Raw genomic sequence first — 288,358 nt, 5'->3', positions numbered from 1 at the left:
ACATGTTCCCAGAGTCCATGCTTAATGGCTCTGCCTTCTGGCATAGACAGGAAGAAGCTTTCTGAGTTAATCTCTAGATAGTCAAAGCCTTTCCAAAGAAGGGATGGGTTTCTTCTTTTCTGCTAGGTGGATTTCAGTATTGTCTCACTTCTTATCAAAATGATATTTTACCAAAACTGAAGTGTAGTGATATGTCCCTGCTTCATAGAAAGAAAGGGGAGACCCTGGGCATTGAGTACTAAGCCCTTAGATAAAGACTGGGTAGTTACATTTAAAGCCATATTAGAAAATCACTCCAAGTCTCCTGGCTGCAGCTCTTTTCTATACAGGTCTCCAAATGTCTACAGATGTCCCTGCTCAGTGGACAACTTAGTAAACATGGGTTATCTCAGAGGGTAAATGCATTCCTTAATTCAAAATAAATTAGGAGGTCATAAGCTGGGATTTTATTAACACCTAGTCTATAAAGTAAGATGAGCTCGTGGTTTCTATCTCTAAGATAGAGTTCTCTCACCTGTGTGAAGATGGCTATTCTGTATTTTATGGCTTTTCTTCACCACATTAAATGATTGCACTGATTTATTTGGGACAGAGTTTGAAAACTTTCTTTTTACTGTTTTTGTCTGAAGACTTTACAAGATCTCTTCATTCTGCTAAAACCTCAGGCCCATAAACAAAATTATAAGAATAATCTAATGTCAATTCTAGAATAATAAATGCCCTTTTCTTCTTTCACTACTGACAGAATTTGGTAACTTGTCTTGCTGTACAAAATAAGTGGTTGGTCACTATTTAGAATGTCACCAGCTACAAGTTTTTTCTTTCCATTTTTCAAGCTCTGTCAATACACTCTAATCAATGCATGTGGATATTAAGCTTTCTTTTTTATGGTCCCATGCCTCTCCTTTCATCTGAATATTTGTTTATTTCTGCTTTGTAACAATACTGCCCAACAAAGGCTGTCAGTGAATTTAATACATGTGTGCTGAATATCTTTAGCTATCATTCAAATGACTGATGAAAGCATTAAGAGTATCTGCCCATCAATCACACTAACATAACTACCCACTCAAGTCTAACACATTGTCCGTGTCTACAGAAGCATGGCATCCTAGTAAATGCACACATGGTGTCGTGACTATATAAAATAATACAAGTAGTGCAATCAAATTCTTGTCATTAAGACCAAGTAGAAAATAGGACAATGTTTTAAAATGTTGTAAGACTGCTCATTAAGTATAATTAAATTTCATACAAAAATGGTAAAGTAATAAGAATTCAGTAAGAACCAAGGGAAGGGAAGAAGAGTCTATAGGAAAAGTCAGAAAGAGGTGGATAAATACTAAACGTCTTTAATAAACTCCTGAAATAGAACTAAAAGGAAAACATGCCCTTTACCCCCAACACTTAGGAATATATGGCATGCCAATAAGCCTGGTAACCAAGTAGAGTCAGAGATACACATTTTACTTCAACTAGTCAGATCCCATTTGCAACTCCATTCTACCTAAGACTAGAGGTTTTTTAACTCTGGAAAGTTTTATCAGTTGAAGACATACCATATGGAGGGCATGTTACATATTAAAAAAGGATTATCTTTCCAGACAATATATCTGAGAGTCTGAAGACTCTGCCTCCCCAAGGGAAAAAGCCTAAAATACTTACAGTCTCTAGAAACAGCCAGACTAGATCACCTGACCATGGAACTCAGAGAGAGCCCCAACAAGGTCAACTATCACTGTCATACTCAACAAAGCAGCCAGCAGACTTGGCCAGCAGTCAAAATCACAAGACACTTTAAAGAGGGTCTCTAATGTGAAAGACAGAAGGCCAAATTAAAAAAAAAAAAAAAAAAGATGCATGCTATGAAGTAGCCAAGTTCTATCATTAACATCCTCTGAAAATGAAGGAGAGTGAAATAAAGACAAGGTCATCACAGTGAACCCTATTAGTTATCTATAATAAACATATAATAACAGCAATAGTTATCAAAAAGCAGTGGGGCTCATTTAATTCAGAAAATAAAAAGCAATCCTTGGAAATCAAAAATCTGAATGAAGAACTGAAAATTTTGAGAGCAATTGGAAGACGAGTTACAGAACATAGTCTCAAAGGTAAATTAAAAAGACAGAGAGTAAAAGACAAAGAGGAAAGCAGGAAGACAAAAATTAAACTGTCCGGTCCTTCCCACTAGTCCAGTCTGTGTTTGAAAGGAGGAGTGTGAATTGAGGAAAGAAATAGACAAGAGTCATGAGATAGAGTCAGGAGGGCATGCAGTGAATACTAGGTTCAGCCCCAAGTTTATAACTCAAAGTTCTTATATACCCCAATCAAAATATATATAAGGTATATAAGGCAAAAGACTTCCTTACCATGATACAAAGAACAAATGTAATTACCTCTTTAACACCCAAAACACCAAGTAACCACACCTAAACTAAATATCCTGTTAAGGTAAGACACACAATAGCCACACATTAGGCCAATCAGTCTGCTGTTTAACCTGGGAAGAGCAAGAGAGGGTTTGAACTCTCTGACCTTATGTCAAGATGGGATGGAGCCATATCTATGGGCCCCAACATTAAACAAATAAATTTAAAAATCGGTATTCAAATATTAAGAGTCCAAGAAAGCAAAACCTGAAAATAACAGAAGAAAATTAATAATGAATTAATTTAAGAAACTTTCAAGATTAGCATGGCCTAGTAAGTTTTCAAAGCTAGACAGTTGGTACTGAATAACCAACTGGAGATCTTTTCCCTGGAGAGGCCTCCCTCTCTCATCATCCCCTATGTGCCTGTAGTTCTCAGTGAAGGGCTGAGGCCTCCTATGCGTGCCCCTGTCCTCCTCGGCATGCCCACTGGTGTTATCCTGTTCACCTCGGGTTTGGCTAGTCGCCTTCACATATCATAGGTGTAGCTTCTTACATTACTAGGAGACACAATCTCACAGACAGCCCCCTTATCCTCTGGCTCTTACATCTTCCCACCCCCTCTTGCAGAAAGACCCCAAGTCATAGGTGTAAGAATGTTTTATAGCTATTGAGAAGGACAGGGAAGGGAGAAATTATATAATTATATTATAGTCTCAAAATGAACGAAAAATTGGGACTGAAAATTTCCTATTAAGTTCTCAGTGTAACAAAACATGGTACCAATAGTTTATATTCCATAAAAAAAAAAAAACTTGAAAGCAAAGAAAATGATTCCCTCCTATATGTCCTATTTAAGGATAGAGGACATGGAAAGAGTCATTACATTATGACCAAGGTAATAGATACATTATAAAATAATGAGAATTATTTTAAAACACATGAAAGAATGCATATATTTCAATTATGCTCATATTTTCCCAAGTGCCTTATCATTTTTCATACATGTTGGTTCCTCTGTTTTAAGATCTGTGATTTGCTCCTGTCTATATATCCTTGATGCTGATAATCTTTAAGCCTCAAGGAGGACTTGGTGTGTTTGTTTTTTTTTTTTTTTCATTTGAGTTCTGCCAGTAATAAGTCATCTGAATAATTGGAGACAGGCTTATCCACTGATGTACTCTACAGCTATAATAAAAATGAATCAAAATTATACAGTAATATGAAATAATTGCCAAATTTTTCTCAATAAAACAAAGTAATCTGAGGAATTGTGCATATGCATATAACTGTTGGGAAATGCAACAGTGTGTTGAAAATGTAATCCAAAAATGGCAACAGTTGATCTGGTCAGAGAATCACAAGAATGGATTACTGCTGGGGAAAAAAATGAATGGATGAAATTAAAATTGTTTGTAAGTCAACTGACATTTGAATAAAACAGTGGAAAACCACACCAGACAGTACTTATGGAGGAGACAGAGAAATAAAAACATGAGGATGATTTTATTATGAAATTGAAGCAATTCATGGAGCAATGAAAAGATATTTTTCTAAAAAGATTTGTCTTCTTTGATTGGCAGCGCATATTTTATCTTAAAGAACATGTTTCAGGATTCATTTTTTCCTGACAGTACTGGGAATGGGAACTCAATGCAGAGCTACATCAGCTGAAGTAGAGGACATCTCCAGATCTGCCAGTTGCATCTCTCAGCAAGGCTGCTTGGGCCTGCTACTGGTTGACAATCAGGATTCCAAACCAGTCCAGGGCATCCAGTGGGCCTAGGAACACTGTTATTATTCATTTAGTGTATTCTTTTTTTTTCCAACAACCTTATTTTACATACCAATCCCAGTTCCCTCAACTTCCCATCCTCCCACTTCCTCTCCAGTACTCCCTACCCCATCCATTCCTCAGAGAGGGTAAGGCCTCCTATGCAGAATTGTTAAAGTCTGGTGCATCTTTGGGGCAGGAGGAAGCCACCCCCCCATATAGGCTGAGAAAGGTATCCCTCCATAGGGAATGGGCTCCAAAAAGCCAGTCCATTCACCCAGACACAGAAAGACAAACATGGTATATGCTCACTCATAAGTGGATAATAGACATAAAGCAAAGGACAACCAGCCTACAATCTGCAACCCCAGAGAAGCCAGGAAACAAGAAGACCCTAAAAAAGACTTGGACTCCACTGTTATGAATAGCTTTCCTGCCAGTCTGGTCCCAGAGCTGTGCCAGCCCCAAATAACAAACAGAGATGCTGTATTAGATATAAAGCTGTTGGCCTGTAACTAGTTTCTTATTGACTAGCTCTGTCTTAACCCATTTCTATTGATCTAAGTATTTTCAAATAGTCTCATCTTACCAGAGAGAGGGCCCAGTGTTCTACTCTCTCCATCTTCCATGTTGAATCTCCTCCCTACTTCTTCCTCTCTCTACCCAAACTCCTAGTCCTACCTATCTTGCTTTCCTATTGGCTTTATTCATTGACTAATAAGAGAAACATATTTACAGAATGACATATTCCATCACTCCACCCCACCTCAGAATAGGGAGTAGTTTATTCTTTCAGCAGTTAAACATCAATGCAGGGCCACATCCAAGACTGACCATGACCAGTGTCTATCTGTGTACACACCGGGCAGCCGGTGCCTACCTGCATAGAGAAACATGGCAAAAACAGTGGCAGAGAAAGACAGAAGGCAGAGCCTTGAAGTCACCGGATCTCAGACTCTAATGTGGCTTCAGGGAAAGACCATGCACAGCTGACAGATGGGACAGTCTGGGACATGTGCTGAATCATCTCACTATCCCAACATCTTCTATTTCTTTTCACTGTGGCTGTTTATCTATTTGACGCATGTGTATGACATTTATAGAAATGCCTGTTGTGTGTATTGTGGACATTCCTAAACACAAACATACACAGCACAGTTAAAGCACTGAAGTTTGATATTAGCAGCAAGAAAGTAAAATATGTCCTTTGACATGACTGATGCCAGAATCTATAATTGTCTTTGAGACAAAATACATAAAGCATTAGTGAGGCCAAAAGCAAAAAATGGCAAGTCACTTCTGATTTCACAGTCTGAATGCCCTTTCAAACAGTGAACTATAAAATGCATAAATCAGGCAATACATAAAAATAAAATAAAAATAGTAAAACATGATAGAAGTTTAACTATTAAAAGAATAAAAGTGCCAAATGAATAATAGAAACAGCCAAGCTGAGTAGGATTTCATGCTTTTCCATTGTAAAATGTAAGAATCCATTCACATATAATAATTCCAGAGGGGAAATTCCAGAGTTTTAAGATATTTGTGGAGTAACAAGGCAACTTCACCACAGTCTTCCCTATGTTCAAGACAAACAAGGCCTATTGATGTGGTCAAATAGTGAGAAAAGGAGAGATCAAACTCCCCGAGACTTAGAAAAGTATAGGAGTTACCTGCTCTCTGTCTCAAGTCATATGTTCCATGCAGAAGCAAACAATGGCAATGCAAGGAGACGGCACAATGCTGGGGAGATGGCCTGGTAGATAAACTGCTAGCTATGCAAGCATGAGGACCTGAGTTCAGATCCCCAGTTCCGGTGCAAAAGCCCAATGTGGTGGTCCATACCTGTCATCTCAGCACCAATGGGCTCCCTCCGCAGAAAGTATAGCCAAAATGGTGATCTCTAGGTTCAGTGAGAGACTTTGTCTTCAAAAATAAGGTGGAGAGTGACAGAAAGACACTTGACAATTGATCTCTGTACAGATATGCATAGGCAAGCACATCGTCACATATGCAGACACATATATAAACAAGTTTTTAAAGAGGAGGTACACAATAAACATTTCAAATCCTAAAGCAATCAACATGCATACTCACAAACTGTGAACCACCACTTCTTGTTTCCTGTGGTACAAACATTTTGTCAACAAGGCAAAACTAATACAATCTGCAGAACAACATTTATCCTATTACCACTCTAACGAGAATAGAACTCAACTTATATTTGGCATTTGGCAGTAATTACTAACTGGGAGCCTCTACTTAACTTCCTCACTAATTCTCTGGGGCAGACTGCACTATGGACCCATCAACTCTCCTACCATAATTTTGAAGTTTCCTTTATTCTGTAAAAGTTTATTTCTGTGACCAATGGGACTTATGGCCAGAGTGAGGCAGACTGAGGCCAGAGATATTTTCTCAACCTAGATATCAAGAAGTTATTTCCTAAATACAAGTTACTTCCATTTTATCCCTCAGAATCTCTTCCAGCATTCAAGAACCTGCAATAGCCCCTGACTGTTCTAGCAGGAGGACAGCAAGAGCCATATAGAGTGATCTCTAGCCAGTGTGGACAGGGAGGAGATTGCCACAACCAGTAAATCTAACTATCCAGGTGAGTTTAACCCAGATAAGTTGACTAGCAGACTCATGAAACTAATACATGATTACCATTTTAAGCCCTCTATTTTGGCATAGTTTGTTACATGGCAATACTTACTTGATGCAGTCTATTAGCACTGTCTTTCCTCCTTTTCATTTGAATATTCTTCCTGACCATATTCTAAGTTCATAAGTCGCAAGAGTCTACTACCACTTTTGTCTAACAATTTAAAACTTCTACTCCCTATCATACAACTCCTATATCCAAGGCTCAGGAATCAATCCAGAAAGGAGAACAGAGGTGTTATAAAAGCCAGAGGCTTGGGGAATTTGCTGTAAAATTGTGCCTCCTAGTAAAGTCAGAAAACTGCATCCATGAAATCTCACCAGCATGACTGCCTAAACATGAGCTGAACATGGGTGACACCAATGAGCATTCTGTATTAGTCAGTGTTCTATTGCTGAAAAGAGACGCCATGACCATGACAACTCTTATAAAATAAAGCATTTAATTGAAGGCCTGATTACAGTTTCAGAGGCTTAGTCTATTATTGTTATGGCAGGAAGTATGCTGGCATGCAATCAGACACTGTGCTGGAGAAGTAGCTTGAGAGTTCTACCATCTGGATCCACAGGCAGCAGGAAGAGAGAAACACTGGAACCAGCTTGGGCTTTTGAAACCCCAAAGCCTATCCCCAGTGACTTACTTCCTCTGACAAGGCCACACCTCCTAATCCTTTCAAATAGTGCTACTTCCTGTGACCAAGTATTCAAATCCTATGAGAGCCATTCTCATTCAAACCACCACAGGTGCGAAGTGGACAGGGTAAATACCATAAGGCTTCAAACCCATACAAAGAACTACGCAGACAAGGAGAAATAGTCTACCCCAGGGAGGAACATAGCAACTGGTTATCCAATAGCAAATGGTCAGACATAAAAGTAACATGAACAGGTTGTACTCATGTATTTAGGAACACATATGTGTACACATATATATATGTAACAACAATTAATTAAAGAAGAGGCTGTGAATTTAGAAGTTATAAAAGGGGCACATGGGAGGGTTTGAAGGAATGGAAGAGGAGGATTTTGTGTAATTACATTATAATCTAAAAAAACCCAAAAGAAATAAAATTTTCAAACCTCTACAAACACAAACATAAAACCTCTATAAATAGTACATTACAAGGAATAATCCAGTTTGTTCTTGTTTGGCTATTTCTTTAATCAGGCACTTCTATTTTCATATAGCCAGGTCATACAAGGACACATGGCCACAAAACACAAAAATTATCAAGTGTTTTATATATTCTTCATGATGCTACACTATACACCTTTGTACACATCTTCTACAGGTTGGTTTTCTCAAGTAGATAGCGTATCTTGGAAAATACAGCTACACTTTCCATGGTCTTCCAATGGCAACTGACCATTCAATAAAAACAGGGCTATCAAAACTGAAAACATGGAAAGGAAAAATGAGTAAAAAATAAAAATTTATACTGACCAGTAAAAAAAAGAAAGACTCAAATCAATAATATCAGGAATGAAAGTAGGGATACAACTACCAATCTTATTACAATAAGAAATTATATATATATACACATATGTATGTATGTATATATATATATCATGTGTATATGTATATATTATATATATATTTATATATAGTATGATATCTATTAAATATATACTTATATAGTATAACATTCTAAAATAAGAAACTAACAAATTGGTTTAAGTGAAATGAACAAATTTCTAGAAAAATATAAGTTTGCAAATTTCCTCAAAAAGAATTAGAAAATATAACAAAGAAATACAACTAGTAACAGCAGTGTTGACACACCTTTGGGAGACAGAGGCAGGCAGATCTCTGTGGGTTCATGGCCAGCTTCATTTACAGAGAGAGTTCCAGGACATCCAGGGCCACACAGAGAAACCCTGCCTCAAAACAACAACAAAAAAAAAAAAGTAAAAGAAAAAAAAAAAAGAAACTAAATTCAACTAGTAACAACTAAAGAACCCCCCCCCCCAACTAATCTCTTCTCAGTGAATAAGGAGGCAAGTATGAGTTTTCAGGGTCTTTGCTTAGTTTTTTTCTGTTTTTCTCTCAGTTTCTCACAGGAGGACCCTCTTTAACAATCTGTTTTCATCCCCTGCATATCCCTGGTATTCCAAGGATCAAGGAATATCACAGAAGAGACCAGGAGACTAAATGCCAAGGTAGGGAAGAGAACACTCTCTTCTAGATATGATGTGAATGTTTCAATCTCAAACATAGTGCAGCTGCAGCTAAGGGCTTAAGACCTGTACACATAAAGCAAGTTAAGTGGGGGAGGGGAAGAGAGGGAGGAAAGAAGAGGGGTCAGACAAGACTTGGGAATGGGAGAAGCTAGCTGGGGAAATGGGAGCCGGCAGCAGTAGGAGTGGGAGGAAAGGATAAGAAGGGATCACAACAGATACTTTGCATGTATAACTGTCAAAAATAAAATGCATGCACACACATTATTTGGGGGCATTGAAATGGTTCCATATGTAAAGGCTCTTGTTGCCAAATATGATGACCTGAGAGTTCAATTTCCAGAACCCACATAGTGGAAACAGAAAATTGACTGCCACAAGTTGTCCTCAGACCTCCCATGTTCACTATGGCATGAATGAGTGTTTGCACACACACGCGCGCACACACGCACTCACACACACACACACACACTGAAAACCAAATAAATGTGAAATATAAGTTCCAGAATAAATTTTTCAAAAAATTGTGTGCATATGCTTATAAGGCTATTGTCAGTAATTGCACATGCATGTGATGTTTTGTTTGCAATATAACAAATAAAGCTTGCCTGGAGATCAGAGTGCAAAGCTAGCCACACTAGTTCGCCATAGAGGCCAGGTAGTGTGGTACACACCTTTAATCCCAGCACTTGGAAGACAGAGGTAGATGGGTCTCTGTTAGCTCAAGGGCTACATGAAATTGATCCAGTCTAAAAGAGAAACAGAACTCACACAAAGGTGATCCCAGCACTTGGGATCCCATGCCTTTAATCCCAGCACTAGAGAGGAATATAAGGCAGGAGACAGGAGCTCAGTACAGTCTGAGGTTTGGTGGAGAGCAGTGCCGTCTGGAGGTACAGTCTGAGGACAGGGTCACCCCTTTGGTCTGAGCATTGTTAGAGGTGAGAACTCTCAAGGGGCTGGGTGCTTTGTTTTTCTGATCTCCAGGCAAGCTTTATTTGTTATATCATAAACAAAATATCACTACACCATACCATAACTAGGAAACTTTTTTCCCTTTACCCAAGAGTCCTAAACAAGGTTCTAGGATAATATTGTTTATGGAACACATGATGTGAATGGTTTATTCTCTACAATTACACATGCACCCCACATCCACATGACGTCAGCTAAAGGTGAATAAACCCAGTAGTGCATCCCAGAAGACTGCGAGGGAGCCTCAGCAGCTGTGTTCCAGGTCTGCAATGTCTACCTGTGGCCAGTCCACCCTCATTCCCAATATACATCTGTCATAAAACCAGTTAACCCTTTATTTTCCAGCACTAAAGCCTGAGCCCATGTCATGGCCTTAGGCCTACTACACAAATGCCACTGAGCTACACTCCCAATACACTCAACTCCTTTACTTCGGAGGCTTCTCTATAATCTCTACCAGCTGTAAATCCACCATTTAATTCTGGGATATTCAGCGAAATAGGAACTTTGTCCCCTCCTTGAGCATTGAGGCAGAAGACTAGAGTCAATGAGCCCAGAGATTACTTGTGATAAGCATTCCAGTACAAAAAAAAAAAAAATCATAGGCTAAAAACATAAGAAAGCAGGAATTCTGTAAAAGTTTATTAGTTTTAATACTTCCTATTAGGAATCTGAATTTTCAAGTGACTGGAAAGTTTCTTCAGGATACATTTGCTGTATTTAAAACTTTGCCATTCATTATTCATTTAGTAATCATTTGTAAATAGTATTATCATCAAGTCACATAGGCATTCTTTAAAATTCAGGTTGTATTTACCCTGGGATAATTACCTGTGCATAAAACATACAACACTGTAATATTTGTAAATGCAGTGATCTCTAATCCACTGTTAATTTTTTAATTTATCATTGCATGTGTGTATGATGGGAACACATGTGTGTGGCATGCATGGGGAGGTCAGGGAACCACTTTTAGAGTTGCTCCTCACTGTTCACTTTTATGTGGGTTCTGAGGTTTGAACACAGGTTGTAAGGCCTGTGTTTGTGCAATAAGAGACTGTACTTGCTCAGCCATCTCAACAATCTCTCTAATCCTCTTTTGTTTAAGGGATATAATGGATAAACTAGCCTGTTATAGTGCTCAAAGACTGCTCACATATCAGTAGCACTACTGGAAATCTATTTTTCTAGGATGGTTCAGAGGCCTAGGAAGACTATATGTTCTTATTGCTACCCAACCCAAAATTTTAGTGCTCAAATTGCTTATATATAAGCCTCACAACAACTATGATATTAGCGCCACTACTAGCCTTATTTCACATGAGGAAAGCAAGACACAGAAGCTAAGTGATTTCTAAATCCCACAACTATAACTGTCACGTGGCCTATGATCTTATCACCCAGTCAAAATTCTTTCCTTACTTCCTTCCATCCATTACTCCTTTTCTATGGGACTCATAAAAAACACTCTTCTTGTATTATTCTCCCAAACTTCTAACTTGTGGGAGAAATCTCCTAATGTACAAAAATCAAATGCTTGAATTCCTGAGTCTAAAAGCAGAGGCTGATTATTGTGTTCCAGTATCAGATACAAGATCCAGCCAAGCAATTTGACACTTAGAACAGTTGAGTTCACCACTTAGTACAGCCATAAGATTCCATCTCTTAATTACCAAAGCAGTAAGCAATAGTACTCACTCCTTTCTTTGTAGAATATTTTTCATCAGAAATTTTAAAACAAAAAAGGGGTTTTATAAAGAATTTAGAGTGTGGGGCCAATTAAACTCACTCAAGAAGAGTAATATTTTCCCCACAAAGTCAAAAGTTACATGTAACGTGAGGTGGGAGAGCCTGTTTCACTGAAACTTGGGCATGGAGAGCTCCTCTGGGTCTTGAGAAATGTGCTTAAAATCTCTGGAATCCAGTTTCCTCCTCTGACAATCAGTGGCTGCAGCTGTGGAAGAATGAGGAACAAATATAGAGGACTTCGTCTGCTCTGCTCCCTAAAAAGCATGTGGTCCTTGCACAGGTCTTATAAAGCACCTGGCTCTCTGACTCATTCTTCCAGTTGTGTTAGAGCAGATGAGAAATAACAACAGATTGGAAGGTGATGGATATGGAGACTGATCAAGATGCAGAGAGAAGGGGCTCCTCGTGGTACAGGATTGTAAGAGCAAGAGGTCTATGAGGATTGAGGCAGGGCAGGTTCTTCTGGACATGACTGTTCACTCAGGAACTCAGCATCTGTGGCTGCCCGCACAAGACCAGTGCAGGATGGCACCAGTCAATGTTCCAGCATGGAAAGGGGAGGGATTCATGAGGCCTAACCCCTAGCTGAGCAGCAATGGACAGTTGATGGAGGCTAGTAGGAAAGTCAGTTTTCTTTAAGAATGTAGTTCTTGGTAGGTTGACCATCCACCAGTGGATGGCTCCACAGCCACGCATAAATTGGCAACACTCATTGGATTCCGTAGAGATTCTGGGAGAACTTGGGAGGGGTGACAATGGTAGATGTGACCAAACTGCATTATACACATATTAAGTTCTCAAAGGATAAATTTTAAAGATAAAAAATAATGGTTGCTAAAATAGAGAAACAAAAATAGAACTATGTGTTTTGTTTGAAGATAGTATAAATTACTAAGTGGTTTTTCACTGCAAGGGATGGAAAATATCCCATATAGACCTTTCTCCTGATGACATTACAGATGCAGTATACCTCTTCAGTAAAATCAACTCATGACTACTCTCACTACTGTATTCCCATACCAATCAACACTTTAGACAAAGGAGATGGTCCAGCCACTCCAATCACAATTCAAAATAACTATGATATATTATATGATAATCATCACTGAACAGTAAGCACTCATGGTTTGTCACCAAAAAACATCCAAGGATTTGTACATCCATGGAAAATTACAACTTCAAAACTGGTGAGAAATCTCAGGAACAAGAGAGATATTTAAATGATAGCAGAAGAAAGACAACACAACATTAAGTCCCAGCTCCCTCTGTTCCCTAAGTTTCTCTATCTGTCCAAGATGGACAAAGGCAAATGGCCACGAGAATCCCTAGCCTTGTCTCTGAGTAAACAGAACCCATCTGCTGCCAAATCTCCTGCTTGTAAGAACTTAGCAATCATGTGGATTGATTAGGCTAAGCATGTTGCTGGCTTGACCAGACTCCCCTAACATTTCTTGCCCCTTCACTTTTGGCTCACCCGGCCTTTATTCTTGGCCACACCAGAGCCTTTGGTCTGGTTGCTCACACTCAGAGCATAATTCTGGAAGGAGGAAAGAAGAATCCAATAAAGATATTGTCAAAGCAAGATTATTCTAGTCATGCCGTCCCAGTTCAACCTTCCATGGACAACTGAAGAGCTCCTTCAGTTTTAATATAATTTCAAATAAGAACTTGATTTTTAAATCTTATTGTGAAAATATGCACGTATCTGGATGGATAAATATGAAGTTGTCATTAGCTCACATAGTTCCCCAGATACAAACCATTTTCCCAGTGTTTGCTCTAGGGACCTCATTTGGCTGGAGAGAACACTGCCATTCCATGTTGATGAGTTTCTAAGTTAAACACTTGTTACCTACCATTCCCAAACAAACAATGACCTCACAAGCTAGCAATTACATGACTCAGCACACACTCCTTTACCTAGGTTTCCTTCCTTCTAGGAGACTTCTTAAAGAACATGTTCTTTAAGACACGTTCAAGTGTCTACTTTCCCCTTGGGCTCTCAAAGCAGCTGACTCCTTTGCCTTTGTGACTTCCAGTTAGCTCCTACACTATACCTTCCTACAACTCTTAGTTTCTGTGTCTGTGTCCCTTATTGGTGTCTCTAAGTCAGTGACCATGTCTTATTTGTTTTTGTAATTCTGGTACTTTGGACATAGTCAGTATCCCATAAATTCTGTTGAATATGTAAAGAAATAAACAAATTGTTCCTCATCTATGTTAACATTCTAGTTAACATAGATTTCTTGAGAAATAATTTGGAAAGATTTGTACAGCCAACACAGTGTTGCAAGCAGGAAATGTAGACCCCAGATTTAGGTCAGGGACTGGAAACTCAAACTCAGTTCTACCAATTGCAAGTCTCTTTCCAACCACCAAGAGAATACTCAGCTGGATTGTGTGTTCTTACAGCTCACCAATAAAGCATCCATGAAACCTGAAGGGAAATCCCAGAGACCACAAGAAGACAAACGGTGCTATAGACTGAATAGATGATGTGCATGCCCCAGCAGTTAAAGCATTAGCCTACATCTAAGTATATATTCTTGACACAATAGTGCAGTGACTGCTAACTGTTCAATCAGAAGACAAGCAGATGACAAGAAGGGGAAAATATGAAGTCTGCATTCTGCATCCCTCCCCCACAGGGCTTGAGTCATTCTCTGTACACAGGAGGGGCTCGTTAAATGTTGGTTTATTCCCTAGCTATTGTTCTGCCTGCCAGACCTGAGCTGACAAGAAGTCCTCATTGTCCACCACTACCGACCCAGTGTGGAGAAATTTACCTTGCTGCACACTGATTGTTGCATCTCAGTTGGTGACAGGCATTTCCAGTGCAGGGGAAGAAGCGTGGATAGACTCAGATTTGCAAAGCCCTACAAGCTCAGTTGCTACCACTTAGCCCTGGCTTGGAGATGGAGGCCATTAAGCATTCTCTTTACACTCAGTTCAGACTTTCCTGAAATACTAAATGCCAGAGAAGGATTATATCAGTCATCCTACTCAGAACCAGAAGTATTCCCACATTTCAGAAGCTTTAAATGAGGGCCTCTGAGGAAATATGGCATAATTTTAAGAGAAATGAAAAGGCATCATCTTTATTATACTTCATATACATGTGCAACTTTAAAGATTGTACACTTTCCTAGGGCTGGAGAGATGGCTCAGTGGTTAAGAACACTAGCTGATCTTCCAGAGGTACTGAGTTCAATTCCCAGAAAACACATGGTGGCTCACAACCATGTGTAGTGGGATCTTGTGCCCTCTTCTGGCCTGCAGACATACATGCAGGCAGACTACTGTGTATGTAATAAATAAATCTTTTCTTAAAAAATAAATGTAAGTTCTAATACTGAAAACTTATATTTCCAGGAGTTAGTTCAGGAGACCTATTGTGCAACATGGTGATTACAGCGAATGACAATGAATTGCATTTTTGACAATTTCTAAAACTAGATGTTTTTAAGTATTCTTACCACAGAAAAAGATAAGTGTGGGCTATCATAAATGTTAATAAAAACCATTGAGCCATTCCACATTTAAAACAGTGTTTTAATGATCATAAGTATATATTACCTTATTTGTGTTATTTTATACTTGTATTTATTATTGAAATAATAAATTTTGTAGAATCGGTTTTTCTGATCATATCTTTTTCCAAAATTTTATGTCCTGTGGATGAAAATCCTAGTTGAGAATTTTCTGTTTGGGAAAGCTTTAATGGACCAAACATTAGAATGTAGACATAAACACGCAGCACTGGCTGGGGTGACTCTCACTGGGAGTGTGGAAGGAGCTGATGCTTTACTCTGTGTAACAAGGAGGGACATTACTTATATGTCTGCACATCAGACAGTCCACAAACCTGGAGCCCTTGTTACACAGGCTCAGAAACTTCTTCAAGGAAGGGTTAGTGATTTCACAAATCTATAAAATGGAGGAATAAGTTTGCACAAGGGTGGCCCAGGTTCCAGTCATTGTTAATCTTCAGACAAACTGGCTTAGAGCATAACACAGGTGCATAGTCTATAATACAAGAGAAAACAAAACTCCAAATCATACAGAGGCAGGGGGAACCCTGAAAGCAAAAGCCAGGGGTGTTCTGCTTCACTGGATATGACTGGAAGAGCCAATCCAGTCCCCTTATATCAGAAATGCAGTGGATTCTCAAGCTGCATCTTTGTAGGAACTTCATTGTCATGGAAGTGCCATGTTGCTCTCCAACCCCCCACCTTTCTCTATTTCTCTACCAGTTCAGAACACACATTGGGAAAGGATAAAATTAGCACTCCCAAACTCCAGAAACCACAAGTGTTTAAAGAAGGAGACATGGAAAGGATGACCCCACCACTGAGAAGTGTGTAAAGTGTTATTATAGCAACCAAGAGAATGAAGTTTCAAGGAGTTGTTGGGCAACTATCAAGCTCCAAGGGACTTTCATTTCATAAGAATGACAAATGCCCAGTTCTGTAAGAGTGAATATGTAGAAAGTCAACCCAAAATTCACCTTCACTAACATGGTCAGCTAGCAGCATCCATCCACTAGATCCCTGGCAAGAAAGACAAATGCAGACAGGTGCTCTGAAGCATGGTAGCATAAAGAGTACAAGATTGGTCCCTAATATAACCCTGTTGGCAAATGAGGATGGTTAGTTAATAGGATTTATCTACCACTTTTTAATTAAGCCCCAAGGAAGTGGCCTTGCAATTGACACTGAGACATATAATGGCAGAGAGTCAGGCCTTTGGTTGTCCTTACAACAGCAGAGAAAGGGCTGTTGCTATCTCCATATTGCACATTGAACTGACTTGTGTCATAGAAAAGACAAGAGTCAGGCAAAAACATTAGCATCAATCAGAAGTACATACAGAATCATATTGCCTGCCTAACTTTTTTTTTTTTTTTTTTTTTTGATTATTCCTTTAATACTTCCATGCTGGGAATCAGGCCTCATCTTCAGATTATAAAAACCCACCATTGACAGGTATTTTTCTTGCTACTGCCATGCCTGATACTCTGTCCACAGTGCCCTGCATAAATGTATTTACTTTCTTTAAAAAGAGCTCATCCTGCATCACAGAAACAGTATGGGTCTACAGTGGGCCTTCCTGGTGGTTTAAAAATGACCAGCATGAAGCTTCTGGTATGCACAGAAGTCAGATAGGATACATTTGGAGAAGTCTTGGTCATCACTTTTTCAAAAAGTGAAGCAAGAAAATAGCTCTTTCCTTTTTCAAGAATGCAGGGGAGAGAATGAACAGGGAGGTGACGCTGTGTGACAACAGTGAATACAGTACGTGAAGAAGTATGATGCAACACAGCAACAGAGAGCTGACAGAGGGGATCCTATTTGGGGAGTGCAGCAAAGGCATTTCCTTAACAGCTCTTACACCAAATTCCCCACAAAATATCTACAAAGCTATAGAAGAAAGCATTGCCCCATTGACACACAAGGAAAGTTACTAAGCCAGAGGCTGAGAATAGACCTCTAGCTATGAGCTGGTACACCAAGACTGAGAAAAACCTGGGTCTTGTGGTTCGTGCCTGTCATCTCAGAATGTACATGGTAGTGGCAAGAGGAGTAAGACTTTGAAGTTGTTTTCAGCTCTACAGTAAGTTGGAGAGAAGCCTGGGTTACACGAGAGTGATAATCAGTCTACCCACTCCCTCCCTCTCATCACTCCCAGAAGCTCTGCAACTCAACCCAGTCTTGAAACAGCATCACATCTATGTTTTCATGAGGACAGAGTTTGAATTAATCCTTGTTCACACATAGACTTCAAAAGTGAATATCCAAAAATGACTTGCTGTGGATTTTTAAAAAGATAAGATGCTAAGGCTGAATAATATTTGGTTGTAAGTACACACTTATGTTCCTTATCTATTTGTGTGCCAGTTAACATTGGGGTATTTTCATATCTTGGTTATAATAAATAATATAAGAAGGAACATGAAAGTACAGCATCTCTTCCAAGTACTGATTTCATTTCTTTTTTATTATTATTATTTCATTATGTGTGTTGCACATGCATTGTGTACACATGCATACTTTGGGATAAAATTCAGATCCCTAGGTGTGGCAACATGTGCCTTTATCCACTGAGCCATCTGTTCAACCTCTAATTTCAATTTTTCAGACATATATACAGGGATAAGATTTCTAAGTCTTTGGTATTTCTATTTTGAAGGTATCCCATAATCTTTTCCATACTAGTAATAGCATGTTACTTCCCTACCAACAGTATGGATATATAGGCTTTAATTTCTCTACATCCATGTCAATACATATGATCTTTTAAATTTTCATAATAGCAATTTCTTAGGGTTTCTATTGCTGTGAAGAGACACTATGGCCACTGCAACTCTTATAAAGGAAACACACTTCATTGGGGTGTCTTACATTTTCAGAGGTTTAGTACATTATCATCATGGTGTGACATGGTGGTGTGCAGACATAGTGCTGAGAGTCCTATCATGATAAGCAGGGAACAGGAAATAGTCTGAGACACTGGATGCGGCTTGAACACATATGAGACCTCAAAGCCCACTCCCCACAGTGACATACTTCCTCCAACAAAGCCACACCTCCTAATATCGCCATTCCCTTTGGGAGCCATTTTCTTTCAAACCACCACAGCAATCTATAGCATGAGGAATCACATTATTTTATGTCAAGACTTCCTATAAGTCTACATTAATTGCAATAATTAGCTAAACCTGTGATGTGTTGCTGTATTAGTCAGCATATGCCAAGCAAAGACTAGGCTATAAGGTGCTTCTCACATCTCAGTTTGTATCTAATATTTCTACTATCTGCCACAAAAAAGACTATGCATTAGGAAAACAGGTAAAACATCGGCAAACCCATGTCCCAGCCCAAAACTAAGCAGCGTCCACATATCTGCACACACTTCCACAAATCAATACATACCTCCATACTCTCCAATACCTCCACAAACCTCCAACACCTACACACACATATAACACTTAAACACCTCCACCCATCTACAACACCTACACACACTCCAACACCTACACACATCTACAATACCTCCATACATGTCATTACACATCCGCACATTTCCAATACCTCCAACACCTCCTATACCTCCAACATCTTCACAAACCTCCAACATCTCCACCACCTCCATATACCTCTACACACTTCCACACACTAGCACATATCTACAATACTTAAAGACATCCATACACCTCCAACATGTCCCCACACTTCCAACACCTCCCAACACCTCCAACATGTTTACATACCTTCACATGCTTCCACACACCTCCAATACCTTCCTATACCTTCAACAACCTCCAGAACCTCCACATACCTCCACATACCTCCAACACCTCCAAACACCTCCCATGCCTCCTATATTTCCAACACCTCTTCATAAGTCCACACACTTTCGACAAACACTTTCACACTTGTCAATAAAAAGAACACATGAAAGTTACTGAGCCAGAAAACTGGAGAATGAGGAAGGAGTGCTTGTATGCCTCAGCACTCCAGTGTTAGGGAAACTAATCTAGAGAGGAGCTGGGGCAAAAGTAACATCTGTGTGGCCAAGAATATTGGATTTTATTTTAAATTAGAGATGAAGATTTTTGGAGAGTCTCAAACCAAAAAGACGAAACTACTTACATCCTTTAATAGTATAATTCTGCAGCACGAGATGCTTTGCTGAAAGGATGACCATTTCAAATCACCCCTCTCTTCATTTAAATTGGAAATGTTGTGGGGTGACTTAGTCCAAGTGTCAGACTTAGAGTTGGGAAGAAACTCAGAAATAGTGGCGCTCTAGGAAGGGAAAGCGTGGGACAATAGGATTTGCTAGTAGAGTGGACAGATGCACATTTCCTGGAAAAGTCCAGTGGAAGCAGAAGAGTGAAAAAACTGACATTTAGTTTGGATGTTTTACTGATTTTGTCTAATGTCCCTAACTATAAAAACTCAATTTCTAAAGAAGCAACCCTTCAGCCTTTATACCAGGCATGACAGGCTGTTTTTAAAAGGGGAGTTCTGCTAAGCTGAAACTCGTGGGAGCCCATTATCAGCTTTGACACTTGCTCATTTTGCAAGTTCAAGAGGTAGGAAGTGTTTGTGTCTCCCCAAAAAGCCATTTATTTATGAACACTAAGTCAATTTAATAAAGTGATTCTAAACTGAAGCACGCTGTCACTGCCCCGAGACAGATGTGTTTCCAGAGAATGTCGCTTGTTTACAGGCTTCTCCTCCAGACTGTGCCGGCTCAGCTGTGGAAAGTATGATAAAAATTCAAGAGTTGTGAAGATATATTTGGGTTTCCTCCTAGACAGTTGCAGACATCTGTGCTTATAAAACAGGTCTCGCAGTCCCTCCCTCTAGAGGCAGACACCCCTGAGTTCTCTCTAGAAATGCTACAGCTGTCTTTCTTTAAGTGAAGCATTTACAAAGGAATCTAGAAAGGCAGAAATACAATAGTATAAAAATACCCATGGCAAACAGTGGGAATGTATTTGTAATCAATCATGGTTTTTGGAAGTCAAAACCTATTACTCCCAGTGTCTGTTTCCAGTGCCTCTGCAGCTACCAATAAACAAGGAAGACCATTCAGGGGGAGGGAAGAAAATATTATGGCACAAAATTTTAATCTGTAGTCCCTGGGAGACCCTTACCAACAGAAAAAATGGTTTTCTCTTGCTATTATTTAAAATTGTTTTGAGGAAAAAAGATTTTAATATAAAAACATACTAAGACTTTGCTACTTAGATAATGCATGGCAACCTATTTTTAGAGTAATTAGTAGCCTGAGAATTTGGATTGGACTATGGCCTCACTGCCCACTTCTGGGATGATTTGGTAAGTTATTAAATCATAGTGCAATGTTTTTCTTCTGTGTAAAATAAGAACAACAATAGTACCTAACCCAAAGGGTTGACAGAGAATTGACATTTAGCTACTAGTGTGGTCAGATGCTGCTGCTGCTGCTGCTGATGATGATGATGATGATGATGATGATGATGATGATGATGATGTGGAACTAAAATGGAAACCAGGATATGTGTTACATTGGGGTAGGGGTTTCGCCTTTGTATCTACAGAAGAAGAAAAACTATGGATACCATCTAAGTTGATCAAGATCAGAGTTGAACAAGAGAAATATCTTAATGAAGAGAAATGACAAGTCATCCAACAAATTAGTTCCCATAAGATGTGCAGAGACCTCTCAAAGGTAGGGGAAATGTTCTGTTCTTGTCCTCACAGGAAAACAGAGAACACCCATCTTCAAACAGCCAAAAAACACTGAACATGTAGGTACCTACAGAAGAGAAGATAGCTCTGCAGAAACAATCACTTAATGAAGGAGAATCTGATTTATGGTAAAAATATTTAATTCTAGTAAACTATTTATATACAGAAATCTATTTCTCTTTACTATCTAGAATTCCTCTAGTCCCAATTCATGTAACCAATGCTGGCTTTGGAGTTGGATTTGGGTTTCCGTCTCTAAATTCAAGCATGTTGTTAAGATTAAACTCACAGTTTCTGCCTTATGTCAAGAAGCCAATTGGTGTAAGGCAGAAGAAAACAAAATCTGGGGACTCATTTGCTTATATGCAATTTTCTCTCTGAAATCCTAATTTTCTCATATACATTTTAATGCTTATTGTTGCCTTTCCCTATATGCATACCTTAAAACTTGAAAATTTTACATTGATATTGATGTTTCAGTTTTGCACAAGGAATAATAACAGTTCCTAACAGACTTGACTCAACCTGATGCAGCTGTACTACAAACATCACCCTAAAACTGGTTTGAAACTGTTTTGCTTGAGGCAACTCCTGACTAGCTAGCTGTAATGGTGCACCTTTTTATTACACCCTGGCCAGAATTTCAGATAGAACTCCAGTCAAGCATTTTCTGCCACACTGAGACTAGCTACATATGTGACAGCTAGTCCTGTAGAGAAATTGTGTTGCTAAAAATTTTATTCCTACAGGATCCTATGGAGAAATCATCATCCCATTTCAGCAGGAAGTAATCTTAAGATAACGATGCTTCCTTTCCCTACTCCTGGCATCTAAGGGATAATATTTATCATTTTAGGGTTGGTTTTAGTTATTTATGGCTGGGTATGGAAGGTGATGCTTACACTCGGGATAGGTAGATTAGCCTCTCTTCTTTTAGTAATAGTGAGATATTGGTATTATACAGCTTAAATTGTTACAGATTCTTATATTGTAACCTATGTAAATTTAAGTTTATATTCCCTTCCAAGAAAAATTGTATATTATATTTTGCCATATTGTATAAAATCTTTCCATTTATGTTTTATACACATTATCCTTACATTTCATGTAAGTATACTTTTACTTATGTTCAAGACATTTTGTATTTTAATACAATTTATGGTATTTTTATCATGATGCACTTTATAGTTCTACCTTTGGTCTAGACATTTCTACTCTACCTCTGTTTTAGGGATTTACATGTATATATATATGTACATAGTTATAGTACTTAGATATTTGTCCCTGCTTTACTCAGGGAAGTTTCAATCAGTTTTATAGCAAGGTTCCTGAGTATTACAGATTGTCTTCACCCATGTTTCCTATACCTATGAGATTAGTCATAGATGCTTAATCTTCAAACATGTCATAGATTTGCAGAACATGGCATTTAAATGTTTTAATATTAGTACTCTGTTGACTAACATGAGCCACTATTGCTCCTGACAGCACCATACACTTTCCAGAAAATATGTTAGACACTGTTGTTGCTCCTGCTGGAGTTCATTCTCACCTCAGCTAATGACCTCTTGGGCAAAGAACTGTGCCCACCTCGACCACTGATTTGGACATGTGGTCCTGTGTGCTTGCAGGAGACAAACTTAGAAGACTGATAAACCTTGCCAAGTCAGGGTAAGACAGCCTTTCTACCTCCCTGCTTTTGTTGTGGTCTGTCAGGTACACTAAGCTTTAGCCAAAACTGTCTATACCAACACTACAGTGTGACCTTGGGTGACTGTCCATGTAGCCTGCTGTTTCTGTCCTCACTGCACCATTTAGAAGTTTCCCATCTGCACTTCCTGCCTACCCTAGTATTGTTATTTGCCTATTTCCCTTCTCAGGTCTTTAATGAGGTTGAAGAGTAAACTATCACAACTATTAATTCTCTTTTCCTAGGTAGACATATTAGGTACTAGACTTAAGCTTTCCAGCTTATGACAACTCTATTGTAAACCCTGTTTTGCCTTCACCCTAGGACTAGATATGTAGGTCTTATATTTGTATGTTCTTGATTTTCCTGTTCTTAGAGCATACTTGTTATTCACTGTTTTGTATATACTTTTGTATCAAGCCTAAATCCTTTCTTTAGACCAAAAGTGGAATTGTAGTGAGATATTCACTTTGTCCACACCTGTGGCACAGATGCCCATTGGGGATTAGGACAGGGGCAGATGTTACATGGGGGAACTAAGTCTGAGGAAGGGGCTCCAGGAGCTCTCTTGCTCACAGCACGGGGACAGGAGAACATCCGGAGGCATCCTTGGGACCAGGAACCTGCTGGTGTTCATCTGTTTATGTTATAAGTTATTTTTCTCTGAATAAACATCTATTCAGCCTATCTGTTTCTCCTGACCCTTATTACACCTCAATAGAGATATAAAAGGAGAAAGGAAGGGTACGAGGTTAGTGCTCTCATCAGTTCATTTTCAGTGAGTAAATGGGGGAACCTACCCACAGAATCTAACAACTGTCTATGATCTCCTTCTAAAAGCATTAAGGGCAGGGTGGATTTTCACTACTAATGAGTAGAGAATTAATTTGAAAAGGCTACTGGTTCCCTGCAACATCACTTTGCCCCAATATCCAAAGCCCACCTTAAAGCAAACTTAATAGTTTCCCAGTAACATCAGATAGGTCAAAGGCCCATGAGAGTATTAGAGACGGTTGACATCTATGCTGTGAACCAAAGAATTGAAATCAAGTATGTGTCACTATAAACACTTACTTTCCAATACAAAAATCAGTCAAAAATTATCAATAACTATCTGCTCTGTTTTTAGCACCATTTCTTCTGCCTCGAATCGAATCATGGTTTTAAAATCATTTTCCTTCAAAACTCAACCAAATAAAACAATTTATAGCCCTAAAACCAAGTGACTCTTATAAGAATTCCTATTCTGTGAACCCCTTTTAGAAACTCCAAGGGCTGTCAACATGGTTTTCTTGCCAAGAAAAACTTGACCTGAAAAAAAAAAAAAAAAAAAAAAAAAAACTCTGGTATTCTCTAGGAAGATAGAGCACCTGTGATGTTTGGCAATCCAACTTCTGTAGACTTGGTGAAGAAAGAAGTATCTAGAGATGCTGGACTGCTCTACCATGCAGATTGTCTTATGCTGCATCAAAGACTTGGCCAACCATCATGAAAGAAATCTTTCCTGATGCTGCAACTGTTCAACTTCATCTCAGCCAAGGACTAGAACTGCCACCTTTTTGAGAGATTTATAAAATAAAACTGAAGGAAACAGAATAAGTGCTTATGTTTTATTTCTAGTATATGGATACACACTAGCATTCCAGGAAACAGACACGCCAATGTACTTGATTCAACTCCAGAGGAAAAGAGAAGAACAAAGGTTCGCTCAGAATAATTTGAAAGGGTAATATTCATTCATTGCTGGCTTAGTTGGCCAATTATTTTGGCCATGCACATGAGAGGCAAACTTGGTCCAAACCCAACTACAGAAGTATCAGGAGTGGCTTTTAGCCAACATGCCAACAGAGGTTTTTCCAGGGGAGCTGCTAAGATTGACAAATTATACTTGATGGTTCTACAGGAAACCCTAACAAGAGTCTGAAGCCACACTGACCCTGGTGATGGTCTTCTCAGCTTCTTTGACCTTAATAGTAAAATGGGTGTTTGAATCACTGCTTGCTGTCATGTCATCAGTGGTGCAGATATTATCAAAGATCTCCTCATTGACTTGAAGGAAATGAAGCCATGCAAAGGAAGTAAGCCATAAGAAGCCTCACTTGGCCCTCAGGCACCAATATCAGCAAATTCTAACTGGGAAAGTGGCATTTGGTAGTTTGGTTTTATATGCATAAGTAACTCCAGCCATTCAAAACTCTTGCCTTCAAACAAAACCAAATATTCACAATCAGTTTGAAGTCAGAGTTTCCCATGTTGCTAAGTTAAAGTTCATTTCACTGAACAAATAGTACCACTCTTATTTTGAAAGTATGCTACTAGGACCAGGTATGGTGGTGCAATTTAAGCCCAGTACTCCTGAGGCAGAGACAGACAGATCTCTATGAGATCAAAGACAGCCTGGTCAGCATAGAGATAGCCAGACTAGCTAAAGCTATATAATAAGACTCTCCAAAAGGGGTGGGGAAGAGATGAAAATATACAACTAGAGAAGATGCTTTTGTTTTCTCTTAATTTTTATGATTTAGCATCATTTTCACCTAGTTACTAATGTTTACATGCTGTTTCCTGCCCCAAGAAAAGTATGATTCAATATAAACTTATACAAAATTATTGAATTGCTGTGGAACTTGACTTTCTACTCAAATAATCTTTATAAAATCTTGTATCTTCTTAGATTCTTTATCTAGAATATTTACCTAACATCAAAATTGATAAATCTCTGAAATTCCCTAGAACACCATACTTGCTAAGGTGCCCTGATAGTTGGGACATCCACATCTTTGTCATTGTGTAGCATGTGTTGCCTAAATGTATGCTCATGCTTGTTTGGTATCTACCGATGCCAGAAGAGGGTATAACTAGAAATACTGACAGTTGTGAGACACTATGTAGGTACTGAGAATCAAACCCAGGTCTTCTGGAAGAGTAACCAGTACTCTTAACTGCAGACCCATCCCAACTCTTTTTTGTTGGTAGTGGTGATTATTTTGGTTTTGGCTTTGGTTTCTATTTTGTTTTTATTTTCTGAGAAAGGGTTTCTCTGTGTAGCCCTAGCTTTCCTGGAACTCTCTAGATAGACCATGCTGGCCTCAAACTCAGAGATCCTCCTGCCTCTGCCTCCCAAGTTCTGTAACTGAAGGTGCATGCCACCATGCCCAGCTACCATGCCAACTCTTAAGGCATGCTGAATCTTCTCACTTTATTAGCAGCTGTCCTGAAGTTTGTGATCCCCATGATCAGTACCGAAGGTGTCATATAAAGAATATGTTTATGCTAGTATTCGTGACTAATACAAATAACTTTAACCAAAATGGGTAATCCCTTATCAGGACCTCAGAATATTTAAGGTCCTATCAGAACTCAGATTGTGTAACAATATTTTTAAGCCACTCTTGGAGATTCAGAAAGGGCTTTGTAAATGCTGTTTTAGGGAACAAAGAACATGAAGTCACTGCATTTGTGATCTAATTAGTGTACCCCTGAATACCTGTGTGTGGCTCCTGATGGTGTCTATATATCCCTGGATACCAGTAACTTCTCCTGACAATGTCACTACACACAGGGATATCCATAACTCCTCTTAACAAAGTCTATATACTGAGCATTTATTTAATCTTTATCCTGGCTTTTCTATATTTGAAAATAAACAAATAACTGTAAAAGATACAAGAATTCCAACCCACAAATATACCAAGGGATAATAACCTTAGAAAAAATATCATTTTGTACACCTGATGAAATATTTTAGCAAAGAAAAGATCACCAGTGGATGCAACCATTATACAAAAGTGACCATCAGAAATTTTTAACAGAAGCACTAGACTGTTACTACATGACACATTGGTCAATCTCCATACATAAAAGTGAGACAAGCAGATGTTGTGCTAAAATTTTGTATGTTTGAAAGTTACATGATTAAAAATATCCCATGCACCATTCCTTGGGCTGAAGTGTAAGAGCAGCTACCTCAGGCTGCTGCAAGCATGCCTTCCCCATGAGGAAGGCCCATACCCTCACATTGTGAGCCAAGAAAATCTCTCCTTTTCAGGTATTGGTCACAGCACCTGGAAAAGTAACTGAAACAATATGCACCTCATATTCCTGTAAACTAAAAATATCCCCTTTGTCATGAGAAAGCTCTACATATCTTTTGAAAATATTTGATTTCATTTTATGTGCATTGGTGTTTTGCCTGCATATGTATCTACATGAAGGTGTCAGAACTCCTGGGCTGGAGTTACAGACAGTGGTGAGCTGCCCTGTGGGTGCTGGGAATTGAAACTGTGTCCTCTGGAGGAGCAGCCAGTGCTCTTAACCACTGAGCCATTTCTTCTGTCCCCAGCTCTTAAATTATTGTGAAAGATGTGGATTTTTGATTCTAATATCAACTGGAATGGCGTTTGCTCCAGTTTCTGATAACGAGGACTGCATCTTTCACTGACCTATCAGAGTCCAATATAAGTGATAGGAGACAACTGTAGCTAAATGAACTGGGCCCTATTATAACTGTGACCAATTCGAATAACATTTACCAAGTACTTACTCTGGGGGTAACTGTTCCATTCACTTCACTCTCATTTTAATAGTAATTTTTGCAACAAAATGGATACTGATAGTTCTAATTTACAGATACATACTGACTAGAAATGTGTTTATTTGTTTAAGGTCACAGAGTTAAAAGAAGGCACAGAATTAATTCAAAGTTATCACTCATACTACAAAAATTGTATTTTAAAATTTATAACAAGGTAGTATTGTTGTTTCAGTGCTCCATGACAATCCATCATTTCAACAAAGAAAATGATATGTCTGACCTCAGAATCCTATTCCCAGGTTTGAAGAATTCACTATACATTTTGCAGGGAAAATCCCTCCTACTGTTGTGATTAATGATGCAGAAATTATGTTTTTCAAATTCTGTTGAGTTGCACTGTAAACTAGAGTATATGATATACTTGACCCAGCTTTTGGATCAAAGACCAGGTAGTAAAGGAGAAGCCAATGCGTAAAATTCTCTCTGACATAGTTGTAGGTCCATCAAGATAATTGCCTTGAGCTCCAAATGGCTAGATTATCAATCTAGGCCAGACCTGTCAACTGTGGGAATATGCACCCAGCACTCCAGGGAGCTTCCTGGAGAGGGGACAAGTTACAGCAAAGCAGGGGACTACACTTCTTGCCCAGACCCCATGCTCTTCTCCAAATCTGTTGGCAATGCTATTGCTTACTAATAGCTATTTAACAAAGTGCTTTTCTTATCAAAATGCCAGAATGAATTTCTTGTAAATAAATATACTGGCTGATTTAGCTGGGGAAAAAAAATGAAAAATCACTAAATTTGATGCTTCAAATAATTTTGTTTTAAATAAGAAAATACAAGTAATCTGTAAATCTCTAATGGGGTTCTTTATGGTTTTAAATAGATTTTTTCATAAATTAGTTCTATAACTTGAACATACTGGTAAATCATAAGTTTTTAAATATTTTAACCTTTGTTGAACTATATGTAAATATGTTTTGTATGTGGGCACAAATGTTTTGTCATATTTTGGGGTTATTTTGGTTTTTTGTTTTCTTTTGTTTTGTTATGGGTTTTTTTTTTCTTTTTTGTTTTTTGTTCTGTTTTGTTTGTTTTTCAAGACAGGGTTGCTCTGTGTTGCCCTGGCTGTCCTGGAACTCACTCTGTAGACCTGGCTGGCTTTAAACTCACAGAGATCCACCTGCCTTTGTCTCCCAAATGCTGGGATTAAAGGTGTGCACTACCACTGCCTAGCTAATGTTTTATAATTTTATAATACCAAATGAGTAAAATGGCAAAGACTCTGAACAGAAAATTCCAAAAGGAGAGCATATGAACCGATAGATAGCCAGGGAATCACTTAAGTTCAACAACAATAAGAATTCACATGTTCCATCCATTTGCATAGCAAATACCACATGCTGTCCCAGGAGATACTATACACTGGTGTCTGATTGCCATCAGCTCAGTGCTGTTCTACAACTCTCAATAGTCCTCTCAGTAGCTGGTCGTTTCTTCACCTCATTCATTTTTCTCTGGCTTAAAGATGTAATTGGAAAAAAAAAAAGCATCTGTGATCAGGAAAGAACTCAAAATACAGAACCTGAAAAAAATGACTGGTGATGGGAAATAATTCACAGTGAGGGTAAAGCATATAGCAACAGTCAGTAGAAATGTATCAAACTAACGAGTAAGTGAACAATGGGCAGGAAACAAAAAAATCAGTTACTTCTAAATGTAAGTCAAAAGATAAGTCATTTTCAAAAAAAAAATGGATGCAACCATTAAAAAAAAAGATAAGTCATTTCCTATGGGAGAGCTAGACATGCTTGCTTCTTTGATAAATGTTTATGGCTTGCTTGCTCACACTCTAAAATTATTCAGAGGAAACTGCTGTGTGACTAAAATTCAAATTCCCTCCACGATTTCACAACCCCACATGTGATCCCAGTATCTCCTCTGTTGTAGTAATTTAAATCACCAACAAATGTGCTTCTTAGTCACTAGTTTTTATTTCCAAAATAACAAATTTATGTTTATAGGATAGTTCAGACAAAGGAAGGGACCATTCTGTCCGTAAGACTGGGAGACATCAAAGAGATCCTGAGGCAGCTATGAGTGTAAGTGAGATACCATTAATGGCATGTTTTTGCTTTTTCAAGTTTTATATTACATTTACTCATTTGTGTGGTGTGTGTGTGTCTGCGTGTGTGTGTGTGTGTGTGTGTGTGTGTATGACAGCACGTATATGGAGGTCCATGAACAGCATACATGAATCAGTTCTCTCCTTCACCACATGGGTCCTAAGGATATCAACCTGGAGACATCAGGCTTGGCAGATGTCTGATGAGCCAATTCCTGGACCCCCATTGTCTTTAATGTAACTCAGATCAGTTGTTCTAACCTACCCAAGGGTTTGTAACATTCTGGACTCATCTTTAAAGGTAATAATTAGAGGATAGGAGTAGTTGAAACACATTGACTCTCTAGGACAATAACTTTAAAATAGTTTTGAAGACACTTAGAGACTACAAAGTCAATATCATTACTGCTTATTAATTTGCTATGGTTGCTTCAAAAGTACAGTAGTTCCCTTATGCTGATTAAGTCTGTATGTAGCTAGGTAACCTTTGATCTGAAATTCATCACTCCTGCCACCTCTAGTTTGGGCTAAGTGTGTTGGGTGAATGGATAAATCATGCTCTCACATGCCTCTTCTCTTCCACTAGCATTTGCTAAGGTCTGGATGTCTTGTCCCCTTCAAAACTCATGTGTTGCATATTCTGAACTTTGTCCTCAGGAATGGATCAATGTCATGATACAAAGGGTTTCTGTCTCTCTTCCCTAGTCTGCCACAGGCTGAGCAGTGTTTCCCTCCTGCAGAGGGGGCAGCCTTTCAGGAATCTTTGTGAAAGTGGAAATCAGAAGAATCCAGGTGTCAATAACTTGATCCTGGCTCTAAAACAGTGGGAAGACAAATTTGTGCTCTTTATAAATTGCCCTGTCTAAGGTTCTAATAAGAACACAGACAGATAAGACACTAGTTGAAAATCTCCAATCCGTCCTTTGTTGCTCCATTTATATTCCTACTTGTGGTTCCCAGTGCTGCTCAGGTGGGAGCTTCTCCTGATTCCCACCTTTGTCCATGGGCTTCAGGACATCTATTTATCCACACCAACACCACACCTTGTGCAACCTTGTGAACTCTTAATCAGAAAAAGTCACATTTTAGTGGGATGTTTAATCATATATGTTCAAAATCCCTAGGCCTGGTGCTTCAATCTTACATAGGAAGCCTTCACATAAGTATATTTTTATTTTTAATCTGCAACTCAGATCTGCTGAGTTAGTGTCCTGAGATGATAAAGGCTAAAGTGCAAGAAACCACTATCTTAAGAAGTTGCTTTGTTCATCTTATATTTCAAAAATGCTTAGCACCACATAAATAATAAGCAAATGCTTCTTGAAATGAGATAAACTTCTAAAGTTTTAATCCAGTAAGACCATTAGTGGCCTTCTGGATAGCTTCCCCAGACAAGCTCCTGTCTTAGTCACTTTTCTATTGCTGTGATAAACACCATGACCAAGGCAATCTACAGAAGGAATGGTTTATGTAGGGTCACAGTTCCAGAGTGATATAAGAGTCTGTCACCATCACAATGGAGAGTGGGACAGCAGGCAGGTGTGGGGACTGGAGCAGCAAGCTGAGAGCTCACATATTAAACTGTGACTCGGAAGCTGAGCCTAGATTTAAAAGCTCTGCAATCCAGCTGTATTCCTCCAACAACGTCACATCACCTAAGCCTTTCCAGACAGCACCACCAACTAGGGACCGATCACTCAAAAGTACTGTTTCTCATTCAAACCATTACAGTTTCTCAAACGAAAAAAGAAAAAGACCAACTAAAACTAAAAGGTAGACAATAATACTAGGCTCATTTATTTGGCAACAAAAATGGCAATTTTTAAATGTGTTTTTTAAAAAATAATCTTCATAAGAATGTTTACAGAATGTGTCCAAGAAACACAAAGTCTCTGCCAGAGTTAGTAGAACTTTGTTTTCAAGTCGTTCATGTCAAAACCATAAATTTATGTGTGGGTCACAAAGATTCTGGCTGAAAGCATCCATCACTGAGACTTGGGAGAGTACCGTTGTAATTGTGACTTTCTCTTGAGCACAAGGGGGTGTGCCCCAGCTATAGATAGACTTTGAACATCTTGAGAATACATGTAATCCTCGGGCTTTTTATCTCCCACAGCATTGCTTCTATCAAACATAGCAGTATTAAATGAAGGGAATTAATTAATCCTCCTCAAGCTGAGTCATCACTGCCAAGTTCTCTGACTGTGCCTCTCAAAAGAGCTTAAAGGGATGGGAAACAACTGAAGTGTTGTCTGGAGCAGGGAGTGTAGGCAATCCATCCCTGGTACTATATAAAGCAAGGAACAGTAAACAGGGACCTGGTGTTCTTGGCCATTACTTTTGGAATTTTGATTATGACTTACATACACAAACACACACATGGAGGGGGGAGTGGATAGGGGGACAGAGAGAAAGAGAGAACATCCTGAACAATTGTTAATTGATAACATTTAATGGTATAAATCAATACTTTTAATAGGTCTCTTTGTAAAAGAGAAAATCGGGGAAGAAGGAAAAGACATTTCATACCCATGATGTAAAATTAGCAAAACTCCCATCTCCTTTTGGTAAGAGCTCCCCTTTCTGCCATTAGAGTTAAAGAAATCTCTGAAGTGTCTGCAGTTACAGAACAGTGTCTGAACTAAGAGGGTGGCTCAGAGTCTCTGTAAACTCTTTCCTCTGTCTTTTTTATCCAACAACTAAAGAAGAGTGTAGTTATGCAAATTTTCAGTAACAGAGTGAACAGGAGTCTTGAAAAGGATGGAGATGCAGCCTCATAAATTTTGTCTAAAGCACCTAAAGACCAAGAAATAGAGCACTAAGCAACATTTCTAGAGAAAGAAGGCTTTAGAAGTTTCTGCATGGCCTACTGCATACTTGCCACAAATAAATAAAAATGCAAAAGTTTCTGCCTACCTATGTAAATTCCTCAATAGCCTAATGTGAACAACAGTATCCATGACAGGTAACCTACCCGAACACCTCAAATACTTCACAGATGTTTATAACCAAACAAGCAAAGTCGAGTCTGTGTGAAGTTGCCTGCAGCTCCTGTAAAGCCAGGGAGACAGACGGAAAGGGTATGATGTCAAGAACAAGAGTCAACTGGTGCAGTAGCAAGAAGTGGTCCCATGCCTTAGCTGCCCAAAGGAAGCTGGGGCAATGAGGGGAGGGACAACCATGATAGGGCAGAACCACAGTGCCCAATGCCAAGCTTTCTCTCTAATCCAAGCAAACAAGAAGGTTATACACAGGATCTCATCCTCCATCTCCCCAACATGCCTGCTCCAAATCTAACCACACCCATTCCCCAGTGAAATCCATAGTCAGAATGAGTGGAGTCCAGATCAGGAAATAGATCAAGAGCAAGTAGACAAATGAGCAGCTCACTTAGTAATTTGTAATGCTCTTTAGGACATTAAAGTGAAATGGACCTGTAATTGTTTAACTTATCAACCTTAATGAATAGTAACCATTTCCATTTCTACAAGTAAACTACCCCTAACTTGAAAGCAAAAAAATCATTCTAAAACCTCCTTTCAGTGTAGTCATGGAAAAACACATGGAGCAGGCTTTTCATGGCCTTTATGCATAGTATAGTCATTATGTCTCTCTGGAAAGGACCTGAGTCACCTGACAGCCCAGGAGAATGCATTCCCTACAAAAGCATAAGGAACTAACTTTAGAGAGGTCACACGGAAACACATGATATTATGGGAGTTATGCATCTCTTCCTGAAGGCAGAGAGGACTGGGTGTAGGTAGGAGCATCATCTTTTTTAATAAAATATAATAACTACAATATTTGTGATTAAAATGGAAGAGAGAGGTAGGAAGTCCTACTCATAGCTGAGAAGCTATTGACAGTTGATGACTACTGGGAGAGGGAGACTCAGGCTTTCTTCAGGGATGGAGCCCAGGAGAGACTAATCATGGTCCAATAGATGGCCCTACACCCACGATGATACAGTCAATATTACCTGGACTCCAGGGGTTCAAATGAGATGGCCAGCATGTGAAAATGAAAGGGGATAGCCATGGTAGAAATGTGGGAAGGACTGCAGGGAAGGGGCTAGGGATAGACTTGCTCAAAATGTATTACATGTATGAGATTCTCAGGGTTAAAACGCTACATTGAATTGAAACACCCTAAATACTAGGCTGTGGTGGTTTGAATAAGAATGGCCCCCACTGGCTCATATAGTTAAATGCTTAGTCTCGAGGGAATGGTACTGTTTGAGAAGGATTAGAGGTATGGCCGTGTTGGAGTAAGTGTGGCCTTGTTGTAGAAAATGTATCACTGGGGTGGGACTTTGAGGTTTCAAAAGCCAATGCCAGGACCAATCTCCCTCATGGCCTGTGGATCAGGATGTATTTCTCAGAAACTGCTCCAGCTCTATGGGCACCACCATGCTCTCCCCATGATGATAACAGGCAATAACCCTCTGAAACTATAAGCAAGTCCCCAATTAAGTGCTTTCAATTTATAAGGGTTGCCTTGGCCATGGTGTCTCTTCACAGTAATGTAACAGTGACTAAGATATAACTCAAAAACTAATTAATCATCTAACAAAAGCCATCCATGATAGCCGTACCTATTTTTCTTACAGAAATCCTAAAATTTCCATTCAACCTATAGTGTATGCCTCCTGTTCACTAAAAACATGACTTTGGGGATATGAGCCTGCAAGGGTAAGTCAACAGTAGATATTATTCTCATCGTATTTCTGTGTGAAACTCATTAGAAACCCCACTACATTGTGTTTTATCTTCAAAAACCTCTTACGATGAAGTAGACAAGTTAATGAAAACACTGAGCCATAAAGAGCCTGGGTATCCTGCTCAAGATCCTACAGCTAACAGACTGTGTAAGCATATTTTCTGTCTGGGAAAGTGCATGCTTGACTTGGGTTCTCTTAGGCATAAGAACAAAGCCAATAGTGAAGATTGAGGAATTCGTCATGGCAATGACTCAAAGCTGAGTAAGGACATTTTGTAAGGACAGGTAGAGAGTATTACAGCCACAGACTCAGGATGAGCACTCCCCGACCACCCTGACCCATGGAGAGCTCAATAGCTAATTCCAGGAGTTAGCCTCACCTTTGCTCCAGGACTACATTGGCTTTTAGGAATACAAAGAGAAAGGTTATGTACCTGCCTAGCAGAGGCCAGCAAAGCACTCTGAGTCGATGACCCTGACAAACTATGCTACATGCATAACAAAAGTTATATATAAAAGTACACCAGTCATAAAAACAGAAATCATTTTACAAAAAAAAAAAAAAGACTACAACTAGGGGAAATAATGCATTACTGATATTTCATTCATCAATTATAATAAAAAATTTTCAAGAATTACAATTCTTATTTGTAAAACGTCTCCTTGATAAGAAATGTTTTTGTTTCTCTGTTACCCAACAGTGAGAATTCCAATCTGAAAGTGAGACAGTTTTAGGATTGGATGGAGTTTCAGAGGTCATCTTCATTCTCCTGTCCCCTTCTCCCATCTTTATCCTAACATACCAGACAGATGAGATAGCCAGAGAACAGGATTTCACAATTTCACTTGGTAGCTCATTCCAATAGCCCATTGGGTCAGCCAGTTTTCACTTCCATGTTATCTTGAGGGGCAATATTTTGTTCTTCCTAGAGAACAAAAACAAATCTAGGCACTTGAACATCAAAAAAAAAAAAAAAAAAACCTTTTTGAATATTTTTAACTTTGGAGATTAAAATCTCCCTAGCATCTGCAACATTTCGCTTTAAAACCTTCATCCTTGATTCTGTCAGCATGACTGTCACCTGCAGATCTTAGCCTGTAAACCTTTGATGAACAGAAAAAACAAATAACTGGCACCTTTGACATTGGGGCTTACACTATGCATGTCCACATTAAGGATCATACCTAATGCTTTTACGAGAGTGTACGTTGTTTGGGCAATCTCTTCTTATTCCAACAGCATCAATCATTTATTTTTATGAAAAATATTAATGTCATGTCTTTAAGTAATAGTTTTTACCTCTAAAAGAAAAAAAAATCAAAGAAATTTGAGGTTCACTTTCTTTTCTTTTCATTTCTGTTTTTCTTTCTTTCTTTTTTCTGATACAGGGTTTCAAGTGTAGCCCTGGTTGTCCTGGAACATACTCTGTAGACCAGGCTAGCCTTGAATTCACATAGATCCACCTGCCTCACCAGTGCTAGGATTAAAGCAGGTTCTACCACTACCCAGCTGAGGTTCACTTTCAAAACCATAAACAGCAACACAGGTGGAAAGGTAGAACACTGAATCTTATTTATTTCCAAATTTAAAAAAAAAAAAAAAAAAACCCTTCATTATGCTTATGTTCCCAGGTGAGTCTAGCTAATCTCCCTTCTTCCTCATCAGAGGGCAATCTGCCTTTGTGCTATTGGGAGCCTAAACAAATCCTACACCCATTCATTGGGGCTTCACTAGGATTCTACACAGCATGTACCATAATTTTTTTTCAGTGATTCATACAATACTTTAAATGCATATTAGTATACAAGGAGTAACTTCAATTTAATTAACTTGAACATAACAATGGCTTTGTAAATTAGGTTTTTGGCTCATATGTTCTATAAAATGATAAACTAACTGGTCTCTTACCAGATTTTTCCTTCTACTTATTCTCTCTGCCCTCTAGCCCCACCTATCCTTTTTCCTGTCCTGCTATTGGACATTCAGCTCTTTATTAGACCAATCAAGTGTGTTAGACAGGCAAAGTAACACAGCTTCACATACGAGTTAAACAAATGCAGCATAAAAGAATGAAACATATCTTTACATCATTAAACAAATGTAACACATCTTAAACTAATATTGCACAACAGGCCTGGCCCTGTAAGTAGCTCCCAACATGATGGTCATGTCAGACAACATTAAATAAGAACTTGGTAGGGCCACAGAAAATTCACAGTAGTCTCATCTCAAGAATGGCTCCCATTACTGTTGTCATATCTTACTCAGCAGCAAGTCATCAAGTTTTCTTATATACAAGAGGAGTTGAGGGAACAACAGAGAAAGAGAGCAAGAAAAGAGATACCTTACTAGAGGGAGCCATTATAGGTTTTAAGAGAAATCTTGCACTAGGGAAATGTCCAGAAATCCACAAGGATGACCCCAACTAAGAATCTAAGCAATAGTAGAGAGGCTACCTTAAATGCCCTTCCCCTACAATGAGATTGATGGCTACTTTAAATGCCATCCTAGAGCCTTCACCCAGTAGCTGATGGAAGCAGAAGCAGAGATTCACAGCCAAGCACTGAGCCAAACTCCTGGAATCCAGTTTTAGAGGTGGTGGGGTGGGAAGTAATGAGCAAAGAGGTCAAGACCATACTGGGAAAACCACAGAAACAGCTGATCTGAGCAAGTGGAAGTTTGTGGACCCCAGTCTGACATCTGGGGAACCAGCATAGGACCCAACTAGGGCCCCTGAACATGGATGTTCATTGGGAGACCTGGGCAACCTACAGGGCCTCTGTCAGTGGAACCGTTATTTATCCCTAGTGCATGAATGGGCTTTGGGAGCCCATTCCCCATAGAGGAATACTCTCTCAGCCCAGATACATTGGGGAGAACCTAGGTCCTGCCCCAAATGATGTGACAGACTTTGATGATCCCTCATGGGAAGCCTCATCCTCCTTGGAGAGTGGATGGGGGATGGGAGGGGTGATTGTTGGGGAGCATGGGAGGATGGGAGGGAGAGGGAACTGGGATTAGTATGTAAAATAAGATTGTTTTTAATTTAAATAAAAATTTATTTTAAAAGGGGGAAAGGAATACACTAGAATGAAGGTCAGAAGGCAGGAAGCTACCTGGTGATCTCAAAAGTTCCCTATCAATCTGGCAATGGTACACACTGCAGTCAGCTCTCCAAAGACTGAGTGAGGCAGGAAGGTTGTGAGTTCAAGGCAAACCTGGGCTCTATAGTTCTAGGACAGCATATGCTATGTATCACGACTGTCTCAAATACACTTTCTTTTTTAATTATTGACTTTAAAGCCTGCCCCACAAGCTACAAATCATACCTGGTACCATTATTGAGGTTAAGAACTTGTGCCTAAGTAGATTATAAGCTTAAAGAAAAACCTTCTACTATTATCCTGTTAACTGGACATAGCATTAAAATGATTCCTAAAGGCTTATTGCTGTCTTATTGTGTTACAGATTGACACACCTCTAAGTCTTCACCATTGAAGCATCATCTTGCAGTAGATGGCAACTAACACAGAGACCCACAACTGGTTAAGGTACAGAGAATAAGAGACTGTGGAGTGTTCAGCTCTAAAGGGAACATCTGTATCACATACCCTCCATACAAAGTCCAGGGGTCATCACGGAAGAGGGGACAGGGAGGCTGTAGGAGCCAGAGGTGGAGGGTGATGAGGAAACAGTTACTTCCAGACACAGCAAGGCAGTTGCTGTTATGAATTCACAGCAGATATGATAGCATACACAAGATCTAAGCAAGCACAGCAAGACAAAATCCCAGTGTAGAGAGGGGTATGTGGGCAAGAAGTCCACCCTTAGCAGAGGAGCTGCCACCATCTGACAACTGTTGGGAAAGGATGAGTCACTTTTCTTTAAGGTGTGACCTCTGGAAGGCCAACAGTCTTCCTGCCACCTCTTCCATGGTGACTATTTTGCTCTAAGGACCGAGAAGCTTAGAAAATCAGATGCTGAAAGCAAATTAACTGTATACTGTTCTAATACCCACTTGGCAGCATGACTCAGTGCTAACAGCATTGGCTTCTCTTCCAGGGGGGCTAGGCTGTATTTCCAACGCCCACATTGCAGCTTAAATACATCTGTATTTCAAGTTCTGGGGAATCTAACACCCTCTCCTAGCCTCTCAGGTACCAGGTCCAAATGTGGTATATAGACATACATGAAGATAAAACACCCATGTACATAAATAAAAACTCTAAAAAGACCAAGATAAGAGACTAACGCTCCACAACTCGCACAGAAATGGTGCAGGGTGACCTCACTCACCCATGCTGACCTCTCCTTCATTCACCCTGGCATAGAACTGATGCAGTCATTTAACAGGTATTTATTAAGAGGCTTCCTTGTACTAGTCCTAGGTGCTGGAGATCCAGAAGAGAACAAAATTAATTTCTGCCCTGAAGCATGTATTCTGCTAAGGAGAAACATAAGGTAAACAAATAAATCAAGGACGTATCAGGAAGTGGTAAGTATGGGGATTTTCAATAAATAACACCTCTTGGCAGTTGTTCCAAGAAAACTGAAAAATAAGGCAAAGGGGTAAGATTGATGTACATCAAAATATCACCTGTATGACCAAAAAAGATTAAGTAGGAGAATATTGCTGATGAATAACTAAGCCCATAACCCCACATTCCCAAATTGGGTAGACTTTCTCGCCAGTCATGTACAGGCCTAGACAAGAGAGGAATCCCCTGTTGGAGAAGTGCCCAGCTTATGGTGTACCAAACCAAGAGAAAATGACTACTCAGAGAGTAGCTGCTTTCTAAGGGGAAACGGGAGGATAGATGTCCAAACATGCACTGCTTATTCTACCCAACGCTTTAAACCTCCCCTGGATATGTTATGGATAAAGGATTACAGAGATGCCATTAATAGTACATTACCTTAAGTCCCTTGACATGGAAGAGGGCATTAGCATTTAAAACTGCATTTCTACCACGTTCTCTATATCTTGTCATTCATTGGTGCTAACTATAAGTTTATGTTGCACTCTCAGAGTGAAAATGAGCAGTACACAATGACATCCCTGTTGGCACCCACCTCTAGTAGTTACCCACTTGGAGATACATTCTTGGGCTAATGATAAGAGGTACAGCATTTGTTCTCAGGGAAACCCTAGAAAATGGGTTGGAACAGTGCAATAACTGTGATAGTTAATATTGATTGTCACCTTGATTGGACTAATAAACTGGGAAATTGATAATGTACAGCTCTAGGTATGTCTGTGAGCCTTTGTGACTAGTGAGTGGATAATGAATGGTGTAGTTCACTGATGAATTTAAAATTAGGATACACTGTTGAGAGGTAGTAGAGCTACAGAAGGTGGTGTCTGGCTGAAGGAAAGTAAGGTCTACCAGGGCTTATCCCCCTCCCTACTGCTCCAGGATACCCCTGGTACCATGTTGACAATGGCTTTTCCCTGCTATGCCCTTCTGCATGGTAGACTGAAACTGGGGGCTAAATGAAGATCCTTTCCTTCCTTTCTTTCGTTTTTGTTTTTACAGACAGGATTTCTCTGTGTCCTTTAAAGCCTGTCTTAGAACTCACTCTGTAGTCCAGGCTGGCCTGGAACTCAGAGAGATCCACCTGCCTCTGCCTCCTGAGTACTGGGATTAAAAGTGTGTGCCATCACCACCCAACTTCTTTCTTTTATTTTTTTAAGATTGTTATTTATTTATCTAGTTGTGTGTATGTGTGTAAGTGCATGCTCACACACATCTACACAATACAGTACATGAATAGAGATCAGAGGACAATTTAGTAGAAGTCAGTTTTCTTCTATCATGTGGTTCTTGAGGGTTGAACTCTGGCATTCAGACTTGAGGACAGGTTCCCTTATTAGCAGTTCAAATATCTTCCTTTTCAGGGATTTATGCTAGACAGTCTGGCTTATAAAAAATGAAAAATCTTAATAATACAAGAAATAAACCAACTTCAAAACTGCTCTGTACCTAGGCTGGCCACTAACTCCCCATTCTGCTCTCATGCCTCATGTAATAATCTATATTGTCCAGCATAGGACATTAGGAATCTTTTAGTAAGCACACAATTTAGGACAGTAATTATATGCCAACAAAGGCATGTCTTACAATTAAGATATAAACTATATTCTGTTATATAATTTCAGAGGAAGATTAAACATTTAAATCTTAAATCTGATTTAGTGCCTAGAAGGATTTGAATTCAGTAGAATCAAGCACTCTTACCTAGAAATATCTAATGATAATGCAATAACCATCCATCAAGAGCAAATATGGCATGACCTAAGCTGTGAAGCCTCCTTCCTACGCTGCCAAAATTACAACTTTCCCAAGGAAGTCCTCTGAATCAGCTATATGCTGCCACATAAAACAGTCCCGAGCCAGGCAACCTGCACTTGAGAAGTACATGTCAACTCTAGGAGTTCTTTCCTTGACTAATCAGTATCATTCATCTATCTTTGTATTTATCTATCTACATATCTACCCATCCACCACCCACCATCTATATCTATATATTTATTACCTATGTATCTATCACCTGTCATCCATCCCCCCCACTGCACTTTGCCCTCCCCTTTCTGTACCCTCATCACGGTGTGAGCAGCCACGTGCTCTCTGCCTTGCTGCCCAGCCACTTAGTCCCTTTCGAATTTTATCAAAAACAACTCCTTTCATTTCTTTTACTCTGCTTTGTTTACTTCTCCCCTGAAACTTGTGTTTCTTTCATTCTACTAACTGTGGGTTTGGTTTTCTCTTCTTTTCCGACCGATACTTGTTCACTTGTAATCTTTGTCTGTAATCTTTGTCAGGGCCATGTTCTCTTCTTAAGTCCCAATAAGTTAGATAAAATGACTAACACATTTCAACAAAAATGGCCATTAAATTATAGTTTCCATGTATTTTATCAGTTATACTCATTATTTTGAACATTCATATATAAATACTAGAGTCAGTCTCCAAAAAAAAAAAAAAACCAAAAAAAATAAACAATAATATTCAGTTTCCAATTCCATTGCTATTGAGAGGGTTTATGGGGTGGGGAGGCATGGTATATATCATCTGTATTTTTAATATTTGATATCTCTGAAAATCAGAATGTCTTTTGTTATTGAACAAAGTGAGTAATCACTTTCTGACTGTGATTTTAAAGTACATAAGAACATCAGGGTATTGTATAATCAGATGCATCTTAAATTCGTAATTTGGGTTAATAATTTCTTAAGAAAGTATGTTAGTTGGTTTTTAAATGTAACTTAGCTTTTGTTTCACATATTGCTAGCTTCAGTTTCAGAATCGAGTCTTTCAAACCTACTCTCCTTTCATTAGACATGCCACCATCACCCCCTGCTGGATAGACTTCTCACCACTGTGGCTAGATTGTGAATGAATAGTGCAAGACGCATTACTATCAGCCCTTTGGTTCCATCTCCATCCCTTCATTGCTTTGTGTCCCAGAGAGCACACAGTGTGTGAACTGAGGCACATTAATAGTCTCTCTATTAAACAGGTGAGGAAACTACTTGCTGCCATGACCCAACCCCAATTAACAGCAGTACAATAACAAATTGTTAATAAAGCTAGTAGGCCATCAATCTCTACAGTGCAGCCCAGCACCTCACTCATATGCACCAGTTAAGTACTGGCTATCTCATTCCCAGATTCTGAACCACCCTAACCCCACATGCCATCCATCAGCAAATCCTGTATTAGTTTCCCAAATGTCTCTGATCATCTAGCTTTTGTGCCATCATTTTCTTTTACTGTATCTCCTCCTTTTCCTCTCCTTTGCCCTAGATTCTCTACAGTTAATGCTCAACCAGAGTGTTTCTGTATGGTGAGTGAATGATTCGCCATTTTGCACTTAACACAGCATCTTAAAGCTCCATTAGAAAAGCTAAAAGGTCATTGTAGTACTTATAATGGCTTACAACCTTTGTATGGGGTCACAACTGGGAGGATATGGAGCCAGGGTTTGAATCCCTAAAGTAGATGTGAGATGAGACTTGTTCCCTGAATAAAGGTTTCATGGTGTAGGGAAAAGACATAGGCAAAGAATACAGTGGAAAACAGAGTGATTATCCTGAGACTTAACACTCCCATTTTTAACAGGCCTGCCTCAGATCAGCAGATGCCAGCCTCCCCACTCAGGACTACCAGGACCATGGGTTGATTGCATCTACTATCCTCATAACTAAGACAGTCCCTAGAAAAAATACTGATTTTTATTAAGTACCTTGAAGGCTGCTTTGAGCTTTCTTTCCTATTTGGGTTCAGACTAACACCAGAAGGGATTCAGACACTGTTACCATGAATCTCTCCTTGAGCAGAGGTGCAGAAAAATGTTTAAAATTCAAACATTACCTATAACAAACAGAAGAATAAACCACTACTGATCCAAAAATAAGAGTTTATCAGTAGAGTCAATCTCAGAGAAAAGGACACAGGGAAAGTAACAAAAGATGATGATAATTCTGATTTATCTCAACCATTAGCTTTACTATTTCTTGGGCCACAAAATTCTCACAAGGCAATATGGTGGTGTCCACTTTTAATTCCAGTAATCCAGAGTCAGAGGCAGGCAGATCTCTGTGAGTTTGATGTGAGCCTAGTCTACATAGTGAGTTCCATGACAGCAGGCTACATAATGGGGCCCTGTCTCAAAAGATAATCAAGCAAGCAAGGATGGAAAGAAAGGATAGGGCAATGGAGGAAGAAAGGGGAGAAAGGAGGGAAGGAGGGAGAGAGGGAGGGAGCAAAAGAGAGAAAGGAATGAAAGTAAAAAGAAAGGAAGGAATGAAGAAAAGAGAAAGGAAGGAAGGAAGAAGAGGAAGAAAGAAAAGGAAAGGAAGGAAGTCCAACAATAAAACAAAAAGAAGAAACAGAGCAAAGGGGGTAGCATTTAAAAGCAAGGCACCAGTTCAACAAGGGAGCAAAGTGCAAGCCTTCTGCTTTCCTGTAAGTTTATTGTAGCTCCATTAAACTTCAATCTTCAGCATAAAATAGCTCACCTGACCCTGTTGGCACCCACTGAAAAACTGGCAATGGGTACCGTATAACTGCCAATTTGGAAAAAAGAGAAATCACCTCCCACATACTCTGCCTTCCTGGATTTACTTGCCTTGTCCTTCAAGAGAAAGGCAATGCATCACAAAGTATCAGTGGGAGTCCACCAGTCTGTACATAAAGAGGCACTGTGAACTGCACATTACACAGAACTTGCTTTGCCCAGGTATCTCATCTTATTGTTAAGAATACATGCTCTTCTAATATCCCCAAGAAGACCACAGCTCTCATGCAGTGTCTTACAAGTAAGTCTGGGGCATTGTTACCACCAGTTGGTCCAGTAAAGTTATGCTATCCAATCCTAGGACTTTCACATAAATAACACCTTATGAGAAAGCCTGTGAGGGAGAGGTACTGGGTTCTTATAAGGGATATCTGGCAAAAGCTTACATTTGTGGTGAAACTGGGAATGAAACAGGAATGAATACTCTGGCTTTTGGCTCTGCAGAGCATAGGAAATCAATCCCAGAATCCCCAGTGATTACAAGCATACCTGAGCTGGGCGGAAGAGCCCAGGCATGTCCAGACAGGCAGAGCCAGCACCGGCTTTACTGCCCACAAAGACACTGCTGCCATTGTCTTCCTGCTTATCAAAGCACCTACCAAAGTCCCTCAGAGTCAGTGAGCTCCAAGTTCACTGTGAACACGGCAGGCATGCTTCACTTTCACAGCATGCTTCACTTTAGACCCTACTCACTCCACACTGCTTCCACCACCACCACCCCCCTTAATTCTAGTATTTCTTTGCATTTAGTCCAAGATTGAATAAGAAAACCTTTCTCACTAAATCCAGACAACCCTGCACATAGGAAAAGAGGTGAAACTGTAAACTGCAGATCTCACCTCTTACTTTATTCCTGTTCACAGCTGTGTAGAGGATAATAAAGGCCATGCCACAAGTACTTATTTTCTGTACTGCCAAACCACAGGGGTATATTGTTAGAGGAATGGTGGAATCTGCATTAGTTAACCCCTAACAATATTACTGCTATGATTCAGGTCTATTTTTAAAAATCAGAAATAAAATGGAAATGTACCTCAATTAGAAAAAGACTGACCAAGCATTTAACAAATCCCCCCCATACGATATAAATAAAGGTGTGGTTGGTACATGCCTGTAATCTCACATGCAGGTAAAAGCAGGAAAACCAGAAGTTTCTCTTTGGCTACAAAGCAAACCTAAAGACAGTCTGAACTACATGAGACCTTGCTTCAACAATAAAATAATATATGACTCTGAAGATAGTCTATCAAACACATATTCACCTTTTACATGCACAGATGGTTCGTTTAAATTTCCCATTTATTATTTTCCTCTACTTATCAATATATTGTCTGCATGATTTTAGCAACCATACATTGCTTTTAAATACCAAAGAAAGTATGTTACTATTAACATAAAAGTGGGTTATTTTTAGAAGGCTTTAGTATTTGATTCATATCTCTTTTAGTTTAGTTTGGCTCAGCTCATGTGTCCTGCTCATGGCAGTATTTGGGCCAGGTTTCTTTAGCCCACTACAATTAGAATAAGTTAGACAAAGAATAGTTATTTCTAGTAGGCATGGTAATTGAGCAAAGCTCCAGTTGGCTATTTTCCCTCTCTGAGATGCAAATTCTGGCTCTTCAGCAGTATAGAGTGAGGATGAAGGGAAAGGGACCACACAGGATGAACAGTTCTGGATGCTTTCCCAGTGTTAATCTAGGGAGAACCATGCAAAAACACTTCAACATTTTTAAAGATTTATTTATTTTATATGTATGCATATTTTGCCTGCCTGCATTTATGTGCACATATGTATGAGTATTGCCTGCAGATGTCAGAAGAGGGTATTGGGTCCCCTAGAACAGTTGTGAGCCACCATGGTGGGGAGGAAGGGGGAGGTGCTGGGACTCAAACCCTGGTATTCTGTTGCAAAAGCTACCAGAGCTCTTAACCACTGAGCCCTGAAAAAAAACAAACAAACAAAAAACAAAAGCAATTTCACTGTAGTCCAGAATCTTCACTATCAGTCCTATTGAGCTTCTGCTTTTCTTAAAATCAGACCACCTTTTGGCCAACCTATACCTTACAGATACTGACATGACTTCCTGGATGTGACCTTGTGCGCCCTCTATAAAAAGCTCTCCCATGTCCTCCTCCTGTTCTCACTTGGAAGCACAATACCTGTGAGTCCAGTCTTTTTGGGTACCTGACAAGCACAGTGAATGCACAAGTATTTGGGAATCTTTTGTTTGTACAAGACAGAGATAATAATGCTTGTCCAAATCAATGACCCTGCCATGCCACTAGTGCCTCAATTGTATCTAATTCAGTGATTGATGTGAATGCCTCCTTTTCCGGGAACTTTAAAAATCATTTTTGATTAATACATTAATGGTGCAAATGAGTGGGATTCACAATGATGTTCCCACGCATGCACAGAGCACACACTGACCATCACTCACCCTTCACCTACCCTCACCCTTCCAGCACCCTTCTGCGTCTCTTGTAATCACACCGCTACTTTCAGGTCAGTGTTTTCTTGCTTGACTGTTACTGTGCTATTTAACATACTCCTATATGAAAGGAGGCATGTGACACTTGACATTTGTTTTCCTGTGTCTGCCTCATTTCACTTGCTGTGTTGCCCACTAGTTTCATCCATTATTACAGGGCTCCATTGTATTGCAGCTGAAAAAAACATTTAAATTTATGCATATATAACTTATTTCTTTATGTGTTCATCTGCTTGGAGCACCTTAGCTGATTCTCTGTGTTAACCATTCCAAGTAGCAAGGCCCACAGCTTTTCCCCTTTGGATCATGAATGCTATAGCAGCATTGGATTTCTTACTCATGTCCAGAAAACTGGGTGATACCCCGTAACTTACTCACACATCATCTCCTTTGGTCCTTTCAAGACTCGTGTGAGGTAAAATACTATTTACCCATTTTATACACAAGGAAACTGAGGATAAGGGTACAGAAGAGGTGAGATGCGGCTGTGCCCCAATGCCAGGCTGCCACATGCCCATTCTTTGAGGTGTCCCTGAAGAGAAAAAGGAACAATAGAGACAACAGAAATGGCAAATACTTACTTTTGCTAAATAGTCACAGAAAGGAAAAGTGATCCTATTTCCTTGAGACAATATCCTCAGAGCATTGATTATCCCAGAGATTGAGCAAAGAGATGGGGAGCAGCATAAAAAAGAAAATCAATGAGTTATGTGACAAATCGACTATGTAAGGGTTACATTTCTCTTATTGGAATCTAAGTTCTCAATCAGTCTCTTAGTGTCTGAATCATCTATAATCTTATCCTTGTAGGAAATAAGGAAGTCATTTCCCACAGTGGATACTAATATCGTGTGTGTGTGTGTGTGTGTGTCCTCATCTCCCACCCTTCCCACTTCCCCATCCACTCCTCAGACAGGGTAAGGCCTTCCTTGGGGAGTCAACAAAGTCTGGCATACCATCTTGAGGCAGAACCAAGCCCCTCCCCCGTATCAAATCTTAGTAAGGTACCCACCATAGGGAGGGGGCTCTAAAAAGCCAGTTCATGGTCCTGGTGCCACTGTCAGAAACCTCCCAACAGATCAAGTCACATAACCGTCACCCACATTCAGAGGGTCTACTTCGGTCCCATGAAGGTTCCCCTGTAGATGGAAGTTTCTGTCCCACCTGGTCCCACAACTGTTTAGCCCCAAATAAACACACAGAGGCTTATATTAGTTATAAACTTTGGGCTGATGGCTTAGGCTACCTTTTTCCTAGCTCTCTCGTAATTATTAACCCATTGCCAATGATCTATGTATTTCTACATGGCCTTGTCTTACTGGAGAATGCCCTTCCTAGCTTCTCTGTAGCTACATGGTGTTTCTCTGTTGGCTTCTCTGTATCCTCTCCCCAGAATTTTCCACATTTGGTAGCCCCACCTATACTTCCTGCCTGACTACTGGCCATCACTGTTTTATTCATCAACCAATAGCGAAACATATATACAGAAGGACATTTCTTATCATTCCCCAGCTGTTGGTCTATAGTCTGTGAGCTCCCTCTACCTGGGGTAGCTGTCTCTGTGGGTTTCCCCATCTCCTGACTTTTCAACCCTTTTCAACAGAACTTCAGGAGCTCAACCAGTGCTTATCTGTGAGCCATTGCATCTGCTTCCATCAGTTACTGGGCATAGTTCTATGATGACAATTAAGGTAGTCACTGATCCAATTAAAGGGGAAGGCCCATTCAGACACCCTCTCCACTATTTCTAGGAGTCTTAGCAAGGGTCAGAGGATGAATGCTTTTGTCTATTGAGTCTTTCCCACGGTTGATAAGTCTACAAATTACCCCAGAGATCCCCCCAGTACAATTAGTAAAAGTTTCAAATAAAACCAGCTGTTATATTGGCCAGATCTGGGGGGGGGGCAGATTTCTTACTTTGCAACTTCTTTAGCTATATTCGCTTGCAAAGTCAATCTTGCTGAAATTCTCATCCATAGTGTCTTTTTCAAAAAATAAAGTTCTTTAAAAAATTTTAAAAAGGGATCATGGCATCCCCCTTTCTGATCTTAATGCAGGCATTTCAGTTATGACCTTGACACAACACAGAAAGTGAATCTTGGGCAAAAACTGTGGATGAATATAAATTTGCTTTAAAAGTCTTGTTATTGCTGCTTGGAAATTTAGGAGGCTACTGTCATTATAAGTAAACATGCCACATGTGTCATTTCATAATGAAACATTTCTTTTATAAGACATTGACATCTGGACAGCTTCAGAACTCGGGAGGTACAGAAAATAGAATAATTAAGTAAGTAATAAAATGTCATCCCAAGGGAGCAAACCTATCTCAGGGAAGCTACATTACACAGACAGTTTTTGTCTGTGATTTACATTGCTAAGCTATGTGGATTATATTTCAAGCTCAGAGTAAAAGGAACTTCAATATTCATTGTATTTATCAGTTAACATGTACATCTGTTTTATTTTTCTCATGTTCTGTGAAAGGAGTTTATTCTGAGACTTGCTTTTGTATTAAAGACAATTGCCAAATGAATAAATGTGGACATATATATGTTCCTTATACTGAAATATATATTAAGAGTATGTTTACATATTTGTTATAAAATTCCATAAGATACTGAAAAGTTGCTGGAGTCAATAGCAACAAATGAGCAAAGGTTGAGATGTATTAATAATAATCAGACAGGAGCAGGGAGAGAGAAGAGCAAAAAACTGAATTAGGACACTGGTTAAGGACCTCACTGGGAACTATCACAGGGTGGGAGATCTCCCTATGCCATATGACCAACATTTGTGCAAAGGTGAGGGGCTTTTTATGCCTCTTTTAAAACTCAGAAGCCAATTTAACTTTAAAATATGCTTCCTTCTTATCCAAATGAAACATTCATTTTCTAATTCTGTTGCCTTCTGTAAAATAAGACCCACCAAATAACTCACATTCTAGCACACATTCACTGCTAACAGGTAAGATTGGAACCATATGCTATGATGCTAAAACATAGTACCAATCTATTTAATCAAACATCATTCTAGTTGCTTTGATGACACATTTTGAGGAAGAGATGAGATTAGCATTTAAACCAGAAGTTTTGGGTAAATCAGATGATCCTCCAAGCTGGGCTTCAGTGGCTCACACCTTTAATCCCAGCACTCAGGAGGCAGAGGCAGGTGGATTTCTGTGCATTCCAGGCCAGCCTGGTCTACAGAGCGAGTTCCAGGACATTCCAGGACAACTTCCAAAACAATACAGAGAAACCCTATCTCAAAAAAAAAAAAAAAAAACAAGAAAACAAAACAAAATAGATGATCCTCCAAAACTTAACTATCCTTCCCATCCTAAGGCCCCATGGAATGAAGACTGATTGCCCCAGGCAGCAGGAATTTTGCCACAAGTTGGGTCTGTTTGTACTCTGGCCATAGCTCTTCCTTCCCTCTCCAGCCTGTGGGCTTGCCCTGAAGATTGAAGATTGACAGCATATTCATTTGTTTGAGTTAATTCCTTAGCCATATCCTCTTGGTTCTATTTTCTCTAGAAGCCCCTGACTAATGTGAGTATAGTGTATGCCCCATTATCTGAAATATACTCACCTACTGAGTATGTGAAGAAGAAAAGATGGAGGAAATAATTTCTGAATTTGGAGCAAGAGAAATTTATTAGAAACCATCTAATCTCCTGTGTGGATATTTCTTGTCAGTCTTCTCCCAGCATGCATTACTCTCCTCTATTGGCCAACTAGCTTTTTATTACTCCAGTCTCTGTGACAAATTTTCACAGTGCACAAAAGGATTACTCCACACAGTCCTCATCACTGACAGGAAACTTTAAAGGACAGGAGATTTCCTTTGGCTCACAGATCCCTGGAACATCAGTCCAGCATAGAAGGGAACACATGGGAGAGGTCTCTACCTAGCAGCAAAGTGTGAGCCTTCCATTTATAACCTGGAACAACCAGGAAGCAGAGAGGTTGAGTGAGACATAGGTTGGGCTATAACCCTCAAGGGCAAACCCTCTGTGACCCACCTCTGTCAGCCATGCCCCCCACCAACACAGGTTCCACAACCTTCTAAAACAGTGTCACTGATAGCCTAGTATTCAAATACTTGAGCTTATGTGGGTCATTTCCCACTCAAACTATAATGGCCCCATTCTTGTTTTATTATTATTATTATTAATTTATTCTTTTTAAGTTTTATTCATGTTATGCATATGAATATTTTTGCATTGATGTATGTATGTATCACATGCATGCCTAGTGCCTGCAGAGGAATTACAGTGCCTACACTGGAATTACAAATGATTGTAAGTGCTAGGAATTGAACCTGGATCCTCTTCAAGAGTAAGACATGCTCTTAACTGTTGAGCCATCTTGTCAGCCCTCCTCTTGTCTTCTTATCATAGGAACAAACATAGTGTTCCTGACAAGGAAGGGGAAGACCATAGGCTGATATTAACTAATATACATTTGAAGACTGAGCTCATTCTTTAACTTTCAACACAGTACAACACCATCTCCATTATTTTGCTTGGTCTCTCAAGATTTGCCAACTTGGAAATGTATTTTTTTACTCAATAAGTCATAAAATTATGTGTTGTGGAATATTATTGTAACTATGTAAAGATGTGTTAACATTTGTTTATCTTGTGGAATATTACTTTAATTAGGCAAAGATGTGTTACATTTGTTTATGCTGCATTTCTTTAATGATGTAAAGATATGTTGCTTTGCCCACCTAAGGCACCTAATTGGCCTAATAAAAAGCTGAATGGCCAACAGCTAGGCAGTAGAGGGACAGGCAAGGATGGTAGGCAGAGAGAATAAGTAGGAGTAATCTAGGCTCAAGAGGGGAATGGAAGAAGAGAGAGTGAGGGAGAAAGAGAGAACCATCTAATCTCCTGTGTGGACTGCCAGCCAGTCAGACAAAGAGAAGGAAGGACATACAGAATGAAAGAAAGGTAAAAAGCCCAGAGGCAAAATGTAGATGAAGAGAAACAGGTTAATTTATATAAGAGCTAGTGGGATAAGCATAAGATAAAGCTGAGCATTCTTAACTAATAATAAGTCTCCATGTCATGATTTGGGAGCTGGTTGGTGCTCCAAGAGAACGCTGATATGATTATGTAATTCCAGAAACTGTGGCAAGATTTCTTAAGAGATGAATGGTTTAGGTACAATGGTCTCTTTTTGTGTATTGATCATCCATGCAACTCTTCTACCCTCCTGTTTTCCCTTTCTCCTCTGTACAATACCACATTTCCTTTATCCATTCATCAGCTGATGGACATAGACTAATGACATATCTTGGCTATTGTGAATAGTACTGCAATACACATGAATGTGCATGTATCTGCTACATGCTGACTTTGATCCCTTCATGTATGCGCGCAACAGTGGAACTTCTGAGTGTGTTCAGAGATAGCTATTCTATTGGCATGTTGTGATATGTTTTGTTCAGTGGATGCATTCTTGAAGTACTAAAGAGTTTTTCTTTATCTGCTATCATTCACAAATTTTACCAACAAATACTTGGGTGAATGATGTTCTCCTGAGTCAACAATCCTGTGAGTGTTTCAAACATGCAGGCTCAAAACTAAGCTGAGCGTAAGCACTGTTCACCTACAACTCACCCTTCGTTTCCCCTGCGCTTGCTGCTTTGCCCCTCTGAGCACCTCCATCAGATCTAGTCACTTAGAGTTTCCACCTAGCTCTGTGCTCTATATGTGATGTTATCTCTTGCCCTTTGTCTTCTGTCACTAGCTGGTGTGTCAACAGAGACTACTTCGTGCACTGAAAATGGTGGTTTTCAATCCACATCTTGAAGCTACAGAAAGTCCTTTCCCTGCAAGCCTTGGGTCCCTTGTGCACTCTCACAGTTTAATTCAAATGTTCGCTGTGTTCTCCTCAATACTTCTTTCCCATGTTCCCATGACCTACACTCTGATGGCACAACTTGTTCCTTCTCTCCCGGGCCAGTGGGTACTCTGACATGAGACAGCATAAATGGTAGTTAAAAACAGACATTGATTAGGACCTGGGGTGTATGATGAAAAGCTAGGCCCCTGCTATCCCTACTACGAATGGCAGAGCAGAGGCAAATTAGCCTTTTTGGTGTTTCTTTGTCTCTGAACACAGGGGAAAGTAAAATTGAGTTTACTCACCTAGAATTGAGGTGGTATTCCCCCAGATTTCCCCTGGATTAACTTCTTTATTGTTCACTATTTTACCCAAGGCTACCTCAAGATATTTGCACCAAAGAACTTCCTAGTACCTATGGCTAACCCACACCCCAGGGCCTCCTACCACTGAGGCCTCACCAATACTTCAGAGCCTCTAAGTACCTAAGCTTTACCTATAACCCAGGGCCCTGGAATCAGCAGAATCCTGGCTCTCAGAGTTAAGTCTCTGCAAGTTGAAATGGGGAATAGGGAGCTAACATCTAATCATCAGCTCCCTAGAATCACCGACACTTGTTTAACACACAAAGCTTCCATGATTCAATTCACGCTCTAAGACCTAGAGCTTTGGATGGAGGACTTGCAGGATTTACTTTGGGAAGTACAAATCTGCACCATTAGGAATGGCCCTTCAGGCAAGCTGGCTCAGAGTTTCAGAATGATCAAGACCGAAGTCACTGAGAAGGAAATAAAAGCAAAATAAATGTCTCTGTCTTTACATGACCCTATCTGTAGTTTTTAAACATTGAAAACATTTGGGAAGTTAAATGAAGCCATACGCAAATTGAATACTCAAAAGAGAGAGAAACTGGCATCAGGGAGTTCCACGCTTGCCAAACTGAAGGAATGTTATTGAAGATTCCTTACATAAATGTTCCTTGGCCTCAGAGTGAACTAACAGGTCTTAAAAGTTGCATTAGCCAAAGCAAATTCCCGTAGCAAATAAAGTTTTTAGGTGAATGCATCAAAATTTTCCCTTCTGCTGCCTGAAGAGGAGTTACTACCAGTTATCCTCACAATCAGAAAGCTGGGTGTTCAGGTGGCTTACATCTACAAGTGACACTATACTGCCCCAGGTCTAGTGGGCAGACAGGAGTCAATAAGCCCTGAGGCCCATTGCTTAAGTGCTGGTCCCAACATTGGAGCAGTAGCAAGCTCTGCTCAGAATACTTGCTGCCCTTTCAGTCCTAAGTTGATAGACTTAAGAAGAGCAGTATGAAAGAGTCATCACTGAATAATCTAGAACTGAGAGAGGTGCTTTGAGGAGGTGGAGTGGGAATTGGGTCTTGTTATTGTTTGAGATTGGGGGGATGTTTTTGGTATTTTTCAGACCATGTCTCATGTAGACCAAGTTAACCTTAAGCTCAGCCTCTTGAGTGCTAAGATTAAGGACATATGCTACCACTTCTGACTTTTTCTTTTCTTTCTTTCTTTCTTTCTTCTTCCTTCCTTTTTTTTTTTTTTTTTTTTGAGACAGGGTTTCTCTGTGTTATAGCCCTGCTGTTCTAGACTCCCTTTGTAGACCAGGCTGGCCTCAAACTCAGCAATCCACCTGCCTCTACATCCATGACTACAGAGGCATGAGCTACACCACCCAGCTCTGGCTTTTATTATTTATGATTTATTTTAGAAAAGGTATTGTGGTAATATATTATTTATTACTTATAAAAGCTTGCCTGAGGATTCAGAAAGCAAAGTCAGCCACAAGCTGTGAAAGCAAAATTAAAATATATTAAATAGTTCATAAGAATCCAGCCCCTGAAGCTGCCACCATGTCTTCCAGTAGACAAGAATACATCTACGAAATGCCTAGGGAAACACTGAGGAATTCATAATACAGTATCTGCTGAGGCCTGTAGAACAGAGAGCAAAGTCCTGATGCCACACAGCTGAGATGACAACTTGCAAATCCACCTCAATGGGGAAAAAAAGATGTTGTAGAATATTATTTTGAGAAGTGTTGAGTAGCACGGAAAAAAATTTAAAAAAGAAAGAAGTGTTACACATTTGTTTATGCTGTGGAACATTTGTTTAATGTGCAGAGATGAGTTGCATCCTATGTTGCATTTGCCTAATTCTGTAAAGCTGTGCTGCTTTGCCTGTCTAAAACACTTGATTGGTCTAATAAAGATCTGAACAGCCAATAGAAAGGCAGGCAAAGAGAATAAAGAAGGAGGAAAAGAGAAATGAGGAAGCAAGAGAGCTTGTAGATCAAGAAAGGGGAGAAGAGAAAGACTACATAGGGGCCAGCCATCCACCTACATAGCAAACCCCGAAGAAAGAAGTAAAATAAGGGCGGGGGGTGTACACAGAAACAGAGAAAGAGCAGCCAGAAGGAAAAGATTGACAGAAAAGATTTTTATTAAAACATGGTTTAAATGGTTTTTAAAAAGTGAAGCCAACTGTATTTTCAATTGTTAGCTTTAATAAATTAATGTCAGATCTTCTAATCAAGTAATTAAGCTCTGACAACAAGGCTTCATTGGTCTCTAACGTTTCTAAGAGCTCTGTGTGTGTGTGTGTGTGTGTGTGTGTGTGTGTGTGTGTGTGTGTGTGTGTTTGTCCATACCACAGTAGCAAAGCAGAAAAGATAGAAAAATGTGGCAATAGGGGATTTGCTTGCAGCTTATTAAAGATGACTTTTGTGAGCGACACATGTACAGTAGTGCTATAGGCTTCGAGAGGACCTGATGAACTACAAGCTCATACCACTCATTGGCTCTGTTTATAGATACCTTTCAAGCCTCAGTGCCCTGTGAAAGACCCGAGGAGACTTCTAACTCGCAGACTGGCTGCAGCATGAAGATGGACTGTGGTAAGGATGTAAAGAGCATAGCACAATGCCTGGTGGAGGACAACAACTTATGGCTCGTAACTGGAGAGATGAAACTGAAAACACAAATCTCTTTTTCTCTTCCTTTTCTTCTTCCTCTTGGAAAAGAAAAAGCAACACTGGGAGGAGGTGCTCTCTCCTCTCTTTCTCTGCTGCAATGAAACCTTTTTCTCTCCTACCTTCTGTTAAAGGGGCTGGATTTTTTTCAGTCAAGATCTTCCGCTCTGTTGTGTTGCAATGTGCAATGTCCCCCATCCACTCATGTGTTTGAGTACTTGGTCTCCAGCAGGTGGCACTGTTTGGAACGGTTATGAAACCTTTAGGAGATGAAGCTTTGCTGCAGGAAGTACGTCACAGGGGGGGGTAGGCCTTATAACCTAGCCCAACTTCCTATTTATACTCCACTTGTAGATACTGGTACAGTGTGGTGGCAAGACTCATATTTCCACGGCCATACCTTTCCCACGATGCACCATGTCATGTCCTCTCTAGAATTGGAAGCCAAAACAAACCTTTTCTCCCTTAAGTTGCTTTGGTTAGGGTATTTTGTTACAGCAACACAAATGAAACTAATAAATCCTCTCTTTCTTCCCTAACTCCTGCTTCTTCAGCCCATAACCCACTCTCCTCTTGGAAATACTCCATGCACCAGCAAACTACGGTGTAAACTGTCTTCCCCGTCTGCAATCAGCTCCTCACCTCTAGCAGCCTTCTGAGGGTGTCGCTCTCCTCTGTAGTCCCATAGCATTCTACAGGTGGCTTTCTTAAGTCACAGTGCCCTTGGAAATAAGTAGAAAACCCATCTCTTACGTCACCGGGGTACACTGGTGCCTGGTACTTTCATAAAATGCTCATAATCAAAATGAATAGACAGTCACCCACTCAATCCATTCTCACCCCTGCACACATCTTCTCTGATCACCAATTTGTAGCTTTTAACACATGAAGGAAGACACTGACACCCTGGCTTTACCTGACTCCCTCAAGAAGCTCACTGATACAAAGACTTTTTTTTTTTTTACATTTAAATACACTTTTTGTTGGTTTTTTTTTTTTGACAATTCTGTGCATATATGCATAGACATACAATGTATTTGATCATTTTCACACATAACCCCATTACCCTCTGCAGCCCCCTCCCAACAAGCTGTTTCCCAAATCTCCTTCCCCCTCCCCATTTTCCTGTGATTTTTGTTTGAATTTTTGCTTTGTTTATTAGTGTGTTGGTGAGGCTAACTAGAGTTGATTTCATGAACACAGGTGGGATTATTTATTGGAGCTATATATGCATGCTATCAGTGGTTGTACTATTGAGCAAACTGATTCCTGCCTTCCCCCCACCCCCAACAATCTGTAACAACCACCTCAGGGATGGCTGAAACTTCATGAATCCTCTTCCCCATTGGTGATGGAATGTTGATGGCTACATCTTATGCAGGCCTTCTGCAGTCACCATTGCTTTTGGGAGTTCTTGAGCACAAGGGTCACGTCTTGTTGAGAAGACAGAATAAACAACGATCTAAAAAAAAAAAAAAAAAAACCACTACAGGGTCTCACTGTATGGCCCTGGCTGGCCTGACATATTCTCTGTAGAACAGGCTGGCTGAAAACTCATAGATATTCTCCTGTCTGCCTTCTGTGTGGGGTTGAAAGCAAGTGCCAGCACGCTTAGTAGTAATTCTTAATGCAAGCAGTTGAGAAGTGATCCTCAAAATATCAGAAATCAAATAGAGGGAGTGAGACAAGGAAAGACAGACAACAATAAAGGGAGAGTTGTCCCATAGATGGGTGGAACTGATTCCTGAGGAAAAAGAGTATAAAAGGAAGTTTTCTCATTGGAAGTTTTGACATAGCCAAGAAAATTCTCTACTAACTCCAGACACTTAGTGGTGACATCTGCTCACAGGGAATATCATTCCCTGGCCCTTCTAACTTCCAGGTGCCCAGGGAGTAGACAGACAAATCTGTCCTGCCCATGAAAACACAAGATGATTTCTAAACACTAAAGGTGGCCTCAGCAACCTACATTTCAGGCATTGACTAGTAAGTTATGGTGCAGCTCTGATTTTAACCTAAAGTAGGAGAAAACAGAATCTAAAAGGCACTTCTCAGAGATGGCAAGCCAACACTAACAGAGAACGGAGTTAAAGGGGCTTTTACAAACATCTAATGCCTAGTGTGAGCCAATAAAGCACTTAATTGCATTATCTGGAAGAGATTGTTGTCACATCCTCAGTGGTCACAAGGGAAATATCTAGTGATTCATTGCAATATTCCAATCCCCTTGTCTTTGAGCAATAAAAGACATTTATTAGACATTTCCTCTGCATGAGGGTACAAAGCTAACACATTTAATCCTCCCTTTATGAAGTTATTCCTGCTATTACATACTCTTCATATGGGAAAACTGACATCCAATGGGTTAAGGAATTGAGCAAAGGTCATGTACTTTTAGTAAGTATTTGGAACTTAACTCTGGGGTGGTTAGTTTAAATTGTCAATTTGGTACAATCTAGAATTGCCTAGGAATAAAATGTCACTGAAGGATTATCTAGATTAGGCTGGCCTGTGAGCATGTGTGTAGGGGATTGTCTTTAATGTGGAAAGACCCAGCCACTGCACTTTTCTCTAGGAAGAGGATTCTGTGCAAGGGTAAAGAATGGAGCTAGGCATGGTGGTGCACGCCTTAATCCAAGCAACTTGGAGACAACGGCAGACAAATCTTTGTGGGTTCCAGGCCAACCCAGTCTACATAGTGAATTCCAGGCCAACCCAGTCTACATAGTGAATTCCAGGCCAACCCAGTCTACATAGTGAGTTCCAAGACATCCAAGGCTACATAGTGAGACCCTGTCTTGGAATAAATAAATAATTTTAAAAGAGAGTGGAAAGAGGGACCTGAGCTCAGAAGAGCATTCCTTCCTTCTGTGCTCATAATTGTAAATGCGACTGGCTGCTTTAAATTCTTGCCATCCTGGCATCCTTGCATAGGTGTGCCATGACCTGGACTGGTAAGCTAAAATTAACAGCTTCTCCATGAAGTACTTTTGTCAAGGTACTTTGTCACCACAAAGGAAACAATACTAAGACAGACTCTAACTAAGCCTTCTTGACTCCAATACTCATACCCTTACTGTACCCAATAAGGTTATCATTTTGTCCTAATTAAAAAAAAATGAAGGCCTCATTGTCTGGTGTTTTTCATATATTTTTCTTCAAATACCACCTTGTTTAAGCTAAATTATATCAATTTTTTAAAATTGTTTATCATGTACCTTTCTCATCTTCCTCTTTTTTACATATATATATATATACATATATATATATATATATATATATATATATATATATACTTTTCCTTCCAAACTCCTTCACTTTCTATATCCCTCAATAAAGCATGTCCAAGTGTGACAAGGACAGATTGTTTCTATTTCTGGCAAGTCTAGAGGCCACAAACCAGTTGCTGAAAACTGGTAAGCATAAGCATTTGCCTTTCAATCCTGAATTCAGTCACCCAAATCAAACTCTAATGAAATTTGTTCCCAGTTTTAAAAACTCACCACCTGTGAGACATTAGGTAGCTCTGGAGTAGAGTAAAGCTCTTGCAACCTTCAGGACAACCAAATAGAACTAGGGCATTGAAAATATTATGATTGGTGCTCATAAAATGAGCTAGTAAGGAAATTCTTCAATGACCACATCCAAAGAAAATGATGTCTCGAACCTGATTTATGTTTGCAAACTTGCGGTGAGTTCCTTCAACACAGAGTATTTCCCCAGACTACTGAAACTGCCAGTGTCTCTCCTGACTATACTCTGCATCTGCGTCATTAAAGCAGTGGCTATCCAAATACAGAGCAACTGAGGTGTGATTATTTTTTTCTCTTGAAGTTCAGTACTGCTGTCAGTTTATGGATCTGAATTTCCTCCCAAATGTAACTGAACCCTATTAAAATTCATTATTGTTGATAAGCTATGTTTCCAGATCCCTGAATTATAACAGAATCTAAGGCGTCTTGAAGGGAAGGGTATAAATGCAGGCACACCTCGTTCTTTTCTGGCCTGAATGAGAAGAGAGATGGCTACTTGCTTCTCTGTGGCAAGAGGGAGTCTCTGTACACATATCGGTTTTAATGCAGCCCTCTAAACACACACACACACACACACACACCTGCTCTACAGCATCACTGAGGCTCTTGTGAATCTGATTCCCTTTGTCCTCAGACTTTTAATTAGGTTTTTATAGTGGGGAAAACAATTATATCTATAATGAAACCATCTACAAAACCAAAGGAAGAGGAGGAAGAAAAGAAAGGAGACTTGAGGAGAAGGAAGAGGAAGAAAGGAGAGTTAATAAGGAAGAGGAGGAGGAAGAGGAAGAAGACAGAAGAGGAGGATGAAGAGCTGCAGCCAAGATGGCTGGACAGAGATGCCCTGAGAGTCAGTGCCCTGGCTCTGCCTTAGGGAGGAACAGGGCAATAAAGGAGAAACTATCATGAGGAGAGGGACTAGGAGAGAATTCAGAAAATCAGTAAGGGAATTGGAAGTGCAAAGACAAGAAGTGTCAGAAAGTAAACTATGTCTTCCACCCTGGCTGCTTAACAGGGTGGGACGGATTAGCACTGCTGGAAATAAAATAAAAGTATCAGCAGCTCCAACCACAGAAGGGTTCCACAGTTCCTACAGCTTTCAGTCCATTTGGGGAGCCAGCTTGTCTGAATGACAAAAGATACTCACACTGGGCCCTCCTCAACCACCGGCAACTACCTACGCTGCTAGACATCCACCACTAGACATTTCTCCTGCTTTAGAGGGTGGCGACCAATGGGCTGACACAGTGATAACTATTGAACTGTTGCTTCCCTCCCTGGGTGGAACACAGTCCCTCCTTCCCCAGCATCCTGTAGTTTCAGAATCAATGGCTGCCATAGCCACAAGTAAAAGCTCCACACAGGCTACCACTCCACTAATCAGGAACCAAGGAGGTCTTGAAAGTGTACCCACTCCCTGCTGCCATGTCTCAGCTTCATTTGCACTTGTCCATTGGAAAGTCCCAGCCATCTTCCACAGCTCCACGTGACTACCGGTGGTGATAGAGCAGGATAACTACCCAGCCCAGGAAGAATGAAGGAAATGTTTCCTACCACCCTAGTTCTCAGCCATGGAACTGTAGCTGCAAGTATAAAAACCCCAGGCATCACCCTAGTTTTTCTTTAGGGACCAAGAAAATGCCATGATTCTGTCTGCAACTCAGAACCATGGCTAGTGATGACACAAGTCTTGTTGCCATGTTCTCACATACCCATTCCTATTAAATTCCTTCACCTCCAGGATGACAGCCACCATAGCCACGTCATCGACACCTCTGTGCTTAACCAGTGAGACTTGGTGATGGGCTATTCTACATCCTGCATCAGAAAGACAACACCAATAGACATGCTAACATGAAAGGGGGAGCTCATGAAGCCTCAGCCCTACAAAAATAACTACCGAATATGAAGGGATGCTGAGACTGGGGAAAGGAGCGTTTCCTCAGGGAAGAGCACACCAGCACAATTGCTTGTCCAATACCAGATGATCAGCCCTGAAATCATGGACATACAACCAACATTATACAGACTGAGCAGATTTCACATTTTATATTTGGGGGACACACACATGAGACTACAGCAACCACACCCTAAAGGATTTGGAGGAACCCTGTCCAGCTGTCAATTCAATAAGAGACTGTTATCCAGAATATACTAATAAATTCCAAAACTTGAACACCAAACATATTCAACTTGTAAATTATGGTAGTGACTGGAAAAATGGCTCACTGATTAAGAGCACTTGCTGCTCTTACAGAGGACCTGAGTTCAGTTCCCAGCACCCATACCTGGCAGCTCACAACTGTGCAACTTTAGCACCTAGGGATCGAATAACCTTTTCTGGCCACCACAGGCACTTGCACTCAGGTACACATACTTGCATAAACACACACACACACACACACACACACACACACACACACACAGCTAGTGAAAATGAAAAGAAAGGGGAAAATCTTACACAGGTTGATGGGAATTTAAGTTAGCATACCCTTTATAGAAAACAACATAGAGATTCTCCAAAGACTAAAAAGAGAGCGACTCCATGGCCCAGCAATTCTAACACTAGAACTCACAAAAGATATGAAATTATTATGCCAAAATCCTTGCAGTCCTGTGTTTATTGCTATTCAGAGTATCCAAACTTTGTGGTCAACTAGACATCCAGCAACAGGCAAATGGATAAAAATGAAGTGTATATACAACTGAAATATTACTCATCCATAAAAAAAAGAGTAAACTTTGGCAGTGCGGATTGTAGGCTGGCGATCCTTTGCTCTATGTCTAAAATCCACATATGAGTCTTTTGTGACTGGGTTACCTCACTCAGGATGGTTTCTTCTAGTTCCATCCATTTGCCTGCAAATTTCAAGATCCCATTGTTTTTGGTTTTTTTTTTTTTTTTTTTTTTTTTTTGATTTGTTTTGTTTTTGTTTTTCCCCACTGAGTAATACTCCATTGTGTAAATGTACCACATTTGCTCCATCCATTCTTCAGTTGAGGGGCATTTAGGTTGCTTCCAAGTTCCAGCTATACAAATAATGCTCCTATGAACATAGTTGAACAGATGTCGTTGTATGAATGTGCATATTTTGGGTATATGCCTAAGAGTGGAATTACAATCCACACTGCTAGAAAAGGTAGGAAACAAGAAGGATCCTAAGAGAGACATACATGGTTTTCCGAAGAAGGGGAAAGGGATATGAGCTCCCAAGCAAATTGGGAGCATGGGGGAAGGGGAGAGGGAGTTAGGAGGAAGAGGAGGGGAGAGGTGGGCATGAGGGAGCAGGCAGATTGAGTCAGGGAATAGAGGAGAGCAAGAAAAGAGATAGCATAACAGAGGGAGCCATTATAGGTTTTAAGAGAAATCTGGCACTAGGGAAATGCCCAGAGATCTACAAGGATGACCCCAACTAACAATCTAAGCAATAGTGGAGAAAGAGGCTACCTTAAATGCCCTTCCCCGATAATGAGATTAATGACTACCTTATATGCCATCCTAGAGTCTTCACCTAGTGGCTGATGAAAACAGAAGCAGACACTCACAGCTAAACACTGAGCCAAACTCCAGTTGCAGAGAGGGAGGAGTAATGAGAAAAGGGGTCACGACCAGAATGGAGAAACCCACAGGGACAGCTGATCTGAACAAGGGGGAGCTCATGAACTCCAGTCTGATAGCTGGGAAACCAGCATAGGACAGACCCAGACACCCTGAAAGTGGGTGTTAGTTAGGAGGTCTGGGCAGCCTATAGGGCCTCTGGTAGTGGATCAGTACTTATCCCTAGTATGTGAATGGACTTTGGGAGCCCATTCCACATAGAGGGATACTCCCTCAACTTAGACACATAGGGGAAGGCCTGGGCCCTGCTCCAAATAATATGACAAACTTTGAGTAGCCTCATGGAAGGCCTCACCATCCCTGGGGAGCAAAAAGAGGGTGGAATGGGGGTTGGTGGGGGAGACAAGGGAGGAAGGGAGGATACAGGAACTGGGGTTAACATGTATAATAACCTTGTTTCAAATTTAAATTAAAAAATTATCAAAAAAATAATTACAATGATCAAAACAAAACAAACAAAAGGAACTCACTCGGTTGTTGTGCAGCTGGGAACAGTAGCAGCCATCGGGCCTGTCCACCAGGAGCTGTAGTAGGGTCTCTTCTTCAGTCAAGGGCCTCATTTTCCTGCTAGCTTGACTCCTGGTATCCTCCTGGTTTGTTGTTGTTGTTGTTTGTTTGTTTGTTTTTGTTTTTGTTTGTTTGTGGTGTTTTGTCAAGCAGACATCAGGAATATGGCATGAAGAGACATTAACTTAGTATAGGCATCCCCAGAACTGTTTGTTGTATGAGAGGACTTAGCTTTGTGCAGACATTACTATGTCAAATTTGGATAACACTGATATATGCAACTTGGATTCTTACTCAACAGAAATGGCTCAAAATAGGGTTTCAGGCCCTCTAGAGGCAAAAGCAGGTAGACCATAAGTACAGTGGACTACTTGGCAAATTGAAGGCTAGTTTGGGCTACATAGTAAGACCCCTGTCTCAAAAATCTAAAACAAACACACCAAAATCTGTCAAGTGTTTGTATAAGTAAATACTGTTTCTATTCTCTATCTGTATCAACTTTGTTTGAATCACACTTGTTCTGATAACGAGATCTAAGTTACTGCACTTAGGACAGAAACAGTTTTACTGTTATCTGTGATAACACTTTTCCAGGCTAGTAATAACATAGCAGACTAATGGTATTATTTTATTGATACCATTAAAGATAGGAACAGCCATATAAGGATAGTAGGCTATACCTATGGGTTTTTGTTTTGTTTGTTTTGGTTTGGTTGTTTTTTTGGTTTTTCGAGGCAAGGTTTCCTCTGTATTGCTTTGGAGCCTGTCCTGGAACTCGCTCTATAGACCAGGCTGGCCTCAAACTCACGGAAATCTGCCTGCCTGTGCACCAACCTCCCCACCCCCCCCACCCCCCCCACCCCCGGTGCTGGGTGCTGGGATTAAAGGTGTGCACCACCAACGCCCAGCTATGCCTATGATTTTTACAAATGGAATTTAGTAAAAATAATAGATGGAACTCAGCTATTTTTCTTGGTGGTAAGTGGTATATGGTATGGGAGAACTGTACTCAAGTCTCAATTCTGCTGACTGCCAGTTGTCTGGTCTTGGACAAAGTTACTCTAACACTGGATAAGTTTTATTTTCTTCCTTTGTTAAAAGGAAAACAAAAACAAATAACAAAAAGCATGAAACTGGTAAGTGTGGTAGTATGCTTTTAATTCCAGCAGTGGGAGGAAGAGGTAGATGTATTGAAAGCCAGCCTGGTCTACATAGAGAATTCCTGTCTAACCAAAAGAAACAAAGCCAACATGCACAAAGCTGGAAAAATACCTTCAATCATCAATGTACCGGTATTAGGAATTAAGAATAATGATTATAAAGCATCTAGCATAGATCTGTCAAATAGGTGTGGAATAAATACTGAAATATGTTTAAAAAAAACCAAACAAACAAAACTGTACATAGAAGTACATACCCAGATGCTATTTCCGAGTGAAGGAATTATTGTGGATATTTTTTTAAATTAAGTGTATTTTCTAATTTTTAAAGTTTTCTTTAAATAAAGTATTGCTTCTTAAATTAAAAAAATAAAAGGAGTAAACTCCATCACTGCAGCAACATAGAGTTTTAATTCCTGTGTTGAGTAAATAAATTCAATGCAGAAAGACAAATACCACATGTTCTCACTCATTTGTGGAAAATAATAGGTCAATTTCATAAGAGAGTTCAATGGAACTGTGGCCACTAGAGACTGAAGGGCAGAGGAGAGGAAGGATAGAAAGAAGCTGTATAAAGAGCACAACAGAGACAGGAGGAGCTGGTGTGCTCTTTAAAACATGTAGGGAACTATTAGTTAAAGAAATGTGTGACATTTCAAAATGACTAGAAGACATGAAAGTTACTAGTGTTTGAAGATATGAAAATGCCTAATGCTCTGATTTTATGTTTATTCCTAAGTCATTAAATCTCCATAAGAAATCACGAAGATGTGGAAATACTATGTCTCAGCTTTAAAAATTAATTAAGCAAATAAACTAAAATACTATCAGGGGTTTTCATATACATTCTGGGTTATGTTCCATTCCAAATTGATATGTAAACTTTTATATATATATATAATAAAATGCCAATGACAGGAAGAACTATAATCTCACATCATAATAACAGCCACTATAACAGCCAAAATGTATTGAGTCATTAATATTGCCTGGTACTTAGACAAAGGCTTAACAAGACCATTTTGTTCAGACTGCACAGTAACCTAACCTACAAATGTCTGTGGGTGTGCAAACATACACACACACACACATACACACACACACACACACACTACAATGTCAAACTGAGACTGATACAGATCACACAATTTTACTAAAGTGAAAACCCAGTGAAACACAAAGCCAGAGTCTCATCAGATGACTGTGTCTAGGAGTGTGTGTGACTAATGCCAAACTACTGAATATAAAGCTTTGGTGTGGTGCCAAAGCTTAACCCTCCAGTTGCCAGACAATTCAAGCACTAAGAAAGCAAGTTTCTAAGCCAAAAACTGAGGGCACTGGCCATGGTATATTCTGGTTTTAAAGTAGCAAGAACATGAGAGGTGAGAAAAAGAAGCAAGATGTCTTTAAATTATACTGTTATCCTTATTTGATTAGTAATACTGGACTGTCCTTCGTTCATTATGTAATACTTGATATTTAACTTTCCAGTTCCAGAAGATAGAATTCAGAGAGGGAAACTAGAACTGCTGTTCTATCCATGTCTTCAAGAATCCAGAAAAACCAGAGATCCGAACATAACTGAAAAGCCTGGCATCTTAACAAATGGCCCCCTGACTTTCTGAGGCTCAACTTTAGCTTCAGCTAAGGCTCCCCAGTTTTAACTGAAGGAAAATTAAGTCTGGCCCATGCATGTAGAATAGGATACTTTTCCCCCCAGGGTCTTCACTTTACATGTTATATTCTACCACTGTTATAAACATACTTACATGCAAAGAAAGTGGATAGAACTCCAAAATAGGCCAGGGGCAGCATTCTTAACACAAGAGGACATGCACAACACAAAAAAAAAATGTGGATAGACAGAATTCAGAACAATTGGACTATAGAATCTTTACATTTGTCTGCTCTTTGTAAGGGTAAAAAGACATGGAAAATTCCATAGAATTCAATCAAAAGTCACCTGCCATACCAGTTAGTGGAGGCACATGCCTTTAATCCCAACACTCAGAAGGCAGAAGCAGTGGATCTCATAACTTTTCAAGTTACAGGTCAACCATGGCTACAGAATAAGTTATTTGACAATAAGTAAGGAATTTAAATTTTAATGTTAGAAGAAACAGTGGTGTTTAGTTCTCATACTCCCATAGATTGGTATAAGAACTCAAAGATGGATTCTGATTGGTAGCTATCAGACCCTCATCCTGGGAGTGAAGCAGACAGAATCTGGATGGAATCAACATAAGACATCTGTGTCAGGTTCCAGAAGGCTTGAGTACCAGGGCTCTAGACATAGGGCCGGGATGTCTCCATGGTTCCAGGAGATTCCCTTTCTTTGTCTTCTCCATTCTTATGCCAAGGTCTTTCTTCCTCCAGGAAGTGTTCACTGAGCAGCTATGTGATACATGTAAGTACTCTGGCTTCTACAGATCAAATGATAACAAGACAATGTCTTGATCTAATTTGAAAATGGGAGTTTCTGTGTTGTGCAAAGTCCCCTGTTTTTGTTTTGTTTTTACTTTGGTTGTTTTTGGTGTCAAGTTTTGAGCCTTAAATAATAACAGTGGTCTTTTCTCCCTTACATTTCATGTTGCAGGATTTCCCACTCTGTGTCACATAAGAATACTTATATCAAGGGTTTTTTAAATTATTTTTCATTAACACAGTAACGATACATACTGATGAATTTTGTTATTACATCTTCATACATATACACAATGTATCCTGATAATATATATCATTATCTTCCCTTGTCCCCCTCCAACTTCCACTGGTCCCCTTCTCCTTCCTAAGATGTCTTCCCTCTACTTCCATACCATCCTTTTTGTGTATCTATGTTTTTGTGTAACCCAATCAGTTTCTTTAGGGCTGCTTATAGGAGCATAGGTGACGGTTTGTTTACAGGAGCATAATCAGGAGCTACTCCACTGGCTGAAAGGCCTCTCCCATCCCCAGAAACCATTAACTGACTATCAGTCCTCAGCAAAGAATGGGACTTTTGAGCACCTACTTTTTCAATGATAGGGTGTTGGTGGTCCCCATCTTGTGAGGAACATGAACAGATAATCTCAACTTCTGTGAGTTCTACATTGGGTGCTAATCAGTATAGATTGAGGAGATGGATTCTCTGATTACATGGGACTCAGAAATACTAAATTATACAATGGTAAACAGATGTCTCTACCATTGGCACTTTTAATGTAGTCACAGAGGACCAGAACAGGGGGCTGATTCTTCCCCTATTCTCTTTTACCAATGGTATTTGATTTTAAATGTCTGAGTTAGGGTTTTATCAATGTTTATGATCTGGCATGTTCTGCTGAAGGGAAACTGGAGGCCCTGTTTCTTTATTTCCCATCAGCCACATCAGCAACTTTTTGTTTATACACCAAAGAGCTATTGGGCATTAAATACAATGATGAGAAAAAGGAAAAGTCTTGCCAATGTTAACTCCTGAATGCAATGAATAGTTTAATGTGTACCACCTGTAGCCCACACGCCATATGCAGAGAAGGATAGCTATGCATGTGGTTCACAACAAAATTGCTTTCTAAAAGTATGTGGTGGTGGTTATTTTTTTAACTGAATTTTCAGTTCTTGAGTGTACACTGTGTAGGTGACAATGACATGTCTCAAAGCCAGAAGTTTTGGACCTGCCTAGCAGAGGATTTGAAGAAGAAAATATTAAACTTGTCATTGTGACAATGACTAGCTTATACACAAAGCAGATCATACAAAACAAGAATGTATCAAAGGCTTCATGTCATTTAACCAGAATGGCTAAAATTAGAAACACCAATGATAACTTATGCTGGTGATGATGTGGAGAAAGGGGAACACTCCTCCACTGCTGGTGGGAGGGCAAACTCGTACAGCCATTTTGGAGATCAGTATGGTGGTTCCTCAGGAAAATGGGAATCAGTTTACCACAGGACCTGGCAATCCCCTTCTTAGGTATATACCCAAATGATCCACATCCACACAACAAAGACATGTGCTCAACTATGTTCATAGCAGCATTATTTGTAACAGCAAGAATCTGGAAACAATCTAGATGCCCCTCAACTGAAGAATGGACAAAGAAGATGTGGCACATTTACACAATGGAATACTACTCCACAGACAAAAACAATGGAATCTTGAAATTCACAGGCAAGTGGATGGAACTTGAAGAAACCATCCTGAATGAGGTAACCCAGTCACAAAGAGAAACATGGTATGTACTCGCCCATATATGGATTTTAGACCTAGAGCAAAGGATCACCAGCCTATAATTCACACCCCCAGAGAAACGAGGATACAAGGAAGATTCTAAGAGATTCATATATGGTCCCTCGCGAAAGAACAAGTCCCCCAGAGCACATGGGAAGTGGGGGGGTCAGTGAATGGAGAGAGAACTAGGAGAGGGGAGGAGAGGAAAGCACATGTGACTAGGAAGATTGAGTCAGGGTAGGAATAGTAGACAGAAGAAAGAGAGAGAGAGAACATAAAAGAGGGAGCCATTATTGGTTTGAAGAGAAAACTGAACCTAGAGAAATGTCCAGAGACCTACAAGACTGACCCCAACTAACAATTTGAGGAACAGTGGAAAGGCTACCATAAATGCCCTTCCCTGATAATGAGATCGAACTTATCCACCATCATGGAGCTCTCATCTAGTAGCTGATGGAAACAGAAGCAAACACCCACAACTAAACACTGAGCCGAACTGGAATCCAATCAAGATGCAGAGAGGGAAGACAAGACCAGGCTGCAGAATCACATGGAAATAGCTGACCTAAGTAAGGAGGAGGTAATGGGCCCTCAGACTGATAGCTGGGAAACCAGCATTGAACCGACTCAGACCCTCTGAACATGGGTCTCAGCTAGAATGCCTGAGCAGTCTAAGGGAACTCAGACAGTGGAGCCAGGATGTATTCCTGGTGCACAAAAAGACTTTGGGAGCACATTCCCCATGGAGGGATAGTCCCTTATCCTAGAGACAGGAGAGAAGTCCTAGTCCCTACTTCAAATGACTTGACAGATTTAGACGACCCCTCTTGGAGGGCATCAACCTACATGTGGAGTGGGGGTAGAGTGGGAGGGGAGGGTGGTAAGGGAGCATGAGAGGGTGTGAGAGAGGGAAAGAGGGAGGGAGGGAAAGGGAACTGGGATCGATATGTAAAATAAAAATAAAATTAAATAAAATTTTAAAAACTATTCATAGGTGCATAGCTGGCATACTAGTAAACGAACATTTTCTTCTATATACTTAAGTAACAACTGCATTCTCTTATCTTGTTTATTTCTACAAAAAATAAATTTAAGATAAAAGAAAAGATGCCTGGGAACCACAGGGAACAGAAATCCAATGCAACAGCCTAACCAAAATGTTTCACAGAAAGTGATAACACCCAGCCCAGTGGGCTAATGGCCCCATTGGTACCCATCTTCCTCCCCACCATTCTTACTACTTGACCTTCTCTCCCACTGTTCAGAAGTCCCAGCTGGTTCACTCAAAATGCTTTCCTGGTAAAAACAATACAGAAGATAGAAGAAAAAACTAGAACCTAGTGATTTCTCCAATAATTTCACCATCTCGAAGGTCAGGGGCCTTAACTGCAAGCAAATTTAGAAAAGTATTTTAGGTGGGCACACTGATACATTGAATTAAGGTAATTTTTTTTTTGAGACAAGATATCATTGCATAGTCTTGGATAGCCTAGAACTAACTGTGTAGACCAGGCTGGCCCTGAACTCACAGGAATCTACTTATCTCTTCCTTGAGACTACTGGGGATAAAAACATGCACCACCATGCTGGATTTCTTAAATAAGAAAAAGATGAACACCAGGTATGTAATGCACTTTGTCTTATGCAGGCAGGGGTCAGAGAAAGCTAAAGTTAATAGTAGTTATCTTTCCCAAATATATGCTTTTTTCTCTTTCCAGCTTACCTCCTATTGATTACACTTCTAGCCTCAAAAGACCTGTACAGTTTCCTTCACAACTTACTTTTATCATGAACAACAATTTTCATGGAATCCCTATTTCTGTAAGTAGTAGTAAAATAAATGTGTAAATGATTTCCATGAAAGGTTTGAAGTTTTTATCTTTTCTGGCTTGATTCTGTTTTTGCTTGAATAGTTGGTGAACAAAAGCAATTTTTCATGCTGACAGAATCCTAACATTAGCTGGCTTGAAATGGTGCTGATAACACCTATTTTCTTAGTCTCACCGATTTGGCTTAAAACCTTGACTTTTTTTTTTTTTTTTTTTTTTTTTTTTTAACTGTGGCCTCCATACTTCATACCATTAACTTTTTTCCCAACTTCATAGCATATAAAAATATATGTCTCATCTTACAGTGCCAAGAAATGTTTTCTTACAGCCACTGCATTGTGCTTCAACTTGGCACAGACCGTTGCCGTGTTATGCTACAGGACAGACTTCATGTTAAAGGCTTCAGTTTCTCCTTGACTCGCCTCCATATCCAAAGAGCACCTTCCACTCCTTTTTATTGTCACTTTTATTTATTTTTCTTTTATATGCTTCTGTGTTTTGCCTGCATGTGTGTCTGTGTGAAGGTGTTGGATCCCCTGAAATGAGGGTTACAGACAGTTGTAATCTGCCATGTTGGCACTGGGAATTGAACCCATGTCCTCTGGAAGAAAACTAGTGCTCTTGGCCACAGAAGGAGACCAAGTAAATATCTCACTACAGTCTGGTTCTGTGAAAAAGCATGTGATTGGCCTATCTCTGCGGGTCCACTTGGAGTTCCTGCAGGCAAGATCCTTGACCCCCAAATCCGGGCCCCTGCCAAAGAACGAGGTCTCAGCTGGAGAGCGCCAGTTTCCAGTGAGATCCCACTACCCTGCAAAACCTTCTCAAGTTCCAGCCCAGCCCTCTTCCTCTTCTGCCGGCTATTGGCCAGAGGTGAGTCTGGGCCCAATTGGGGCTGCCTGTCCCCTTCAACCTCTTTTCCCCCCTCCCCCGCCTGAACTCCCTGGATTGGCCCCTGATCCTGCTGCTCCTGTCTCAGGTCCCCTTTGAGAGCACCCTTGGAGCTCTGATACACCCCCACCCATCCCAACCTCCAGCCTACCCCCCACACCCTGTGCCCTACCCCACCTACGGTCCTGCCGCTCTGGTTGAGCACTGGGACAGAGGGTGGAGCCAACAGTCCACCCTACTTCGGAGACCTCTCGGAGCAACTCCTAACAAAGGAGACCTGACTATCCACGTGGGACCACCTGTAATTTCCACCGGCTTGGTCCCTGACCCCGCCTCCAGTCCTCTGCTGGAGTCCCAGGCCCCTCCCAGAGATCCGCCTATCTCTGCGGGTCCACTTGGAGTTCCTGCAGGCAAGATCCTTGACCCACAAATCCGGGCCCCTGCCAAAGAACGAGGTCTCAGCTGGAGAGCGCCAGTTTCCAGTGAGATCCCACTACCCTGCAAAATCTTCTCAAGTTCCAGTCCAGCCCTCGTCCTCTTCTGCCGGCTATTGGCCAGAGAGAAGCCTCCTAGAGAGCTTGGACCACACAGAGATACAGACATTGAATCTTTGATCCACATAAGCCCATCTGGGAAGGACCATAGAGAGAGGGAAGAGACACCACCAACACCTACAGGAAGAAACTATGGGAAGAAGGCAATACAAGAGAACACCTAACAACAGAAAGACAAACATGACACCACCAGAATCTAGGGAATCTACACCAACTAGAATGGAACACAACAACAAAGCAGAGGAAGCAGAAGGGTACGACTTAAAAATCACCATCATAAAAATGATAGAGGCCCTCAAAGAAGATATGAGAAAATCCCTTAAAGAAATAGAGGAAAAAACAAACAAAAAAGTGGAAGAAATGAACAAATTCCTTAAGGAAAGTACAGAAAGCCAAGAAAAAACAATTAACCAGGTGAAGGAAACGGTTCAAGATTTGAAAACCAAAATTGAGAAAATAAAGGCAACACAAATGGAAGGAAAGCTGGAAATTGAAAAGCTGGGCAAAAAATCGGAAACCACGGACACAAGCATAACCAATAGAATTTAAGAGATGGAAGAGAGAATCTCAGGCGCAGAAGATAAACTAGAAGAAATAGATTCATCGACCAAAGAAAACCATAAATCCAACAAATCCTTAACACACAATATCCAGGAAATGTGGGACACCATGAAAAGGCCAAACCTAAGAATAATAGGCATAGAGGAAGGTGAGGAAGCCCAGCTCAAAGGTGCTGAAAACATATTCAACAAAATCATCGAGGAAAACTTTCCAAATCTGAAGAAGGACACGCCCATGAAAGTACAAGAAGCATACCGAACCCCAAATAGGCTGGACCAAAGAAAAAAAGACCCCTCGACATATAATAATCAAAACACCTAGCATACAGAATAAAGAAAGAATATTAAGAGCAGCGAAGGAAAAAGGACAGGTAACATATAAAGGCAGACCTATCAAAATTACACCTGACTTCTCCATGGAAACCCTCAAGGCCAGAAGGTCCTGGATAGATGTTCTAAAAGTATTAAGAGAACACGGATGCCAGCCTAGGCTACTATATCCAGCAAAACTCTCAGTCAATATAGATGGAGAGAACAAGATATTCAATGACAAAACCAGATTTTCCCAATATGTATCTACAAATCCAGCCCTACAGAAAGTATTGGAAGGAAAATTCCAACCCAAGGAAGGTAACTACGCCCACAAAAATGTAGGCAACAGATAATCCAACTACACCAGAAACCTAGGGTGAAGCAGAACAAATATATTCACAATACCACTGCCAACAACAAACCTAAATCAAACAACCATCAACAATCAATGGTCCTTACTCACCCTCAACATTAATGGTCTTAACTCACCTATAAAAAGACACAGATTAACAGAATGGATACGAAGACAGAATCCATCCTTCTGCTGCATACAAGAAACACATCTTAGCTCCAAAGATAGACATTACCTCAGGGTAAAGGGTTGGGAAAAGATTTTCCAATCAAATGGAAATAAGAAGCAAGCAGGCGTAGCTATCCTAATATCTAACAAGCTAGACTTCAAACCAAAACTAGTCAAAAGAGATGAAGACGGTCATTTCATATTCATCTCAGGAGAAATCCATCAACACAAAGTCTCAATTCTGAACATCTATGCCCCTAATACAAAGCCACCCACATTCGTAAAAGAAACACTACTAAAACTCAAAGCTCATATAAAACCTCACACACTTATAGTGGGAGACTTCAATACACCACTCTCAACACTAGACAGGACCACAAATCAGAAACTCAACAAAGAAACAAAAGAATTAACAGAAGTTATGTCTCAACTGGGGCTAACAGACATCTATAGAACATTCCATCCAAAGACAAAAGAATATACCTTCTTCTCTGCTCCACATGGAACCTTCTCTAAAATCGACCACATACTAGGAGACATAACAAACCTCAACAGATACAAGAGAATAGAAATAGTCCCCTGTATCTTATCGGACCACCATGCTTTAAAATTGGAATTCAACAACAATACAAATAGCAGAAAACCTGCAAACTCATGGAAACTTAACAATGTGCAATTGCACCACTCCTGGGTCAAAGAAGAAATAAAGAAAGAAATTAAAGACTTTCTAATATTCAACGAGAATGAGGATACAACATACCCGAACTTATGGGACACCTTGAAAGCAGTGCTACGAGGGAAGTTCATTGCACTAAGTGCCCATATGAAGAAAACAGAGGATAGTCACATAAATGAATTAACAGCGCAACTGAAAACCTTAGAACAGAGAGAAGCGAATTCACCCCGCAGGAGCAGACACCAGGAAATAATCAACTTGAGGGCTGAAATCAACAAAATAGAAACCAGGAAAACAATACAAAAAATCAATGCAACAAAGAGTTGGTTTTTTGAGAAAATCAACAAGATTGTTAAACCTTTATCCAAATTAACGAAAAAGCAGAGACAGAACATGCAAATTAACAAAATCAGAAACGAAATGGGGAACATAACAACAGACACAGAGGAAATCCAGACAATTTTCAGGTCATACTTCGAAAATCTGTATTCCACAAAAATTGAAAATTCAAAGGAAATGGACAAGTTTCTGGATAACTATCACTTACCAAAATTAAATCAAGAACAGACAAACAACTTAAATAGACCTATAACCCGAAATGAAATAGAAGCAGTCATCGAAAGCCTTCCAACGAAAAAAAGTCCAGGGCCAGATGGATTCAGTGCAGAATTCTACCAGACATTCAAGGAAGAACTAATACCACTACTCCTCAAACTGTTCCACAAGATAGAAACAGAAGGTTTATTGCCAATCTCTTTTTATGAGGCCACAATAACTTTGGTACCCAAACCTCACAAAGACACAACTAAGAAAGAAAACTACAGACCAATATCCCTGATGAACATCGATGCAAAAATACTCAATAAAATAATGGCAAACCGAATTCAAAAATACATCAGAGAAATCATCCACCATGATCAAGTAGGCTTCATACCTGGATTGCAGGGATGGTTTAACATACAAAAATCTATCAACGTGATCCACCATATAAACAAACGGAAAAAGAAAAACCATATGATTATCTCCCTAGATGCAGAAAAAGCCTTCGATAAAATTCAACACCCTTTCATGATAAAGGTATTAGAGAGGTCAGGGATAACAGGAACATACCTAAACATAATAAGAGCAATATACAGCAAACCAACTGCCAACATCAAACTGAATGGAGAGAAACTTAAGCCAATTCCTCTAAAATCAGGAACAAGACAAGGCTGTCCTCTCTCTCCATATCTCTTCAATATCGTACTAGAAGTTCTAGCTAATGCTATAAGACAACAAAAGGAGATCAAGGGCATCCAAATTGGAAAGGAAGAAGTCAAACTGTCTCTATTTGCAGATGATATGATAGTTTACATAAGCGACCCAATAAACTCTACCAGGGAACTCCTACAGCTGATAAACACCTTCAGCAAACTAGCAGGATACAAGATAAACTCAAAAAAATCAGTAGCCCTATTTTTTTCAGACGACAAAGAGGCAGAGAAAGAAATCAGAGAAACATCACCCTTTACAATAGCCACAAGCAACATAAAGTATCTTGGTGTAACGCTTACCAAACAAGTAAAAGATCTATATAATAAGAACTTTGTGACTCTAAAGAAAGAAATTAAAGAAGATACCAGAAAATGGAAAGACCTCCCATGCTCTTGGATAGGTAGGATAAACATAGTAAAAATGGCAATCTTACCAAAAGCAATCTACAGATTCAATGCAATCCCCATTAAAATCCCACCACAATTCTTCACCGACCTTGAAAGGATAATAATCAACTTTATATGGAAAAACAAAAGACCCAGGATAGCCAAAACAACCCTATACAATAAAAGAACATCAGGAGGCATCACCATTCCTGACTTTAAGCTCTACTACAGAGCTATAGTTCTGAAAACAGCCTGGTATTGGCATAAAAATAGACAGGTAGACCAATGGAATCGAATTGAAAATCCTGATATTAATCCACGCACCTATGAACACCTGATTTTCGACAAAACAGCTAAAATTATACAATGGGGCAAAGACAGCATCTTCAACAAATGGGGCTGGCACAATTGGATGAGGGTGTGTAGAAGACTGCAGATAGACCCATGTCTGTCGCCATGCACAAAACTCAAGTCCAAATGGATCAAAGACCTCAACATCAATCCAGCCACATTGAACCTCTTAGAAGAGAAAGTAGGAGGTACCCTTGAACAAATTGGTATAGGAGACCGCTTCTTGAACATAACTCCAGGGGCACAGACACTGAAAGAAACAATTAATAAATGGGACCTCTTCAAACTTAGAAGCTTCTGTAAGGCAAAGGACACAGTTGACAAGACCAAACGGCAGCCCACTGACTGGGAAAAGATTTTCACTAATCCTATATCCGACAAAGGGCTGATCTCCAAAATATACAAAGAACTCAAGAAACTAGTCAACAAAACACCAAATAACCCTATTAAAAAATGGGGTACAGAACTGAAGAAAGAATTCTCAATGGAGGAAATCAAAAAGGCTGAAAGACACTTAAGAAAATGCTCCACATCCTTAGCTATCAGGGAAATGCAAATCAAAACAACTTTGAGATACCATCTTACCCCTGCCAGAATGGCTAAAATTAGAAACACCAGTGATGACTTATGTTGGAGAGGATGTGGAGAAAGTGGAACACTCCTCCACTGCTGGTGGGAGTGCAAACTCATACAGCCACTTTGGAGATCAGTATGGCGGTTCCTCAGGAAAATGGGAATTAGTTTACCACAGGACCCGGCAATCCCCCTCTTAGGCATATACCCAAAGGATTCACATCAATGCAACAAAGACATCTGTTCAACTATGTTCATAGCAGCACTATTTGTAATAGCAAGAACCTGGAAGCAACCTAGATGCCCTTCAATTGAAGAATGGTTAATGAAGATGTGGCACATCTACACAATGGAATACTACTCTGCAGAAAAAAATAATGGTATCTTGAAATTCGCAGGCAAGTGGATGGCACTTGAAGAAACCATCCTGAATGAGGTAACCCAGTCACAAAAAGAGGAACACAGTATGTACTCACTCATATATGGATTTTAGACCTAGATCAAATGATCACCAGCCTATAATTCACATCACCAGAGGAACTAGGATACAAGTTGTATTCTAAGAGATTCATATAAAGTCCCTCACAGAACTGGGAAGGGACAAGTTCCCCAGACCTCAGGTATAGTGGGGGAGGACAGCTAATGGAGAGAGAAGTAGGAGAAAATGAGAGGGAGGAGAGGAAGGCATGTGCGACCAGGAGGATTGAGCCTGGTTAGGAATGGAAAATAGGAAAGAGAGAGAGAGACAGAGACAGAGAGAGAGAACATAAAAGAGGGAGCCAATATTGGTTTGAAGATAAAGTTGAACACAAAGAAAGGTCGAGGGAACTACAAGACTGCTCCCAACTAACAATCTCAGCTTCCGTGGAAAGGCTATCATAAATGCCCTTCCCGGAGAGTGAGATCAACAACTAACTTCTCCATGGAGTCCTCAACTAATGCCTGTAGAAAACAGGAGCAAACACCCATACATAAACACTGAGTCAAACTAGAACCCAGAAGCAGATGGAGAGGACAAGACCATGCGGTAGAAGTACATAGAGACAGCTTACCTGAACAAGGAGGAGCTAAGGGCCACTAGGCTGATAGCTGGGAAGCCAACAGGGGTCTGACTCGGACCCCCCTGAATATGGGTCTCAGCCAGAAGATCTGAGCAGCCTAAGAGACCTCAGACAGTGGAGCCAGGATGTATCCCTGGTGCACAAAAGGACTTTGCAAACATATCCCCCATGGAGGGATAACTGCCTTATTCTAGAGATAGGAGAGAAGCCCTAGTCCCTACTTCACAGGACCTGTCAGATCTACATGACCCCAACTGGATGGCATTCCCCTACATATTGTATTGTGGTGGGGGGTTGGGAGGGGAGGGTGTTTAGAGTGCATGGGAGAGGGTAGAGAGGGCAAAAGGGAGGGAAGGTGGGAGGGAGGGCTTGGGGGGAGGGAGGGAGGGAGGGAGAGGGAACTGGGATCGACATGTAAAATAAAAAAAAAAAAAAAAAAAAAAACGCTTTGACTCCAAAATTTAAGTTGAAGAACAAGTTACTGGGGAAAAGTATTTCTATTTTTGTTTCCACAGAAAATGAAAAGATGTGGATTCCTTCCAGACTAATGTGGTTTGATCACACCAGAACGCCTGAAACAGAGTACAAGCTGATCCTACATTCCAAACAGCTGGACAAAACAGCCCTACAGACTACAGCTAGGATATCTGAATCTTCTTCGAATCCCCCAAGACAGCGCCCCTTACCAGCAGGAAGTAGTTTGGAAAGAACGACGCCCAAATTCCCAAATATTGTGTATAAATGTTTGTTTTCATTTAATTGGACTTTGTTATATAAAATTAAATAAAATTACTCTATATGCATAAAAAAAAAAGAAAGAAAGAAAGAAAACTAGTGCTCTTAACCACTCAGTCATCTCAGCAGCCCCTTGTCCTATATTTTGAGAAATATATTTTTGGTTATCAAAATCCAAGTAGGATTAAAGCTATGTGCCACTACTGTTTCAATTCTTTAAATATTCTGTATTGTCTGACTATTCTTTAGTATACTCATACTATTTGGGCAATTAAAAAGAACAGCGAGCACAATTTTTAATAAGGAAAAATCTTGCCTTTAGCACCTCCCCTGCCTAAACTTTCCAATGGTTTTTGTTTTCTTTGCAAACCCAGAAACCTCCTTGTCCTCCCGCTAAACAAAAATGGCAGACCAGAAACAGGAGCACCCTCCTGTCCCTCCCCCACCCCATCCCTTCCCCCAAGTATGGCACTCAGAACACTCCTCACAACTCCACAGCTTGTCCATCCGTGCCCAGCACCCGGGTTCTGTGCACACAACTGTCTGCTTAGAAGACAGACTTCCTTTGTTCTCCCCAATGGCCACCTATGTCCTTCCAACAGCCTTACAGACTTATATTTTGCCACCCGTGACTCAAGAATAATTTCTTTTTGCCATTGGTTCTTGGCACATGTGAGTTGATAATCATTTCTAAAACGGTGAGGTGGAACCTGAAGTTCCCAGGGGACTTTTATGACTGAAAGGGGCCTCTCTCTGTTGAGCTGTGTCCCAGTTGTCCCTGGAGTGAATGGTGCCAACCACTTCTCACTTTGCCCTCCTGGCTACCTTTGTCTAAATTAAAATCACAGTCAGTTTTTTTCCAGCCTTTTGTAGCAAGGTTGAAAGGGGAATGGGTGGGTTTTATTGGACCCGGACAGGAAGGTTCCTGTAACACCACGTAAAGAGGTAATGTGGGAAGCCAAAGCAAGCAGCAGGGATTTCATGACAGCTGGAATCCAGCCAGGAGAGAGGTTGACACCCAGGCTTTCCTTGAACTTGCCTAGCAGGAGTCTTCAGCCAGAGGAACCTTCATGATCAGAAAGTACTGCACCTGGTTTCAAGCTCACTGAAAAGAGGAGACAAGAAGGGGCCTACCAGGGAAGGTTTTACTAAGATTAATCAATTAACACCGACATGTCAACAGCTCAAGCTTACTTTATGGGTGAAAATGCCCAAAAACCACAAACCTTGCAAAAAAAAAAAAAAAAAAAAAAAAAAAAAAAACAATCCTGGACAGAAAGGTTTGCTTTCTGAATTATCCTGATTTTCCTCTAAGCAGCTAGGGAAATAAAAATAAAGACACAACAGGAAAACTCATGAATCTGTGACTCTGGAAGGACAGGGTCACATTCTAGTGGGAAAGACGGCACTTTTCCCAGGTCCAGTGAGAAACTGCTTTCTGTGCTGTTCTGGGAAGTAAATCCAGGGAGAAAAGACCTTTTCGGCTTGCATATGTATTTACCCACCTCAGCTTCAGGCTTACCCAAAATCACCATTGCCACACTAGCTCCACACAAGAACTGTGGGCAGACAGACCTCCAAAACAGCTGGCCAACTACAAGAAAGACCCTGGGACCCCCAATTCACATGACTCAGAGCCTTAAAGTAAGCAGGCATACATGAAAAGTTGAAGGTTCTTAGTCAACTCTTTGGCTATGAGTTATCTATTCCTTTCCTCAAGAACTTTGACTTTTCCTTTGCTATGAGTTGATTATATTTCTCCCTCCCAAATCCATAGGTTGGTGTTCTAACCACTAACATGTTGCTTAAATATAGGGTTGTTACAGATATCGACAGTAAAGATGAAGTCATATTATAACTGTACAATAATACAAAGATGAGGACTATTACAATAAATGATTCTTTCATTTAAAAAAAAAAAAAAAAACAACAGTTTGGACATGGTGAGAACAGAGGCCTCTGATGACCAAAACAGAGACTGAGGTGAAGCATTCCCAAGCCAAGAAACAAGAGCTGTGAGCAAACACCAGAAGCCAGAAGATTCTCTCCTGAAAGAGAAAGTATGGCCTGCTGGCATCCTGATTCACATCTTTAGTCTTGTTGCGAATGTACCGGGCTTAAAATACAACTGTGTCTTTACAAACTATCAGAATTAAATAATAATAAGGTATATCAAGGGTATTTCTGGCAGCAATTTGTCACTAGTTCTGGCTCCCTTGAAAGCTGAGAAAGAGAACCATAAGTTATCTGATTCCAATTTTTAAAATCATTACATTTGTTTATTTGTGTCTCTGTGTGTGTATGTGTTGGGCACATGTGTGGCACGGAGCACACACAGAGGTTAGAGAACAACTTGTGGAAGTTGGCAACAAGCTTTGTCTTGCTGAACTGCTTCCAGCCCTCCAAATGCTACCTATTATACCAATTCTCAGATCACACATACAATTCTCAGATTCCACATCACACATGCAATCTACTTATCTATTATCTATATGTACACACATATGCATTGCATAAATATCAGAAAGACTGCAAACAGTAAAAGAAGCTAAAACAGAGTTCAAAGAGATCCTAGAAGGTGCTGATCAGACAACAGAGATGGAAATAAAGTCTCTGTTGGAATAAAATAGCAAGCTCTGCTGCATGTTTGCCGGGTACCTCTCAAAGGTCAATACACCGGTCAGAGCTGAGCTGAGCCTCAGGTTTGAGTTGAGATGCAGACATAATACACAAGACCATAGAGGCCTTTAAAGGCAGAGGACAACATTATTGGATCCAGAAAGAAGCCTGAGCGGACAAATGGATGATGACAGGTCCAGAGGGACAAATGGTGGATGGGTGACATTTAAGTTGGCTGCACCAACAGTGGGGACAGAACTTGGCTGAAGCCCCAGGACAAGTAGGGAGTTCTCTGCTCCTCAGTGCCTAACACATACATACTGGTTAGTCGGAGGAGATAATGGAGTACCGCAGTGCTAAGTGCTCTCCTCTTTATAGGATCCAGATGAGGGAGCTGCACCACTTAACTTGGATGGGTAGGTGTCATGAGTTCTTGGGCCTGCTTCTCTTGTTATGATTTTAACATACTTGTGTGCTCATGTGATCCCAGTTTTCCTTAATAAATGTATAGGTTACCATTTTTACTTTGAGGAGTAAGTTGGCTATCAATCTGGATGCCATGGGTGCAGCCAGATCAATGATATTGCTTATGTGCCCACCAAGAAACAGAGTCATCAAAATAGACTCAAAAGCTCCTTGTAAAATGGAACCTCTCAAGGCATGGCAAAGTCAAAACAAAACAAAATTAAAAAATAAAAAATAAAAATAAATAAACAAAAACTGCTTTACAAATAATGGAGTGACTTAGAGCAGGATGTGGCCTGATCTTAACATATTCCTACAAATGCAATATAATAAATTTCTTTTAGTATTTTGTCACTTCATTTGTGTTACTTTTTTACAACAGTCTGTTATAGATTTGACTAACTGTCAACCATCATGGAATAGTTAGCTACCTATAACTTTGGCCCTATAGTCATAGCAATAAAAAAGCATAGTAACACAGTGATTGCTAGGTCTAGGTGATGCTAATGGGGTTGGGAACATTCCCTTGCACCCATCTCCTTTCCCAATTGCACTTGATCTTAGATGAAAGATTGACTGAAGGCAGGATTCCATGATGCAGCATCTAGGAAGCAGTAATCTACCATGCAGATGCTTCCTATTACCAACACATCTCTGAGAATTCCTCACCTGGGCTTCTGTAAATAAACCAAATAAACCCACTGGTTCCTCAAGCTAAGCTTTGATGAAATAATTGTTTTGGTGTGCCATTAGTGCCCTATGTGGGGTCATTAGACTTCACCAGGAAAAAGTAACTAGAAACAGCCCTAAGAATATAACACAGTAACTTATTGCTAAAATTAGTTTAATGATATGTCAGTAGCCATACTTGTTGAAACAAATGGAAAAGGGTGGCAGATTGGTAATTACTTCATTTGAAAATAAACTCATTATTTTCAATAACTGAGATAAATTTCAACAAATAATTCAACAACATTTCTCAAATAACTAATTATTAAGGGAGCTGGTAATATATAAAAATAAGAACATCCAGAGAGAATTTAAATACAAATTCAAGGTAGTTATGAATACCAAGTGGAATTTCTTTGAGAATGTCTCAGAAAGAATCAAGTCTAAGCTAGTCTTGGTGGCACACATTTATAATCCTGGCACTTGGGAGTAGAGTGCCCACCCAACCACTACATAAGTTCTAGGGATCCACCCTTCATCATATTTGCATGGCAAGTGTTTTAACCCAGCAAGCATCTCCAAAGCATGTTTCAATTCTTCTTGACTTCCTCAAAATTATAGCAAACCAATTTACATGCAAGTTTTTATTCATTTTATAACTGTCTTCAATCAGTTCTTCAAAGTAGAATAACTATGACAAACACTGTTAAGTACCAGGAGCTTTGTGCACACTAAACCATCTAAATTTGACCCAACAATAAAGGAGATTTTGACCTTTTTAAACTTATTTGTCTCATATGTATGAGAGTTTTGCCTGCCTGTACATAAGTGTACCACATGCATGCAGTGCCAACAGAGGAGGGTATCACTCCCTTTATTAGATCATAAGTAATATATCATCACAATTCCCCTTTTTTTTGTCTTATAAAAAAAGAAGGCTGCAGCTAACATAAGAAAAAAACCATGTACAATAAGTACAACAACTATACACAAAATATACAAGCAAAAAATACATCAACAAAGTTAATTTGCATTTGACAAATTCAGAGAAAATATTCCATTATCTATCCTATCTTGGTGAGTCCCAAGTCTTGTACCTAACTTACTTTCTATTCTAATTTGCATTATCGAATTATCTTTTAATGTCTCTCAAACTTTATGCCTCTTTATTGAGTTCCTTTACTGAGTCTAATAAACAAGGAAAACTATAACTATCAGTATCTAGTCTCCAATCCCCCCCACAGGCCCAAGAAGGAATATTAACCGAGTAAGCAGGAAGTAAAAGCAAGCAACTTCCAAAAAATGTGAGAAATGACAAAAACAGCTGGTTGCCTGGACAGTCACCCAAGGCTCCTCTGCAATGTTGGGGCATCCCTTTGGCCTGTAGGCCTAGCATATATGACAGACTTCTTTGTGGAACAGGATTTTTGAAGCATTGTCCCACCTTCTACTTTGATTCTACTGCTATAATAAATACCACAACCCAAAGCAATTTGTGCGGGGAGAAAAAAAGAGCTTATTTGCCTTATAGATTACAAGGAATCCAGGATAGAAGCAGAAATGGCAGAGAAACACTACTTCCTGGCTTGCTTCCCCTGGTTTGCTTGGCCATTGTGGAGGTTTGAATGAAAATGGTCCCCATAGGCTCATAGGGAGTGGCACTACTAGGAGGTGTGGCCTTTTTGGAATAGGTGTGGTCTTGTTGGAGGAAGCGTGTCTCTATGGAGGTGGGCTTTGAGGCCTCATATATGCTCAAGCCATGCCCAGTGAAATAGTTCACTTTCTGTTGCCTTTAGGTCAAGATGTAAGTAAAGTTGTCTAGCATGCATTCATACTCCCAGCCGCCATGTTCCCCACCATGATGATAATGGACTGAACCTCAGAACTATAAGCTCAATTAAATGTTTTCCTTGGTCCGAGTTGCCTTGGTCATGGTGTCTCTTCACAGCAATAGAAACCCTAACTAAGACAGTTGATATAGTCACAACATCTCTTTTTATCAATAGAACACTGACCAAAACAGCTATCTTTCTAATATAGCCCAAGTCCACCTGCCCAGGCAGTAATGGTCCACTGTGTGCTGTGTCCTCATACATCAATTAGCAATTAAGAAAATGCCTTACACATGTCCACATGGTAATCTGATGGAAGCAATTCCTCTTGTGAGATTCTGCCCTCCTAGATATATGTAGGTTTGGATCAAGTTGACAAAAACTAACTCTGACAGCCTCTCATCTCTGAAAACTAACTCAGGTTCCCTTATCCAGACACTACTCTCCACCTGTGTTTCTTTTCTTTCCACATATTAGATGTGGCTCAAACCCAGAGCAGCGTTTGAGAGAGACATGAACACATGCCCAGATCTATGCAGTTTTAAGGGCTCCCTGGTGATTGAGGCCCATGAAAGAGTAGAACAGCACTAAAACTAAGTCATACTCCCCATCTCTTCAAACTGGTCTTCCATCAGCTCTACACCCATGTCCCTGGATGCTTTCACCTTACTTAATAAAATCCTCCACAGACTCCTGCAAGATTCTCTCTTGCATACTAGCTGGGTAGGCACGATGTTAACAAGACACCACTTCATATGTCCACAGGGCAATATCCACCATTACATATCCTCACTGGATCTTCCCATGAATGTTTGTAAAGTTTGCTGTAACGTTAACAGCCACACTGTCTTAAATGTTTCCATCACAGAATGCCAGTTTCTTTTTATGATTGTAGCCATTCAGACTGCCATCTTTAAATTGCCTTTTCAAATCACAAACCCATTGTTTTCATTAACTGTCTTATTTTCTATGCTTGGTATTCATGCCTTTCTTTTACTAGCCCATTTTGAGTCTTGGCTATTATGTATCTTCTTATCGTCTGTGCTGACTAATTTTATGTCAACTTGACATAAGCTATAGTTATCTGAAGGTAAAGAATCTCAATTGAGAAAATGCCTACAAAAGATCTGGCTGTAGGGCATTCTCTTAATTAGTGACTGATGAGTGACAGCCCATTGTGGGTGAGGCCATTTCTGGGCTGGAGGTCCTGGGTTCTATAAGAAAGCAGGCTGAGCCAGTCAAGATGAGCAAGCCAGTAAGCAGCACCCCTCTGTCGTGGCCTCTGTATGAACTCCTGCCTCCAGGTTCCTGCCCTGACTTCCTTTGTTGATGAACTGTGATGTGGAAATATAAGTCAAATAATCCCTTTCCTCCCCAAGTTGCTTTTTGGTCATGGTGTTTCTTCACAGCAATATTAACCCTAAAATATCTTCCCTCTGTCTGTGAGGTCCTTCACTGAGCAGAAATTCTTGCTTTTAATACAGTTAAAGCCAAAAACATCTTTCCTGATGATTTTTTCATTCTCTTGTGAAAAGTCTTATGCTATCCCTTGGTCACAGAAATATTTTTTTCTACAAACTTTATGGTTTTCAACCTTCACTGATGCCCTGATTAATATACCGGAGTTGCATGTGTTTATAGTGTAGGAATCCAAATTTATTTGACTTCATTGGGCAAGAATTTCCCCAATGTCACCAAAATAAGCAGCCTGTTACCCTTTTAAAGATACAGCTTTGTCTTCTGGTATCTATTAAGTACCACCCATACACTGGGGGGGGGGTTGTAAGTTCTTTTCATTCCTGCTGATCTATTTGCTCTTTATATTATCCCTTTTAACCATGTCATTGCCTAGTACATTAATATATGACATTAATGGTAAGGTCTTCCTCTGTGTTCTTCAACTATGAGTTAGATATTTATAGATTTCTACCTTTTTTCAGACAAATTTTAGAGATTCTGTGAAATTTAACTGGGAATGTATTGAACTTGTTTGATTTGAGGAAAATTAACGTCTTTATTTTACTTCTTCAAATCCCCTGTGCTTTTGCAGGAGATTTTTGCTCACCTTTTGCATGTGTATCTGCAAAAGGTTGTCTTCTTTTACTCCTCTCTACCTTACTTTCTTTGAGGCAGAGTCTCTCGCTGAACCTGGAACTTGTTGTTTGGCTGGGCTGATTCGGCACTGAGTCTCCAGATCCTCTTGCCTCTCTTTCCTAGTCCTGGGGACTAGGGTGTACACCATCACCATCAATCCTAGCTTATGCTGGAAATCCTAACTCAAGTCTGAGCCAGCCCTTTCAGCTTCAAATCTTTTAAATATTCCCCCAGGAAGCTAGCAGCCTTCTTCATGAGAATGTCTTCATTTGGGGTGATATACAGCATCTAAGCTACCTATACTCCTAGGATTCAGGAGTGTGAGGCAGAAGGATCTGGAGTTCAAGGCCAGCCAAGCTATGAAACTCACTGTGTAGCCAAGGCTGGCCTTGTATTTCAGATTTGCCTGTCTCCATCTGTGAAGTGCTGGGATTACTGGTGTAAATTACCAGGCCTTCTCCTGATCTTTGCCCTTGCCATTTAATCTGTTGCCAAGCTGGTCTATTCACCTGTACTCAGGGTTAATGGTCTTCTCCTCTTCTTGTTTTTAAGACTTTCTTTTTTCAGTTTTCAGTTGGTGCTTTGCAGGTTGAGGAGACTGAGTCCAGGTGTGCGTTTATTTGCTGGTTATGTTGTCCTTGGTGCTCTTCAGACATTCAGACTTTAGATGGACGATGATTAACCGGCTTTGAGGAGTCCTACTGAACCAAGGAGTCGTCATCCTAGTCTGGAAAGTTGAGTGTTTATCCTTACCTCACACACTGAAAAATCATACAACCTGACCTGCATGACTGTCGCTCTTTTGGCTCTCAGCAAGGTTCAATAAAAGTAACATATGTGCAGTTTCTGTACGGCCTTCAAACCACAGTTCAAAATGTCACGTTACAACACTAAGAGAGTGTGGCCCTCAGATTTCCTACCTCCACCCCTGGGAATTAGTCACTGTATCCTTCCACACTGGACCTGAAAGGCAGAGTGTCTTTCCTTCTCCAAAGAGCAGCACCTTCCCTTCCACTGCCCGAAGTGCTTGGCTCAGGCACACCTTTCCCCTGAGGCTTTGCAAATGTCCCCATCCCACCCGCTCCTTCCTGCTCTTTCCTACACTTTAAAAGCTGTTTTCAAGTTTCACACTTTCTAAAAACTAAAAACTTTCCCTCATGTTCATTATGGCTCTTTCTCATCCTCTTGCCCAAACTTCCTGAATGAGGGCGGCTTGTGTCTCCTCACCCACCCTGCACACCTCTTCCATCCACCAGAGGCCAGCTGCACTCTGGCTGCTTCTCCGTTACTGAAACTTCTCCAGGCAAGGCTGCTAATGACTTCCTGACCTCCAAAAACAGCAGAGTCTTTTCAGGACAAATCCTGTTTTGGTGTTCTTAGGCTCTGGACCTGGTTGCCTAATTCATCCTTAACTTAGGGATTACTACTCAGCATTCTGTTTTCTCAGATTTCTCCTCATTCCATGGCTTTGCCCTCTGGACTTCAGCACCTCTTCCCCCACTTTAAGTGTGTGTGTGTGCGTGCGGGGGGGGGGGGTCAGTGGAGCATCTCAACCCCACCACTCACCTCTGTTTCCATGTACTCAGCTAGTATTTAAAGGCCAAATACTCTCCTATGTCCCTCTCTAACTTCCGTATCCCTCCAAGCTCTAGATCCAGTTACTGGGATACCCTGCAAGCATCCCAAACTCATGCTGCCTGCTGTCTGGTGTAAGAGTACTAACTGTGCACCCAGCAGCATCATCAGGCTCTTGGAAACTGTGCTGCCTAAAATGCTGCTTCTCTGTCTTCGTGCCCCCTGAATTCTACTCACATTAAAAAGCCCAAGAGAAATGACAAATCTGCAGCATACTGCATTTTTCACAGCATGTTGATAGCTAACCCATCACAGCATCCAGCACTATGCTCTGCATTGGTCTGTCTGTCATCTCATACTCTGCCAGAGCAGCAAATGTCTGCATTCCTATGAGTTAATGAATGAGCACATAATTCCAAGCAATTCCTGACCATGTTGCTCAAGATACCACACACTTGAATCAAAGAACAGAGAGTTATCAAACTAGTATTGATAAATCTGGAAGTTTTGTCCTTCCTGGCTAGTTTTCATAGTTCTAAAACTTTGGACCTAGTCAAGCCTTTTGCTTCAATGGGCTTCCATGGTCTTATGAATACCTCTTCAGCTCAATGTGACCCTGAGGCCCAGCTCAACTCTGACTGGAAAAGAAAAGCAACCACAATCTTATCCAGCTGTGAACCCTGAGCGCTGCTATGACAACAACTGGTCTGGCAGATGTGACCACTGGTACAATAGTCACTCAAACATGGCAGTAACCAACCACTTTCAGATTTGACTTAAGTCCAACTCCACAAGAGGAAACCATTATAAGGCCGGATCATAGGCCCTGCGGGTGGGAGGGGGACCTACTACTATTAGTCTACTAAATGAACATAGAATTCGACTATCTCTCAATGAATTAAGTTATACCCATATAGTAATGCATCTCTCAACCCTCATCAGAGAAGCCTCCATTTGCAATAGATGGCAATTAATACAGAGACTCACAACTGGTCAGGGTGTGGGGCATACCCGAGACTGCAGAATATTCAGGCCTAAACAGCATATACATGTATCACCTATCCACATCCCAAAGCTCACAGATCATTGTGGAAGAGGGGAAGAGGTGGTGCATGACCAGAGGAATGTGTCTTCTGAACACAGCAGGGCAACTGCACATATGAGTTCACAGTTGTCATAGTATACATGGAATCTAGAATACTCAAGCCAAATCAATCCCAAGCACAGAGAGGGGAGGTGAGCAAAAAATCCCAACCCAATGTGGAGCTATTGACAGCTAGGGAGAGAGAAGGAGAGAGAGGGAGAGATGGAGAGAGGGACAGAGAGATAGAGAGAGGAAGAGAGATTTTTAATGTACTTCTTGATAAGTAGACTATGCTCACGTGGAAGGCCAAGTAGACTTTGTGGGTACAAAAAAAGTGGGGGCACAAAGTCAGGAAGGAAAGTGAGGTAGAACTGAAAGAGGTTGGAAGAAAGAATGTGATCAAAACACATTGTGTGAAATTCCCAAAGAATTCATTTTTAAAGAACAAAAGTTATACCCACTAAAAAACTGTCTCCCTCTTTTCTAGTTGTTGAAAATATAAATCTAATTTTTTTCTTGGTGTCTATGAGCTACTGATTGTCATCTGTAGGAAAATATGTGTATTTCCTATATCTGTATTTAAGTGACTATCATTTATTATCCCAGCAACAGAAGTCCTCCAGGCCCCTACTTATCCATATGGAAAATGGGGGATAATGACTGTGTGGGACTCTGAGTGGGAGAAAGAACAAAAGACTGAGGCAGAGAGGAAGGAAGCAGCCCACAGACAGGATGCTCTGTCTAGTTAGTACTCCCCAAGTGCTCACGACGATACACAGATACCAGCCACATTGCCAACTCAGAGCCAAGTCTCACTGATCTGAGGAGTATTGCATATCCATACACTCATATTTTGTTTTTGTTCTTGGCGGGGTAGTGGTGAAAATAGGTTAGTTCTCAGGCATGACTAGGTCTTATCAGAATTTGACAAGTCTGAGACATCCTTCAAGATGGGCTCCCAATCAAGATCAGCCTAAACTTCCACATGAGTTGTTCTGAGGCTGAGTTTGACTGGAAGACCACAGCAACCCATCAACTTGTCTGGAACAGGATCTGTGCCTGATGGACTTTCCATGAGGACCTGACAAGGTCTAAATGTGATCATCTTGTTGACACATTTCAATTGTGGCAGCGCAGTACACAATGGATTATTATTCATGGGATTTGATAATTGTGGATGCCCTGAAATTCCAGTATTTTCAGTATTGAATTATAAATGCATTCTGCTCAGCTATGAAGAAATAAGACACTTCTTGTTTGGTATGTGTATACTTGCAGGACTTGTCAATATTTGTGTATTTGATTAATCTCTGTCAGCCTCACTAGATGATAGTTCACTGAAGGCAGGTACCCTCTTTGCCTATAGTTACATCATATCCCTCTCACACCACAAAATACATGACACATGGGATGCACTCACTAAACATTTGCTGAAGTAATATGTTCCCTTCTCTGAAAAGCATTCCAGAGACCAAGTAGAAGCTAGAGAAATAAAGACGTGGGTGCTTAGCAGCTAACAGTGTGTACTGCTCTTGGAGAGAACCAGAGTTATGTTTCCAGTATCCAGGCCAGGTGACTCACAACTGCTTGACCTCCAACTCCAGAAGGACCTATTGCCTCTGTTCTTGGTGAGTACCTGTGGCATAGGAACACAACCACAATCATATATACAGACATGCAATTAAAAGTAATGAAATCAGCTGGGCTTGATAACCCATACCTTAATACTCTCATCAAGGGTACTGAGTTCCAGGCTGCACGGGAGACTCTGTCTCAAACTAATTAATAAATTGATTGATTGACTGATTGATTAATTAATAGAATCAATTTTTGTTTTAAGTATCTCAAAGAAAATCCTCTGCCATCAATTAAGTATGGTCTATTGATAAGTCCCTAACTCAAACTGATTGTTACAATAGAGAAAGGTAAGTACTGTAAGAAATGCTCAGAAGAAGAGCTCTGGGAAATGTGAGAGCATCTAACCCATCAGGGCAGAGGGGAGATCTGGGAAATGCTTTTCTGATGAGATAGACACATTAGGTCGGGCATGAGAAAATTCAGGGGAACGAAGAAACAGAAGTTATTTAACTGAGAAGGGTCTACAAGGAGACACACAAAACACAAGAGGGGTGGTAAAAAGAAGTTGACATAGTCAAGAAAGATTTTTTTATTTGATTATGAAGGTATTCTGAAAACACTGAAAGATATGAAATAGAGAGATGATAACTTACAAAAGAACAATTTTAGCATCTGAAACTTAAAGCTCAAATGCAGTGATGATGTCTAGAGTGCACCAAACTTTGGCACCACACAGACACAAAGGGTAAGGACCACAGAAGTTCACAGCACTGTTGTGAAGCAGCTCAGGGAGAAGGATGCTCACAGTCTGAGGGAGACAGACAGGCTCTGCTCCTCTCAGACACACTAGGTTAGCAAAGCTCTACCATATCCCGCAAATGCTTCAGGATCGCTCTAGCTGTGAATGGCTTGTGGCAGGGAGAAACAGCAACAACAGGAGCCAGATCTGGAAGCAGCAGACATCTTTTCAGTTCACCTGCATCCACTGGCTAGAACTCAGTCATATGGCCACATCTTACTCAAGGAGGCCAGCAAGTGTAACCCCTGTGGTTGCTTAGGCTAAATTCACCACTGTTTTAGTTTAGAATGTTGAGTGTATTCTCTTCCTATTTGCTATTCTATTTCTCTTGGATGTTGTGTACTTTATTATAGGAAATCTCAAGTTCATTTCTTTAAAATGTAGGTTAAGGGTTGATGAGACCTCAGTGGGTAAACACATTTGCTGCCAAGCTTGACAACTTGAACTTGATTCCTAGAGTCCACAGATCAAAAGTCTACAACCAGCTCTGGCAGGTTGTTCTTTAACCTCCACAGAAGTACCAGGGCGAGAACACATAGACACATATACACACACAAAAATAAATAAAGTTGATACAATAACCAACAAATGATTCAGGTGTTAAAAGTGTTTAGCCCACAATCCTGAAGACCTGAATTAGCCCCAGAGCCCAGGGTGGAAAGAAGGAACCCCTTCTCAAAAATTGCCTTCAGTCCACATGTGTGACATGGGGACATGCTCACCCACCCTTGCACACATATGCATGCACACAATCAGTAAAAACAAAATTTCCCCAAAATGTAAAATACAAATTATAAATACAACAATAATAAATCTCGTTAATGTCAACAAAAGTGGATTTTACAGTTTCACAATCTTGTGGGGGGGTGTTTGTTTTGTATTGTACTGTTTGTTTTGTTTTTCTTGAGATACACTTTCACTATATAGTTCTGGCTGAAACTTGTTGTATAGCTCAGACTGGCCACTAATGAACAGAGGTCCACCTGCACCTCCCTTCTGAGTGGCAGAATTAAAGGTGTAACCCACCATGCTGAGCAGACTCATGCATTTTTAAGAAGAAATTCTGTTGGGCATTCTGGTGCATATCTGTGATCACAGCACTTGAGAGGTGGACACAGAGTTTAAGATCATACCAAAAGTTTAACATCCAGGCATTGTGGGGCCATGGTTCCTCCAAAAGTCCCTCCAAAGGAACTCCTCCTGGCCTCTCATGTCTCTTTGACTCATGTCCGTATAAGTCTCACTTACACTGTGGTATAGGCCTGTAATCCTAGCTACTTAGTAGACTGAGGCAGGAGGATCACAAGTTCAAGGCCAGCCTTCACAACTTAGGGAGACCCTGTCTCAAAAATTAAAAGTAACAACTTGAGAAATGGTTAATAGTACTTTCTACCTTTCAGAGGACTAGAGTTTACTTTCCAGCATCCACAAGAAGCAGCCTGTAGCCATCTGTAACTCAAGCTCCAGGGGAATGCAATGTCTTCCTTTGGCCTCTAGGGGTCCCTGCACTCATGTACACTGACAAACACAGAGACACACATATACATAATTTTAAAGTAAACAAAAATCTTTAGAAAAATAATAAATGGCCAGGTAGCAGTAGCACACACCTTTATTCCCAGCACTTAGAAGGCAGAGGCAGGCAGATCTCTTAGTCTGAGACCAGTCTGGTCTACAGAGCGAGTTCCAGGACAGCTAGGGCTACACAGAGAAATTCTGTCTGGAAAACATCAGAAAAGAAAAAGTGACTAAAAACTGAAGGGGGTTCAGGAAACTGGATTTGACGGAGCAATGACAGAGAACCTGCCTAGCACACTTGAGACCCTAGGTTCTGTCCCCAGGACTGCAGAAGAATTTAAAAAATAAAAATAAAAACCCCAGTTTCCACAGAGCAGCAGCGGCACAGTGTATTTCAGGTTTTCTAATCTTTGTGGTGAACTTACTCAAGACAAAGTTCCTCCCATTGGAGAATCAATAGCCTGTTTGGAACAGAGAGTTTTCTATACCCAAAGAGCTGGAAAACATGGCCATTGAAAGAAAGCAGTGAAAGATTCCAAATGCTTGGGACTCACAAGGCTTCTTCAGAATTTTTTTCCCTTTCTTTCTTTCTTTCTTCCTTCCTTCCTTCCTTCCTTCCTTCCTTCCTTCCTTTCTTTCTTTCTTTCTTTTCCTACCAGCATTTGGTGTGCTTCCCCTGATACACAAGTCCCCCACTTCCCTTGGAAGTGAATGACATGTCAGCCACCCACTACTGTGTAACATCCTTTCCATGAGATCACAGTCACCTCCTATCTTCCTTCCAGATGATTTTTCAATCCTCCTGGCTCCTAGCCTGTATGTATTTCAACTATGAACCAATAAATCCCAACCAAACACAAGAGGCAGGCAGAGACCCCAGCTGGCCTAAAAAGCAACACTGTTTCAAGTCTTTTCTGCCTTTGCTGCCAGCCAGACCCAACCCGATCAAACTTCTGCACCCAACCCTTTCCTAACACCATAAGGAAAACAGGAGGAATGAGGGGTGTAAAAAGCTTTTTACTGTCCCTTTGCAGTGAACTGGCAGGTGTTGCTTCCTTGAAACTTCATCCCCAGCCCCTGGCACGCTCTACTGCTCCGTTTTCCTTATTGCCTTGTTCACACTTGCCAAACCAACGTCCGTCCATGGCTTTTGTGACTTCACAATGAGAGGATCTGGAGAGTGAGCACTAATAAAACAGAGAAGAAAAAGGAGAAGGACAGCATCCGGTGGGACTCAGACCTCAAACTCTCTCATCTTTTTCTTTCCTAAAATTAACCTGAGACGGACTCATCTCTGGTCCAGACACGAAGTGAATCTGGCAGCTATCAGGGTGAAGGGGTTACCAGTGCTAGCAACTTGCTTGTCTCTGTAGACTGTTGAGGCTGTTGCATTCCTTGGCTCACTGAAAAAATCAGGTGATGCCCAAATAAACTATAGCACATTCTTGTCTGGGGTAATCATCCAAGAGCCAAAGCAAGGTGTTGCCAGAGGCAACTGGTCCAAGCCTCCTGCAGAAAGCCAGCCCTATCATGGGACTGGCATTCCAAGTCTTTCTTCAAGCAATGGATGGAACTTGGGGCAAATGTTTGTAAAGCTAAAGCTACAGGACAAAGGCCAGAGGAAGATGCTAAGGAGAGACAATAAGAGACCTAAGATGCTACATCTGTGAATTTGGTCATAAGAAAGGCTGACTTCAGAAACAACTTTCTAAGGTTATCGATCCAGATGTGAACAGGACATACCAAGTATTAATCACAATTTTAATTAATATTCACTAATCAATGTTAATTAATGGGAGTACCTGCTCCTTCCATTATTTCTTCACTGTTAACACAAGGGTCTTAACTGCAAATGCCCCATACATTTGTTATGCATCTGTAGGATTTTTAAAATATGCTGCATTTGTGTTTGCTGTTTTTTAATGCTTTATAAGAATATGTTAGTTACAAGTAATTATGGGTTTAACTGTCATTTTCATATATGTATGAAATGTATTTGTGTTGGTGAGTTAAATGAGAAATGTCCCCCATGGTCTTGGTCCCAGTCTGTAATGCTATTTGGGGAGGTTCCAGAAGTGTGACCATGTTGGTGAAGTATGTCATGGGAGGTGGGCTTTGAGAGCTTTAGCCTCCCCCCATTCCCAGTTGCTCTCTCTGTGTTTATGGTAAAGGACATGAGCTCTCAGCATGCCATGCCCACTGATGCTTCCCCACATCACAGCCCAAATCAACACTTTCCTTTGTAAATTGCTGTGGCCATGGTATTTTATCACAGCAACAGAAAAGTAACTAAAACTGCATTTCTATGATATTCATACACATATACCCACCACCCTCTTTTGTTGTCTTTATATTGTTTTTGAGACTGGATCTCACTATGTAGCCCAGGTATTTAATAGATTATATTTTTGTGATTGTTTTACTACATACACTCTTTCAAAGTACTATAGGAGCTAGAGATTGCACAGCAGTGAGAAGCACATACTGCTCTTGGAGAGGACCTGAGTTTGATTCCCAGCTCACAGACACCTGGAACTCCAGCTCCAAGCACCTGTGTCTACAGGTGCAGGTGGACCCCAGCTCACAGACACCTGTGAACTACAGCTCTAGGTGGATCACCTGCACTCATGTGCACATAAGCACACACACTTCAGAAAGGAGGGTTTCATCTTGGCTCTTGGTTTGGAGGAATACAGTCTACCACGGTGAGGAAGGAATAGCAGAGGAGTAGCTCATAGTCATGGCTGTGGGAACTTGGTTGACCGGAGGCAGAGAAAAGGGAACACCAGCACTCCCCTGGTTTTCTCCTTCCCCTCATCTTGATTCAGTCCAGAAACACAGCTCACTAAACTATACTTTTCACATTCTGGGTGGGGTTTCCTCCTCTGTTAAAGCCACAGCTCACTAAACTGTACTTCCCACTTTCTGGGTGGGTTTTTCCTCCTCCATTAAAGCCCTTTGAACACACCCTCACAGTAATGCCCTGTGTGATTCTTAATGCAATCTAGTTGATGACCCAAATTAGCCATCATGCCTACTGTGTCTGCAGGAATGGAAGATTCAAAGTCCTTGTGTATTACACGTAAAGAGTCCTACAGTTAGTTTACAGAAGAGTGTGTGTAAGGTATAAAATATAAACTTACTCATATTTTCATGTTTAGGGGAATCATTGTATACAAGGAAAATGTCTTCATCTAGTGAAACAGTTATTAAACAGTTATTAATAGAAATGCTCAGAAGAAATCAAATAAAGTAAGTTACAGATATGTGTATGTTGGTCAGGGTCCTCTAAAGGAACAGAGAGTATAAGTACATATTAAAGGAAATTTATTAAAGTGGCTTATACAACACAGTGTGGGTAGTTCACCCAATGTCTGTGTCACACTGGAGAGGCTGACAACCTGGTAGTTTCCAGCCCATGAAGCTGGTTACCTCAATAGTCAAAATGTCTTACCAAAGGCCTGAGAGATTCCTCAAGGAGAGTAGTCTTTAGTCTACATTAGATGCTGGTGGCTACCAGAATTGCCACCCATATTTAGATCTTCCTAATTCAAATAATCTGATCAAGAAAGTCCCTCCCAGAGGTTTCAGGGAGTTTGCCTTTTAGTTGATTCCAGATTCACTCAAGTTGACAACCAAGAAGAACATCCTAATACACAAATATCACCTCACTCAAAGATTCATTACTACCATCCGCACTCTGGAAATATGTGTGCAGATTGTTGTTGAGACCAATAGCTCAGAAGCAATGACAGCCATAACACAGAAATCCCTGGCCATTTGGAATTCACAAGTAGATAATTGTTTGCCTGCATAATTAAGCTATACCAGCCTCTGATTCTTGATCTCATAGGTAACAAATGCCAGAAAGAAATGTATACTCATGCCTAAAAATGACTATAAGATGTATAAAATATATAATCACAAAAGAACTTAAGAATTAAGGCAAAGTCTCTTGTGAGCAAAACAAAGAAGCAGTCTGCCCCCCCACTTTTTAGAATAAATGTCAAGAACTTAAGGATGTCCAGCCCTGCCCATAGCGATGACCTCCCTCCTTCACTTCCTTTCTTCTCCTTGGATATGTCCTTTCCTTGTGACCTCTGTGGAGGCTGGTTCTGCTATCCCGAATTTTCTTTCTGAAGCTGTACACAGGACTACTCACTTCGTCATTCCTCTAGTCATTATTACTTACTTCTTATACAATCTCCCTCTGCTAGAATAATGGCCAAGAGCAGAAACCTTCTGCAAATAGTTCATAAATCGTTCCCCCACACCTAGCACAGGCCCCATGACTCACACAGCCGTGTTTATGATGGGCTTCAGTGAGCTCCAGAAACGGCTCAGTATGAGAGTAGAACTGGTCCCACACCAAACACAGAACTTCATTCCTGTCTTTATTCAGACACCTCTACATGCTGTGGGCCCTCTCACTCCTGCCTCCATATATCAAGAAAGACAGACACTGGATTGGCAACTGGATATAAACTTCCATACAATCAAACATGTCCTACTTTCTCAAGCACCGATACATATGCCCCTCTTTAAACACCAACACCATAAACACAGCAATTCTGCCAAAAGGTGCCAAAGAAATGTAAGTCAACACACCACAGAGATATTTCAGCCACATTTACTGTTGTATTGGTCACAATGACCAAGACATCAAGGCACCCTATACACCTGTCAATATGTGAATGGATAAAGGAAATGTGATACATGTACATAGGGAATTGTATGTACATTTTTTTAAAAATAAAATCATAGGCTGGGTGGTGGTGGTGCACACCTTTAATCCCAGCATTTGGAAGGCAGAGGCAGGCAGATCTCTGTGAGTTTGAAGCTAGTCTGTCTACAGAGTGAGTTCCAGGACAGTCAGGGCTATTTTACAGAGAAACCCTGTCTCAAAAAACAAAAATAAAAAATAAAATCATAGCATTTGCAAAAACATGAACGGAACTGAAATCTCTGTGCTAAGTAAAAGGATCCAGACTTGGAAATGCCATGTTTTCTCTCATATGTGGAAACAAAATTTAAAACTGTGAGTGAGTGTGTGTGTGTGTGTGTGTGTGTGTGTGTGTGTGTGTGTGTGTGTGCAGGTCACAAAACTTTAAGAGGATCTAGGAAGGTGAAGATACAGAATAATGGAATACATGTAATAGAAAAGCTGAAGCAGAGACTGAGAGAAGAAAGGGAACAGGTGGATGGGGACAGAAAATAATAGAGAGGAAGGGGGTGATGGAGGACAAATCATAATAATACATGTGCATGAGACCCAGTACTTTGTACTGTGACCTAAAATTTAAGAGAAGGAAATTACAATATTTTCAGGAAAATGGACAGAACTGGAGATCATCTCATACTAAGCGAAATAAACTAGACTCATAAAGACAAATACTGCATGTTTTCTCTGTTATGAGGAATGTAGATTTAAATTTACATATACATGTGGAGATATATACATACACACACATATGACATGAAGCTAGAAATAGGACTATGAAAAGGAGGAAGAATTATAAACAGAGAGGGCGAGGGAATGAGAGGGAACAATAGAATATATATGATATGGAAGCTGAAAGGGGGACTAATTGTCATGGAGGAAGGATATCAAAAAGGGAGGGGGTGAGATCAGGGCAAAGCTAGCAACCCCCATAGACTAAGGCAGCACACCCAGAAGGCACATCCACAGCCATCCACAGCCATCCTCAGCCAGGAAGAATGCATCTCACTGTCACTAGCCAGGATGCTGTGACTTTTATAGCATGGGGATTTTTCAGAAGAAATACATCTAAGCCAAGATCAGTCAAAAGGAAAAGAAAAAGAAAATACAAAGGTTCGGGTGGCCATCAGAAAGCATGTTTATCCCAGCATCTAGAAGGCTGAGGTTCAAGAATCACGATTTCAAACCAGACCCCCACACAAAATATTTTTTTGTGTGTGTGAGCAGACATCCATTGAAAGTATGTCCTTTTACTTTATTTCCACCAACATTTTGGTGACAGTTTGTAACACTCACTCACTCACTCACACACACACACACACACACACACACACACACACAGCTAAATAAGGAATCAGTGTACAGGCTATTCATAAATGATGAATGCTACTGTGGGACAAAGCCTTTTCAATTTCTCCATTTATCACCATCGCCATTATTACGTGTGTGTATGACATGGGTGCGTGTACCAGGGTGCATAGGCACCCACAAGTCATACCTTCCGTTGCTTCCAGGGATTGAACTCATGTTGCCAGGCTCCAGTGGCAAACTTCTTTACCCACTGAGCCATCTCAAAGGCCCAAATCCTTCTTCATAGGCAGAACTGGAGCTGTCTACATCATACCTAGCAACCCATCTTTTGTATATATAAAACAGTATGTGGGAGGCATGTTATCCTGAGTAATAATTATGCATAACTTTATGGTAAGAGCAATTACCTACTATCAAATTTGCAAGTTTTATTCTGTATGACTCATTTTCTCATCTTTTTATTAAAATGAAAATGAGAAAGGAAGAAATAGAAAATGATCATTTTCTTCAAAACAAAAATGAATGTTATAAAATACATGGCAAAATAATTGCAACAGGTAAATTTGCAATGAATTACAAACTTTTAAATCATCCCCATAGTTCTGAAACACCTGGGCAAGAAAGCATTCCAAAGTCTGGATGGTCATGTTTTCTGTGGAGAACAATAAAACCCTGGAACCTTCCTTGGGCTCTCCAAACAATTCAGGGCACTGCCTTTGATCTCAAAGCCCCAATAGCATTTGGGTTCAGGTTTCCATAGAAACTGCCTTTATGTACCACCATGTCTGTGTCAGCCCAAAGGACAGCTGCCAACAGGCCTTAGGTGTGAATACCAAGGGCCGAAACTACTCATTTTCCATGGAGACATTCCATTTTTGCAATTGACTTTTTAGTTAGTTTTACTAAGTGAAGGATATTGGCCCTCAGGCTATAGAATAAAGCCCAATTACTTGATACTTCTGAGAATATTTTCTGGTAAAATAAACATCAAGTTGCAGCCTTATTAAGATTAAATATTGTGATTTAAATGTTCAAATTTCTCTGTCTTCCTTCTGAATGGCTCCAAGCACACCAATGTGTGTTGAAAACATTATTAAGTTCTGCCATGTCTTTACGAACATTTTAAGTCTGCCCAAATGATAAAGAATCCTTTGCAGATGCAAAGGGTTTGGAAACAACTGGCATTGACTTTGAATGTCTTTTAATCAGGGGCCAGTGATATGGCTCAGAGGGTAAAGGTACTTGTCACCACACCTGACTACCTGGGTTTGATCCCCTCAGAACCTACACAGTGAAAGGAAAGAATAGACAATGAAAGTTGTCTTCTGACCTTTATATACACTCTGTGGTACACAAAATTTAAAAATAAGTTGGATTTTTTTTTGTTGTTGTTGTTGTTTGTTTGTTTGCTTGCTTGTTGGTTTTTTGAGACAGGATTTCTCTGTAGCTTTGGAGTCTGTCCTCGAACTCACTCTATAAGCCAGGCTGGCCTTGGACTCACAGAAATCTACCTGTCTCTGCTTCCCGAGTGCTGGGATTAAAGTTGTGCACCACCACTGCCTGGTAAAAAATAAAAGTTGTTAAAAATGAGCAAAGGGGTTCTTATGAGGGTCAAGTAAGAACTCAGAAATTGGGGACTGGAGAGATGGTTCAGCAGTTGAGAGCACTGGCTGCTCTTCCAAAAGATCCATGTTCAATTCCCAGCACTCAGATGGTGGCTCACAGCTGTCTGTAAACTCCAGCTCCAGGGGATCCAATGCCCTCTTATAGACATATATGCATAGTCAAAACACCGACGAGCATTAAATAAACAAAACCCTCAGAAATTCCCGTCAAATGCCCTAATGGTGGAGATCCCAGTGAAAGATTTCAAGCAGAATCTACAATTCTGTTTGAGACGATGCTGCCATCTTTAAAGAGGGAGTTGTCATATGACAAAGAAGAGAATTAAGTGACTGTACTGAATTATAATGAGCCTACATTTAAAAAGTGCTAGAGAATAGGATTTTTAAAAGTTTTTCCCACAAAGAAATGTAACATTTGAGAAGAAAGCTCTGTTTTCTCTGATTTAAACATTCATTATACAATATATAAAAGTATCAAAACACCAAATGGTATAAATGTATATAACCTTTTAATAAAATTATTCATTTATTTCTTATATTCCAGCCACAGTTCCCCCTTCCTCCTCTCCTTCTAGTCCCTCCTCCATACCTCCTTTCTGCCCCCCCATCCACTCCTCCTCTTCTGTTTAGGAAAGGGATGGTCTCCCAAGAACATCAACAAAACATGGAATGCCAAGTTTCAGTAAGACTAAGAACCTCCTCTTGTATTAAGGCTGGGCAAGGCAACCCAGTATTAGGAGTAGAAAATCAACAAAAACTGATAAATCCTTATTCAAATTAACTAAAAGGCAGAGACAGAATACTCAAATCAACAAAATCAGAAATAAAAAGGGGGACAAAGCAACAGACTCCAAGGAAATATAGAGAATCATTAGGTCATACTTCAAAAAACCTGTACTCCATAAAATTGGAAAATCTAAAAGAAATGGACAATATTTTTGTTTTGTTTCTCAAGACAGGGCTTCTCTGTGTAGCTTTGGGGCCTGTCCTGACACTTGCTCTGTAGACCAAGCTGGCCTCAAACTCATAGACCTCCACCTGCCTCCGCCTCCCAAATTCTGAGATTAAAGGCATGTGCCACTACCTCCCAGTTACAAATTTCTTGACTTACCAAAGTTAAATCACGATCAGATAAACAATTTAAATAGACTGATAATCCCTTAGAAAATAGAAGCAGTCATTAAGTCTCCCAACCATAAAAAGCCCTGGGGCGGGCAGTTTTAATGCAGAATTTTACCATACTTTCAAAAAAGAACTAATACCAATACTCTTCAAATTATTCAATAAAATAGAAACAGAGGGAACACTACCGAATTCTTTCTATGAGGCCACAGTCACCCTGATACCCAAACCACACAAAGACTCAACAAAGAAAGAGAATACAGACCAATTTCACTCATGAACATTGATGCAAAAATACTCAATAAAATATTAGAAAACCAAATCCAAGAACACATCAAAAAGATCATCCACCATGACCAAGTAGGCTTCAACCCAGAGATGCAGGGATGGCTCAACATTTGAAAATCTGTCAATGCAATCCACTACATAAACAAACTGAACAAAATAAAAACCCAACTTCATGAACGTTTCAATAGATGCTGAAAGGCCTTTAACAAAATCCAAAACCCAACACCCCTTCATGATAAAAGTCTTGGAGAAATCAGAGATACAAGGGATATATCTAAAAGCAGTATACAGCAAGCCAACAGCCAACATTGAATTAAATAAAGAGAAAATCAAAGCAAATCCACTACAATCCAGAACAAGACAAGGTTGTCCACTCTCTCAATACTTATCCAATACAATACTTGAAATTCTAACTAGAGCAATAAGACAACTAAAGGAAATCAAGGGAATAAAATTGGAAAGGAAGAAGCCAAAGTATCATTATTTGCAGATGACATGATAATATACATAAGTCACCCCCCCAAACTCTACTAAGGAAATCCTACATCAGATAAATATACCTTTAGTCAAGTGGCTGGATGTAAGATTAACTAAAAAAAAAAATCAGTAGCCCTACTATATACAAATGATAAACAGGCTGAGAAAGAAATCAGGGAATCAACACCCTTAAATATCTCAGTGTAACTCTAACCAAGCAAGTATATAACTTTTTATCAATTAAAAAAACTTTTTTGGAGGAAGGGGAAACCATAATCAGAATATATTGTATGAAAAAAATCTATTTTCAATAAAAAAATAGAAAAAAGTCCAAAGAATTTTAAAACTTATATTTAATTTTTTTAAGTGTATACATGTTTGCCTTCATGCATATCTGTGCATCATGTGTGTATTTGGTGCTCCCCCAGAGGCCAGAAGAGGGCATCAGATACCCTGGGACTAGAGTATAGATGTTTGCGAGCTGACATGAGGATGCTAGGAATCAAAGTCACATTCCCAGGAAGACACCTTATCTTACCCCCACCAAAAAAGACAAACAAATAAACAAACAAACAACACCACCTTTCTTGCCCAGATGAAAAAAGCCCATTCTTTCTCTACAAGAGTTTACACCATGTGTGAGCCTTGTGGTGCTCGAGTCTTCAGAATCTATACCTGTGTGAAATTTGTGTTGCTACTGGAGTATCTGCTATTATCTGCTTCCAGCTGAAGGACTAGCTATTTCTGATGCCCCTATTCAAATCTTCAAGAAGAAAACAGCCTTGCTAGGGAACCCCAACTGTGTCTTGTGGGAGCCCTACCAACACAGTATTGGTGATTTAAAATGATCCCCAATTTCCAGATTTTCAGTGGCAAGAAGAAGAACACACTATGGCAGAGCCGCATTTAACAAAGGTGACTCTGGCCTGGACTCCAGCTTCCATAGTCCTTCCCAGCATGCCCTGGCCCAAGGTAATCACATCTGACCTTTCTACAGCCTGTTTGCATGCACAGCTCTTTAGACACTCTCTTCTACTGTGTTTTGATGTCTATAAACACAAAATAACCAAAAGGATTCAAAATCAGATCTTCAGAGATAGCTTGGCAGTTTGGAGCACTTACTGTTCTTGCAGAGGACTAGAGTTTGGTTCTTAGCATCCACACGGTAGCTCACAACCATCCACAACTCCAGTTGCAGGGGATTCAGCACCCTCTTCTGGACACATAAATTACACATACATATATGCAAGAAAAAACACTCATTAAAAAAATAAATATAAAGCATTTTAGTTCAAAATTAATCTTATTTATGTAGATGTGAAGGCATAAGATAGTCAAAGTGAAAACATCTATCTACCGCATTGACTAACCTCAATTTTAGGAATTCAACAACTCCTTTGTACATGAAGAACTAAAGTTAAGCCAGGGGTAGAGAACTCTGTGGCAACTCTGAACCCTGGGTTCAGTCTCTAACATGCAGACACAGAATAAGCTTAGATAAGCAACTAAATGTGAGTACATTCCTGTAATTCAAGAATTTGAGAAGCAGAATCAGGTGTTCAAGGCCAGCCTTGGCTAATATAATGAATTTGAGGCCACCCTGGGTTATCATAGAAAGGAAGGATGGAAGGAGGGAGGGAGAGAAGGGAAGGACGGAGAGAGGGAGGGAAACACTGAGGCGGCAGAGGCAGGTGGATCTCTGTAAGTTCCAGGCCAGCCTGGTCTACAAAGCGAGTTGGAGGATAGTCAGTGCTACCCAGAGAAACCTCATCATGAACAACCAAATAAAGAAAAAGATAAGAGTTACCTCTTTCTTGAGTTTTTGGTCAGTAAGGTCACAAGAACCCCTCAAAACAATATAGGCTATATCTGTTGCTCTTGAAACCCCATAGAGCTTGATGGTGAGACCCTACTGCTGATCACATCAATTGCTTGAGTCACAGGACATGCAGAATCTAAACTGGAGCTGACCTAGAGGCTTCATCCCTATTGGGTAGCTTTCCCAGTTCTGTTTATGCTACCGAGAGAGAAAAGTAGTAACAAATTTCCCAGCTATGAATCCTGAGAGGGACAATAATTCAGGCAGGGAAATGATTTGCCCAACTAGCTACGCTTACTGGTTCAGTGGTGCATGGATGTTAAGGGAATAACTAACTACTTTCTGACTAACCGATCACTTTTTAAAGAGCTTGCTACACAAGAGGAACACATGCCTGGAAGTGACTGGATAGGTCATGGGCCCTTGGAGAAAAGTTAATACTATTATTCTGCTAAATGGACATGGTAATAAACTGTTCCTCTTGTTATACCCATAAACTGGTGTATCTTTCCTCCCTCATCAAGGAAGCTTCTTTCTGAAAGGTGGCAATTAACACAGAGACTCATGAATGCTCAATGTGCAGAGAACAGGACAATGCAAGGCACAGAGGTCATTGCAGTAGAAGGGAGTCAAAGATTGTAAGAGACAGGACTAGTGGATATCTGTAGAGAAACATTATTTGCTGCACACCCCAGGGCTGTTGCACACATGACCTCACAGAAACTGTAACTGTATACATAAGACTTGTCATCAAACCCCACCCTTAGCCAAGAGACTACTGGCAATAAATAGCTACTGGGAAAGTGAGAGTCATTTTATTCAGGGAAGTGGCCCCTCATAATCTACCCATGCCCCAATAGATGATTCTGCATCTAAGCACACACACATAGCAGCACTAAATGGGCTCAGTAAATTTTTTTTTAAAAAATAAACTGAAGTTTGGAGGGGAGAAGGGAAAGGATTAAAGGAGAAATTTTGGGGGAGGGGTGGGTTTGATCAGAACACATTCTATGCATGTATGAAATTCTCAACGTAAAATTTTTAAAGGGGAGAGAGAGAAGGTTTCGGCAGTTAAGAGCTCGTATTGCTCTTGCAGAGGACCCAAGTTCCATTCCCAGCATCCACATCAGGCAGCTCACAGCCACATGAAACTCCAGCTCCAGGGGATCTGTAATGACGACACAGTGATGAAAGTACCCGAGGTAACTGAGTCCACAGGCAGAACTCTCCCAGGGTCAGGAGACACAGTCTAGAACGCCAGGGTCTGCCGTACTAATCAGAAAGAAGTCATTGGTAGACAACAGAAGAATTTAGGTGACCATAGAGGGAACCCACATAAAATCCTGACTGTCTGCTGTCTGGTAGTTGACAGTCCAGTCACTACGTGACTGTTCAATAGATAGGTTTGTGTTTTGTTGACAGACTATTACAGACCAAGTTTTTTAAATTGCACAGTAATAGATCGTTTGATAAAATCATTTTCAGATGGTACATTACACAGACAACCACACCCACACATATACTCATCTTAGCATGCACAGAAAACATTTCTGGATTACAAAATCTCTTGGGTTTATTTTATATACCAAAAATAGAAAAGAAAAGAAAATAGCTAATTCTCTGTGTGGGGCAGAGTAAATAAAGGCATTAGGCAGCTTGGAACTACTTTGAGACTTAGGAATTGCACCCAAGAATGTGAGAGTATAAAATGTTCACTGACAACCAAACAGGTAAAAAGATGGAGCAGGAATGAATAAAATAAGAGAAACTGGAGACAGGGATCAGGGTGGGTCCAGAACCCGCCCATCCTATAGCATCATCTCTGTCCTGGATAGTTATTGTCAAGTTGACACAAATTAGAGTAATCTTAGAGAGAGAAAATGCCTCCATCAGACTGGCCAGTAGGCAAGTCTCTGGGACATTATCTTTTTTTTTTTTTTAAAAGATTTATTTATTTATTGTGTATACAGTGGTCTGCTTGCATGTATGCCTGCAGGCCAGAAAAGGGCACCAGATCTTATTACAGATGGTTGTGAGCCACTATGTGACTGAACTCAGGTCCTCTGGAAGAACAGCAAGTGCTCTTAACCAGTGAGTCATCTCTGCAGCTCTGGGACATTTTCTTGATTGATGATTATTGTGGGAGGGCCCAACTCACTATGGGCAGTGCCCCTGGGCTGGGGATCCTGGGTGCTATAAGGAAGCAGGCTGAGCTGGGCAGCGGTGGTGCAAGCCTCCCAGTACTTGGGAGGCAGAGGCCGGCAGATCTCTGTGAGTTTGAGACCAGCATGATCTATAAAGTGAATTTTCCAGGACAGCCAGGGATATTACACAGAGAATCCCTGCCTTGAAAAACCATGAAGGAAGGGAGGGAAGGAAGGAGAAAGAAGGGAGGGAGGGAGAGAGGGAGGGAGAGGCTGAGCTAGCCATGAGAAGTAAGCACCCTCCATGACTCTCTATATCTGCTACTGGACTATATACTGTAATTTGGTATTTGGGGGGGCTTGTTTGTTTCCTTGTTGGTTTTGTTTTTGTTTTGACGGTGTCTATAAAGCCCTGGCTGTCCTGGAACTCACTGAGATCCACCTGCTTTGCCTACTGAATCATGGAATTAAAGGCAGGCACTACCACACCCATCTTACAATTGTATTTAAGTGTTAGTATAGACACTTTAAAGAACCCAAAATCTTTGTTGTTGTTTTGTTTCCTTTCTGAAGCAGAATGGACAGAGAAAAGCTGCAATTGCAAAAGCAGGGAGAAGCTGAGGTTCTGCAGCCTGCAGAACCATGGTGATCTGACAGTGTTGGCTGCCCCCTGCTGGTCATTTAGGTAAAGACCTGTTATTCTGGAATTTTCATCCAGTTGTCAAGAAGCAACCTAAGGGAGGTCACTGGCCCACAGTGAAATGGGCAATGGAGAGCTACACGTAGAATTAAGATATGAAATTGAGTTGCCAAGTTTTTCTAGTATCAGACCTCTTTTGCCTGCAGATAAAACAGTCCTTCTGCTGAGAAAGGCGATGGTAGTAGCAAGTTGGAATCTGAAAGTTTGTGAACTGGGCCTGACTATGGGCTCCATGTGAGTTCACATACTGTACTTAACTCTGCATCAAGCTCAGGTGATACCCAGTGCTTGTGAGGCCACTGACCACAAAAACCCAAGGTCTGAACACCCCGGCCCTGCTGGTCTCTAAAGACCCTTCCAGACACACGGCATGGTGGTACACACCTGGGATACTCAAGAAGCTGAGGCGGGAGGATCCCGAGTTCAAGACCAACTTGGACTACATGAGACCCTGTATTTTTTTAAAAGGTGGGGCTGGAGAGATGCTCAGCAGTTCACAGCACTTGCTCTGGCCGAGGTCTCAGGTTCAAGTCCCAATAGCCACATGGCAGCTCACAACTGGCAATGACCAGTTCCAGGGTATTCAGTGTCCTTGTCTGGCCTCTTTAGGCACAAGACACATGTGAGAGACACATACATGCAAAATATTCAAACACATAAAAATAAACAAAAACTCAAAGTGCCAAGAAGAACTGACAGATGGGATTTTGTCCAGTTAAAATGTTCTACAGAGCAATGGGCACAATTACCAGAATGAAGATGAAGAGACATACAAAATGCGGGAGTCTGTTTACTTGTCACTCAGGAGGTTAATTCTCAACATATCCAAAGAAATTAAATATGAATAGAACAAACAATCCAATAAATATGTGAACAGATGAACTGAACAGAGAAAAGTCCAAGTGATCAGTAACTAATACATCATGCACATGTACAACAATGTCACAATGAACCCTGTTACCTTGCATAACTAATAATCACTGTTTTTCCCTTCTGGCATTATTTGGTACACGATTTTACTAGCCTAGACTGAACTCAGATTCACAATCCTGCTGCCTCCCGCTCCTCCTGAGTCTGGGTATTACGGGCATGAACTATCACACCCGGCTCAATATGCACTGATTTTTGTTTGTTGTCTCTTTGTTGGGTTTCTTAGGGCAGATTCTCATGCAGCCCAGAGTGGCCTCAGATTCCCAGTGTAGCTGAGAATGAATTTGACCTCCTCATTCTCCTTCCTCCACTTCAGATGCTGGGACTCCCAGCACGCACCACTGTGTCCATCTGATAGTAACTTAAATGCTTTTCCCTGCTCTTCGTCTAAACTAAAGATGTATACCTTTGTTTCACTGTGCCACTAAGTAGAAAAATAAGTGCTCCCAAGGTAAGGTTAGTCTCCTAAAACTGTTTTTCTCTGAGCTCTAGAGATGAAATCCAAAGGGAAAGCATAAGGATGGCAGTGTACACGAAACCAGAGAAGTGGCAGGTGCCCATTCCACAAATGGCATATGTTTACACACACAAGAAAGTCATCCCATCACAAGCACACACACTAATTGACAGCATTGTTTGGTCTGGTTTGGTTTGGACTGGGTTTCTTGTTGTTTTTGAGACAAGGTCTCAAATGCAGCCTAGGCTGATAGTGAATACTTTTTTTAATGTATTTTTTAAATTATTTGTGTTTTGAAAATCCCAAACATGAGGGGACTGTGTTTACATCGTTTTCCCCTTTCTCTTCTCTCTCCAGGTCCTCCCATGCCCCATGAACTTCCCTACAAATGCATAGCCTCTTATTCTATAACTATTATTGTTACATATATAGATACACATACATCTAGAACCTTTAGTGTTGTTTGTACGTACATGTGTTTAGGGCTGGGCACTTGGATTGGATAACCTACCAGGGGGCTCATTCCTAGAGAAAACTGACTCTCCTTTCAGCAGCCATTACTTGTCTATAGCTCTTCACCTAGGGCTGAGGTCTAGTGAGATGTCTCCTACCCATACTGACAAATAAACTGGGATCATTACTATGCAGGTCTTGCTTGGGCAGCCATTTTGTTGGGATTTCATGGGAGCAGCTCCCTCATCATATAGGAAACACTACCCCTCTGCTGACACCCAGCTCTCCAGCACTGAGGTTACAGATGTGTACCTCCACACTTGCTTAGTAATGAGGCTTTCTGTTGTTGCTAAAGATTTAGTGTGTGTGTGTGTGTGTTTGTGTTTGTGTGTGTGTGTGTGAACGCCATGTATATGGGTGATTACAGATGCCAGGAAATGGCACCCTTGAGGTTGGAGTTACAGGCATTTGTGAGCCACCAAACATGCATGCTGGGAACCAAACTCTGGTCCTCTGGAGGAACAGCAAATGCTCCTACCCAGTGAGCTTTCTCTCCAGGCCAGTCGTGAGTTGTTGAAATCCCAATATTCCCTCAATGGTTTCACCTTCTTATTCTTATCAATTTTATAGACTCTACACACGAAGGAGAGAAAACAGAGGAAGCGAAGAAAAAGAAATTAAGTCCTCACGCTCACATGTGCTCTTAACATTGCCTCTCCCCACAGATGCTGGGAAACAGAACACATGAAAACTAGGCTGTTTCCTACATCTTACCCTGCGTCTGACAAAGCTGCTGAGTCCATTCATAGTCACTGGTACCCTGGAGGCTCTGAACCATAATCCCAGCTCTCATTTCAGTTAACTGCTAATTGTTAGCTCAAATCCCATTGTTTCTTCAGTGCAGACTAGAAAACTGGCTAATCAAGTGAAAGGATTTACTGTTGAATTTCTCTCTCTCTCTCTCTCTCTCTCTCTCTCTGTGTGTGTGTGTGTGTGTGTGTTTTGTCTGTTTTTATGTATATGCACCCTTATATGTGGATTGTTAGCAGCTACCATATGGCTACTGAGTACCAAACCTGAGTCCTCTGTAAAAAGAGCAAGTGCTCCTGGCCATTGAGCCACCTCTCCAGCCCTGCTAAAGCCTCTAAGGTGACACAGTAAAATAAACTAAAAGGAGATGTACAAGTGGTCCATCTACCTCCTAGACTAACCTGTCTCCCCATCTCATGTTTTTACATGTCCAGGTTTCGTGTATATAATAAGGACAGTATAAACATAAGAACAATGATGAAAGTGGGATCCCAGTATTCCCAGCAAAAGGCCGTGCCCTTTGAACATTGCACATGCGCCTGCCACACATGATGCCAGGTCCTGCTGGCTACAGTTGCTGCCAGGTAGGGGCAAAGAGTGCATTTCCAGAAAGTTTTTCCTTCATGTGTTAAGCTTTATGTCAACAACAGTAACAAAACATCTGGATGTTGTTTTAATCACCCCAACATCTTGTTCTTGTAGCATTAACTGGAGTAAAAGAAGTTCCAAGTTCGAAGCCCTGTGTTTACTCAAGATAATGGCCATGCAAAGTCAAGGGTGAGTTGAAAACACGAAGTGGCTGTGACCTTCCTGGGTACAACTAAGTCCACAACTCAGGACTGTGGCTGACAAATGTCCTAGCCTTCTGTGCTGGGTTCAAGCAGAGAATTTAGAAGGCAGCTTAATTTGGTATACATCATGCTGGCTAGAGACACTGCATTCCCAGCTTCCTACCCCTGTTTATCACCAACTCACAAGGGATCTAAGACTGCTTATCTAAATTCCCAGAGTTCACAACGCAGTAGTTAAAAAAGCAGCTTCTTATTAATTAGAAATTCCCACAAGTATAAAAATCATAATTCGAAAGTACTAAGTATAATAAGATCCATAAGAAGTTTCTGTGTGTTTAAGGGGGAAAAACAGTAACAAGAAAAAACAACAACAACAAAAAAAAACTGTCCTTTGTTAACTGCAAACTGTATACTACTTGATGGCTTCTTTCTACCAACCACTAGAGGGCAGTGTTGGGCTAGTTGTCTAAAAGCATGATGGATGACGCACTTAAGAATTCCAATAATTTGCTCATTGATCTTATGTGTACTGTAAGAATCTCTCACCAGTGAAATTTACCAAAGCTAAAATAAAAGGCTCAAGACACAATCTTGCTCTGTTTTTTTTTTACCATTATCGTGAGAACCTGTTCTCAAAGATACCAATTTCAGATCTTCAATTCATTATTTAAATTATCATATATAGTCTTTAAAACCTGCAGTTGTTAAAAATAAATTAAACTTGGCGTGGTGGGATATGCTTTTAATCCCAGCATTGAGAGGAAGAAGCAGGAGGATCCCTATAAGTTCAAGGCCCACCAAGGCTGCACAGTGAGACCCTGCCAAGAGACATGGCAACAAAATAGCAGGAAGAAATGTAGCTACCAGCACCGCTGTCTGTAGTGAGGAGGAGAAAGGGGATGCTGTCTAGGTTGCTTGCCTGTTAATGGAGAAGCTGAAGGTATTTACCAGAACACAAAGTGGTTGCCATGGGGGAGGCATGGAAAGTATGCTTGCTGAACAAGAATGACATATGTCTGAAACCATAGACAGGAAAGGATTTCTCTCAACCCCTGGGGTAAGTTTGATTTTTGGTGCACTCCATTTTACTATTTTATTGCATATATTTAGTTTTAGTGCCCATGTAGTGTCTATATGGGAGGGAAGCCTTTGCATGCCATGTCATGTATTCACATGGCAGTATTCACATGGCAGTAGGAGCTTTCTCCTGCCATCTGGGTTCCAGGGCTCAGGGTTGGTGAGAAACACCTTTACCTGCAAGTCATCTCACCAGTGCATGGGCGACTTTAAACTTTGTGGAATAAGCTACAAATTCCCCCATATTTACAGGTTCTGTTTTTAATATTATCACCCTCAGAAGCATCCACTAGTCGCAGATGTCCAGGAAAGCTTGAGGTTATTATGAGAATAAAAGTATAAAAGTTTTAATTATACAAGAGTCAGAACATGCCGGGATATGCACTTAGGTATACTTCATGTATAGAAAACTAAAACCAAATTAAATGCAATGTTGCCTTCCCAGGTTTCTGTCTAAGGCAAAACCAATCAGAATTGCCTTATCAGGAACACAGAACAAAAGCATGTGTGTGACATCTCTAAATAGACAACACCAAAATGAGGTATTTTCCCACAGTAATCGGTTTTAAAGGACATTTTTGGGACATTGAAGTCTAGCAGCGACACAAGCCTCTTTGGTTTTTCCTTCAATAAAACAACAGGAGTTGTTTGCTTTCTTGGAACATTCACTTTCAATTTTATTTCTTGTTTTCCACCAATATTTTTGTTCCCAAACACACAGAAGTCTTGCTTTTCTCAACCACCACCAATAGCACAGGACTAAGTCATCAAAGGCAAAGTGAGCTTGAAGAACTCATCTCACCTGGGCCGTCAAGAAGGCGCGCAGAGCTGCATGGGAACACAGCCTGTTGCTATCCTCCTAGGGCGGTTATGTCAATGTGGCCTCGCAGCAAAGCACGAAGTTAGTGTTTTGAGGAGTAACTTTTGAGGCAGGCAGAGGAAACAGCTTCTTTAGTTTAACCTAGGTGACTGCTAACACTTGGGTTCACATGGCCATTCTCTGCCTGGGGGGTGGGGGGTTAGTATATCCAGATTTTATAGTTTTAAGTGCTTTCAGTCATCAAGATCAAAGGGCTTTTATACATAGCTCTTAATTGGATGGCAGAAAGCCACGTGCAGCAGATGTAAACAATTGGCTTGGCTTTCTGAGCCTGGAATTACAGACCAAGTAGAAGGACCTTCTAGTGGGATTAATCCTTTTCCTTGGGTGCCATCCCTAGAAAACAGGCAGGGCAAGAAACCTAGACTTCTTTAGCCTCATGTCTATGCCATTAAGACAATTGTGAAACAGAAACATCTCCTATATGATCTTCTCGGTGGTTTGTATAAAGGAATTTGTGATGGCCACACGAACAACACACATAACCATTAACTTGACAACAAAATGCTCAAAAATAATGCAATAAGAGCGATTTAGCAGGGTGGTAGTGGCACGCGCCTTTAATCCCAGCCCTGCACTCGGGAGTCAGAGACAGGTGGATCTCTGTGAGTTAGAGGCCATCCTGGTCTACAGAATTGGGTTCCAGGACAGCCAGGGCTGATACACAGAAAACTGTCTCAAACAAACAGAGCAATTTGATTATTGAAGTTTCATTTTCTCTACTTTCTCTACCTTTGGCTGGAGGTCATGGGGACCTCGACGTCCGACTGCTGCTCTGCTGCTCTGCTGCTGTTGTCTGCCGTCCTCTCGGCTTTCTTGCTTGCTTGAATCTGCTATTCCATGGCTTTTGATGACTCTAGGTTATGCAGATGCCGGTGTTGATGGAGAAATGCGAGGCTCTACCCTGATAGGAAACATCACTAGCTCGTTCTCCAAAATACTGTACCGTGCATGGTACTTTGAAGTCAAGTGATCTACGATCCATGTTTTATGGTGGAATAACCACTGTGACTATGAATAGAAGACATATATCTACCTTCTCTCTCACTGAGAAAACAAATTCAGGTGCTGGAAAAATGGGCTAGTAAGTGGATAAGAGCATAGAATCCTCTTACAAAGGACCTGAGTTCAGTCCCCATCAACCATGGTGAGCAGCTCACAACCCTTTCTTTATTCTAAATGCAGGGGATTTGACACCCACTGCTGGCCTCTGAGGGTACTGCACCTCTGTATACAGCCCTCCTCCCACAGACACATTCACACTTAATTTTAAAAATAAAAACAAAAATTCTTTAACTTTGTAATATCATCAAACTTTCTACATGAGTATAAAACTCAGAATAACACATACTATTGTTTCTGAGCTCACCACCCAGCAAACACTACAAAAAAGCACTTCTCCAGCCCTTTCTTCTTAAATTTCTTTTAGGAGTCTCATTTATCTCTGGCTAACCTCAAATCTGCTTTGTGGCTGAGGCTAGCCTTGAGATCCTGCTGCTACTTGCCTCCATCTCCCAAGCATGGTGATGGCAAGTGTGGGTTACTATGAAGCCTGGTTTCCTCCTACTCAGAATTTACCTGGGTAAGATGCTTCCTCACCAGCACCCTCTTTGGGTCTATAGCTTGAAACCTCTTCATGCTGTCTCCACAGGAAGACACCTGACTTGTCCCAGTCTTCCTTAGTCACAAAAGAAACACATTCAGTTCTTGGGTTTGACCAGGGTGTCAACAGGAACATTTGTGACCTATAGATAAGGATCTTGCTGTAATAAATCACCACAGGAGGCCTGGAGATCTTAAGAACTAGCTGCTGGGCCATTGAGGTGGCTGAGTTGGTAAAGGCTCTGACCGAGATCAATCTCCAGGTGTCACATGGTAAAAGGAGGGACACCACTCTGAACATTGTTCTCTGGCCACTGCGCATACTAGTGTAGGTGTGTGTGTGTGTTTATAACGTACACACAATCTGAATTTTTAAAAATTTAATATAAAAAGGAACTTTGAAACAGGACTGGGAAGGTAGAGGATGGAGGATCAGAAGTTCAAGACCATCCTCAGCTATACAGTAATTTCAGGGCCAGCTGGGACCACATGGGACACCCCCATCCACACACTTTTAAAATACGGCTGCCCCTTTTATTCAAGATTTTCTTCCAGGTGTAGAGGTTTAAGGAAAAGGGGAAAGACATTCATTTTAGTGTACAGTTTTTGTTGTTGTTTTAAATTCCAGATTCTAAGGGCAAGGGATGCTGCTCAGTCGATAAGGTTTTGCCTAGCATGTACCACATGCTCAACATCACATAATATGGGCAGTGGTACCTACATTCTTCATCTAGCACTGTCATCCTAGCACTCAGATGGCAGAAGCAAGGGATCTGAAATTCACGTTACCTTCAGTTAAAACAAACAAACAAAAACCAGAACTGGGTAGGGTGACACATCCTAGCACTCAAGAGGCAGAGGCAGGTGGGCCACAGAGTGAGACCCTGTTTCAAAATAAATAAATCAATCCAGGCTATCAAAAGAAAATTTCACCATACAAACAACAAGAGTTTGAGAGCCAGGTATAGTGGTGCATTCCTATAACCCCTTCACTCAGGAAGTGGAGTTAAGACTAAACTCAAGGCCAGTCAAGTCATACCATGACAAGACCAAGTCTTAACGAAACAAGCAAACTTCCAACACTTTTTAGCCTTTTTAAGCCAACAGAGCCACATGAAGGTAGTCTGCTTTCTGAAACCTGGCACATACCCCAAAATAAAACTATGTAAACTTTACAGACTTATACTCTGCAATTGTTTTGAAAGTCTACAAATCTAAGCATTTAATTTTTTTAAAAAGCCTTCTTTAAGGTCACAAGAGGTGGATCAATGGTCAAGAGTACTTTCTGCTCTTGCAGTCTGCCCGAATTCCAGTTCCCAGCACCCACAGGGTGCTCAAGACTTAAACTCCAGTTTCAGCATACACTTAGGCTCATGTAAGCACATATATATGACCTCTGAGTTGGCAGCCAGCCTGGTCTACAGAGTGAGTTCTAGGACAGCCAGGGCTACAAAGAGAAACCCTGTCTAGAAAAAACAAAAACAAAAAGAAGATTGTGAAAACAATTTTATTACCAACACTCCATACATTCCAGAGGTTTACAGGTTCTGTTGGGAAAGGGAAGACCAAGTACACTTTTGGCAATAACTAGCTAAGGAACTCCTTCAGTTTTTACATTTGGGAAAGTTACAAGTAGCAAAAGGTAGATTCCCCTCACCCTGAGGAAAAGACAGAGCCAGTGCCTGGTGACATCACAGCAAGGGGCAAATGGCTACTGAGCTTGCAGCAGCCAAGCATGTTCTGAAATTTCCTTGGGTCTTTACCACATACTGCACATATCAATCCCTTGATTGCACAGGCAGCTGCTGGTTTACAATGACTCAGGATCTGATTTTCAAACTTGTTAAATAAAAACTGTATTTGGGATTTTTAATATAACAGTTTCCCTAGAACAAGGAACCACATTTTAAACTTTTTCTCTGTAGTATCTAGGTCAGGTTAGCCTTGGATTTGTGGCAATCCTGTGCTGTGCAATCCTTCTGTACACTGTGAAGGTGTTGCTCTCATTCTTAATTGGCTGGCCAACAGCAAGGCAGAAAGAGGTTAGGTGGAGAGCCACACTGAGAGGTCACTGGGAAGAACGGTGGAGACAGCACCATTAGTAGCATACACCTTTAATTCTAGCTCTTGGGAGGCAGAGACAGGTGGATCTCTGTAAATTTGAAGCCAGCCTGGTCTACAGATTGAGTTCTAGGATAGCCAGGGGTACACAGAGAAACTTTGTCTCAAAAACAAAAAACCAAACAAGCCATGTGGTAGAGTGTAGATAAGAAATATGGGTTAATTTGAGTTGTAAGAGCTAGTTAGTAACAAGCCTAAGTTATTGGCCAAGCATTTATAATTGATGATCAGTCAAGGAGTCTGTGGTTATTTGGGAATGGATTGGTGGGACGAAAAACCCTGCCTAAAATCCTGCCTTGTTCTTCGGGTGCTGGGATTACTGGCATGGACCACTATGTCTGACTTGATTTAGAATACTTTTAATTTACAATGGATTTATCAAGATGTAATATTATCAAAAAAGAAAATGTGTGACACATCTGTGTAGCCAAGCAGTCACTTCTCTTTGTTTAACAAACGGAATCACTGTTCCTAGGTAACATTTCTGGTTAGGTTCCTGCAAGTTGCCAGTGTCTCTGTCCACATGCAGCCCTCTGTCAACACTGTAACCTGTGCACATCCCCTTCTCCTTAGCGCATGCTCCTTAGGCTGTGAAGCACTGGATGGCCACTTCCACAGGACCATTTTAAACAGAAAAGGCCAGAGAGATGGCTCAGTGGGCAAAGGCACTGGCTGCCAAGCCTTACACCTGGAGTTTGCTTCCAGAGAACCCAAGGGAAGGAGAGTGAAAACGACTGCAAGTTATCTTCTGGCCTCCACATGCTTGCTGTGGCATGTGTCACTAGTATGGAGAAGTAAAAAGGCATATTACAACTGCGAAGGAGGCATAGTCAGAACTGTACTGCGCGCCAGCTATTTTGAATGCCACGTATTCACCAGGTGGTACCAGCACTCAGGACGCAGAGGCAGGTGGATCTCTGTGAGTTCGAGACTAGTCTGGTCTACAGAGTGAGTTTCAGCACACTGGTCTACAGAGTGAGTTTCAGCACAGCCAGGGCAACAGATAAACCCTGCCTCAAAAAAAGACAAAATTACAATGATTTACCAAGTGACTCAATGATTTGGGGACATGAATACATTTTAGATGCAGACAGAGTTCTAAATACAACAACCTACACAATGCCAGGGCTGGCTGTACCCATTAATCCCCTCACCATAATTAGGCAGCTGCATGCAGAGTGGTACTGGGACACCGAGGAAAGGGACCAGGCTGCAACCCCCCACCCTGCCCCAACCTGAGGCCTCAAGAAAAATTTCCTCAAATGCCTGTCAAATTTATTCCTGAGTACATCAACCACAACTTTCACCTTTCTGAATGAAATAATAGCTGAAGCCACAGTTTATTATCACCCATGAATTTTTCCTGTATTAATTCCAAGACAGCATTCAATCTTTCCAAATAAAAAACAAGTTAAAAGTCACCTTATAACACAGTGGCCTTTCTGGTTCTATATGCACTTCAGGTGACAGCAGCAAGTGCTCCTAACCACTGAGTCACCTCTCAAGTGGCCCACTAGACTAAAATTTGCCAAAGAACACTCTGAGTCCCATGACTTTTATGACAAATCCATACAGACTTTTCAAATACACAAACAGACCCAACAACCATCCTCCAATGAAGTGTTAGCAATTACCTCACTTGGGCTGGAGCTCACATGCTCAGTGGTGAAAAGTACCAGTGCAGGGCTAGGGCAATGGCTCAGTGGTAAGTATACACTGCCCTTCAGATGTCCTGAATTCTGTTCCCAGCACACATGTTGCCTTCCTTAAATTCCAGAGAGATCTGGCGATGCTGGCCTCTGTGGACACTTGCACATAAGTACACAGGTGCACATGCTGTCCCCCTAACCCCACAGACATGCATACATAATTTATATAAAATAAAATATTTTCACCAGAGCCTTTAATTTACAAAACGTTGTTGTATGGACACAGATCACACAGGATCTAATCCTGTTCTCAGCAAAGATATTATTGTATGAACAAGACCAGGCATTTTAGCCTATCTTTAGACTTCACAATTGAACATTTATGTCTAACACAAAATATCAAATACATTTGAGTTATATCTTTCCCACAGAGAAATAGGCATAATAGGCAATTTAAACGCTACCCCAGTCTTCTAAATTCAACACATGAAACTGAAAATGGCATTTCCAATAATTTCAAAGTTACTGGAAGTGTACTGTCCTCATTTTCTTGAAAGGAACTTGGCACAAAAGGCAGCAGAGAGGTCTTTGTAAGGGGTCTCTGAATCCGACTTGGTTGGTGGTATCCGGCAAAGCTGGCGGAATCCAGGGGCACGGAGCAGTAGATTCTGGGAGAGGCCCATGAGGCTGGAGCATAGCCAGTAGAGAACAAGAGACTGCAAAGAATGCATGACAGTTAGCATCTTCTCCTGTACAGGGGAGGCTCACCCGCACCAGCAGTCAGTAAAAAACACTCCAGCACTCTGAGCAAGCTTCCAGATAGTGAATGGACCGCCTGGCCAGGCACAAAAGGCTGACAACACCAGAAATCAGACCGTGGGGTTTACAGCAGATATGACAGACAACAGGTTCCAGGCAGAGTCAGGAAGCACCTTCCCTTCTTTATAACTGTGAAGACTTTATTCCCACCACAGGTGCTAACAAGATGATTATACAGATGGATGGTGGAAGCCTGGGGATGCGGTCGTTTCCCATGGCAATCTTACTAGGCCTTATTTCACCTTTCATTTGCCAGTCTTTCACGATTCCCCAATAACTACTCTCTCCTATTCTCTAGGATATAGTTCATTTCTCAGGTCTCAGAAACAAAGCCATGTGGCAGGCAAGTTCTGCCTGGGATAAAGCTCTCTAGGTCTGAATCCTATTCACTATTATTTGGTTTTGTACAGATTATTTCTTTTGCTTCAGTTTCCTGTCTGTAAAATAGGACCGTTGCTATCCCCACCTTAGAGGGCTTATGAGAGAGCATTTGCACAGAATGGTTACCCACAGTATGTGATCCGTAGTAAGTATCTGCATTTGTTTAAGGTGAGACCTCAAGGGCAGTAGTGATGGGAGATGTCATTCTGTATATGTTTCTCATACTGGTTAATAATAAAGCACTGTTGGCCAATAGGAGAGGAAGATAGGAGGGACTAGGAGACAAGGAGGAAATAGGAAGTAGTAAGGAGGAGTCAAGATGGAGAGTCTGGAGAGAGCTGGACGCCAGCCGCCTCCCCGGTAAGAGAAGGCCATGTGAAAATACATAGATCAGCAGAAATGGGTTAATAATTAAGGCAGAGCTAGCCGATAAGAAACAAGTAACCGGGCCAACAGCATAGTATCAAACACAGAGTCTCTGTGTGTCATTTGGGGCTGGCGCGGTGGCGGGACAAGACCGGGCGGCGGCAGGCGGAAAAACAGTACACGTTACACAGTAGTAACACATCAAAGGCAGATTAGCACAGCAGTTACAGACAACAGCTGAACTACCTGGAAATATGAGTAGTTCACAGAACCAAATCAGTTGTCTGACTCCCCTTGCTTCAGGCTCCTCATCACTAAAGTAGGAGATGGTTTTTGTTGTTTTGTTTGTTTCTTTTTGAGACAGGGTTTCTCTGTGTATCCCTGTCTGTCCTGGAACTTACTCTATAGACCAGGCTGTCCTCAAACTCAAGAGATCCACCCACTTCTGCCTCCTGAGTGCTGGAACTAAAGGTATGTGCCACCACTCTGGCCCATTAAAGTGGGAGACTATAACAGTGCCTGCCTCACTGTATCACTGGGAGAACTACAGGGCAATATACAAAACGCATTGAGAGTGCCTGGGGCTGGCAAGATGGGCCAGCCAGTAAAGGTGCTTGCCACCAAACCAGATGATATGAGTTCAATAACTGGAAGCCATGTGGTAGAAGGAGAGAACAGACTCTAGGAGGCTGTCCTCTGACACGCACACATGTACCCTGGACACATGGAGTGTCTGGCATAAAACCAGGATGCCTAAGCATTAGGCAGGTGCATTCAGGGTCATGCTCGGATGAAGGGTATACAACACCCAATCTATAAGGGTTTCCAGGTTTTTTTCTCCCACTTTTTAAATGTGTACCCAGATAGAACTATAAGGTGCCATCTACATAACTCTCTTTTCTTGCTAAGAAACAAAATCCTGATTTTTAGCTGAGTATACTCACTGTGGAATAGTCATTTACACTGTGTTTGGTTTAATAAAAACAGCTAAACAGAGCTGGGAGGTGATGGTGCATATATTTAATCCCAGCATTCAGGAGGCAAAGGCAGGTGTATTTGTGTATTTCTGTGAGTTCGAGGCCAGTCTCGTTACTGAGCAAGTTCCAGGACAGCCAGGGATATACAGAGAAACCCTGTCTGGAGAAACAAACAAAAAGCTAAATGGCCAACAGCTAGGCAGGGTTTCTGAGGCAGAGAGAACCCTAGGAAGAAGGAAGAAAGGGTTAGCCAGTCAGAGGCAGAGAAAGCAGCATGGGTTAGTTTTAGTCATAAGAGCTAATTAGAAACAAGCCTAATCTATCAGCCAAACTTTTGGGAGATAGTTGATGGGACAGAAAAACTCACCTACATAACTGTGTCTAAAAATCCACTACATGTACTTCATAGACGCTTAAAGCTTCTAGATGTGACCAAGTAAGTAAGACACAGCACATTTATTTGGTAAGATATCTAGCAACGATCTTTAGAAGGACTATGTGTACTCGAAGCACCCTCTACCACTTCTGTGATGTGCCCTGCTCCAACGGCCATCTTGATGACTGTGGCCATGAGGGTAAATATCAGACTGTGTGTGATGGAGCAGAAAGAAGGGACACGGCTGTACTCTGGGAGTTGGCACATCATTCCTAAACTGGGCCTGTCTGAACTCCTTGCTGGAGATAAGCCTGGATATGTAATACACCTTTTCAGATTTGTTACTAACTCTAACCCAATCCTCGACACCACACTGCTCTTGTCTCTTGGGCTGTACTGCTGTGATTACATGGCATTTTACAGCAATGCTCCCCATGGGAAAGGGCTATAATACACAGTTTCCTGCTCACAGACATGAGGTCTACTTCAGAGATGCAGAAACCTATTGTGTACAGGTAAAAGACACTCACCCAAGTACCAGATTTATGATACACCTTTATACCAACAGATCCTTAAGGACTGTGAGCTTTGTAACTGCTCATCTAAACTACTGGTAACTGATTCTACTTCATGGTTTCATATTGGCCCCAATTAAAGATGAAAATGTACAGGACACAGCTTTTGACAACTTCTAAAGTTTATCTGTGGGAAATATACATAGGACTGAAGTAATTGTTCTTTTATTTCTTACAAAGCTAAGTATCAACAGGGACAAGTGAACCGAACTCACTGCAAAAGGTTAAGGAGCATCATGAATCCATATGGACTTCGCAGTGTTTTCTTTTTTATGTGCTATAGGCCTTGGTCCAGTTTATAAGGAAGTTGTTCAATGTATTAGCTAGTCCAAATAGGTAAGTACTAGACTATGCAAGGTGCCCTGTCAGATTAAAATAGAAGAAGGGGAGTAAAGAGTTGATGGGAAAGCTGGACACATCCACAGCAAAGATGAACCAACCAATCCCAGCAATGCTTGGGTGTTGCTGGATGATACAGACAACAGTTACACAGTCACCCTCAACAGCAAGGGTCAAGTGGGTAAGCAGAAGGATGCCAGGCTGTGCAAGCTAAACAGGGTCACATGCAATGCTACTGCTACTCACAGAAGGTACTGTTGCGGCAACTGGGATCATCAGCACGGATACAGCACGGACAAAGTTTGTAACATACATTTGAAAACGAGACATTCCAAGTTTTTGGAGAGCGAAAATCTGAAGTAGAACACACAAACCACAATTACTAAAGTGCACATTAAATCAGATAAACTTTAAATCACACACTGAAGCCCAGGTTGTGTGGTACACTTAAAATCCTAGTATTTGCATTGGAACAGCAACTCAAGGTCATTTTTGGCTTACAGACTTGTGAGATAGGCTACATGAGATAGTTTTAAGATAGGACTGGCCTGGAACACACTCAGTAGTTTAGGGTAACCTCAAACACTGTCTCTCCTGGGATTACAGGTATGTACCACCACAACTTGGTAAAAGTTAATTTTTGACTAGCCTCCACCAACACCTTTAAGGGCTGACATTGTGGTCAATGGCAGAGCACTTGACCTTAAGTGTACAAGGCTGTAGCCTCCATATCTAGCACTTAAACATGATTTCAACACCAATGAACTTACATAACTACCATCTATTTCCAAGGCTAGGATCAGTTAGGCTTTCTCTCTCTCTCTCTCTCTCTCTCTCTCTCTCTCTCTCTCTCTCTCTCTCTCTCTCTCTCTCTCTCTGTGTGTGTGTGTGTGTGCGTGCGCGCGTGCAATGTGGGGGCTGTGACTGAAAGGGCAATCCTGATGTTGCTATTGGTTTTGTGACACAGGCCCTCACTGTGTAGAGATCATATTGCCGCAACTCTCTAGGTGATAAGATTACAGACGGTGTCACCACCCCCTGGCAGCCTTGCACTCCCAGAGATTCATAATCTTATATGCGTTTTACTTTGTGTGCTACTTTCCCTTCCTTTAAATAAAGTAACAGCAATATAATCCTCACAAAGTTAGATAATTCATGTCAACTATCCAGAGAAACCCAGCACACAATACTGTTAAATTATAGCTTTTTATCAGGCACTGGATGACATTCAAACAAGATTACAGCACTGACAGGAATTCATTCTGGCCTTCTATTTATCACTCCTTTCTGTCTACCAAATAGTCACTGAACACAAACTGAGGAGCTGGATGCATGTGATTTTAAGAACATTTACACTGCACATGACATGTTTCCTCAATAAAATCTCACTGATGACTTTAGGTTTTTTTTTTCTTTAAAAAAAGTTTATGGAAGTTTTGCCTATACATGTATCTGTGTGCCACATGTGTGCCTGATATCCATGGGGTTCAGGGGAGAGTGTGAGGGCTGGAGTTGGAATTGGTTAAAGCTTGTTGTGAGAAGCCATGTAGATGTTGTGAACTGAGCCCAGGACTGCTCGAGAGCAGCCAGTGCTCTTAACCGTCCAGCTATCCAGCTATATCTCCAGCCCCATCTTTTGTTTTAAATGGGGACACACAGGGAACTCACTGTCGAAAATCACCTTATGTCATTCTTAAAGCCATGCCCCACTATGCCCAGTGCATCCAGTGCTGGAGTAGAGATCCCTGGGCTCATCAATACTAGGCAAGCATTCCACCAACTGAACTATATTCCTAGCACCAAGGCCTTAGAATTCCCAGACAGTGCTCATCTGATATGAGGTTTATAAGATTTTTATCTCAAAGTCTGAGCTCTCTATAAAATTAAAAGCATACTTTCAGTGCACTGTTGAGTGAAGCACTATGAAGCAACTGAAAAATCCTATTTTTCATGTGTGTATGTTATCTCATCAAAAAATTAAAATTATACTGTCATCTTTTAAGAGAAAGGCAGAGAGTTATTTATGGTTCTCTACCAATAAATTCACATAATAGGTATATAAAACCCCATTCAATTGTGGATTGAAACTAGACTGGGCAGGCATCTTAAATTTTTTTTTTTTTTTTTTTTTTTTTTTTTTTTTAAGACCAGTTCCCTTCATGTCTCCCTAAAGCTCTGGATGTCACTGTGCAAACAGGCTGGACTTGAGCTTGCAGAGATCTACAAGCTCCTGCCTTTTGAGGACTGGGATTGAAGGAGTACCAGCCACCCAACTTGGATTACTATCTCTCCCCCCCCCCCCCTTTGGCCTGGTTTTCTGAGATGGTGAAATGGTCTTGTTATGTAGCCTAGGATGGCTCTGAGTTTGTGATTCTCCTATCTCTGCTTCCTGAATGCTAGGACTAGACATGAGCAGCCGTGCCTGGCTTTAGTGCTCTTCCTTTAATAATAAGGACTCCGACACCAAGAGACATAAAGGATTGGCCCATGTCAAGAGCTGATCTGACATCAGAATTCAGAGGCAATGTCGAACAAAGCATATGTGTATGTGATGTTAAAGCAGCACAAGTTGCAGCAATCCCAACAACGTATATGGTCAACAGAGCTCACTGTAAACCACTGACCTCCACTATCAGTAAATTGACAACACCAACAGAGACAGGCAGAATCCAAGTGGAATCCATTGCAGTGAGGTCAGGAAACCACAGGACCCCTCCAGCAGCTAACTGCTCCTGAACAGAAACACCTGCTGAGACAGTTTAAACACAAAACAATAGGATTTATGAGAATAGCTTAGGGCCCAGAAGCACACAACCCGAAGATCTGCCCTGGTTATTCAAGCTACTTATATTTGTAATTATTTTTTTTTTTTTTTTGGGGGGGGGGTGTCGAGACAGGGTTTTTCTGTGGCTTTGGAAGCTGTCCTGGAACTAGCTCCTGTAGACTGGGCTGGACTCAAACTCATAGAGATCAGCCTGCCTCTGCCTCCCAAGTGCTGGGATTAAAGACATGTGCCACCACTGCATGGCATATTTGCGATTTTTTGTTGTTTTGGTTCCTCAACATAGACTGTCTGCGATTAAGATTCTAAATTCTATAATGTAAGAAATACAGTAAACAGTAGTTATGAAACTAGAATTGTTTTTTTTTTTTTTTTTCTATTGGAAAGCAATAATAAAGAATTTGAGAGATGAGGATTTCTATAATGGTTTTACCTTCTAAATGTGTCGTCCCTGTGCTCAAGTTCCGGAGGGCAACAGATATGAAGATCCACATTGGAAGCTGGACCCAGACTAACACAGTGGCTTTGAAAGGATGGCAGTTGTCACGAACATACAGCTCTGACACAAGCCTCCGCATATTCTTCAGATAGGTGAGCCTAAGATGAGGGAAGAAAGAGAACATCATCTGACCACTAGCACGAGCTTCACCTATGGCACACACCCCTTCTGTAGGGATGCTGAAGGGTTCAACAGGGGTTTCAACCATCCTAAGCAGTTAAGGGGAAGGCACACAGCCTTTCATTAAAGTCAGTCAGACTACAACTTTAGTCTCTAATGATCTCTGGCCAGTAAGATTTTTAAAAAACATTTTATTTATCACATTCTCTGATTTATTTGTGTGTGTGTGTGTGTGTGTGTGTGAACACTGACAGTCACATAACTAACTTATCTCAAACATCTGTATTTAATTCACTGCCATCTTTATCTGATCATGGCTCTCTTTTCAGTGGGTCCTCCAGAATAGAAGTCAGATGTGGCAGCACATATCTGTAATCCCAGTATTTGTGGGGGGAGGAGGGGAGAGCAATGGAGATGAGGGGTACTGGGAGGCTGAGATAGGAGAATCATTCAGCTCTTTGGGAATTAGGGTATAAAGCCTGTTTCTTTATGTGTTTTCATTCCAATATATAAAACATGGTACACGGTGATTTATTAGTATGAATGATATGAATGAACAAATCTGAACATTTACTTATAAATTTCATGATTACAGGCATAAAACTGCATACCTGGCAACTCTCTTGGACCAACCAAACTGATGTGCACGGACCGCAACTTCTTGGTTAAGGTGCTTGGCAATGTTTTTTATTTCTGGTTGCAAGTTTTCCACCTAACTAAAGAAAAAGTTGTTTTTATGAGCATATAAAGGATCTCTGTTGAGAACCACTGCTATCTTAGTTTCAGATGTCGACTCAGCACATCCAGGAGAGAAGAGCTCAGTAAGAAATTTTAGGTTAGCCCACGAGGTTTGTTTTTTTAATCACTAATTGACACAGAAGAACCCAGTCCACTGTGGGCCGCCATCCTCTAGGCATGCGAGCCTGGGATATATAGAAAAGCCGGTAAGCAGTTCCTGTTTCAGTTCCTGTCCTGTTGTGCTTCCATGGTGGACCATGACCTGAAAGTCAAGTAATCCCTTTCCTCTCCCCGTTCTGCATTAACCAGTCTCTTTTCCCTCAACTATTTACAAGTGATGTTTATGATCACATTTGTAATCAGAAAAAATGTAAGCAGAAGATATTATTAGATATTTAGCTCGCTTAAAACATCTTTAGTCACAAACGTAAACTCCAGTTTGTTACACCTATCTGAGCAACCATACTGATTTGCACAAACTGCAACTTCTTGGTTAAGGGTTGCTTGGTGTTTTCTATTTCTGGCTGTTCATAACCTCTGAAATGGCACCTACTTCACAGGATTTTGAGACTTAAATGAAAACTTAAATGAAAACCGGATCTTACTGTTTTGTCCTTAGATAGGCCAGTAGTAGAGAAAATAGCACTCTAATTGGTAAGTTTAAATCCCAAGGATTCCCACTGTGACTACTTAGCGCCATTGCTGCTTCCCTTCCTGGCAATCTTCTGTGAAATTTCATCTTCTCGTACTGACTTAATCTCACATCCCTAGGTAGCCAAGGAAAGACAATGCTATACCGATTCTACAGGGAAAAAGTGAAGCCCTAAAAGGCCAAGTCAAAGTCACAACTTAACAGACACAGGGTCATATAGATCGTAGGCTGTGAGTGACAATCCAAGTCCGCAAAACGTTAACTCAGTGAATTCTTTCTATTAATAAAGAGGTGTAAGAATAGTTAGGGACAAATAATGCTGCAGACACTGTTAAAACGTTTATGTCACTACTAATGCTACCGGTTCCTCAGTGCCATTTCTTCTGCAGACTGATCTCAATCGAAAGTTTAGGAAACACATGTATTTCATATAAAGACCTAGTGGGTCGGGTGAACCGGAAGGTACTCGAGTCACTAACCATTTAACGCATGCAATACTAATTACTTTAGCCAAGCAGCAGCCTCGACGGTCAACGCTAGCTGGAAGGCGGCACGGGGACCGACCCCCCTCACCTTAGCCAGGATGTAGTGCTGATAGGCGGCCAGGGGCAAGGTGACAGCGCCGCGCAGGGCCACGGTGCTGAGCACGATGCTGCCCCACCAGGGCAGTCCCGTAGCGGCGTGCGCTCCTAGCAGCACTTCCTCCGCCGCACGCACGGGCGCCGACGCTGCCAGGGCCTCATACCATCCGCCTGGAGCGGCCGCCGACAGCGACGCGGCCGCCGACAGCGGGAGGGCAGGGAGCCGCGCGTCACTCCAGCCAGGCTGCAGTTCCCGTGCACGGAGCCTCAAGGTGGGCAGTGACCGGAGCCACCCGGAACCCGGGCGCCACAACATGCCAACGCCACTGCGAACGCCGGTTATCACGGAGACCCGGGGAAGGACCACCCGCAACAGGAGGGTGTGCGCACGCGCCGGTCCGCGGCCACGCCTGACCTTCCCAGCCTAGGCGCTGACGTATAGAGTCGCGCTAGAGATGACGCACGAACTTAGGCCCCGCCTTTCCCACGCGGCACTGGGCAGGTAGCGGCTCGCACAGGACTCCTTTCCTTGCTAGGGTGGAACTACAAGCAATCGGAACCGGAACTGCGCGGGTAGGCGGGGCAAGGAAACCGCTTTGCTGTTCTGAGTTTCGGTTTCCTCCCAAGAGAACTGAACTTGTGTACTTTTTGTGAACCGGCTGCTTCCGCTCGGGACACGCATAGCATGTACTTCCGTCTCCACGGACTGCTGAGACACCTGCTTGAGAGTAACGAGTATTTCTGTTTTGCGCAGTGTTAAGTCTGCGTACTTTATTCCCTAGGCACAATTCTACGGGATGTAAGATTTAATCTGTTCGGCTAGCATTGTATTTCTTGATAATCCAAGAGAATGCAGAATGCAGGGCATGGTGGTGGCGCACGCCTTTAATCAGGTCACTCGGGAGGCAGTAGGATGTCTGCTGTAACCCAGCCAAAGCTACCAAACAATTACCATCATAATAGCAGAAAAAGATACAATGGAATGCTCAGGGCATATACGAATTGCTTGAGTTTTCCAGTTTTGAGTTCCTAGCTACAGCAAATAATTGGGGAGAATTTTGAGTTCTTTAAAACCTCTCCCATGTTCGGTAACATCAAATGGTCAATCTTGTCCCCTACTTCACTGCATACCTACTAAAGGTAATGGATAACTTCTGGAATTTGGGTCAGCTGCCTTCAAAACTAACCATGAATCCATAAGTAACATTTTTTTTTGTTGATGTTGCTTGGCTCCTGTATCATAATCCCCTTTTCTAAAACAGTTTACATATCTCTTGCTTAATTAAGAAACCAGTTGTTATTGCCTACCGATTTTTTGTTTTTGGAGACAGGGTTTCTCTGTGTAGCTTTGGAACTTGCTCTGTAGGACCAGGCTGGCATCCAGCCAAGACATCTGCCTGCCCAGGGCTGGCCTGGAACTCAGATACCTGCCTGTCTCTTCCTTCCAAACTCTGGATTAAAAGCATGCACGACTACTGCCCAGCTATTGTTGACTGATTTAAGGTGAGAATCAAGCCACATATGTATAAAAGGTGTAAAGAAGTGAACTGTTTCCCCATTCTCCTCCCAGAGAAGCAGTAACAAAGAGTAGGCCCTTCCAAAGTGCCCTTAAGGCATAGAGGGAAGTTGTTAAAACAACACAACCCTCCCAAACCCTAATCTTAGCACATGAAGACCTAGAAGCAATTCTACACTGGGAACCTAAATAAATCCTATTTATGGTAAGCATAAATAACCCTTCTATGTATAAATAAGCCTGTTATTTGTCCACAAACCCAAAATGTCTATAACTCCAGCTCTAGGGATCTGACACCCTCTTCTGACCTCTGAGCACCTGCATACACATAAAAATAATAGAAAAAAATCAATTAAAAAAACCCCATATAGTATGATGTGAAATTAAAATTTATTAATATTTAATTAATGATGATTCTGCATATGGCTTGTGGGACCTTTGTAGTAGTCAGTCCTCTCCATCCACTTTTACCCAGGTCACATTTGTGTAACAAGACTTTTACCCTGAACCATCTATCAGACCATATTTCTTTTTAAAGCTTTCTAAACTCACCTGTTTATCACATGTTCATGTGGGATGTGGGAGGAAGAAACTCATGTGGGATCAGAGGGACCACCTTAAGGACTGCTTACCTTTTTATAATGAGAGTTCTAAGGACTGGTCTCAGGTTGTCAGACAATCTTGGATCTCTATATATAACCCAGGCTGACTCTGTACTGTAGGCAACCTCATGCACTGGTGACAGGTTAAAAAAAGCAGGGTTAGAATTTGAGGCCAGGTTTGCCACAGATCCTTCTCAAAAGATCTAAAAATGTAAAAGTGAGGGGCCACTACTTGCAGTAACCCCTCCCTTTGTAACAAATAAAGTACATTTTCTTCTTACAAATGTTTTAAAGATTTTAGTATTTGGTGTGTGTTTTGCCTCCATGTTTGTGTATATACAGCGCCACCTGTCTGCCCAGGGCTCTCAAAGACCAGAGATTCCTTGGAATTGGAATTAGTTTCCAGCCTCCATATGTATGCTGGGACTCAAACCCATCTATGTCCTTTACAAGAGAACAAGTACTTTTAATTCTCAATCCAATCAGAATTTGCTATCTATCTGAAAATGTCAGAGAAACTACCAGTAAGTACATCATAAACTTCAATGCAAAAGTAGTGTTGTAACTACTGTGTCCTTTCAAGTTGTACATTGTAATATAAAATGACCACACTATTTAGAAAGCACATGAAATCATGTCAGTCCTAACAAGGCAAATGAACTCTTGTGCAATACATTGTTTATTTTAAAAATCCTCAGTATTTGCAATCAACCTATACAACTTTGCATCATTCAACTTTTCTTTCCACTCAACTTTTGAGTTCCTTGAAGAGACGTCTTTGGGGCAGGAGAGATGGCTTAAAGGTTAAGAGCACTTGCTGCTCTTCTAGAGAACTGAAGTTAAGTTCCTAGCACAGCAAGCAGCTCATAGCTACTTGTAACTACAGCTCCAGAAAGTCCAACACCCTTTTCTGGCCACAGACACCTACACGTTAAGATACACACACAGAATAAAAAAAAATGAATTTTTTTCCTGAGACAGCTAGGTATGGTTTGAGACCACCTATTGAGTTTTAGTCTAGTCTGTAAAGAGCAAGATTTTGTCCTAAAAACAAGGAGGGTACAGTGGCACAAATACCCATAAGAAACATGAGCTAGCGGATTGCTATACTGTCGTAGGCTTCCCCCTCCACACAAATACTAGATGGTCCTTGATGGCTCTGGTCACTGTAAAGGAATTCTGTCCAGGCCAACAAAGTAACTGCTCTCTATATATTTACCAAACGTAAGTAATGGTATTTCTGCATCCAGGATGTATAAGAGAAGTTATAAGTTAAGATGCTCTCATCTGAAGGCAGCTGAGTAAGCCAACTGCTGCAACCCTCAAACAACATCAGTGAGATGTGTACTTCCCAAATGATCCAGGGGCATTCAACCCCAAATACAGAAAGCATGAACATTAAAAATATAAGATACCTTGACAGATAAACTTACACAAAGTAAAATTAACTTAATTAGAACCAATGAGCTGTCCTTGACTTCTTAATTATTTCAAAATCATCCTGACTCTTAAATTTTGTTACTTAGAAAATTTTGAAACACTTTAAATGTTCTAAACTATTAGACCTGTGGGAATGAGTGCTCTTTAAGAATTATCAGTGAGGGCCAAAGAGATGGCTCAGAGGTTAAGAGCAGTGGCTGTACTTCCAGAGGTCCTGAGTTCAATTCCCACCAACTACATAGTAGGTCACATCCATCTCTGTTGCCCTCTTCTTGCTTGCAGGCAAACATGCAGGTGGAACAGCATACATAATAAATTTTAAAAAAAGAATTATCATTGAAAGAAAGAATCAGAGGACCAAAAGAGATTTTGTAATTCTGAGAATCCAAGTGAACAATATAGTGCACAAAATATTTTCTTTCTTTCTGCAAAACAGGGGTTTCTCTGAGTAGCCTCAGCTGTCCTGGAACTCATTCTGTAGAATAGGCTGGCCTTGAACAAGATCTACCTGCATCTGCCTCCAAAGTGCTGCTATTAAAAGCATGCACTCCCACTACCTGGCAAGAAATCATTTTTATAAAGTACATATTTAAGTAACTCATGCAAAAGACAGACTACCATTTTCTGTGAACAGATGAGATGGGGTTACTGAATACTTTCGTTGTTTTCCCAGAGAACAAATATTATTTACCACTAAAAATTATTTTATAGTAATAGGCCACAGAGTCCCCCCCCCCCCCTCCGGAGAAATGCTATTAATTGTTGAATGGCAACAATGAAGACCCTGTTACAGTTAACAAGACCTATATAGAACTATATAGACCAGGCTGGCCTCCAATTCACAGGTATCTACCTGCATCTACCTCCCCAGGGCTGGGATTAAAGACATGAGCCACCACGACCACGCAACAAGGTTATTTCTAAAGTAGAATAGCTGGTACACAGATCACACAATAACTGGGGATGTTAGCTGTTTAGAAATGGAAAAGGGACAGTTCTGTAAAGGCAACTCACTTCTGAAAGAAAAGCACACTATGTAGTCTGCAGAGATAATCACATACTTCAAAAGGAAAAAAAAAAAAAAGACCTGCATGGTCTCAAAAAAATGTTTTTATTGTTTAAATAAAAATGTTCTATATTACATCTGAAGTATAAAAATGTATTTAAAAAATGTTCCTAGTACAAACTTCTCATATCATGGCACTGCCCTTTACAAGCCCGATCTCTAAGTGTAGAGATAGAGGGCTCCAATCTACTTTCATGGTCCACATTTTAAATTCAAGAAAATGGTCAGTTTTTTGCCCTTCTTTATTCAACACCACCACTCACATGCACAGTACATGCTGAGTAGTGTCTGTTCTCCAATGGGATTATTTCAGATATGAAATAACCCTCATATTACATAAAGCAACTGTGGGAGTGGGTAAGACAGACCTGTGCAAAATTCAATACAAAATGTTAAACAGCATCACACAGGGTTTTTTTTTTTTTGTAAAGTGCTGGAATTTAAACTCATGGCTATATTTGTAGGTTGTTCTCCTCCTAATTTGGGTGTACTTATCATAAGTGGAAAAGCAATTGTCTTACTTAAGTAACATCTCCTAACTGAAAAGACAAGTGCACCATTTACAAACTGCTGGGTAGGTTTGAGAAACCAACCTTATACATTCTACTCAGGTCACTAGAGGCAAGTAATCTCCTCATATACTCTGACAACCAAGTAATATTATCAACTCTAGGTGGTGTTAATAAGTAAGCTTTAGTTAGTGTTTTACAGTGAAGTTTGTAGCTATTTAAAAACCAAATTGATAAATATAGTATTTCTCATGTATTAATTGTTTTATATTTCAACCACATAAGTTATTTTTCCATAGGAGACATGGTAGGACACATATTCTTCTTGTATACATTATTGTTTATTGTTTCAAGTGGATGGAATATATAATTCCCACTGAGTAGTTTTGTGTGGCCCTGAATCACATATAAACAGGTTAAATGTATTCTTTATAATCCTTCTATTCGTGTTATCAACCATAAAAATCGTCTTAATAACAAACCCAAACACTCCTTTTGACTTGGCCCAAGTTAGCTGTTCATCCTTTTCATTGCTACAAGTGCAGAGAGTAAGGAGCCTTTCAACCTAAGATATAAGATGCTTGAAAAAGGAAAATTTTGTGTTTACTCTTTATGATCAGGAAGCCAATGTTAAAAAAAAAAATCAATATTATCCGATATAAAATATGCCGAATTATTTAAAAATAAACAGTATATGCTGACTGAGAACTGTGGTGGCTTTTAAGTTTCTCCAAAGTCTTAAGTTTTCTGGAAACCCCTGACGCCACTGAAGATGCTCCACTTTGTATATGGAAAAAAGCTTTACAGGTTGTTCTTCACTATTTTGAGCAAGAGAATCTTACAGTGGCAAAGAATCCAAACTGAAGAGAGATGTGTGTTAGTTCGAAGGTGTGACAAATGTAATAAAGACATGGAAAAAAAATCAGAAATTTCTTCTATATGTTTTGCTACAAACAAACCCAAAAGGGAGCAAGATGGATGTTTTAAGAGCTAACAGAGGGAAACATCCACTGATAATGCCCATCATTTTACTTTATGCTTAAATTACACAAGTAGAAAAGTTATGCTTATTAATAGTTTAATGTATGAAGGAAACATCCAGATTGCTGAATATGAAGGTACATATCTCACATTAATTTAAGTCTACATAAAGTAGAGCCTCTATACTGACATATTGAAATTTACCTTCTGCCTAGCCTTTTCTGTTATGTAAACAATTGTACATTTATTTGCCATTCTAAAACTTCAGGATCAAGTTTACATAATTTTGCTAAATTTCCGTGTTTGCTCAGAAGCAGTTTACAGTACTAAAACCAACCAGCCAAAGAACAGCTTCAACAGAAAGTTATGTCCAAAGAAGAGGGGAAGAAAGAAGGAAATGGTAAGAAAAATGCTAACTAAGGTAAAAACGGATGACAATGGAGAATGGGCAGTCACAAATGTTCACAGAAAATAGGTCAGTTAGTAAGTTCTTCTGCAAAAAGCCTACACACTTCAGTCAAGCACATCAGTAGAATGATTTGGGAGCATAAAAAAATGTTTCTCGGCCACTTGTGATTTCCTCTGAATGAAAGGAATCTGCAGGCTAACAGGCTTATCCTCATCAGCCAAGCTGGTTCATGTGCACACTGTTCATGTGAGGTGCCCAGGGTCCGGTCCACACCTACAAATATAGAGCATACATTTCACCAAATACAAATTAAACAGGTATTTAGGTTAAAATAATATTCCTTAAAAAAAAAGTATCTATGAACTAAGTTCATTCAATCTTCAACATATAGTCAGGTATATGGAAAAGGAAATACTTGGGAGTTCAAGGTCATCCTCATAATGCACAGTGAATCCCAAGGACAGCCTGGGCTACTTGAGACCAGTCAAACTGAGAGGGGGAAAAAAACAAGGCTCGGGGAGGAGCACAGGGGACTGGCGCCATGGCTTAATAGTTCAACACACAGGTGCTCTTCCACAGAGAACTTGAGCTTCATTAACAGGGCCTACATGGCAGTTTTCTCCTGTCTAGTCTATTTCTAGTTCAGGGTCTCCTTCTGAACATAAGGGATGCATGTAGTGTAGACATACATGCAGCCAAAATACCCACACACACAAATTAAGAAAAAAAAAACAAACAAAAAACCCCAAACCATTTAAAAAAAAAAAAAAATCTGCAATATATTAGGAAACAACAGGAAAAAGGAGCAATGCCCCACATCTGACTGGGACCTTGAGAATGCTCAGCATATGCTGTCACCAAACCACACCTCAAACTTTTTCTGAAACACTAACAAGAGGTGATACTCAAGCAATTTAAAAACGAGCTGTTTGGCAAAATAAAGGTTGCTGTGAAAGGACAATTTTTCAGGCATACACCCAAGTAACTTAAGCATGAGTCAAGCATGGTTGCTTGTGCCTATGATCCTAGCCCATGGGCAGCTGAAGCAGATCAGCCTGGGATAGCTAGTGACAGAGCAAGGCCTGTTGGGGGGAGAGGAGCCCATCCTAGTGTACAGTCATTCCTTAAGTTTTCAATTATACACATTTTTTTTGGCATGACACTGTTAAAGCGTTAAGACTGTATAGCTCTTTACATATTAATGAATTTTACTCTGAGCATAAAGTTACATTACATGAAGATCACTTTGCTACTTGCTACTTTTGTTTTTGAATAGGGTCTTACTATGTAGCCCTATATAGCCTAGAACTTTCTATGAAGACCAGGATGACTTTTAACTCAGAGATCTACCTGCTGAGTGCTGGGATAGGTGTGCACTGCCATGTCCAGATCTACAATTAAAATTCTTCTACATACCATCTGCTACAGAATAAAATATGTAATAACATGCCTTTCTATAATTAGTTAAATAACTCTAAGTATCATTTTATAAAGGTTTCCAATGCATTTCAGGTATAGTCAATTTCTTCTGGCTATATTCATTGTGATCTATTACTTTTACCTAAATTCTATTTGTCTTGTGTTTTGTAAACATCTAAGTGACTGCTTACTAAATAATCAGCCTTACCGTTTGAGGACCATTATTTTCTGTGGAACTTGAAACCATCTTTATCAGTGAATTCCAAGAAGGGTCTGCAGCATGAGGGCCATTAAATATGGGTCCTCCAGTACCATCGGGGAGAGGTGCTACTGGAGGAATCATTGCATTCCCATACACAGAAAAAGGCATACCCTTAAACAAAGGGGGTAAAGAAAGAGAGATTAACATCCACATCATTGTTTCCTTTTTCTTTGCTCCTCCCCCACTTCTAATAAATAATCTTGCAAGGACTATGTGGAATTTTGTCAGAGCAAACAAAAAGAGGCACTAGGGAGGCAAACACAGGCAGCCTGGTTTACAGGGTGTTTTAGGTGAGACGGGGATATATACATACCATCATAGTATAGAAATAAAAAAAAACAACCAAACAAATCAGAGTCAAAATCCTAAAACTAATTTTAACACCTCAAATGACTTTATGAATGTGTACATTATTCACAGAGCCTATGTATTATTGACATGAGCTCAGTTAGCAGAGTATAGCTGGCCCAGGCCTTTCTTCTCAGCACCCAGGAGGCAGAAGCAGGTAGGTCTCTTTTGAGTTTGAAGCCAGCTTGGGTCTATTAAACGAGTTCAAGACCACGGTTGAGGGCCTGATTCATGAACAAAATAAAAAACAAGCTCACATTATAAAGGGCAATAGCATGTTCAAAGAATTTTTCAGAAAGCATTCCACTGAAAGCAGACAAGGCAGCTCACGCCTATCACAGGCATGCACATGGGAGGTGCTGTAGAAGACCAGACATTCAGGTCATCCCCAGCTATAGAAAGAGTTCTAACTGGGCTGGAGAAACAGCTCCACAGTGGAAACAGTGTGCTGCTCTTACAGAATACCTCATTTTAATTCTTAGCTCTTACTCTAGATGTCTCATGATTTTGTGTACAATGCCCTCTTTGACCCATGTGCACATACATACCCACATATACAAATAATTAAAATAAAAATCTAAAAAAAAAAAAAAATAAGAAACAACATATCCCAACACAAACAAACAGACTCCTAAAACAGAAGTCTCTTAAGTGACTAGGAAACTGTGTGTGTGTGTGTGTGAATACTTCTATCTTAGCCAGTTTGGCTTGCAAAGCCCAACAGAATGACACAGATGCTCTGTTTGGAAATGAGAGATGACTAGGAATGAGAAAAACATTTAGTAACAACAAAAATGCTTATTTAAGTTACCCCAACTTTAGGAAAGTCCATGTATCCTGCAGGAACATGCTGATGGAATGTACCAGAAGGAGTTACAATTCCTGTACTATCTCGCTCCATTGCTTGATGCTGTGAAAACACTCCTGGGTCAGACATTGGCCTGTGAATCATAGGATTTCCCATCCCAGGGTTACACCAGTCCACTTTGTCTAAGAAAGAAAAAAAAAAAAAAAAAAAAAAAAAAAAAAAAGAAATAAACAAAAGTTGATAACATTCAAAATCAATAGGCAGTTTAAAAGAAATACTTGTAAGTTCTATTTAAACTTGTTGCAAACTGTTCTTTTAAAATAATCTATTTCTGTATTTTTACAGCAATCGTTTCCATACTTCTTAGTGAAGTTTCATAAAACATAACAAAAGACTACACATAGTAGTAGCAAATGCCTGATATAGTAAATGTGTGGATTTGCTTTTTTTACGGTAAGTCTGTGGGAAGGAAGTACAAGACAATTAACTAGCTATAACTGTCCTTTGATTTTAGATACTGACATATCCTACAGCAGATCCACAATATGCCTGAACATAATACTTTGGAAATGAACAGGATATAAACTCATTCTTGTTGGGGGTGGGGGCAAAAAATGAGATGTAGGTCTATCCTTAAACAGTTCCTAAAGTAAAATGTTTGAAGACATCAGATGCTAAAGATTTCAGACAGAGAACTTAGAAGTTGTCACGAATTTCACTACTTCGTGCAAAGATTAAAAAAAAAAATACACAAAAGAACTGTGGTAAATAGGCTGACAGTGCACCTGGATATATCAGGGCTAGCATAAGAAATCTAGACCACGAGTAACCTTGATGGATATTGAAGGATACACGTGAGAAATCCCTTAAATAAAAATGTATTCACTTAAACAGCAACATCAGAAACAATGACAATAAAAAAAACCACAAAAGAAAATAAAAGCTAAGAGAAAGCCAAAAGATCTCAAAGAAAATACCAACATTTTAATATGGCAAACTGAGATACAAGTAGGCCAGCCTAGGGCAATATGGCAAACACTGGTAATTAAACTATTATGAGGTAAAGGCAAAAGAATCAGGAGTTCAAGACTAACTACTCTTGGCTACACAGTAAATTCAAGGCTAGCCTAGCATACAAGAGATTCTCAAAAAGCCAAAATTCTTTACATGCATTATGTTAATTTCAGAGAAAAGTAAGTACAATGGGAAAGACCATGAAACCAGAACTAAAATAAGCTGATTAGTCTAACTGGAGAGATCAATTCCTTTAAGGAAACAATGAGGGCCAGAGAGAGATGCATCAGTGGTTAAGAGCAATGGCTGTTCTTCCAAAGGAACTGGGTTTGATTCCCAGCACTCACATGGCAGCTAACAACTGGATGTAATCCCAGTTTCAGGGGACCTAATGCTTGCATCTGGCCTCTTTAGGCACTAGATACATGTATGTTGCACAGACATACTTGCAGAAAAAAGAATCACACACACATGTAAACAAAAATCTAGAAAAGACGTGAAATTTGTTAAAATACTATAGCTAAACTTAATTTCCAGTAACATGACAGCACATCATACCTTGATTGCCACCAATCCCTTCAAAGGACCAGATGCCACTATGTCCTACTGATGTAGACAAATTACTCCCAATAACAGATGGAGCGGAAGTTCCAGTTTGCCTGATACGTGCAGAACGCTCAGTCCCAATAGGGACTGGAACTTTCCTGTCCTGAGAGACATTGCTGGGCTTTTCAGACCCTAAAGGTACTGATGATGAGGCAGGAGATGGTGCACGAACGCCAGAGGATGCCGACTGTGCGGGAGATTCTGGAAAAAGACATTTTGAAATATGAAGTTATCTTAAAATATGCATTTTCCAAGGAAAGCTGAGATACAAGAGTAGTATTTGTAATTAGTTTTTGATTTGCATCCAAATATAGGAAATTCTGAGCCATTTTCATATATATATACACCATTATACTTCATTTTACTCGCGTTACTTTCTTATCCTCCTTTGAAGTAATTTTCTCTTCTGCTTTAAGAATAATGTTTAAGGGCCTGGAGGGATGGCTTAGTGGATAAGAACAATGGCTGTTCTTCCAGAGGACCCCGGTTCAATTCCCAGCACCCACATGGCAGCACACAAACTGTCTATAACTTCAGTTCCAGGGAATCTGACACCAGCACATTAATGAAAGTTAAATAAACTATTAAAAAAAATTTTTTTAAGCTGGGCATGATGGTGTACATCCGTAATCACAGAGCTTCAGACTGCAGCCACACATGGTGCTGTACACCTGTGATCCTAGCACTCTGGAGGCAGAGAAAGGAGGATCTCTGTGAGTTTGAGGGCATACTGGAATACCTAGCAAGTTCCAGGCTAGCAAAGGCTACTTAGTGAGACCCTGTCTCAAACAAAAGAAAGGAAGACTAAAGGTTCAAGGTTCAAGGCCAGTCTAAGCTACATAAGATTGTCTTGAACAGTAATTCAATTCACTGATATAGTGCTTGTGGCATTCATGAGGCCCTGGGCTCTACCCTAAATAACACACACACACACACACACACACACACACACACACACACACACACTTTGTTAAAAAAAAAAAAAAAACCATGGATTTTATGGTAGATTATAATGATCTCAATGCTATAAAGTAGTCAGTTACTCATTTAATAAATTATTGGCTTAATATTTAATCAAGTCAATACTTGCTGCTAAAATATAAAATGAAAGCAATTAAAAGAATACTGTTTAAATTAAGTGTGTGCCCACTTAGTTACCCTATACAGATAAGGACAATCTTGAATGCTTTGTGTGTCTGAATGTGGTCTATGCACTTGTTGCTCTGCAGGTGTGTAAGCCACAGGAGGATGTTAGGCACCCTGCTCTATCACTCTGCCTCTAAGACAGGGTTTCTCATTGGAGCAGGAGCTAGTGTGGCAGTAGCAAGTTCTAGGGTTTCCTTTCCTGGCTCCAACCATCACAGATCTGCAATTAACAGGGAAGTACAGGCCACCCTGCCTTGTTTTTTTACTTGGACACTGGGATCTGAACTCAGCTCCTTATGTTTACATAGCAAGTATTTTTACTCAGCAAGACAATTCTTCAGTCCTTGACCCTGAGTGATAGGTGGGAGATTCTATCTAGGTACATGCTGCCACGCCTGGTTTATGCAGTATTGGGAGACCAAATCCCCAAAGTTAGCACTTTACCAAATTAGTTATATTATATCCCAGGTTCCCTCAAAATCTACTTGCCCTCAAACTCTAAGTGCCCTTGCCTCAACTGATCACAGTATGATATCCAAATTGGACAAACAGGACACAGAAAAGAGTGACTGCAAACCTCGCCAAGAAAAGGTGGTTCAGTCCTTCAGATTATCCTGGTTTACAAAAATGTCAGATATGCTAGGCCTATAGGCTGAAGACGGATGCTCCAACATTGTCTTGGTTGACTGTGCAGGCAACCAGCTGTTTATATCATTTCTCACATTTTTTGGAAGTCGCTTGCTCAAGCTTCCTGTTTACTCAGCTAATATTATTTCTTTCTTGGGTCTCCAAGAGTTAAAGACTAAATAGTACAGTTTTCCCTGTTTACCAGTATCAGTAAAGAAACTCACTGTAGATGTATTAAGCGTACGTAAAAGATATTGAAAAATATTATACATATTTTTTCTCAAATTAGCTGTAACTTTTTTAAAATATTGGGAGAAAAAAGGGGGTCCTGTGGTGACATCTTTCTTGCACAAATAAAGCCTGTCTAGGGATCAGAGAATGGAGCTTGCCACTAACTAACCATGGAGGTCTGTACAGACAGATAGGAAGTGATATAGCTGGGCAGAAACAGGATATAAGCAGGGATAAAAAAGAAATTGCTCTCTTTTCTGCAGAGACGATGAAGAGGTAAGGTGTGCTGTGGCTTGTTCCTTCTCTATGATCTCTCAGCACTTCCCTCTGTATCTGACTCTGGCTTTTTATTATTTAGGTCAATTAACAATTTCCTTTACAGTTGGGCGGTGGTGGCATATGCCTTTAATGCCAGTACTTGGGAGGTAGAGGCAGGCTGATCTCTTTGACTTCGAGACCAATCTGGTCTACAAGAGCTAGTTCCAGGACAGGTTCCAAAGCCACAGAGAAACCCTGTCTCGAAAAACCAAAATTTCCCTTACTCTATTCTTTGCAAACTACTGTTTCTGAATGAATCCTTGGTCCCCTGTTGGTACAACTGTTTGAAAATGATTAGGCGGTATGGTCATGTTGGAGATATGTCACTGGAGATGGGCTCTGAGGAGTCAAAGGCCCAAGCACATGCATTTAATCCCAGCGCTCTGGAATCAGAGGCAGGTTGTCTCTCTGTATTATGTTTCAGGACAGCCAGGGCTCTGTAGAGTAACAGTCTTAAACAAACAAAAACCCAAGCAGTTCCCAGTTAGCTTTTCTGTCTTTGTGCCACCCCTAGGGAAGAGTCCATGGTCTGCTGTCATGATCCTTATGAACTCACACTTCCCTAATGAACTCTTTCTTCTATAAATTGCCTTGTCATGGTCTCTTCACAAAAATGAAAAAGTAAACTAAGATAGAAAAAAGGTAGTACCAGGAAATGGGCTATTGCTGCAACAGGCCTGCCTGACCTTGTTCTCTTTTGGAAGAATCTGGAAGCCTTTGGGACTTTAGACTAGTGATTGAACACTCTCTTATGTAGCACTCATCGAGCCATCCTAGTATGTATAACCAAGACAGTAGTGCTGAGAGCTGTGCTCACTGTGGAGGCCAAGTGCAAGAGGTGTCAGAGAGGAGCAAAACTTGTAGCAACTTGAGTAGAGACTATTCATGTGACACTCTGACAAAAATTGCACTTGTTCCAAGAATCTGCCTGAAACTGAAAAGTTTTGGAGTAATTTCACTGGCTTTTTATTATTTAGGTCAATTAACAATTCCCTTTACAGTTGGGCGGTGGTGGCATATGCCTTTAATGCCAGCACTTAGGAGGTAGAGGCAGGCTTATCTCTTTGACTTCGAGACCAGTCTGGTCTACAAGATTCCAGGACAGGCTCCAAAGCCACAGGGTTTCAAAACAGGCTAAAACTTGACTTTGCCACTTGGTTGTTAGCAATCATTCTTATGCAGCTCTACAATGAAAATGAGAAAGCTGAGCAAAAAGAAAAGTAAAATACACAATCAAAGGAGAAAAAGGGCACCAGGAAATTTAACACTGGACCCAAGGCTTGTGCTGAAAGATCAGAAGAGGCTTTAGGCAGAATGAAATGAAAGGAGTGGTGTCCTTGGGGCAAGACCCCACCCAACTAAGCTTCCAATTTATCAAGAAAATGGTAAGAAATTACCGGAAAGCATGTGCCACACAGAAAGGCAACAAATCAACTCATGCAAATGTAATTCAGGGGAGGGGGGGAGAGGAAGCAGATTCCTTTGGAATTAGGCAACATAAACATGTGGTCTGGCTTTAAACTTACTGAGGATACAGGAGTAAAGGGGTTTTGAATCTTCCCTGGTGGTTTAAGGAAAGCCACTGAAGCTAAGTTTGACAAGAGACAAACAAGAGTTACAGGATTTGGAATTTGCCCTGCTGGGTTCCGGCCTCAAGTTTGCTGTGGTATTTCCTCACTGTGGTCCCCTTCCTCCCTTTTGGAATGGTAATGTATATTCTCTGCCATTTAATGTTGTAGGTATATGATTTGCTTTTGGATTTTATGGAGGGGGTCATGTAATTAAGAGATTGCTTTGAGTCTCAAAAGAAATATTGGCTTTTAAATAGCCTTGAGACTGAAATACTATGGGTCTTTTGAAACTATTCAGTGCATTTGTATTATGATATGGCCACAAACCTATGAGGGCATAGAGGAAAGTGATTGTTTGAATGAGAATGGCCCTCATAAACTCATGTTTGAATATATGTCTCCATTTGCCAGAGTTGTTTGAGAAGGCAAAGGAGGTATGGTCTTGTGGGAAGAGATTGGGACACTGGTGGTGGGCCATTCCCTTTTAGTGCTCACCCTCCTCTGTCTCACACTCCAGACTTCAGTGTTATGTATGCCTGCCTGCTGCCATGCTCCTCACAATGCTGGTCATGACTATAAGCCGCTGTAACTCTAATTCCCCTTAAACTCTTACCTTCTGTTAAACTGCATGATCATGTTGCCTTCACAGCAACAGAAAAATAACTAAGACAGGTGCTACGATGCAAAAACAAAGGAATTCTGTATGCAAACAATCTGTGAATTCTAACTTGGGGGGGACAGTTGCCAAGAGACACCAGGCTGCCTTATAGAATTTTATATATGCTGATAAAATACTAATCAGAAGCAATTCCTCATCATCTTTGTTTTATAATATCCTGTTGATATTCCACAGCACATAGTTTTGGAAAAATGTCTAACAAACAAAAACGTAAGGAACATGAGTTCTGGCTTTTTGAAACATATTCAACGCATGCTACCTCTGCCTCAGCCTTGCAAGCCTAGAATCAGGTACATGCTACCACAACTAACCCAAGCTGTGATTCTTAACATTAAGTATTTACATAGAAACTCAAATTGTTTTATGAATTACTAGTAAAGGGAACAAAAATCAGGTTTGGTACAAAAAGTGGAAATAATAAGCACATAATTTAAACAAGGTAAAAGGGTATGGAAGTAGTCTGAGCAACTAAATGAAAATCTGTATCGAATTGAAAGAAGCACTCAAGGCAGCTGGCCAGTGGTAGTGCACAGTCTGAGGTCAGCCTGGTACACACACACACACACACACACACACACACACACACACACACACACACGTGGGGTTGTGTGTGGGGGGAGTTGCTGAAGACAGGGGTTAGTGGTTAGAGCACTGGCTGCTCTACAATTCCCACCATAAACTCTAGTCTCAGATGATCTGACACCCTCTTCTGGCACAACAGGTACTAAACACACATGTGTGCAGACATACATATAAGTCAAAAAAACATACACTTGAAATAAAAATAAAGGATAAAATTTATTTTACAGTAAGTAAAAGGGGGCTGAGATTACAGATCAATCACAGAGAGCTTGACTACCTTTTTCAAGATCTAGATTCAATTTCCAGTACTTATTTAAAAAAAAAAAAAAAAAAAGGCAGCACAATTCTTTAAATATTTACTTTCTACTTTACTTAAAGTATTTTGGAGTTTCCAAGTCATGACTGATGATACAATAAGCATATACTGTAGAGGGTGAGTATGTTTTGCTAAGCTAGTTAAGTAGATAAGATTTATAGGTGGAGCTGGGCATGCAGAAGGCAGAGGCAGGCGGATCTCTGAGTTCAAGGCTAGCTGCGCCTTCAGAGTGAGTCCCAGGACAGGCTCCAAACCAAAACAAGGTGGTATTTACATAGCAAGTGTTTGTATTTAAGACAGTTTTCACATTACTGTCCAGACTGCTTTGGAATTCAGTCTACAGTTGAGACTGGTCCCATCATGCTAGACTAATAGTCACACTTTTTGTAAAGCTAGAAATCTTTTTACTCACTAGTTGTATTTAAAAAGTAAATGTAAATTAACACTAAACAGGAATGAGGTAGGGACATGGTCAAACAGAACACATGCTTCACATGCCAAGATAACCGGGTACCATGAACCATTAATTAAGTAGGTTTTAAAGGCAGCGATGAACAATTTTATGTCTATTAATGTTTTGCTTTCATTCACGTGTGTACATATGTGCTTGGTGCCCATGAAGGTCAGAAAGGGCGAGATGCCATGGAATGTAGTTATAAATGGTTATTACATGGCTTCTGGGAATCAAAGCTGGACCCTCCAACAGCAGCAAGTGCTACTGTACTGAACCATCTCTCCAGGCCCGATAGTTTTAAACCTATAGATGTTATTGACATTACAGATTGTCAAGAATTAAAAATTTTAAGTTTTTGCAGCATTAAAATGATGGTGAAGTTGAAAATCCCAAACGTAGAGTGAGCAGCAGTAGCATATGTCTCTAATTCCAGCATGTGGGAACTGGAAGCAGAAAGTTCAGACTCAAGGTCATCCTTGACTACATGGTGAATTTGAGGCTACACTTGAAGAGCTTCAACCCTCTGTTTATAAGAAAATAACCTTTTCTTTTGGGATACAGATCACTCACCATTTGATGCTGATGAACATGGAGTCAACAAACTAAGTGGGGAAAAATGCTGTCTGTTAAAGTTAGCAGCTGCAGGTGCTCCTCCAAGAGGTGCTCCAGGCCCATACATTTGACCTCCTGAAAGACTTGAGGCAAAGTTTCCCAAATGTGTAGAAGAAGGTGTTACAGAACCATATGGTGAGTCCATGTTGACAATTCCTGTAATGTAGAAGATCACCTTTATTCACTGCTTATTCCTAGAAGACATCATTGGAAAAATCACATAAATGCAACTCAAGAAAGTATTTTTGTTACTTAAAAAGAAATTCAGCTGGGTGGCGGTGGCAGCACATGCCTTTAATACCAGCACTCAGGAGACAGAAGCAGGCAGATCTCTGTGATTTCAAGGCCAGCCTGGTCTACAGGGCAAGTTCCAGGACACCCAGGGCAACCTGTCTCAAAAAACAATACGAAAAAATTCTTAGCTGGATGTGGTGGCAAATACCACCAATGCCAGCATCTGGGAGAATCAAGAGGGTCAAATTAAGGTCATCTTCAGCTACATATCAATTCAAGGCCAACCAAGACTGTAAGAGACTATCTCATACACGCACACGATATCTCACATGGTCATTCATATACATCATGAGGTTGAGAATGGCCACGTGACAAGTGTAGGCTAAAGGAAGAAGACCCTTTCTCAGAACCACTCCCTCATAAAAAGATGAACGAGAGTGGTATTTATGTGCGCATATGTATGTATTTTTGTGTTTGTTTTTTGAGAGAGGTTTCTCTATTTAACAGCCCTGGCTGTCCTGGAACTAGCTCTATAGACTAGGATGGCCTTGAACTCCTGCCCCCCCCCCCCATTAAAGGCGTGCACCATGAAAGAAATGTGTAGGGTAGGAAGCTGCAGGCTCAGCAATTAAGAAGCACTTGTTATTCTTGCAGAAGACTAAAGATTGGCTCCCAGCATTCATAGGATAACTTAACCTCCATGGGAACCAACACCTTCTTACTTCCCTTGGCACCAGGCACACATTGGTGCACATATATTTATGCAGGAAAAACACATATAGGAGAAGGTATAATTCTAAGGACCAGGCCAACTAGTACAGTACAACTATCCTTAAGAAATAAAACCAACAAATAAACACACCAATAAAGCCAGTCTTAGGTGGTTCATGTCTGTAACAGGCCAAGGAGGAGAACTGTAACATTTCTTAGCCTGCTAAGTTCAAAGGCCTCTGAATCTGAAACAAGCATGAATTATTTATGGTGAGCTCCAGGCCATAGAGACCTTGTCTCAGAAAACAAAATCCAACCCCGTTTATAAAACAAAACATTCTTTAAAAATAGGATGTGGTCATATGGACCACAGACCATAGTCCATCTATCAATCACATGGATTTTCTCAATTACTCAATGTTCTGGCTTAACTCAAAATTGTTTCTTCTCCTTCTTTTTTAAAAGACAGGCTCTCCCCTGAGCAACGCTAGCACACACCTTTAATCCCAGCACTTGACACGCCTAGATTACAGAATGAGTACCCAGACAGCTAGTGCCACACAAGAGAAAACATCTTGAAAAAACAAAAATCAGGACAGAAATGATCTCAGTACTTACACCTTGACTACGAAGATAAAGTGCTGTTATTTTGAAGACAGGGTCACACTATGTAGCCCTGGCTAGCCTGGAATTCACAGAGATCTGTTTGCCTCTGACTCCCAAGGCAGGAATTAAAGATGTTCATCACCACACTCGGTGAATTTTCACCAACTTAAACAGAAATAGAAGAGATAGCTAATGGCTACCACATTAGATGTTGTATTTGTTTGTTTGTTTGTAGACAGGTTTTTCTCTGTTTAACAGCTCTGGCTGTCATTGGAACTAGCTCTGTAGACCAGGCTGGACTCAAACTCAGAGAGATCCACTTGCCTCTGCCTCCCAAGTGCTGGGATTAAAGGAGTGCACCACCAATGCTCTGCTATTGTTTTGGGATGATAAAGATGTCTAAAAACAGAAATTTGAATTTAATAAAACTGGTAGTTATTCAGTGTTTGCTGGCATTACTTTATTAGTATAAAACCTATGTTTTCTCCCTTTTCTTCTGAGAAAGGATCTCCTGTAGCTAAGGGAGTCAGTATGTAGCTGAAAATAGCGTTCCACATGCTTGGATTACAAGCCTGCATCACCATGCCCTTCTGTTTTGTTTTTTTTTCCCCCCAAGATAGGGTATGACGAAGACTGGCCTCAAACTTAAGGCTGTTCTTCAGCCTCTATCTAATTGGTTCCATTATCAGAAACATCCCACAAGCCTTTTTTTTTCCCCAATGAGGGGGAGAGGAGACCTATTTATTTATTTATGGGAAATTCAAGATAAAATTTACTGTAGCTTTTAAATGATTTTAAAATAAATACACTAAATGCATATAATGCTTGGGGTGTATCTCACTGGTAAAGAAAGTGCTTAAGTGCTTGTCTAGGTAACAAAGAAGACCCTAAGAGACATACAAAGAGGAAATAGACAAGAGCTCCTGAGTAAATTGGGAGCTTTTGGGGTGTGGGGGGAGGAGGACAGGAGAGGTAAGGAGTAGGGAAGAGAACATGAGGGAACAATATGCTCAGATTGAGGGAAGGACAAAAAGGGAGAGCAAGGAAAGAAATATCTTATCTTGACAGAGGGCACTAGGGAAGTTTCTAGGAATACACAAGAATGACCCCAGATAAAACTCTAAACAATAGTGGAGAGGGTGCCTGAACTGTCCTTCCCTAAAATCAGATTGAGGACTACCGTAACTGTCAGCATAGAACCTTCATCCAGTAACTGATGGAAGCAGATGCAGAGATCCACAGCTAAGCACTGTGCTGAACTTCCAGAGTCCAGACTAAGAAAGGGAGAAGCGATAGCATGAGCAAAGGGATAGGGATCAAGACCATTATGGGGAAACCCATAGTTAACAGTTGACCTGAACAGGAGCTCAATGGCTCCAGACTGACAGTTGAGGAACCTGCATAAGGCCAAACTAGACCCCCTGAATGCAGGTTGCAGGTTAAAGTGGACATCTTGGGCAATTTGTGGGGTCACTGGCAGTGGGACCAGGATCTATCCCTAGTTCATGAACTGGGTTTCTTCTTCTTTTTTTTTTTAAAGCTCATTTTCTATGGAATGACACCTTACTCAGCCTAGAAACAGAGGGGAAGCCTGTGGTCCTGCCTCCAAGTGGTGATGGGACAGACTCTATCTACTGACTCTTGTGTGCATGAGTATGTGTGAGAGAGAGAGAGGGAGAGAGAGACAGAGAGAGAGAGAGACAGAGAGAGAGAGAGAGAGAGAGAGAGAAGTGGGAGGTTAGGGGAGGATAGAATAGAAGGGCAGGAGGGAACTGAGATTGGTACCCCCCCCCCAATTGCTTGTCTAGCACGAAAAACTAAGAGTGGCATCTTGCCTTGCCTCTTAACTTGTTAGTAGTGGACTCACTTTTTGGGTATGGTTTCAGGTACAGATATGACTCCTTAAGGTATAGGAGGAGCGGGAATGCTCTCCTGGGTTGCAGAGAACAAAGAAAGAGTAAAGACTGCATCTTCTGGAGCAAGAAGACCCAGTGGTTATTTACTCTTATCTGTGTAAGTCCTTCCCTTATAAATACCTATTTATCAGTTATCTTGGTTCTGGCGAAATAATTTAACCCCCCCCCCCCCCCCCCCCGTCTTCACAAAAAACAATGGGTTTAACTATGACCACAAAAATAAAACGAAATCCTGCAGGAACTGGGCACCGCAGCCCACACCTTTAATCCCTGTGCTCAGAAAGCAAAGGCTTGAATTCAAGGCCAGCATGTCTCCATAGTGAATTCCAGGAGAACCTGTTTCAAAAACAGCAGGGCAACAAAAACCCCCTCTCTGTCCAAGTACCCTAATTAAAGAGCAAATACATCAAAACATAGTCAAGAACTTTTCTATCAACCATGTGAAATACAAACTACAGAAGGTCAAAAACAATAAACTCACCTGAGGGACTTGGAGCAGGTCTCTGTAATGGCGGCCTAAAACCTGGTGCTTTGGAAGTATCAGACTGATGTAAAGAATCTGAATTTGGCAAATATGAGGACTTTCCGGACAGCATGGATTCTGGTGTTGACTGAGATGAAACAACAGATCCTCCCCAGAAGGCGTGAGCATTTGTAGGGTTGTTTTCAAACAATGTGCTAAAGGGCCCAAATGGTAAAGGAGCACTGAAGTTGGGAGCAACAGGCTTATTTGCTGGATGTACTGAATTCTGACAAGCACTTTGTGTACTTAAGGTCGAAGGTAGCTGGACAGAAGAGGGGACACTATGAGGTCTTTTAATGTGATTGACATTGAGGACTGCAACAGATGAATTCTGCACTGGAGCTGGATTCTTGTGAGGGGCAGCTGTGCCGTGAGAAGAAGGTCTAATAGCAGGGGTTTCCATCTTAGGAGGCTGGGAACACCCCATCTGTGTGTGAGGCATAGGGTGTGTCACAGGCGCAGTAGAAGGCACCACCACTGGAGCAGAGCTTGTTGCTGTAGGGGGAACAGTCATTCTCACATCTGGGGAAGGAACCTGAGTCTGCTGAAGAGGTGCTCTTGGCTCCTGAGAAACAGGTCCCGGAGGCTGCTGCTGAGTGGAATGACCTGATGAGCTCCCAGAACTGCTGCTGTGTGGGGGCCTATTGGAGGTTTCTACTGGCGGACTACTAGCTTCCTGTTCGGAAGATGCCCCTTTATTTGGGGATGCTGCTCCACAATCCAAAGGGCTATTTCTAGAAACCCCTCCTGGCTGGGCTGGTGGTGATGGGGAGGATGGGGAGGATACTGGGTAGTGTTCTTTGGCAGTAGGCATAGGATATGTGGCGTTTGTGGGTGCAGTGCTGTTGTTGCTTGCTGTAGTTGTGACTGTTGTGGTTGTAGCATTAGATGTCTTCACAACTGTGACAAAGAGCTGCCTTCTGACTGAAGGAGAACTTGGACTGCCATTTGAAGATGTACCAGGCACCGCGGAAGCTGATGAACTGGTTGTAGTTGTTGGACTTGAAGTTAAAGAACCTGCAGAATTCACCTGAGAACCACTGCTATTCTGATTGCTATGGCGAGGCACCATGTGAGGCTTAGGCGAGTTAGTAGCTCTGGCAGGGCTCAAAGGCCTGACAGGAAAAGGACCCCAAGTGGATTGAGCTGGTGGAAAAGTACCTCCAAAGTGGGTCATGGGCAACCTTGGTGGACGGATCTGCTGGAAAGTCTGAGCAGCAAGCAAAGCATGTGCAAACTGTGGAGGAGGATATGCTAATGGAAGAGAGACTGGAAAACCAGGCCTCACATTATTCACTGGGTTCTTAATGGTTTTATGAGTGGATGCAGAAGAGATAGCAGGCACAGTGAGCGCTGTGGCAGTTTGGGATGTCGATGACAGAGCTACAGTCGTCATTTTTATTCCCATTAAGGAACTATTAGCAGCAGTGGTGGTAGGTGCTGAGGACCCAATTTTGGAATTTGCTGAGGAGCTTTTCAAACGATTCTTTGGAATAAGTTCATCAATTTCTTTGTCTGGATCCTTGATCAAAGCATTGATCAACTGAGTTGCTTGTCTTGTTGATTCAGTGCCACCCCTGTATGTTGACCAACAGAAAAAAAAAAAAAAAAAATGTCCCTAGAGTTAGCGCTAACATCAGTACTTTCTAGTAATATAGTCAGTTGCGTGCAGATATTCACTCACTCACACACACAGATACACAGCAGATAAACCAAAGGGTGCAAGGACAATATTATCATAAATTTTTAGGTATTCTGGAAATAATAAATTATTAAAGATCAGCAAATTTTAGCTTTTTTTTCCTTTGTATGCACATGGAAGGTGTTGGCAGGCTTTCACAAGCTAGCTAAGTTCCCTACCACTAACCTATACCACCTGTCTTAAGTGGCTTTCTTAAAAAGGACTTACCGATATTCCCGAGTGTAAGTGTTAAATGGCTATAAGCTACCAGGTGGGTGCTGAGAACTGACTCCAGGTCTTTTGCAATGACTGCTGAGTTACTATTCTAAGCCCCCACTGTTTTATTTATTTATTAAAGGACTAGGAATAATAATATAATCCCCCTCCCCACAACACTTTTTTGAGACAAGGTCGCCATACACAGCCCTGGCTGTCCAGGAACCCACTATGAAGACCAGGCTGGCCCTGAAGTCACAGAGAGCTGCCCGCCTCTGCAGAGATTATAAAGAAGTATGTTACAATTCTCATATAATTATTACTCTTTAAAAACATAAAGCCTGGGGATATGTCTTAGTGAATAAGAAAATGAGTTCAAATCCCCAACACATATAAGCTAGAGATAGCCACACATGGTTGTAACCTCATTGTAACCTCAGCATTATTAATTAGAGAGGATCCTGGCAGCTCTCTGTACAACCAGACTAGCCTAAACACCAAGCTTTCAAGCTTAGGGCACACTGAGAAATACTACCTCAAGGGCCAAGACAGAGTGATAGACCATGGGAGGGGAATTATTCCCTGGTCTCTGCAGTGTGAGCGTGAGCACGCGTGGGCACGCACACGAGTAGACACACACAGAGGAAACTAAGTGTGACCTCAGAACATATTAGAATAAAACACTGGCCATGGTGTCTGCATGTTTGTGGGAAGGTGGAGACAGGTACATCATTTCAACTCAATAGCCAGCTATGTGTACCTACACAGCAAATTCTAAGCAATTCAGGGGACCTGTCCCCCAAAAGGAAGAAGGGGGTGGCTAGAAAGATTATTTAATGATTAAGAGCATGCATTGTTCTTGCAGAGGATCCAAATTCAGTTCCAAAACTCATGTCAGGGAGCCTATTACTCCAGTTCCAGGGGATCTGAGTCTTTGACCACTGAGGGAACATATAACACAACTTAGAAATTAAAAAACAAAACATGGTAAAGTGCATCAGAAGATCAGCACCTAATGTTGTCCTCTGGCATTCACATGCATTCTGATACACTTGGACTGATACTCCCTGTATGAACATGCGCCCTCTCAGTTACTTCTCCAGTGCCATGTCTGCCTTCATGCTGCCATATCTCACCATGATAACAAAAGACTGAACTTTTGATCTTAAGTGAGCCACCCCAATTAAATGTCTTCCTTCACAATAAGAAAAGCCCTAAGACAGACAGACAGACAGACACACACACACACACACACACAATGCTACTCAAATAGTTCCATTCCATTGAGTTACAATTATAATAAACCAGAAGAATATGTAAAAATAAAGCTTTGCCTTATAGTTATTATCCGGTCTCCAGTCTTGTCCTTTTGCTTATCAATATCTATGTGTGCACCAGTAAATTCCCGAATGGCATTGATATTACAGCCACCTCTTCCAATCACTCTAGATATCACAGTTGATGGAACAGATACTTTCTTTGACCTGTTTAAAAGTTGCAAAGATAAATTAAGATAAATCATTATTTGCAGTTATAATGACAATAAGAGATGTAATTAAGGTGTTTTCTATAAATGGAGAACAGATTATTGCAAAATAAGCATCTTACAGTTATTCTATTGTTTGTTTTTTAAATATACAGTAAATACAGGATCTCACTATATAGCTTCGGAGATCCTGCCTCCAAATTGCTGAGATTAAAGGGGTATTCCACCACACCCAGCTTTCTATTTATTCTTCATTCAGACAAACAAATGATCCCTTTAATAACAGCACAGGGGAGGCAGAAGCAGGTGGAACTCTGAGCTACAGGCTAGCCTGATCTATACAGTGAGATGCTGTCTTAGCCTACTTGTCACCTTGTTTGCTTTCTTGACTATCATCCCATTATATCCCTGCAGCATGTACTAAATGGATGTGCACTCTGCCACTGCAGATCCTGGTGGTACAAATTAACATGGAGGGTTAAAGGATCTGATTTAGCATAAAGGGTCAAGAAAGGCTTCTTTTAGGCACCCTTCATGTTTACCTTTTATTGTATCAAAAAATAATATGAAAATTCTTCATTTCTCTGAATATTTTATTACCTATATATAAAAATTAGTAAAGCCAAACGAGGAAAAAGAAGGCCTATCAGACAAAAGTTAAAAGGAAAAAAATAGAATCACCTAGGTTAGCCTGCCAAGTGCTGGGAGTTAGTGGCAGGAGGGTCAGAACTTATTTAAGGTCATACAAAGCTCTATAGTGAACTAATTCAAGGCCTGTTTGGGCTGTGTAGGACAGAGCCTCATTCTGTAGCCTAAGTTTGCTTCCAAATCAAACAATCTTCTTGCCTCCAACTGTAAAGCAATTAGATTACAGGCATGAACTATCATGCCTCACTTTGCAAAATTGCAAGGATTCTTACATCTTATTGGGGTGTGTGTGTGTGTGTGATGCACACATGTTCAGGGAGTACATGTTGAGGTCACAGGACAACTTGGAAGAACTGGTTCAATTTATGTGTGTTGATGTGATTGTATGGCATGTATATGCAGGTGCCTGTGGAGGCCAGAAAAGGGTGTCCAATCTCTTCAAGCTAGAATTACAGGAAGCAGTGAGATGTCCTGTATGGGTGCTGGCAACTGAATTAAGGTTCCTTGGAAGAAGAGTAAGCCAATTTTAATTTTACTTATTTGTTTGTTGTGAACAAATGAGAACATCAAACAGTACAGGCTGGCCCCAAATTCACTGTGTAGCTGAGGGTAACCTTAAACTCCTGCTCATCCTACCTGCACCTCCCAAGTGCAAGCATTAAAGGAATGTGCCACCACATCTGGCACATTTTAATTTTAAATCCTCACATTGATGAAAGATTCCCAGTATTCAGGAGGCAGAGGCAGCTGGAACTCTGAGTTTAAGGTCAGCTTGGCCTACACAGTGAGTTCTAGGACAGCCAGAACAACACAGAATTACAAGGGGATTAGAGTTATTTACCACCACCTTACTTCTGCTTTTAAAACATTTACTTTTTTTAGCATGTGAAATACAACAAGGATGTCTCTTGACCAGATTTAGTTTTACTGAGTTTGTCTGCAACCTTGGTAATGGTGGGAAGAATTTAGCTGTAAATGAAGATCACTCACCTCCTTACAACTTCCTTCCATCCTTCTTCCCTCTTTTGCCCACGCTTAGGACTTGCTACTGTTAACTTCCCATTTGGAGAAGAAAGAGGAGATGGACCAGATTTTGTACAAGTTGACAGAGAATTACTGGTCCCTTCATTGACAGTCTCTGACAATCTTTAACAAAAGATGGAAAGTACATTAATAATGAACAGATGTAGGAAAATTTAAATGACAAAGTTAATAAGATACATAGCTTATTAAGGACAATGAACGAGAACAAGAGGAACTTGTTCTAACCTCTCTACTAGTCAACATATAATAAAAGAGCCAGTTATAAGAACATTAACACACAAGGGCAAATTTAGTAGAGTAGAATACTAACAGAAAACCTTTTTCTTTTTAGAGACAGTCTTGATACATAGTTCAGCCTATACGAAGTCAACATGTAGCCCAACCTGGCTTTGAACCTCAGCCTCCTACAGGCATGTGCCACCATGCCCAGCTTCACACATCAATACTTTTAATAAACTGTTTAACAATCACAAAAAACTTATATAGAAAAAATAATTTATTTTCTGAGCATAAAATCTGAACAATTTAGTCTTTTTTTAAGCATACAAAAATATTTAGTAGTTGATTACTTGTTCAAAAAACAAAACAAAAAAAAAACCAAACAAACAAACAAAAAAAAAAAAAAAAAAAAAGGAAAAAGAAAATTAGCAACAAGGTGTTTAACTGACAACTGTAAGAGTAGAACTTGGAACTAACTTTATAGAAGAAGCCTTGCCAGAAACGGATTTTCTCTCCTCCTTTGGAAATGTAACCAGAACAGAAGGCTGCTTCTTGCTGGTCACAGGGGTAGTGACCACAGCTGGCGAATGATTGTCACTCTTCCTGCTGCTGTTGCTGTTACTACTTTCATCACTGCAGCTGGAAATCCTCATATTGTCACTGTCCCCACTCTCGCTGGTACTGCTGCTCTTGGATTCTCCATTCACTTTCTCTGGCTGACTGTATGAAATTGGTAGTGGATCATCAAATATAATTTGAACATTTTCTGGAGTAATTTTATTTTTCCTGTTTTTCCTCTTTGAACTGGTTGTAGTTATGGTATTATTTCTTTTACCATGGGAACCTGCCAAAGTAGTCCAGGTAGCAGATATTCCTATGGTAGTAGTGGTAGTGGCACTTGGAGGCTCTGTCAAGACTTCAGGTTCTTCTGTAAAAGCGGCAATAGTGAGTTAGTTATTCACTTATGAGACTGATATAACAGACAACTGTAAAGAGTATTTAGGGCCAGGCAATGGTGGTGCAGGCCTTTAATCCTAGCACTCTGGAGAGGCAGGTGGATCTCTGTGAGTTCAAGGCAAGCCTGATCTACAAAGCTAGATAGAGAAATCCTGTCTTGAAAAACAATCTAACAAACAAAAAAGAGTATTTAGGGACAGCTTGGGAAATATGCACATGAATCACTATAAAATTATTAACTGAAGTATAATAATTACTAGGATATATAAAGTCACTTTATGAGAAGAGTAATACTCAAGTATTTATATGTCATTACACATAATATATACATTTACATGCAAAACAGTTCAAAAAGAGGAGAAAGACTAAGCACATGTACCCAAGCTACCTGAAAGGTTGTGATAGGTAGATGTAGAGTACAAGGCTAGCCTGATCAAAAAGAAAAGAAGTACAAAACACAGACCCAAACCAAAATCTAAACAGTTAAGGAATGAGACAATAAATCAAACAGCCGTTTATCACTTTTGGTCTTCAAATAGCTAAAACTATTTCTAATTGACTGACTAGCATTTAAAAAAAAAAAAAAAAAAAAAAAGCAAAAAAACTGAGGAAGACAGGAGATAGGGTCTTTATGTTCAAGGCTAGTCTTGACTTTTCATTAATTGACCTACCTCAGTCTCTGAATGCTGTGATTATAATATATGCCACCACATCCAACTTACAAGTAAATATAATCATGATTACAATTAGTAGTAGACATATTTTGTTTTTTGAAACAGGCTTTTATATAGTCTAAGTTAGCCTTTGACTGACTTTGTAGCCAAGGGTTAGGGTGACCCTGACCTGCTGACCCTCCTGCTTTCCACATCCCAAATGCTGGGTTACCATGACATATCACCATACCTAGCTTAAGCCAACAATTATTTTTTGGTACAAAGAATGATATTTAAGAACCAGCTCATAGTATGCAAGTGTTTGCAGACCTGCCTGCCTGGAACTCATAAACTCTTGACACAATCTCACAAACTTCGTATTCTGGCCTTGAACTAACTGTGCAGCCAACACATCCCAAGTTTTTGATCCTTTTACCTCATCCTACGAAGTAAAACTAGAAATACAGCTAGCTACTAGGTGAAACTTAGTATAAGATTTGACTGCAGCCTCAAAATGGATGCTTATGTGGAACAAAGTACCTTCAACTTTAAGTTTTTCTTTTTCTTGGGCAGCTTGGAGTTCAAAGTTCTCCTTATTTTTGGCTTCAATTTCTTCTAATTTTCTTCTTTGTTCTTCCTTTTTCTTCCTTCTCTTCTCTTTTCGCTTTTCTCTTTTGGCAGCCAAAGCCAGCCTTCGACTTTCTTCCCTTAACTGTTTTTAAAAAACAAAACACTAGAGCTTACTTCTAATAATATTAGGCATATAACATCACTTATTAACAAAGAAATTAGGAACCCTTAAAATTCAAAGTCATTGGATTCAACTCACTGCTGATGCTAGATGATACCACCCTCTGTGCAATGGTAGACACAGGCACAAAAGTGTATGTCAGCCCACGGCTACTTTTAAAATATCAAGCTCCAATCAAGATTTTTTCCTTTTTTCTTGGTTTTTCAAGACAGGGATTCTTTGTAGCTTTATAGAATCTGTCCCAGAACTGGCTCTGTAGGCCAGGATGGTCTCAAATCACAGAGTTAGACAGTTTTGAGCTGCCACATGGAGGAATTGAACCTTCTTCCCCTAGAAGAACATCAAGTGCTCTTAACTAAGCCAATGTCTCCAGCCCCGCCAATCATTTAAAATTTTCAAATTAGGGTTGGAAATAGTTTAGTGGGTGAGTTTTTACTGCTCTGGCAAAATACATGAAAATGGTTCCAAAAAAACCATTATTTAGGACTCCAATCACTTCAATCTTGGTCTCCAGGGGATCCAACACCTTCAGTCTCCCTAGGTTCCAACACACAGTCAACCCCCTACACATACACACACACACACGAAAAAGTTAACCAAACATGATGTCATACGAACTCCCAGATACCAGTAACTTGAGGGAAAACAACTGAAATACTAAGCAAGCATATACAATTTATCAAAAAATTACTGAAGATGTAAATCAATGATGGACCGTTTACCTAACAATCCCTAGAATGATGATGAGATGGGCCAAGAAGGGAGTGAGAGGATACAGATGGACAGAGACAAGGAGCACCATAATGTTCAACTCATTCTGTCCCACATCCAAATTGTTTCTTTTTCCCCCTCCCCTTTAAAATGTTTTGGGAGAGAATCTAAGTAGCTTATACAGAGCAAAAAAGGCTGTACTTGAACTAATGGCAATCCTCCTTCCTCAAATTCTAAGTATGAGACAACTTGCCTGGCAGGAAAATCATTTCCAAGCTTTTCTTTTTGTCCATTAAAGGAAGATTTTTAAAAACGTACTCACATAACCTCATAACATGTGCACACAACACACCCCTTGTTTCCTGCCCATAGGCCATAAGCACTCTCTTTCTGTGTATTTTTCATGCACTTCAAGTATACGCCTATAAAAACAATGGTATTTAATAAAAGGGGGGGGGGCATAGTATCCTACTAGTAAGACTGAGGCAAATAGAAAGACAAGGGATCCAGGCAGGAAGATCCCTTACTGACACGGGTTTCCTCTAGCTAAGAATTGTGAATTCTGACATGACTAACATTTTCTGAGAGTGTTTATTAATATAGAGTTGATATTGTGATGGTGAACATTATGTTCCAAAGTTTAAGAGTACTGTACTTAAGAGAATTATAAAACAAAAATGCCTCTACCCTTTGAGCCCACTTTGCCCAAGGACAGATGAGTTCCTGGGATGCTGGGGACTGTTCTTGTAATTGCCTGGTCTTGTGCAAATCTCATCTTTTCACTGCTGTAAACAAGCTTGCTTGCCCCAGACTACATGAAGGCAGAATGTGGGTCTGAGAACACATAGGCAGGCATGAAGTGTGTCACCATGTGTTCTTGTCCCTGATTCCACACAGACAGGCAGTATATCGCCTTGTGAGTTATACCTTTATAAACCCCTGACTACTGGAACTCAGAACTGCATTCCAAGAGTGCTCGCCCTCTGCATCCCATGAGTTCTGCTGCTGTGAGTGTTTGCCACCAGTATCTGAATAAAGAGCATGACAATATAAAAGTATTATCTCTATTCTTTTTTCAAAGGCCAATGAACTTCAAGGCCAGAAAGTTAGGACTTGGAGTAGAACTTCATTCCTCCTAAGTATTTTCAAGGAATCCTACAAATAAGACTATTAACTTTGACTAGAATGAAGATCTAACTTCAATCTTGTCAGGAATTACTTTATCATCTCAATTAGGTTCCTTAGCAAACCTTTCAGTATAACATCTTAAATGTGGTCAAACTCATGCATGCAGAAACAAGTGTGATTCCAGAGAAACCCACACCTAAGGTCTTGGGTATGTCCTGATATTAAACTCCAACAGTGCTGCACACAGATTGATCCTGAAATTCTCTTCTGTAGGGTATCCAAAACTATTTCACTTGGGTGGAAGCCTCCAAAATAATGGAACTTCCCAAGTTGATTCTGTGCCCATTGCTGCAGACAAAGTCAATCCTCCCAGCAAACACACAGAAAATAAAAGCACTCCACTTTGGCCTTAAAATTTTTACAGTCCTCTTATCTCAATCTCCTGAGAACTGGGACTGTAGGCATCAATTTTGTTATTTGGTTTTGTTTTCATTTTTTTTGTTTTTCCCTTTTATTACTACTGTATTGGTGGTTTGTGTGTGCCAGAGGAGCACTCGATACTGCTCCAGCCCATATAATCACCCCACCCTCTCTCACACTCGATACTGCTCCAGCCCATACATACCTCTCTCTCTCTCTCTCTCTCTCTTTTTTTTTTTGGTGTTGTTTGAGACAGGGTTTCTCTATAGCTGGAAGTAGATGTGTAGACCAGGCTAGCCTCGAACTCACAGATCACAGAGATCTGCCTATCTAGTGCTGGGATTACAGTGGTGTTCCACCACCACCCAGCCATACCTATCCATCTCTGAGCTGACTGTAAATCCTAGCTCACAATTTTACAGCCTGGGACTGGGAACTATTACTACTTTTGTTTGGGGAAATTTTAATCTTGTTTTGGGGTGTGTGTTTTTTTAAGTTTGTTTTTTCAGACAGGGTTTCTCTGCATAACAGCACTGACTGTCCTGGAACTCAGAGATCTGCCTGCCTCTCCCTACCAAGTGCTGGGATTATAGGTATGCACCACCACTGCTTGGCATACATCATGTTTCTGAAAAGAGAAGCAGGTATGAAACATGTGTTATACAAATTACCTGTACAGTACCCTTAAGTTTTTACTGGTCTCCTACAAGATAGCTCCAGGTTAAATGATAGGAAATGGGGTTTTGCTACTCTCCCTTGGTGCAAGACTTCTATAGAGAACACAGGATCAAACCCCAGGCAGGAGCTTACAGAGTTCAAGGTCATTTGAGCCTATATAGCCAACCCACTTATCAAGATAAGCAAACCAAGATGACTGCTAGATGACTTCCCTCTTTAATTTACTGAAAGAGTAGAGGAACTGCAACTAATGAGTGAGTCTGTTAGACCATGGAATTGAGCATTGGACTTGGCACATTACAGCCTAAGTAGTCCCCAAGTCAGTCCTAAAGAGCACTCACTGTTTATCTCAAGTCCGTGATTTCCTGTCTAGTTCAGATCCATGGGGCAGGTAAGTGTTATAGGAAGAAAAGGATTAGCATTAAGGGTGCTTAAGAAAACGGGAAAATTTTTTTTTTTCAAGAAAGGGTTTCTCTGTGTAGCCCTAGCTGTTCTGGAACTAACTATGATGGCCTGAAACTTACTGAAACCAATCTGCCTCTACCTCGTGAGTGCTGGGCTTAAAGGCGTGGGCCACCACCATCCACCTGAAAAACTAACAAAAAGCATAAATATTCCCATATTATCGCACTGACTCCTATATTACAGCAATTCCTATCTGGTACTCTCAGCACTCCAGAGGTGGAAGAGGCAATAGGCTTTGACCCTAACCTTTTATAAACATAGAATCTACAGAAATGAAAGAAAAATTTGGAAGCCTGAATATTTAGAACCTTTTCTGTTTCTTTCCTTAAGATAGAATCTCACAGCTGAGGGTGGCTTCAAACTCTATATGTTGCCAAAGGACCCCAATTACCCAATTCTCTTACTTTTACCATCCAAATGCTGAAAGTGAAGGGTGCATTACAACACCTAGCTGCAACAAAAACTTATTGCTAATCTGATATGTGTCAGTCAGGAAGAATAAGCCATCCTCACCCAGTTTACACTTAGTGAAAAAAATGAGGGCTACATATATATGATATATGTAGTAAGCATAAACTGTCTCTTAGTGTCCTAAAGGACTGGTTCTAGTAACAAAAGTAGAATCCATGGGTGTCCCATGTCTTATGTAAAATAACAAGTTTTAAAACACTGCTATTTATCTTACTGAACATTTCTACATATGGTATTACTTAGGATTTAAAGAAAGTCTACACGCTTGATACAAAAGTCTCTTCTGGATGTGCATTTCTTGTTCTCTTTTTCCCTGTTTATGTTTGTGCACTACATGAGTTCATGGTGCCTGCGAGAGCCAGGAAAAAAAAAAAAAAAAAAAAAAAAAAAAACACATCAGATCCTATGGAACTGGAGAAATGTAAGCTCCCATGCACATTAGGAAATGAACCCAGCCTCTGGAAGAGCACTTCTGCTTTAACAACACTGCAGCCCATCCTCTGGACACTATTGATACAGGTTGGTTAAATCCTTAAACAAACAAAACAAAACAAATTGGCATGTACTATGGCAGGTGAGGATATTGATGCCTTAAATACACATAATGAGTATATATTGTTAGTTATTTTCTCTGCACTTGTGTGAAAACAGGCTTGAGTGGAGGTCAGAGGTTAATTTGTTATTTGGCCTTCTACCACCATGTGGGCTCTGGCACTGGAACAGGGTTTATCTGTGCAACAGTCTTGGCTGTCCTGGCCTCAAAATCAACAGTGGTTTGCCTACCTCTGATAGGATTAAAGGCACCACCATGCCCACTGTGGTGTTTTTATTTGTCTGTTTTTAAAGAAGAATAAGTTACAAGAGAGCAAGGCACCTGTAGCCCTAGCAACCGGAAGATAGACTCAGGTGGATCATGGCTGTACATGAACCCATCTCAAAAAGAAAACAAACAAGAAATCCTGCATGGTGATCCAGAATGGAGGAAAATAATATAGAAAAAAGGACCACTGCTCCAACAGCCCTGAGTAGGGTACACCAGATTTGGGGGAGAAGCCTATGTATATAGGTATAAAGTTTATTTCCTGGCAGAGTGAATATATATTAGTGGGTGGATAGAGGGATTGGGGAGGACCTTTGGAACTGTTCTTTGGATATTTCAATTTCCTTCCTGATGTAGGGAATTTATTAAAATCATTTACTAAAGGTAAAAAAAAAAAAGTGTTGGAAGATAAAGGAGGTGAGAAGAAAATGATCCAAGTGAATGAGACTACATTAGAGCAGAAATATAGTGGTATAACTACTGGGCTGTATTAAAGGGTTGAAAAATCAGTCAGTTATCTGAAAGGAGTCAGCTCTCCAAGTACCTAATCGCTATTCAAATGCTAGGATGCATACATCCCTTCTATAAAATGGTATGACACCTACACACAAACTCATACAATGTAAATAAATGACAGGTAAAGTTATTTTATTGTAATGCTTGGAGAAAAATGAAATACTCTGTAGAAGTCCAGTGCAGTTACAGTTGGAGGAAGGGTAGCTTGAACATCACAATGGCTGAATGTAAAACATAAAAGTGTGGAATGCACAGAAACAGAAGGAAAGTGGTGTGACTATCAGGCAGAAAAGGTTTCTGCAATAATGCATTCAAAGTGAAACCCAGCAACATGGAATTATCTCTTTATAAAGACTTATTTACTGGAATGCAGGACATGAGTTACAAGGGAGTAAGGAACAGCAAAATGATAATATGATGTAAATGATTCTACCATTTCTTGGTAGGCAGGTTGCTGGCAAAAGAATTAAAGGTGCATTCGAGGAGTGAAGCAAAAAATAGAAGTAATCACATGGCACATGTGCTGAGATAATGAGATTGTTTTATTTACAAATATATCTCATGCAGTAGTTTAAAAATTTATGGAGGAGGCTGTACATACACAAATCCATACACCATTTATTTTAAAAGTTACAGGAATCTATGGAGAAGAGTATGGGGGAGGGGGAGAGATCCAAGTCAATAAACTGTACATGTGTACACAGTGTCAAGAACAGAACCCAACTGCCAATATCCTACAAAAACAATCAATTTGGCCTCACCTTTAATCCTCTTGCCTCAGCCTCTCATGTGCAGCGACTGTAAGTACTAAGGACTAGAAGACTACTCAACTATGATTACGTAAAAGTAGTACTACCTAATACCTAACATCATCTACCAGTCACCAAGAGGAAATGAAAGTATTAGATGTACATGCATGACATGCCCAACTACTCCAAACCCAACATGTACACTAATGGCTCTGAGTGACTGTGATCCACTTATGCCTTGCAATAGATGTGGTTATCTCTGATAAATTTATTGGTAATAAATTCTAGGGTTGCAGTTGAGGGTTAAGAGAACTATAACTGAAATAAGACTAAAATCTAGATAGAATGTATGTTTCCTTCAGATCCATGTATCACTGTAATAAGACTGTATGAAGAACTCACATTGGGTTAAGTGCTTGATCACTATGATAAAGGTTCCATTACCTTTTCCAGGTCTAGCTCCTCTAGCAGTATGCTGGCGTTCTTATTTGCTTCAGCAGCCTGTCTGTCTTTGGCTTGTACTATTGACTCCATACAAAGATGACACTTCTTTAGCATCTCCTGCAAGAAAAAAATTGGAGACATTTCTAGTCTTAAAGGACAACTCACATTTAGTCAGATTCCTAAAAGTAATGTTTACTAATTAACATTAGGCCAGGAATGGGGAATGAGGGTTGTTGGAGTGAAGTGTAGATAAACTACATTTCTAAAGCAACCGAAAAAAACAGTTTCCCAGTTTCAAATACACACTTAGAAGCTAACTTAGGCCTATATTTTGGGTAAAAGAAAAAAAAAAACATTGTATACAAACATGGTGAATGTAAAAGCATGTAAACAAACCAATTATACACACACACACAAACCATAACTATAGTTTTTTCCTACATATGGGAACAATTATTAACAACAAAGAGATCTAAAGCACATACAGGGGCATTTTAATTTGGTGATTTCATGCTCAAAACAAAGAACTATTCTTTTTATTACTATCAGTAAAAATATTAGGCAGGCATGGTGGTGCACACATTAATTCCAGAACTCAGGAGGCAGAGGCAGGCAGATCTCTAAGTTTGAAGACAGCTAGGAATACACAGAGAAACTCTGTCTTGAAAAAAAAAATAAATAAATAAACAAAATTTTCAAAATATCTACTTACTCCAGGTGTGGTGGTGCACGCCATGCCTTTAATCCCAGCACTCAGGGAGCAGAGGCAGGCAAATTTCTGAGTTCAATACCAGCCCAATCTACAAAGTGAGTTACAGTATATCAAGTCTTATAAAGGGAAACTCTGTCTCAAAAATCCAAATAAAATAAAATTTTAATCTATTTCAACTTCCAACAACAACAACAAGAACAAAAAACCCCTAATATTCAATAATGTGAACTGCCACAGAAATCCCAAGTAAGGCAAGACAACGAACTAGCTATTGTACATAGAATTAAAGGGGGGGGGGGATCACTCTCATGAAATAAAGCAGTTTTTACATTTGTAGGCCTTTACATTTTCAAAACCATATGTCGAGATAATTAAATCTGTAACAGGATATATTTTAACTTCCCTACATCTGCCAAAATTCAAGCCAAAATAAAATGCTGGGTATGACATGGTCATGCTAAGACAGAACATAGGACCATGACAAGTAAGCAACTGCTCTAGCCCTGAGCTTCATTCCCAGCAACCAAAACTCCTGAAATGCTGCCCCAACTTCTTGGTATTCAAGACTTCAAGATTTTCTTGTTCTCAGAATGCATTACAAAACTAGGCAAATCTTTTAAAAGCTCATACATACTATACAAATGAAACTGCTATATATTATTACACTTTGTTGCTCACAGTTTATTGGCAAGAAGGCTGCATTAACCAACAGTAACTCAGCTCACAAGGTGAATCTGAGTAACACATTACTTTATCAGTGATGGTTTGCTATATACAATACATTACCTTATCCGTGATGGTTGCTATATACCGCATGCATTCAGAGTCTGATGGAAACTGATTCACTTCTTTGACCAAGTAGCGTACCACCTTCACATGACCCTAAAAATAGATGCCACTGTCAGATCAAAAACACAAGCTAACAGAGTTCAATGAATCTATACAGTGTCTGACAGAACTTGAACACACTAGGTAACACTAATGCACAAAGTAAAGACCTAATTGTGTATTTACGCTATAGATGAGAAGCACAGCTTTTCCTTCTAATGGGTTACAACTACATTTTTAATCTCATTTCACATTCCTATATAAAGAAGTATGTGGGGGCTGGAGAGATGGCTCAGTGTTTAAGAGCAATGGCTCTACTTCCAGAGGTCCTGAGTTCAATTCCCAGCAACTACACGGTAGATCACAACCATCTGTAATACAGTCTGGTGCCTCTTCTGACCTGCAAGTATACATAAATAAATCTTTGGAAAAAAAAAAAAAGAATGCTATGACCTAAAATTCTGACTAAATATCAGCATGAAGAAAAATGAGAGACACCAAATGAGAATATATTCCACAAACTTTACCAACCATTTCCCTACTCTCATTCTCTTTTTAATTCTAAGTACTAAAAGTAAAAATAATTGCCAGACTTGGTGTCACATCCCTTTAATCCCAACCACAGAGGCAGGGGAACCTCTTTGAGTTCAAGGCCACTCTGGTCTACATAGCAAGTATAGGACAGTTAGGACTACAGAGTATGACCCTGCCGCATAAAAAGGTAAAAAACTATTTCCAGGAAGGTGTGATGACCCATACCTAAGTGAAGATCTAGTGTGAGGAGTGAAAGGCCCAAGAGAGCCTAGACTATGAAGAAAGAAACCATACACACTCATATGTACCCACACATACAAAACTGCTGTTTATATTTCTGGTTAGGAGCTGCTGTCCTTTTACTTCAGTATTTACTATTCTGACATAATATTCATCTTTTTGATAATAGAGATAGCAGTTACTCTTACTATTGTGTATATGTATGTATGTGCGAACTTCTATATACACATGCATGTATTTATGTCATGTGGATCCGGTTGTTTTTTTTTCCACCTCCCTGTGGGTTTAGGGGACCAAATGCAAGCTACCAGTTGTGCATGGAAAAGTACCTTTACCTGCTAAGCCACTTTGCCCAGCTGGTTTTTGAGGCATCATTTCCATTACCTCCTTCTTTTTTGAGAAAGCATCTCATTTTGTAGTCCTGACTGTCCTGAACTACAGAAAGTCCAGGCTGCCTTCCAGTTCCTCTCCACTGCTTGTTTCTCCTCAGTGCTAGAATCAAAGTACTCAATATACCGAGGCCAGGCTTGAATTTGTTTCTGTGAAGCACTACTGCCACCTCCAAAATGCAGGGTTGAGAAAATTGGGCTCTCTTTTCCTTTTAATTTGTATTTATTTTATCTTTTTAAGGATTTAACTGAATATTTACATTCTTTAAAATATCTCTATGCCACAACTCAAACAGCACCCATTACCATTCATTTAAAAAAAGAGGGAGGAAGAGAAGGAATATAGGTAGGCAGGCTGTTGGGACTTGGTAGCCTATTTCTGTAATAAAGATAACAAAGGACTATAGAAGGATTATAGAATATCTAGAATCTCTATATGAAACTCTAATAAAATCAGAACACTTGTAAAGGGGAGCTTTAAACTACTCAAAAGCACATCATGAGCACTCTAGTTGAACAACAGAGATCATCAGAGAGGAGGTAAGACAAAGATCAAGCAACAACATGATTCTTCCATTGGGATTCATAACAGAAGGTGAGGACTAAAGACATTACACTGTGATTTTGAACAGCAAACCCGGCAAGAAAATACTAATACAGTGGAGATGCAAGGAAGGTTAACTTGATGGTTCAGCCAGTATTACAGAAGTCACTGAGGCAAGAGTTTATTTGAATACTTGAGGAGAAAAAGTGAGCAGGTGGTTATGTAGTCCATAATAATCAGAGTCAGTAACAGAGTGGTTCCAGCATGGGAGAAAGAGGCAGGAAGATCTTTATTATGAGTTTGAGGCCAGACTGGTATACACAGCTAGCTAGCTGCAGGCCAGGCAACACTGCACATTAAGAACATCTTTAGGAGAGAAAAAAGAAAAAGGCTAAAATAAAAAATCAGAAAGGATGAGACAAAGAGTATGTCTTGTAACATATAAACTAAAAGCAGTCCATGCTTTAGTATCTGAAAGGTAGTTTTATGAATGCTAGGTTATTGTGGTTTTGGGAAGTAAGTTCACTGCTTCATGCACACTAGACATAAGCTACATCCCTAAGGAGGGATTTTAAAGTGGTACAATCTAAAATGCCTTAATACAATAATTTTATAATACACTTTATATACATTTCTTTTCACTGAAAAGGTTGAGGCAGGAGGAAGGCAAAGATCAAGGCCTAGGCCAAAAAATTCTGTCTCAAAGTAAATAAATACAGTTCCTGAAATAGTAATCTTGTTTTCTAAGTACCAATTTAGGCTAAAACGGTATTAACTTATCAGTGGTGCATTTAAAAAAAAAATAACGAGAGGAAGGAAGAAAGGAAGGAAGGGAGGAAGGAAGGAAAAAAACAGAACACAGCTCTGTGCAATGGAACTATAGAAAAAGCTGCTTTTCCTCCATTTAAAACTTCTATTTTTAGTTCTAAATATAATACAATATTTTCAGCAAACTATTGAAAGTGAGGTTTTCATTGTCTTTTCCCCCTAATATTTAAAACCAACAATAAGGCCATGCTTATTGTATATACCTTTAGTCCTAGTACTCTATAGAGGAAGAGGCAAGTCTAGGAATTAAAAGCTAGCCTGGTCTAATTGCAAGTTACGAGCCAGCCAAAGCTACATAGTGAAATCCTATCTCAAAGTTAAACTAAAACACAAGACAAAACACTCAAATTAAGCAACAACCCAAAAACCCCAATAAAAATAAATCAGTGATAAAACTTACTTTTTTTTTTTTTTTAAAAAAATCTAACTATTAAGAGTGTAACTAGATGCACATCTTTGAATATCAGTGCCAGTTCGGATGTAATTACCTCCCCCCCCCCCCCCCAGTAAACCCATAGAGAGTGGCACTACTAGGTGTGGCCTTGTTGGAGGAAGTGTGTCAGTGTGGCGAAGGGCTTTGAGGTCTCTTGTATGTTCAAGCCATACCCAATGTCAGTTTACTTCATGATGCATGTACATAAAGATGTAGAACTCTCAGCTCCTTCTCCAGCACCATGCCTGCCTGCATGCCACCATGATGATAATGGACTAAACCTCTGAACTGTTAAGCTACCCAATTAAGTATCTTCCTTTGTAAGAGTTGCCATGGTCATGGTGTCTCTTCACAGTAATGGAAACCCTAAGACACTATCTTTATTTTATTTTCCTTACTACTGAGTATGCATATGTCCACGATGTATCAATTTAGGTGCATACTCCAGGGCATGCATGTAGAGGTTAGAGCATAACTTTGTGTAATTGGATATCTTTCTACTATTATGTAAGTTCCAGGGATCATTTGTAAGTTGCCAGGCCTACATGTCAGGCAACTTTAGCCACTGAGTCATCTGGCTGGCCAACATAGAATATCTTCTTACAAGTACCCTTAGTTTTGATGCCCAACATGAATCACATTCACAGCATTTCTGAAATATTATATCTACTTGGTTTGCTAGTAGAGCATTTCATTTGCACATAGTATTACTGCTTTCGAAGCTATTACATCATAAAAAATGAGTCTAGAATAATCACAAAACCGAGTTTCCCCCTGCACAGCCCACCATGTGCAATGAACGTGAATGAGGATGAAGTATGCTACCTTTCTAAATGCAGCCATAAGAGGTGTTATCTTGCGGTTATCTGCTGCATCTACATCTGCACCTGCTTGCACCAGTAGCTGAACCACATCTAGGTGTCCACCATTTGCTGCTAGCCACAACGGAGTGTTCCCCTTCTTGTTCCGCACATCGATATGGGCTCCCCTGGAAATGAATGACAGCAGCACTTTCTTATATGAGATGGAATGATAGAGATAGCAGAAAGAAAAAAACAACAACCAAAAAAAAACTGCTGTGAAAATCTAAAGAGGAAAATAAATACTCATGGGTGAATCAATTTATTCTTCTAAGAATTATATTATGAAGAATGTCTAACTATTAAATTAAATATCCATATAATTAATATTTTTGACTGTGTAACTCTGAATTCTGCAAATAAATAAATAGTATTTTGTAGATAAACATTATCCTATGAGGCAATATCATCTCAGATTATTTGTATCCGTGTATTTACAGTGTATACAAGAAGAATAAAAAGCTTCAATGTCCAGTTAATATCAAAGTAGATTAAGACTCATGGTACTGTTAATAACAAATATGTATGTAGGGTGCCATGCAAATGTTTTTAAGATTATATTTTAAGACAAGGTCTTAAGATAAGATAAAAGATAAGATAAGGTCTAACCCTGGCTGTCCTGGAATTCAGTCTATAGACCAGGCCAGCCTCCAAATCACAGAGATCCACCTCCCTCTCAAGACCTATCTCCTAAGAGCTGGTGTTGAAGGCATGTGCCACTATGCACAGCTAGCTGGTCTTTGACGAGCATTTTTGAAAACTGCCAGCCAGCTTCTAAGTAACTAAAAGTACCAACTACCCTTGATCCTGACTGAATAGTTATTGTCAGCTTAAAGCCTACAACAGTATAAGAACAAAGAATATGTATATTACAGAATTACATTTGACTTTTTTTTACACAGTGACAGTGCCCAGTGAGAGAATGGTAACACTTATATCCATACACAAAGGATATGCTCATAACATACCTGCCAATGAGAAGTTCACAAAATTTATAATGCCCTTTATCTGCAGCTATGGTTAAAGCTGTATCTCTCGAGGAGGGCACTGGAGGGGCATTAACATCAGCACCTTTATCCAAAAGAACTCGGCCCACTTCTGCATACCCACCAGAGGCCGCTTCCATTAGTGGTGTGAGGCCAGTCTAGGTTTAATGGAAAATAAATAAATAAAAAAAAAACAATAAAAAAAAAAACCAAAAAAAAAAAAACTACGGAAGAGACCAGAAATAGCCAAAATGTTAACAGTCTGAGGGAGCAATATGGTATAGTTTCTATAGATTCACAGATTTGTTCTGACATTTGTTTGAGTTATATTTAATTAAAGCATTAATTTTAACCTAAAGTCAGTGCTATGGAGAAAAGGATAAGTAAGATCCAAGTCCAATGATATGAACGACACATTTCCTGTATTTTCAAAAATCGTACTGCTTTTAGCTAATTAATCTTATCAATAATATCTATAAAAACATACGCCCAAGTATTTTCATAAATGATAAAGAATTTTAACTATATAGATTAAAGTGATTAGAAAGTAATAAAATCATAACTTCTAAAATAAACCTGTTTTTATGTTTCTCCAATGATTTCTCACAAGTATTTTTGTCACCACAACAAAGAGCTGTGGTGAGTTTTATATTCTTTCTTACCTTAGCTCTGTGTTCAACGTTTGCTTTTCTATCAAGCAGGAGACTAACCACTTCAGTTCTTCCTTGGAAGCAGGCTAAGGTAAGGGCAGTGTTCCGATTGGTTTCTATTTGAGCGTTTATGTCAGAGCCCATATCTAAGAGGAGCTTAACTGCAGCAGTATGCCCATTCATAGCTGCTAACATCAATGGAGAAATGCCCAACTTGCTACCAGTTCTGGGGGTGAAAAATATAGGGAAACAAAGGAAACACAACGTGTGTCACAGCAGAAATGTGGAAAGGATTAAAAAAAAAAAAAAAAAAAACTTTAAATATAAAATTCTCTCTCCCACTTTTTGAGACAGAGTATCCCACAGTCCAGACTGAACTCTAACTGGCTATGGGGGCTGAGGATGACCCTGAATTCCTGGTCCTCCTGCTTCAAGCTTCCAAGTGCTAAAGTTATGGCAGTGGCCTACCTACCAAGTCTGGCTAAAAGTCTTTCTTTCTATAGGATTAGTTAAAATTTAACATCTTTTCCTCAGCCCTTGCATCTTTTGAGATACTACTAAACTTCCTTAGAAACCCTTAGTAGATTGCCATATAGCAACAAGCTAGGGAGTAAAATCTCCATCCTATGATGATAAAGCAGATATTTGTCTGTTTAGTTAACACTAAGAAAGCTATTGCCTTTAGTTCACTAAAAAAGTGGTTTGTAATTTTTAAGTTATGTAAAAATTTAGTTCCTGAATAAATTTCTCAAATTTTTTAACTTCAATAGTTTTTAATATCTCTAAAATAGAATTTCCAAATATCTACAGCACAGTGTTCTTAATAAAGTGTCTACAGACAGAGTAAAGCTTGCCTGGAATTGATCTCGGCGCCTGCATTTAGCAGTATTTTGATGATGTTCACATAGCCACCAGAAGCAGCCAGGCTCAGAGGTGTATAATCGGAAACATTCCTGTGTTCTTTATTTGCACCCCGAGCTAACAACAACTCCACCACCTAAGAGGGGGAAAAAGAGGTAAGATACATGCTTTCTAAAGCCATGACAATTTCAGAGATATTTCTGATTCTGGGGGTGGGGAAGGTGCAGGAAGTTGGGGATATAACAAAATGAGAAAAGTTCTTTCATCTTTATAGGCTTATATGATGACAAGGTTCTTAGAAGTCAACAGAGAACTCTCTGTTAAAAACCTCATAATCTAATGAATGTGCTCACAAGATTTCAGAGCTTAGATGTTGTGGCAGGCCATTGAGAAATAACAAGTATTTTTGTTACTTTTACCGTAGTCATAAAGGAAAACATGAGATAAGACGCATTTTGTATGTACATATAAATGCATTAAAATTTTAAAACCTTCAACCATTTTTTAAAAAGATTTATTATGTATACAGTGCTTTGCCTGCTTGCAGAAGAGGGCATCAGATCTCACTATAAGTGTTTATGAGCCACCATGTGGTTGCTAGGGATTGAACTCAGTCAGGACCTCTGGAAGAGCAGTAAGTAAGTGAATACTCTTAAACTCCAAGTCATCTCTCCAGTTAATACTTTTTTGAGACAGGGTCTCACTATGTAAATCAGGCTGAAGGCAAACTCAGATATATGACTGCCTCCCCATCCCGAGCACTAGGACTAATGGTGTGCAACCACCACATCAGGTAATCAGTATTTTTTGGCTGTTATAAAATAACAGGAGAGTTGAAAAGTTTTTCCGTGTTTTAACTACCTTAACAACCTTATATTATCCTGTGCCTGTGGGCATAGCATTAAATTTTACCTGGTAATAGAATCTTGGGTGCATAACTTTGTCAGCCTGATGCCAAGAACAGCCATACTATTTATACCCCAGCAACAATGCAGGAGTTCAGGCTGATACTACTTTTGGGTCTTAAGCGCATTTCACTGAGAGCCAAATTATTGAGCATTAAGTGCTTTGCAGTCATTTACAGACATATCAGTTAAAATCTATAATTACCTTCATTAAAGCTGGTAAGACTAAGTGGCTTTATTTAATTTAATGTAAATTTGTATTTATGTAGGCCCATATGGAATGCAGGTGGGGAGGCAGAGTACAAATTTCAGAAGTTTGCTCTAACCATCCACCTCACCAAGGCAATGTGAGAGTCATGCCTTTATTTTTAATCTACAATGAAAAGAAATACTACTTTTTATATATTTGTGCCCGTTTTTCATAGGAATTATAAAAATTTCTTTTACTAGTTTGTTCTGAAAACCTAATGTACTTATCTGATTAGTTAGAAGGATGGAGAATAAGACAAATTTTTAAAAAGTGTTTATTATTGTGTGTTGTAAGGGACCAAACATGAGAGCGAGTACCATAGTGAATATGTGGGGGAATCAAAGAACTATTTTAGAAAGTCATTTCCCTCCTTCTACATGGAGATCTGGACTTGGTCGGGCTTGTTCAATAAGCCCTTTTTAAACCTGAACCAGAAACTAACATGGATGACAGGGTGTCTTCTAGACCTAGAATCAGTAAGTTCTGAATTCATAAAGATAGTATAACTGGCTTAACTCATCTATATCCCCTGCACAGAAGTTGGAGGGGAAAAAAACAAATCAAAAACAAACCGAAAATAAATAAATAAATATAAACAAGGAAAACCTAGGCTAACTAGCTAATTACTAAACAATACTAGACATAAAGCTAAATACACAGTTCAATTTTCTTGGACACATATGATCAACTCCTGCCCTTTGGTCTGTTACGACGTTATAGTAACCCTATTCTTGGGGATATGTAATTTGAGTTACTGTGATAAATCTAAAAGACATAATGCTCCTATATGGAAAGAAACACGTAAGTACATATTTGCTAAGTAGAAAAAGAAATTACACTACGAGGAAATGTTACCTCCTGTCTGCCCCCTGAACAAGCCAAGGACAGTGGTGTGTCCTTGGTTCTTTCGGATTGGGCTTCAATGTCTGCACCGTTATCCAGCAAGATTTCTACAACACCAACATGACCAGCTGTAGCAGCCAAAATGAGTGGAGTAAAACCTAGGGGGGAAAAAAACTTCTTACAACAAGCTAAGCAAAGAAATATTAACAATCCCCCCCAAATATGTGATATAAACTAATTGTTTCTAAATTCATATTTTCCACAGACCTTCCATAAAGTAAAACTAACAAAACTAAGGGCTACCTTTCTTGTCTCGGTGTTCAATACTAGCTCCTCTTTCAAGTAGTGTTTGTACCAGTTCTTCATGGCCACCAGCACAGGCAAGTGTTAGTGCAGTATCATGATTACTCTCAGTCTGTGACGACAAAGAAAGAAAGCTATTAGTTTAATTAGTTTATTTAAATAACTTTCCAGTGTTACTGTCAAAAACACAGATACATATGTGCCACGCTATTAGATCAAGACATAAAAATATGAGTTCCAATCTTAGCTAGAATGCGCCATCTTCCTGCCTCAGGCCTCCTGCTGAACACCAGGATTATATCATGCCAGGCTTACACAAAGCATTTGGATGGTGTATGCTTTACCATTGACCCTTCCACCAATAAGAAGTCAATCCATGTTTTTTTTCCTTTACTTTTTCTTTGGTGGTGGAGGTTCTGAACTTTCTAGCTTGAGTCAACCTTAGCTGAGGATGACCTTGAACTGTTTGTATCTCATAGCCACCACCAATAAAGCACTGAAATTACAAGCCTATGACTAGCATCAGTGACCTTTCTAGGGCTACAAATTATACTCAAATTTTATCAGCAATTCTTAAATGGCATCAAAGGAAAAGATGATGGGTTTCTATTATACGGTAATTTCAAGTACAATATTAATAAAATAGTGAATTCAATTTTGCTGCCACATACTCAAATTAGCTATGTTTCTATTTCAAGTAACTTACTGTGTACATTGAGAAAGAACCTCACAGTACCCCAGACTAGCCTCGAATTTATATCCATCCTTTAGTCTCTGCCTCTTTATTGATATAATAAGCACGTGTCACCATGCCAAAAATACACACACACACAAAATTCGAGATTCATGTAGACAGACAATACAGAACACTGATTTGTAAGAACAAAAATATAGGAATGCAAACATAGGAATGGCGGGTGCCCAGAGCCTAGCTGAGAAGAGAGTCTGACTCTACAGAGTGCTCTGGAGATCAGGAGAGAATTCCTCTGGTGTCTTCAGCTGATGTTCACCAGCCCATGTATATGATCAGGTACAACACCAAGAGCAGGAATACAAGACCTGCTAGCTAGGGCAGAAATCTTTTACAACACGCAGAAAATCATATACAATCCTCTGTATGGAGACCAAATTCATTGTATTGGACCCATAAAAAAGGTGAAAAGCAAGCTTTAGCTTTACATTTTAAAAATTGTGCCAAGTGTGGTTTCGAACACCTTTATCCCAGCATTCAGGAGGCAGAGGCAGGAGGATTTCTTTGAGTTCTAGCCCAGTGTAGTGTGCTCTACAAAGGGCTGTTAAACAATGAAATCCAGCTTCAAAATGATTGATGTATTGAATGAATGAATGAATGAACAAACGAACAATGTTTTTATCAAATAACTTAGGTGTGTTTTAAACATACACACCCCAATTACTTAAGGAACAAAACACATGGGATGTGCTGTTTTGAAAAAGAAAGATTGTGATCTGACACACTGTAGAACTTCTAGAATGGAGCACTAAGAGACTCACAACCTTCTTTTTTTTTCTCTTTGAAACAGGATCTTGCTATGTAGCTCAAGAGGGTCTGCACTCATGAACGCAGGGAGTGAGTGCATGTGATCATCATCATGGCTGGTTTTTGAGATAGTGATAGGTAGGACACCCACCAACCCAGCTCGACTCATTCCATTTTATGGTGGGCTTGCTTGCTTCCTTTTTTTCTTTAATTTTGAGGCTAGGTCTCTGTAGTCCTGACTGCCTTGGAGCTCTCTATGTAGATGGAGCTGGCCTTGAATTCATAGAGACACACCTGCCTTTGTCTTCCAAGGAATTAGGGAGGGTTTCTTCCTTTGGGGGTTGGTGTGTGTGTGTGTGGGGGGGGGGGGGATGGGTCTTACTCTGAAGCCTTGACTACCTAGAACTTCCTATGTAGACCATAAAATGTTCACCTGCCTCCTGAGTACTGGGATTAAAGGAGTGTGCCATCACACTCTTTCCTTTTTACTTTGTAATGTGGTAAGTAAAACTATTCTAACTTACTTCTGTATCTCTAACTTTCCTTTGGGTTCATCTTCAAATCTGTTCTCACTATGAAGCTGGGGCTAGCCTGGGAACTCGATCCTACATCAACCTACTGAGAATGCAAGTCACATGGCACTGTATCTGGCAAACTCCATTTTTCTCTTTGATAATATGTTTATATCTCTATTACCACACTGTTTTGTTTGTCTTTAGAAGACCAAAAAAAAAAAAAAAACAAAACAAAAAAAAAAAAAAACAAACAAACACCTTGCTTTGTTTTTGAGACAGGCTCTCACTATATAGACCAGGCTGGCCTTGAATTCATAGGAACACCTGCCTCTGCCTCTCAAGCACTGCACCATGGCAGCTAAATTCTTGTGAAGCTAATAAACATGTTATATTTTCATTCTCAACCTACATGTAATATTATGTTCAGAATACATTAACTGAACATTGAATGACAACAGCTGTAAAACTTCACATATTCAAAGACTATTATTAGTAACAGACTTAAATATTGATAGTGCTCTTACACAGTAATATTCACATAATACAAGAAGCCATACCCTCCCAATAACTCTAAAAGCCAAACTCCAATACAAAAAGACTAAAATCAAGACAAAAAGTGAAACTGATCAAGAGTCAAGAAATGAGAAAAAGCCTACTAGTCAGTGATGGAGAGGGGGCCGCAATAGCTGCTCTGCAGAAGAACCACTGACTGCAGAGATCAGGAAGGCCACAAGGGAGAGATGCACCAACTACAACAATGGAGAAGGAAGGACATGAACTTCAATGAGTGACAGCTCTGTGTTTCAGTGTATGATCGTCATTTCAAGTTTTATATTACAAAGAAAAGAAACCATGTCTGATTTCACAGAAAAGACAACAAAAGCTGGGAGAAACAACTTTCTGGTGGCCACACTGAATTGGTTACTACTAGAATGGGCTTTCAAAGACCAAGAAAGTCACTCTAGACAGCAAACTCTTCAAACTGCATCATAAAGCCTATCTAACATATTCTAAATGAGACTGTTAAATATACACGTCCTATGTCCTCTCTGTTAGCCATATGTAATCCATGCATAAATTTAGGTTATAAAGTTTTAAAAAGTCTTTTGAAGACTAAAGGATAATTTATAATATTCATGTCTAAGGGAAATACACAAAAAGACAAAACTTGAAAAAGACAACCATGAAAAAATTTTAGGTGATCAGTAACATATACTTTCCTTCATTTATAAAACATAAATTTAACTAATATCAATTTTAAGCACAATTTTTACAAGTGCTCTATTCCATAATCTCAGGTTTTCAAAGTGAATATAGGTCATTCTATGGGATCTTGTTAATTATTGTACCGACTCGATCTGAATTTAAGTTAAAGCTAATTTTGAAAAGTTTATTAAACTATGCATTTTGAGAAATAAAAACATTGAAAGCTAAGCAAGGTGAGTTGCCATATTCCTTAAGGAACTAAGGTTAGTTACAAAAATGAGAAGGTCCACTCCATTTTTACATTAGTAAGAACTGAAAGCAACAAATATTCTTTAGATAACATGAGAACTTAAAAGTTCAGAAAAACTGCTTCTATCTCCCAATCATTAACACAATTCCAAACTGCTTACAATCCACCAGTAAAAATAACTGGAATAGTTTAATATTAACAATGACAGAGAGTGAACAGAAAGAAAGCAATATTGTCTAAAAGAGAATGTTCAGGGAAGACCCTTTAAGGCCTTAATAGCACACACTGGCCAAGTAATTATTTAGTTGCTTTATCGCATACCCAAGACAAAGTCTCAAACATGGGGAAAAGGGGAGAAACAGGATTTTAAAAAAAGGGTATATGTATTTATAAAAGTTGGCATGGTGGTAGCACTTAGGTAGAGGATGGGTATGTGGTGAAATCTCTGAGTGAGGCCAGCCTCTCTACATAGTAAGTCCTAGGACAGTCAAGGTTACACACCCTCAACTGAAAATGTCTCAAAAAAAAAAAAAAAAAAAAAGTTTATAAAACAAACACCTAATGGATTATTTACATGACTAATAAAACAGGTTGAAAAACTCTATGTAGGAAGTATACATATTATTCCTAAATTAATTATGTTTAAAACCAGGAAGAAATGAAGTAGCTTAATATTTTTATATACTGCAAAGAGAATCTTCACAATTTCAAGTATTTCATCTTCTTATACAGCCAGATTATATGTAAGTTTAAAGATATCAAATAAATGAGAACAATGAGTAAAACTGAACTTAGTAACTTTTCTAAACGTAGTTATATAAAGCAACAATTGAGTGCATATAATTTTTCTATGAGACAGCATCATGATGAATGTAGGCTGCCCCCAGGACCTCCCTGTCTTGAGTGCTGAAGAGGCCAGAAAAAGTTATGAATTTTCCTGGAACCTGAGTTAGAGGCAGTTTCTGAACACCATATGGGTTCAACTTAAATCCTGAGCCATCTCTCCAACTGTTGTAAGCTACAATTTTAAAAGAAAACGGCTTTTTATTTTGAGACAGGGTCTTACTATACATGCCAGGCTAGTTAACATCCAACTTCCAATCCTCTAGCCTCAGACTTCCAAATGCTGGGATTCTAGGCATGTGAACATACATAGAAAATAGAAGGCCCTAATGTATATTACATATATTACAATGCACACATGTATATTACATATATAATTTCCTCCTCATTTCCTCAATTATTTGTCATATTATTACAATGAAACTTTTCTCTGGATTCCAAAGTCGCTAAGAATATGGAAAAACATCTAAGTAACATTTAGACGATTGAAGGTAAAACACAATTTCACATACTTCATAATTTCGTTTTACTTTTTTAGGAGTTGGTAGGAGGTGTTCAGACAGTCTCAATTCTGTACTCCACTTGAGATAGTCATCCTATTTCAACCTTCCAAGTTTTAGGCCCAACTATAATTTACCATCAGCTATAATTAAGTCGTGATGCATGCCATGGTAAGTTTAATAGCACATGTAATCCAGGCTGGCCTCAAATATGCAATGTCCCAATAGACAACACTGAACTTTTGATTTTATTCACTCAACCTGTGTGCTGGAATTACAGGTAGAAACAAACATACCAAGTTTTATAAGATGCCGAGGAATCCAACCTAGGATTCTATGCATACCAGGCAAGCACTCTACACACTAAGTCACATTCCCAACCCACACTTAACCCTCTCATGAGATAATCATGGGGACAGAAATAATGTATAATAACTCCTTATTCATTTTTCTCACATTACTTCAAGAAAAGTTCTTAACAGAGAAAAACAAATAAAGCAGGTCACACATATATGATGGACACGTGATAGCAAAGAGCCTTAAACAAGTCTTAAAAGTCCATGAACAGAAAATCTAGTCCTTTCTTATACTTAGTGTCTATGGGAGTCAATCCAATTTCATACAATCAAGAAAAAACTTAATTGAGGGGTACCAAAGTTTAATCTCCATCTTATTTACTAGCCAGTTTGTGCTAGGGATCAAATACCCCTTCTTCACATCTGAATGGCATGAACAGAATGAAAGACCCTCTTAACCTTTAGTGCCTATTTATACTCTCACAGTAGCTCAGCATTCTGATATCTGTGAGGGCTTAATTTGTGTATTCCAACACAGTTTGGTCACACAAAGAAAAATATTCATGGAATCAGAGTTCATGGGATTTTACTTTGTCAAATTTTTTTAGAGGGATTGTATGAAGGAGGAGGGGTTGAGAGGGAAGAATTCTTAATTTTTATTATACCTGCTTGACACAGAAACCAATTTCTTAAATTAACTTCAATAATTAAGTCAGGAAGAAGGTGATAATTACCATTTTGTCTGTTTTCCCCCCAGATGCAAAAATTTTTCTGTATCTACATAAGCACTTAAAATTAACTCATGTTAGGCAAAAAAAAAAAAAAAAAAAAAGGTTTGAAAATCCTCAATATAAAAAACCAGGTAGATAAAAACAAAAGAACACAAAACTAAAAGCAAACTAAGGGGAAAAAGAAAAACAAACGAACAATAAAGGAGCCAGATAGACAGGGATTAAAAAAAAAAAAAATTGGGGACATTTTTTTTTTTTTTTCCTCTAAGATTCATGTATTTATTTTACCCACATGTATGCCTGGTGTCTTTAGAAGCCAAAAGAGGACACTGGATCACCTGGAACTAGACTTAAATATATCTATGAACTGGTGCTAGAAACTGAAGGGCGAGACCCTAGGAAAAACAATCAGTGCTCTTAACTCGGAGCCATACTTTTAAGGAGTCATAGTCAAATCTTAATATAAAAACAAAAGTTTTTTTTTTCAATTTACGTAAATACTCAGTTAACTTACATGACTGTTGGTTAAACAGTATCATGAGAGAAATAATTTCATCATCCATAACTTAATGTTCACTAACATCACATTCACACTTGGATACATAATTTTGGACCTATTTAATCTGAAAATGTTTTGAAAACAAGACTTAATTTTGTGTAAGAGCCCATTCTTGGCCCCTAAAAATCAGAACATACTTTTAGTCAAATGCAAGTCTCAAGATCATCAACTCAAGGGAAATAATACATATCTATCAAGTTTTATGCAACTCCACAATTTGATTAACAATAATATAAATGAATAGGATTTTCGTAGTTTTAAAAGAGAGTATGCAGCATGAATAGTATCTTATTGAATGCAATAGTGCACACTGGTGATTCTACCTACCCGGAAGACAAAGAGTTGAAGCAAGCTAGGGCAAGACTCACTACACACACACACACACACACACACACACACAAACACACTACAACTATGAGCAAGACTCACTACACACACACACACACACACACACACAAAAACACACTACAACTATGAGCAAGACTCACTACACACACACACACACACACACTACAACTATGAGCCTGGACAAAGAGTTGAAGCAAGCTAGGGCAAGACTCACTACACACACACACACACACACACACACACACACACACACACACACACACACACACACACACACACAATACAACTATGAGCATGGCTCCTAGCCTTCCTCCACCTTAGCCAAGAATTTGAGAAGTAAACAAAATGATTAATCTTGTTTCAGGACGTAATGGGAATGACCTGGACTGAGGATTAGATAATTTCTTTTCTTTTAGGTAATTTCTTTAAAATATTCCTCAGCAAGTTTCTAGAACTAGAGAAAGGGTTCAGTGATTAAGTGAACTTGCTGCTCTTGCAGAAAACCTTGATTCAATTCCCAGAGCCCACATGGCAGGCAGCTCATGGCTGTCTGTTCAGGGAATTTGATGCCTTCTTCTGGCCTCCACAGAAACCAGGCCTGTTTGCGGTTCACAGAAAAACACGTAGTTCAAACACCCACACATAAACACATAAACAAAAATTAAAGTAAGCCCGAGCATGGTAGTACACACTTATTCCCACCACTGAGGCGGCAGAGGCAGGCAGATCTCTGTGAGTCTCAGTGCAGCTCAGTCTACAGAGTGAGATGCTGTCTAAGGGCAAACAAACAAGCCCGTGTATGTAACAATGAAGCAAGAAACACTTTAGTAAAATCAGAATTCTCATGGCTTGGTTTCAATGGTACATACACATTTTTAGAAATTATAATTTATAAAAATCTTGTAAGTTTTAACAGCATATACTTCCCTCACCCCAGGTATTAATCAAAATACTACAAATATACCCTTCAAAATTTTCCTAATCTTATTTTTCCTTGTTAAATAGTCTCTAACATACTTCTTAGCCTTTCTTTTCTTTTTAATTCCACTCATTGACTGGTTGTGAGTCAAGTTCCTCTGTAGTTCAGGATGGCCTATGACTATACAGCTGAAAAGGAACCCTTGCTTCTCCCGCCACTCTGCCTTGCAAGCACTAGGATTAGAGACTTGTGACATCATGCCTGCCATCTTTTGGCCTTTTCAAGATTTGCCAGCCCTACTTAGGAATCAAACTGAGGCTATTATACCTGGTGGAGAGTACCTTTCAATCAATCCATCCAAGAGTCTCAATATGCAGCCCCCCCCCCCCACTGAATTTCAAAGTCACAGAAATTCACCTGCTTCTGGCTGCTGAGTGCTGGGAATGAACTAATTTTTAATAGGACAGCTACTTGACAGATCTCAAGTTTTCTAAACTATAACATTATCTTTTCTTCACCCCTATACATATTCCTTTAGAAAATCCAAATAGTGTTTTTATCACCTCCATTGAATCTGTTACCAGCCAAAATCATATAAAGTCACCACGTAGTTCCTCATAATCTTGACAAGCAATATAAAGCAAGGAATGGTGATTCATGCCTATAACTCCAGCACTCAGGCTTAACCAGGAGGACTGCTGGGATTCAGATCCTATCTCAAGGGGAAAGTTATATAATGCAACTAAGAATATATAATGCACAGAAACACATAGTCTATGAAGTTACAGTACCACCTTTTAGTGAGGCTAGGAACTCAACCCAGGGCTTTAAGTACTCCATCACCAATCTATAGTTCCAGCATTTTCTTTGCTAAACAATCCATTATGTATTTAAGGAAAGACACAACAATCCTAACTTTTGTTCTACTGAGACAAGGTAGCATGTAGCATAGACTAGCTTCAAATTGTTACACAGCTGAGGTTGACTTGGAACTAGATCCGCTTGACCCTAATTCCCAATGGCTGGGATCAGAGTTGTGGTTTTACTTTAATATTACATAAGTTACTTCTTTTACATTCTAGTACTTTCTAAACTAAAATCAAACTTCAGCTCAGTCAGGCCTGACATTAACTATGAAAGGCCAGGTCAGGCTGGCCTTGAACTCATGTAATTCTGCCTTTGCCTTCTAAATGCTAGGACCAGGTATGAGCCACCATGTCTGGCTTACTAGATTTTGAAAAATGGATTGTAAGTTTTAGTTGTATCTAGAGTCATTGATAATGCTGTCTAAGATGTTATGATCACTGAAGGTTAACATTTATAGTCTATTTCCCCTACTGTAGAGCTTACCTGTGCATCAATATCAATGGCAGGGTAGATAGGCAGCATGGCTGAAGGAGAGATGATGGGACTTGGAGTTGGAGTCTGAGGTTGGGAAATAGAAGCAGCGATACTGTGGGTAGGAGTGTTTGACATTGCAGATGCTCTTCCACTGACTGCTGTTGAACAAAATAACTGCACTTAATAAGGACGAAACATTGTTAGGAAAGAGTAAGAAATGTTTCTTACAGTTTTTAAAGCAAAACGTCTACAAGATACTATTATAAAATTAATTAACTAATTTTCTAATTATTTTTGATTGGTGGACAGCCCCAAATTAGAATATTGCGTAATCCACTTCCCATATAATAATCCACCTGAAAGACAAGTTCCTTTTTAATGAAAGTAACCAAAAAAAAAAAAAAAATCCTGAAAAAAAACACACAATATTTTACGCACTAAAATTACATAGAAAAGAAATAAATGATAAAATAATCACGAATAAAAGGGGTAAGGGTGATCTTTATTTAAACTTGCCAACTTCATACCTTGTATTTTAGAGTAAATAAGAAGTTACTTCACTGTTAGAATGGAAGACCCTCAAAGTCAAACTATTGAAAACACCACACAGTTACTAACCACAACAGGGGAACAGTAACTTTGAAGGCCCTGGTGTGACAGATTTTTTCAAGTAGGGAAAAAAAAATTGATCCTCACACTGATCATTCTGAGAGGAATAAAATGTAACACAATCAACTTGGCAATCACACTGACTTAGGACAAAATTAATATTAGGCTAGAAATAAATATATTCACTCAATCATCCTCCCAATATGGATTCTTGTTGTTCTATGCAGAATTCTTCTAATAATCTAGTTAGACTTGTACTTGAGGTGTGAGAATAATGCTAAAGACAAAGGCATACAATAGATTGTAAAGTAGCTTAATGGACTTTGTTCTCTCAATAACTCAATTCTGTAGTTAATATGTGAACATCTTCCTCTTCGCCCACCATGAGAATGCGCCTGCATTAATATTAAATTTTGGAGAATAATCTCTGAATAGAGTGCAGATGTGTGTTACCCAAGTACTATCAACTACATTAGACAGAAAATAATTATAGATTCACAGTTGAATCTGAAACCAGGCAAAAGAAATTATCTTGCCAAGAATAGTAAAATTGACCTTGTAACAGTTATAAACATGGCTATCAATTAAGAAATATACTTTACATAAAATCTTTAGGTAGGGCACAAACATACACTGTACATTATAGCAACACACATTCTATAATTGTACATTTTTACCCACTTAAAAGTCAAAAGAAAACAAAGAACAACAACAACAACAAAAAAGAACAAAACAAAACATCTGAATCATGAAGAAACCAGATCAAGAGGGAGGAGCATGTGCCATTAATCATCTTAATGACTCTGAGACTATTTGATAGTCTTATTGAATTCTTAATAATCCTGATCTCCAGAGTCTACCTCAGATTGCTAGGATTGCAGGCTCATGAGCATACGCTATTTACAGATCAAATAATTTCACTGAAGTTCCTTTATTGTATATAAACTTTAAAATAACATTAAATCTACAGCTCTTAAGACAGATGACTGAATTCTGCTATTGCTGCTTTCGCCCTACCAAGTGTTAGGATTATAGGAGTACACCACTGATTTTATGGACTGCTAGGGAACAAACCCAGGGTGCTTCATGGATGCTACAGAGCTCTATACCAACCTGGCCTTCACTAATTTTTACTCTATTAATCTAAATGGGTTAAAAGATTGGTAAATGACTAATTTTACTCCATATTCCAACTGGAATAATTATTTTAAAGAACCTACTAAATTTAGTTTTCTTGTTGTGGGGTGTTTCAAATTAGTTGTTTGAATCTTCTCAAATAAAGTTGTTAAGAAAAAAAGTCCTCATTTCCTTTGAAACTGCTTTATCAAGAGAAAGTAACTGCTCATCATTCAACCACTTACTAAACAAATAAAAGGTTAAGATTTAAATATCTAAGTAACCAAATAATTCTAATTCTAAGAATTTCTATTTCTTTACATTTTAAAATTCAATTTAGAGAGGGAAAACTGAATGTTTGAAAAGTTTTAACAGGATAAATAAAACAGTATAATCAAGACAAAACAAGGGCACATGTTAAGAGAGATTAAACAAGTGCCAGGTTTTGGCGAGTATGGGAAGGTTGAAGACTTGACCAGCTAAGTACCAGAGGAAAGAAGAGCATCATATGAGAAACCTAACAAATGAGAACTAAGGAACTAGGGAGGGGTTGGGTAGGGGTAGAGAGGGAGGATATGGGATGTACTTGGGGAAAGTAGGCCAAATGAAGAAATCAGGTTGAGTTACACACGGAACCCAATATAAGAAGAGAAATGATCTTCAATCAACTGAAAGGACAAGTATATAATCACAAGTTATTCAAGCAATGATAATATAGAAATAAGGTGTGTGTGCTTATACGTGCACATATATGTACAGAGCATGTGACTATGAGTGAGATACTAGGTAGGGATGATCTGAAGGTAGACAATAAGATTGTTTTTAATTCTGTTCTTTGTCCGATGGGTATGTTTCTTTACCCACACAGAAAACATGATATAGCAGCCTTTTTAGAAAATAGCAAATTTGTCTTATGGTCATTAAAACTAAAAAATTAAAAAAAAAAAAAAAAAAAAAAAAAAAAAAAAAAAAGAACTTATAAAGGAACAACCTTAAACACACAGACAGAAATCTTGGGAATAAATGAATCAGTTAAAAAAAAAAAAAAAAAAAAAAAAAAAAAAAAAAAAAAAAAAAAAAAAAAAACAAAGCTGCTTTACAAACATCTGATAATTCTCATCAGAACTAAAAAAGGTTACAATATGCAAATTGTTGACAACTATGCTCAAGTACATTGGGTAAACACTTGATAGCATATCAAAACCAACTTTCCAACAGTCATTGGTGGTATAGCACATACCAAACCTTCATTTCATCAATAAATAACATGTAATTCTATAATCTTCTGGTAATCTGATACAATAGAGAATAATTATCTAAGTTAATGGACATGGAAACAATTTTGGATTCATAGCTACTATGAGCTAAATGTCATACAATGTTAAATAAAGCCCATAAAGTTCATTAAATATCATAATCAGTCAGTGATGATTAATACTAGGGACTTAAGTCTTTTGAAAATTTATACTTGCATTGAGATTGTTACAATTCTTATTATTATTCACTGGTAACAATTATCCTGGTGTAGCTTATTTTACACTTAAGATTAGATGAGATTTTCCAAACCACATATTGCCGACAAGATACTAAAATAAAAAAGGACTGGGAAATCATATCAACTTTTAAAATGCAAAATTTACCTCATTACCTGTTTCTCTCAGTTTCTGAATTATCTCAATCTAAATATCTAAATGCTACAAAGCATTAAAAAAATAAGTCTTAATATGACTTTTATCATAATAAATGTTTCCAAAATAGTTTTAAAATTAGACATAAATCACCCAGATTAAAAAAATGAATAAAAAATGGGAATCAGAAAAAAATTATCAAAATTCAACAACTATTTACTCCCTTTACTCTTCTCTTCCCCTTCCTTCTCAGGTTTCCTTCCAGAAGAAGGAAAATTATTTTAGTTAATAGAGCACTCTTTATGACCCTATGAAATCTCATTCTACTGTTACACAATTCACAAAATCAGTCCCAAATAAGCAGCATTAAAACTCTTCTCAAGTTGCAATCCTTAGTAGAAGAAAATCTCTCTAGCTACACAATTAAAACATGTTATTTGCCATACTGTTAGGGGAACACACCTCCCCATAATACAGTCAGAAACAGACTATACATTAACATTCACAGGGAATAAAAAAAAAAAAAAAAATCACTGACATACAGTAGAATCAGACTCTACTTAGTTGGTACTTTATTAATGATGTAAAAAGTGTTTGTTTTGGTTGTTGTTTGCTTGATTTTAAATAGCCATCATGAAGTTTGGTACATTAGTATGTAAAGTATTTCTTTTGATCACAAAAAGACTTCCTAATATACCCTAATATCTTTGCACTTCAACTTTTATCAATTTTCTTTTTATTTGTGTTAATACAGAAGCAAAAATGCACAAACCCAACCACAGTGCTCTGAACTTAAAAGTGAAACAGAAAACCTAAAGTAAAAACCAAGACTCAACTAACATCTGAAAACTTGGATTACCAGACTATTGATCTATGACAGACAGATTCGGTCATTTGTATTGTATGAGCTAATCTTTAATTTGACCTGTAGCCATCTGAGACCTTCTTAACATTAATGTTTCTAAAGATATAATGGGTCAAGAGTCCAAAAATAGTTCTCAAGTTGAGTTAATGGTTAAAAAAAAAAATTCTGGCACATTCTTACTCGCCTTAAGCAAATCATATTTGATACCTGCTCATAACAATATAAACCCACCTGCCATGATGTCATCCAGCGTGTCATTGAGGGTCTGAGCAGGGCTGGCTACCATTAACCCTTGTTGTGTTTCAGTGAGAATTCCTTGCCCCAGCCCTGCCAACTGTGCTTGGCCCAGTACTGGCTGTCCAACTATCACTCCTTGAAGTTCTGTAAGATTTGCGATGGACCCTGGAGGCAAGGGACCCGCTGCCAGAGGCAAAGCTTGAGGCATCGCCAGAGGCTGGATTGGTGCAAAACCCATTTGAGCAGCAGTCTGCTGGGGTTCATCTTTAAGCAAAACAGGATCCACTTGCTGTAACCGTGCATAGTCTCCCTCGGAAAGCTGCTCTCCAACCCCAACAGGAGTAAGTAGTCCCAGGTGTTGGCAAGACTGCTGCTGCTGCTGCTGCTGAAGTTGAATTCTTTGAGCTTTAACTTCTAGATACTGTTTTTTCAGCTGCTGCTGAGTTTTAAGTTGTAACTCTCTTTCTACTTTCTGAAGCTCCTCCAGAATCTTTTGTTTCTTCTGAATTTGTTCTTCCCTTGTTTTGTTCAGCTCCTCGATCTTCTCCTTGGTAAGTTGGTCAGCATGAGCCAGCTCCAAAGACTGCAGCTGTGCATTTTTTTCTATGGCTTCTTTTATCCTCTGTTCCAGTTCTGTTAACTTTCCCTGAGCCTCTTCTACAATGCTCTCTGGAGACTGATTGGTGATGTAACCCTGTACATCCTGGCTGTTTGCTGGCAAATGGCTGTTGGACTTTTGTTTAGAAGCAGCTGTGTGAAAAAGAAACCCCCTCAGAAGTGCACATGAATGGCATCCTCATTACAGAGTTACTGTTGGGAGGGTTAGTGCCAACAGTTATGCACCAAGGTATCATATCCACAAAGGTGAAATGTACTTTAAAGGAGTTAAACACAAGTCCACCTTCTCTATCATAAATATAAAATGTATGTATTTTATGTGCATAATCTCTGAAAGTAGAGTTCAGAATTTATAAATATCATAAGGCTAAAACTAGACAACAGAGGGATGAAAGCTTGTGACACCTAAGTGGTGCAGTTTAAAGTCTAAGGCATTGTGTAGTCAATTCATATGCTCAGAATGTAAAAACTCATCATAAAAGCAGAAAAATAAAGCTAAATTATTAAGATGTAGAGAAAATTTAGATGTCTCTATCAAGATTTTCCACACTTACTAAATGTCTGTACCTTTGATAAACACACACACATACACACAGAGGGCCCAAACCAGTGAGTTATACCAAGGAAATTAAAATCCAACTAAAATATGTCTTTGTTGGGACCTACTATCTTCAAGACTGACAAAAGAAAGAGATAGAAATTCACATAATCACACAGCTACCTGGCCAATAGAGAACTGGGCTTTAGTTACCCTGAAAGAAAAGATGCTAGGCTACACCATCCTCTGTTTTTTCTGACAGCCAGGTATACAGACTGATCTGGCTAACAGATTTAGTAACCAACCGAAAAGGAAGCCAAGACAATAGGCTAGCGGCAGTGACCGAAAAGAGCTGCTGGGAATACTTAGCATACGTGTTGGAAAAAGAATATGGTAGCAAAAACCAAGATGCAAAAATTAGTTTCTTTAAGTAAAACTTTTCAAAAGAAAAACTGACTCAAACTAGTAGGTGTCATGATTGGGGACATACTTTAAGAACAGGCATGGTATGACATACAGAAGTCCAAAACTGGACCTTGGAATCTAGAAATAACAAGTGCACCTAACATATCTTTGAATTACTTGAGAAAAAAGTGTCCTAGATATAAATCAGTGTTAAACCAGTTGTTTAAAATGACTTTTAATATTTGATCCAACTTCTTAATCTATAGGCCTCATGTCACTACAAAGATTTTGGTATGGTAAACAAAAATGATCATAACTGTCATCCAACTGTATAAGCTTAACATGAGTAAAAATGACTACTCATTGGAGGAAATTGTGAATAATTAGCACTCCATCAAAAAGAGCATATGAGTTTCCGGAATCTCTCAGTACCTAGCTTCTCTCCCAGACAGCTGCTTTTGTCATTGATTTAAAACAAACAACAAACAAACAAACAAACAAAAACTTTAATGATACCAACTTAGTAAATTCATTGTTGGTGAAAGATAATTTTGAAGGGCTAGTTTTTGCATTCTTATTTCCACCTGGACATGTAAGAAATAGTCTTTAGAAGTATAACTGACCTTTATTCCTAACGGGAAGAGTGGTAGCAACATTGGCAGGTGGTTTGTCGGGTTCCTGAGGTGGGACAACCATGGGCAGTGCTTGAACTGGTACACGAGGTGCCTAAGAAAAAAGATAATTGTCATTTCTTCTTTGGTACACAATTATCAAGTTAGTAACTTGCAGAGTTGTTAAGCATACTTACTATACCATTTCTGGCAATGGCATCAAATTATTTTCCTTAACATTCTTCGTATTATTTTTTTTAAAGTAGCTATGAATTCCAGTTATTCTGACCATAATTTTTAAAAAAGGAAACCATAATCCCATCAATCTAGAACATGTTATACTAAATGTACATAGGCCTTGGCCTAATTATACATAACTTCATTTCAACAAAGATATTATCATTTAAATGAATATCATACCTAAAAATATAAGATGCTTTAACTTTGATCCTTACCCTATTTAAATCATGGGATGGGGGTGTTAGCTGAGTGACATCTGGTGGAGGGGCTGAAAGTAGATTATTAGGATAGTCTAAGAGATAGCAGACAACACTTGTATGGCCACCTTTGGCTGCTTCGATCAACATGGTTGAGCCATCCTAAAAGAACAAACATAGAAGGGAAAAAAGTTAGCACAATAAGAAAGCTATCAAGTCTCAGATAGCACAAGTCAAACATCTAATAGACAACAGGTTTTTTGTTGTTGTTTTTTGTTTTCTATTAAAGCTAGGTAACTAATATCTAAAATATCACTGTAAATACAACTTACATATGTGGAAGAGGAGGAATTCAGAATGCTGCCTTAACCACTTGAGTTACCTACTTTTAAACGATGAGTAGGGTCTGCACCATGAGCCAAAAGCAGTTCCACCACTGCCAGATGGCCTCCTGCACAAGCCAGGGACAGGACAGTATGGTCATTATTAGCTGTGCTTCGATTCACATTTGCTCCTAAAACAGACATGGAAAAAATACATTAATAGAGTGGTTTAAAAAATTAAACATTTGTTCAGGTCTTCTGGAAGAATGGCAAGTGCTCTAACCATTTTCACAGCTCCAGGTGTGGCAAAACTTTACCTATCATATAGTGCTTACACACGGACGCATGCACACACACATTCACACATACACACACACACACACGGGTGCTTATATGACATAGTACGCATGTGGAGGGTCAAAGAACAACTTGTGAAAGTTGATTTTGTCTTTCCACTATGAGGGTTCCAAGCCTTAAACACAGGTCCTCATGCTAAGCAGAAAGTACCTTTACCCAGTGACACACACTGACTCATTTCACTGGTTCAAGATTATGGAAAGCTAAAATTCATAAAGAGTAAAGCAAGGGGTGCAATGATATCTCACATACTCATTACCCAGTTCCACAACATACAAAGTCTCTCATGTTTCACAAAAATTCTCTCCTATACAGAATTATTCTAAAGCAAATTCCACAGAAATATGATACATTTCTCCCATAAATATTTTAGTATGTGTAAATATATTAAAGATAATACAAGAATATATTATACCAAAGGCAATTCTTGTATTAAAAAAGTGAAGTACGTGGGCAAGAAAAGACAGCTCACTCAATAATTAAAATACTTGAAACTTGGAGGGAATCAAAAGTTTGGTTCCAACACCCACACAGAGTTCACAAGCACCTGTGCCTGGGAATTTGATGGCCACTTCATAGTGTATACAAACCCACAGACAAAAACAAAACACACATACAATTTTAAAACATAGTAAAATATTTTTTTAGAGATCAATATTGTCTTCCATAGTGCAAATACATTATTATATAAAAGTCTGGTAATGTTTTCCCCCTTTTCATTAGGAAGTATCAGAGGAAAGAGAGCAGGTATGCTTTCTCCCCCACCTACATCCCTGACTTGGATTACTGTATTGGGTAAAGTGCCAACTGGAAATCGCAGGAAGTGGTAAATGATTATTAAGAAAAAAAAAAAAAAAAAAAAAAAAAAAAAAGGCAGGGCAGTGGTGGCACATGCCTTTAATCCCAGCACAGAGGAGGCAGAAGCAGGTGGATATCTATGAGTTCGAGTCAAGCAAGCCTGATCTAAAGAGGTACTTGTAGAACAGCCATGGCAACACTCTATCTCGCAAGTGCGAGTGTGTGTGTGTGTGTGTGTGTGTGTGTGTGTGTGTGTGTGTGTGTGAGAGAGAGAGAGAGAGAGAGAGAGAGAGAGAGAGAGAGAGAGAGAGAGAGAGAGAGGCGCACACACAGAGACAGAAAAGGCAATACTTATGACTATATAACCATTTCTGAAAATATGTCACCATTGTCTGTGATTTCTTTGGTGTTTTTGTATTGAACAAAGAGTAAACACTTCCAAGGTGGAGAAGGTCCTTCACTATCAATCATTTCTGTTTGCATCTTTGCTTATACAAGTAGTGTGTTAAACCCACTATAAAAAGTAAAACTAATCTTGAAAAAATTTCGCAAGAGCTTATGTAGTTAATATTGAAGAAGTAATTTAAAGGAAATAATGTGTTTATTTGGTCAGAAAAGAAATCACAAGAATAACTGCTGAGAATGAATGAAAACCTTCATGTACCTTGACATGGCATATTTTAATTATGTATTTTCTTCATTCAATTTAATATCATCTATCTTTTACAAAGAGGACAACATTGGAGAGGAAGTTTGGGGAGTGGAAGGAGAAAAGGGAGGGAGAACTGGGATTGGAATATAAAACATAAACAAACAAACAGGAAAGATGCTTGACCCAAGTTTATCGGTGGCAAAAAACAAAAACCCATGTTTGAAAATAATGCTGTATTACACTAACAGAATAAGACTTAAGTACCTTTCTTTTTAAGTGTTCCTTCAAAAGAGCACTACTTAGTGTAATATGTAATAGCCTTTTTTAGCTCACAACTATTACATATACTATGAGATCCATATTACTAATGTTAGTAGCATCCCTTCTCTATGTCATATAATAACCACAAAATGTTCTTTAGCCTTCAAAGGTGAAAATATCTTAGTACCGTGCCAGACAGATGATAGTTCAGGAGCAAACAAACAAAACTAAGCTTACCTTTACTAATTAAGAACTGAACTGTGCAAACATGGCCAGCTCTTGCAGCTTTCATTAAAGGGGTTCTTCCACCTTCAGATTCATGTTCCTGTTTTTAAAAAAAAACATAAAAACAAAACAAAAAACCATTTGTGTGACTTATATTTAACTGCAGGAAATACTTAATTAAAAAGGAACAGTAGATTAATTCTGAAGACAAGTATATCATTTAATGATTAAATTAAGGAAAATACATTTTTCAATTTAAAAACATTATGCACTTTATTGTAATAATCTGAAACCTAAAGTAGGGTGTAGGGCACATCTGCAATCGTAGTTATGAGAAGCTACAGTAACAGGGTTGCAAGTGTAGCATGCTGGCACCTTAGCTTCTGAAGAACACTGAGGTGACACTTCATCTAATTAAAGCTGGCAGTGTTTCTCTTTAAAATGATTGTAGAACTTGAACATTTGATAAATAGAGCTCCCCTTTTCAATCGGGAGATCCTGCTACACACCTCAGGCTTACACAGAACAGTGCTCCCCTAGTTGAATCTTCTGAATGATAGGATTATAATTTATACAACCTCTCCTCAAACCCACACCATTTTCTGAAAATCTCATATAGCACAGGCTTGCCTCAATGCTCACTCTAGTGAGGCTCAATTGAACTCAGTCTCTCCTGAGAGCTAGTGTGAGACCAGATCTTCCCTCCACACAAATACTTCACACCTTCTACACACTCACACAACTCCTATACTTTTGTTCCAATTAAAGAGCTCTTTTGTCCAGGGCCCCCTTTCCAAGCCCCATCCAGCCAATGAACTGGTATGTCGAATGACTACTTACATTTTTTGATCTTCATTACTCTCTGTACATTACCTCTGACATCTCTTAATATCCCACACAGACTGTATTTACCATCTATTTAACCCTCCTTACTAGTTATGTACTATTTGTGGGACAAAATTAAGTATTTATGTTTTAATATTTTAATAATGCTTAAAATACAGTAGGCAATTTTCCCCCCCAACCTATAAAGAAATGCATCTAAGCCATATTTACCTTAAGTAAGCAACTAAGGAAAACTTCATTTGCAGTAATCTCTACAATTCTTTGTAAGGGCACGGGATTAGTGAATTGAATAGTATTACAAAAACAAGGGGGAAGAAAACTAAATAATGTTTAAAAAAATTACAATGTAACTTAAAATGAAGAAGAAAAGGAAAAAAAAAAAAAAACACAGGACCCCATAAAGTAAGAAGATATGCCTTTGGATTAGTTTATTGGCTTTGTCACAGGAGCAGGGTCTCACCATGTACTCCAGGAAGGCCTTGGGACTCTGGACTCAAGTAGCCTAGGATGTCCTTAAACTCACAGGCATCTTCCTTCTCCAGCCTACCGGGTGCATAGGCATGTGCTACAATGCCTACTTCATCTTATTTTTCTAAATAAAGATTTAAGTGATACAGCTTACCAGATCTGCACCTGCCTGAAGTAAGACGTCTGCTACATCCGTATGGCCATTTTCACAGGCATATGTTAGAGCTGTGTCTCCTGTTGCTGTCGTGGCATGAACATTAGCTCCTGTAACAGGTAAAAATGATTACTATTAAAATCATTTTTAAAAAAAGGAACATAAACCTGGTAAAGATAGCCTACAGTTCCTAAAATCAGACAAAGTATCCATATCCATTTCTAGAGTGAATACATTTTTAAAAGAGGTTAAAGTCTGCAAAACATGGTTCAGAAGGTAAAGGTAACTGCCAACAGCCTAATCACACAAGTTCAGTCCCCAGGACGACATGGTAAAAAGAGAGCTGAATCCCACAAGTTGTCCTCTACTTCTCAACACTTACACTGTGGCATGTCTGCATGCACACATACAGAATTAAATGAAGTAATTTTTGAAAAAGAAATATGAATAAAAGTACTTAAAGTTAAAGCTGCATATACTTATTATGACAGGTACATTATTCAAAACATACACAAAGCATATCCAATCTTTTCAACACATAGTCTGTGTACCATAACAACATAAAAAAAATATTTGTACTGTGATTTTTATTTGCATCATGCAATATGTACCCAAATGTAAAAAAAAAAAAAAAAAAAAAAAAAAGCTCACCTGCAGCTAGTAAGTATTTCACCAACTCCAGGTGGCCCTCTTGAGCAGCTTCCATTAGAGGGGTAGAACAGCCGAGTTCGATATCAGCTCCAGCCTTAATGAGAAAGTCTGCCACTTCCAGAAAACCTCCACAGCACGCCAGGGTCAAGGCAGTTTCTTGAGTTTCTTCTGTCTGTGCATTAATATTTGCTCCTAAAAGAAAGATTATACTTAAAAGAAGTACAGAAATTTATACACAAACAAAATACAACTGTTTCTAATGTTTCTAATAAACAGAAGCATCTCCTATTCTTGACAATCAAAAGTAAATGGGGAAACCCCACATTCATTCATAAGTGGATATTTTCTATATGCAGTTAGAGTATTTGTTTAAAAAGAAGGTACCAGTCATAAGAGTATTAAAATCACCTAATTATTTCCTATAAAAATTCAAAATGGAGAATAAATGTACTAATGACATTAACATTTAATAAGTAGTTACTATTTCCCAAGCAATATTAAAAGTACAGAGTGTTAAGGTACATTTATTTACAAAATTTGAATTTAGGGAGAGGCAATGCTGGAGAACGAACCCATGGCCTACCATATTAGGCAATTTTGTGTGGTATTAGATGGAGATCAAACACAAGTCCCTGGGAATACTCAGTAAATATCCTACAACAGAGCAGTATATTCCTAAGGCCTTATGTTAGTATATAGTTAGCACTATTTTACATAAAGCCAAACAAGCTGAGGTTAATTCACTTGTCCTACCAACACTACCATAACCATGACTGATTATTTGGCACCACATGAAAAGCACTGTTATAGTAGTTCCTCTCCCTCCTTCCCTCTCAATAGAAAGGAAACTGCCTAAAGTAACAAAACTGTCATGCAGTGTTCACATTTTAAAACGTCTGCCAGGCTGTTGTGATGCACACCTTCAACCCAGCACTCAGGAGAGACAGTTGGATCTCTGCAAGTTCAAGGCCAGCCTGGTCTACAAATCTAGTTTCAGGGCAGCCATGGCTACGGAAAGGAAAAAAAAAAAAATTCTACTTCAAAAATCTGAACTTTTAAAGTTCTAATGAATAGACTCTACATAAAAACAAGTAAATGTGCCATTTGTGTTAAATGGACCAGATTTCACTACTGAAAGAAAAAAGAAATAACACTATAAATATAGATTATTGTGTAAATGGTAAATGTAAAATATTTAAATTACTAGATCATTTCACATTTTCCAAAAATTTCTTATGGTCTAACCTCAACAGTTTCTAGTGTACATGCACCTGTGTTGGTTGGTCTTGAGTGTTCTTTTGTTTTTCCTCAGTGTCTCTGTATACAGGGCCAGATGGCAGCCTCCTAAGCACTGTGATTACAAGTGTGTACTACCCACTGGGCCTGCTGCATACTTTCATCAAGCTAACCTTCACAGCAGTGTTGTCCACGTTGTTCCACTACACACTTATTCATGAGTTAGTGTCCTCCCTCACCATAATAGGCTTGGAAAATTATGGTACCTCATGTTCCCTTAAGACAAATGTTGACATGAACCTTGATTTTGTTGTTTACTTGTTTCACAGCACAGGACTACGTTGAAAACAACTCTACTGAGCCACTTTACATCAAACAGTGTAGACATTTGGGAGCACCAGCTCAGTGTAAATATACTAAGGAGCTGATATACTGAAATCCAGTCTTAACAAAGTTCTACCATTTATGGATTAGTAACTGCTACAAGTGCTTACCTTGGCCTAGAAGTAACGCAACCATTTCTTCATGTCCTTCTCGGGCTGCTTCCATCAAAGGTGTATAACCTTCATCATTGACCTCTTCCAGGCTAGCTCCTCTTTCAATGAGTAAGGCTGCAAGTTCCACATGTCCCCCACATGCAGCCAAAGTCAATGGTGACTCAAATGAATCAGCTGGCATGTTCACTTGAGCACCGCTGTCTAGAAGCAACCTAGCTACTTCAACATGGCCATCCTATTCAAAAGCAATTAAAAATTAAATCAGTACCAAAAAATTTAAAACTTCTCAGTTACCATACAATGACATTTGCTGACTTTTACTCAATAGAATATGTCTCCATCTGGCAGTTTGATAAACTTATGTTATATGCTGCCTATACTATTTATCCCACAGAGCTTGAGGAGTTAAAGCAAACAGAGAAAAACGGTGTGTCTGATCAAGAAGTTTATTAGCCACAAAAACAGAAGTGGAAAGAAATGAATAGAGACAATCCCAAGGCCACAAAGAATCATTGGAGCATGATGGACATTTAAATGACAAGTGACAAAACTCAGGTACAGGGAAAAGCAAATTTTTCATAAGATTTCAAGAGTGCTCAAACTTTAGATTAAGCAGTAAACAGTTTTTGAAGCAGTGGAGAAAAAGGGAATCATGTGTTAAAGGAACAAAATGAGTACATGATGCTTTCTTTACTGTCTTTAAAGACAACGAACTCAAAAGCTCCAAAGAAATTAACATATGTTCAAAAGGGAAATTTTATTAAAACACAGGGCTGACAATAAAGAAAGCAATTTATAATTAAAATACTAAATGATGATCATCTACCACTTCTTATAAATATCTCATAATTTTTTTCAGATACCTTCCCTTTTGTAGATTATAAATTAGAATATAAAAGTTTAAGGGTATTAAAATTTCATTTCCAAGAACAAACTCTAAAATACAATTCATTGTATATATGTTGTAAGAATTTTGTGTGTCATGTGTATATCTGAGTGCTTTGTCTGCATTTAGGTGTACCACATGCATGCAGGTACCCAACAAGGCCACAAGCAAAGGGTTAACAGTCCCTTGGAGCTAGAGTTGCAAGCAGTTGTGAGCTCCACGTGTGAATTCTGTGACCATGCACAGAAAGAGCAGCAAGTGCTCTCATCTGCTGAGTCATCTCATGAGCTATCTGTGTGTGTCTGTCTGTGTGTGCTCAAGCATGGACGCGCGCACGCACGCGCGCGCGCGCACACACACACACACACTCAAAACTAGGTATCTTGAGACAGGGTCTTTCTACACAGACTGCCTATCATGACTCACTGTGTAGACAGGCTGTCTGAACCTCATGGAGATCCTATCTCTGCCTCCCTAGTGCTGAGATTAAAGACATGTATCTTTTCTCCCATCTTTTTGACAGGGTCTTGCTATGTAGCCATGTTTCAATCAGTATTCACCATGTATTCTAGCCTTGCCTCAAACTAACAGCAATCTTCCTATTTCAACCCCCCCCAAACGCTTTGATTACATAAGATCACCAAGTGCATCTTAAAAGTAATTGTTCAGCTGAGGTTCTGTTCCACAATTTAAAAAAAAAAAAAAAAATAGAGCTTTTACATTCAAGGAAAAGGCTCTTTATTTTAGAGTAGTTCTACCTCTCTACACCTAGTATGAAAATATACTTCATATATGCATTTGTACATCTTACCATACAAGCCTCCATTAGAGCAGTGTGCATTTCATCTGTTTTATGCTCTTGATCAGCGCCTGCTTCCAAAAGAAACCGCACCATCTCTAGATGTCCTAAATCAAAAGTGTATTGGATTACTTATATGTACTTTCAAAAACTATTTTTAAAATCAAAGTGACATATAATTTTGGTGCATATTGCATTATTTACTAGAAAAAAAACCTGTTATGGCTCAGTCCTAGAACACAGCTGTAATCTAAAAGGTTTCTGCTTGAATATTGTAAACAGGATTAAATAGTCAAGCATAGGCCAAGAGGCAGAGCAAGCAACCAGTTGACAGGAAGTGAACATAGGATTAAGGGGGGGAAAAAAAAAACAGAAAGAGGGAGTCAGGAGGACAGACAGAGAGGCATACAGGAAGTAGAAGGGACACTGAATTTGAAGAGACTGTTTTTGAGTTGGTAGAAAGGAAAGGGACTGGCTTCTGAGAAGCGGGGAAGGGGGTGATCAGCTGGGTGCTTCCTCTGCATCTCTGAGCTAGCAGGCTTTCACCCCAGCATCTGGCTCCTGACTCTTTATTGGTAAAATTGAACAACTGAGATTTTGTTGACAACAGATAGGTGCAGACAAATAGTCATTATGAAGCTCATTCAGCACATTTATACTTGATTGTGTTATTTTTAGATTTTTGTTATTTTTAATTTTGTCTACTCATGTGAGTGCAGTGCCGGTGGAGAGCCAAAGAGCTGCTCATATTTCCCCTGGAGCTGGAGTTGTGAGCTTCCATGCAGGTGCTTATAAGCTGAACTCAGATCCTCTGCGAAAGCAGCCATTTCATCATCCCCTACTTCCATTTATTTTTCAAGAGCTAGTAGCCTGGGATGAAAATCATTTAAGCAGTTCCATCTACGAGTTCAAGTGCTTGAAGCGACAATAATCAACACACCAACTTTTCAGGAGAAATAGTAAACTACCTGTGCGAAAATATTCTTAAAACACCATTTAACTTATATGTATTCCTTTACTTGAAAATAAGATATAGGATAGAAACAGTTTCAAATAAGCCTTATTTAACAGTTCAAGAAGTAACTAAAAAGTAGAAAACCAATTATACTTAATTAGGACTTTGGATACCATAAGAGAGCAATAAGAAATGTGTTATCATCAATATATATATATATATATATATATATATATATATATATATATATATACATACATACACAGTCCTAAATGAAGAGCTAAAATAAAGACTTATTAAGTACAGCATCTACTACACCTTGGTTTAACTCACTACACATATCTTCCTTTTCCTTTGTAATTCTCCCATTCCAAACATCTACATAAATCCTCAATCTGCATGACTTCTAGACCGCTTCTATAGTGTTGACAAACTAACAGGAAATGGCAGGAGAAACAGAAGAAACAAACATTGATCCCTGGAAGTATTCAAGATGTACTCTACTAGTTTAATTCTCTAACTATCTTCCAATTAAAACTTGCAAGCCTAACCTTAGATAGCACATAAACAAAGGTGAGAGACTAGAGTTGTCAAGAGTAGTCTCATCACAAAGCTCTCTGGCAAGCTGGGAACCTGTTTTGGGTTCAAAACTGTTAGCAACCACAGGGTGGTGGTGCTGTACAACTTCAGCTCTAGCACTCGGGAGGCAGAGGCAGAGGCAGGTGGTTGGTCTCTGTGAGTGGAAGGCCAGCCTGGTCTACAGAGCAAGTTCCAGGACAAGCTCCAAAGCTATAGAGAAGCAAACAAACAAACAAAACACAACAACAAAAAGGTGTATAAAACCATCCAATAAAATTTCCCAAAAATTACCTTAACAAAGACCAGAACCTGTGCCTAACTACCACACAGGAACAGGAAAGTAATTGACTTCAACTGCATTCTTTAACTGAAAATCTGCTAACATCAGACACTCAAAATTGTAACTTAAATTGTAACAACCATTAATATAGCAAAGTATTACTTTCTAATGCTTTTAAAGGAAATCAGTTCTAAAGACAAATATAAGATTATGGCCACTCTTAAACACAGCAGAACGCAATGGAAAGGGAAGGACTGAGCGGAGTAAAGACAGAATGGAAATTTTAAGTAGTCACTCATTTACAAGCTTATGAAAGTGAGGAGTCAAGATGAGGGTGTCTCCTAAATTTTATAACTGCCCTTGCAGATCAATACCGATGGTGTTTTAAGAACTAAAATGTGGCGTGGGTATAGATACAGACACCAAGTTCCATGGCTTATTTTTTTAAAGTTCCTTAAACTTTAAAAAAAGAAAAGAAGGAAAAATATGAGACTATGGCTCTTTTAAAAATCTCCACTGTTGATTGCATGTAACAGGGCCTATCTGACGCACCTAAGAATCCATATTCTGAGCCGCACAAGGTAAAGCATTTCCAATACGCAAAACCATCATAAAGTATAATCACACTAAAATTATCAGTTTCCTCTGATAAAACTGTCAATTTCAATGGCAATTATTTACAATGTTCACTGTCATTGTAAACATTAAAACCAAGCTTGTTATTTACATTTAATGACACTATATACTATTATGTTTTACTGTTAATTTAAAAGCTGATTTTAGTTTCATTATTTTATTTTAAAAAAGATTTATACTATACCTTTATAACAAGCTAATGTGAGGGCACTCTCTTTAAATTCGTTGGAATGCGTATTGATACCAGCTCCATTTTCTAGCAGCAGCCTGGCCACTTCCACATGTCCAGCACTTCCAGCTTCCATAAGAGGAGTATGACCATTTTCATTATGGTCCTCAATACTAGCACCGGATTCCAAGAGCACCTTTACAACATCTACATAGCCTCCAGCACAAGCGTAAGTAAGGGCTGTGTTGCCTGTTTAGGTAAGGAAACAATGAAAAGACATTAAGATCATTTACACACACACACACACACACACACACACACACATCTCAGCCCAGTGAGATGCTTCAGTGCATAAATGGACATATTACCAAGTCGGACAACTTGAGTTTCATCCCCACAACTTATATGGAGAAAGAGAAAAGAACTCTAGTCCCCAAGTGCATCCACAGCACCTATGTGCATGCATACACACACATTAAAAAAGTGTAAAACATTTTAAAAAATGAAATTAGAAAAATTTACATTCAAAAGGTTGAAATGGAAAACTATAGCCATAAAAATATTTAGTAATAGACATAATTGCCGTAATTACATTATTCAACTGTACTTTCTCTTTCTGAAATCAATTTCCTGTCCTCCCTTTCTGTTTAAAACCAGTATAGTACTATGCTCGGTGGTATGGGTTATAATCTCAACTATTAGAAAGTTAAAGCAAAAGGATTAGAAATTCAGGGCTAGCCTATGCTACAGAGTGACCTTAAAGAGAGTGTGGACAATTATGTAGGAGTCTTAAAATACAAGCTAAAAGGCCTAGGAACTTAGCTCATTTGGGGAATGTTTGCCTAGCCTGTGCAAATTCTGATGTTAATCCCTTGTACTGCCAAACAATAAAAACAAAATACATGTCAGATTATAGAAAAAGCAGATATACTTATCAAGACTGGGGAATTAAGATTTGAAGGGAAGCCACACCCAGGACATATAAACAAAATTGGGACCTAAATAAGATCCGAACAATAATTCAAACAGATATACTAACATTGAAAGAAGAAATCTCAGAGTCCCAGCCTAGATAAAGAACTACAGGCAACTAATGAATGCTAATAGGGAGAGATTCAGCATTTCCCAGAGATAAGCCCACTAAGTAATTATCTAATAACAAATGATCAACCCTAAAATCAAATACCTAAAATCCACACTAAAAGGACTCAGTAAGCCGTATTTATATATTCATGCACATAAATAAAACAATACACAGTAAAAAGAGGTTGTCAATCTGAGAGGGAATTATAGGGATGGGTGGAAGAACACCGGGAATAGAGGGACATGGGAGGGCTCCAAGGAAATTGGAGGTGATGGAGGGAAGACAGGAAACATGGAAGTAATTAATGACAAATAAACACACACTTTGGAGAACTATAAACGAGCTGTGCAGTTCTTTCCTGAAACTTTTTCCTTTCCAAGTGAGATAAAAAGTTATAGCTAATTTTATGATGAAAAATGTTTCATAAAGCATTATTTTTAAATAAATGTCATCATTTATCCAAACCCAAACCTATCATATATAACCCACAAACTAACTGACCAATGTCAAATAATTTTTAAAAAGATTCATATCTTTGTTTTTGGAACAAGCTATGCAGTTCAGGCAAGTCTCAACTTATAACAATCCTCTTGACTCTGTCTCCCACATGTAAGAATTGCAAGTATGAGTCAAGACAATGAGCAAAAGTCTTTGTAATTTAAAAACTTGCCATGTTAAAAAAAAAACCAACTTGATAAATGAAAAATTATATAGACTTCTTTTTAAAACACAACTAAACCTGTTTTTTTGTTTTTTGTTTTGTTTTTAATATGAGGAATACTCACAAAATACAATTTAGTACAATGTTAGGTCAAAGTTTAACCCAACCTTTTAGAAGAAGAATTTAATTGAGGCCAAACTAATGTCCCATTGGAAATGTTTTTGTAGTTCTTTTTCCTGGGCCACAGTTAGCAAAATTAGGAGCTCATGGTCTTGTCCTTGTTGCTCATCCTATTCTCCCCACTTCTTGCATTAATAGTAAAAAGGAAGACAGGGTTTGAGAAGTGTAAGCCATAATTCTGCACATCTACAAAGTAAACTTTCAAATCCAGTGCTTAATGTACTTTAAAAGAAGATAAGAGTGTCTCATAAACATAAAAGAAAATGTTTCTTTTAATATTATTTTAAACTTCATAGAGACTTAGGCAGATACTGTGGATTATTAGTTTAAGATGTGTTACATTTGCTTATGCTGTGGAACATTTGTTTTAATGATGCAAAGATTTTATGTTGCACTTGTTTAACTCTGTGAAGCTGTGTTATTTTGCCTGTCTAAAACACCTGACTAGTCTAACAAAGAGCTGAATGACCAATAGCTGAGCAGAGAAAGGATAGGCAGGACTGGCAGGCAGAGAGAGTAAACAGAAGAAACCAGGGAAGGGAGGAGGAGCCAGAAAAGGAGGAAAGGAGGATTGCAGGGACAGCCACAGTGTAAGAAGTAAAGAAAGGTATACAGAAGCAGATGGGGCAATTTAAGAAAAGCAGGGTGTAAGTAAGCCAAGGTATGGCAGGGCGTTCATAAAAAAAATTCTAAGATTTCACTTGTTTAATTTCAGAGCTGAGTGACAGGGACCCCAAAAGAACAAAGAAAGTTAAACAACTCTTAAGTGAATATCTTTATAAGAAACAATTACTAAAAGGGATACTACTAGATAATGAAACTGAAAAGAGGTATGCATGACCTGTTGAAGACTGTGCATTGACATCAGCTTTATGAGCTAGCAGCAACTTCACGATTTTGACATGTCCTCCATTAGCAGCAGCCATTAAAGGTGTAATGTCACCTTTGATTCCCCTGTCTTCCACATTTGCATGCATTGCCAACAAAACCTTGACAAAGGAAAAATATTTTTTTAAGTTACTGAAAGTTCTCAATATATTTATTAATAAATATCTACTCATAAGATTCCTAAGAATCAAAATCTACACACGCTGTATACAACAACTGTTGAAATTAGCTTAATAGGCAAAAGGGCTTAATCTTGTCTTAATAAAGACAGATTTCTTTTAAAGGCTTATTTATTCTCCCAACACACAAACCTGTGCAAGCTCATAGTATCCAGCAGAACAAGCTAAACACAGGAGGCTCTCCCCTTCCTCGGTGTGTTCATTTACACTTCGACCTTCAATGAGTAATTTCCGCACAGCATTTACATCTCCTTCTGAACAGGCCTCTGCCAAACTGCGGCTATGGCAAGAAGAACAGTGTCATCTCAGGGGATGATATAAACATCTGCATTTTTAATGTCATTCTAAATTAAAATTAATCAGTATTCTATCTAAAATGTTTTCAGTTATGTACAATCTAATTCAGAGTAAATAGTGAAATCCTATAACATAAAAATCCAAACAAAAATATAACTGATTAAGCTTTTGTTTAATTGCTAAAAATTCTTATGAAATTATGGAAATATAAAGTGGGTAAGATACTTACTAATTATAAAAACCTACCTGAGTTCTTCCATCAAGTAAGAATATCAGACACAAGATGGGAGCATGTAATAACTAAGTAACTGGGAAAATATTTACTCATAGAATCACCTCAGATATCAGCCCTCCCCCTCTACCTTATTGAGACAAGGTATTGCTCACAGCTATCAGACAGGCACTGGTGGCAGAGGTAGGCGAATCTCTGTGAGTTCAAGGACAGCCTGGTCTACAGAGTAAGTTCCAGGACAGGCTCCAAAGCAATATATAGAAACCCGGTCTCGAAAAACTAAAAACAAAACAAACAAACAAAAAAGCCAGACAGGCTAGTGGGCCCTTGACCTTCTGGGAATTCTCTTATCTCCAATTCCTGTGTCTGGCTTTCAGGTGCTCTGGATATTTGAACTCATGTCCTCACCTTTACTCAGCAAGAACTTTACCCACTGTGCCATCTCCCCACACAGCTTTATGCTCAGTTAGAGGAAGAAAGAAGTCAGTAAGAACTGAAAACTGCAACATAGCAATGACACTTCTTCAGATGCTCTGTTCGCGCTCCAGACATTATATATGAAATATGATTTTCATTATATAGCACTAGAAAACATTAAGGTATTAATTATAATATATTGAATCCTAATACTAAAACACTGCAAATACAAAGGATTACAAGACACACACACAAAAAACAAACAAACAAACAAACAAACAACAACAAAAAAAAAAACAGAGTCTGCTGGCCTAACATTCACTTTAAAAAAAAAAAAAAAAAAAAAAATCAGAAACCTCATCTTCTAACATGTGAACTATAAAAAAATGAAATGGATAGAATAGCATTTACTTCTTTGTCACTAATACTTAAGAAAAGCAACATAGATAAATTAAACTTTCCCAAGGTTTAAGACTTTTAGTGTTTCTGTGTATATTCTTGGCACTTGTGTGGAGGAGTCCGCAGCACCATGGGTGCTGGGAAAAAAGCACAGTGCCCCAGGGATTGCAGCAGGCTCCCTCAACAAAGAGCTGCCACTCCAGTCCCCACCTGTCATCAATGCTCACAGTGTCACTTTCTTGACAATGATTAAGCTATTCATCTCCCAGTCTGCTAATATTACTTAAAAGCCTCACTTGCTTCACTCTGTGTGTGTGTGTGTGTGTGTGTGTGTGTGTGTGTGTGTGTGTGTATGTATGGTATTGTGTTAAGTGAATATAGTATCAGACACAAAAACTGATAAATAACTATTGAGTATTATCACTCACTTGTCCGACTGCCCTGCATTTGCTGTGCTTTCAGCTCTCATTCGGGTAAGTGCAGCAGCAGCTTCATCCAACGCACAGCTGACAGATGATGTCAACCTCCGGAGCACTTCAGGGTCTGCAAAGGCTTTACCATCAGCAGTGGATAATTTGCCTATTCCTATTATATTATTTTCACACCCAAAAGAAAAAAAGCAAACCTCGGGTTACAAAAATCTGCATGTAAACATAACCTTCATACACTATAATGGACTGTCTATAATCTTTAAGGTAAATAATTCTTCTCGAATCTAGAATGTCTATCCATGCTGTATGGTTCCTGCATACATGATCTGTCACGCTATGGTGTAAGATGTGGGTCTTTAGCCTAGGCTAGGACACATAGGAGTCTTCTCTGAAACATCTGTCATGTCTTCAGGAGAAGAACATTATCTATGTCAGAGGTTGTTGAGTTGTAGGTACTGAGCCATGAGCTATTTAGTCACTTGATAACCACACAGAAAGACTTCTAAAATAAAGTCAATATAGAGCAAAACAGATGAAATGAATTCTAGAAAAATTATTTTTGACTCACTGATGGTACAAGTGCCAGCAACAACATTCTAATTTTTGGTAAATGCCTATTTTTTCTTTAAGAAAATGGGTGACTATAATCCAGGGTGCATAAAAAAAGACAATCTACATATAACTACTAAATATACTTAACCACATATACTTAGAATCCTCTAAATTATTTAGAAAAGCAAAACAACACAAAAGTAAAAATAGTAAACATCTGAATAAACATAATTGTTACTTTTCCAGTGAGCCCTAATAATACTAGTAAGCTTGCCATGATTAACATTATTTTATACCAGATTATCCAGCTGCATCACCTGTCGCCTGTCATGCTATTAAAAACATAGGCAATGGGACTGAAAAGATGGCTCAGTGATTAAGAGCACTTGATGCTTTTCCAAAGGACATGATCTTGTTCTCAGCACCCAAGTAAGACAGCACACAGACACCTGCAATTCCAGCTCCAGGGGGTCTGACACACCCTCTTCTGACCTCCACACCACTTGCATTAATGTGCAACAAACACACATATACATACAGTATATCTCAAGCCCAAAGATAAACTGATCTAAAATCTAGTCTCTGGACAGATCACACAAGTAATTCAGACAGGCATTGAAATTTAGCAAGGGTTAGGGTCATTTCAAAGAGTAACAAGTAATCTTAACCACTGACTCCATTTGAAGGATCTTTGTGAGTTCTGAGGACAGACTGGGCTACAGAACAAGTACCAGGATAGGCTCCAAAGCTACACAGAGAAACCCTGTCTCAAAAAACAAAACAAAACAAAAGACATCATAAATGAAATGACAAAGTGTATATCTATATTCAAAGATGGGAATGTTAACGTAGTAATGAATAAAAGATGAAAGAAGACTACTTATATATTGATGCTTATTAAAGTTGAAAAATCAAGGGACTTGTTATGCTATTCTAAGCTTTGGGTAAAATATTTTTATTAAAAAAGAGAAGCAAAAGAATGAAGAAGAGGAAATTATTATAGTCTTCCAATTAAAATTATGTTCTTACAGGGAAACAAAAATCCACTCTGAAAAAAGACAATTTGCTTTTCTTATATAATTATGACGCCTATACTCAAAATGGGGGATTCAATGCAATTGACTATTATCATAAAGTTGCCGCAAACTGGACCGAGTGCTAAATCACTACTGCAAGGACAGAATAGGCCTGGGCTACAAAAGCCCATTAATGTATGTGTGTTATATATCAAAGATATCAATACTTTATTCGTTGGGAATAAATTCAGTCAACAGCACTGTAAGCTATGGCAGTGAATCCTATCCGATGTGTGTTTTCTTTTTCCCCCAAATAAAGGAGCACACATTTACAATAGTAAATGTAAAATTCATACAAGAGATAAGTATGAATAAAAAGGAAGCCATACCTGCAGCTTCTAGTAAAGCTTCCAGTCTAGCTTGTGTCTCTGGATCTACGGTCCTGAGGTCTGCACCATCAGCAGTGCCTGATAAGAGCAACTTGGAAGCTGTTTCCAGCATTGGATTCTCCAAATCATCCTGGTCCAAAATGAAAGACTCCACCTAGAAAAGAAACACAGAAAAAGAAGACAAGAAAGAGAGGAAGGAGATAAAAACAAAATAAGATCAGAGGGAGAAAAACATATTTAATATAACTACCAATAATAAGTATAGTAGCAACACTAAATAATTCAAACAGTAAAGCTTAAACTAAAAGAAAACTGAAGATTTTTAAGAACTCATTATTCATTTGCAATCTTTTATTTACTGAAAAACAATATTCATTCTTTCCAGTTTTAGTATGTGCAGGAGATACACCTGAGCTTGTGAACATAATAAATCCTGGATCCTTCCCTGTATTAGCTCTTTAGGAAGTTGTTTTAAACACTCAAGTGTCCTTAGATTTTACACTTAGAATTTTAAAATTATAGTTTATGCTTCCAAGCTTAACTTTTTCATTAAAACAAATACTGTCAATTAAAATGGCAAGTTCACTTTAATCACTTTTGTAGAAATTTGTCAAAAATCCAAGTTTAATACAGTTTGCCAGTTGTACTCTGTAGCAAAAAATAGCATTTCATGAAGGGGAGGAATGGGGGGGGGGAGCTAAATTTTCTTAGGTCTCAGAAAATGAGAAAAGACAGCTTAAGAGGTGAGTCAGACGTTAAAAGCTGAGAATCCAAGTTCAGTTCCCAGCACCCAAGTTGGGGGATTTATAAACACCTACAAACCTGTATTCATGTACACATATCCACATAGCTACAATTTTAAAAGATAATAAATCTTTAAAAATTTTAGTGAAAAGTTAAGACCTGAAGTATTTTCTTTGTTTAACTACAAGCATATAGCAATGAACAATACTTGTATACTTCAGTGCTACAAACTTTAGGACACAAAACATTTACTTACTACTGCTTTTATACTACCAGTGAAAATATCAACACACTAGAAACAAATAACTCCTTGGTATTATGAGAACAATCATTTTGACCTGATAGCCTGAACAGACCATATGTTTAGATACTCATTATATACACCAGAGTGAAATGAAATCTAAGGAAATAGAAACCCACCCACCATACCACATTTTGTTGATTTGAGAGTGTGGCTATGCTGCCTAGTCCAGCATCAAAATCCTAGATTCAAGAGAAGTACTGGGAACCTAGGCAGACAAGATCACACTTAGGAAAAATCTTAAGGTACACAGAATTGCAAAAACTACGATACATGTGGCTTGAGTTCAATTCCCATGGGGTTATATGGACCTGAATGCTGAGTACTCTTGGGGCACCAGATCCATTGGTGCTATAGTTACAGGTAGCTTTGAACAGCATAACATGGGTACAGGAAATGGAACTTAAGTCCTCTGCAGCAGGAGCAAGGAGGATGCGGGCTCTCTTAATCACTGAGCCATCTCTCCACCCCCCATTCCTTTCAGAGACAGTGTCTCCTTCGTGTAGTCCAGGCTTCCTTGGAACTCACTGTGTAGAGGAAAAAAGTGCAAGCAAGCCAAGCTTGAAAACCTGAGTTCAATCCCTGAAACCACATAGTTATCATTTGACCTCCATAGAACCACTGCAGTACATGTATGTATCCTCTCTTACACAGACACAAATATAATTTTTTGAAAATTATATTTATGGTTTTAAAGACCAGTGATCCTGAGATTCTTACCTTTTTGATTCTAAAAGGCTTAGGATACTTAGGGTATAATTGGGAGAAAGGAAAGCTAATTATAAAATCTTATATGGGTGAAGGGAACAAAATGCTCTGTTCATTGATTAAACACATATTACAGAATCCTATATTCAAGTGTTTGCTACTATGAGCATTTATACATCAATGTATGAAAACCAATCTTGCTATTTAGGAACTTATTTTTTTTTTAAAATTGATTGTGTACAAATGGCCAGTAAAATGAGTAAAGGAATATAGTATAGTGTGGGGGTAGAGGTGGTACAAAGAGCTGCATACAATTAAGAGAAAAAGCAGGAAACTTTTCTTTACACCATTAACCCCTCCCCCATCTGGAGGCTGTCCAGGTAGCCCTATGGTACAAAGCTTACCCAGCACGGCCCATGTCCCAAAAGCAGCAGAAAGATTCAATATTTTCTATAAGTAGATTTTGCTCTATTCCCAATAAATGGAGATAGAATGACATAAGAAATTTAATCCCTTAAGCATGCAAAGTAGTCTTATTAAAATTTAAACTAGATTATGCATATATCTCCTTTTCATGTTCTAAATGCTATTAGTAGTTTATCCCCTAAAAAAGTACCAAAGTTAATGAATATTTAAGTATGACAACTGTAAGTTACATTTAAAGTATTGTGGATACAGTATTAGAACTGGGTATTCCATAAAACAGACTGTGTATCCATTTCTCTTGTTTACCAAGTTTTTGAGAACTTCATACATGAGCACTGTAAACTGCATCAATCTCATCTTTCACTGTTCAACCTTCAACCCCTCCAGTACCCACCTTCCAAAATGCATGATCTCATCTGTAATTATTAGCATTACATGTACATACACACGCAAACACACGTGTGTATACAACCAGATGAGACCATTCAGCTTTGCTCACATGCACATATGCCAAAAGCTGATCACTTCGGTTTGGACAAAATAAGTGGGAGCTTGTCCCTGGAGGAGAGTGATTTTCCCTATATTAAATTCTTGGCCAATCTAAAGACAGAAAACTGGAAGGACCAGGTAACCTCTACCCACACAGCCAAAGCTTTCTACCAAAAAAGTCAATGCTAGAGTAATATGAACGGTGTGCTCACAGAGCTCTCCAAAGTCTAACTTCAGTTTTTTATTTAGAAATCAAGTAAATTCCTAAGTAAATTCACTAACAATGATTAAAAGTATCACAATCAAACAATTAAGCACCTGATGCAACATAAAATGTGAAGCATCTCCTATGAACTATTGTCCTTTTAATAAATTTTATTCATTTGTCTTTGGGTATCCACCTGCCACAGTATATGTGTAGAGGTTAGAGAACAACTTGCAGAAGCTAGTTGCCTTTCTTTCATGTGAGTTCCTGAGCTCAAACTCACGTCATCCGGCTTGGCAGCAAATATCTTTAATCCACCAAATTACCTCACCAGCCCTCTTATGGTGTTCTTAACACTACCCCACTCCCAACAAATAATCTAATAAGACCTTTAGAAATAACTCAGTTTGGATTTTAAGGGACCAGCCAGCTCAATGGGTTCCTTACTATGGCTGTTACTCCCCTGGGTAAGATCTGGTTACTACTGGGATGAGAAGCAGAAAATCTGGGTGGTTGTAAACCTGGGATTTATTCCCAACCATACAACTGATGATAGGCCTGGAGCCTCAATGATGGTTATGTTGTTGGGAGTGAGAAAACGCTGCCAGGAGCCCCTGCCCACCTTCTCATGTTTGTTTGATATGTCTCCCTGGATGTGGCAGAAATACTCTCTGGTCTCTGGTATGGGGCAGACTCAAGGTTCTGGAAATTAGTGGACCATATCCAGATTTGTACCACAAAAGCAAAAACAAAAAACAAACAAACAAACAAACAAAAAAAAAACACCTGGTCCTAGAGATGGAGAACTAACTGGTTCCTAGTTTAGCAGTCCCTCCTGCTGGGTTCAGCCCTGAACTTCAGATGACTCACTTCTGAGAGCCTGGCCTGTCTGTGTCCAGAGGCTTCTCCCTTCCTGGGTAGAGCTGCAGGTTTCTTGCCTCCTACTTTGTGCCTCTGATGCTGACTTCACAGATGTTCTCTAAAGACCCCCCTCCTCCCTCTGAACCATTCCCCTGGGCTCCCAGTGCAGCATGCACCTCAGGTATGAACCAGAACTCCATGCCCTGCAGATCTCTGAGCTGGGCAGAGGACTCTGTTCAGTAACTTGAAGGTACAATGGGATGTGTACAGGGAACATCTGGTCATTTCTCCCACATGTTCAGTTCTTGGCTCCTAGAAACTTGTTTTTAACTAATTAAACTTCACTGCTTTTACAAGGGAGGAGGAAGGGAGGGAGGGAAAATAACTCCGTTTTGATAACAGTAATTAAGACAAACCAGAAGATGAACCTTTCTCAACCTAGGCACTAGAGGCATTTTGGATGAGATGCCAAGTAGTAACCCTTTCTCATTTGACAACCAAGAACATACCCAGACACAGTCAAATGCCTCCTTGGGAAGAGTAAAGAGAAACTGCCTTCTCAGGGCCACCCCTCTAATGAAGGTTCACATAAGAAGAAGCTGAAAGCCTCTAATTGAAGTAGAAGCAAACATAAAAATCTAAAATACAGAACAGTTTACACTAAAACCATTTTCTCCTACTAAGCATAGTGGGATCAAAGAACTATTCTAAGTTAACAAGACTTGAACAACAACAATAAATCCTACCTGAAACCTGGCTGAAGCAAGCCAACTAGGGAAAGAGGGCATTTGAGACACAAGAAGAAATTGGACTATTTACTAGGTATTTGTAATTATAAAGGCATTAGTTTGGTTATGTAAGAAAATGCACGTCACTTTTCTGATTCAGTCTCATGTATCTCTGCATGGCCTTAAAATCACTATGCAGCCACAGGCGATCCTGAATTTCCAATACTTCAATACCCACACCTCCTATGTGCTAAGATTACAGATGTGTACCACCAAGTCCAGTTTTATGCAATACTAATGATCAAATCCAGAGCTTTATGCATGCAAGGCAAGCATTCCACCAAATAAGCTATGTCTCCAGCTCTAGAAAATTCTCAATGATGTTGAAATAGACCTACACACACATAAAGCACCTTTTTGTGTTTGTTAAAACCTTAATATTTTTAGTGGTTTCACTGCAAGACTGATTCTGTTTTATTTTAAAACAAATATTACCTATATCCAGTAATAATATTTATATTACAAAGTAAAATTATTACCATATTATCCCCAATGTAAAACATTAATGGAGATAGTTAAATAAAAACCAAGTTTTTTTTTTAACATTGGTAAAATCCAAATAGATTTTTATACCAGTAGTAATACTCCCAAATCATTCTATACTCAAAACAGACAGCAAGTTATATGATGTGGACCAGCTATGAAATCAGCAATTTAAATAACACTTTTCTCAAAGTATAGTCATTAACCTCATAACTAAATCCAAAGGATAAGGAAATAGTGTACTTTGGTTAATTGGCCATCACATACACCAACTCCACTAAATAAACATCTTTACACCTTGTGTGTAAAGCAGTAAGATAGCTATTAGCAACAGAAATACAAAAATGGCTTTTATTATGATCATTGCCTTCCATCAATATACAATCTAGAAAGACAATGCTAAATGAAAACAAGTACCAGCTATATTTGAAAAGAACAGTGACAACGGAGGACAAAGACAAGTCCTCCTTTTACCATGGCTCCAGTTATTTGAATCTGTGATAATAAATTGAATTCTCTAAGTTCATATTCCCTATAGTGATATTCACACTTTAAGACAAAATGTTTCTGAACATTGATAGAATTTATCAATGCCCTGAAACATAGTGTTTCACCACTGAGGTGGCCTACAAAACCCTGAATAAAGTCATGTTTTACACTAACTGCTTTTGTCTCTCAAGCCTGGAAGGGGGGGGGGAGACTATTTGCACTTCCCTGTTCCCTCAACACAGCAAAGAAGATTTACTGTATTCATAATTTGTCACCATAATTTTTTCCTTTACAAATGGTCCTGAACTATGAGTGAGACTTTAGTAAAATATTACACTTGTTAACCAAGTTAATTATTTTTTAAACTAATGTAACTAAAAGGACTTTTCTTATTCCACAAAGACAAAACTGGCAAAAGATCTGAAAAATACTTCAAGTCTTTCTTATAAAGTCAATGGCACCAAGGCTATAGCTCAGCCTGTAGAAGCTGGACAACTTGAATTCAATCACCAGAACCCACACAAAGGCAAGAGAAAAACCACTACACAAAGCTGTCTTCTATTTCTACATACGTGAGGGAACACCAGTGTCCCACATACATTGTCCCCACATGAGTGAAAATACACACACACACACACACACACACACACACACACACACTTGCTTTGAAAGAGGTGTTCTCTTTCCTTTCTGCAGCCACCATGCCATGCAAACGGAAACTCTGGGGCCTCATGAGCTACTGCTACCTAAGCCAAGAGTGCCACAGTTATGGGTAGGTACCACAGGTACCCGTGAAGATGGGGGATTTTGGGGGTATGCGTCAAAAAATCAACATCAACAAATAGCCTCCAGGTTACTTTGGGAAAGTTGGTATGGGGACCTTGCCACTTAGGAACCATAACTTCTGCCCAACTGTCAACCTTCTGGAACTAAGGACACTGACCATGGAAGAGACTCGGGTACATGCTATGAAAAACAAAACTGGAGCTGTTCTCACCACTGATGTGGGACTAAGAGCTACCACAAAGTCCTGGGGAAAGTTCCCCAATAAGTCTATCATTGCGGAAGCCAAATTCGCCAACAGAAGAGCTGAGAATAAAATTAAGGATATTGAAGGTGCCTGCATTCTAGAGGCTAGAAGCCACACAGGGAGGTTTATTAAATACTAACATTTTTGAGATCTCAATGTAGGTTCTTTGGTGATGGGTCTATTGATGACATTCACAGCGTATGGTAGATAGACATAACCCACCCTCACATCTCAAACACTTCGAGCTATGTGTACAGACTCAAAGTGAACTAACTGGATTGAAGAAAGAAGTTGTACATTTATAGGTCCCTGTGCATACTATGAGTATATCTCGTAAAAACAAACAAACAAACAAAACAACAAATAAAAAATCGTGAGGATCAGTGAGAGAAACACATGGGAGCTACAGATACAGCTGAGCAATAAAAAGCACAAACTGCTCTTCCAGGACCCAAGATTGGTTCCCTGAACTCCAAATCAGCAGCTCATAACCACATACAACTTCAGGTCCAAAAATCCAGAATGCCTCTGGTTTTATGCAGGCATGCACCCACACATTTAAAAAAAAAAAAAAAAAAGAACATGACTAAAATTATTCAGATTTTAAAAGTAGGGGTACAAATGATATTAATTTAGTCCTGTACATTCAAACCCATTTATGCTAAAAGATCTACTATGTAAGAATGTGGTATTGATCAGTAATAGAATAAAGCCTTTTTGATAAAACATACACAAAGCATGACTTCTATTTTTATTTCTTTGTTTTTGATTTTTCGAATAAGGGTTTCTCTGTGTAATAGGCTAGCTTTGCAGACCAGGTTGGCCTGGAACTCACACGCCCAAGTGCTGGGATTAAAGGTATGCACCACCATAGCCCGGCCATGGCTTCTATTTTTAACCAACAAGGTGCTCATCTGTAAAATCCACTAACATACTGAGCATTAATTTTTATAATTATAAACTTTATAAATTAGACTAATTGTGTTTAAAATGAGACAGCTACATTTTATGGACTAGAATTTGCAAGTAGATTTTTTTCTGTAACAAACTCATCACTTAAAACACACACACAAGCATGTACGAATATCACAAAATACAACCATAAGACTGCAGAAATTTCAGGGTCCCAAGGCTACAAAGTATACAAGGACAATGGGAAGTTATGGCAATGAACTTGCTTAAAAAAAAAAAAAAAAAAAAAAAAAAAATCAGGCTTACATTGGACTTCCTATATTTAATAACAGATGCTGTGAGAAAACTTTGCAATCAATAATTTGAAACACTTTTACTTTTATAAAATACACATTTCTCTAAGAAGACACCCAACTCCAAGAACACATCCTTGGAACCACAGGACCAAAAGGATGTTTGTACAAAACCTAGTGAAATCAAGGTATGTGTGATAGGTAACCGTTAACAAATTCCTTCAAGTTAGAAAAGTATGCTACTACACAAGCATCTCTAAAATTTCTGATTATGTAAAAAACATAAAACAAGGCCAAAATAAAACATTATAAAAGGTCATATTCTAGGATGAGAGTAACTCCTGGTTGACTCAATGTAATGCTGATGTAAGAAGTGGAATGAGGAGGAAAAAGAAAACAGCAAACCCAGGGAAAGACAACAAAGAAGAGAGGAATCAGAAAAGTAAAAAATCACTTTTACCATTACCTTCAATTTCAGGTAAGCACTCCCACATCCACGTTCCAATTGTAGTAATATTAGGAAGTTTTTAAAGAAACAATAGAAAAACTCAATAATATATATTATTGTTGTAGAGACAGCTAATACTTAAGTTACAAAGGAGTTGGAGATAATGGTTCAGCAGTTAAGAGTACATATTGCATTCTGTAGAGATGGCTCTTCCAGTGGACCCAGGTTCAATTCCCAGCAACCCCATGGCAGCTCACAGCTGTCTGTGTAATGACAGTGCCAGGGGATTCAACATTCTTACACAGTATACAGGAAAAGTGTTCATTAAATACACACACACACACACACACACACACACACACACACACACACCTGCATGAACACACAATTTAATAAAAAATGTTTAAAGAAAAAGGGTTGAAAAAAGAGAAACAGGCAACCACAATCAAAAATTATTAGTATCAGCTACAAACAAATTTAAGACAAAAAAAAAAAAAAAAAAGCATTATATAGAAAGACTATTTTGTAATGCTAGATGACAGCAGGCATATCCAGGGTTGTTCGGTCATGAACAAAGAACAACAAACCTACTAAAAATATATGCAGCTTTAAAAATAAATAAATAAATAAAACAACCTAAGAGAAAATTTCCATACACCTGTCTAAAAAAAATGGATACGCACATTTTGCAATGTCATAAAGGATTCAGAAATAAAACTATAATATTTAAAGTAAAATAGATGGCAGAGAAAATGGGAGTTTTAAAACTAAACAAACATCTGATTATATGTTAGGGGGAAAAAGATTTCAAAGAGATGAATTTGTAGTTTATATATATACAAAGTTTTTGGTGAATAAAGGGGATATTAAATATTAATAGTATGGTATTTTACTTGAATTTAAAAAAAGAAAAAAAATCCACTAATTAATAATAGGATAAAAATGTAAAAATGGACATGATTTCCTACAGGATTTGACTGAATTATTTTCCTTAAAGCAAACAACTTTAAATTTTGAATTACAAATCATAATGTGCTACTGTTATTAATATAAAACAAGAAATAGAGAAAAATTAACAAAACTGAGGCTACTTTTATCTTGTCCATTTCTTCATTTCTTGTTTTATACTAATGGCAGAAAAGACACGAGAAAACTACCAATCTCCTAACAAATAGCTCTATAAACAATCCTAGACAAAAGCATACACACAAAAATGTAACACACATAACATTTAAATAAAACAAAGAGACCAGCAAATTATGTCAGTGGTATAGAGAAAAGAGGGTCTATAAGAAAGAAGATACAAGAAATGCCAGGAAGTGTTGACTGTTTCCTTCATGGGTAGACTGCCTCTTCCCACACCCTCCATTCTTCATGTCCTGGCAGGATTACACATTCTCAAGTCACACCAATAAGGAGATACTCTGCTGGCTCCCTACCATAACAACCAACCTGTTTCCTACTTGATTCAATCACAGCTGGAAATCATCACCTTCTCACCTACTTGATGCTCATTGCTTCTCTTCTCCACAGAAGTCAGTAACCTTTTGCACACCATACAAATAACTGACATGTGGCGATAACTTATAGCACAGTTTCTGGCACTATCTAAATACTTCATTGAAGGAATATTTAAAATTAAGTTATAACCAAAAACTGCAAATATATAACGCATCATATTAAATATTACAAGTGAAAAGACATGACTCATCTCAACAAACCTGTAAGTTAAATTAAATATCTATTGTTGGGCATGGAGGCACACCTTTAATACCAGCACTAAGGGGACAGAGACTGATGCCCAATGATAAGATCGTCTTATAAACTAAATAAAATACCTACAGCCATAGAGTACCTGTTAAGTCAGAAAAGTAATTTGCTTTATTATTAAAAAGCTAGAGTACACATAACCTCAAAATGAAAAACATTTTATTTAAATCAAGACACTTAAATCAGAACAGCAGCAGTTCTGTAAACATACCCAATAGTTAGATCAGAAAAAGTAACAAAATACTATTAAACATTAACTACTGAAAAAGAATTAACATTATTTACAGAAAACATAATTATTCTTCCAGAATTTTAACAGAATCAGCAAAACCTAAATAAATAGTAAGACCAAAATTTCAAAAAATAGCCTTCCTATACAACAGCAATCAATAGCTTATTAGAAAATACTTTTGTAAAGATGTTATTCACAGTAACAACAAAAGCTAAAGATATTCAGAAAAACACCTAAAAAAAAGTGTGTAAGACCTATGAAAATAAATGTTTGAAAATCTATAAAACTGTACTGTAGAACATAAAAGAACACCTAGAGAAATGGAGAGGCATACCATGGTCCTGGGAGGGAAGACTCAATAGTGTAAAGATGTCAGTTCTCCCCAAATTAATCTGTAAATTCAATGCACTTCCAATCAAAATCCCAAAGGGATTTTTAATGGAACTTGACATGTTGACTCTAAAGTTCATCTGGAAGAGAAAATACACAAAAATTGCCAAAAAAATTTTTGGAAAAAGACAACAGGGAGGGGTGCCCTACCAGCTGTCAAATACATTATGAAATGAAAATAATCAAAACTGTGGAGACTGAATACAGAGCACATGTATTCGGGACTTAAAATATGATAAAGATGATTTTCATGTTAGTGGGAGAGAATAACTGTCACTCAATGATTTATTCTGGGAGAAATAATTATGAAGCTGGAAAAATTAACTAGGCCTTTAACATGATTATTAAAAGAAAATTCAGATAAATTAAAATCTACTAGAAACATAAATAAAACTCCATTGTAGAAGAAATTATAAGAAACTAAAGTACTCTGACACTGTTGCTAAGAAGGCTCTTTGAGAAAGACATGTGAGAAGAATGGTAAAGTTTTGACAGCATAAAAATAAATATAAAAATGCCACAGAAAAATAAACTTGATAGGGTAAGTAAAAATATCACAATTATAATGAATAAGTTAGTAAGAGAATCAAGGAAAATTTAAAACTTCACTAACGATAAAATTTTATGAATAATTTTAACAGAAATATAAACTTTATGGGGAATCAGTTTAATACAAATTAAAATAAGGTATAGTTTTAAACCCACTGGTAGATGGTAGAATATAAATTTTTCTTCTAGGAATTTTATCTATAAAAAAATGTATGTGCACATACATGGTTGTTCATTACAACATCATCGTTACAGAAACAAAAGGCTATAAATTACCTTCAAATATACCAATACAATAGTGGTTACATAAATTAAAAAAATGAAATAAGAGATGCTATGGATGGATGGTCTAAAGTAGGATACTTACCTAAGCATACTCAAGTTTCATCCCTCCAACCCTCAAATTCAACAATGTGCCTGCTACCACTTCATCTCTTCAGCCTGCAACAGTTACCTTCATAAACTTGGCTTCTGCCAATTTCATTGCCCTCCTTACATTTGAATATAACAGAAACCCTATTTGCTTGCATCACAACAGAGCCTTAACATTAATCATAATAAAGGAAATTCTGCCTCTTTGTTGTTCCTACTTTCCTGTACTGCTTACCTTAAAAATAAATTAAAGGCTAGCAGTTAAAAAAAGAATTTACTGTTCTCCTAGGGACCCCCAGTTCAGTTCCCAGAACCCATGTGGTCTCTCACATTCATCTTTAATTCCAATTCCAGGGGATCTGATGCCTTCTTCTGGCCTCCCTGGACAATACATGCATGTGATGTACTTACATACATTTAGGCATAACACCACTGCACTTTAAACAGTAAATAAAACATTTAAACAAAGAAACAAAAATGACCATGCAGCTTTCTATTGCGTGATTTTAGTTAATAAGGAAAAAACCCAACTTCTTTAGAGTCTGGGCACTAGAGATTCAAAGTAGAACATAGTCATATGCCTGTGATTCTGTAATCAAGGCATTGTTAGTTTCAGGCCAGATTGGGCTACACAGAGACATCTCACCACCACCTAAAACCTCATGGCTCCCAATGAAGAATTACCTAACCATATCTATATATATATTTCTATATATTAACAAAAATATCAATAGCTAGTAGGACAACTTATATTATTTGAATAATATATATATAAGACTACTTTTAGAACTTCAGAGTAATATAATTCAGTTAAAAGCATGTATATATGTAACTTTTGTTTGCTTGCTTTTTTGTTTTAGATAGGTAGTTTATGGACTCAATATACAGCTACTAATGGCCTTGAACTCCTCATCCTTCAACCATCACTTTTCAAGTGCTGGGATTACAGATGTGCACCACCACAAGGAGCTTCATAATTATCATCATCATCATCATTTTGAGAGAGAATCTCTCTGGGCAGTTCTGACTGCCCTGGAGCTCACTAGTAGACCCAGGCATTCCTACCAATACTTCCCAACAGGTTGGAATAAAGGCATGTGCCACCACACCCAGTTTCCTAAATGATTTTAAATGAAAGAAGTGTTGTTATCAAATCAAGTACTGTTAAAACTCCATTTAATCAATGCTATTCTCGTGGTTTAAAAAAAAAAACGGTAAAGCATGTTCCCTATTCACATAATTTCTCCCTCAATATTCAATAAATATTTTGTAAAGATTTATTATAGAGTAAAAATGTGTGTTACATTTTTATCAAATTTTGGATTTCTAGTAAACCTTAAATTTCTCCTTATTTTTCAAGCGTTTTAGACATTCTATAGCTTTTCCTGTGTAGATACTAAAATGTCTGTCACTTTCAAACCCAAAGACTCAAAGCCCCACCAAAAAGCTTAGTGGAATTTTGCCTGGAATTGTGTTCAGTGTATATGCCACCATGAAAGAAACAGACAACTTTAACACCATTAGACTTCTACAATTCGTTTATATTTCATGCATTTAAGGCCACCTTTGTTTTCTCTGGAAAAAAATTTTTTTATTTTTTTTTAGTTTTCGACATATAAACTTTATTAATTTGCTTCCTAATTGTTTAATATTTTCTAGTGTGATAACGATAACAATTGGTCTTTAAAATGTTTTCACTTTCCAAGAGATAATTTCAAAGTTTATAACAGCACGAGACTGCCAAATTTATTTTCTAGTAGCTTTTTTTTTTTTGTAAAAAGAAACCATGAAATTTTGTGCATTGACAACTAGGCTACCTACAGGCATTCTATTTTCTTCCAGTCAGTCTCTATAGGTGCTTGGGGAAGTTATTCTGTTCTTTAAATTCTGATTTCTTAGGCTAAGATCTCAAGTACTAAGAGTGGACAATCTTACAAAGAAATCGTCCGTACCATCATCAAGTGTTACCTTGGTTACAAAGCTTTCCCTAGTGTTCCTCAGCAGGTTAGATTTTTACAATCAGTGTAAGATTTTGTTTTAATCAGTGGACATAAAGTGTGATCCTTTTCTGTACCTACTGAGATAACAAAATATTTTTCCTTTCAAAGTGCTGACACCATGAATTAGAATGGTCAACTAAATGATCAACCAAATTTACATACTTACATACACATCATTAGTTTGGCACATTAAACTGGTTGGCTATTTGTTAGCTACTATTTTACTAAGATTCTGTACCTATGATCATGATATATATTTGTTTCCAACTATTAAAATTAGATTTTGTTGTTTATTCTGTGTATGTGTACACACATGGGCAGATAAAAGGCAGTTTGAAGGACCTGGCTCTCTATCACTTGGGTTTCTGGAGAATACTTAGGTAGAGCTGGTAAAAGATGCCTTCACTTGCAGAGGCCCTTGAACAGTATTGTATGCTTTGTCATCAAGGTAATGATAATCTCAAACACAGGGATTTGGTCCCTCAGTGTCTGTTTTCCACAAAAATAAACAACTAGTATATTTCCCTTCAATGTTTGACACTGTTCGTACATTAAGCCATCTAGACAGTAAGCTGTCTAGGTAGGAGCATTTTAAATTAAAAACATAATTTCTCTAATAGATTTTTCGGGGTACTTGATACTTGAGTGAGATTTGGTGTTAGTGGTTTTCATATAATTTTTCCATTTAATCTAATTTAACCTTATGGGAATAAATAAAGCTTTTCATAATAGTCCCTTGCTAGTTTATTTGACTGTTGGCAATCAAACTCACGGCCTCACACACTAGGAAAGTATTCTACCACTGAGTATACCTTTTCAAAATTACACTTATTTGTGGATGTTTAGGTATGTATGTGCCACAGTATATGTGTATATCAGAGGAAAACTTGTATAAGTTGGTTCTCTTTCTATCATATGGGTCCCAGGAAATCAAACTTCAAGTCATCAAGCTTAGCAGCAAACACTTATCTACTGGCCCTGTTACTAGTTTTTAATAAATATGGACAGATTTCCTGCTAACATGTTTTTAACAATCAACAGAGTATGTATCCTTTCAATCTCTTATCAATTTTAATCATTCCTTCAAAAAGCCCACTAGTAATCACAGATTCTGCTTTCTTCTTCGCTGTCTCCTCTATTCAGGGCTTTTGTTTAGTTTGCTCTCTTTTTCTGGTTTCTTAATACAGCACTTTTAGATTACTGATATGTCCTCTTTAGGATCATTCCCTTCCAGGCCACTTCACAATGAAAAGTACCCATCACTCAAATTTCCCTGTTAGCCAGTCCCTTCTTTTAGCTTCTATTCTTTGTCCAGCTTATGTAAACATGTCCTCTATACTGTTTTGTTTGTTCCTTTTTTATTTGTTTGGTTAAACTGTACAACAGGGTACTTTCATCAATGAATCCACGCTTTAACAATTATCTACTTCAGCAGCTACTTTGGACTGTGTCTCTCTATCTCAGTAATTTCTCAACTGAGCTCTAGTTCTGTATTAACTAAACTGCTAGATTATCTTCTCCTGGATATATTACTAAGCAATTAAACATAACCCAAGCTGCTATCATCCTGAATCTCAAGAACCTGCTTCATCCCAATAGTCAGGAGGATACCAATTTCTAGAACAGTCTGAGCTATAAAGGAAGTTCAAAATCAGCCTAAGAAATTCTCAAAAACAAAAGCAAAGTGCTAATTTCCTGACTCATGAGATGAAACACTGAAGTAATCATTTGCTGTCAATCCCAACATTCTGAGTTATATTCCCACGACCCACATGGTGGAAAGGAGAGGCAATTCCCTCAAGTTGTCCTGACTTCCACATGTGCAGTGGCACACCCCATCAACCCCAGAGAGTATATATTTAATAAAGTATAGTAGTGATCCCCAAACCAAAGAGATCAACTATAATTATCATTTTGCCTTGCCCTTTAAGGTGTTTTGTATGAATCTAAAGATAAAACCAAGTATTTAATGCCATGCTGAAAAATAGAGATTAGTTTTCTTAGGTATCTATTCAATTTCAAAGTATTAAAACCAAGAAGCAATTAGCCATTTTCATAGTAAGGCCTTTGATATTTATATTGGCACGAATTTAGACACAATTAGAGTGAGAAATCCTAAATTGTATTTCTGTTCAGAATAGTTTTAAAAACTGTATCACAAACACCCAAACACACAGCAGTGCTCCTTCTGGTCCTCAGGACAGTGGCAGCCACCCACGGTTTGCTTTGTTTAGAGAAGACACATTCATCCAAAACAATACATGTGGCTTACAAAAGGGTCAAAAAAAAAAAAAAAAAAAAAAAAGGGCAGGAAAAAATGTTAAGGAACTAAATTGAACAAAATTAATAAAAATGTATTCTACACTTGCCATGGACTCCAGCCTGCAAAAGCAGGCATACATGTTAAGTTCAAGGCCAGCCTGGAGAGTTTCAGGTCAGCCAAGGATACATAGTCTTAAGACCCTGTGTCTCAAAAGACAACAAAAAAATTATTCCTAGAAATAAAGTGATCATCAGTTCGATTACTAGCACTGTAAACCTTTTAAATATTAAATTTTCAACTATACAGTGACTTTACTGTAATGGTGAGAAAAAATATAAAGGAGAATGGAAAGCCCCAAATATCTTACAATAACAAAAATATGGATTTTGTGGCTGGAAATGTGGGATTACACTTATTTGAAAGTGCTTTGCCTCGAAAATCTTAAATCCTAGTTAGGCAAGCCCTGCCTGGAAACTGTGCCAGGAGACCTAAAAGGCAATTTCAGGGACTGGAGAGACAGCACTTGCAATGGCAGAGAAAATGTTCAGTCCTCAGAACCCACACAGTGACTCATACAGTTCTGGGTATCTAATGCCCTCTTTTGGTCTGTGTGGATACTGCACTTACAGGAGGCACAATACTCATATACATGAAATAAATAAATCAAGAAGGCAACTAATATTACAAGAAGTAACAACTGGAGATTTTGAATAAAATTGTTTCATAAAACTCAAGACTGATAACATTTCTTTAACTACTTTATAAAACAGGTACTTCAATAGTTCTTTTAGGTTACAAAACATGGTGGCTTACATGTTTAATAATTTCCTCAAGAACTATTTCACATTACTGAAATATTAGTAACTTTATATTACTAAAGATTTTGTACTATTCATCAGCTTTCCCCCCCTGCATAACCTAATAAAAAGGCTTTCAAATTATTAACATAAGCCCTTGGAAATTGCAACTGGGGACGGAGGTTACAGTGTGGTATAAGACAGGATCTCACTATGTAGCCTTGACTGCCCTAGAGCTCTCTCCCTATGTAAATACCAAGCTGGTGTCTGCCTGTCACTGCTTCAAACTGCTGGGATTAAAGGTGTGAGCCACCATGACCTGCTCTGCAAAGTATCAGTAACTCAAGTTTTTCCAGAGGTGGGGGGGGGAGAGGGAGAGAAGGAGGGAGGGAGAAAGAAAGAGAGAATATTCAGGCCATATATACCACATATGTGGAGTTTAGACTATAACTACATTTGTCAGTACCAGATCAAACTCCTGTCTCCAAATTGAGACCTTTAGGTGCTGAACCAACTTGTAGCAAGTTTTACTTTATATACTATTTATTATATATACAGTAATTCTTAAACTGTTTTCCCTGTATTAGAAAGGTGGTATTAAAATCATGAAAATCCATGCTTAAAAAATTCATTAATCCAAGTGATACTGTCTTAGTTTTTCCAGTGAAGTTAATGTGTTATGCTGGCTGACAGACAAGTAGTAACAGGTACTCAAAGTTTGAGCCATTAAGTGTTTACAAAGTTCAGCCTTCATCCTAAAAACAGGACATTTTTCAACAGTTCTAAGCAAATGTAACATCAGAATAGCTCAAGATACAAAGATTAATAATGACCACTCATATTATCAAAAGAATCCACTTAGGTGACCTAAACATATTGTTTATATATGGACATGGGTATTAATAAAGAAATTTGTAACATCCAGTTGTTGGGGCAGGTTTATCATAGTACTGATTTCCATTTCACATCTCAATATCACACATAAAACGCAACTTCAAGTACTACCATTCTTTTCTTACACTTTAAAAAAATGCGAAAATACATTCAATTTCAAGAGATCTGAAGCATTTCTCATTTACCCAATGTTCTATTTGTCTATGGCTAATCAGAAACAAATACATATTAAGTTCTACTGCCAACTACAGTAAACTAAGTAACTCTGAAATAATTAGACATCTTAGTGAGCATAGCTCTGTTACTGGAGGTCCTGTGATAGAAAAAAAGGAAAGCAAATTATGTTAGTACAGCAGTTTATACTCCTAATCATATGGTTGAATGCTGTTTACAGAAATCAAGGCACTGAGATTTAGATATTGAGAAAGGAAAGTCTCATGAATGGAATAACACATAGATGTACAAGTCTTATGCAAACACACTTGTTTCTAAGTCAATTACAAAGTATGATTTAAAAAAGTAACAAAAAAGGAACTGGAACAGAGGTATCCTGTATAGGTGAACAATGCAACTCCCAGAACACATGGGAATTAAATGACAATCTTAAGTGTCAAGCATGAGATGCGTCCCTACACATTATTAATATGAGGCTCCAGATGTCTCCAAAGCATAGACTAGTCTCAATCTCTCTCTCAACCTCTCTCTCTCTCTCTCTCTCTCTCTCTCTCTCTCTCTCTCTCTCTCTCGTGTGTGTGTGTGTGTGTGTGTGTAAGTGCACTGCATTTATAGAAACTGAGAGAAGACATGGGGGAGGAGAGGATTCCAGAATGGCACAAGTCAAGTTCCTACTCCCTTCAAACCTCATGGTAAATTTCTATATAACTGAGAAAACTGTCTCATTTGCTGATTATTTTACAGAAATTAACATTATGTCTGCCACCTCTCAAATCTACTCCCCTTCAAAATATCACTTGTATGGGATTTCCCCAGAATCTTTATAATTAGTCCTGTGCCTGAAATTCACTGTGATCATCTCAACATTCAATTATCTGTTTAATTTGCCACTAAGTTCCTATGAACAACTCCTCCCCTTTGCTCAGTTTGTTCAAACTATAGATTCCCAGTAGAATTCACTAACAGTAAATTATACAACTACTATTAATATATTAAATTGTATTCACTAATCTAGCTGAAAACTGTCAGTCCTGCCAAACAAAATATAAACTTCATGAAAGAAAGAACTTCATCCGACTTCTTGCTGTTGTTAAAGCCACAAGTAACACAGGAAACCTACAAGGCAGTTTGCTGTCTATGCATATCTCACTAAAGACACAACGTTGACAAGGCCTTTAGTTAAAAGATTCTAATACATTTCCAGGTCTAATATATATATTTAACTCCACTAAAGTTTCTAAGAATAGAAAAATCAGCTTTACATGTAGGGCTCTTTACTGCAATAAAAAATTCCATCAATTTGCAGTCTTCTATAAAAGTAGTAAACATTAAATTATTAATTGTTCATGTTAACAGTGATTTATTTGTATTATTATTATTAAGCAAATATTTCATGAGAATAATTTTTTTACAGGGATGCTTGAAAATAAAATATTGAAGAGTTTTAATCTATAACTTCACTGGTTAGGGAACAAATTGGATTTCAATTACAAAGTGAAATAAATACTTCTGAATTCTTAAAATACTGAAAATATTTTTCATGGGATACTGTTTCTCAAGGGGTTTTGTAACTAGTTAAAATTTTTACTTCTAATAATTTATGAAACAAACACTTTTTTTTTATTGTTTTCCAGGGTTTAGGGGAAAATAGTTTTAAATCACCTTTATCCTAAGTCTCACAATACCAGAGGTCTGACTTTCTACATTTTTTTTTTTTTTTTTAAATTACTGTTACCTGGACCATCACACCCTCAAGAAATTCAAATTTAATCATTCTGGGATATAAGGAGAATTGTGATAGCAATGTAAGGTCAGGATCAAATCAATGGATAAAGGAAAATAAACTATGAAGTGTAAGATTAAAATAGTATCTTGAATAAAAAACATTGACACATTCTGTCATAAACTTTCTTTCTTTATTTATTTATTTAAAGAAAATGGATGGCCAGTAGGATACACAATGGGAAAGTTAATACTACCATGTCCCCCCTGTAAGAGGTGTTTGTTACTATGGCAATGATTCAAACAACTAAGCCAGGCAAGACAAGACAATGCACATTGTGATTTCAGAGCTGGGAAGCTGAGTTGGAAACCCAACTTGGGAGGCAGGAGCACTATGAATATGAGGCCAGTTAAGTACAACATTAGTAAAATGGTACTTCACAACGAAAATTAAGATCAATGGCAATAAAGTTTGCAAAAATATGTAGAATAAGGAACACTGACATGCTGTTAGGAATGTTAATGAAAGCCATCATTATGAATAGTTCTGAAGTTCTTCAAAATAATAAAAACAGAATTACCATGATTTACCAATCCCACTCTAGAGAACTAAATCTATATTTTCTGTCTGAAAAATTTTACTCCTTCCTCTGCAAACTAAGCACTAGTAGGTGGAAGAATGGATAAAGAAAATATGGCACATTATCTCTCTAGCCTTTAAAATCAAATGTTTCATGAGAGAACAAGAACAGGAAAGCATTAAGCGAAATAAGCACAGTAAGCAATTATTATATAATCTTACTTGTAGAATTTATAGTCCAATTCATAGATGAAGATACTAATTTGAGACAAAGACATTTCAGTTAGAGAGCAGTTGAATTTTCAACACTGGTTACTGCTAATACAGCATGTTGTATACCTGGAAAGTGTTGAGAGTAGATTGAAATGTTCTAACTACAAGTAAGTGGTATGTTAAGCAATACATATATCCATTAATTTTAAATTAACATCTCAAAGCATTATGCTTTAAAATATAAACATTTTTGTCAATTAAAATTTGAATACATAAAATACAATAAAAGGAATAAAATGAAGGAGAAATGACAAATGGAAGAAATAGGAAACAAGATGATAGAAAACAAAACTATTGTAATCACATAAAATGGAGACGAACTAATATCCATTAAAAGATACAGACTGATTTAAAAAAAAAAAAAGTTATCTACATGGCAGGCCACTCCTAAGAAATATATTGTAAATATATAGGAAGACACAGTGAAACTAATGGAGAAGATACTATACCTGAGAAACCCTCATGATAGAACTATTAACAAAGTATACTTCACACAATATTAACAAAACTCAAGAGAAAGAAATAACACTAAAAGAATCATTTTAACAAGAAAACATAATGGTACCAACTATGCAGGTATTTCAGAGCAGAGCTCCAAAATACATGAAGCAAAAGTTAACAGAAAAAGAATGGACCTCTATACAGTAATAACTGAAGATTTCATCATGTCTCTTAGTGAGAGGCCAAGCAGACAGAAAATCCTTAAGGATGTAAAAGACATAGACATTACTAGCTAACATCTACTTCACATTTGTAGAATGTACTAACAATAATATTTCCATGAAGTATATTTTGATCACATACAATTACAACAGAAGCCCATAATATCCTAGCATATACAGAAATGTAATAATCAACTTTAAACAGCTCATACAACCCTCTCCACAAAAGATTTCCAATTTGACCACCTGACCAAAAATGATTTGATGAGCATATTCTCAAATCTTCCAAAAACAGTATATAAACAGGATGTTACATAGGACAGGAGGAACAAATTCCCAAATACTAAGCATAAGAGCTAGTTTTATACTGAAATCAACTAAGCAAGACAAAATGAATGAAAGATGAAGTTATAAGAGAAATTAGAAAACAGATATGAAAATTGATAAATAAAAATGTATATACATGTATATGTGTTATATACCAAAAGCAGCCCATAAAAAATGTACAGTTTATTTTAATAGGAAAGCCAATAAACTAGGTTTCCACATAAAGAAGCTAGAAAAACAAAACCAAATTAAATACAAAGAGGAACTGAGGAAATTATTAGTAGAAATCTATAAAATACAAGATGAAACAAGATTAGTAATATGAAATGTGACTCATTGGTAAACTCATAGAAAATTAAAGTACAAATTGTCAAAAGTGGAAGGGGGGTAGCAGAAAGCTATGCAATCAGAGGCCTTAAATTCCACCCCAACACCTATGTAAAACAGAAAGCTGTGTATGACAGCAAATATGCTTCTTATCCCAATGCCAGGGAAGCAAAGACAGGAGAAAGGCACAGACACCATATCAACATCTTCAGTACAGGAACATTATGACCAAATATTAATTCAACTATGTTAAGACTGAAATGCAAAATCATCAAAGCAAAATCACACAAATTCCAAACAGCTCTTTATCTACTAAGGAAATCAGACTATTAAACTGTCTTACAAACAAAACCATGAGTCCAGATGGTTTCACTGATCAATTCAAACTTTCAGAAAACAGAAAAGGATAATATATTTCCCATCATACAAAAAGAAGTTATGAGTATTACAAGAAAATAAAAACCAATATACCTTGTGAGGAAAATAGTCCTCTACAGGTGTAAGTAAACAAAATCTAGCCACATAAAACAAGGTTTATACACTATGATCAAGTCAAGTTTATCTCAAGAACACAAAGTTGGATAAAATCCCAAAGTCAACACAGACCACACAGTAACAAAGAAGGCAAATCTCAGTACACATAAGATATATAAAAAAATTCATATAAAAACAGGCTAAATTAAATAACTTTCTAGGGTAAAAACTCTAGTAAGCTATGACTAAAATCAAGCTTGTTTAAAAAAATCAAGAAATCAAGATAAACTTACAGGTAATATATTTAATGGTGAAAGACAGTACTTCCCCCTCTAAGATCAGGTTAGAGGAAGTCCATAGCCAGTATTTCTACTCAGTATTTTACTGAAAGTTCTTAGTTCAGTAAAGACCCCCCCCCAAAAAAAAGGCAGGGAGACAGAAGCCAACATTATTTGTATGTACAATCAAGTGTACAAAAATGGTATTTTACAAAAGTAGATTTAAGAAAACAATTCAACAGTCATTTACCTAAAAGAAACATACTAAAACATTTTAAAAGAAAATAATAAGTAAAAAATGTGATGTTTAGCTACCTTAGGAGTTAAAGTCAATAACTGCTGTTCTTATACACAAAGAAGCAATAAACAATTAGAAAATCATCATCATCGTCATCATTGAGGAAGGGGATAGCTTAGCAGACAAAGACACCTGAAGATCTGAGTCACATAACAATGGAGGAACAAAACCAGTTCCTGCAAGCTGTCCTCTGGTCTCCACATGTACACAGCAGGACATGTGAGCTTCCACTCAACACATATATGTACATACAACACACACAAAATAAATGTAAGTTTTTTTTAAAGATTTAGAATCTACAACATTAAACACATAAGATACTTCTATTTAACAATTTTAACAAACTATTTGCAAGGTGTTAATAGTGGAAGACGGCAAACCAGTATCAAGAAAACGTGTTATGTGTGAAACTGTGTTCAGTAGAAGAGCCACAACCTCAGTACAAAGGCGCCAGTTTGCAGCCTCTACTCTAGATGTTCTAAATGTTAGCCCAGAACAAGTCAGAATATTAGGAAACTGACTGCTTAATGATTTTTTTTTTTAAAGCCAAATCCACTTTGTACTAGCTCTTTGATAATATTCTATAGTAACAAAATGAAGCTAAGTGCACACAATTTCCATTATAATTAGGGCCAAGAGCAAAGGGTTTCCTCAGATCTATGTCTGGAGGAAAAAAAGAGCAAAAGAGCTCGCCAGATTGTCTCACATACCAAGAAGCAATGAACTGATACACACATGTCACAGTTCATCAAGTTCCACGTTTAGAACTAGTTGTCAGTTAAATTGAAATGTGCTTACTGCACATATAAAGTTTTGTATTGGGGCCTTACCCTTGTTCTCAATTCACTAATTTTGGTTTTGTTTGTAATTTTTATAAATTATACGCTCTATAAACTACTTCAAATTATTTTTGGTCTAATTACAATACTACAAACATTAACAATGTTCTTATAATGTTTTATAAGCATATAAATACATGTTAAGTATATGTAAAATATATTTTTAATCAAAGGAGAGCCAAAGCCTTTTTTAAAAATTAACATTTAGTCAAAGATATAACACAAATATACCTTAAATGTACAGTCTATCATTACCTTTTCAGAATAGAACAGGCAGAAGAAAATGCATGAAAGGATGGCTAGACAGAAAACTCCAATGGAAAGCAAGCTGAAAGTAAGACTTTAACACTAAGGCAGTAAGCAGGCTGACAACTGTAGGAGGATTAGGCAAAGTAACATGTAAACATAATTAGACTAAAGACTGTAAAAATGAAACTGGGAGGTGTGTCTAAGAACATTTTGTGCATATGCCAAATTGAACTTTTGCTTTGTCACATCCCACCTTTTCTCCTGCTGCTCAGAGTAGGCCCAGGGTCAGGCAGCAGTGAGCCCCAAGTATCCTGCTATTTCTGCCTTCCAGCGCTGGGATCATAGGCCCATCCATGGCACCTTGTCCACCTACTTTACTTGGGTGCTAGAGATTCAAACTCAGGCATTCAGGCTTGTGCAACAAGCACTTTCCTCCCCAGCTTAATTTCTTAATGAATGAAGGCACATATTATCAGAAAATATTTTTAATATTTATTTACTTATTCACATATTTATTTGTGAGTACATATAGCCACCAGACAAATATGGAGGTCAAAGGACAAGATGCAGTAACTAATCCTTTCCTTTCACCATGAGATTCTGGGAAACTCTTAACTGAATGACAGCCAAAGCAGTGTCTGAAAATTATTCAAACTTGAAGAAAATGTTCGTTCACTCCTCTCTTCTCCCCAACCCCACTTCTGAGACAGAGTCTCTGTGTAACCCTGACTGTCCTGAAACTCACTCTGTAGACCATAGTGGCCTCCAAGGCACAGAGATGGGCCTGCCTCTGTCTCCCAAGTGCTGGGATTAAAAGTGTGCACCATCACCATCCTCATGGGTCTCTTTCAATTCCCAGAATATGTGATCAAGCAATCACAATCTAAAATCATCCCTATTCATACTGAAGTAAATGACAGAATTTATAAAATGATTTCAGTATCTCTAACAGTACAACAGATGCTAGAGTGACAGCTCAGCAGCTCAGAGCATTTGCTTCTCTAGAGGACCTGGGTTCAGTTCCCCACACCCACAGAATAACTCAAAACCACTTGAAACAACAGTTCCATGGGACCTGATAGCCTCTTCAGGAACTCCATGGACACCAGGCACACATGGGACACACACACATACATGCAGGTACTCAAACATAATACAATATAAATCAATTAGAAATTCTCAAAAGAAAAACAATGAATTTCCTGTCTATTTGTAGTTTGTCCTCTTACTACTGCACTAGAGCCTTCAAAAGCCTCACTTATAAAAATCCTGAGTAATGAAGACCAAACTCATATTCGAACCACCCCTTTTCGTCCTCTTCCTAAAACTGGCTATAATGTAACTGAAGGTACACTGATCCAGAATTGACAGTTCAAACAGATTAAAGAAGTTTGGACTATGTGATTACTTAATAAACTCAGCAAAATAATAAAACAATACATTGGAATCAAAATACTAGCTTTTGTTCCTCTTAATGGTTGGGCGATGCACAGGTAGCTTGTAGATCAAGTGTGATCACTGGGATCTACCCTCTGAGAAGTAGGGATCTAGCTCTCCACAGACACCTGACTCCAGAAGTATTGTGAGGTCAAAATTACTTTTAGGAGAGGGCTCAGCAGCCTTCTTGAACAGTGCGCAAAGTATTGTGGTAGACTCGAAGCACTACACAAGCCCTGGCACGGAAACACCTCCACCCCCAAACAATTACCTTTGTAATACTATGGTAGTTGTTTGCCTCTTTCATCACTGCAAATCATACACTAATACAAAAGGTCCTTAAGTTTGCTGGATGCTACAAATGAAAACCATTCCATAAATCTATAGTAGCTAGTGGTAGACATAGTTTCTAGTTTAAATTCACAGAGAGGGCAAAGAAGCAAAGTTTCTTTTGCAAAACAAATGTTTGCAAGAAAACAATTACCCTTTTCCTACCATGCATTTGTTTATTTATTTGTCCAAGTTTGTTTTGGAAGCCCAGGTTGGCCAGAACTCTTCTATCTTATTCTATCCCAGAGCTCACAGTACTCCTACTTCAGCAAGAATTGCAGGTGTGTTGCCACTATGATCCAGCAATTTTTAACTTTTACAGCATGAGTATATTACTCTTTAAAAGTTCTACATAATAAATTTGAAAGCATTTCTGCTCTATGTACATGGTAGTTACCCCCCAAAGAAAACCTGAATATGTGAACAGAACAAGTCATTTTTTAAAACATTTTTAAAAAAGATTTTTTTTAAATTTAGACTTAGTTGATAGACATTCTCTCAAAATGAAAGAAATAAGAATGTTATTTCAAGGATTATTCACATTCATTGATAATTATTAAATTTGAGCTTTTAGACAAAATTAAATTCTGAAAAACACATCAGATACTCATAACACAGCTTGCCAATTTTTCAATTTTTAGAGAATAGTGGTAACATACACTATGATTCTTTAAATTTAAATTACATTTATATGTTAGCTTATATATCTGGTACATATGTGCACACATATGCAAGTGAAGAGATCATAAGATAAGTGGTGGGAATAGATCCTCTCCTTCCACCAAGCAAGTCTCAAGGATCAAATTCAGATTGTCAAGTTTGGCAGCCACTTGCCTTTATAGGCTGAGTCATCTCCAGGGACACCTGATTGTTCTTAACTGTAGAATTTAAACAAATATCACTAACAAAACCCCATAGTATCTTCTAAATGTATGAGTGCTTTACACATATTCAAACTAACACCAGTTTAAGATACCTCATAAAGTATATTTTCTCAGATCCCATGCTAAAGAAACTGCTGTTTGTGGGCTGGTTAGATGGCACAGCAGTTATTGGTGCCCGTTGACCAGCCTAGCAACCTGATTTTGACCCCTAGAGCCCAAATGTGAGAAAAGATTCCTAAATTGTCCTATAGACCCCACTCAAAGATACGGGCCCAAACACATACAAACACACACAAATAAGCACACACATTTACACATATACAGTAAATGTAAAACAAATTTAAAAAGAGAGAAACTACCACATGTGCAGGGTCTGAGAGACATTAAGAATACCCACAATGATCAGTTATTAATGTACTTTGCAAATTTGTGTCACTGTGCACCTGAATTTCTCCTGGGACTTCACTAAAACAATATACTGAACAGTGATTATAAAAGCAGTTTAATTATCTCCTAAATCCAGACTTGAAAGTTCTCTAAAGAAATATAAAGTACCAACACTATTCTTTGCATTCCCATTTAAAAATAGCTTATTTTTAAATGTATGAATGTGAATCAAGTTAATAGGTTTAGTATTTACATGAGTATAAAAATGTTTGTTTAATTTCTAATAATACAAATATTGATAGTATTCAGTAAAAATATTGATAGATGTAAACTCTCATACTCAGAATCTCTTTTGAGCCCTTAACTTTTATGCAGTTTGAATACTAAAACTATAAAGATTATCTGAATAATCTCTCAGGCTTAACTTTCCATCTGTCAAATGGAGGATGACAGTATAAACATGGTACATGAAGGTTACTGCTACCTCCAAAGAAAATCTAATAAATGTCAACTATTTGCTAACTACTGTGATCATTGTTTATACAGGTTACTTCATTATTCCTTTTATGAAGCAGATCCTATTTCCTCACAAAATCATTTAGATCACTAAGCATCTTATGAAGTACTTGGCATATTATTCCCCACTTGACAATAACCTAAATATTCAACAAGTAATGGCTAATATGGCTCATCATACCACTCATGTAGACAAACTACTTAACAATCCCTACGCATCTAGCTTCATCTCAAAACCAATTATTAATAGTCAATATTAATCCAATCACTCATGAAACCAAAAGTCATCATCTCCCAGGCCTTCACACTGAAACCAATAATAAAACAGAACTCTGATGCTCATCAACTTAGCAATTACCAAGTTTATTTCTTATCAGAATGAGCTTCTTAATGAGTCTGTCAACAATTCAGAAGGAAGAAAATTTCAAAGCTGTTACATACATGCAGATATTGCACCATGCAAACCCTCCTAAGTCAGGCTCCACACAATGCACTGACCACTAGATTACAATGGATCAGTGTCTGATTAGAGTCTCACTGTAGAGCCTGATTTGAATCTCATATTCCCCAATGAAAGTAATTGACTTTTATTTACATACTTCTACCTCTGTCTGGAGAGTCTATACACCATTAAAGTGCCTCTAAAATGTTAAAAGGATTGCTACTATAAACTTACCCTTTAGAGATTTATTGCTCTCCTAAAGTTGATATGAAAGTAATGTTGCAACTTCTGCTCATCATTACAAGACAAACAAACTAGACTAAAAACAGATCATCTATACTACAAAAAAAGCCAAAAGAACGTGTATGTAGTATGTGTAAGCATGTAGGTATGTATTATATATGTACACACACAGCTTTAATTGGAAAGAATTAAAAAGGCAGCACAGGATATTCTGACAATCCCATATTCACACACAGAAGCAACCTATGAAAACATTCCAATGAAATCCAGATAATAAAAAATTTAAAAATGATGACTTAAGCAAGAATGGTGGTGGTACATTTAGGATAGTACACTGGGGACCCAGAAGAACTCTTCAAGTTCAAAGCCACACAGGATTATTATACAATGAGACCATGTGTCCCACCTAGAAGACTCAGATTAATGAAAATTAATAATATATCCAAACATGTTAGCTTCAAGATACTTTTAAAGATAGAACTCAAACTGTTTAGATAGAAACAAGGCAAAGGTTAAGTAAACAAATTGGGATTCACACAGGCTCTCAATTTTAAACTGTTTAAAGTATAAATGGCAAACATTTCTTCCTCTATATGCTTAAAATTTAACCTCCTGAAACAAAACGAGCAAGGGTAACTACTGAATTTCAAGTATTCCTCTACCCACATTCCATGTACTTAAACAAAAAAACAAGAGTAAACATGTTTAGTCAACCAACATGTCTCATCATAATTCTAAAAACCCTTTACCAAAGTAAAAGTAATTCTCAACTGAAACCACTTATATCCTTCATTAAACTTATTTCCAGTAGAAAAACTTATATTTGCAAACTAAGGGTTAGTTAGTCTAGTCCTTTCCAGAAGAAACTGCCATTATGGTGACACAAAATTTAACTATACAGCAGGAAATTTACTAGTATAGTACATGTAAATAGAAATATACCCAATACTACAGATGTGGGAGATTTACAACCACTACCAAAACCAATGGTAAACAGAAAGCAGACCTTCCCTACTTGAACCACAAGTAGGATGATTTACCATCTGACCATCTCCTGACAAATAAAAACCAGTAACTGTTCTTTGGCCTTTTCAATCTTAGTTTAAAAACAAAAACCCTGGGAACAAGAAGGGGTTATATGATAAGCCTGTTTACTTAGCTTCAATATAGAAGAGTGCAGTCAAATGTTCAACCAGTCATCATGGAGGCAGATACTGTGAGCTATAACATCAAGCATGAATCTATAATCCTTGCTTTAGTTTACAAATAAAGAAAAGATTGAGCATGAGAAGCAAACTCAGTACCGAGAACACTCCTACTTTCACAAATTTGTTTTCAAAAGAAAAAAAACATATACTTTAAAGGATTTGGAATCTAATTAAAATTAAAAGATAAATGATTTCCTATATTTCATGCTATCATATACAAAACCTCTATATAAACCTCAGCTTTCTACACACACTGTTCTTATCCACTCAAATTCCAGCTACTCTGAGCATCCCCACCCCCCAAAACTGAGCACTTTTCCTCCTGTGTCTATTACATATGACATTCTGAAATAAAACTCTATCTATACAACAGAGCAAACATTACATTAAAAGAAATATTTCTATGTTGGATGAAGGCCCCATTCCTAGTAAGTGTGATTTTCTAATTTCCTGAGGATTACTAATTCCTTTTGGAGAAGCATAGCAGAAGGAACAGAAGCATTTGAGTACTCTAGTTTGGAAAGAAAAAATAGTGCTTAGTTAACCAAACTATTCTCATTCAACAAACTAGACAGTTGAAAAGCAATAATATAAATTATAACTAAGCTCTCCTAGTTTTATTATAAATTTCAGAAACTTATTTCATTTAAGTTCAAGATGTAAAGCTTCAACTATACTTTATGCATGTGTATGTGTATATATGTGTGCACATACACATACACGTGATTCTATTTAAAGTGTTTAAGATGTTAAACAACGGGCTATTCTAAAGCTTAAAAATAAAAAACAAACCACAGTACAAGGATATGTCTGCATTTCCTGTTAAGTTCTTTTACTAAGATTTAGTAAGAGAGCTTTTATAACTTGTATGATTCAAAGGGTCAAGCTTCAAACTAGAAAAAAAGTCAATATTTTTGAATTTACTACAAATAAATCCAATAAAGTTCTGTATGTTTAGTAAATAAAATAGCAAAGGCAAAAACAACAACAATAATACACTTCAACTGGCTTACGATTATGTATAATACTAACACTGACACTGGTGTACAGATGCCGCTCATTACTCATCATGAACATATAGAATAAGTAAACTCTTAAGAAGGCAAAGGATATTTTTCTGGAAGGCTCATTATATAAGATTTGTCTTATAATATGAGGTATTTTTGGAAATGTGCATTTCAAAGTTAGAAAATCTGCACTTTTATTATGGCACTGTACCATTCTAATTACTTTCACTTTAGGAAAGTAAGCCTCTTACTACTTGCAAATTTTTCACAACTATTTTGTCAACTAAATTGAAGCATTTAAAACAGAAAACTACTCAATACAGTTTAGTGCAACAGGTATAAAAAAAACAAAATAGGTGGAAAATTAGGACAAACAAAATTGCAGTGATTGTAATAACTGGTAACAATGAACAAATTAAGTAATCCAACATCTAAACCTGGCAATTTTAATAGAAGTAATGATAAACAACTGTTATGGCAGATGTAAAGAATCTGTACTTAGCATACAAAAATATGCTCAATGAGGTTTTATCATCAGAAAATAAAGATATCTAAAACCTTTTTATAATCTTAAATGGTCTAAGAAAACTGTCAAATAGGTTTATCAAAACTCCGTGACTCACTATTTTATATAAAATCTAAGCAAACGTTTTTAAAGAACAAATTAAAAAGCACCACCAGAGCTTTAAAATCTAATTAGATCTGTTTAAACTGTACTGCCAACGAAGTCATGTGACCGCTTGTAATTCCAGAAGTCTCTTAATGAACGTATATACCAGTTTCCAAGTAAATAATTTCACAGCATTTAAGGAAAACTCACCAATGGTGTCAAAGGTGGGAGGTGGGGGAAGAAAAGAATGGAAATAAACCACACAGTTCAACTTACACAATAAGGTTTAGGAAGGGGAGGTATGTTGGGCAGGTATCTGCAAGTAGGTAGATAATACAATGGAATCAGTTTTCATTCTGCAGAACCCTGAGCCTTGCTGCAATGTCAGCTCCAGGCACACACTGAAAGACTCCAGAAAATGCTCATTGATCATGCAGCACTTTATAATGCGCATAGGCTTTTTTTTTCTCCTCTTAGCCCCGCCTAGCTTCCCTTTGCAGCAGCTTCCAAACCCTCTCCCCACAATGCAATCTTTCTTGAAGAGTGAAATGGTTAACAATTATCCTCACACTACCATAAAACCTCCATACTCAAACAGCCAGGCTTTTTATTATTCATTTCCTTAAAGAAAAAAGGAAACAAAACAGTAACCATAATAAAATCCCTTCACCCTTACAGAGAAATGATTATTAAGTAAATACAATTTTGAGGTAGCATGCTACAACCAAGGCCATAATCAGTTTCACTTTGACAGCTATTACCTTGAACTGCTTTCTGTTCAAATGGTATCATTTAAAACTGATACAATCAGAGAAAAACAAATGTGCAATTTAAAATACTCATGACAAATATTAGCAGATTTCCATCAATAGCATTTTAACACCAGAACTCAAAATTTAGGTTTTTCTTTAATTAAATTCCTCATTTATTTTACAATAAAATCACATGAAAAAAATCTAGGATCAGAGAGTACCACTTAAATCAAGCAATTAGATTTTCAAGCTAAAATAACCAGCAGTTTTTACAATTAATTGCAAACACAGCTTTGGGCTTAGATATGTAAATGTATTCTAAGACATATGATCTTAAACCTACTTCAAGCTGCTCTGCGGACCCCACCTTCTAATGAGTTAATCTAAAGGTCACCACCAGCACAAGGCTTTTAATCAAGTCTGAGCCCTCTCCCCTTTTTGTTCCTACAAAAATACATCTACAATTTATAAAACATGAGATTTAAACAAAATTATTCTCGAGTTTAATAAGCATGTGAGCCAGACTGATACATTCTCACAGGAAATAAGGTCTGTCCCTGTCTTGCTTTTATGCTCTGCCTCTCTCTGCTCTTTCTAATCTATTCATCTGTAAAATAATTCTAGCAGATAAATTTCTTTGTTCAAATTTCAGCTCTCATTTCATTTATAGACCTAGCCCTACCTCAAGAATGTCTTCCAGCACATATGCTTCCATGCCAGCCGCTGTCTCCACCATGCTTTATCAAACTGCCATGTTTCTTACTGCACTATGATTAGATCATTGCCAGCAGGAACACTCCTCTGTGTCAGCAAGGGAACAGGAAATGGAATGTTCTATTACATGCCTAAAGCAGCTTAGCTGTTCACCAGCCAGGCATCTACCAAAAGAGCAGGGGGTGACTCATTCCGTATTCTTTAAAGACACAGAGGCTCAATTCCAAAGCAAACTTCTGCCAAGTAATTTTGATAGATAAAATCACTTATTTTACCATTACCAATTCTAAAATCCCAATTTTTCCTAAAGAATACATATGTGTGTGTGTGTGTGCATTTTTAAAGCTACTTAATTAACATGTTGGTTTCATGGTTTGAACAAGTTGTTCAAGTGGGTTACACAGCAATTTATCCTCAGTAAAGTCTTACAAGGAGATTAATTGCTGTATTAAAGATGCATAGGAGAAGGCATGATAATGCCAAGTTAGGAATTTGGGACATCACGCAAATGAATTATATAATATACCTAACTACAATAGCTGGCTTACAAGTATAAGAATTATCTTAATGCAGACTTTTAAAATGACAAACTGCTTTCCTATAAACTCTACTGTTTTGTAAAATCCTGTTGAGTATCAAATAAATACCTATTATATACCCAGTATATCCATTTTGTGGTAATGCCTTTAACATCATTCACTATACTATTACAACAGTATAGTTTTCTAATCACATAAATATTATAAGGCATTTGGCATAACTATTGTTATCAGAAAGTATTTTAGGAGTAGCCAAGATGAGTTTTCTTCCTAACAAGTTCATGAGATGAAGTGAGATAAAGTATCTACTGTAAAGAGATGCCTTTACTGTGTTAGGCAATATGTGAGTTGTTTTGTTTAAAAAAAAAAAAAAATTATTTAGCCTTCATAAATAATCCAGCTACATGACAGTAACTTAAAATAGTACTAATAAGCTTAGTGGGTTTACTATATGCTGTTGAAAGGTTTTTGTGTCTATTAACTCACTTCACTTTCAGTCTTTCTCCAGGCAATATTATTTACATTTCATGGATAAGGAAACAATGTCTCAGATTGAGCACAGAGTTACATAACAAAGTCAAAGCCACATTCAATCTAGAATTGTGGAACTCAATCAAGTTAATGGCAAACAAAAATATCAAAAATATCACAAATGACATAAATCTAATGTCTTTGGCCCAAACCTAGTGTCTGCAAATAGGTATGGTGATGCCTATTTGACGGCTTTTTCAAATTATCTCCCCAATGAAATCTAGCACAAAGTGAAACCAGCAAGCTGAATTTTATCTCCCACTTTCAAGGTCAACAATCTTTAAGCTTCAACTCTAGGCTAAGAAAACTTTATCTCACAACTTCAAGTAAGCAAAGACAGGTATAAACCTCAAGAACTCACAGGTTAGAGCATTCATTCTTCCTCATAAGCCAAGAAAATGCTTCTCAAGTCTTTTATCTGAAAAAATAGGTTCCTCCAAGCTCAAGCCAAATAATGACTTTAGGGATTTCAATAAGAGACCATTTTTTTCTAATGGCAATGATATTAAAGTATAAGTAATTAACATGTAATATAAAAAATGTAAATACATAAAAATAATTTACAGAGCTAGCCATTGTTTTAAATAGTTACTGAAGGGAGATTCAAATGTCCAGTGAAGTTCCACATAAAATAGGAGAAAACAATCAGCAGCTTATTAATAGCATTAAAGGTCAGAACTAGTCGTCTAAACAAGGAAAAAGCAGCTAAGACAGAAAGTATACACAATGTGTTATCAGGCTAGAACATTATTTTGCATTGATGTTTCCCTTAATTTTATTTTTGGTGGTGCCAATCAAATCTGGTAAGATTTCAAAATTCACATTTTTTTCCAAACAAAAGGACAATGTAAAGATGCCACCCACAGAAAAACATACTAAGAAAACATTCATTTCTCAAAATGTATTTATTTATGGGTTTTCTCCCCTACAGTATAAGGTATAGTTTAGAAGGGAAAAATAAAAAAAAAAAAAAAAAAAGAAAGAAAGAAAATCTCAATTGGAAAGAAAAGAACCTAGCCAAGCATAAATAAAAGATTTTAAAGACTTAAAAATTAAACTAGGGAAAATGTTTATAAAACACAGTAAGATTTCTGAAAGGACATTAAAAATGATCAGTGCACATATTACCCCATCTTTCTGAACCTAGCTAGGCCATAAAATGACTGGAGAGTCTAGATGTATTTCTAATGTATCACAGCAATATTACTTTACCAATAAAGTATAATACAAAACATGGAAAACACCAACAGCATAAAACATAATACCAAGGATCCAGCTCAGTGGCAGAGTTCTTATCATCACCACAAAAATTGATAAAATTAACAACAGAGAAAAGCAAACCTCTTATCTTTAAAAGGTGCAGCCAATGAGTATAACGGCCTACATTTTCCATGCACACCTTAGCTTAAGACTTTTTACACAAATGGAAGCATGCAATGCAGTTGCCCCTGTTTCTACGGCCTCTGCACCAAAGGATTCTAGCCACCACATAATGAAAATACAAAAAATGGTATCTGTACAACTATTTACATAACATACATACACACTGCATTGTGTCTAAGTATAGAGGTGAGTTAAGTAAGCAAGAGGTGGGGACAAAGAGAAAAGTTTGATCCAGAAGGAACTGGGAAGGGAAGACTCATCACTTACTTACTGAACCACAGGTAGCTGTTTGTATTTTTCTACATCTGGGCTAAGAAAAAGATGCATATAATGGAGTTCAGATCTTAAAGAATTTTCAGACCTTTCTTCTACAGCTCAGTTGTTCAGGTTAGCATACTGTCAGTTTTATTTTCCAAATTAGGCTACTCTGAATATATTAGGACATATTCAGGAAGTTGCACAAAGGTTATACGCCTAAGTAAGAGGCTGCAGTATTTTGGCCCCAGTTCTCCAAGCAGCACTGGACCATTTACGGAAACTGTATGTTGAACACCTTCACTGTTTAAATGTCTACAACATATGCTCTGACTAGCAAATGTAAAATCTATTTTTGACAACTGCTCTTCATTCTATTGATAGGCATTTACACTGTCCATAACAGTTTTTAACACTATGATTAACACTCTTCAGTATATATACTCTGCATATACCAGAATACAGCCGTACAGTAACTTTCTAAATATGCATAAGCACAAAAATGCTTGATTATGATTGAAACTTTCTATACAAATACAAATATTTTGAAACAAATCTATTGCAAATACTAAATTTGAAATAAGCATTGGTCATAAAGGTATTTAGGCTTATATTTAATTTTTCAACATTTTCATAAGGAAAAGCTAAGAACTTACACCTTTTTGTACTTCTTCCCTTCATTAAAAAAAAATGATTCCTGCTAAATTAAGAATCTCAATTAGTGTTTAAAATGTTACAATGCAGAGTCTATCAAAATGTATATATTTGGAGAGGAATGGGATAAAATAATCACATATGTAAAAAAAATGTAATCTACTTCTGTTAAAATACAAATTGCATGCAAGGTTTGGTGCTGATGTTTTGTTTTGAACTTGAAGTCAACTGTGTATAGACATCTCTGCAATAATTTAATATACTGAATACCCAGAATCACCAGGAAATACTTGGGTATATTCTTATTAAATAAAACATAGTTAAATGCATTAACTTGTCTTCTCATTTATTTTCTAATTATTGTGGGCATTTTAGTCTTTAGATACAAGTCTCACTATGTAGTCCAGGATGTCAGAGAACTAGTTAAGTGGCCCAATCTAATCTGGAATTCATTATTTTTGTTTTAATATTTCTGACAGTCTCACATAACACAGGCTGGCATACAAACTGTTATATGGCTGAGAAACTGCTGACACTCCAGCTTTCATCTCTCCTCCAGAGTGCTGGGATGTTTCGTGGTATCACTATCAGTCCCAATACTGTAAAGGCTTTACTAACACAGAGCACCATGTCATTTCTACCACAGGTTTTTAACAGACTATGTTCTAAATATGACAAAGGCTATGTTCTGCCTACATTAACTATTTTTAAAAGATATAATTTTGTCTAAATGCATTTTTCCCCTCAGGCTCATTAAAAAAAAAAAAAAGCAAAGGTCAAGTAAAAAGAAGATGGGTCTCACTATGTAGCCTGGCTGGCCTTAAACCAAATAACTTTCTTTTTAAAAATCATCATTAACAGTTTGAGCAATTGTTTACACATTTACTAAGTACCTACCAGGTATTAAGGTCTATAATGCATCCTAGATACAGAATTATTTTTTTAAGTCTACTTTAAAAATTCATAATCTGCATGAACTTCATGAAGACTCCTGGACAAGTTTACCATCTGTCTAAAATCTTGACCATTTCCCCCCTCATTATAGTCCCTTTCAATTCTTCCCAAATCCAATTAATGAATAAAATATAAAATTCAACTTAGAACAGCACAGAAGAGAATCACTACAATTGAAAAGAAAATATTTCAAACCAGATCTGTCCTGTATACAAAATATGATTTAACCAGTCTTATCCAAGCTTTAAGCAAGGGTTAAGCAAAGTAAAGAAGGAAGCTGGTGCCTCCTAGCACTTCTGAAGTGTCTGCTGACACTTCTTATATCTCCCAATGACAGACAGGTTGGTCACACTGTATATATAGTATTATATTTATTACATTGTCTCTAGGGCTAGGTTAAAAACTGCAAAATAGGTCATTATCTCCTTTCTACTAGTCAAATTGTGACCCTAGACAGGATGACTACAGAATTGTCACATAACAAAAAATTTGCTTTAGTGTTTCTACATCTCCATTAGTGTACAACTTTTCAGAACACACCCTATTGAACCTATGACCTGTATTTTTCAAGAGAACAATTCTTTTGTTTTATGTGCATTGAGCTTACATGTATGTCTGTACACCGTGGGCATGCCTTGAGCTCAAAAAGGTCAGAAGGTGTATCAGATCCCTTGGAACTGGAGCATAGGCAGTTAGCTATGAGCTCCCACGTGTATCCTAGGAATCAAACCCAAATGTACTGGAAAAGCAGCATGCTCTTGATCAGGGTGTAGCTCTCAGCTACTGCCCCAGCACACCCATGCCACCATGCTGCCTGCATGACAATGGGCTAAACATCAGGAAAACTGTAAGCAAGCTCACAATTAAATGGTTTCTTCTTTAAGAGTTGCCTTGGTCATGGTATCTCTTCATAGCCACAGAACAGTGACCAAGAAAAACCACTAACCAAACACTGTGAGAAAGGATGGTAGATCATCTAAGTCCATTCATTTCAAAGAAAATTTCCATCAATATTGATAAAATGGAGTTATAGCTTCACGGGTGGCTAACCATAAAAGGCATTATAGCTGTGTACTTGACTAACCATAACTCAACTTTCCATGTAATTCTTCACCTATGCAGGGAAGGGAAAGTAATAAAAATCAATTCTCTCTCAGGAATTTTGTTTTTTCTCCTGACTGATGAAAAATAAAGGATGGTTGATGATAAATTAAAAGTTTCTTATCAGAAGATAGAAAGATGGTTCAGTGGTTTAAAGTGTTTACTACTCAATCATGAGACCCAGCACCCACATTGGATGGTGACAAATGTCTGTAACTCCAGCTCCTGAGGATCAGACATCTTCCTCGTGGCCTCTGTGGATACTTGCATGCATACATGAGAAAATACACACAAAGCCACATATACAGCCAAATGCACACAAATACCCAAATAAAATAATTCTTAAAACACTTGATAAAAGTAAAAATAAAATTAGCTCATTGATCTGGTAAGATGACTTACTAGGCAAGTCTCATGACTTGAGTTCTATCCCTGGAACTCATGGTAATAGGAAAATCAACTTCTCAAAGCCACACTCTGACATTTACATACACACCATGGCAGGCATGCACTCACAATCACATAAATAAATCAACTATAGCATTGCAAAGGTTTTATGATAGTCCTCCTAAATGGGAATTTCTATAGTTAATTAACATAATTACTAAGGGCATAGTTGACCAAAACCTAAAACCGGAAAAGAGAATTGTTTTTGACTAAAAAAGGACAATCGCAAGTTCATTCCAGAATTTCATACATGGATTAAGGTGAAAATGAATTATCAAGTAACATGTAAATTACACAAAGATCTTAATACTTTATGATGTCCAGCTTGTGAATCTATGGGTCACAATGCCACAGGTCATATAATTGAATGTGTAGAGGATTTGTGCTACAATGCTTTAATACTCCACTTGGGAGACAGATCAGTGGACCTTTGCTTGGTCTTAGGCCAGCCAGGTCTACAAAAGTCAGTTCTAAGCCAGCCAATGCTGTATGAGCAGATGCCATCTCAAAAGAACAAAGTTCCAAATGCACAACAAGACTTAAAGACAAATACAGAATGAATCCAGTGTGTTTCTGGCAGCTTTCAATCATGTTGCCTGACACAACATCACTGCAGCCCTTGGTTGTGAATACAACATAGAACTACAACCAACAATGATTAAATGCCTAAAAGGACTATTGTATTATGTTTTGAATTAAAGAGTTTTTACTGTACTTACAAGTTTACTGAACTCATAAAAACATACTTAACTACAGAAAACAAAGACAATACTTTCTTACCATCATTCTTCAGCATGTATTGAATTAATGTCTTTTAGGTAATACTGCATTATGGTATTGGATCTTTAAAATTACTGTATGAATTGACCACATGTGTCATTAAAAAAAAATTAATGATTTTGACTCTAGATTAGAGCAGAACTTCCAAAGATTTCAGAGGTGCCCTAGACACATTTTTGCCATTCTGTCCTCTTCATTTATGCTAAGCAACTTTCTCAGCTGATGACTATAAAAATCAAGGTATCAGTAAATTATACAAAATGTAGAAAATGCTGTGTCCTGCAATATCAAATATTCAGCAAAGATTCAGTCTCATTTGTAAAAATACATAAACAGATTTTTACTAGTATGTAAATTAGTCTTCATCTTTAATAGACAATAAAACTGGATGTATACCAAAGGAATCAATGTTTTTTTTGTATACCTAAATATATACATCCAGGTGATATGAAAATTCTCCAAGGGAAAGGGGGTCCTGAATGGAAAAGTTAAGAAACCCTGATTTAGCAGGCAGTGGTGGTGTACACCTTTAATCATAGCACTGGGGAAGCAGAGACAGGTGGATCTCAGTGAGTTCAAGGGCAGTCTGGTCTACGAAGTAAGTTCCAAGACATCCAGGACTATTACACAGAGAAACTCTGCTTGGAAAAACCAAAGAGAGGGAAGGAGGAAAGGGGGGGGGGAGTGAGAAAGAGAGGAAGGAAGGGAAGAGAGGGGAAAAAAAGGGGAAGGGAGAGACAGACGAGGGAAGGAGAGGGAGGCTGTTTAAAAGTTCATTAGATCAAATATGAAAAACTGAAACTAAATAATAATTACCCCAATTAGGAAATACTAAAGAAGGACTCTAAAATAAGACACTAGCTCAATTTCAAATCATTTCCAGGAGAAATAATACTAGGAAAAGAAACACAAAGACAATGGGTTATTTCAAAATTAAAAGTAATATTAAGTTGAGCTTTAAAGATACTAGACTATGACTGTTTTTCTTGCTATCCTTTCATTAAAATCTTCATAAAAATTTCTGTGGAGGGCTCAGTGGCTAAGAGCACTGGCTTCCTCCAGAAGACCTGGGTTCAATTTCCCTAAAACCACATGGCCTTCTAGAAGTCCAGTTCCAAGGATCTGATGTCCTCTTCTGGCCTCCACAGGCACCAAAATACAAGTGGTACATTGACATACCTGTAAGCAAAACAGTCACATACACATAAAATAAAAATAACTAAAAAAAAAAAAAAAAAAAAAAACTTGTTATGGTATGAGGTTGGGGGACTTTTAGTTCATTAAGACATACAAACCTTAACATTGCTAGTTTTTTTAAGCAAGACTATTCTGGGGTCCATGGAATAAAAACACAGCATTCTCATGTATAAGACAAAAGCACTGAGATACCAAGTCTGTATTTAGGTCTTGGTATAAAAGACAAGAGAGCCAGTTTTAGGCTAATGTAGGTAAGAACTTCCTGATACTAGGACATACTTGCAACTTAAAGCATATTACTTAAGAGAATTCAAATGCTCCTGGAGAAGACAGAAAGGTAAGCTAAGTGGTAAAGGGGATCCTTAACTGTAAAGTAGTTCTGTGGAGGCAGACTAAAATGAGAGGGAATAGTCCACAAAGTGAGGACCATGTGTTAAAGTGCCCAAGGTTAAGAAAACAGCATGGGCAGGGCCAGCAACATGGCTTACTTATTACCAAGCCTAACCATTTGAGTTAGCTAGCAATACAAATAAATACCTAAAGAAACAGAATTGTAAAGGAAGTATCATGTTTATATCTTTATTTTGACAGTTGGACATTTTATATAAAACCCTAGCCTTAGTTGCTAAGCCTACAGCAAAGAACTCATAACACAGTTTGCTACTTTGCTAGCTACAGAAAATTAACAGTATGATGAATTATTAAAATTTTAAAGTTCTAAAGGAAGTTAAAAACATATTCCATTTAAATTCTAAATATCTAGTAAATCCAGAATATAATCCTATCTTAACCAAATAAACAATATTTTTGTAGATTCCTTATCATAGAACCCATGCATGTTCTTCGCTGTATTATAGCCACTAAAAATAATACACATACATGTTATTGAGAACATACAAACTCAGTAAAGTGACATTAAATAAAATTAGAAAGACAAATTAAATAAGTGTTCTTTCTAATTAAAAAACAAAAATTAGTCAAGGACTGGCAATCAATGTGGTTCAGTGGATAAACAACAAGCCTTATACCTGAGTTCAATCCCCAGAACCTACACGGTGAAAGAAGGGAAGTGGTGCCTGCAAGCTGTTCTTGGCCTCCACCTGCACACCATGGCAAACACACACACAAATAAATGTAATTTGAAAATAGCAAATGTCTTACTAATAATTACTAAAAAGTCCTTACCTTTCAATTCTAACAGTAGTATTTATGGAAACTGTAATAAATTTCATGTATAATCTGTGGCACAGCCCCTACTAGAAAGTTTAACAATGTTCTTGTTGTTTGAGGGTCTGAAAGCTTCAGTTTATGTGTCATACTTACCTGGACATTCTTCCCAGATTTACATTTGAAAACTTACAATACTAGGCTATCCACAGGGTATTATTTTTACATGATGTTTAGCAATAGTGAAAAGAGAGTATATGATTTACTGATCACCTTCCAATCTATAAATTCAACCTAAGATGAGTCACACAAATATTCTCAAGATGAAGGTTTGGGAACCAACAGGATGAAATAGAACAGAACAAAAATCAACAAGACACTCAAAGTCTTTTGAGGATAAGGAATAGATCTTACACCTAAAGTAGACTAAGAAATCATTCTTACAGATCTGAAAGACTCAAATGAGAAACAAAAGATTTGTTACGCTCTACAATTTATACAAAATTCCCATTTTTTTTGGAGCAAGTACTAGAAAGGTCATAAAAGGGTAGGAAGGAGGCAGGAGAGCAAAGAAGTTAGGGAAGCAGACTTTAATGGATACTGTCCATATTCCGGTTCCACCATTTACTCTGACCTTGAGAAAGTGACTCACAAATCCTGACTTTTTTTTCCACTATAAAACGGAGAGATAAGACCTACCATTATGGAATATACATAAAGCAATCAAAGCTGCCTAGCACTTGGCAAGCACTAACTTAACTGTAGTTTTAATTATGTAAAATTACTAAATATGCAGGGACATATTTTTGGATAAAACAGTTAATGGAATCCCCCCCCCAAATAATATATATGACTAGAACAGGGCTTGTAACCTGGCTTTCAATCTAGTAGATCGACATCTAACAAAAGTCACTACCATTTCAAAATTTGGGGTTAGCATAAATAATAAAATGACAGTTAAAAAACAGACCCATGGGGCCAACAAGACGCTCAGCAGAGGTAAAAGTGCAAGCTATTCATGCAAGCCTGATGAGCCAAGTTTGATCCCGGGAACCCACATAAAGTTAGAGAAAACATACTCCACCAAAATGTACATACGTGTACACACGTACATGTACACACACACACACACGTTTTTCATATACAAACTCTTATGATACTAAGAAGAAAGCTTCAGGGAGTATTTTTTAAACATTTCTCATTTATGCATAACCAAACTGATTCTATAAATGTGCATTTATACATCTATCTGTATTAAAAAATACAGGAAAAGGCAAAAGATTAAGCTTAAAAACATACTTGATATATAAGAAGATTTTCAATTATTCTCTATCTTGCTCCACTATTTAAGCTTTCAGTCAACATTTACTAGGTAACTTAGCAAAGATAACATTATGTCCCTTTAAGTTTACTACAACATAAAATTGAATACTATCAATTTTATGATAGTTATTGGTAGAAACTTCTGGAAGATTTTCTTTGAAGGATGCTGTCCTATTCCCTCTACAGGATGAAACATATCTTAGCTCAGTGCTAAGAGTGCCTGCCTGGCATGCACAGTGGCTTTAGACTAAATATCTAGCTCAAGTAGAAAAAAAAAAAAAAAAGTGAAATGCTTTAAAATAAAAAGACTGCAAAATAAACAAAAAGGGAAAGGAGTTGAAGGGACCTACAAAATATTCAGTCTGACTATCCTGCACTAACATTATATGGAGTACAGTTCTCAACCTGTGGGTTGTGATCCCTTTGTAGTTGAATATCAGATATACTGCATATCAAATATTTACATTAAAATTCATAATAGTAGCTAAACTACAGTTATGAAGTAGCAACAAAATAATTTTATGGTTGGGGGGATCACCATAACATGAGGAACTGTATTAAAGGCTGAGAACTAATGATCTAGATGACCATGTCAAAGGACATAAGTGGCTGCCACTCTTCTTAATAAAAGCTCATTTGTTTATTAATTTAGCTAGGAATCTATAAAGAGAAAGAAGAAGGAAAGAAGTCAGGCCTGCATAGGAGGAAGAAAAATCGCAGCTAAAGCCCACTCCGTGAGCCATGCATGCTAGTACTTGCCTATAATCAATCCTGGAAGCTGAGGCAGAATTGTGACAATGAAGCCAGTCTGGGCTAAAGCAAAACCCTTTCCCCCAAAACAAACAAAAACAGGTAACTATAAATGGCTCACAAATTTTATGTATTTATCAAAGAACATGTGAAGCTGATTAGCCTAAGTAACTAATTTTCCTGTGTACAGACATGTTCATGTGTACATGTGCACATTCGTGTGGGTGTGCATGAAGATGCAAGCTAGAGGTAACTTGACACATATGTCTCAATTGCTTCTCTCCTTGTTTTTCGAGGCAAGTTCTCCCTGGAGTTCAGCTCATCTGAGACCCTCCCTCCAGTCTCCACAACCTCAGCACTGGGACTATAGGCACATCACACTAAGTTTTTTATGGTCCTCAAATATTTTGTGTGCAGGCCCTTCAGCATATGGAAATGGGATACATATAAAGATGAACCCACTAAAGAAATACAATTTGATGTAATATTCTACTATGCAAACAATGGGAAGGGATAGCGTTATGAAATACCGAACTCTACTCATTAACAATTTGGAAATATAAAATTAAGTCCCCTTCTTCCTCTATCAGCCTACATAAATATGAAATTAATTAAATGTAAAAAGGAACATCCAAGAGATAAAAGCAACACAAATGCCCACAAACTGATGAAAACAAAATGTGATACATACAACAATCATTTGGCCTTAAAAACAAACTCTTGTACACTTGTAACAACAGAAAAACCCTGACAATATTTTTTAATTGAAATAAGATAGTCACTATATGATTCCACTTATTTGAGCTCCATAAGTAGAATATACCTAAGAAACAAAGGGTTAGCAAAGGCAATGCAGAGTTCTTCAATGGATGCACACACGTACATTTCTGACTTTGCAAGATGAAGAGGCTCTGGAGATCTGTTACACAATAATACAAATTTTCCTGACAATACTTTAAACCAGTAAGACCTTACTTAGCATTGTTTATAATTTAAGAAAAATTTAACTATTATGAGAAGTATGAATTAGTTTCAGAAATGACTAGGCATTGTAATCAAATTCATTTCGAGCACGCTGAGTGTCAGCTCACAGTAGCCACATGGTGGCTTCCAACTAGCCACAATTCCAATTACAGGGGATTCAAGACCTCTTCAGGCCTCCATGAGTACAAGGCAAGCACAGGGTACATATACGTAAATGCAGGCAAACTGTCATATGTAAAAATGTTTTAAAGAAAACATAACTATAAAAGAAATCTGTATTAGATAAATCTTTATAAGGCTGATGAGAAGGAAATAAGTCATTTTTCCTAGCAGACTCATAAATCTAAAGTAAAATGGACAATGGACAAAACGTGTTAGAATGCTTTTAAAATCAAATCCAAAAATATGCTAATAACTAATAAATAACACCCAAGTATTTTAAACAAAGTTTAATGCTAGGTCACTGCACTTAAACAGAAAAGGGGAGCAGAGAACTGAAAAACCATTTCAATACACATCAAAATGCATTCAAACTGGGTGTGGCTAAGGCAAGAAGATTGTGCATGTCAAACAGCCTGAACAATAAGACTAGAACCTATCTCAAACTAACCAAAAACAAGCCCCACAAATGCAAATTCCTAATAAAAATATTGTTAAATTTTATTATTTCTGGTAAAATTTAAATGAGTTAAAAGAACAAGATATATTACACTGCTAAAAGAAATTTGCATTATACTTAATAGTGACGCGGCTCCATTACAGTAAGGGAGGATAAGGATAGCCTGAATTAGCTCTGACAGTGAACATTTTGGAGACATTTAAAACTGGCATAGTAAGAGAGGAGGGGAAAAAAAAGGCAAAAAAAATTGGAAAACAAGACAAAAATAATTTATTGGAGTCAACATGACAATTTAGAAATCCATCAGAATTGTCATGTAAAAGATAAAAATATAAAAATCAATAGTGTCCATCCATATTTCAACAGTAACTAATTAAAAAATATGAAGAAAGACACAATCATGATAGCAATAAAAACTATAAAATAATCCACAGTGTGTAAAAGCTGTATGAAAACTCATTAACTTGCCAGATATGGTGGTTCACGCCTTTAATCTTAGCACTGAGGAGGCCGAGAGGCAGGCAGAACTCAAGTCCAGCCTGGTTTACACAGTGAAGTTCCCGGACAGCTAGGATACCATAAGGAGACCAAGAGCTGGAGATGGCTCAGCACTGCTGTCCTTCCAGAGGACCAGAGTTCAATTCCCAGCACACATCTGACAGCTCGTAACTGCAACTCTAGTTCCAGAGGATACCACATCCTTAAACAGAGATACATGCAGGCAAAACATTCATGAACATAAAATTGTATTTAAAAAAAAAAAAAAAAAAAAAAACACATATTACAAAACTGCCTAACTTTAGTTAAAAAAAAAAAAGCAGCATGAAAAATAGAAGCATGTTGTATTTTATGGGTTAGACTATTCAGTGTTATACATCATGGCATAAAACATATCCTATCAAAATATTCATAAAAAAATTTTGTGGCAATTTGCAAAAGATAATTCTGGAGCATAATTCTAGAGAATGTCTGGCAGGTTAGAATCCAAATTCCAAACAAACATTATCAGTGGTCAACAACTACTTTCTAAGATATTAAAGCAGCCTAGAGTATTACACTTAATCACATGAAACCAGACACATAACTTTTCATTTAGAAAAGACAGCAATTTCTACAGGATGAGGATAGCTCAGTGGGAAAGGCACTTGCTGTGCAAGCATGAGGAACAGACCCTAAGCCCCCATCACCCATGTTAAAGCTGGGCGGGCATGGTAACCCCAACATAGGAGCCAGAAACAGGGTAGATTCCCAGAACAAGATAGCTAGCTATACAGTAAGAAACTCTGCTTTTAATGCAATGGCGAGAGCAAACAAGGAATACATCCTGAACCTCCACAAACACATCCGTGTCACCAGCACAAACAGAAACATACACACAGACAAGTATGTGCACACGCACACGCACACACACACACACACACACACATGCACGCGCATACACACACACACACACACACACACAAAATCCCACAAATTTTACAAGCTTCAACTGATGATTAATGCTGATGTGGGCATGGGAACAATATTTGAGCATAATAAACAAGTAAACACACATATCCCTTTTAAAAGTGTTAACAAACAGGCTTTAAAGTCCCTTCAAACAATTACTGCTACAGCTTAGTGAATGATCAAAATAGGACTTCTGTTTCTCATCCCAGTCAACTTAGAGATAAAAATAGAAATGTAGACCAGGTAATGTAGAAGGGTGAGTCTCCCTCAAGAGTCAAGAGTTGAAAAATCTACTCTGAATCTACTACTTGAAAGAAAAATCAAGAGGGGCTGGAGAGATGGCTCAGTGGTTAAAAGCACTGACTGCTCTTCCACAAGACCTATATAAAATTCCCAGCACCCACAAGACAGCTCACAACTACCTGTAACGCCAGTTCCAGGGAATCCAACACCCTCTTCTGACTTTCATAAGCCACAGGCACAGACACACATACAGGCAAAGCATCCATATGCATAAATTAATTTTAAAAAGTGTTAAAGAAAAAGAAAAGTCAAGAGGCAAGGGAAGAACATCCTCATTTGTAAAACACCCTAATACAGTACTTTCTAGATCAGAACAACAAAGATGAGGATGAGCTAAAAGGGACAGAAAGTGAGACTACAACAATGGAAGCAGCCAAATAAGTCTTGCAGACCAAATTAAGAGCTTCAATTTTATTCTAAGAACAGTATTCAAATAATGGCCTACATTATAGAAAGATTGGCCCACTGGTTACATGAGGACCAAATGAGATATAGAAGGAAAAAAAAAAAAAAAAAAAAGATGGGGGTAGGAAAAAGGAGGGATGAGGGAATGAAGATAGTATGCCTGCCAGGTGGGGGTACTATGAAATCTAAGTTTGGTAACAGCCAGCCTGATGAGATGGCAGCAAACACACAATAGTTAGGAGGTCCTCCTATGCTTTCCCTTTCTATTTTCCCACCATGTCATTTTAGCAATGGAAACCATTCCATGAGACTGGGCTTAGAACTCCCCTAGCTCACCTTCTATATGGCAAGCATTGCAGGTCCTGAATGAAGAATCTTTTTCAAAGATGAAATCAAGACTCAAACTAGGCCAACATGATTACTTCAGGAAACCAGTAGAGACATTTTCTCTTGTCAGCTAAAAAGACAAGATGATCCTAGAAGTCCACAAAGCCCTTCTTGCACTATAAAGCCAGTTTCCCCACAAGCTTTATCTGGACAAATATCATGAACTAAATACTAAATTATAAGATTAAGTTCTTATCAATAGGATATAAAGAAGAAATATTTACAACTCCTTGGCCAGTCCATAAAAGGAGGCTATCCATGACCATACTTCTATATGCTATTTCTCACAGGATGCATATTAATTTACTAAGGCTATAGAACAAAATACCACAGATTGGGTCCTCAAACAGCATTCATTTTCTCACATATGAAAGTTAGAAGTCTAAGAACAGGCTATCAGCAGATGTGATTTCTCATGAGACCTCTTGCTTTGCTTGCAGGTGACCACCTTCTTCATCTTCACTTGGCCTTTTTTTCCTGTGTGCACACCTGGTGTCCATAGCTAAACTTCCTTTTATGAAGAAACCAGTCCTAATTTAACCTTCATTACTCTTTTAAAGACTTTATCACTAAACGCAGACATATTCTGAGATACAAAATTCAGTCCTGGTCATCTGGGACATCGTCATTTTGGCTTAGTAAGCTATATTACATTAGTTTTTGGTGTGTGTGTGTGTGTGTGTGTGTGTGTGTGTGTGTGTGTGTGTGTGTGTGTGTGTGTGTGTTTTAGATCAAGTCATCACTGCAAGGAGGAACTATTGAAAAGCTCTGTGCTGGTGGGGAAGCTCTGTTTCTGCACTGTTTGATACGGTAGCCGATGGCCATACCCGACTACTTTAAACACAATTATAAACTTAGACTCTTAGAAACCACTAAGCACATTTCAAGGGCTCAGTAGCCACAGACTCTACAGTACTAGGCAGCACAACTTCAGGGGTGATACAGTAGCTAGAACTTAGATCTGTGGATGCTTACAAGGACTAAACATGGAGTATCAGATAAAGGGAGAGCACACAAACAAAAAACCCACAATAACAAAAACACTTCTACCCTCTGTGGAGTGTGTGTCTGACCCTTTTCCCACAAGTCATTTATCTAATTCCTCAATACAGAAATCAGAAGAAATTAATGTAAACTTCTAAAAATTCATCAAACTAGGAAACATGTCAAGATGATAAGTAATAGCCTACAATAGCAAAGAGAGCACAATACATTATCTATTAAGTACATAGCCCTAAAGGAAGAAAAGACAGATAAACTCAACATATTAGAGGGTACGAGCTGCTATGTATCAACAACAACAAAACCCTAAATTCATCCACAAACAGTGGACAAGGAGACATAGCCTTAATGAAAGCAACACTAAAGAATCCTAAAGGAATTAGCCCCAGACTACAAGAGGCCCAATGATCTGGTACTTCTCAGGCTAGAAAAGGCTGCTTCAGCACTATAAAATACTCAATATTAATTCTGTAACTTAAAGGATTGTTTTCCTGCCAAACCGTAACAAAGGCCTTCTTACCTGTGATGAGACAATCTAGTTAAGCTACAATGAACTTAAAAGAAATCTTGGTCTTGCCACCAATAATGGAACTGTGAAAAACTGATCCATAATTATTCTCTCTTCACTAGCTATTCCTTCCTAAGTGCTATTTGGGGGAGGGGGTAGTGGGAGCACTCCAGCTCTTGGCCATGAGTTTCAGCTTGCTTAGCCAGTTCTTAGCATCTTGTAAAACAGTTGATTCCCGTTAATAAATTTCGGAATACTATCTAGGTAGCTATCAACCATATATAAATCTCCTACCTATTCTGCTTCTCTGATTAATCCCTGCCTGATAATCATCTAAAACAATTATTTCCAATGTCCTCACATAGCCAGGAAACGTAAGGGGGCAGGTCAGACAGCATAGAACCTAAGGAACCAGTCCATTTCAAGAAAACGAACATGTCAGGAGGAGCTTTGATTTAAAAATAGAAATCTCTTAAATTTCTGACACAAGTTTTATCCCCAAACTATATCAACAATCTATAAAAAGCTGTGATCAGGGCCCAGGAGCCAGCTGGTAAAGATGTTTGCTGCCAAGTCTGACAATCCAAGTTTCATCCCCAAGACCCATGTGGTAGAAAGAGAAAGTTGTCCTCTGACCCCACCCCATCCCCAGTAGACTACATAAGTCGTAAATTTGAACTACATTATACACTGGGATACAAAGCAATGATGTTCCTAGGGTTGTCATAACCCCTCCCCCCCCCCCAGTGCCTACTACATTCCAGACATGGTCAAGAAAAAAAAAAAAATCACCCAAAAAACAAAGTAAAGGACATACACAACAGTCAAAAAACAATGCTTCCAAGGGGGGAAAAATGAGTCAAACTAAGAAACATAGACTTGCCAGCATATAGCTCTCACAGAATGACTCATTATTAATGCAGCCCAATGACTGCTGTAGACTTCCTTCTCTTCTCTAAAGGAACTTTGATCACAGTTACCCTGCTCCTGTTCTCCACTGTGCAATAGGTTAAGCATCACAGACATTTCTTCTTTTGCTTGAAGAGTACTGAACTGGTGACATCTACTTTGAACTATATACATTGTAGTAGCTAGGTGAGATTTTGAATTGATTTCCTTAAAGGAAAGATTAGGTGGAAGAAAAAATGTATATACCAATGTTGAAAGGCGCCGGGCATTGGTGACACACATCTTTAATCCCAGCACTCAGGAGGTGGAGGCAGATGCAGGTGGATCTCTGTGAGTTCGAGGCCAGCCTGGTCTACAAAGCAAGTTCCAGGACAGGCTCTAAAGCAATACAGAGAAACCCTGTCATGAAAAACAAACAAAAATATCGGATGGCTAGTAGCCTGAGCTCAACTGTCAAGAAAAGGTTTAGACTGGAGATGTAAACTTTTAGGTGACTGATATATAGGTAATATAACAAAACCACCTAAGATCAGACTTAGTAAGTCAGTAAAGGATATGCACTGAGGTGGATGGAGAAACAAGATTAACTAAAGACAGCTAGTAAACACAGGAACGGGAGAAAAAGAAATAAGGAAAGGTTGAAGTTCTTTTATGAAGCAAACCTGATCAATAGCTACAGGAAGAGTAGGAAAGAAATTAACACAATTAATGAAATTCTACATCCAAAAGGAGTACCAAGTTATCTCTGGAAAGCAAAATACTTAGTACCAAAAATCTTTTACATATGGTGTCAAGAACGGTGTCATGTGGAGTGTTACTAAATAAAATACTTTTCGTTTTATAAAACTATAAAGAGATTATGTGGAACAATGTAAAGAATGGAGATTTAGCACAAACAAATCACCAAGAAAAAAAGCAGCACAGTATGTAAAGGATGAAAGAAAATTCTCAAAAGCAATCCAAACAAAACCATAAAACTTTAGTCATCGTTGACAATTATGAAACTACAAATACTACTTTTATTAAATTATTTAAAAAAAATCAAAATAAAAATCTTATCTGGGGCATTCTCTTACATTTCTGATGATAATAATACTTGGGACAATTAAACTAAGAATTATAATCCAATTAAAATATGTTACATGGGCCCAATATAAATACCTACAAATAAACTCTTTTAAGATATGATGTTCCAAACATTTTCCAAAGTAGCCAAAAATGATTATTTATGTAATATTCATGCTTGAAATTTGGCTTCATGAAAACCTAATGTGTAAGACTCTGAAACTTATATAATACACACTATTGTACATTGGAAGCTATAAAGAATAAAGCCAGGCTTCTGCCTTCAGCCCTAACAGTCCTACACACTAATTACTCTAAGTCAAGGTCTAGATTCACAAGAAAGAGAAAGGCACTACTTATCGTAACAGGCCTTCTCTGATACCACTAACTTTCTCAGAGGCAGTTTGTAAAAGGTAGATCCAAACAGAGGAATGGATGTCAGATTCAGAGATCTTTCTGAGTATCTAATAAAAAGTTGGACACAGCTGTGATGGCCATGAAAGAAAGAAAAAAAAAAAAAAAAACTAAAATAAACAAATCTTGTAATTTCAGGCTACTTACTCTATCCAGACTCCAAGCCAACAACCCCTATTTTAAAGGAAATATGTTCCTTTTAGCATAATCGAGACTAAATGAGTCACACACACACACACACACACACACACACACACAATTAAACCTCAATGTTACATTTTATCAACCTCTGTTCATTGGTACATTTTAACTTACATGTCTTAAAACAGTTCTGTTTACTATTTTACTATTGCTTATTCAATACAGAATATTAAGCAAACAGTAAGAACTCGATTTTTTTTTTTTAATAATGAAATAAGTATGGTGACATCTACTTAGGGTTATGGTGAAAGTAAAATGAGAAACATGAAAACTTTATGAATGCCTTTCACTTTTTTTCTTGTTGTCATTTTTTTTTTGAAACAGGGTTTCTCTGTGTAACAACAGCCCTAGCTGTCCTGGAACTGGCTCTATAGACCAGACTGCCTTTGAACTCACAGAGATCTGCCTGCTTCTGCCTCCTGAGTGCTAAGATGATTAAAGGCATGGGCCACCACCACAAATTTCCCAGCTCTTGTCACTTTCTTAACAATCCTATAAACTAGGGTCTATTATCACCATTTACACAAGAAAATGAGCTAGACAGGTTAAGTAACTGGAGAGACAGAGAGATTGAAAGATGTTAAAATTCAAACATTCAAAGGCCCTGGGTACAAGAAAGGAAGTAACTCTATTCATGGTTTCCTAAATGAACTTTGGATTCTTCCTACAACTGGTACTAATTAACTGAACATGTCTGTATGCTGTTCCTTTTTTGTTCTGTTTTTAAACAGAAGACAGTAATATCTCAAAGAGCATCTATTTTACAAATAATGCTGCATCAGTTGAAACAAAACTGGGAAATAGTACAGCCAAGTTTCTTTTGCCTAATCTGAGATTTCATGTGTTTATAGGGGAACCTAACATTTTCAAATTAAAAAAAGAAATTAGTTTCAAGGGTCTAACTTGAATATTTTTCCCTTAACAACTCTGTTTTTGTAGCTGAAAGTCTATTAGCCTTGTAAGCCTTTCAGAACTGTTGGTACTTACTCACTCTGCCCCATTGTCTATACCTTCATGAAGAGTATGTCTTAATGTAAAAACCACACCTTCCCTACACATATATGTGGGATTCTGTCTGACTTCTGCCACGTATGCCTCCCTCTTCAACAAAATCACTACTCTTGAACTTAGAAGTTCTATCTTTAATATTTCCTACCTTTGAAGTGTGCTTTAGAAAAAGCTGTCGTTCACTCATATCAAAAACTGTGTTAAATAGAATGTAATACTATTTCTCAAAGGAAGCATATTTCACCCTTTTCTTGTAATATTTAATTTAGTCCTCTAATTTCAAAAGAAGTACAACGTGGTTTTTATGTTAGGAAATAGTTTGTTCTTTACTAGTCAGTAGCCCATTGGAAGCTTAGAAAATTACATTTTTAATGTAGAGCTAAGGTCTGGTGACAAACAGAAGGGAAAAGAGACAGACAGGACAAGCTTTTAGTCTTTTATGTTCTTTCCAGGTACAGCTGAAGCTATGGAAACATCTGAACATTACCATCCTATTCTAAAACACTGGAGATATCTACTCTAATGTATACATAAGAATTGTAACCAGGTACTTGGAGCTGTTATTTAAATCCATCTTCCTTATCCTCTTTCAACAGACAGACAATATCCAGCTAATATTTCTTCAAAACCACCAATGTATTTTTGTCATGGTAAACCATCCTTCACATCCATCCCAAGTTAAACATTGCAAAAGTATAAGCTGTCATACTCCCTTCTAATCTTTTGATAATTTTTACTGAAGAGTTAGTTCAAGAATCATGCCACCTGTATTCTTAAACTAAGAATTTGGAGAATTTGGAGAAAACCAAAAAAGAGGAGAAAAAAGTAATTTCCAAAGTCCTGAAAATTAAGCTTCTGATGGGCATGTCAGGACAATGAAAGTGGAAAGAGAGCATTGCACAACTCACCCATCTGACTTATGGCATACAGCACCCTAAGGCTTTCCTCTTCACTTTGATCAAAGAATGGAGGCAAGTGCAGAGAAAAACTCCTTTTTGTCTTGCCTATCCACCATGTGTTATATACATTTCACTCAGCAAATGACAAACCTATTGCTTATACTACTTGTGCATATGACATTACGAAACACATTAAGAATTAACACTATCTTAGTTGGTCAAATACACACACACACACACACACACACATATTTTCAGATTAAAAAAACACACACACAAAAACCCAACCTACAATATTAACATATCTAGGGGCTGGAAGCATAGATCAGCAGTTAAAGAGCACTGGTTGCTCTTCTTCTAGAGGATCTGGGTTCAATTCCCAGCACCCACATGGCAGTCCATAACTGTCTGTAACTCCAATTCCAGGGGACCTGGCACTCATGGAAAAACACCAATGCACATAAAATAAAATTTAAAAAAATAATCAAAAATAAATTAACATATCTACAAGCTTGAACCATTTACAACTTAAAGGAATTACTAGGGCATGTTCTAGTGAACAAAACTACTTAAGTATGTAGTTCCCAGCAGAAAATTCCCTGAAGTATTACATTAAGTACCAGGGCTTAATGTTAAAAACTCAACAATCTTCATACTGGTATTTTGCTCACACAGCTGCTAAACCTGAAATTCAGCACCAGGTTTTGAAATAGGTCAGAAGGGAGACACAAGGAAATAAATCACTTTCAAAGTTCTGTTCTGAGTCTCTAAAAACGTTTGAGTCCCACTTTTGCAACTATCAGACACAGCCAGGTTCCTTTAAGGCTTGCTGTTCTTATTTTTTAAACAAAAAGGCAGAAGGGAAGTATGGCACACCTTTCTTGCCACATTTTCAATATAAAAGTTCTGATTTCTCTTGTTCTATTGTCTCCAATGCTTCTAACGAAGCCTGGGCAACATACAAGCCCAAAACATCCACTAAACAAACTACCCGTACAAACCTGCAATAGGCCAAACAGAAGTAACAGGAGGGAGAAGTTTTTGTATATATTCCTACTCTTATAAGTCTACCTATGTAGTTTTATCTAATCTAAGATTTTTAAAAAAATAGTATTTTTGGTCTTATTGCTAACAGGTGAATCTCATTCCCTTCCCAAGGTGTTTCTCTATTTAAAGAGACCCTGGATCAGAAGAAAAAAGGAAATATCAAGAGCAGGGAACAGGACCTATGTCTGGGGAAGGAAATAAGTGGCAGGTAAATTAGTCTTATCTCTCAGAACTAAGTTTTAATACTTTGACAGCTTTCCTTCTCCCTCCGCATTAAAGCTTCCATTGCACAGCACTGAGGAGAAGGTGAGTTTTAGAGTTAATGACTGCTAGCTAAGTCTTAGTTAGCTATCAGTATGGTTCACTAGGCTTTTGGGTGAAAAGGCCTTCTTTGAGGACCGAGATCCTACAACGCCGCCTGTCTGTAGACCCAGGAAAAACTATAAACAGTTATGAAACCAGATCACTAGGACAAATCATAAGGCCTTCCTATCCCAATCACTACGACCGAGCCCTAGGTGCAAGGCAGTCACTTCTTCCTCAAGTATTTGAAATGGAAAAAGGGGGCGGGGAAAGGAAAAAAAAGCGGGATCTGGTTCAATTATTTCTTACTAAGGGAGAGCCTGATGATGTATCGCATGAGCACAGAGCATCAAGCAGAATTTTCATGAACTAAGTTATCTGTAAATGCATACGGGTGTAAGAATGATTCGTCCAAAATCGTTCATAAATCCAGGAAGTTAAGATTACTTCAGCAGCCACAACAGTTAAAAAAAAAAAAAAAGAAAGAAAAGAAAGCCCTGCAGCAAAACAGTATGGAAAAGTACAGCTTCTCACGTGTCTCTCCCAGACACCAACCCTTAGCACCGAGTCCCTTGCAACCTCGCCGCCCCTCCAGAAGTGCTCCCCTCGACCTCACACTGACAGAAAACGACCCACCTCGCCATCGTGCCCCAAGAGGCTCTCTCTCCTACCTATTATCTCACCCCTCCCGCTTTAGCTCCGCCCCCGCCCCGGGGATGAGGTGGCCTTGCTGGCCCTGGAGAGACCACCGGTCCCTGCTCCAATGTGCAACCCGGGAGTCGGACCGGTCCCTGCGGCCTCGGCCGTACGGAGCATCCTAGGATAACAACAAGCTCTTCCCCAACTCGTTGCACTCCGTGATCCTCCCCACCTCACCCCCCCACGTGTCAGCTACCCTCCCCCACATCCCCACACCTCACGACTCCGGCCGAGCAAAGAAAGGGGGCAGGCGACAGCCTGGTCCCCAAGACAGAGCGAAAGCCACCAGACTCGGTCCCAGCGCCAGTCCCCTCCCACCCTCGGCCCTTCCCGGGCCCTCCGCTCGCCCACCCGCCCGCCCTCCCCTAGGTGAAAGCAGGCCCTTGCCTCCGAAACCTCCTCTTCCTCGTCGTCGTCGTCCTCTTCTTCCTCGCTGTTGTTGCTGCTGGTGCCGCCGCCTCCGCCTCCGCCGCCGCCGCCGCTGTTGTCGCTGTCGCTGCTGCTCTCGCTGCTGCTGGGGGGTCGGCAAGTCCGGTTCCGCTTGGCCTTGTGGTGCTGCTGCGGCTGCTGCGGCTGCGGCTTCTTCTTCAGGAGCAGGTCGCACACTCGCACCATCCCACGAGGAGACGAGGCCGAGCGAGCCCCGCCGCCGCCGCCGACCTCCGCCGCCGCCGCGGGGGGGGCCACCACCGCCGCCGCCGCCGGGGGGCTCCCTTCTCCCTCGGCCGCCGCCGGAACCGTCGCCTTCTCCATGCCCGCGGGAAGAGGGGGGGCGCGGACGCGGGAGGGGCGCGGGGACTCCGCTCTACCGCGACTTCGGCCGCGCCGGGGCCGACACAGCGCTCCGAGCCGCCGCCGCCGCCGCCACCGCCTCGGTCACCTCTACTGCCGCCGCCGCCGCCGCCGCCGCTCCGCCAGCTCTCACCTCGTCTCGCGATACTAAGGGCGGGGAGCTTGGCGATGGGAGGGAGGGAGGGAGCGAGGGAGCGAGCGATGGGAGGGCGGGAGGGCGAGGGGGGGCAAGGCGGAGCGCGAATGCTGTGCCCGGGAAAACCGAGCAGGCGTCCGTCCCGAAAGAGCCGCCGGGCAAGTGTTCCCGGCGTGGCTTCCGCCCGGGACACGACGTGGGAGCGGAGACGGCAGGCAGGGCCGCGGGCGAGCTGGCGAGTGGGCAAGCGGGAGGGCGAGCGTGCGAGCGAGCGAGCTCCGGGATGGCTAGTCTTCTCCTCGCTACTTCCCCCCCCCACACAGCCCCGCGGCCCTCCCTCCTTCCTTCCTGGCTTCTGATTAGAACGCAGCCGCGGGCGGAAGCGCCAGTGACGCCATCAGCCGGCGCCAGGACGGCCGCGCGCCGATCGCCGCCTGCCTGCCTAAAGTGCGGGTCCCGCGGGCGCCGAGTCGGCCCCCACGATCGTGCGGGGGTTCGGAGGAGCCGAGGCGGTGGGGTGGGATGGAGAGCCGTGGGCCCCGGGTGGGATGAGAGACGAGCGCGGAAGCTGGGGGCAGCAGCTGTGCTAGTGGGAGGCCAGGCGTCCAGATCCGGGGGGTGGGGCCTTCGCCCCGGACCTCCTGGACCTACTTTCGGCCTGGCCATTTTCTCCGCCGCCAAATCCCGAGGGCTTGCATCTTCTGAGGTGACTTCATGTAAAGAGAGAGACTCCTGAGCCTCCTTCCCCTCAGGCATATCTTGCAGCAGTCGTGTCCTCACTTTATACAACTATCTCTCCAGAGTTTAGTCTCGGATCGTAGACTTCCTGAACCTGGCGTTTACGCGTTTGCAATATGAATTTAGTGGAGTCTAAGGCCATATAATTCCGAAGGGGTGGGTTTGGAGGCTGTGCCAGCACTGTATGCGTCTCTCGGTCTGGATTCTGAGTTTATTTTAAGTACCTGGGAGACTTGCAGACGGTTTGAAATGTAGCTTTTCTCCAGAAACAAAGTCTCCAGTGTAGCCCAGGCTAGCCTTGAACTGGCGATCTTCCTTCCTCCGCCTCACAAGTGCTGAGATTATACAGGTCTGCACACCCACTATGTGGTGTTTATGTAGCTTATTGGACTCAGAATTAGCCATTTCTGGTCTAGTACGAGTAGTGGCATAAGGGAAACGAAGAAACATCAAAGACAGATGTACTGGCACGAGATAAACAGTGCCTCAACTGACAGCGTTGCCATTTTAGGGCAGCTAAGTTTAGCTTGAGTGTCTGATTTTTTTTTTTTATTTTATTTTTAGCACTGGCATACCATATGAAATGTGGGCAGTTGCCAGTACTCTACAGAGCACCACAGAAGAATTGGTGATGACTAAATCAATTCATTCAAACAAAAACTCATCATGTGCCTACAATGTGCTTAATCTGTGAAATCCAAGTGTGTTTCCAAGGGCCTCTGTGTAGCGTCGCGTGCTATGTTAATATACATACGACATGCTCACCATCTGCCTATTACTTTCCACTCTTTGTTGAGTTCTGGTGTAGAACAAAAAACTATCTTATAGCCTTAGATTGTATGATTTCAACTGGATCTTGCCTGTTTCATAGATTACTCGGCACCTTTGTCTCACTTTCCACTTGAATGCCTTCTGCAATCTTTAAATCCCAGCCTCATTTCATTATATGACCTACTTCATATTTCTTGGAAGACTAAGGCCACTTACTATAGATTCCTTCAATTTTCCAAATGCTAGAAATGTGCAGATCTTTTGTCAGCACAGAGGGAATGACAAAACTCCTTGCCCTTATGCATGATCGACTCTCCAACTGTATTCCAGTTCCAGCCTTTATGTTTGATTTGGGTTTTTTTTTTTTTTGTTGTTTGTTTGTTTTGCTTTGTTTTTCTGATTTCAGTCCTTCACAAATTTTGACTCCTTTCTGTAAATTTTACTCAGTTTAATTCTTTTAAAAATAATTGGATGTGGTGTCTTTTTTGCTACCAAATTTTACTCATCAACTCTTGGTGGTCTTCGGTATCTATCCTGCTATCAGAAATGCTCTCTAGAATTGAGACTTCATCTTGATAGATTTTCCCCCCTGTGGTGAATATGAAATGACCTTCATTTCTTTTGATTAATTTTAGTTTGAAGCCTAATTTGTTAGATATTAGGATAGCTACACCAGCTTGTTTCTTACGTTTATTTGACTGGAAAATCTTTTCCCAACCCTTAACTCTGAGGTAATGTCTGTCTTTGAAGTTGATGTGTGTTTCTTGTATGTAACAGAAGGGTGGATTCTCTCTCCATATATATTCATTGTTAGCCTGTGTCTTTTTTATAGGCGTTTTAAGACCATCGATATTAGGAGATATTAATGATCATTGATTGTTGATTCCTGATATTTTTTGATTTGGTGGTGGTGGTGGTAGTGTGTGTGTGTGTGTGTGTGTGTGTGTGTGTGTGTGTGTGTGTGTATTTCTCTTTGGGGGGATTTTGTTAATGTGGGATTGTCTATTGCCTTTGTTTTTGTGAGTGTAGCTAACTTCCTTCCAGTACTTTCTGTAGGACTGAATTTATGGGTATATATTGTGTAAATCAGAGTCCAGACTAACAGCTGGGGAACCTGCATAAGACAGAACCAGGCCCCTGAACATGAGTGTCATTTGGGGGAATTGGCCAGTCTATGGAGCCCCTGGCAGTAGAACCAGTATTTATCCCTAGTTGCATGAACAGGCTTTAGGAGTCCATTCCCTATGGAAGGATACTCTCTTAGCCTAGATATGGGGGGCGAGGGGGCTGCATGTGGGAGGCCCCACCCTCCCTGAGAAATGGATGGGGTGGGATGGGGAGATGGTGGAGGGAGCGGGAAGATAGGAGGGAGAGGGAACTTGGATTGGTATGTAAAATAAGATTGTTTTTAATTTAAGTTAAAAAAAATAATTAAACAAAAATGCTCTCCAATGTAATTTTATTATTTGGAAATAATTCTTGCTTTATTGTTTAGAAATGAGATGATGATCTTATTGTGACTTGTCAGATAGTTCAAACTATTAGAATACTCAAGTCTCCTGGCATAGCTTTTTACAAATAGTTTTTGTACTTAATATTTTTTTCGTATTTTTCCCTTTGCTAGCTTTGTAGGCAGTACTGGCTGGCCATTTATTAATTTCTACCTAGGCTCACAGAATAAACTAGATCTCACAATTGGTTCAAGTGTGAGTTTTAGAAAAGGTGTGAATGGGGGCAGTATGCTCGTGTCCAGGCTCAAAGTGGCCCTACTGAGCTTACATTCCACTATCTTGATACCGTGAGCATGTAACCTTGAAACCATATGTTGCTGGTCTCAGAATCTGAAGATAGAGTTTCAGTAGCTGAAGAACTATTGTAACAAGAGGGCCAGTCCAGTTAGGAACTTCTTATAGAAAAGAAAAATGAAGTTTGAGAATTTTTATGTAATAGGAGCTAGAATTAGCCACAATGCAGAAAATCTGTATCAGGAGTTGAGTGTTGCCAAGAAAACAGTATGTTAGCTAGGTTTTGGGTTGGTTATTAACAAGTAAGCAATGTGTTGCAGTGCAGTGAATGTCCACTCTTCACTGGCCAAGCTTAGAACTAAGTATTTCTACTTTGGCTTTTGCTACCAAAACATTTCAGCTAAGAAAAAACTTTAGAGATAACGTAGCTAAGTTACCTGTCTCCTTGCCCTCAAATCTCATATCAGTGGAAGGTTCCATACTAGAGTTTATTTATCACACTTTGTCAGCAGTGTGTGTATGTTCATCAAGAGACTTATGAAATGGCCAGGGCCAGGCTTTTCCAGACTTTAATAAATAAATAAATATATATATATATATATATATATAAAATTTTTTTCCTATTTTCAACTCTCCACCCTTACACTGACAGATACAAAACCTCAGACACCCTCCTCTCTCTATAAAACCTCAGATTGCCCTCCGCCCCTTTCTCCTCCCACCGTATATTCCTCTCTCTGCCCAGCCATATCACTCCTGTCTCCACTTCCCAACTTCTGGGATTAAAGACATGTAACTCCCAAGTACTGAGATCACCTTTGTGTGAGCTCTGTTTCTCTTTTAGGCAGATCCAATCCAGTGTGACCTTGAACACATGAACATCCATTTGCTTCTGTCTCCTGACTGCTGGGATTAAGGTGTGGCTAGCTCTGCACTCTGATCAAACAAAATGTCACCACATCTGCCCCTCTTCCCAACTATTATACCATCCTCACCTAAGCTACTTTGTGGTGGCCTTGGTTCATATAATTTTTGGGATAGCATGGATTCATTAGAATGTTAATGTCTTAGTTAGGGTTTCTATTGCTGTGAAGAGACAACTTGACCACAGCAACTCATAAAATAAAACATGTAATTGGTGTGGCTCACTTACAGATTCAGAGGCTCAGCCCATTATCAAGGCAGTATGCAGGCAGATGTGCTGGAGCTGAGATACCTACAACTTGCAGGCAACAGAAAGTTGGCTGAGACTCTGGACAGTATTCTGAGTATAGGAAACCTCAAAACCGACCCCCTACAGTAACACACTTCCTCCAACAAGGCCATACCCTCTCAAACAAAGCCACCTCTCGGAATAATGTCACTTCCTATGAGATTACGGGGACCAATTACATTCAAACTACCACAGTTAACAAGAATTATCCCTCTCTAAGTGCATTTTTTTTCAATACAAAAAAAAAAAAAATGCTGGGGGCAGGATACTTTATTTTTAAAAGGTTGTTTGTTTAGCTTGTCAGTTACCCCCAAGCCTGAAGGCCTGACTTTGAACTCAAGGACCCTCAAGGCAGAAAGAGAGAACTGACTCCTACAAGTTGTCCCTGACAATTACCTAAGTGTTGTGGCAAGTATCTGCCCATGCATGCATGTGCACATGCATGCACACAATTAATTAAAAATTATTAAGAAAAGTATTTATTGGCTTGGGGGTGTGCCTCTGTGGTAAAGTATTTACCTAGATGCAAAAAACATGAAATTGAACTCTAGCACCAGAACTAGTAAGTAGACAGACAGACAAACAAACGGCATTAAGTTATATTAGAAGATCAAAAGCATGAGAAAGGAGTGAAAACTGTTTAAAAGATGAATCTGGAAAGATGGAAGAAGACAGATTACACCGAATTTGTGCTAGGGACCTTATCTTACATGTTGGCATGGACTCTCCCTCTCTTTTCTCTCTCTAATTTATTCATCAATGACTGCAATCTTCTTTTTCTTAAATGGCATCCTTTCCTTTTGTCACTCGTGTTTTATGTGGCATGGTTATATGATCCCCTTTACCCTGTGGTCACTGTTTTGCAAAAGTAATAATTTACTTAGTTCACTTGCTAGAATGGCAGACAAGCTAATTCCTTAAGCTGGGGTCTAGGGAATGATAATCTAGTTCTCGAAAACACTATAATTCCTGAGCACTGTCGGCTAGAATTGCTACATAAATAATTAAAGGTTATTTGGCATGTAGCCCAGGCTGGCCTCAAGCTGTCAATCCTCTCACCTCGGTTTCCCAAGGCTAGGATGGTAGGCACATGCCACCACACTCAAATCTATTACTCGCTATTATTTTAGGCTAAATTTTCTTTTGCACAAAATTTTATCTAGACTGATATTAAAATCAGTATGGCTTTTCTACATATCTTCCTATGTTGGATAAAGGAAAGATAAAGGTATGGAAAAGCTAAATTAGTGTATAACCCAGAAAGAAAAGGAAACTATCCCAAGGATAATGAACAACAAAATAAGGTCCAGTAAGTCTTGCTGATTGTGAAAATGAGCTACCCACAGTTAGGTTTTGTGTTCCATTTTATGTTGGTTTAGCAACACCTGTCCTTTGCAAGACTTAAGGTGGATATTGCATAGAACTCCTATCCAGTGATGTATGTGTTTTGTAACTTTGGAACGGAATGTCAAGAGAAATGTTTTCAGGGTGTAGATTCAGAACAAGTTAGGATATTATCAAAATTATCAAAGGAGCAATTGTGAACTTGTATCTTTCTCAAAACAAGCCCACTGGGAACTTGGGAAATGACCTGGAGACAGGAAGAATTAGGAAATTTGGAGGGCATAGTTTATGTGTGTTATGTGAATGTGTGTTGGTGCAGGACCTTTCAGAGTCTCCTGGTGCTGAAGTTGCAGGCAGTTCTGAGTCACTCAACATTGAGGGCTAGGAACCAAACTCATATCTCCTGCAAAAGCAGTATGGATTCAACCTCTGAACCACCTCTGTGGTCCCAGAATCCAGGGAATTTTAAGGGAAGAGTCCATCCACTGAAATTCAGACAATCAACCAATCAAATATCCTCCTGGAACCCCAACTATGAAAGTGTTTAGATCATACCACTAACCAAGAAAATAAAATACAGGTGTTTGCATCTCCACACATCACAGTAGTTTTAAAAGGCAGGCAGAGTTTTTATAGTATGTATTAAGCTTAGAAGATGTCACTCTATTCTGGTAACAAGGAAAAGACCTGGTCAAATAAAACATCTATTTTTAGATTTGCCAGGAGATTAAGTTCATAGGAAGAAATTTCTCCTATATTGATGAGAAGGACTGGTAGATACAGAGAACTCTATGAGAAGAGATGTTTGTGGGACCCAGGGCTTGGTTAGGAAACCTCAGCTGTAACCCAGGAGCTTGCTGGAGACACAGCATGGACAAGCCTGAAAGCCCAGATACTCCAGGACTCAAAGAGAACAATCTCTGGGGAGAGGATGTGCACTATCAAGTCCTATTTATATGCCAAATAACAGAGAAAATCCTTCTTCCTGTTGGGGGGTTGGGGATAGTGCTCCCTTCGTAATCCTCTTCTCAGATGGGGCTTCAGTTATTAGTTATGGGAGATGACCTGAAATCCATTCCATCTATCCAGCACAGGAATCCTACAATCATTTAATATCTTGGGATACAACCCCTTCTGTTCAACTAGATGTTTTCTTCTCTCTATGGCCTAACCCTCACCAATGGAGTGGTACTCCAACTGGCTGCAGACAACAGATAATAGGAGTCTCCGGTAATGGCCCAGTAGGCAAAGGCACTTGCCATTAAACCTGACAACCTGAGTTCAACCCACAGGACTCAAATGGTAGGTAGAGAGAGAACAGACTCTTGAAACTGGTGCTTGACCTACATAAGACACATACGTGGTAAATAAATACATAGAATTAAAACTAGGAGCTGCTATTTGTTATCTGATTTCAGTGTATTCATGAAAGCAAAAATCCTTGTGACATCAGTGGGTGATGAGAAATATTTATTTAAATGATCACTGTGGTTGTCAAGAATGAGATGGCTACTGAATGCTAGGTTTGGGCAAACCAATAGCAAGAATGAGAATGGGGAATTCAGATTATTGGGATGGACTGCTTTTAGCTGTACCAGAGAGAGGGGAGGGAGAGGGATGTGGGAGAGAAAAGGAGGGATTAAGGGAGCCAGAGGGAGGAAGGAAGAAGGGAGGGAAGGGTTGCTTAAATAAAGATCACAAAAACTCAGTATTTAAAATCAAAATCCCTGAATCTGTAGGCAAGAGATTTGAGAAATTTCTTTTAAAAATAAGGGTATAAGCAACTTTAGGTCCCAAACCATCCTATCTGAAAATGATATGCAGAGTATGATATTCCTAAAGATTAGGATGTTCCCTTTTGTTCCTGGTTTTCTAAGAGCTTCTTTCTGACAGGACTTTCATATCCTTAAGTACATTTTCTGTATTTATTGAGATAATCTTATGATTTTTTCTTTCTTAGTCTGATAAATCACATTGATTGACTTTCAGATATTATATCAATAATTTTATGATCTTTCTTAGTCTGATGAAACCATTGATAGCTTTTTGAATATTATGTCAATAATCTTATGATGTTTCTTACTCTGATAAATCACATTGATTGAATTTTGGATATGATACAAATAATCTTATGATCTTTCTCAGTCTGATAAATAATATTGATTGACTTTTAGATATTATATCAAGTTTATCCTCCTTAGATAAATACCTTTTAATCTTGATATATTATCATTTAATTTGCTAAAATTTTGTTAGAAATCCTTGCATGTGTGTTCATGAGATTAGACTTTTGTAGTTTTCTTATAAGGTCATTGGTTGATTTGGCTATCAATTCTGTACTCAAAGAATGAGGCAGCAAACTTCTTTCTCACCCATTTTTAGAAAGCTAGAGTAGAAATGGTATTGTCTCTTGCTTCATTGTTTTGTTGAATTTATCACTTAATCTGTATAGACTCAAAGTTTTCTTTGTAGAAAATTTTTATTGTAAGTTCAAATTCTTCAATAACTAAGGGATTATTTTTATTAGTCTTTACTTATATAGTAAGCATAAGTAATTGTTGTCTTTCAAGGTGTTTATCTAGTGTAAGTCCTATAAATCCTTCATCTGTAATACTATCACTTGCTTTGAAGTATGTACTATTTTATTGTAACATAATACACCAACTTTCTTTTTATTACTATTACTCTGTTTTCTTTAAAATTTACCATATATCTGCTGTCTTAGTTCAGGTTTCTATTACTGTGAAAAGACACTATGGCCTTGGCAACTCTTATAAATGAAAAACATTTAATTGGGGTGGCTTACATTTTCAGAGGTTTAGTCCATTATCACCATGGTGGCTTAAGATGGCATGCAGGTAGACATGGTGCTTGAGAAGCAGCTGAGATTTCTTACATCTTGACTCACAAGACATAGGAGTGGTTGGAGACATTGGGCATGGCTTGAGCATATATGAAACCTCAAAACCTGTCCCCACAGTTACACACTTCCTCCAACAAGGCCACACCTACTAATAGTGCCACTTCCTTTGAGGGCCATTGATGGGAGATATCAATCTGTAAATATGTTTCTCTTATTGGTTATTGAATAAAGCACTCTTGGCCAATAGGAAAGCAAGATAGGTGGGATTAGGAGACTAGGAGGATTCTGGGAGAGTTAGTAGAGGAGATTCAAGATATAGGGACTTGAGAACAACTCTGGACCCTCTCTCCAGTAAGATAAGACCATGTTGAGGGCTGGAGAGATGGCTCAGCCGTTAAAGGCTAGGCTCACAACCAAAAACATAAGATAAGACCATGTTGAAACACTTAGATTAATAGAAATGGGTTAATATTTAAGACAGAGCTAGCCAATAAGAAACACTAGTAACTGGCCAACAGCTTTATATTTAACACAGCAACTCTGTGTGTTATTTGGGGCTGATGCAGCTCTGGGACCAGGATGATGGGAAAACTGCTTGTAACAAAATAGTGCCCACAATGCATGGTTACTAAGAACTTCCACTTAAAACTTGGCAAAAGCTTAAGAAATATTTTAAAAACAAAACAGGCAAACCACACATCTATTAACTGTTTGTTATGGGTATGTTTTCACATCTGTGTGTGGGTATGTATACACAAGCATGGGTGCCCTCAGAGTCCAGAGGCATGAGATCTCCTGGAGGTGGAATTATAGGCAGTTGTGAGCCACTTGAAGTAGGTGCTAGTAGTCTAAATCAGATCATCTAGAAGAACAGTACATGCACGTAACCATTTCTCCCATCTTGGATTTTATTCAAATATTTTATTTGAGAATTTCAAATGACAGAGATTAGACTATTTCTGTTTAATGTAATTATTAATAATTTGGCTTAATACTGTAATATTATTCTTTGTTTCACTTATTTTCCCCTTTTCTTTCTTTTCATTTGGGATAATGTTTTTACTACATTTTAAAACTGTATTTATTTATTTATTTGTTTTGTGTGCATGCATGTCATGGCTTGTGGGTAGAGATCAAAGGATAACTTTCAGGTGTCAGTTCTCCTGTTCACTATGTGACTCTTGTCAGGCTTGGCAGCAAATACCTTACTTACCTACTGAGCTACATGGCAAACACACACACACACACACACACACACACACACACACACACACACACTTACTAATCACTCTTCTCCCCAACAGACAATGCCTCAAAAAAAATTATCTTTATTACCTTTTAAAGACAGTTGAATAAAGAAATCTTTATACCTATTCACATGATGGCCATTTCTGGTGCTCTGCATTTCTTTATATCAATTTTGGATTCCATTTAGCATTATTTGCTAAAGGACTTTCTCTACCGTGTGTTTGTGTGTATGTGTGTGCATCTGCTGGTGAGTTCACTAAAGATGAATTCTTTCATCTTTTAAAGAATGTCTGAAAAAGTCTTCATTTCATTTTTTGTTTCTGAGGGCTATTTTAATGGATGAAGTACTTGTAGACAGTTTCCTGTTCCTCCTGGCCCTGCATCCCTTTAGCCCCAAATAAACACACTGACACTTGTATTAATTATAAACAGTTTGGCCAAAGGCTCGGGCTCCTTACTGGCTAGTTCTCTCTTAATTATTAACTCATAACTACTAATCTATGTATTTCTACCTGGTCTTATCTTACCAGTGAGCCTGGTGTCCTATTTTTCCAGCAGCTACATGGTGGCCCTCTGGTGGCCCTCTCTGCATCCTCTCCCCAGAATTCTCCTCCTTTGGTGGCCCCACCTATACTTCCTGCCTGGCTACTGGCCAATCAATATTTTGTTCATTAACAAATAAGAGAAACATATATACAGAAGGTCATCCCCCATCAAGTACGTGAGATTGATGGGGTGTTATTTTTAGTACTTTTAGTATGTTATTATTATTCTCTAACTGGAATTGATTCTGATAAGAAACTGATCCTCATCTTTGTTCTTTACATCAAACACCTTTTTTTTTTTTCTTCCTTTGAGTGGCATGTAATTTTCTTTTTATCACTATAACAATGAAATTTTCCTGTTTAGCAGTATTATACAGGACCAAACCAGTATTTATTCTGTGGATAAAGCTTACCACTGAGGCAAGATTTCTCTGTTGTCTTGTCTCCTAAAGTTTAGAATCTAAGTTGAGGCTTTCCCCTCTGACTTCTGAGAGCAGACAGACGTTCAGCCATTCCTCAGTTCTATCTTCTTCTAGGGGAATGAATAAAACTAGAGACCATCATGCTAACGAATATAAGCCAAACCCAGAAAGACAAATCCCACTTTCCTCCTAATATTAAGAGTCTAGGCTTTGTGGCCTGGAGATGGTGGTGCACACCTTTAATCCCAGCATATGGGAGGCAGAAGCAGATGAATCTTTGTGAGTTCAAGGCCAGTCTGGTTTACAAAGCAAGTTCCAGAACAGCTAGGACTATTAGACAAAGAAACCCTATCTCGGGGGGGGGGGGGAAGTCTAGGCTCGGATGAGGGTGGGGTTGAGGGGTTGAAGAGAAGAGGTTGAAGAGAAGAGGACATCAAAGAGGAGCATTGCAAGTGCAGAGCACAGATATAAGGGGATGAATGGGGGTTGGGACACATGATGTGTGTCCCAAAGAATCAATGAAAAAGTTTAAAAGAGCCAGAGGTGGCGCCTTTAATTTCAGCACTTTGGAGGCAGAGGCAGATGGATCTCTGAGAGTTCAAGACCAGCATGGTACCAAGACAGTTTCCAAAGTTACACAGAGAAACTTTGTCTTGAAAAACAAAACCAAAAAGACAAACAAAAAGTTTAAAATAGAGATATAGATGGGGAGGAGGAAGAGGAGGAAGTGGCTTAATGGGGCAGGAAGGAATGGGGGAAAATCTATAATTAATAATTTTTCTCACATCCAAGAAATATATATATGACAAAAGAAATCAGAAAGAGGAATTTGTGTGCCTTAAATTAGCCAAAATTGGCATGCCCCCAGACATTGCCTGCAATGATCTCTCACAACAATTTCTGTGTGTATGCCCCCTTGGTCCCAGTGGACCTGTAGCCCATCTGGATTCTGACTCTGGATCCACTCCCAAGAGCTGTGCTCTTGTCCTTTGTACTAGACTTTGCGACTTTGCTGTATTTGTTTTTCTATTTCAGATTCTTGGCTTGCTCAAAAAAAAAAAAAAAAAAAAAAAAAACTAACGGCCACGCTCACTTCAAAGCACTTCATTTTTGTTATTCTGCAAGGACCGAACACTCACTTCTGGTCACAAGCCACTGACTCACTCAGAATCAGTGGACCCTACACAAAAGAGTCACATCAGTGGTTATTTATGTAGTTTTACTTTATTAATATCATCCTGTTGGATGAGGTGCTAGCTGCAATGAAAAAGTCCGGATCACTGCCCAATGTGTATTTTGGCTTCTTCTCTCCAGCAATTGGAGCGAGTTTCAAAGGCCCTGAGTTCTGAGTGAGATTTAGATCTATTCCAATGAATCTGGGTATATATAGATGACAGACCTCAAAGTGAAAGGTTTCTGTCTCACAAATGCTCTGTAGCTATTGTGACTGGAGTCATGGCGCCCACTCTATCTTCTCGCTCATGTTCAAGATTAGCGCACTAAACCTTTTGTTTATTTTACCTATTTATTGGGAACCTACAGTGTATGCACTGCATATGGGACTAGAACTTGATACAACAGTGAATAAATCAGGCATGGACCCTGTATTACTGAGCTTAAATCGTGCTAGTTAAAAAGAGATGAAAAAATATTGTTGTCACTTCTTTAGAGAGTTATGGAAAGTTTTTGCAAGCAAAAGCTAGCACAGGGTCTGGAGGAACAGTTCAGCAGTTAATTTCTGCCAGAGGATCATAGTCCAGATCCCAGGACCCATGTCAGGTGGCTCACAACCACCTATAATTACGAATCCATGGGATCCAACAGCCTTTGCTGGCTTCTGTGGGCACACGCATGCCACCCCCCCCAACACACACACACACCATAAAATAAATGCAAAGAAAGACAGTCATAGAGGGTTATTGTAAGGATTTCTATCTTTATTTGAAAGAAGATAAACAGTCTATTATAGAGTGTACTATGATTTGTGCTTTGGAAGTTCATATTAGTTGTCTATGTAGAAGTGGCCTAAAGGAAATGTGGAGATCAGCTAGTGGCTGATTTGGTAGATCCAAGAAAGATACTATGCTATCTTAGACCATTGAGTAAGCAGGGGAGTGTTATGAGCAAGTTTTCCTGCTGGCCTGGTCCCACCACTGAGCCAATCCCAAATAACACACTGAGACACTGCATTAGATATAATTCTGTTGGTCTGTTACTAGTATTTCTTATTGGCTGGCTCGTCTTAAATATTAACCCATTTTTATTAATATAAGTATTTCCATGTGGTCTCATCTTACCAGAGAGAGGGCCCGGCATTCTTCTCTCTAGGTTTTACATCTTGAATCTCCTCCCTACTACTTCCTCTCTCTTCTTTGTCTCCTAGTCCTACCTATCTTGTTTTCCTATTGGCTAACAGTGCTTTATTCATTAACCAATAAGAAACATATTTATAGAATGACATCTCCCATCAAGAGAGATCACTGCAAGCAGTAGAATTCAAGTAAAATGTTGAAGTTGAATTAATAAGGCTTGCAGATGGGTTAGAAATAGGATAAACCACTGTTCTAATTACAGATGTTCCAACTAGCAAGTCACTTTTAAAAAATGATCTCTATTAGGTATGGAAATCAGGATGTTTGACCAGTAAGATGTAGTGGAGTTTATTAGGAGAAAATAACTTACACAGGAAACAAGTGACTATCAAGTTGCTCCAGCTCCAAGGATGCAGACCCTGCCACCGTGATGCTCTCCTAGACCTGAGGGGGGGGGTTTCTGAGCACCAATTCAATCCTTTTTTTAACTGGTCACATCCACACCTGTGACCATGCACACATGGGCGTGGGCAGCTCTTCAGGTGCCGGGGTGATTATCTTACTACAGATCTCCTCTCAAACTTTGCTAAGAAAATGAAAGCCATCAGAGAACAACATCCTTCTTATCTGTCAACAAATGTGCACTTAAAAGTGGCTGTGAGGTTATATCTTCAAGGGAGAGAGTGACTCCAGTTAAAGTAAGAGTAGAGGACAAGAGCAGGCAAGAGTCTCAAGGTGTACAAGAAATGTCTGCATACGACTTGGCTGCCATTCTGAGATCTTTACTAAAGTCTGAAGACAGAGGAGGGCTCTACTGAGCTGCAGGAAGGAAAGGAAAGAGTGATAAGGAGGGGTATATGGCATATAATTGGTCATACAAAGCAACATGGGTGAAAAGCACAGAAAAAAAAGTGTTAAAGGAAAGCAGATAGTAAGAGTTAATGATTGTGGCTAGATATAAAAACCAGCTGCTTATATACTAGAAATTTTACACTTGCTGTGTAAAGAAATTGGAAACTTGTGTGGTGCCAGATGGTGGCAGCTATGAAAACTATAGGAGTTTTGTATCAGGAGATATCCATATCTATTTTGGGTTATTTTGGATCTCCTCCAGGATTGGACTTATAGCAAAGGTGGTGGTGTGCTGTGCATGAGACAAACCAATGGGAATGGCATCTATGTTTCCTGAAAAAAGGATAACAAGGAGAGTTCATGGGGGGGGGGGAGAGAGCACCCAGAACTCCCTGGAAAGGGGAAATAGAAGAGATTTCATGAGTGGACTGAGGGCAGGTGGGGATAGGAACATAAGTGATCAGGTTCAGAAGGGGGAGAGTGCTGAGGGGGCTTATAGGGGACATTTCAGGGTTTGGAGGAGGAACTTGGTGCAGGGCAATCTCCCAGTAGTTTACTGGAAGGACTGCAGCTTAAACTCCTAGAAATAGTAGATAACTAGCCTGAACTGGCCCTCTCCTGTGACAAGATTTGTCATCAGAGAAGTGTCATCCAGCAACTGTGGGAGGTAGATACAGAGACCCACAGCCAAACATTTGGTGGAGTTAAGGCATCCTTCACAGGAGGAGGAGAAAGGGGATGTAGAAGGCAATGGGGTCAAGGACACCACAGGAAGGCTCACACAGTAACTAACCTGTGTTCATAGGGGCTTGAAGAGACTGAATGAACAAGGGAGCCTGCGTGGAACTGACCTAGGCATTCTGCATGCGTGCTACAGTTGTGTAGCTTGGTCCTTTTATGGGACTCCTAACAGCATTAACAGAGGCTAACTCTGACTCTTTTTCTGGCTTGTGAAATCCTACTTTTCATACTGGGTGGCTTTTCCAGCCTTAATACATGGAGAGATGCTTAGCCTTACTGCAACTTGATATGCCATGTTTTGTCGATACTCATGGGAAAACTGCCCTTTCCTGGATGGAGAGGAAAGAAGAGGGGGTTGGGAGGTGGGAGGAGGGAATGATGGATAGGGGCTGGGAGGGTAGGATGGGGGTAGGGCTGAGGCCAGGATGTAAAATAAATAGATGGACTTAAAAAAAAAAAAAAGAAAAAAAGACTTACAATACAGCTAACTTCTCTGTAAGATTGGTGACTAAGCCACATGATTTATACCTATATAACTATATAGCTATGAAAATTTCTTTCTAAGAAATCAAGAAAGAAAATCTGTTTCACTATAGTTTCAGAAAAACCTAAAAATAAACATAACCAAGAAGGTGAACATTTTCTACTTTGAAAACTTTAAGATGTTGAAAGGAGAAATTAATGAAGACATTGGAAGACCTCCTATGCTCATGGATAGACAGATATCTATGTCACTAAAGGCAGTTTACAAATTCAATGAAATTCCTATAAAAATCCCAGTGAAATTCTTCACAGAGATAGAAAAAGATTCCCAGACTCACATGGAAGCACAAGATACTTTTAATAGTTAAAGAAATCCAAAATAGAAAAAGCAATATTGGATTACAATACTCAATCTCAAATTATTATAAAGAGTCATGGTAACAAAATAAGAATGGTCTTGGCACAAAAGGCAACATTCAGAGTAAGCAAATGGAAGACTAAAAACAAAACAAAACAAAAAATCAGAGCCTAGAGTGGTGGCTCAAACATTTTATCCTAGCACTTGCCAGGCAGAAATAGGGAGATCTCTGAGTTAGGGGCCAGCCTGGTAGACACAGTGAATTCCAGAACAGCCAGAGCTACACAGTAAGACCTTGTCTCAAAAATCAAAAGAACAAACAAAGCAAAATAAAATTAATCCACTCAGTTAAAGCCACCTATTTTTGACAAGACTGTAAAAAGCCATGCATTGGAGAAAAGATATCCTCTTGAGCAAATAGTAGTGAACAAACCAGATCTCCACTGTAGAAGAGTGACACAAAATTTATGTCTCTCATTCTGCATAAAATGAGGTCAGTGGATCATAGACTTTAATGTAAGAGCTGCAACTTGTACATGGTTAAAGAAAAACAGAGGTAGACCATTTCAAGGGGGGATAAGGCATAAATAAGGAGTCTCTGAAAGGGATGTGCTAGCACAGAGATAATCATGGGATTGCATTAAATAAAGAAGCTGTCATTAGGAAAAAAATCAGCTGAGCGAAGAGACAGTTTACAGAACAGGAGAACAGGCTTTGTCAATATCACATTAATACCAAGGATACACACACACACACACACACACACACACACATATATATATATATATAAATTAAGTACTACCCTCCTGTATCATTCAATCAATAATTATTCTAATAGACTGGAGTTCTTAAAAGAAATACAAATGACTAATAAATACTTGACAAAACATTCAACAACCTTTGCCATCAGCAAAATGCAAATTAAAACAGCTTTGAGGTTCAGTGTCATCCCAATTAGATCTTCTATCCTTTAGAAAACAAATAACAACAAATACTGGCAAAGAAATGCTGGTTTTGCTGGTGGGAATGTCAACTTGTGCAGCCACTATGGAAATTAGCAGGGAAGTTCCTGGGGAGGGGGAGAGAAGGAAAAATGAAGGGAGAGAGAGAGAGGGAATGGAAATAGAATTACTGTATGGCCCAGCTATGCTGCTCTTGGGTTTACATCCAATTAGCACACCACAGAGTCATGTTCATTGCTATACTATTCACGATAGCTGAGAAACAGGCTGAGATTTCATCAACAGATGAATGCATAAAATAAACATATATATGTATGCATATATGTATACACACAATATACTGTTTTTTACATTTATTGATTGTGTCATTGTGTACCATGTTGTACATGCGGATGTCAGAAGACAAGATATATTTCCTTCTACCATGTGGGTCTTGGTGGCAAGTGCTTTTATCTGCTGAGCCATCTCCATGACAAAACAAAACAAAACAAAAAAACAACCAACCAAACAAAAACCCTGGGTTTCATTGTGATATCTTCATAAATATATAATATGTATATTGGCCACATTAGCCTCTTTTATTATCCTATGTGCCCCTCTGGTCCTTCCCAATGGTCCCCTCCCTCTTTCTAAATAGTTCTTCTTCCCCCTCTATTTTTGTATTCTTCTTCTTTTTTCTTTCAATGTCTAGATTCCACTGGCTTATTTGGCTTGACAGGATGATTTCCAACCAAATCTATTTTCCTAAGATGACATGTTTGTTCTACTTCATGGAGGAATAAAACTATATTTTATATGTGCATTACACTTCTTTATTCACCTACATTTTGGTGGGTTCCAGGCTGATTTCATAGCTTGGCTGATGTAGGCATGCATGTTATCTCCATTGCATGCTGACTTCAGTTCCTTCAGCTATACACTCAGGGATGTATAGCTGGAACATTCAAAAGTTCTGTTTATTATTTTTGAGTAAGTGCCGTGCTGACTCCCATAGTGGTTGGATTCCCACAAACACATATAGGTCCCTCCTCTTGTGTCAGCATCTGTTTTATTTGTTTTTGTTGAGAGTTATTCTGATTGGTGTGGGATAGGATCTCACCGGAAATGACTTGCATTTCCCTGATGGCTAAATGCAACAGTGAACCTTTTTTGCCCTGTGTGCTTATTGGTTATTGTGTTATTGTATTTCTTTTTATGAGAATGACCTCCTCACTTCAATTTTGTTTTGCTATTTCAAATATTTTAGTTCTTTTTAGTTTTTCAAGACTCTGTGTAGCTTTGTAGATCAGGCTGGTCTTGAACTCACAGAGATCCAACTGCCTCTGCCTCCCGAGTGCTGGGATTAAAGGCTTGCACACACACACACACACACACACACACACACGCACACACACTCATACACACACTCTCATACACACACACACACGCACACATTCACACATACACACACACACACACTCACACAACACACTTACATACACATATATGTCAGTAATTATGAAATTCGACCTTCAAGCTTATCTGTCGAAGGCGGTAAAGATTAAAAAGAAGGAAGTCATTGACCTCCAGAGTGACTTGACTGGACTGGGTACACACCAGGGATCAGAAAACAAGATCATGATCATCCTCAAGCATACCACATGTATAGCCTTCCAGTATTTTCTCTTTTCTTTACTAACTATCTCCCAACTCCTGCTTTTCCCCATACTACTGAAGAATAAACATTGAAGCAGTAGTTCCTGCTTACAATTTGAGTTGTGCCTGGCCAGAATCTTTTCTCTTTTCATGCCCCCCCACACACTCCTTTTTCCATTTTCCGGATGGTGGCAACATAGAGGCAAGCAGAGGAGTTTCAGTGACACAGAAAAGTCAAGACTAGTAGCACAAGACTTACCTTCACATAACTGAAAGGCTTTCTCTATTGCTCTGGACAGTATAACTCCAAATATGTACATTCCTGTTTATATAATTTAGGAATAAAAGGTTTGGAAGATGCATTGTGGTGTAAGAACTCAGTGAAATATTGTTGTCCCACTATTTGTAAGGGATATGAGGGAATCATAAGAAACCAATAATTAAAATTAAGGAAAAGCATTTATATCTATATACACATATACATACACATATACACAATACATATGTTGTAGAATATCATTTTAAGAAGTATTACATTTGTTTATGCTGTGGAACATTTGTTTAATGATGCAAAGATGTGTTGCATTCTTTTATGATGCATTTGTTTAACTCCGAGAAGCTGTGTTACTTTGCCTATCTAAAATACCTGATTGGTCTAATAAAGAGCTGAATGGCCAATAGCAAAGCAGAAGAAAGGATAGGCAGGGCTGTCAGGGAGAGAGGGTAAATAGGAAGAGAAATCTGGGAAGAGAAGGATCGGTGAATGAGAAAAGGAGGAGAGGAGGGCTCCAGGGACCAGCCTTTGGGAGAAGGAAAATTAGCTTCTCCCAGAGGTGAGCCTCCTTATTTGTCCAGTGCAGAGTGTTCATATACACAAGCAACAAAATAGACTTAGCAGGTTTTACTTATACATAGCTGCATTCACATATAAACTTGTATGTAATAATAATAATAATAATAAAGTAAAATAAAGAATGAGAGTGATAGCTGTGGCAGACATGTGAGGGGGTTGAGATATGAAAGGAAGAGGGACAGTGTTATAATTAAATTTCAACTAAAAACATTACAAATTACTATCTTGCTGTAGAGATGGCTAAGCAGTTAAGAGGACTGACTTCTTTTCCAGGGGACATAGGTTCAATTCCCAGCACCCATTTGGCAGCTCACAACTGTCTCTAACTCCAAGATCTGATACCCTCACACAGACTTACATGCAGGTAAAACACCAATACAAATAAAATAACTAAAAAAAATGCATCCAAAAAAAGAAAAGAAAATTCCTTTTAAAATTGCCATCTTAAAATATATTTAGTAATATAAAAATGTAAAAAAGCACATATAGTACTAGTATTAATTAGATGTCAAAATATACTAAACAATGGTGTTTGGAAATGTTTCATCTCTAATTGGTCCAGCCATCTGATCTACACATGGCAACAAAGAAAACTCATATCCAAAATGAAAATGCAACCTGGACTTGGTGTTGTACATCTATAAATTCCAGCACTCAAGAGGCTCAGGCAGGAGGATTTTCTCAAGTTCAAGGCTAACTTGTTTTGTGTTGTGAGTTTCAGGCCAGCCAGTGTTATAATATCCTGTCTCAAAGGCCTGACCAAAAAAAGTAGCAATAAAACAATGTGTTACAGCTACGTACTTACATACCTCATGCCTCACTGAGTATTTTTGAGACATGAAAATTTCCAATTTTTGGACGTGGAAACATATTGAGCATTTAAAACTATCTTCTAGCTATGTTGATGACTCCAAATAAGATCTGATAAATTGCTGGGTAGTGGTGGCTCACGCCTTTAATCCCAGTACTTCAGAGTCAGAGGCAGGTGAATTTCTGAGTTTGAGGACAGCCTGGTCTACAGAGTAATTTCCAGGACAACCAGGGCTGTTGCACATAAAAACCCTGACTCAAAAAAAGATCTGATAAATTACTTGGCAACAAATAAATATAAAAGCTAGCTATGTATTTTTGGAATTTCCTTTTTAATAACCAGATTAATCTATAGGCATGGTGCTTTTCTCTTCATTTTTACTTAGTTATTAAAATCACTAGTGTCAAGCAGCTAGACTCAACTTTGTTATGAATGATCTTTTTATGCAGACACTCATAATGAACACAATGGTGACTTCTATGTATGTCTTCATCAGCTGAAGCCTTCTAGAGAGCCTTTTCTGTGATGCAAGACTAATATTCAGTGAAGCTCACTGTTGAAAGCTACCACTGTTCAGTTTGTATAAAAAAATCATAGAACAAAACTATTTATACAATGTTCACATTGCACTGGATATAATAAATAATTGAGAGATAGTTCAAAGTCTACAGGAGGATGTCCTTAGGCTTCATGCAAGTACCATACTGCTTCATTTAGGGGACCTGGACATCCACAGATTTTGGTATCCTAAGAGTGATATAATGATAATTGAGATTTTTAACCTTAAGTATTTAATATCAGTCAGGTATAGTGACATTCGAAATCCAGGTGTTTGCAAGGCTGAGGCAGAGTCACAATTTGAGGTCAGCTTGCACTACACAGTAAGTTCAAAACCAGCCTAGAATATATAGTGAGACTTTGTCTCAAAAAGTAGGAATGTGTTGAATATCTTCAGAGTTTTAAGTATTAAAGGAAGTGTGCTCACTCCAGTTCTGGTCCCTCATGTGTTCCAGCTCTGTTGCTATTCACTATATTGAATCAACTCAGTGGAAGTCTACATCTCCCCTGAGTATGGACATCGCCAATCTCCACTCATTTTGAAGCTGCCATAGTCTTTGCAAGGGAACTGTATCAGTCTCCATTGTTTTGCAGTTTAGTGTTTGTCACCAATGACTTTACTGCTAAATTGCCTTGTTTGTCCTCCTGTATCAGCCGCTGGTTGCCATATTTAGAACAATTTCTCAGAGACTGAAGCAAAAATATGGAATCATGGCCCATAAAATTCAAGCAAGCTGCAATACCTCTGAGGAAAATGAGGAGAGTGGATTTGACTAGTAAGGAACAATCAGAATTCATTTTGTCTTCAGGTTCATGATCACTTCAAGTCAGTCTGTAGGTGAAGTCTTCCTGTCCCGACCACCTGTTTCCAGATAACAGACAGAGGCTTAATATTACTCATAAATTCTCAGTCAATAGCTCAGGCTTATTACTAGCTAACTCTTACACATAAATTAATCCATATTTCTTGTCTATGCTTTGCCACATTGCTCATGGCTTGTTATATCATTTTCTACACATCCTGCTTCCTCCACGACTGGCTGAGAATGGCTGGCACCTCTCCCCCCGACTCCACCCTTTCTTATCCCAGTATCCTCAGTTTGATTGTCCCACCTAATTTTATCCTACCTTGGTATATAGGTCAATCAGCTTCTTTATTAACCAATGAGAGTAATACATATTCACAGTGTACAGCATCAGTCCTTAAAACACCTTAAATCCAAATAAAGTGTAATATATTTGAGTAGTCTCTATAAGCCTCATTCATAACATGAGAAAATGCAAACACAGAGGTAGTCAAAAGTATCTGCTGTGTGAGTGTATATGTATGTGTGTATGCATATGTCTGTGTATGTTTGTATGTCTGTGTGTCTATATATGTGTGTATTTGTGTGTGTGTGGTATATGTGTGCATACATGGTTGTGTATGTGTATGCCCACGGAACCCAAAAGTCAATGTCAGATATATATTCCAAAGTCACTCGCTACAGGGTCATAATGAACCTGGAGTGGGGCTCAGCAAGCCCCAGATTACTACCCGGCTCTGGTTTCATAGCACTGGAAGTACTGGCTTGTAGCACATGGCTCTGGACATCTGAACTCAGATCCTCAGGCTTGTGTGAAAAGCACTTAATTGACTCAGCCATCTCCCCAGCTCTTTTTGTTTGTTTATTTATTTATTTTTGCATTTTAGTTTTTCAGTGACTTTTCCCTCAGATATCTGGAACACATTTGTTGTGTTCCATCACACATGATAGATATACAAATGTGTATATCATATGTATAGATCGATCAACCTGCTTTTAGGAGATTAAAGAAGCTACATAGAGCACACTATCTAAATATACTAACCTACATCACACCTCCATACTCAGACTATGCATATTCTTAGTTGCCTTTCTTTTCTCTATACCCACTTGAGAATACATACAAAGTAAATATAAAGGAATAAAAATATGTTTTTGTTATTTCTTTCCTTAAAAGAAATTCTTAGGCTGGAGAGATGGCTCAGCACTTAAGAGCATTGTCTGCCCTTCCAGAGGTCCTGAGTTCAGTTCCCAGCATCTACTTGGTGGTTCACAACCATCTATAAATAAATATGATACCCCCCTTATGTCATGCTATACATGCAAATAGAGTACATAAATATATTTATGTACATAAACACATAAATATGATAAATATTTTTTGTTTTTCAAGACAGTGCTCCTCTGTGTAACCTTGGCTGTCCTGTAACTAACTCTGTAGACCAGGCCTCCTGAGTGCTGGGATTAGAAGTGTGCATCACCACCAATCGGCAAATAAAATAAATCTTTAAAAGAGAAGCTCTTGTATGTGAAGTTGGGAGAGGAGGTGGCAAGGAAGAGTTGGAGGGAAATAGGAAGTTCACATGATTAAAGTGTGTGCGTGTATCTAAGTCTCAAAGAATGAAGAATAATAAAAATCTGTTTAAAAAAGAAACTCTTGTGAGGGTGAAATGCAAATCTTGACTCCTTATATCAGATATGTCCCTGTCACAGCTCGCAATTTAACAATCTCGTCAACTGTGGTAGTTCTTCCTGTGCAATACATTATTCCACTCCTTTATCACTGAGAACAGGAAGCTTGCCATCTCAGCGTCACTATGAGTCAAGAATCCAGGATTCATTTTCCCCCCTCCACACACACACCTTGGGTTATCTTCCTTGAGATCAAAGCCTCCAGTGCTCTGCTTGGTGGAGGATTACTTCAGAGTGTCTCAGGTGGGAGTTGGTGGGATTCCATTCCTTATGGGCTGTTGCACTGAGGGATTAGATTTTTCACTGGCTGCTTGATTAGGGCTTGCCCTCAGTCCCTTGTCTGAGGGGACAGCCCCTAGCGTTGTGATTGCATTAATCCCTCAGCTATTCAGCCAGAAAGAATGTGTAGGATGGAAGCCACTGGACTTTTTTTGTAACCCAATTTCACAAGTGACCCATCATTTTTGCTGTATTCCATTGATAAGAATGAGTTCTTATTTCCAGTTCACACACAAAGAGAGGAGGCTACCAGGAGTCAGTCAAGAACTCCAGGAATGACACCAGTCATCTTAAATGATGCCTGTGACATTGTTCCATCAGGAAATTTCATTGAGAAAGGTGTTTATGACCATCTTGTAGCATGCTCCCCCTTCTCCCAAATGACTCCAGGCTATTGACTAATCCTATAACCATAGCTACTTGCCTAGCTGTAAATTCCCCGTCATAGCATCATATAACATTTTATCATCATGTCCTCACAGATCACAGAAGACACTTGTCAAATATGTTTTAAAATTCGTCTCATTTTGCTTCATCGGGTGGGTGAAGTCAATTTAAGCAAAGCCCCAAAGACAATCTTGAAGAGTGAAATGTGACATAGCAACGTTATATATTAAATGATGCCCTAAATAGAGGTGGGAGCACCATATCTTCATGACAGATGACTTTGGGGTTGACTGCATTGCATTGCAGTCCCCCGCCCATTTCAGTTATGTTCTCATAGAAAAGTTTATGTTTTCTTGTAGAAAATGGATGCATTGGTCTTTATATTGTTATGATATATCACAATCAGGTTGATACAAGGATATTTCAAAGTGAGAGAATGCTACTTATTACCAACTATCATCTAAATAGCACCTATGCACCTCTGTGATATTCCTAAAACACAGCATTCAAATTGGAGCTGCTGAGAAACTTGCCATCATGTCAAGGAATGTCTCACTCAAACTTCAATGCCGCTGAGAGCCCAAGTTATTTCCCAACTCTTTCCCTATTAAGTAATATAATGCTTGTCACCTTTGTGTATATAGAATAGACTCCAGGCTGTTTTCAACAACCTCCTATGGATGCTCTTGGTACTTCCTATGGACTTTGGGAAGTGAGCATGTGAATAATGGACAGTAACCCCGTTCCACTGGCCAATCAACCAATACTAGATGAAGCAAAACTTCAAAGTCCTATAGTCCAAATCCAGATGCTTTCTTTCAAAACAGTTGTGTGTGTAATATTTATACAGTTGAAAACTGCCAAGGGAACATTTTCTAAGGCATGTTTGAATGAGTCACTAATTAGTTTGTTTTTTTTTTTTTTTTTTTTTTTTTTAATGAGAAGCCACTAGATGGCAACATTTTAAAAATTAAGTGACTGGTTTTCTATGAGTGATTTATTTATCTTCATTGGCTAAACTAGCATTGCTTTACTTATAGGTAATTTTTTTTCAGCTCTGTTGAGACGGTTAAGTGGTACCAAGCCTGGGTGCTGTTTCAGCTTGCTTCTCTCTGACTTTAGTTTGAGGTTGCAGATGAGTTTCTATGAAACTTGCAGTTTCTTCCTGGAGATCTTCCACATGCCACAGTTCTGCTACAAAGTACTTCTTGTCCTCTTAATATCAAGCATGGCAAACACTTTAACAGCATTTTTCAGAAATATGTTGTCATGACAAGCTTTAGGAATTACAAATAAAATTCATATTGCCTGGAATGTGCCACTCCTTCCCGGTATGCACTGACTCCAGTATGTGCTGGGAGTCCCAACTTTTATATACATCCTTTGGCTCTTTGGCATCTCCTGGGCTAATGTTGGCAGTTGGAATCTTAACTGCCCCATCTTTATATTACATATATGGTCCCTTTGAGCCTTTACCATATGGCACATGCCTAGTGATATGTGTCTAATATAAGTTGCTCTTTGGGGCACTTCAAAGCAATATTTTTTAAAAAATGACACATACAACCTTCTCTACAGCCCTCTCCAGTCGCAGTCTACAGTTCATAGCATTGTGTCTGACACCACAGTTTCTCAATGCCTGGGTAGAAAATGACATGGTCTATCTGTTTACCTGACCCTTTACAAAGGCATTTGACATCCTTTTGCTCAATGCTTTAAAAGTCTCTTGCTTCTGCCTTGTGCCTATGTGAGGGTTTCTATAGAAGTTTTAAAGATAGTTATTGTGAATTAGAAGGTGTACAATTTTAAACACGGATGACAACTGCCATTCAGTCTGGATGCTCATTAACTAGTTTGACTACCTCTGGAGCCATAAGCCAAAATAAACGTTACATGGTGTTTTATCATAGCAGCAGAAAAGTAACTAATATGGGAGAGAATACAAGCAAACCAACACCTTGATAACAACTGATGACACTCTAAGTGAACTTGCAGTGAAAACTTGTACAGGCTTGTGATGAATGGAAACTGTGAGTCCTACTATAACCTTTTCTAAGCAGCAGTTTGTCTGCAGAGGACATTGAGAAGAACAAGTCTGCCGTCTATCACCATCCTCCTATATTATAATCTCAAGATGGATATCACATCATCTTCGTCAACGTTGGTTGATTTGAAATAAGTCATAGATTCTAATGACACATATGGAAAGATTATAAAATAATATGAGGGGAGATTATGAGGGCCATGCAGGACCTAAACATGTCCCAGGTGATCCAACATCCAAAACAGCTGGGACAAGGCAGTCCCAAGACAGCACCCTCTACCAGCAGGAAGTAGTTTAGAAAGAACGACACCCAAATTCCCAAATATTATTTATAAATGTTTTTCATCTAAATGGGGTTGGTTATAAATGGTTAATGATCACAACCAACCTCTTTTTAAAGGTAAAAAGGGGGATTATGGTATAAAAATGTATACTTTGTTTTGAAATGGATTTTCATTTATTGATACAAATTTAAGGTTGATTTTGTGATATGTATATTTCTCCTCTTGTTTAGGTATTGTGTTTACATATCTCATTTAGAAATGTAATGTATAATTTAGTACAGATTTTAGATAGTTATCTATAACAGTCAAAACTTATAGTTAAGTTAGTTAGGATTTCTAGATATACAGAGATGTATTTGAGATGAATAGGTATAATTCAAACCTTTCAAAGACTTACAGAATATGGCATTTAAAATGGTTTAGAATTTTTCTTGACAGTGAGACATAAACTCGTTGTGGAGTTTACTTCCAGTATGGCAAAACTAGCCATTTGGACAAGATACTTCTCTTGTCTGGACTGTTGGACTTTATGCTGTATAAACTGGACATTCAGGACCCACAGAAAAATGACTGAAGAAACAAAATGAACAGTGCTACAGGGTTCCTGCTTCATGGAAGAATCTGCCAGACATTCTGCAGGACACAGGAAAAAAGTGACTGACTAACTGCTAATATAGGTGGACAATTTAAATTTTCCTGCCAGAGTCTGTCAGACACCCTATGGCCTATAGGCTGAAGATGGAACATTACAGAAGAACTTCAGGTGACTGACTAGAGAGTGAGAGGTCTCTATCATTTCTAGAGTTATATATTATCCTTCTGTGGTCTTTGATGGAGTTGAAGACAGATAGTTATGGTTATAGTTTTCCTTAGCTAGGATTAAAGATAAATTACATATAGGACTTTAGACTCACAAAGAAATCTTGCTAAGTGTTAATGGACTAAATATTGTTAACTATGGTTCTTATTTGATAACTGTTTTGCTATATATTTTGCTATGTTAAGGTTAAAACCCTTCTTTCTATTTTAGACAGAAAAGAGATAATCAGAGATGTCATTCTGTAAATATGTTTCTATTATTGGTTAATGAATAAGCACTGTTGGCCAATAAGAAAGCAAGATATGCGGGTCTAG

General features: G+C 38.9%; 2 protein-coding genes across 3 annotated transcripts; both read right to left on the bottom strand.

The window, feature by feature from the left end:
- Positions 1 to 115,993: 115,993 nt before the first annotated feature.
- On the bottom strand, positions 115,994 to 125,913 carry LOC127232117 (cytochrome c oxidase assembly protein COX18, mitochondrial). 2 transcript variants are annotated; one of them, XM_051198089.1, is made up of 6 exons: positions 125,587 to 125,913; positions 124,235 to 124,335; positions 123,438 to 123,601; positions 122,847 to 122,971; positions 120,469 to 120,576; positions 115,994 to 117,105 (listed from the first exon to the last, which is right to left on the bottom strand). In XM_051198089.1, the coding sequence occupies exons 1-6, from the start codon at positions 125,908 to 125,910 to the stop codon at positions 116,932 to 116,934; spliced, it is 996 nt and encodes a 331-aa protein (XP_051054046.1). In that variant the 5' UTR covers positions 125,911 to 125,913; the 3' UTR covers positions 115,994 to 116,931. The 2 variants fall into 2 exon arrangements, with proteins under 2 accessions (XP_051054046.1, XP_051054048.1); XM_051198091.1 differs by having other exon boundaries at positions 122,847 to 122,968.
- A 5,875-nt stretch (positions 125,914 to 131,788) lies between these two features.
- Positions 131,789 to 261,269, bottom strand: Ankrd17 (ankyrin repeat domain 17). The gene is made up of 34 exons (XM_051198092.1): positions 260,738 to 261,269; positions 204,891 to 205,044; positions 202,931 to 203,087; positions 201,290 to 201,437; positions 200,932 to 201,079; positions 198,181 to 198,414; positions 195,559 to 195,653; positions 193,859 to 194,096; positions 192,129 to 192,320; positions 191,478 to 191,587; positions 190,022 to 190,109; positions 187,780 to 187,907; positions 187,412 to 187,555; positions 186,969 to 187,071; positions 184,779 to 185,534; positions 180,339 to 180,487; positions 171,324 to 171,435; positions 171,033 to 171,178; positions 169,016 to 169,158; positions 168,174 to 168,387; positions 167,494 to 167,669; positions 166,491 to 166,653; positions 162,656 to 162,751; positions 161,158 to 161,274; positions 154,545 to 154,716; positions 152,872 to 153,322; positions 152,122 to 152,277; positions 150,332 to 150,481; positions 147,059 to 148,677; positions 143,069 to 143,266; positions 136,527 to 136,775; positions 134,958 to 135,136; positions 133,745 to 133,909; positions 131,789 to 132,390 (listed from the first exon to the last, which is right to left on the bottom strand). Exons 1-34 carry the CDS (start codon positions 261,101 to 261,103, stop codon positions 132,331 to 132,333), a joined length of 7,776 nt encoding a protein of 2,591 aa, XP_051054049.1. The 5' UTR covers positions 261,104 to 261,269; the 3' UTR covers positions 131,789 to 132,330.
- Between the last annotated feature and the right edge of the window lie 27,089 nt (positions 261,270 to 288,358).

This window comes from Phodopus roborovskii, unplaced genomic scaffold (assembly GCF_943737965.1).
Source record: "Phodopus roborovskii unplaced genomic scaffold, PHOROB, whole genome shotgun sequence".
NCBI lineage: Eukaryota > Metazoa > Chordata > Mammalia > Rodentia > Cricetidae > Phodopus > Phodopus roborovskii.
The sequence above is the reverse complement of the archived record's forward strand: the minus strand, read 5'-3'. Positions and strand labels throughout refer to the sequence as shown.

Bases quoted from the DNA above. Each gene is read 5' to 3' on its own strand.
- LOC127232117 (XM_051198089.1), bottom strand. From the start codon at position 125,910: ATGTTGTGGCGCCCGGGTTCCGGGTGGCTCCGGTCACTGCCCACCTTG. The intron at 124,336-125,586 runs GTGAGGGGGGTC...TTCTTTAGTTAG, and splicing joins AGCACTACATCCTGGCTAAG to GTGGAAAACTTGCAACCAGA. The intron at 120,577-122,846 runs GTCAGTGGTTTA...GTTCTACTTCAG, and splicing joins TCAATTTACTGATAGTGGAG to ATTTTCGCTCTCCAAAAACT.
- Ankrd17 (XM_051198092.1), bottom strand. From the start codon at position 261,103: ATGGAGAAGGCGACGGTTCCGGCGGCGGCCGAGGGAGAAGGGAGCCCC. The intron at 205,045-260,737 runs GCAAGGGCCTGC...TTTCTTTTCTAG, and splicing joins AGGAAGAGGAGGTTTCGGAG to GTGGAGTCTTTCATTTTGGA. The intron at 162,752-166,490 runs GTAGCATACTTC...ATCTATTTTTAG, and splicing joins TTATGGCTGCATTTAGAAAG to GGTCATGTGAAGGTGGTACG.